This window comes from Haliotis cracherodii, unplaced genomic scaffold, assembly GCF_022045235.1.
Source record: "Haliotis cracherodii isolate W230 unplaced genomic scaffold, xgHalCrac1.p SCAF_3, whole genome shotgun sequence".
Taxonomy (NCBI): Eukaryota; Metazoa; Mollusca; class Gastropoda; order Lepetellida; family Haliotidae; genus Haliotis; species Haliotis cracherodii.
The window spans coordinates 40,385,461-40,671,774 of record NW_027266286.1 but is presented as its reverse complement, the minus strand read 5'-3'; the positions used below and the strand labels follow the sequence as shown (position 1 = coordinate 40,671,774).

Below are 286,314 nucleotides of genomic sequence, written 5' to 3'. Positions count from 1 at the left end.
CTACGGCACTGTATAGTGGGTATTATAAGAGTGGATATTTTGGGCTGATATTATAATCAGTGAAAACAATTATTTAGAAAGTATTTTTTATTCTTTTTAATCTGATTCCGACAATAATCTTCAATTCACGAACATTTATACTTAAAATGGATTGACAAGAAACTATTCTGTCCCAAATAAAACGTTGGAAGTTAGCCTGAAAACATTATATACTTACCCCAAGAAGTTTGTTTCAACTGTAAACTATTTTTCAGTAATCCTTCTGCTCACAGAGACTGCGATGTTTCCAAAGATTCGTCACTCGACACAATCAACAATTGTATGACGTCACAGACATGACGCGCTTCTCGCGGTTTATGACGAGACGTTCATAAATGTAACGACGTTCATGCGATTAGAAAACATCGGTATAGTCCGGTGTATGGTCCCCATTTGACGTGTAACGCATCGTTTCAAAGATTTAATACAACGAGGAAACCCTTCAGCTGCATATATTTATACGTGTCGTTTTGACTTTTCAGCGTTGTGGACTGTTCATCGCGTGACTGTAGAGTGTGACGGAAAATGTCCATCTGTATCGCTTTAACCAGGAAGGAATAAGGCCACTATACAAACAACTACCTCACCTAGGTCATTGGTCAACACTTGACCATAGCCTGTTGTCATGGTTATATCACTGATGACATTATTGCACAATAACGGAAAATCACGTTAGTTTGATAGACTATTAATAGACTGTTTCTTGAAGCGCTTGGAGCAAGACAGTTACACATACACAATTACACATAGACTGTCACAGACACTGAACGGAGTAAGCCAAAGGGAGTTAACTCCGCACTTCCATATATATATATATAGAGAGAGACTCTCTGTTTCGCATGCAAATGAAGCAATGATTCTCTAAATAGTGATTGTTTATATTCACCATTCATGTCAGACTGTGTACATCATACTGGCAAGCTCCAGGATGTGTCCCGGACACCGCCAACATTACATCACTGCACCGGTTATTGACCGCGGTCAAAGAGAAGGCCGCCTCTTCGACTGGACAGTTCACGACCATCGGTCACGCTGTATTAAATTCTCATCGTATCTCTGATAGGGTCACACTGACTGATGTAATTAGATGGACTACCTAAATCGTTCCCCGTATCATCTCTCATCAAAAATACTGTAATATCAATTCACCATGGCCTTACACAAGGCGGAAGGTGTCACGCGCATTAACTCCAAACAATTTCAGTGCAACAAATATTGCATTTCACCGTATTTGACGGCAAATATCTACCTTAAGTCATGTGTTTAATGGCAGCAATTAATGTAAAAGTATTTGCATGTTTTTATGTTCATGCAGTTTTCAGAAATCTACCCATTTGTAGGTCTAGATGTACGTTTAGATGTAGGTCTAAATTTTGGTGTAGATGTAGGTCTAGGTCTACTTGTAGGTGTCATCTATCCATGTGTTGGTCAAGATTTACGTTTAGATATAGGTCTAAATAATTGTATTGCAGATATAGCACTAGGTCTACTTGTAGGTGTAGATGTAGTTGAAGATGCAGGTCAAGAGGTGAAATGAAGTTTACCATCCATGCACGTGTATGTGCGTCCTTGCTTGTATTCGTCCGAACTAATGTCTGTTATATATTACTAGCCCAATGAGATACCACGTCGCAGTATAACATGGCATGGATACCCAACTCCTACACAGTATTCTGACCAGTCCTTATTTTATCCACTTAATGCCGAGCGCCAGCAAGGGCAACACAAATACCACATTTTAACATCTTTTGGTAATGATGCTGCCAGGGGATCGAACCACCGAACTGGACAGAGGTTCTATCCACTAGAACAGGCAGTTTGTAGGTCTAAATTTAGATCCAGATACAAGTCTAGGTCTCAGTCTTGATATAGGTCTAGGTTTCGGTCTAGATGTAGGTCTCGGTCTAGATATAGGTCTAGGTCTCGGTCTAGATGTAAGTCTCGGTCTCGGTCTAGAGGTAGGTCTAGTTCTCGGTATAGCTGTAGGTCTATGTCTCAGTCTAGATATAGGTCTAGGTATCGGTCTAGCTGTAGGTCTAGCTCTCGGTCTAGCTTTAGATCTCGGCCTCGGCCTAGATGTAGGTCGTTCTCGGTATAGCTGTAGGCCTGGATCTCGGCCTTGATGTAGGTCTAGGTCTCGGCCTGGTTGTAGGTCTAAGTCTCGGTCTAGATGTAGGTCTAGGATTTGATCTAGCTGTAGGTCTTGGTCTCGGTCTAGCTGTAGGTCTAGGTCTCGGCCTAGATGTAGGTCTAGGGCTCGGTCTAGATGTAGGTCTAGGTCTCGATCAAGCTGTAGGTATTGGTCTCGGTCTAGCTGTAGTCCTGGGTCTCGGCCTTGATGTAGGTCTAGGTCTCGGCCTAGTTGTAGGTCTAGGTCTCGGTCTAGATGCAAGTCTCGGTCTCGGTCTAGAGGTAGGTCTAGTTCTCGGTATAGCTGTAGGTCTAGGTCTCAGTCTAGATATAGGTCTAGGTATCGGTCTAGATATAGGTCTAGGTCTCGGTCTAGCTTTAGGTCTCGGCCTAGATGTAGGTCTAGGTCTCGGCCTGGTTGTAGGTCTAAGTCTCGGTCTAGATGTAGGTCTAGGTCTTGATCTAGCTGTAGGTCTTGGTCTCGGTCTAGCTGTAGGTCTAGGTCTCGGTCTAGCTTTAGGTCTCGGTCTCGGTCTAGATGTAGGTCTAGGTCTCGGCCTGGTTGTAGGTCTAAGTCTCGGTCTAGATGTAGGTCTAGGTCTTGATCTAGCTGTAGGTCTTGGTCTCGGTCTAGCTGTAGGTCTAGGTCTCGGCCTAGATGTAGGTCTAGGGCTCGGTATAGATGTAGGTCTAGGTCTCGATCTATCTGTAGGTATTGGTCTCGGTCTAGCTGTAGGCATGGGTCTCGGCCTTGATGTAGGTCTAGGTCTCGGCCTAGTTGTAGGTCTAGGTCTCGGTCTAGATGTAGGTTTCGGTCTCCATCCAGATGTAGGTCTGGGATGGAAAAGACGATCACCTTCAATGTTATTGTAATAATTAGATGATTTCACATAGAGATATTCCACCTTGCTTACATTTCAATACACATACAATTCTTGTTCTTTTAAGAATACGTACATGTCAAAATATTACTCTGGCGACTAATATCACAAGAGCTCGTGTGTATATAAACGGAAAGACACGGCTATGTTTTTTTTAAATAATGATCTGTATGTAGCGGCCATACAATTTCCGAGTTCCGTGATGGGATTCGAACCACGGACTTTCTGTCCACATGACCAAAGAAGTTAACACCGTCAGCAAGCTGACATGGTAAGGATGTCATTTGTGGGATGACTCCACGCCCTGCTACATACTCCCCCGTCAACAGAAGGTACGTCCCGGGCCGCATTGTAGGGTACTGTGGCTTATTTTGTTCAAATTTAATATGAACGTGCTCAGCCCCAAATTGGGCGCCAATGTAGCGGCCATAAAATTTCCGAGTCCCGTGATGGGATTCGAACCACCTACCTTCTGATCGGCGGTTGGACGTCTTGTCCACATGACCAAAGAGGTTAATCCCGTCAGCAAGCTGGCAAAGTAAGGATGTCATCATTCTGTGGGATGACTCCACGCCCTGGAGCTCAAGCCATGCCGGAGTTAGGCATACCAGGTACCATATAATGGTGTTTGGGTCAAAGATGACAGCCCGTTGAAGTAAATAGGCATGACTTTTACCTCAGTTGAATCCGTTTCATTTTGATTTGTGTGTTTGTTGCTCGAGTCTGGGCCAGACAATCCAGTGAGAATCGATCTGGGAAACAATCACATACATCAGAGCCTGCCCACCCGCTCCCGTTAGTCGTCTCTTACGACAAGTATCGGTTGCTGAAAACAACTTCTAACCCGGATCTTCACGGGTTCTTTCATTATGATACAATTACGGTTGTTCGATTTCAGTTGTTTTGGGGAATGGCGCGTCCGTCCATTCAAACAGTATATGTATAAACTTATACACCATTTCGTATATTTTATGACTGATTCTCATAACATGCCCTATGAGTTATTTCCCTTCAACTGTACATCAAAAATGCTTGACGGATCCATGATTAAACAAGAACACATTGATGCAAAGCATCAAAGTTCCCCGCCATATGTGATGCCTCACAAACGCATAATTATGATGTTACTGAAAGGCATGATGGAGCATAATTATATTAACCACAAATAACACAACGCTGTTGTGGAAACAAATATTATTTATTTTGAGTACTGGTCAATACAGTTGATACATTTGCATAGGGTAGGTCTATTTATCGATCCCCATTGCTTAGATTGATGCTCATGATGTCAATCACTGGATTGTCTGGTCCAGACTCGATTATTTTACAGACCGCCGGCATATAGTTGGAATATTGCTGAAAGGCATGATGGAGCATAATTATATTAACCACAAATAACACAACGATGTTGTGGAAACAAATATTATTTATTTTGAGTATTGGTCAATACAGTTGATACATTTTCATAGGGTAGGTCTATTTATCGATCCCCATTGCTTAGATTGATGCTCATGATGTCAATCACTGGATTGTCTGATCCAGACTCGATTATTTTACAGACCGCCGGCATATAGTTGGAATATTGCTGAGTGCGGCGTTAAACTACAAACAAACAAACAAAGATAAGGTCTTTTTGTCACAACCACAGATGCACATACTTAAAATATTATCACGTAATTGAAGAACATTTCAATACCGGGACTAATCAATAACGGAGAATCCTCGTCTCTTGGTTTACGTTTTTGTTTGTCATTTTCTTTTTTTTTGTATTTCTTTCTTTAAAAAAATAGTAATTGTGATCATGACGAGTTTAGTTACTTGGTCTTTTTCTATGTACTGTTGTTGTTTTTTAATCCAGTGTCAGTAACTGTTGTGGAATGTGGTTTACTTGTAACAATGACTTGTTTGAGTTCATATTATGATGATTGATGGGTTTGTCGTTTAACGCCGCACTCAGCAATATCCCAGCTATATGGTGGCGTTCTGTAAATAATCGAGTCTGGACCAGACAATCCAGTGCTCAATATCATGAGCATCGATCCGCGCAATTGGGGTCGATGCCATGCATCAACAAGAGCCTTGCCACCCGATTCCGTTTGTCGCCTCTTACAAGCATAGTCGCCTGATTTACTGTTAAGATGAAACATAACAATTCAGCCATACTACTAAACAGAAGTAAAACCGCTTGTCCATTCGGATCAATCTGACCCAAAGCATTCCGCTGATGAGAGCCAACTAATGCATACGAATCTAAATCCGTTAAAATTGCAATGGAGACATCATTAAAAGTTACCAAAAGTGACGGGGATATCAATATTGCTTGTTGAAATGATTCTATGAAATTTGTTTTCCCTGCTTCAATATTTGGAGCACCTGTGACGGAGCCATAAATCTGATCTGTTATGTAGACAATATCGCTTGAGGCAGTGGCTGCTGGGAGCTGATTATGACCTAAATACCCCTCAATGCCTTCGGTGTTAACTATATGACTGTAGAGAGCCGTGCCTTCATCCAAAAGATTATCGAGATCAGTGGAACACGGTACAGACGCAAACAGTGACCAGAGCTACGGCTGTACATTGAATTCCATTAAACGGTTGAAAAATACTACAACCTTGATGCAAATTCGTCGACACACTACTCCGATTTTGCTCTGACTTTGCGACCAAACGTTTCAAACACGGGGGACTGGGTTAATTCAAAATACGAAATATAACTATTCCAAATATTTCCAGTGAACATGTGCATCCAAACAATCAAAAGTGTGGTATGTAGAATGTGGACTTCAGCCATATTACATTTATATTGAGATGTCGTCGTTGTTCATGAATAAGCATATTCAGAACATTTTTTATATTATGCTGCTATTTACGATCTCCGGAGTACAGTTCTTCTTTTGTATACACCGTGAAAATCAGAAAATTAGTCCTTGAGGAAAAAAGGACACATGAATGGTTTAATAATGTCAGCTAATGACCAGAAACGGTCAGATGCATCAATTAACTACATAAAGACGATTTTGGAGTATCTCTTATTGCTGGAAAAGAATAGCATCAACATTCAACGCACATGATTTGTATGTTTTATTTCCGTAATTGCGTGGCTTGAAATTTCAATTAAACCAACATGTCGACATACATGCTACAAAATTAACGTTTACCGTATGCTTCCCCGCCTTAAGGGCGGGGAAGAATAAGGCCTTATCTTTATTTGGTTGTGAGGTATTTTTTTAAAAACCCACATATGGCTCATCATCATCATCATCATCATCATCATCACAGCAAATTTCAAGCTAACACACACACACACACACACACACACATAGGAGACTACACTAAAAACATGGATTTTACGGACACTTCATTAAATACTAGTTAGAGTTCCTTCCCTTTGACCTGGTGATTATGTTATGTACTTGCCGCCCTCGTTCGTTCTTTGTAAGTGTTAGGTGGGAACTGCCAATTGTGACCCGGCTTCCATTGTGCACTGTTGGATTTACAACACATTTATAATTTTATAACTCTCTGATTGGCAGCACAATCATGAATTATTTATATTCCTCAATACCTCTCTCTATGTAACCATGGACACTTAATACGATTTATATATGGGTCCATGATGTAACCTATTACCTCCTCTAAAGATGCATCTTCATGTTGTCTTCTCATTGATAAGAGTTGGCCAGTGCCTTATACCCGCAACCATTGAAGATTATTGATAGGGTACAATTTAACACAAACGCAGCCAGGCCACAACTGTCCTCGCCACTTTAACATAGAAACACAAAATATTTCAATAATTAAGAGCTGCAGTTGTGCTAATACTTATAAAGTGAAAACAAGCCATTCTGCCAATAAACAATATTGCAGTAATAGTAAAAACTGCAAAGTGCACTTTTTAAGAAATGTCCATTTTCTAAGCGGTAAACATTATCATTGAGTTTTAATCACATGGTTACAATCCGGGTGACAATCGACAGTCAAATACTGCGAGCAGGTGTATTTAGCATCTAACCAGGGTCAAGAGAGCTTTAAATACTACATCTGCACATACTCTTCTTTCAGGTCATGCTTGTAATGTACATACGCTGCACACAATAAGCACCCCATAATCAACAACACTGTGAGTAATCTTTAGAAGGGCCCATTCTAAGCCCAAACATCACAAGAGTCTTTACTTTGTGGCGTTGTTGCCACCAGTGTTTTTTCACATGACTATAGTTAACCTGGCACGGCCATGGCAGATTAAATATGGTCTCTTGAAAAAATTAGGTGTTCTTTAAGTTCTTTTGGGTTGTATATAATTTCCTAGTTATTATTATCAAAAACAATACAATACCCAGATTTCTTTGACAAGTATGCATGACTTTGACTTGTGTATGGTTTTAATAAGCTCCCCCCTTTGTCAACTTTGTGAGCACCCAAGCGGTTATGACGGAATGGTAGTCAGCTGAACATCCAAGCTTGTACTTGGTTGATTCCTGTTTGTCAGCCTTCTCTTGGAGAACATTCCTCACTTCAGACACAACATAAAGTGGAAGATCAGTTTTCCACAGGAAATCAGATTATTCTGGGGTTTAGATGTGATAAATATATTATATAAATGTATCATATATTGTATTTGAATATTAACACATCACCTCCGTTAAAGATGCTTGCGAAATATCAGAACATCACACTTTTGTGTGCAGCCATATTTCTCCAATAAATTTTTTCTCTGTACAGTAAGAATCTATCCCCAACAAAGTCCTACACTGAAATGGAGCTTGTCTCTCACGCAGATTGGTTTGAAATGGGGAGACAAGTTCTTTTGGCAGTGTATCTATTTTCCAATGAGTGTATTTTCAGCCAACAGGGAGCACCCTTTAGATTGTACTCATAATATATTCCCACTTGTCTCATATTAATACACTCATCTGAAATATATAAAACATATCAATTCAGATACTTTAATGAGATATTTTTTTATTTAGGATGTCTTATAACACAATGTTCTTCTTTTTCAGAAATAAGATTGCACCAACATCCCTTAAGCACATTCTGTTTTTGAGGAGGATCACTTGCTGAAGCTGCTTATCTGTAAGTCGATATTACCTATGTGATCTGTGATAGACAGGGCTGGGTATTGCTCATCCAGGCACAACACCCACTCCCATGTCTGACCCAGGATATTAGTTTGTAAACCCTGACATTATTCATTGTTACTAGTCAACCATATTTGTCACAAATGCAATCAAGCCAGAAATGTTTTTACTCTTCTTAGTCCATCATTCACATATACTCTCCCAAAAAAGTAGGGGATCATGAATATTAATGTTATGATCAGACGTCGGAAAAAAGATCAGCTTTGAGAAATAACAGCCAGGCAAACCTGACTGCCCGAACACCACTGCGCACTGACCATGGTCAGGTCACTGGACAGTGCTACAGAGACAACATACTGGTGCCAATTCTTGTGCCGCTCACACACCCGATGCTTGTCCATGTTTTGTCTTTTAAGATGATAACGCTTGTGCTCACCATGCATGTATCGCATCGGACTAATTCCAACAGTGAAACATCACCAGATTGCAATGACCAGTCTTGGGTCCTGACCTGCAGAACGTCTGTGACGCAATCGGGAGACGTGTACGCCAACGTCAGGGTCATATGATACGTCATCTAAACTGGGCAATGGCGGCAAGAGGAGTGGATAAGACTCCCTCAAATTGTCATTGGGAGATTGGTTTGGAGCATGCCACGTCATATAAACCAAAGTTTGACATCATATATCAAGTCACCTCAAGTCGTCTTTACTAGTTTACTTGGCACCCCTGTCATCTTTCTTGGCTTTTGCACCCTTACAATACACCGCCAACATGGTCTGTTGATTGTCATGTTACACCTTGTCCTTCATTTTCCTTATCCATCCAACACCATCACTCCATATGTCTTTGTGTTTCTGTAATCATCTGTTATTTTTTAAAGTCCCCTACTGTTTTGGAGAGTATATATACCTCTCATATATACTGAATGACTCAAGGGATAGTTTATGCTTCATCATGATTTTGGGTTACATTCACATTTTAGCTCACCTGGACCAAGTCAATTCAGGTAAAAATCTTTCAGAATGTGCGTCTCACGTTCAAGGTCCAGGAATCTGTAATGTTGATATGGTGTGTAGCAATTGTTCCTGTCTGTAAAGTGAAAAAATATCCTTAAGAAACTTGTTTTTAAAAAATGACTGCCGCCATGGTCTTGTGGATAGAGCGTCTGCCTGGAGAGCAGAAGGGCGATGGTTCCATCCTTGGCTGCTCCCTTACCAAGTGATGTTAAAATATGGTATTTGTGTAGCGGCCATAAAATTTCCGAGTCCTGTGATGGGATTCAAACCATGGACTTTCTGATCCAAGGTCGGATGCCTTGTCCACAAGGTTAACCACGTCAGTAAGCTGACACCGTAAGGATGTCATCTGTTGGATGACTCCACGCCCTGCTACATACTCCCACATCAACACAAGGCACGTCCCGGGCCGCACAGTAGGGTACTGAGGCTTATTTTGCTCAAATTTAATATACTTTTGAATGTAGCGGCCATAAAATATCCGAGTCCCATCACTGGATTCGAACCACGGATCTTCTGATCCGAGGTCGGATGCCTTGCCCACATGACCAAAGAGATTAACCCCATCAGCAAGCTGACAAGTTAAAGATGACTCCACATCCTGCTACACTTGTTAGTCATTCCACTTCCTTGCCCTCAGCATTAAGGGGATACGACAAGGACTGGCTGCCTCGTAGTCTTATACTGTGTCTGTGTGGGGTATCCATGTTAAACTACAGCATGGTGTCTTGGTGGGCTAGCACTACAAATCTGGTATTAGTCCAGACAAGTACAAGCAGTCACACGTAAACTACATTCGCGCAATAATCTTGAATGCACTATTAAACCCCATTTAGTAAAACTAATGAAGTTGTGTCAGACCATAATATGACTTGAATAATGTTCATGGCATAGAACTGACAAATTTGATTTAATGTTTTCAAACAGAAAAATAGTCTGTTGTTCAAAATGTTTAGATAAACAGTTCAGCAGGGTCAGGGTAAGTGTTAGGTTTAGTTTTGGTGTTAGTGTTGCAGTAAGTGTTGGCATTAGTGTTAGTGTTGTGTTAGTGTTAATGTTAGTGTTGTGTTAGTTTTAGTGTTAATGTTAGTGTTTGTTAGTGTTAGTGTTAATGTTAGTTTTTGTTAGTGTTAATGTTAGTGTTTGTTAGTGTTAGTGTTAATGTTAGTGTTAATGTTAGTTTTTGTCAGTTTTAGTGTTAGTGTAGATGTTAGTGTTAATGTTAATGTTAGTGTTTGTTAGTGTTAATGTTAGTGTTTTTTAGTGTTTGTTAGTGTTAGTGTTAGTGTTAATGTTAGTGTTAGTGTTAATGTTAGTGTTTGTTAGTTTTAGGGTTAGTGATACGAGTAGGGAAAGGGGTAGTATTTTTTCCTTAACATCCAGTGATAGAGCTTTCGTAAAACATAATGATAATAAAGACTTTTTTAAACAGCATCATTGCCTCTCAATTTAGGCCATTGTCAATGTTCCAAAATTTACAATATCTTTCACCTCAGAAACTTAAATCTTACCAACATGCAATGATACTTTCTATGTATGTTTTTTACCGTAACAGTGAAATGGTATTACCTTGATATAATCCGACTCCCTCATTAAACCGACCACACAACACAGCCAATTAGACGCTACATGGTCCTAAAAGGAGGGCTGATGATACATATCATGTATGATATTCAACTCACTCGGATTGTACCTGGTGAGCAATGCTATCAATGTTCTATTTTCTGCAAGACTAATGGTAACAATAATTAGCAACAATATTTCTTTAAATAAGTTAAGACAAAGACTGCAATTTATTAAAAAAATTATAAAAATTAAGATATTATCATGTGTTATAATTTTTTTCTTTTCTGATTTTTTTTCTTTAAGAATGTTCATACATTGATTGTTTTTAATAATAATATTGTATATTTCATGAGATATATCACATCTCCCATAAAATAATTTTGATAAGAGCTGACATATTGATAGGCTGTCAGTTGCTCGTAGTTTGTATGCAGCTTCCAAGAAGGGTGAATAGTGCAGCTGTCATGCCTCAGTGAGATGGACGTGCATGACGTCTGCTCGCTACATTGCGCCTATTACAAATATTGTTACAAACTTTAATAGTTATAATTTACGACACACATTTACAAAGCCACTGCCTTTTTGGTAGAACAACATTCACAAGAGCAGGATTATCACATATTCACTGCTGATAAATCACAGTCAGGAAGTCTGATTTTTTAAACCAAAGTTTAAACTGGTTGTGCATTTGACTTAAAAAAATGTTCAATAAACATGATAAAATCTATAAATGTGAAATCTGTACTATACGTCTGTATGGTTGTGATAAGACAGTAATTTATGTTGCCAACTAGCCTCTTAGACAAACAGTTTTTGGTTTTACGTCAGCTATTTTTTTCACTATATCAGTTTCAGGGTGTGTTGCTGGTTTTTTTGTGATTAAACTGATACCTGTAAAAACTAGCATATGCTTTCCACTTGGACAAAGCCAATGAAACCAATACTGTCTGAGGTGCAATTTACAAGTCAGAAGAACTCATCCAGCAGTACTTTGCTTGTGCCGGCTTTGTTTATAATTCATCCAACGTACCAAGAGCCTCGTACATTCTGCACTTCCGACCCTGGACAGGTGTCGGTACCTTAATTGCTCACATGAGCTATTGACAGATTTTTTCCACTTTGATTTTCTGGTGTGTATTTCAGAGGGCACTGAGTAAATTTGAAACAGAATCTTGTCAATTTCGTCTTTTAAAGTCCTCACATTTGACAGAAACACTTAAAATATTCATTTGAAAAATATGTGGGAAATTACTGCACAAGTAATGTTGGTAATGGTGCTAAATGGTTACTTTTGTAACTAACATGTCATCTTTGAAGAGCCTATGACAGATGTTTAATTAGTACTATTGTGACACTTGTCCAAGGGAAGACGATAACAGTCACATTAGCACTCCCTCAACTCCCTGACAAATATTTGACGCTGTAATTTTACTATATCTCACAAACTATATGATTTATTTAATTTGAGTAGCAGTTGCTAACATTAGAATGTACCTTGATGAGTGTTTAATCTATATGGTGCATTGATTGAGTGTTCCTCAATGAAGTATTTATGTTATAGAAGTGTCGGAAATGTGAGTTTCTGTCGCTGTCTCCTGTATCACCATAGCAAGGTACACATGACATTTGAAATTTCATCCTTTTTTTGGAGTGATAAATCAATGGATATTTTTGGTTATTTTCCACCTTTATTTCATTTTTGTTTTTTTCTAACATAGTATCACAGCAAGGACTTCAAAATTATTTTTCTAACAAACTAATGTAAGCGAGGAAATAATAGTCTGACTTCAGAAAAAACACCAAATGGTACCTTTGATGTTGAACGTTTTAGAATGTTTGCGGTCTTTAGTTACATAATTTGATTGAAACCCCTTTGACAGTGACATTGTGAATGATATTGAAGCACTATATTTGGGTTTTATAATAACTGCAACATGACATATAAATGCATTAGCTACTAGATGATGAGGATGAGAGATATGACAAGAACGTATTTCTCCATTTGGGTTGTGATGGGAAACAAGCAGTATTTTTGGTGCGGCTTCATCTGTACCCAGGTTGGAGGTACCACACCGCAGAGATGTACACACGTTCATTATAGCAACACTAACCCTCTAGGAACAGTAAAAGTCAACTAAATTAATTTTTTATATTGAAATTTAGGCTTGGATTTCAAACTTTTGAAAAGAGATATCTGAACAGCACTGGTTGAAATGTCAGGTAAAATCAGATACACTCTCAATCTCCTCCGGTGTCAGTTGGACGAGCAGGAACACTGTACATAGACAGCAAGACTCGGTGATAGCTCAGCATGGATGAAACCAGCTTAAGCTACACGATTATCACTGATATAAAGTGCTGTACATGTCTATACCTGCCCAGAGGATTGGGTGGTCAATATTCACACTGGATCAGACCTAAACCACTTGTTCTATCCTCATATTTAACCTTTAGCTCCAATCCAGCACACTTCACAGCTGTAACACTTATATTCATTCAGTAGGTTGTAGGTACCAGGTAGAGTGTGATGTCTGAGCTGTGTAAATGGATGTAGTTCAGTGGTGATGTTATAGCATTCAGGTTGTGGCTGCCATGGGTACAGTGGGTGCAGGTTACAGTGGGACACATTGCTGAAACCTACCTAAACTCACACACTTGTGTATGTATATACAGGCAACATACATACAACATACATGGGTACAGTGGGTGCAGGTTACAGTGGGACACATTGCTGAAACCTACCTAAACTCACACACTTGTGTATGTATATACAGGCAACATACATACAACATACATGGGTACAGTGGGTGCAGGTTACAGCGGGACACATTGCTGAAACCTACCTTAACTCACACACTTGTGTATGTATATACAGGCAACATACATACAACATACATGGGTACAGTGGGTGCAGGTTACAGCGGGACACATTGCTGAAACCTACCTTAACTCACACACTTGTGTATGTATATACAGGCAACATACATACAACATACATGGGTACAGTGTGTGCAGGTTACAGTGGGACACATTGCTGAAACCTACCTTAACTCACACACTTGTGTATGTATATACAGGCAACATACATACAACATACATGGGTACAGTGGGTGCAGGTTACAGCGGGACACATTGCTGAAACCTACCTTAACTCACACACTTGTGTATGTATATACAGGCAACATACATACAACATACATGGGTACAGTGGGTGCAGGTTACAGCGGGACACATTGCTGAAACCTACCTAAACTCACACACTTGTGTATGTATATACAGGCAACATACATACAACATACATGGGTACAGTGGGTGCAGGTTACAGCGGGACACATTGCTGAAACCTACCTTAACTCACACACTTGTGTATGTATATACAGGCAACATACATACAACATACATGGGTACAGTGGGTGCAGGTTACAGCGGGACACATTGCTGAAACCTACCTTAACTCACACACTTGTGTATGTATATACAGGCAACATACATACAACATACATGGGTACAGTGGGTGCAGGTTACAGTGGGACACATTGCTGAAACCTACCTAAACTCACACACTTGTGTATGTATATACAGGCAACATACATACAACATACATGGGTACAGTGGGTGCAGGTTACAGCGGGACACATTGCTGAAACCTACCTTAACTCACACACTTGTGTATGTATATACAGGCAACATACATACAACATACATGGGTACAGTGGGTGCAGGTTACAGCGGGACACATTGCTGAAACCTACCTAAACTCACACACTTGTGTATGTATATACAGGCAACATACATACAACATACATGGGTACAGTGGGTGCAGGTTACAGCGGGACACATTGCTGAAACCTACCTTAACTCACACACTTGTGTATGTATATACAGGCAACATACATACAACATACATGGGTACAGTGGGTGCAGGTTACAGCGGGACACATTGCTGAAACCTACCTAAACTCACACACTTGTGTATGTATATACAGGCAACATACATACAACATACATGGGTACAGTGGGTGCAGGTTACAGCGGGACACATTGCTGAAACCTACCTAAACTCACACACTTGTGTATGTATATACAGGCAACATACATACAACATACATGGGTACAGTGGGTGCAGGTTACAGTGGGACACATTGCTGAAACCTACCTAAACTCACACACTTGTGTATGTATATACAGGCAACATACATACAACATACATGGGTACAGTGGGTGCAGGTTACAGCGGGACACATTGCTGAAACCTACCTTAACTCACACACTTGTGTATGTATATACAGGCAACATACATACAACATACATGGGTACAGTGGGTGCAGGTTACAGCGGGACACATTGCTGAAACCTACCTTAACTCACACACTTGTGTATGTATATACAGGCAACATACATACAACATACATGGGTACAGTGGGTGCAGGTTACAGCGGGACACATTGCTGAAACCTACCTTAAACTCACACACTTGTGTATGTATATACAGGCAACATACATACAACATACATGGGTACAGTGGGTGCAGGTTACAGCGGGACACATTGCTGAAACCTACCTTAACTCACACACTTTTGTATGTATATACAGGCAACATACATACAACATACATGGGTACAGTGGGTGCAGGTTACAGCGGGACACATTGCTGAAACCTACCTTAACTCACACACTTGTGTATGTATATACAGGCAACATACATACAACATACATGGGTACAGTGGGTGCAGGTTACAGCGGGACACATTGCTGAAACCTACCTTAACTCACACACTTGTGTATGTATATACAGGCAACATACATACAACATACATGGGTACAGTGGGTGCAGGTTACAGCGGGACACATTGCTGAAACCTACCTAAACTCACACACTTGTGTATGTATATACAGGCAACATACATACAACATACATGGGTACAGTGGGTGCAGGTTACAGCGGGACACATTGCTGAAACCTACCTTAACTCACACACTTGTGTATGTATATACAGGCAACATACATACAACATACATGGGTACAGTGGGTGCAGGTTACAGCGGGACACATTGCTGAAACCTACCTTAACTCACACACTTGTGTATGTATATACAGGCAACATACATACAACATACATGGGTACAGTGGGTGCAGGTTACAGCGGGACACATTGCTGAAACCTACCTTAACTCACACACTTGTGTATGTATATACAGGCAACATACATACAACATACATGGGTACAGTGGGTGCAGGTTACAGTGGGACACATTGCTGAAACCTACCTTAACTCACACACTTGTGTATGTATATACAGGCAACATACATACAACATACATGGGTACAGTGGGTGCAGGTTACAGTGGGACACATTGCTGAAACCTACCTTAACTCACACACTTGTGTATGTATATACAGGCAACATACATACAACATACATGGGTACAGTGGGTGCAGGTTACAGTGGGACACATTGCTGAAACCTACCTTAACTCACACACTTGTGTATGTATATACAGGCAACATACATACAACATACATGGGTACAGTGGGTGCAGGTTACAGTGGGACACATTGCTGAAACCTACCTTAACTCACACACTTGCGGACCCGTCAAGATCTGGGGTAGAACAGGTCTTCAGCAACCCATGCTTGCCGTAAAAGGTGACTCGGCTTGTCATAAAAGGCCACTAACGGGATCGGGTGGTCAGGCTCGCTGACTTGGTTGATGCATGTCATCGATCCCAATTGCATGGATCGATGCTCATGATATCAATCACTTGATTGTCTGGTCCAGACTCGATTATTTACAGACCGCCGTCATATAGCTAGAATATTGCTGAGTGTGGCGTAAAACAACAAACCAACCAACACACACTTGTGTATGTATATACAGGCAACATCGTGTTGTAGAGACCAGATGGCCAACAAGGCATGTTCTGCTTGGCTCTGTTAAGCAGTAAACATCTGTTTATGCAACTAGTCTTTATTCAATCACACATCAATCTACATTCTTGTGTACTGGAATCAGATTTTGAAGCTGTAAATTTTACTCAACTACTTCATATGAATATATGTTTCATGCAAGAAGATATATATTTCTGCATTAAAAATGTGAAACACATTGTGTATAGAGGGCTGCCATTAGTACTGTATTCATCATTCATTCAGACTGATTAAAACATGAAAAGAAAACCTACATGTTTTCTCGTCTTTCTCGGTTGTTATTGAAGCATATGACATTATGACATTCCAAAGTGACATCACTGACATCAGATACTGACCACACATAGCAAGAAAGTACCTTACGGAACTGTTTGTTGCATTATGATTTACATTATTTGATGCCTTCAGAATTTCATTGAAACCTTTGGTGATGGTGATGATGATGATGATGATGATGATGATGATGATGATAATGATGATGATGATGATGACACAGACGATGATATGGGAATGATTACAATCTGATGATACTGATGGAAATGTTCTCGTTGAATTCGAGATTTCAAATAATTTGATTTACTGTTCTATCAACAATTGTGTTCATGTAAGACAATTTTGGAATAAGTCCTCAATGAATTTAACAGATTTTCACAAAATGTTCATAAGGGCTGAAAAAACATTTATGACAGGATCATAGATAACTTTTGAATCAACTTAAAAACAAATTGCATCAACTTGCAAAATTGTGAATAATCACTTATTCCCGTATGACGATGTCAATTCTGATTGATGTACAGCTAATTACATTTGTCACCTGCAAGGTATTCCCTATCATTGCATTCTCTGTTGGAACCAATTCACTTTCTCCAGGATAACTGAAAACTCCAGTCCATCAGTAAACACAGCAAGCTGATTAAAAATATCTCTTCTCCATCCCCCTGCATGGAAAGCATATGATTTTTGACAAAATGAACTAAAAACAGAAATTTTATTGATCATCATTAATCAAGTTGTTGCAAGGTGGAAACTCTCATGATAATTAAGGCACTTATGTGTTGATTAAATTACCTTGGCCAGGTAAAAATGGGTCTCAAGACAGTATCCCTCCTGTAAGGTAAGTGTAATTACCTTCAATCAACAATCGATTCACCCCATGGGGCAGTGAGGCCGTGATCCCAGTAGGCTACCTGTGAAGTTTACCTGTGGCTGACAGAGACCTGAAATCCTCATTATAACACGCTTTGATAAAGCAGGGTCAATTATATGAAATTTTCAAATATTTTGTTGACATGACTTAAATATGATGTTGATGCTACTTTAAAAGCAATTTCAACGGTAAAATAACTGTCAATTTCTGTACACAAATTGTCAAGGTAGTGTAGCCAATCACCCATGCTATAATGAGGTATTTCTGGTCTCATCAAGAAAGAGGTGATTAGAAATTTTATTTTGCATAGTACAATAACTACATCATAAAAACTGCATTAAACTGATTGAAATTGACGCCCTGTGTCTGAAATGTACAAGCATATGGTAGAATGTACAAGCGGTCTGTCCGTCAACAGGTGTGCATAAAAGCTTATTTCTAACTTTATGAGATATATTGAATTATTGACAAGTGATTGATGAAAAAGTGTGAAGTACAGACTTGGCATAGCCAGATTGAGTGATAATTATGACTTGTTGTCAATTACATATACTTGCTAGATATCTAATGTGTGTCTCATGCCATATGTCACACCCTTGTGGTCAAGCCAATCATACCTGTACAGATTGTCTTTGATGTTATCCCTGAAAGTTGACACAGGGTACACCTGATAATTAGGTATTTCCGTAATTTACTGTTACTATGTAAAATACCCTTTTGATTTAATCATCCTTATTTTGATTCTCTAAAATTTGATATTTTAAATGCAAGTTCTTGTCGTAAGTTCATTTCATAATTACAAAACGTACAGAAGACTCCTCTCATGAAACTGTTATATTAATAATATCAATAATAACAGTTATGTTAATGACATAAGTAAAGTCCTACAGTATAAATGACATACAGTAAAGTCCTACAGTATAAATGACATACAGTTTAAGTCCTACAGTATAAATGACATAAGTAAAGTCCTACAGTATAAATGACATACAGTAAAGTCCTACAGTATAAATGACATACAGTAAAGTCCTACAGTATAAATGACATAAGTAAAGTCCTACAGTATAAATGACATACAGTAAAGTCCTACAGTATAAATGACATAAGTAAAGTCCTACAGTATAAATGACATAAGTAAAGTCCTGCAGTATAAATGACATACAGTAAAGTCCTACAGTATAAATGACATAAGTAAAGTCCTGCAGTATAAATGACATACAGTAAAGTCCTACAGTATAAATGACATAAGTAAAGTCCTACAGTATAAATGACATACAGTAAAGTCCTACAGTATAAATGACATACAGTAAAGTCAGTAATTAGAGTTTCATCTAAAGTTTGAGGTGGGGCAGGTATTTTGTTTGTGTATGTATAATTCTATTCAGAGCATCTGTGGCCAGTAGTTGTGGACCAGTGAAGTTCCAGGATAGAATTGGTCTTCGGCAACCCAAGCTTGTCTTAAAAGGCAACAAACAGGATCAGGTGGTCAGGCTCTCTGACTTTGTTGATGCATGTCATCATATCCCAAGTGCACAGATCGGTGCTGATGATGTCAATCACTGGCTAGTCTGGTCCAGACTGAATTATTTACAGACCGCCGTCATATAGCTGGAATATTGCTGAGTGCGGCGTTAAACAAGAAACAAACAGTACCCCCGGTAGTTGTGTATGGATTTCATTCAGAAACAGTATGAATGTTTGGTAGGTCCATGTATATCGTGTAGTTCATCCAATAGGATGGAACATCATGGAAGGGAACACATAGCGTTTTATTCTTGTTATTGGTGTTCTTGTGACCTCTTCCTTCTTCTTCTCCTCCTTGACAACTACCATCCACTAATATCATTGTTGTTTTATTCATGATTATTATTATTCATTATATTTTCACTATTGCTGTTATTTTTATAATGAGTATATACAGTGTATCATTATTGTAAGGATTCTTATTCATGTTGTTACGTTTGTAAGGATTGATTATGTTAATGATAATAATAAAATATTATTTAGATTGTTGTTATTATTATTGTTTCTATATCAATGATAACTATGATTATCATGATAAATGTTTTATAATTTTTATTTGTTTCCTATTGTAAATATCATGTAGTAGGAATATAATAATGCATTCCAAAGATATAATATTTATTATATAGAAACACATGAGGGTAATAATCTCTTTATTATGTAGGTAATGTGTTTCTCAAAATAATTGAAGTTTGAGACATATTGCCATTCGTAATAGCAACTTTAGAAACTGCAGAGGAATATAAAACTTTAGTAAACTGCTCCATTTTTAAAAAAAATTATTATTATTATTATTATTTGCAATTGGGCCTATGATAATATCCCCCACACCTACAACAGCTTATCACCAACTGCATTAGAAATGCTGAGCCACTGTTCAGATTATCATCAGTCACATGTTAGCAGCAGCAGGTGAAAGTCGTTGTACCTTATCTGCCCATAATGTACTATGCTGGGTGTGAACGCAGCCATTCTTGGGGCTTATTATGTCTCATAGATCAGACATATCGCAGAATGCCCACCAACTTTCCTACACACTTGAAGATCAGCATAAATATTGCAGGTCATTTTAAAGGTGGCATGAATGATTCAGACCATAGAGAAAGCTAGTTCAGACGGTGCAGTGCCTCCTTCGTCAATACTTCAGAGTTGTAACAGTGTTATCAACGAGAGATTAGATGTTTATGGGATATTTTATGTCCGTAATATGTTAAATGAGGAATTGAAATTGTTATGTTTTCTAAAAACCATTCTTCCTCCTCTGTAGCAATACCATTGTGGTTTGTTCATTTTTACATCAGATTTGAGGGAAACATATGATCAGTTGGTACCAGCACACATAAAACAGTGACAGACACTTCATCTCTCATGTGGCTTGGGAAAAAGAAAAAAACAGGACAAAGTATATGTTCCATTTAATAAGCAAACAGTAACTTTTTTCAATTGTTTGAGCTATGGTGTTCCTGTTTGTCTTTCCTGAGAGTACCATAATTTCCCAAGTTGAAAGTTCTCGTCTCAAGGTTAAAAAACACTTTTAGTGTTAGATTTCTATGGAACTACATATGATTATGCGGCATTCAACAAACTGAAGGACACTATATTCCTCCTACCCTTTGTAAATATAAGAAGTATGATAAATAATAATAATTTTTTCAGCAATTTCTTGTTACATTAAACATTAATGTTTACAAAAAGTCTGTACATATTTCTCAAAATGTCAAATTTCAAAGATAGAAATTCATTTTCATTAAGAAGGCTATATTAGAACACAAAGTAACATTAATTTTGTTAGAATATCTATGGCTACTTTGAAAGAGAGATTTTCAGCACTAAGCAATAAGTTTGATACAAATTCATTCATCATGGGGTGTGGGATTAAGTTTCAATACAGTTCAAGAATGTCCTTTGATCTTCAGTTGTTCACAATACTCCCAGCTGCAGTTGGAACTTCAAAGTGACCCTCCAACTTCTACTTTGAAAGTTTATGAACCAGAATACCTACAAACCATTTAAGCCATTTCTATGAGTCGGTGCTCATTTGAATCCTAGCAGCGCCTTGAAAAAGTCAGAAATATAGTATTGCCATATTGTCTTTTGCTATTGGAGAAAAGGTTCACAAAAGCTCAATTGAGCAGTCTTCGTATTCTGTCTGACGTTATTGTTGTAGTAGTCTAAACAAAGGCTCAACGGCTTGACACAGGAACATGAGGTTTATCTGGCGATCTCGCTGGTTCTGTTTACAGGTGAACAAGTAAGGCTGCCCCTGATTGGTCACCTATGGGGATTATCTGAGTAGCGGCAAAAACATTATGGTGAATACCTGATCCCTATCTGTGCTCCGTATCAGGATCGTGGTAATGGTACCCCGAGCCATACCCAACATATTATATGCAGACACACATGTCACACGAGGAAGGGAGGTTGGGGGTGGGGGGGGGGTATGACTTCAGGCGAGTGTATGTTTCAGTTAATACTTAATTCTCATAGTCTGCAAGTTTGTTTTAACAGAAGTGTGAGAAGTTAAATAAAGGGCAGTACTTAAGTTTTTTCCAATATATTTTAAATTCTGTACAGTAGCGTTTTTAAGCTGAAAACTGGCACACTACATATTCACATGGGTGGTCTGAGAATCTGGGTTTATAAAGAATGAATCAGAGAAAAAGAAAAAGGAAATTCTCTGAAGTATAATTACAAAAGATTGACTACTATGGACTACATTAATCAAATGTAACATTGGTTGTGTTCAGTGGTAATCATGGTGGCAGGGACATTAACATGGATCTGGATATTTGGAAAATAAAAATATTCTGTGTTGGAAGTCAAGGAATATTTATTATGAAGCTCCTTTCCCATTTACATTTGGGTTACAGTGGCAAGTAAGTAATGAGGTGAAGTTTAATGTGGTTTAACGTCTCATTCAAGATTATTGCACTTACATAGCGATGTCATGCACGTGTTTCGGGGGGGGGGGGGGGACTGCTTGTACTAGTCGTGACTAATGCCGATTTTATACTGCTAACCCACTGAGATACCATGCCTCAGTTTAACATGAATACCCCCCCTAAGACACAGTATACTGACTCCGTGCCAACCAGTCCTTGTCTTAGCCCCTTAAAGCCAACGCCAGACAGGGTAACAGCAAGTACCATCTTTTAACATCTTTTTGGAACGATGTGGCTTGGGTTCGAACCCCTGACTTTCCACTCTCCGGGCGGAAGCTCTGACAGTAGACCACGGATGCGGTCAATTAAGTTATGACAGCATGTACTAAAGTTGACTGCTATAACAACTTATGCCCTGTTTTCACACAAAATATAGAACCCTGTTATCAAACAAGTATTTAGAATTGATAACAGTATTCACATAAACTTTTAAGTTTGTAATATTTACATGATTACAGAAATGCTCTAGAAAATATCATTTCCTGATTTCATTGCATGCAGGACAATGAAATACAAAATATTATTCATCTTCTAATCCATGTTAAGGAAAGGTTTAATGCTGGCTCCCTGCTCTGACCAGTGCTGGGAGAGGAGGACATGCTCACGTGGATCAGTGGGAGCCGTTCTTACATGGCAGCAGCTGGAGCTGGAGCTGGACCTGGAGCTGGACTTACAGCCAATACATACAGTCTGATTTCTTATCTCATTCACACAAACAATATCTTCTTGTAGATATTGCTTTCCTTGATCACCCATCAGTCAAACACAAGTGATTCTATTTTTGACTACCTTTTGGTTGAAAGCATAATTTTGTTCACTTCATTCCATCAGTGCAATGATATGTTCAGAATACCGAACTCTTGGATTGGTGAGCTTGTGATTGAGTGCATGGTCCAAACGTTCTATAGATCCTGTACTGTACCTTATGTATAATCTCCTTGGCACTCAACCACCCAGCCACTCAACCACTCCCGCGACCACCAACACCCACCTACGAGTACTTATATTGGAGAACTTAACACCCACACAGCACAATGCATTTCAGTGGCATAGTAACAAGACTTTGTAAACTTACCAATCTCAGGAAGGCCTAGTCTTTTGAAATTAACGTGCTTATTAATGCTTCCTTAAGTGCTAATTATAAAAGAATATTTACCATCATGATAAGAAGCTCTTGAGCAGCCTGTGACATGATGCTGGTGATTACCTGGCTATCTCGCTGATGTCCCATGCTTGAACATTATACAAACTACAATATCAGATTCATGTGCCTCATGCAGTAGAACATGTTGCGTCAGAGGCACAGGGTCAAACTGTGTTTATCAGTTTCCATATCTGGTATTAGTTACATACTGGTTACACTGCTGTCTAAAGAAGTTAACCAACAACAAAGCTCTTGTCCTTCAGCCAAGTAGGAAATCATGCATAACATCAAAAACCATAGAAAAATGTGCATATTTTAGTGAAATGAAACAACTATTCCTAATTCAACTCTCCTAATTGCCCTGAAACAGGTGATAGCCAATAATTCAAAATTCAGGCAACTAATGTGGCATTATTAAATTACCTGGGAAATCATGAATAATTAAGTAGAAAGTGATTCTTTTACTTTTTTAGTGATATAAAATTAATCAAGCCAGTAGAGAGATCTTGTGCCGAGTGAAAATCTCGATTCCACACTGAAAGAACTTCACAGGAGAAATATTCATAAAATGTCATCAAATTTTCTGGTCTGTCAAATTTGAAGAATTTAAATCAATTTTGTATTAAATTCTATAGACGTATGTCTCCTATTGACATTCTCCAGAGAAAAAAACTCCCGAATGTTTGTCCATGTCTAGTTGGTTAAAGACAATGTGTATGAAGATATATACACAGTTATTAGATTTAGTCAGGGTTAATGGTTTTAAATTGTAAGAGCTTTTTGTGATGAGAATATTCAGAGGAAATTATGATCTTAGATCAGAGCAATGACTTTGTTGTGTAGCATATTCTCTCTGCCAACATGGGGTGATGCAGGAGGTGAAAATGTAATAATAAATATGCAATTGGTCAGGATTGAATGCATTTACATTTTTTTTACATTTTGAGACAAGAACCACTATATTTTCTTATATTTTATTTTATTAAACAGTTGAATAAAGGTATTGTCCATCATCAGGTATGTTAGGTGATGACAGTCTTTGAATTTTTCTGCAAGTGGATCGATCACAACAGCATCAAACAGAAATGAAAAGAAAATATTTTAAATTTAATTTTGTTTTCCCAGCAATAAATTAAAAAAAATATATTTTGAGTTACATGAATTATTTAGTTTTGTTTTCCCAGCAATAAAATGAAAAAAAACTATTTTGAGTTACATGAATTATTTGCTTAATTTGGACAAACTGCCTGCAATTAGTAACAGTCTGTAGAACATAAGTGTTCTCACCCGGGACATTATTGTGCTTGTGTAATATGATTATATCTTAGTTTTTGGCTAGACCATTATTCTTGGTTTCGATCCTCAAATTCAGGAAATAAAATTGAGTTATTATATTTACTTTCAAAATACTATTTGTTGTTAGTTTGATAAAAATAAACATTACTTAGCAATGGAATTCTGAGCAGAAAAGCTTTCTTAAGTTCAATCTCCAAAATAGAAAATAATTACAAAACCAAAACCAAAGGATTCAGATCTGTACTTGGCATTAAAAACAAAATTGTGGTTTAAAATAAAAATGAAATAAGATAAAATTGTGGAAAACATTCAGTAATACTTTCTCTGGTCTTTAGTACAAGTGCAGGTGGATTCACATTTTTTTCTGCCAGTAAATCAAACAAACATTAATAGGGAAATCTTAAACTTTCAAACCAGAAACAACAAAGCTTAAACAAATTTGACTTCAGTTTGGTTATGGCATGGAAGTGAAAGATTGGTTATTTAAAACATCCATGAAAAATTATTCTTCAGTTGTGGTAAATTACTAAGGCATCATGTTCAGAGAAAGCCAACAGGCAAGAGGGCTGATAGCACTTCAATGGGATTTAGATTTGAATTATGGCTTTGACGTTCAGAATTGGGTATTTTCCTTTGATATTAATTTTGTAATAAATGTAGTTAAAGTTTCCTATATGCACCATTAACTGCTCTCTGTTTTGATCAAATCTTTTACATCTCAGAAACTCCTGTACAACTAGTTTACATAGATGGGTTTTTTTAAGTTTAAAGAATCATACATTGAGACCATGCTATCCTTGCATAAAAAACAGACCACATTACAAAGCCAGTGAACAGATACACTATCCATATTGGAAGGCTATAGATTTTACACCATGCGACATTCAGCTTACAACAACTGTACCATGTGCCCCTGTGCATTGGCCTATTTCAAATTTCAGATCATAAGATCAGCCTTCTACCTTTTTGGTACTGATTTCAGGCCAGGGGATCTGACATTAGGGGAAGGTGCCCATTGTCACGGGAGCATCCAAAGAATCATTCACATTTTCAACATCTCTTAATTTTCTGCAATGATCTTCTTCTACAAAAAGCATATGGTTATGACAGTTAACGCTTAGTTATTTTATCAAGACCTATTGGAAATCAATATGTCACTGAGTGGCCATGTTGGAAAGAATCACAAGATCATATTGTCAAAAACTGCATGACCAAGCTTAGCTTTGTAATATAGACAGTGGGGCCTTATCGGTTCCACAAACTCAAATATTTGCCCCCGGATGCACCTTATAAAAAAACACAATGTGGTTCATGAGTATGAGAATCATCCATCTACAAAGAAAAATTTGACCTTTTCAAAAACTTCAGTTGGACTTTACTGTCATTTGCAAGCAAGTGAAATGTTCATGAATAGTTGCTTAGTTTGTTTAGCGCCGAGTAAATCCTTTACTTTGAAATGTTTCCCTTGCAGACTGCGTGCAATATTAATGTATGAATGATGATGTGCGGGTGAGTGCAGCTTGGCCAGTCAGTTTCCCATACTCATGACTGGAACATGTGCTGGAGCTGACCTCTCCCAGAGACTCTTATAGTTAATATTTGATAGTCATGTATGTCTCATCAATATATTCACGTTGTCTGCTCCCTGTGTCTACACATGTCAGGCTTGGTCCTGTTGACGACAACACTAAATCTCCTCACAACCATAATGTAGATACAGTTCTTTTGTTCAAAGTACACACATACACTGGTCCACCAGACACAAACACTGGTCCACCAGACACATACACTGGTCCACTGGACAGATGCACTGGTCCACCAGACACATACACTGGTCCACTGAACAAATACACTGGTCCACCAGACACAAACACTGGTCCACCAGACACATACACTGATCCACCAGACACATACACTGGTCCACTGAACAAATACACTGGTCCACCAGACACAAACACTGGTCCACCAGACACATACACTGGTCCACTAGACACATACACTGGTCAACTAGACACATACACTGGTCCACAAGACACATACACTGGTCCACTAGACACATACACTGGTCCACTTAACACATACACTGGTCCACCAGACACATACACTGGTCCACTAGATACATACACTGGTCCACAAAACACATACACTGGTCCACTGAACAAATACACTTGTCCACCAGACACATACACTGGTCCACTAGACACATACACTGGTCAACTAGACACATACACTGGTCCACAAAACACATACACTGGTCCACAAGACACATACACTTGTCCACAAGACACATACACTGGTTCACTGAACCAATACACTGTTCCACAAGACACATACACTGGTCCACTAGACAAATACATTCGTCCACAAGGAAAATACACTGGTCCACTAGACAAATACACATGTCCACAAGACACATACACTGGTCCACTAGACAAATACACTGGTCCACAAGACAAATACACTGGTCCACTAGACAAATACACATGTCCACTAGACACATACACTGGTCCACAAGACAAATATACTGGTCCACAAGACAAATACACTGGTCCACTGGTCCACTAGACAAATACACTGGTCCACAAGACAAATACACTGGTCCACTAGACAAGTACACTGGTCTACTAGACACATACACTGGTCCACTAGACACTTACACTGGTCCACTAGACAATACACTGGTCCATTAGACACATAAACTGGTCCACTAGACACATACACTGGTCCACTAGACAAATACATTGGTCCACAAGACAAATACACTTGTCCACTAGACACATACACTGGTCCACTAGACACATAACCTGGTCCACAAGACACATACACTGGTCCACTAGACAAATACACATGTCCACTATACAAATGCACATGTCCACTAGACACATACACTGGTCCCCTTGACACATACACTGGTCCACTAGACAAATACACTGGCCCCCTAGACAAATACACATGTCCACTAGATAAATACACATGTCCACTAGACACATACACTGGTCTACAAGACAAGTACACTGGCCCACTAGACAAATGCACATGTCCACTAGACACATACACTGGTCCACAAGACAAATACACTGGCCCACTAGACATACACATGTCCACTAGACAATTACACTGGTCCACTAGACAAATACACTGGTCCATGAGGAACATACACTGGTCAACTAGATAAATACACTGGCCCACTAGACAAATACACATGTCAACTAGACAAATACACATGTCAACTAGACACATTCACTGGTCCACAAGACAAGTACACTGGTCCACTAGACACATACACTGGTCCACTAGACAAATACACCTGTCCACTAGACACATACACTGGTCCACTAGACAAATACACTGGTCCACAAGACAAATACACTGGTCCACAAGACAAGTACACTGGTCTACTAGACAAATACACATGTCCACTAGACACATACACATGTCCACAAGACAAATACACATGTCCACTAGACAAATACACATGTCCACTAGACACATACACTGGTCCACAAGACAAATACACTGGTCCACTAAACAAATACACTGGTCCACAAGACAAATACACTGGTCCACTAGACACATACACTGGTCCACAAGACAAATACACATGTCCACTAGACAAGTACACTGGCCCACTAGACACATACACTGGTCCACAAGACAAATACACATGTCCACTAGACAAGTACACTGGCCCACTAGACAAATACACATGTCCACTATACACATACACTGGTCCACAAGACAAATACACATGTCCACTAGACAAATACACTGGTCCACTAGACAAATACACTTGTCCACTAGACACATACACTGGTCCACTAGACACATAACCTGGTCCACAAGACACATACACTGGTCCACTAGACAAATACACATGTCCACTATACAAATGCACATGTCCACTAGACACATACACTGGTCCCCTTGACACATACACTGGTCCACTAGACAAATACACTGGCCCCCTAGACAAATACACATGTCCACTAGATAAATACACATGTCCACTAGACACATACACTGGTCTACAAGACAAGTACACTGGCCCACTAGACAAATACACATGTCCACTAGACACATACACTGGTCCACAAGACAAATACACTGGCCCACTAGACATACACATGTCCACTAGACAAATACATGTGTCCACTAGACAATTACACTGGTCCACTAGACAAATACACTGGTCCACGAGGAACATACACTGGTCAACTAGATAAATACACTGGCCCACTAGACAAATACACATGTCAACTAGATAAATACACATGTCAACTAGACACATACACTGGTCCACAAGACAAGTACACTGGTCCACTAGACACATACACTGGTCCACTAGACAAATACACCTGTCCACTAGACACATACACTGGTCCACTAGACAAATACACTGGTCCACAAGACAAATACACTGGTCCACAAGACAAGTACACTGGTCTACTAGACAAATACACATGTCCACTAGACACATACACATGTCCACAAGACAAATACACATGTCCACTAGACAAATACACATGTCCACTAGACAAATACACATGTCCACTAGACACATACACTGGTCCACAAGACACATACACTGGTCCACTAAACAAATACACTGGTCCACAAGACAAATACACTGGTCCACTAGACACATACACTGGTCCACAAGACAAATACACATGTCCACTAGACAAGTACACTGGCCCACTAGACACATACACTGGTCCACAAGACAAATACACATGTCCACTAGACAAGTACACTGGCCCACTAGACAAATACACATGTCCACTATACACATACACTGGTCCACAAGACAAATACACTGGTCCACTAGACAAATACACTGGTCCACTAGACAATTACTCTGAGATTTTATAGAAAAACATATTTTGTCCTCCAGAATTCAAGAAGAAAATAATTATGCTTCAGACTGTTGAACAAAAACTTATTTGTCTGCGACAAAACTTACATAGTTGCAATGTGCTTTTCTTAAACAAACATTCAGGCTCATAGTTTCAATATAAAATATTTCTGGTTTTGCAGCTGTAGACGAAAAATATCAAATGTCAAGACAAAATCCAGTTACAGTGACTCAGTCAAGACCCTTGATGGATTTATTAGCGTTCTTACATGGATTAAAGTGCCTGATGTTTATCTAACTTTCCCTCCTTGATTATGACTAAAATGGCTAATGGAGACATAAAGTCCTTCTGTCTTAATCTCTCATTTCAGTTTTTGGTATACAAGCCAGTATTTGTATAACTGTTACATACTCTGCTATTATGCTATTGGACAAGTTTAATTAATCTTAAAGCAAGAAGCCATGGAAGTAAACTCTTTAAGTTCTTAATTCCTCAATTCCCAACCTGATCATGCCAAGACTGATGTTATCTCGAGTCATGTACAGCTTGTGCTCAATTGGTCATGGATAATGATTCACTGTCCAGGCTTGATCTGGTCAGCTGCTGCACGGACCAGTGGTGCATTGTGGTCAGTGTCCTGGCTCAGTGACCGCGCCTGCTGACCGTAGGGGTGCTTTGTCCAAGGATAATTGCAGGTCATTATAGTTAAGTTAGAGATTGAGGTGATTGACTGTGAGCTTCTCATGATGATCTCGGAGCCTTTTGGTGGCAGAAAACCCCATCCAAGTCCAGTTTTACACCTTTTCTTACATTTCTACAAATTAAGTTATTTAAAAGAAACTTTTTTAAGGAAATATGAGAAAAGTAAACTTTTGGATAACTGATACTTGCAAAATAGTATCCTAGATTTTTTACTAATTTTTCACTCTTGTTTTTTTTCCTTTGTAGTTGAGATTTGTGGCCATGTCCCAGCTTAGTATGTTTGGAATCAAACCTATCTTAATAACATTTGTGACTTTCTGAGCACACTTTGGAAAATGGTCCTGTGAATTATGTCTCCTCCTACCAAGGGAGGAGAGACATATTGTTTTTGGCTCAATTCTGTTGGCATCAGCAATCAATATTTTGAACAAAACTTGGCATTTGCAATGCTCATCAGTTTAACTGTTGCATTTAATTATTTTGAATTTTTTTTAAATGTTATATTCTTATGGTTCCACAGAATCAATATTGATGAAGTCTCAAACAGGGGTAGGGGTAGTTTCTGGGCCATAACTTGAAAACCTTTCAACATTTTTCAGCAAAACGTGGTATAGGCCTTGCTCATCAGCCTAGCTGTTGCCTTTTGCTATTTTAACTTTTTTCTAAATTTTATTTTGTTACATTACCCTGGAAACAATTTGGACTAAGTCTTAAATAACTGTAATCTTCGTTTCTGAGGCATGACTACTAAACTAAGGATTATTTTTAAATGAAACTTAACATGTGCAATGACCACTTGCTCAACTATGCCTTTTCATATTTTTTCCATTTTTTTATTTTTTTATTTTCTTATTTTTTTGTTTCCCTGAAACAACTTGGAAATTCTCTTTTAAGAATTTTTCTACTAATCATCAACCTGCTGATTGTACATTATGGGTACATCTACATGCACAATACAATCAACCATTCAAACTGCTGTTACAAGTTCAGTAGTATTATCTGTCATAAAGAGCTAATCTGTCATAAATAACTTTGATTGTTCTCATGCAACATTGCAATGATTCAGAAGAAAATAACTCAAACATCTTGTTGACAAGTGTGCTGGTGTTTACTTTACTTCAGGTGGAACCCAGTTTTGATTATATGTTTGAGAAATTAAAAACATTAACATTCTGTCCTTTCATATCAAGTACAGATGTTGGTACATCATATGTAGATGTTGGTGTGTCATATCTAGATGTTGGTGTGTCATGTCTAGATGTTGGTGTGTCATGTCTAGATGTTGGTGTGTCATATCTAGATGTTGGTGTGTCATATCTAGATGTTGGTGTGTCATATGTAGATGTTGGTGTGTCATATCTAGATGGTGTGTCATATGTAGATGTTGGTGTGTCATATCTAGATGCTGGTACATCATATGTAGATGTTGGTGTATCATATTTAGATGGTGTGTGATGTCTAGATGTTGGTGTGTCATATCTAGATGTTGGTGTATCATATCTAGATGTTGATGTATCATATGTAGATGTTGGTGTATCATGTCTAGATGTTGGTGTGTCATATCTAGATGTTGGTGTATCATATCTAGATGTTGGTGTGTCATATCTAGATGTTGGTGTATCATATCTAGATGTTGGTGTGTCATATCTAGATGTTGGTGTATCATGTCTAGATGTTGGTGTGTCATATCTAGATGTTGGTGTGTCATATGTAGATGTTGGTGTGTCATATCTAGATGTTGGTGTATCATATCTAGATGTTGGTGTATCATATCTAGATGTCAGTGTATGATATCTAGATGTTGGTGTGTCATATCTAGATGTTGGTGTATCATATCTAGATGTTGATGTATCATATCTAGATGTCAGTGTATCATATCTAGATGTTGATGTATCATATCTAGATGTTGGTGTAACATATCTAGATGTCAGTGTATCATATCTAGGTGTTGGTGTAACATCTCTTGATGTGTTGATGTAATATATTTCCTATTTTGATTGTTTACCCTGCAGAGTTTATGAAATTGTACCCAAGTCTGTTGTTAAACTCCATTCACACAGAATCAAACCATAATCCAGAGATTTAACCTTTTCCAAAAGGACACTGAAGCCATCCTGTAATTAAGTTATCCAGATCTGTGGATGACAGATTTTTCATGCCTGAATTATTTACCCTTGATGACTTCTCCTATTGTGAGTATCTAATCAATTACATTAATTCCAATTAAATGACAGGTAGGTAGGGGTTGCTATTGCTCGTCAATATCACAGTGGACATTGCACCTGCCTGCATGGCTGACAGTACCTGGAAATCTGATTACCTGTACTTGTAGATGACAGGGAATATATTGCGATCAGCAGTCTCAGTCTACTAGTCTCCTAAGCTCTTTACATGATGTCAATATAATGTCAAAGGATATTCACAATCCCATATATTGTTTTGTATCATGTGATACATACTGTGGAACACAGCAACTTCAGTGGTCGGTTTACTTAGCAAACCCTTCTTCCGCAATATATAGCCATTTCCACTTCCATCATGTCAGCTGTCAACATCACGTCATTATCATGTTGTACGTTGCTGACAATGGAATTTGCTGTTATGTTTTATATACTGTTTTCAGTCTGTCCATTGGAAATGTTATTTTTTATTTCAGTTCTTAGGTCAGCTGTTTTTGTGTTGTTTTATATATTTCCTACCAGTGGTATGTGAACCTGTTCAAATGTTTATTTACTTTATTAAGACAGTTCAGGTGGGGTTCAGGTAGGGTTAACTACACCATCAGTTTCAAATATGCAGATTACTATTATAAAACATACAACCTATGTGACAGTGCTTCCAGATATGGGATGATACATCCATCTTTGAATAACATGAACACCTCACAGGGTAGTTGGTTGACGTCCATGAAAAACAATATGTAGAATCTATCAAACTGTTAGGCAGCTGTATTTCAAAAGTTGGTGAGTATCAAGTAATATCAACAGAGGTAAATATTTACCATTGCGTATCCTTATAGTACCTACAGTTAGTACCCTTTCAGAAAGACTTTTGTATTCCTCACTGTACCATTGCGTATCCTTATAGTACCTACAGTTAGTAGCATTACAGAAAGACTTAGGTATTCCTCACTGTAAGATTGTGTCTCCTTATAGTACCTACAGTTAGTAGCCTTACAGAAAGACTTTGGTATTCCTCACTGTACCATTGTGTCTCCTTATAGTACCCACAGTTAGTAGCCTTACAGAAAGACTTTGGTATTCCTCACTGTACCATTGTGTCTCCTTATAGTACCTACAGTTAGTAGCCTTACAGAAAGACTTTGGTATTCCTCACTGTACCATTGCGTATCCTTATAGTACCTACAGTTAGTAGCCTTACAGAAAGACTTGGGTATTCCCAACTGTACCATTGTGTCGCCTTATAGTACCTACAGTTAGTAGCCTTACAGAAAGACTTTGGTATTCCTCACTGTACCATTGTGTCGCCTTATAGTACCTACAGTTAGTACCCTTTCAGAAAGACTTTTGTATTCCTCACTGTACCATTGCATATCCTTATAGTACCTACAGTTAGTAGCCTTACAGAAAGACTTTGGTATTCCCAACTGTACCATTGTGTTGCCTTATAGTACCTACAGTTAGTAGCCTTACAGAAAGACTTTGGTATTCCTCACTGTACCATTGTGTCGCCTTATAGTACCTACAGTTAGTAGCCTTACAGAAAGACTTTGGTATTCCTCACTGTAAGATTGTGTCTCCTTATAGTACCTACAGTTAGTAGCCTTACAGAAAGACTTTGGTATTCCTCACTGTACCATTGTGTCTCCTTATAGTACCTACAGTTAGTAGCCTTACAGAAAGACTTTGGTATTCCTCACTGTACCATTGTGTCTCCTTATAGTACCCACAGTTAGTAGCCTTACAGAAAGACTTTGGTATTCCCAACTGTACCATTGCGTATCCTGATAGTACCTACAGTTAGTAGCCTTACAGAAAGACTTGGGTATTCCCAACTGTACCATTGTGTCGCCTTATAGTACCTACAGTTAGTAGCCTTACAGAAAGACTTTGGTATTCCTCACTGTACCATTGTGTCGCCTTATAGTACCTACAGTTAGTAGCCTTACAGAAAGACTTTGGTATTACCACTGGTACTATTTTTTTAGCAAGTATTATAGACTGTATGGTGATGTCAAGTTTTGAAAGTACTTTATGAAACAGATAGAGATTGTATTACAGGTAGTGTTTCAGTTCTTCTCTTGAGATTGCAGTTTTCCAAATCAAAATGTTTGAAGCGTCCAGGAAATGATACAAAATGGTGAAGTTGACACCTTTTGGTCAGTAGAATAAACTCTTGTCCCTTTACTTTATATGGCTGTTGAAAGTAATCATGGTTTACAATTTGAAATTAGATGTTCGCTGAATACATGCACTGAAATGAAGGAAATATTAGTATTTTTCAATCTTAGATGAGTAAAATAAGATTCTGCATTAAATGTTTTGATTCTGTTATCATGACAGATCAAACCTGTTTTTGTTAAATGCCAACCCTGACCATTTTATTGACTTACTCAAAGTGAAGACAAACACTGAAAAATAATTTTCTTGAATGCCAACTGAATGTCCTTACTTTGAAAATCTGTGTATTTGAAACCATATCTGTATTTGTAAATCCTAAAGCCCCAACCAGTCCTGTAACTGTGTGAATTATATTTGGAAATTGACCATGCTTTTGCAACATGGGTGGATGTACATCTTACCAATGAATGAAAGCAGGCTGTCAGCCGAAAGAGACTATTTCAAGGTCATAATATACGGCCACAATAAATTTATTTTTCAATTTCATCCCTGTACCTCACATAATTTTAAAGTCTCCAAGTACGTACAGATGAAGACAATTTATATGTGTTCCCTTCTTACTGTACATGTGAAACTTGCAAACATTACTGCTTCATGCAATCCAACGTTTGATACTTACTGTACATGTGAAACTTGCAAACATTACTGCTTCATGCAATCCAACGTTTGATACTTACTGTACATGTGAAACTTGCAAACATTACTGCTTCATGCAATCCAACGTTTGATACTTACTGTACATGTGAAACTTGCAAACATTACTGCTTCATGCAATCCAACGTTGGATACTTACTGTACATGTGAAACTTGCAAACATTACTGCTTCATGCAATCCAACGTTGGATACTTACTGTACATGTGAAACTTGCAAACATTACTGCTTCATGCAATCCAACGTTTGATACTTACTGTACATGTGAAACTTGCAAACATTACTGCTTCATGCAATCCAACGTTGGATACTTACTGTACATGTGAAACTTGCAAACATTACTGCTTCATGCAATCCAACGTTGGATACTTACTGTACATGTGAAACTTGCAAAAATTACTGCTTCATGCAATCCAACGTTGGATACTTACTGTACATGTGAAACTTGCAAACATTACTGCTTCATGCAATCCAACGTTGGATACTTACTGTACATGTGAAACTTGCAAACATTACTGCTTCATGCTCAACGTTTGATACTTACTGTACACAGATGCCACCATCACATGGCAGGAGTACTGCTGTGTGGCGTACGTCACGGAACAAACAAACACTTACTTTTTTATGTAAATAGTGTGATGCTACCGGTAGGCCTCACAAGATATGTTAATTATTACGTTTTCTCTTATCATGAAAATCACACATATATTTATGATATTTCAACAGTGAAACTACCCATGACCTAAAATTGTTGAAGTAGGTTTTTACATCAACACTTTATCTGTACCTTCCATGTTTGTTGTGACTCAAAACTCACACAACATCCCCCTCTGCAAGGCTTAGTGTCACAGTTTTATGTAATTAAGATTCCCTGAACTTTGCATTTCAGTGTCTTTCCTCTTTTGTGTAAACTATTCACTTCTATGCATAAATTACCTTTACTTATATGCATTGATGCATCCACTGAGATAAGTGAAAATAAACTATGTTCTTCTGAAAACTTCTTTAACTATTTCGTGAAAAAAGGGGAAAAGTTTCATTTACCAAATCACAAATCATTCACATTTGTTCTACTGACCAGTTTTATTTTATTCCAAATTTATGGATGCCTTATAAAATTTACAAATTGATATTACAAAAAAATCATGTTCAGTTTGGTAAAGGTCTGAAAGAAAGGATTGTGTTTTATGAATGTATCAATATTTCATAACAACTAATTTTTATTTCTCCACGTAGAATTTATTCCAAGTATGTGGCCAATAAATATTCAAATGGCTGCGAAAGGTTGTAAAGTAAGAATATGTTTGACCCCAAAAAATTTGTCGATTTATCATTGATAGATCATCCACATTTCCACATTCAATGTCTGTGGTATTGTTGTGTATATATTGATATTGTTAAACTGAGTTTGATAGCGTGTGAAATGCATGAGCTCAGCAAGACACTTGTGTGTCATTGTGAAAGTGACGACCCCTTCACATGTTATGAATACCGTGACAAAAGACTGACGTCTTTATCAAGTGGAGTGCTTGTCCAACATACGATTTCCTTTATAATCCCCAATATTATAATACTGGCTCTTTCTGTAACGCGTCTCATCAGTAGTACTTGAGCGCGGATTACAAAACTGTCCCATTGCTTGTGGAAGGTAATGTCTTTATAATGAGGCACTTGCTAGAATCCACCCCTATGACAGACAGAAACATGGGAGGGCATGGTCCATTGCCTGCCTCTGCTCACCCATGCTTTTGTCAAGCCATCTTTATTGCCCGATTGCATTTCTCCCTTCTGCAAGGACTGTCACACGTAGACAAAAGGTGCAGTTGAGGTCCAATTTGTCGCTCTCGATACACACAGAGCGCAAGACACTCTGCCCTCGTTGCCTGATGCTAGTTTTTGTAGAGGAGTTGTTCAAAGAGAACTGACGAGGGTGATTGGCTGCCCCAGCAGGAGATTGGTCAGTCGTAGTGAGGTGGGCGGAGCCAGGCTTTTCAAGCCGCCTCTACTGATTAAAGTGACGGGTCGCGTGGCTGACGGTTCATGGGTGAAAGCATGGTGCTTCCAACACTATATGAATCATAACTATCTACTTGGCCATTTTTGGTTTCGGAAGCTAATTTATTGCTAGGTTGAGTGTGGCTATGCTTGGCATCTCCTGATTGTTGTTTGGGATCGGTGTCATGGACAGAGAAGCAGTGCTATACTGTTATGGGGGTTTTTCGGAAAAAATTGAGATGTGAATGTGGATATATTCAGTCAAGATTGGTGTGACTTGAGCAGCTGACAAGTAGAACATCTTGGAATAGTTCCTCCAACAATTAATGGTGGAAGACTGGGTCATCAAAACAATGTATGCAACTAAGCGCCGCAGGAGAACCGTCAAAAGGTAGGTACCAAAACATTAGGACAATCGACGCCATGTTTGGATACTTGTTCAGCATGCTGGAGGGTTGCATGACTGGATCAGTTATTAGTTATTATAGCATGTTTATCTATGTCTGCTTGCCCCGGCAGAATTAAAGGGTTCGTTAGGCTGTTGACAGAGTTCAATTCAGAGGATGTTTCATACAACTCATCAATTGTTTGCCATTTAACTTTGTTTCTTTTAATAATAATTATGAGTTTTACATGAGTGAGAGTTTGTATAAAAACTGCATGTATATTTTTGATGTAAAATCACACTGCTCAACTATGACATTTTTTGGAAATGGTTTGGGAGACAGTAGTTTGTAATATATCCAGGATGTTACTAAAATGAGACAGTTAATATCATCATAAATATATTTTATCAATCTTATATCCATTTGGTCATACCGATTTTTGTTATTACAGTTATTTAATTCACAGAAAATGGTATGAAAATATTTTTAGTAATTTTTAACTACATATATACATATAAATTGTATATAACAACTAGCGGTAATTCCTTCTTGTTTATAAGTTCATCACATGGATGTCAAATAAAACCAACTGTCTAACAGTATGTTTCATTTAGGTATTAGGTATACTCTAAACCATTGTAGGATTTTTTTTCAAACATTTTTATGTTTGCTATGTAGACTGTGTGATAAACTGAAATTCGTAGCTGCCCGTGGGACATACTCCCAGGTGGGGTATTGAGAGGCTCAAGAAGTAAACTGTTTTCTTCTTTGTGACTAGTTTCCTTCTCTACCACAAAGTACTGCTGTTATTATGTGTTACACTTTTAGAAAAAATGTGTCTGATTTTAAAAGAAATGGTCTTCTCTGTCATTACCAGAAACTAACAGTAAACAAACACATAATTTTCTTAGATTTACTCATTTTAATATTTTTTTAGTTTTCGAAAGACATTGTGTGTGGAATAATAAGTTTTGTAATTTTATTTTTAAAAATTCTTTACAGTACTTATTTTTACAATCAATGATAATTTATTTTGCAATAGTGTATGGAGATTTGTGGAGATATATATTAAAATAGTTTTACCCGTTATAATTTTTTAATGTCTCTTGTCTGAGAATATTGTAATTAATATTTTTAATAAATGTTTTTAGTGAAATAAAATTTATACAAAATGACTGAAAGATAAAATAATTTTCCATACATTTCCTTTATGTATATTTTGTTTTTTCACCCTTTTCCAATTCAACAAAACAATAAAGGCATGGTATATTAACTAAAGCAAATCTATGTTCACTCTGATCAATAAATGTCATCACAGAAATTAAAGGAACATTAAAGACACATTCTTTTAATTTCTGAATTGAATTTTTATTGTTGGATATTCTTCATTTGATTCCATTATGGATTCATTTAAGTTTGCCAAACTGTACAACAATGTAACATTGGGCTTACTGTCAATAAACATACACAATATTACACCATTAACATTAATTTGTTAATCATATTTTTCACCTACATTTTTTAACAAAGATACAAATGAAAAATTGACATAGAACGTGATGAATCTTAATTCCTGTTGATGTGAAATAGACAATACGGCATATGTGATAAAAGTACACCTTCCGTTGTTGATTTCACCTGCTTTTTTCCCTATGTCAGAGTGTGGGACATCATATAATTATCATCTTGACGTGTATAACGCTCAGATTGTTATCACTCACAAATGATTAGTTTGATTAATTTAATGACAACAGCCAAAGCGCAGCAATGGAGAAGGTAGCCCGAGGCCATACTTCAAAGATGTGGTGGTGATGCTTGATTGGCGGACCGCAGAGCTAGTGTCATTTCACATATCAAAAGGAAAATATTTATGAATTTAACAATTTTACCTTGCATATGTGAGCACTAAATAGTTTCTCTAATGATCAGAAGATATCAAGAGATTGATGTTCCAAAACAAAATTGTTAATCAATGTCTCCGTGTTCGTATATTGTCTGTTAATATTGTTTTCCATAAATTACTGCCGAGTTTTTTCACACATGAATAATTTACTCTGAGTTTGTTGATTGTTCCCTGTTAATACATTGCTGTGATTTAATTTCAGCTAATACTCTAATTTAATATATTCTTTTAATTTTAGTTAAAAGCTTTTGAAAACTTTATATTTAATGATGATTTGGGAAGTGAAAAGAAAAGTTGTTTCTTATTTCAAATAAAAGATAAAAAAATTAGCTGCAAAAAACAAAACATGAAATAATTGTTTTGTAAACTGTATCTCCAGCAAAACAGATTTCATTTCATTTCTAACATCTAATTAGATTCTTTGTTGTTACCACAATTGTTGTTTTCAATTTGTTAGAGTATCTAATTATATTTATCCTGTTTTGTTAAGGACAAATAATATTTATATTCATGTATGTATTTTATATGTTTCATACCTGTTTTAGTTTTCCATGTGATTTGTGTACAGATATGATTTAAGTAGTTGCAATTCGCCCTGTTAGAAAATTGACAAATAGTCTATGCACCTGTTTCATGCGAAATTCATGTGCATTTCTACATTAGAGCATCTATTTAACATACAGATCTTTCTAAATGGATGATATGGTCCAAATGTGCATTTCTATTAGGCAGGAGTAACTTCATATTTGATATCAATACAAATGCAAATTGAAAATTACCCATTTAAGAGAATAATTTTCTTAATCTTTAAAACATACTTCATTACTCGTCTCCAACTCGTTGTCTACAACTGAGTGGCGTTTATTTGTTGCCCATAATCCTATACACAAAGAATTGTTAGGTTTGTAACCTTACATTTCCAATGATTTATAAACGTATCCTTGAAAATACTGTCTATATAAGGTGGTTATTGACAAGGATTATGATATCACTAATGCATTTGAAATAAATGGCTTCTTCTCAACATAATTTGACGTGTTTGATAGAAATTATACCAAATGTTGACATCAGCTGTATTACCAGCATCAGGACGTATTAGCACTAGATCGGCTAAAAATGTGTTTTGTATGAAATTATTTATCAGAAATGGATATATAACCAACAATTAGTGCCATAACGGGCTTGATTAAGATGAAAGAATCATTTGATAACAAAGTGCATATAGCAAGGCTAGATTGCCATTTTTTGTGTGTATTTATCTACATCTCATAACTGCTTTACCAAAACGTTAATTGAAGGCTTTGATTAAACTATATATATATATGATTTGAGTGTATGCTCAATCTGTTTTTTACAATCTTTTTTTTTATGCTGAACATGTTTATTCCGAGGAAATGAGATGTATCTTTTTCTACCACTGAGTGCACCTGCAATGACCATTGTCTTTTCATATTTGTTGTAATAAATAATGTTTTCAGTATATTTTTAACACATCATCATATCAAGTAAAATGACAGTAAACAATATATCAGTAAAACACATTTAGGCAATTTTAAATACATAAACAAATATCTGTGACTGTATTTATTCTGTAAACTTATTTTCTATATGTAGCATTTTTTATATCAATATGTAGAATTCCTTAAAGAACCTATGTAACATTTCTATTCCTCTTTATATCCATAATAAATTCTAAAATACATACATGTTTGAATGTGTATTTTAAAAAATCCTCAATTGAGTTTTAAAATAATTTTTAAATATATGAACCATAGTTGCTAAACCGTTTCGAAACTAATTCCATTTTTTGTATAAAAGCCATATATCATACCAACTGTTGACTAACTGCCATCCACACACCATTTGATACCTTACTGAAAAAAGATCAGTGATGAATTTAGTGATACTGAAGATTAATTTTATAGCTCAACTTAAAGAATAGTTTATCAGAATTAGTCCCAGATTTCCATCATTTTGAGACATTTATCCTCAGAATGATTAGAAAGTATAAAATTAACTGATGTACGAATGGATCATTGAAAGTGATATGGCTTATTCAGTTTCCACATGGTTTACAGCTCATGGATGTGATTTATGCAAATGACAATGGGTATCAATGCTTGTCTGTGTCACTCAATCAAGTAAGACGCTTAGACCATTGTGGGTTTGGGGACAAGTCCGGGCTTTGTCTCTCCAGGAACAAAGGTTGATTTTGCTGTTGATTTGTGGTTCGTTCAGTTCTCTCTCTTACATGTTGTAATTGCTGGGATAAAGTAATCATCTTATTCAGGTAATCGTTACTCTGCAGTGAAACTGGCTGCTGCAGTGTGTCGTCAATAGCAAATGTCAATCTTGGAATCAGGCTGTCGTCAATTGCACCTACCTGCTGAGGTCACACTTTGTTGACATAACATTCCATCCATGTGCATTTCATGGCATGCTGGCAAATGATGGAGGGATTGTAACATATGTGCTCTTTCAACACATCTGTTTTGTGATCTTTGCTACTTTTCTGTTGAAAAACCAGCTCAGGCTATAATTACAGATCCATACCTTTTCAAAATTTTGTTTGCATTTTGCCGAGACTATGATGCAATGATGATGATGATGATGATGATGATCTAACAACCTTATGAGGTTAAGATATTAAACCAGTCCATTGGTTGTCAGTTCACTGCCAACGAAAATGTTAGCATCATTAGTGGTGGATAGTAGATATTTACTGTCCTGAGTAAGATTATTTCCGCTGCTGACGCTTGTCAGTTTCTGTAGTGCAGATAGATACGGGATAAAACAGGTGCTGATCTCATAATCCTTGCCCCAGGCTTGGGCAGAGGAAAGAAACACTCATCTCCCATAGCAGGATCAAACCGCGCTGACACCTGCTGACACCTGTGACACCTGCTGACATTGTGCTGATATCTTGATGTGTTCATCATGGTGCAACCGTGAAGATCCGGGTTAGAAATGGTCTTCAGCAACCCATACTTGCTGTACAAGGTGACTGTGCTTGTCGTAAGAGGCAACTAACGGGATCTGGTGGTCAGGCTCGCTGACTTGGTTGATGCATGTCATTGTATCCCAATTGCATAGATGAATGCTCATGATGCGACTCGATTATTTACAGACAGCCATCTATTAGCTGGAATATTTCTGAGTGCGGCATTAAACAACAAACAACAAATCATGATGGTGTTGTTATCATTATGTATGTTTGCGATGACACAGCTATAACGATGTGTGCCTAATGGCGATGGGGTAGCCTAGTGGTTAAAGCGTTCGCTCATCACGCTGAAGACCTGGGTTGGATTCCCCTCATAGGTACATATGTGAAGCCCATTTCTGGTGTCCCCCGCCGTGATATTGCTGGAATATTGCTAAACGTGGCGTAAAATCATACTCACTTACTCTCAAGGGCATTACTTTTCTATCATGCTGGGTGGTCATGATGGTGTTGATAGCATGCTTGTTGTTCACGTGGTCAGATGACAGTTTCATGACACCAACTCGCACATGAAGAGAGCAGTTCTGCCTGCTACTGTACCATTATCACCACGGACCAACCGGATGGACAGTCTGTGTGTTGTTGGTTGAACACATAGCATTACCCCACACTCAAGGATGGAGGGGTTATTTGTGGGTGCAGGCTATGGTTGACAAAGACTGACATGTCCCTGCTTCTGGAGCTGGCCACTGGTTCCTGCTGCACACACTAATACCACCCCATATGCCACCGGCAACCAACACTTTTCTCACTTTCCAGAGAGTATTATATTTCATAACAAAAGGATCAACTTGACCCAGAATGTTCTTGATTAGATTGTTGCCATAGATTCTCATTCTGAATGTCTTGGAAAGTTCATTAATGTGATTGGTCTGTCTGTACTAGCAATGCCTGACTGTGTGCAGGTGAAACATGTTGATTATCAGCCAAGCTTGACTTTCTCACTATATATGATGGCACACCAGTAGGCTGCCAGTTTCATATCAGTAGCCTACCAGTGTCATGTCAGTAGGCTGCTAGTGTCATATCAGTAGGCTGCCAGTGTCATGTCAGTAGGCAGTTAGTTTCATGTCAGTAGGCAGCAGTGTCATGTCAGTAGGCAGTTAGTGTCATGTCAGTAGGCAGCAGTGTCATGTCAGTAGGCCGCCAGTGTCATGTCAGTAGGCTGCTAATGTCACACCAGTAGGCTGCCAGTGTCATATCAGTAGGCAGGTAGTGTCATATCAGTAGGCTGCTAATGTCATATCAGTAGGCTGCCAATGTCATATCAGTAGGCAGGTAGTGTCATGTCTGTAGGCTGCAGTGTCATGTCAGTAGGCAGGTAGTGTCATGTCAGTAGGCAGCAGTGTCATGTCAGTAGGCAGGTAGTGTCATGTCTGTAGGCTGCAGTGTCATGTCAGTAGGCAGGTAGTGTCATGTCAGTAGGCAGCAGTGCCATGTCAGTAGGCAGCAGTGTCATGTCACTAGGCTGTCAGTAGGCAGTTAGTGTCATGTCAGCACAAAATTGGTGTTAATCATCAGGTCATGTCTGTTTCATGTCAGTATGTAGTGTAGCATGACCATCCTAAGGACTATGTAGTGTTCATGTCAGTGTTAGTTGTGATAGTAAGCGTCATGTTGATATCCCATGAGGATCATGTCACTGTTCCACCCTCTTCCTCTACATTCACCACAGCCCCACTCAATCCCACCTAGCTCCACCTAGCCCCACCACAGCCCCACTCAATCCCACCTAGCCCCACTCAATCCCACCTAGCCCCACCACAGCCCCATTCAATCCCACCTAGCCCCACCAAGGCCCACTACAGCCCCACTCAATCCCACCTAGCCCCACCTAGCCCCACTCAATCCCACCTAGCCCCACCTAGCCCCACTCAATCCCACCTAGCCCCACCACAGCCCCACTCAATCCCACCTAGCCCCACCTAGCCCCACTACAGTCCCACTCAATCCCACCTAGCCCCACCTAGCCCCACTACAGCCCCACTCAATCCCACCCCAGCCCCACTCAATCCCACCTAGCCCCACTACAGCCCCTTTCAATCCCACCTGGCCCCACTCAATCCCACCTAGCCCCACTCAATCCCACAACAGCCCCACTCAATCCCACCTAGCCCCACCTAGCCCCACCACAGCCCCATTCAATCCCACCTAGCCCCACTCCATCCCACCACAGTCCCATGCAATCCCACCTAGCCCCACTTAGCCCCACCACAGCCCCACTCAATCCCACCTAGCCCCACCACAGCCCCACTCAATCCAACCTAGCCCCACCACAGCCCCACTCAATCCCACTCATCATCAAATGAGCGCTTCCAAAGTTCTGCAAAAGGCCATATTTCATTAATATGATTGGCACATATCCTAAGAGGCTGTCATGTGAATGTGTGTCGGATGTAATGGACAATTGTCAATTTCAGTTGGCTTTGTAAAACTGCTGGTCTGTTGGTCTAATAGAAAGGAGTTTACCATGCCTGGACAGACCACAATGAGCTTACCTAGGTTCATGGATCGGCAGCACAAGGTCACAACAAATACGTCCTCGAGACGTCATTAGCATTGTGACCACTCGACTGTGGTATTGCTATGTAGACCATGAAATCAATTCTTTTCGCAATATTACAGACGTTCAGTGACTTTTCAGATCACTTTGTTAAGTGCATGTAAGGCAAAAGAATTGTTCGGAAATCAAGCAATAAAAGAGGCCTTGCTCAGTTGGCTGCATTCATCCAGCCGGTAGCTTCAGGTGTAAACACACCCCTCCCACCACTGCCTGCATCCCCACCCCCTACCACTCAGTATGTCACTGACACATATTTAAACAAGGAAAGAGTGTTTACTTTTAGACCTGACCAATTTTCATTCTTGATTTGCCATAATATCTGCAACAAAGAAAATTTGGGAAAAATTCACTTGGGAGAAATGTTTACTTCAAACCTCTGCTTGTTGATATTGTTGCTTTAATTCTTATGGTAATTTTTTAAAGAAAAAAAGCAATTAGCCTTAAAAACAAATGCATGATAAACATCCTATATTTGTATATTATTAACTGTTCATTTCTAATTTTCTGTGAAATTAACCATTTTTTTTAGGATAGAAATATACATAAGGTGTAATACTATTCATAATTAATGTACATCTACCCTGCTTTAGTAGGAATTGTTGAAAGAAATGAATTTTGTCATGAAAATCCCCACAGTTGTGAGACTTGAATTGTTAGCTCACCTGAATGGAAGGTATCTGTAGGCCTCGCTCCTGCTGCATCGTCCAGTCAGCATCTGTTGACCGCTGGAAACATTGTCATTGTCTCATCGGCTTCAGATCCCCATGCACAACTCCAATGGTAGGCTTTATTAGGAACTGTTATCCCTAACTGTTGTGGTCAGCACTTACAGGGCCCTATTCTGACCTGTAAGCCCCACGGGCTCACACATATTTGTCTCTCAGGTCCTCTATTATAGACATGTTTACATATGTTGTGCTAGAACACAAATTGTAATACAGCTTTGTAGATGAATATTTATTTTACACAAGCTCCTCAATTCTCCACTTGAGAAAAAAATATTTTCCATCACAATATACATTATAATGGTAAATACTGCCTGAAACAATATGACATATCGGACAAATTTCTGTTCCTCTCTGTTACTATAGAACCACTCAAATGAATTGCTCTAAATAACCCTCCCTGCGATCAACAACAGGCGTGCAATCAATCATGGCTTAACCAACGTCTATTTCCATAGATTTCAGTTGATAGGGCATCTCTGTACACCAACCATGACAATATTATCATGTCAATTTCAACATGCAGCTACTGAAATCTACGAGCTTCACAAGGGGAAATCAATACAAGCAAATCACCTGAAATGTTTATTTCATTCAAATCTAAAAGTGACCTTTGATGACCCCTGATTTTACAGTGTAGTGGACATGGGTTCATCAATTGTTTTGGATGAAAAAATGATATGATAGGAGATAGACTTGGCTTAATCACAATATGAGATTAATTTACAGACCCAAGGCTATAGGTGCAGCTTTGAGGCCAGGTGGAGTTTAACTGGGACACAAGTACATTGTATGGCAACCATTTTATTCTTGTTTTTGCTTCTAGCTGAGATCTGATTTCTATGAGACATGGCAGTCCAGGTTGGGTGTAGATGTCGTGTACTGTCTACACAGAACCTTAACTAAATAGATTTCATTTTGTCAGTTAACACCGGTGGGCATTTAGGTAGCACTGGTGTTTATTGTGCCTCTCTTGATTCTCACAGATTTTGAGGTCATGTGACAATATATACTTGAATATTTTCAAATTTGAAAATAATATACAATTATCAAATCAAATTTGAGTCTTGTACTTTAAACATATCCAGTATATATATATATATATATATATCTATGTATGTATGTATGTATGTATGTATGTATGTATGTATGTATGTATGTATGTATGTATGTATGTATGTATGTATGTATGTATGTATGTATTATGAATTAAAACAATATGCTGTAAATATCTTGTATATCTTTATTATGCATGTATACTATACATGTGTTGTACATACAACATGCATATCTGTGCATGCAGTCCTGTAGACATGAGTTGACCGAGTGTTCATCACGTCTCTACATAGGTATATCATATACTCCACATTTCTCCAAGTGGTGTTGACATCTATATCCAGTGTACAAGAGTATTCAATAAGTTTTGGGGCCTAACACTCATTCACAGATTATATGTCAAACACTCAACTGATAGACCACAGTTACACGGCCATTCCAAATTCTAAAATTCAAGGTCAAACTGTATTCAGTAATATAATACATATTTAAGAGAAAGTATAAATTCATACTAGTAATATATGAATATTGATATTGACTAATGGCTTGTATGATCTCCTATTTCACTGTGCACATTGATAGTTGTTTTCTTTTGAATTTGTAAAAAACGCTTTGTTTAATGATGGTCTTTTCCTGTGGCCTTTACAGGACAGTCGATGGTAGAAAACACTAATAAACTTACCAGTTCTAATACATCATATTTTCATGATATAAGAACTGATTTTAGAACTGATATTTGTATAACTCAATTTTAGCACTCCCAGTAATGACTGAATCAAACAACCTCCAGGCTAAATTTGAGCAATTTTCCAGCTTTTTCTTTTAAAAATATGATAATTAAATTGATGATGAAGACAAGATTGTTTACACTGAGGCGGAAGTCATCCTCAATGGCAGTTTTTGAGGGAGCCGACCAACCTGTGCGCTAGCCATTGTCGGGGCGTACAGGCTTTTTTCACGCCCAGGGCCATCAATACAAGCAGTTCATGTGGAAATTATATGGGGTCGGGGTCTCCCGCCCCCTGCCCGTACGGCTTACAACCAGGGAAAATTGTAGGATGGTGGACCATCACCTGTCTCTAGAGACTCAGACTTTAAATGGCAGATTGGGATATTTTATAATGGAATAATGGGAAGATTTGAGTAAAATATCATTGGAAATGTTTGAGCCTCATTTTTCAGATGCCATAAGGTCTGTGTCAGCAGAGCTTTTGTGTTGTTGGAATAGGCTGAGGGGAATATATCTTTTATTGTCCAAGGGTGTATTATGTTTTCATTTTATTGTCATCATAAGTCATTTATCAAATAGAGGAAATGGGAAATAAACTGTATGCAGTATAAAAATGGTATAAGTGAGTTTTATTGTAAAAACTCATACATGAACAAAGAAATGGTTTCAAGAAAAATATTATTGCTGATGAGATGGTTATTTTTTAAATCATTTACCTATTCAGTATATGTATAACAAGTGACCTTCTACTTTGCCATTTTAAGACTACTGTTGAAAAACCTATAATTCAGCCATGTTTCATAATACAGAACTTGACATTTATCGAAATAATCAAAAGTAATAGGATATACTGGTAGTGAGATTTTCCAAATTTTGAGTTTCCCACTAAACATGTCTCAATTTTCTTTATTAAGTTTGTCATTTAAAATTATGCACAAACTTGTTAAAACAAACTGCTGTAGTAAAATTTCATTTTCTGTTTTTGTCTAAATTTCTATTTACAAAGAAAATATAAATTAACATTGACATAAATCTGCCATTTGAACATGAACTACCTGACTTGTCTTTTAGCACTAAGGAGATCTTTATACTTACACAGGAAGCCATCTACCTCATCCTCTAAATCCCCTTGACACATATCCCCCAAAATCATCCCCCAAATTCCCCTCAATCTAGTTGCAGGGTGTGTTTGTGGTGAGCCTCACCTGTGCTGTACCGGGCAGACGTATCCTGTCCACATTTCACTGCTAACAAATCCCTGGACCTCATTTTGGTCTTTGCCTTTGACACTTGTCCCCTGACTTGAGTGTGGAGCCCTATATTACTGTCTTATCTGTTGTGAAGGTCATATTAACTAGCTTATACTTATGTTGTATTTTTGGTTTACTGGAATGTCAACTGGAGCGCTTGGGTAGAGGGGTTTTGGTAATGTGGTTTGATGTGGAGTAGTGTATCTCATCTTCCCGAGGTAAGGGAGTTAACTGACTTTCATGGTCCACTTTCCTCACTTGCTGAACTAGGCTGGAATTTGGCTCCTTGATCATAGCGCCACAAGTGGCTATTACAAGTTATGTCCCTTCTATGTCCCTCCCACTGACCAATCAGATTCCACATCACTTACATTTGCTTCAAACAAAATGGCAGCTCCCTGTCAAGACGATCTGATAGATAATCAAGATCTATTTTGTCATAAAACATGTTTTTCCTTGCAAAGTTTATCAAATTACTTGATGTTTTTAACATGAATAGAATTGGAAAATATCTGTCAACACCAAGTTGCTATCAACAGAAATCTGCATGGCACTTACGAACCAGATGTTGATTTGACTATGCATCAACTCGTTAGTCCAGCCAATATGGAACTCAGGAATTTCAGCCAATTTCGGCAAGGGTGGAAACTGGACTGTAAGAGTCAGTTATTTCCCTTCCCAGGGGAAGATAGTAGTTTACTTGAGTTTGAGGTTATGTCAACATAATTTTCACACTTATTTAGCTATTTTGTCACAGTATTCAACACACAAGTGAGTAACAAGACCACCTACTTGAAGAACCCCTTTGATTCATGTGTACCTTCTTACCCTCCAAGTCAACCTTTACCTCAAATGACACCTTATTCTTATCAGCAGCAGCCCTTATCAGCAGCAGCATCATCATCAGTGCATTCATATATGGCTGGGGAAGCCCTGCACAACTGTCATGAAAATTGACAGACTTTCTACATGTTCATTTCATTGACACACATCACAGATGTGACATAACATAAATATAATTGATTTACGATTGAATTTGATGTTCTCCTTAATTACCAGCTGATTAAATATTCATAATTTGATTGTCTCTACATGTGTCCTCTCTGTGTTAGTTTCAGAGATTACACTTGCACATCAGCAGTGAATGACAGGTTTTTTCTATAGTTAATAATTCATTTACTAATGATAGCCAGCCCTTTATCAATCACCTGTGGAGGAGTCACCCTGGTTTGTGTAAATATTACCCAATAAACATGCTTTAAGGCTAATGAATTAGCATTTTGCATCGGAATATCATTTCTGCTTTTAAATATTTATTTTAATTAAAGTTTCAAGTTTTATGAAACAAATGGAATTTCACTCTATGTTGTGGTAGTTCAATATAATTGTTTCGATGAGCATAACAAGAACAAGGAAATATCTTCCACAGAATGCTCTGTTAAGTAGCATGCATTCAGCATCACTCAAGCTTAAACTGTTATTGATGTTTTTTGTGAACAGGAACAGAAAGTGATTTTTAGGGCATTCATGCATGAAAATTAAATTATACCAAACTGCTGACAAACTAAACAGACATAAAGAGTAATAGAGCTTCAGAACTGTGAAGACATGTTTACAAGGTGCAGCTGCTCTGTATCGGGCTGAGTATGTGTTCATGTTAAAGAAAGTTTACGTTTTACCTTCAAGGATTGAGTAGATGGTAAATTCCATTAAGGTTTGAGTCAGTTTACTTAAAAAACAGAAGGTATGATTACTCTCTGGTGATATGGACATTAGAATAGGGAAGACACTTATGGAAGAACAGTGTTATTCGAAAGTCAATGACGACATCACACACGAAATTGACATGTTTTGTATCTCTAGGGATTCTGATACCTGGATGATATTTTAGTTGTATCTCTACTATAACTTGATGTTAATCTGAAACTCATTTTGTGTTTTATCCCTAAGATAGTGTCATAATGATTGCAGAAAAAGTAAATATAAGATCTCATCTTTGGTTTGTCAGAAATCGCTTCGCTGCTTCAATGATGCTTTCAGTCGTCAGTTTCATCTCAGGAAATACAATCACAGGTTGTTGACGAACTGATTCTTGCTCGTCGTTTGTCTAATTATCAAAGTGGTCTCATTCTATTAATTTTTGTTTGCTGATGGTATCTTGATGATTTTTTTATAAGTTGTCTCGATGAATGTTTAATATTTGGTCATGTTGGCAGTGGAAATGTGTCGTCTCTTCATGTCAATAGACTCACTGAGCCAGGGCTTATATCAGCAATGCTGGTTTTGCACTTAAATCGAGTTGTCAATTGCACTTTGGTTTGTGTACATTGATCATGGCCTGTTATTTAACCGTTTGATTGCATTGATCAGTTGGGATGTCTGTTTCACTCACAATCAAAGTCAGGCTGATTCATGAAATATACAGTGATCTGTCGCTGGTTTCATGATTTTGACAATTTGACAGCTGATATTGACATTGCTGTTATTTTACACTTTGTGTATTTATATACAGCCTTTCTTCTATAAAACAGAATCAAGTATGCAAAAATTGTTTATTTATATACATTCTTATAAACTGTATTTAGAATGCCTTATCAAGCAAAAATATACTTTAGTTCTATTTTTGACTGATATTTCATCTGTGATGTTTGTACAGAGATTGATTGTTGACATATATATAATAGACAATTCAACCATACCTACCTGGTACACAATGGGCATGTATCTTCAGTAATTGTATCAAGTTTTCTGCTCATGTTTGTGATTAATTGTTCATAGGTCAATGGAGATTTTAGCCAAGCAACACGTGAAAAATTGTAATTGTTTGTGCCCAAATAGCTCATGATTGTTAGAAGTGGCGTGTACCTAGAGAATTGTGTCTAAAGAATCAAGAGACGTCCCATGTGACAGCTAGAAATTGGATAAACAACATTCCATTATTTGTATATGTTAAAGTCACATTCCCACCATTCCATCCAAATCTGATATGAATACTTTGTATTTTATATAATTATACAGTAATCCCCCCAAATTATTTTTGTTAATAACTATTTGCCCGTGTCTCCCAGCATGCCCCACACAGGAAATGATGGCAGGCTAGCCTGCTGATGGGTTTCTATGGCCCACTCTTCTCATGCTGCTGCCATTAACGGCCCGTGTCATAAAAGAACTAATAATAGTTAACCTACAAGTTTGCCTTTTGGTGCTGAAGTCTTGGTGACCATTATAGCCCCTGCCGACTGGTGCCGGAAGTTGTTAGAGAGATGCGATGGTTAGGAGATGCAGTTAAATGATGTCTCGTACACGATCCCAGCATACTGGATTTCAAACCTCAGGATGGACAGAACCTAACTGTGTTTAGAATTTAATCTGAACTATGTTTTTACTTAAAAATCATAGCTTACAGCTTTATTGTCCTGTATTTCAACACTGAAACAAGGAAATCTTACATTTGAATACCTTTAATATAACAGATTTGATATATGTCCAACTTTTATATGTCATGGTTATCCTTGTAACTTGCATGATTGCAGGCCAGGCTGTCAAAACAGTTTTGACTCCATCATCTAAGAACATAACACAATCTGCATTTCCTGTAGTAGAACCACGAGACATGCCACAATCTGCATTTCCTGCAGTAGAACTATGAGACATGACACAATCTGTATTTCCTGCAGTAGAACTATGAGACATGCCACAATCTGCATTTCCTGCAGTAGGACTATGAGACATGGCACAATCTGTATTTCCTGCAGTAGAACCAAGAGACATGACACAATCGGCATTTCCTGTAGTAGAACCAAGAGACATGACACAATCGGCATTTCCTTCCTTAGAACCATGAGACATGACACAATCTGTATTTCCTGCAGTAGGACCAAGAGACATGGCACAATCTGCATTTCCTGCAGTAGAACCAAGAGACATGACACAATCGGCATTTCCTGCAGTAGGACCACGAGACATGACACAATCTGCATTTCCTGCAGTAGGACCAAGAGACATGACACAATCGGCATTTCCTGCAGTAGAACCAAGAGACATGACACAATCTGCATTTCCTGCAGTAGGACCACGAGACATGACACAATCTGCATTTCCTGCAGTAGAACTATGAGACATGACACAATCGGCATTTCCTGCAGTAGGACCAAGAGACATGACACAATCTGCATTTCCTGCAGTAGGACCACGAGACATGGCACAATCTGTATTTCCTGCAGTAGAACCAAGAGACATGACACAATCAGCATTTCCTGCAGTAGAACTATGAGACATGACACAATCTGTATTTCCTGCAGTAGAACTATGAGACATGGCACAATCTGTATTTCCTGCAGTAGAACTATGAGACATGGCACAATCTGTATTTCCTGCAGTAGAACTATACAATCGGCATTTCCTGCAGTAGGACCACGAGACATGACACAATCTGCATTTCCTGCAGTAGAACCAAGAGACATGGCACAATCTGTATTTCCTGCAGTAGAACCAAGAGACATGACACAATCTGTATTTCCTGCAGTAGGACCAGGAGACATGACACAATCTGTATTTCCTGCAGTAGAACCAGGAGACATGACACAATCTGTATTTCCTGCAGTAGAACTATACAATCGGCATTTCCTGCAGTAGGACCACGAGACATGACACAATCTGCATTTCCTGCAGTAGAACCAAGAGACATGGCACAATCTGTATTTCCTGCAGTAGAACCAAGAGACATGACACAATCTGTATTTCCTGCAGTAGGACCAGGAGACATGACACAATCTGTATTTCCTGCAGTAGAACTATGAGACATGACACAATCTGCATTTCCTGCAGTAGGACCAAGAGACATGACACAATCGGCATTTCCTGCAGTAGGACCACGAGACATGACTGCATAGTGTCACAATCTGATGTCTGTGTTACCCACAGTTCAAAGCCACTTATGAAATCCTAGAAAGGAAAGGAATCAATTGTCCAGTTTGATGTTTTGAAATGAAATGCCTCATTAGATTCTCTATTACTTTATTTTAAATCCAGCACTCTCTTTTTACAAGAAGTGATTTAAAAAAAGTACAAATTCTAAAATCCTTAATTTATAGAAATTATGACAGTAGCCACTTATTGACAGAAATACATGATATGATTGTTTTAATATCTTGAATTCTACATTCATATTTTACAAAAAATGATGCTGTTTCTTTGAAGCTAGAGTTGTCTGCTCTATACACTTAAGTGAGATTGACGTTAAGCCCACTTGAGCGCCATCTAGTGTTAGCGCAGCCAGGTTAAATCTCTTGTCTTCTCCAACAACACTTAGCATTGTTGTTTGCCTTCTCTCAGGGTGTTGTGTGTTTAGAGGAGACGTTGTTAGCAGTACTGAAGGAGGCCACTTGAAACAATCTCCAGCCGTTCAATCTGTGCTTGTATGGTGTTGTATCATGTGACAATATTATATTTCATACAAATATAATTATATCTGTACAAAGATGCTATTTGAATGTTTTGAAGGTGCTATTTGTACTGAAAGGATGCCATCTGTGTTAGGCATTGTTGTATGATTTGTAGTGATATCACTATATGTCCTTTATACAGTATTATCATTGTAGGACCAAGTGTGTCTGTGATCACCATGTTCCATAATACTATCAGTAATATTAGTTAAAAAGTATGAACATGTTATTAAAACAAAAAAGAAAAAGACCCTAGGACAGGTTGACAGATACAAAATAATACTATTTAAGAAACTTCTTTCATATGATCAAGTGCCAGAGAGTGCACTGACAAATCCAAGTTCACATCCTATGAAAATCCCCCTTTTTTTTAAAATGAGTAAATCACAGTTTTCTCAATCGTAAACCCATAAGATTTCCATCTGAGGAAGCCTAATTTATAGGTAGAAGTTTTTGATGTATAAAAATGATACCACAAAGAGTTACTCAACGACAACTGTCCCTTTGTCCAGAGTTCAAATCATTTAATTCCAGTTTTGTAGTCACATATTGTACTGTGAGCCCTGGCTTGTGTGCAGTAATTGTAAAGAGATAAACCTAACCAGCGTATAATCAAGCACTGTCAGCTAACCAGTAGTTTGTTAACTCCGTATCTTGAGTAAATGATGCGTTACATCATGGCCACAGAGTCTCTGCCCCAGACACTGGGAGCTCCTCTGGCTTAATTGCCGTAAAAGTCACATGCTGGGAGTTTATCAAAATGTTGATGGATGACGCGATGGGCACTCGAAGTTACGGAACTCCCAGAATGCTCTGTTGGGTCCCATCTGTCCACGATTGTTGCGCCCTTAAATAAAGAAACCCTCCAAAGCTTAGCGACAGATGCATTATGCAAAATGACAATGCTCGGACGTTCATAATGAGATCCTAATCGTACCATCTCCCGGTGGAGTGAGTAGTGGTTGGGGATACAATACACGAATCTCTTACAAATTAAGCCATTCACAATCTAATTCCCAATTAAAAAGGTCTGTGTTGAATATAGTTACAGAACTATGACAGCTGCCCTTGCAACCTGACTATTGGGACTGTTGTAGCAATGAGCGATGTTCGGAGGCAAATGTTTCTGTGTATGTTCTGAGTTCGTGATTTCTCTACGTGCTAATGAAACATTAAACCATGTTAGCTGCTTGAGGCAACGTCATTGAAACAATGCCACGTCAATAGTGGCGGCAAATGCCAAAGACATAAACGCTGTACACTGTTACGTTATCCCCAATGGCGTATGCTCTCAGTGACCGGGGCACTTTTAACATGCATCGCGGGATTGAGACAAACAAATGATCAAAATCGCGATTCCATTAAAGCCCACAGACTTTGATCTCTCTAATGACTCTGCCCTGGACATGATTTTAACGGGGTCCGTGTGACACCTATATTGTTCCTGTTGTATGCCACACTCAGTGGGAGCCTCACTTTGGATTGACCGAATCAAAGGAGAACATTAAACCCACTCATAAACTTTTCATAGAACAATCTCATTGATTTTGACATCACAGACAAATTTTATCTTTGAAATATACCTTTAAGATGGTTTTCTCTTGAATCTGTTGTGCTACAAGTCTGTATGCAAGTGTTTCACTGTGTAATTTCAAGATGGTGGTGTCATTTGTAACTGGAGTCTTGCATGGGAGGATTCAATTGAAACAAGATTTTTATGTCTTATGAATGTTGTTCATAGATATTGGAATGGAAATATTTTGTACGTTGGCAAATTATGACATGATTACATGCAATTGACTGTTAGTAGCATCAGCCAGTAGTCAACATCTAGTTTGAAGACATATGAAGCATATTGCAGTTAACGTTTAATGATAGAAATTGCATCTACTCATAAATTTTGGAAAGTAGTTTCACTATTTTGATAAATAAATGTCAACTACAAAAATATCAGAATCCATTTTTCTACATTTACAATCCAGGAACTAGGTCTAAAAAATGATCTCTACACTTTAGAAATCAAGCCTGTGAATATAGTTCTGAAGATGCTTTAGACCACACTTTTTTAATTTTTATGTTTCACAGTTATTCCAGCTTTTATAAACAATGTCAGATGATGTAAAAATAAAAATAAATACCTATGCTAGTCGGAGACATAATAATAATAAATATTTTATATTTATTTCGTAGACCGGCTGCTTATCAGTAGGGGTGACAGACCCGTGAAACAAAAAATAAAAAATGTGTTGCCTTATTAAACTGAGACATTTTGGATAAGTTTTACTAATATTCAACGATGTATTGAATAAGGAAAGTTATTTCTCTCACTTTTGCATCATATCACAAGTTGTACTTGAATAGGCTGTATTATCATCATGTTTGTTCCTAATCATATTATTTCTGTTTTGCAGCCCCAAGGCCCCTATAAAGGATCCTCCTAAAAGCAACCCCAGTAAGCGGCACCGTGAGCGCCTCAACGCAGAGTTGGACCATCTTGCTAGTCTCCTGCCCTTTGAGCAAAGCGTCATTTCTAAGTTGGATAAACTCTCTATACTCAGACTGGCCGTTAGCTACCTCAGAACCAAAAGCTACTTTCAAAGTAAGTTCAAATCTTGTCATTTCGTATTGTAACAAATGTTTTATGAAATAAAAGTCTAAAGAAGAAAAAGGAATGTTTCTCACATTGCCACCTCACTTTAAATCCTGTGCATCCGTCATTTTTATTGCTAATAAAAAAACATGTCACATTTTCCTTGTCATATGAAGCATACGGTTTTATTCATAAAATAAAATGCTTGACAACTGTCATTGTTCAAAGGTCTAAGTGCAATGTGTGCCCAGTTGTGTTTGTTGGTAGTCGTGGTGGGGACAAAATCTGAAGTGTTCCTCGACCATCATTTATGTTTTCACATTATAGGGATACCCCCTCCTCACTTTTGAGAAAAATGTGACCGAGAAACATCTAATATTTTTTTATGCTGCCTAACGTGGCTGAATGTCATCCTTTCGGGTACCCATGTATACAACTTGATGTAGGCAGTATGGATGGAAGGGGACTTTTGCTGGATGCTTAATCAGTGAAATTAATACTAAATTGATGCCATAAGAATCATATGATAGCAAGTCATAATATACTTGGCATTTGAACCATGACCAATTTTATTGGTCAAAATATTTCATTTTGAATATTAATTTCCTATAGTAATAGTTTTGATGATTTTACATTTCATGACATTTTCATCATTTTCATTCATCAATAAAAAACAGATTCAAACAAAATAAAACAATTTAAAATTTATATGTTTTCAGACACATTTAACAAACGGGGAATATGAACCTGTCATTCTAGATAATAAATAAAAATAATAATTACCAGACATAGAGTAAGATATCACAAAGGCCTGTATACATCTTATTCCACCATTGCACATGTAGCCGCTTATGGTTTTGATATCAGAACTTACAATCAAATTCCATTTTTAAGATTTCTATTTCAAAATCCTTTGTCACAAAATGGAAATGTTTCCGCCTATCCTGTCCCAGAAGCTATCATGGAGTGGCTAATCCAACTTATTACAAGAATGAAATATGTCACTTGTCACCCAAATGTATAATTACTGGTTAATAGCACTACAATATCTTTACCAATGATAGACTGTTCCAAGATAATTTTCACTTTCACCCCATGCAGAGGATATTGAAAACTATTTTCCTGATGAATTCACGGCTATTATGGAGGAAATCTGCAAAGGAAAACAAAGACGCGTCACGAGTATTTATGTTACGCATTAGAGGCTTGTGACCCAAGAGCTCGCTGACCTTTGTGAAGAATGGTAAACCGCCAATTTGGTCTGTCGTGTTCCTCCAGAAATCTATTAAGTGTGCATTGTGATTTTAAAGAAGCCGCATTGTGTCGGGTAACGATTTTGAGTAATTTTGGCATTCAAGATTTAATAATTTGTAGGAAAATATGCTTCCATGATGCTATTCTATAACTGTACAATTAAAGTAAATTAAATTTCTTTTATGGAATGAAGTGGATAGATTGAATTCAGATATCATTTCAAGGAAACATTGCATTTTTGAATTTTGGAATAAAGTATATCTAAATTTTCTTGAATATATTTATCGAATTTACTTATTGAATTTATTGATAAATATTTTATTGTATGGACATAATGATTTCATAAAGTTGGTTTTAAATTTTGAAATAAGTGAATATGTTTTTTTAATTAATCAGTATTGTATAGATGGTCATGTAACTATCCTTTGCCATTTACATATTCCAAATGTTTTAGTTTTGTTCTGTTGAAAGCAATTATAATCAGGTCTGAAGCAAGGACATTATGTAGCATACCAGGAGAAGTACAGCCCGAACCCTTGTCACTTCTGTAATCTGTCATGTGTGAATGGACTATTTATCATGTATATTTTATATGGAACTGATTCCTGCTAATCTCTCAACATCATAACAAGCCTGCATTGCCTTGATTAATACACAGATAGTGTTCCACTCTCCTTCATAGCAAGTCTATTTCAAGTCAGTGGCAGGTGAAATGAACACCACTGACTCGTTAGTTTCAATCACAGGGTATGCGGTGTACATTTCCAACACATTTACTTCTTCTCACATTGAGGAGATTAGGAAAAGAAGTGTTGTATAAGTTGTGAAGGTTTACTTTTCAGTGAGTAGGAGGGGAACGTTTCTGCATTAACCCAGTTTCATCTCATACAAGTGCCGTATTTTTTATGTTCGTATCCATAGTAACAGATAAAACAGATAAAACAGACTGCTTAATTGTTTTGTTTTACCTTTGAAGCTGAAATATTAAGTAACAATCTCCAACAAAAATTCAACATCACAATACTAAAACATAATTGTTGAAACAATTCATATTCCTTCAGAAACCAAATTAGGGTTTTTCGGGTAACAGAATGTACCCAATAACACAGACTGGCCCAAACTGAATAACTCAATCAAATTATCTCTGACAATGATATCCCTCCTGCTAAGAATCCCTGCATCAAATATTTCAAGAAAATTGAAATAAAAATCTGTCATTTAGGAGGTACTCTGTAAATTCAAGTCGATACGTCTAGTCAAGCATTTGTGATAACTTAATCTCTGGCCAAGTTCTATGTCCATTATGATGTTATATTATGTTAAAAGAACACTGCCTTGTCTGTTGCCAGTTCCAGCCCAAGTCCCTAGCCTCACAGCTTGTGCATTCCTTGCTATTAACCATAAATTTAACATGATGTGATTTTCCTCCGTCATAATCGAGGCTCGGTCAGTTTGAAATTCATCAGGGTGTAGTTTAGTTCTGAATACAAAGAGAGCCTTCCTAGCTGTAGTGGGCTGCAATGGCGCGTGTCGAAAGCCACTGTCGAGCCATTAACACAAGCGACAATGCACTGGGGTGTTGTACGCTATGCTTGGGCGTTGATCACAAAGGAGTGGATTGTTTCATATTGTTAACACGTACAATTCCATGCCGAGAATCATTGCTGGTACATAACGCATAAAACTAATATTTACCTGCAATGTTCCCATGAGTCATTTATAATGTACACACGGGATGGGAAAATGACACTTTTCAAGCTGTTTTGTTTGAAATTTATCTAATATTACATGGTAATATAAGGTTCAGAAGATTGCTGGAAGTATTACTGACTTACGCATGTATGTTGTGGACAGACCAAAGTCTGTTTGATCAATAAATGCATTTCATAGGTGACTTAGAAATTAGTAACAGTGAACACTCTTTGGTATTTAGACGTGAAGTGAATATTTTCATTTTTATTCGTTTGTTTTTATCCGTTTAAGTGACTTATCTAAATTGTCGTCAAGTGTATGATTGGAAAATTATTATGAGATATACTTCTGATAATATATTGATCATCATTACATTCACAGGCAGATCCAGAGCGGGGTCACAGGGGTGCACACCCCCATTTTGGGACACCTTACCCGGTGCCCTCGGCCAGGTCACTTTGTGTCATAAGTATCATGTGAACCCCACTTTTCCAACTCCTGGATCCACCTCTGATATTACTGACATCCAGCTGGACATAGATTAAGAATGACATAATTTTGTATTTTTTGCAAATTTGAAATAAGGTAAACACAATTTTATGGATAACAACTTCTTTAATACTGTAATAAGCGACGTTTCAGTATAAGGATCTATACAGAAACGTCGCTTTTTACAGTATTAAAGAAGTTGTTATCCATAAAATTGTGTCTACCTTGTCACCCGTCAGCTTCTAAGTAATGCCTATCAAACAAGAAATTTGAAATAATATCATGCAAAGGAATAGATACATTTGTATCAACAGCTGAAATAAAGTCAAGGTTCTCTGCATCTCCAGTCAACAAGTGCATCTATATCAGTGGGTAATAGACTATAGCTTTACTGTTATACCCCAAGTGTAATACTGTTATACTCCAACTAAACCTTCAATTACTAAGGATTCACTGACTTTACTGTTTCTGTGTCAAATGAAATGTGCATAACTTTCCCTAGTCGTCATTGTACATGTGCTGTCGCTAATTAGCAGGTGATCTGTCTGAGAAAAGCTTAAGTCTGAAATATGAGTGCAGTGCCAGCGAGGACAAGCTGAATCTGATTAGCACAATGCACATGTAATACATCACTTGTCCCGCAATTGACGTGCAATCAACATGCGCCCCACCACACCAGGGCTGTACATTGATGACACAAATGTCAATGTAGGGAGGCTATAAAACAGTAAGCAGTCCATCTCCTTTACAATGCTGCTATGTTAATGAAATTTACATTAATTTGATAAATGTGTTAGACAGTGTATTAAGCAATGAAACTTACAGTGCCTTCTTATGTCTGATTGGAGTCCCTCACACATGACTGAATAGAGGCAACTGCAGAACAACTTCAAATATTAATAATATCAAGATCGAAAATATCCAGCATTGAGGTTATTAAGCATGTTATCAAACCTGATTAATGTGCAAGGAATATAGAGCAACCATGAAGGTCACTTGAAAACGCTTGCTACATATTTTCAATCAAAATCGTAAAATAAACATAGACAAATTTTAACATAAATTGCCAATTGGATACCTTTAGTATTGAAATTTCTCATTCACAATTGCCATGGTTAGGTTCTTTTCATTCAGTAACTAATTTAGACTAATAACTAATTGTCCAAGTCAATTTTTTTATTTTGATTTGAAGTTTGTAACTTTTAAAACTTAATGTAATTATCTGGTATAAGCATGTATTTGATACAAAATCTAACCTTTTTAAAACTAAAAGTATACTTTGAATTGTATTATTTTAACTGCAAATAACTTGTTTTATCATCCCAAACTGGCTCCCACAGGAGATATGGCTTGGATGAGATCAAGCGATGTCTATAGTGTAGATATTGCTGCAATGAAATTGCATCACAATGCTTTGCAGAGCATTGTGACATCATTTTTACCATGACATCACAATCAAATGACATCACTAATGCATGACTCTGCGACTGAAGCTATTAGCAGTACTTTTTACACTTTAGACACTGCTTATTACTGTCTACAAACTGAAGAAGTTGGAAGAATGATAAATAGAATCTCACCCTTGTGCCTTTTGATATCAAATATATACACACTCGTCGATAAAAGTTTCAAACTCCTCGGCAAGCCTCAGAGTTTTAACTTTTATCGACTCAGGTAGATACATCTGATATCAAAAGACACTTGGGTGAGATTCTACAATTATCATCAGATATTTTTTTATGGTGAGGTTATGAATTTGTTGCAATTCAATAGAGGGGATGTTTTCATAAAAACATCACAAAAACCTGACAATTCACCATGTAATGAGTCATCAATCATCACTTTTAAACACTCACTTTCTTGAACTTCAGCAAATAACTCACTAAAAACACAAGTAAAAAATATGTTTTCAAAGAAAAATGACTTCCTTATGTGTTACGTTCATTTACGTTGAGTTCTTCTTCATGCCAGGTGTAGTTGGAAGAATTACTTCAACAAATTGTACTACATAAAAAAAATGTATTCTTAATACCATGCAAGGAATCTTATCAGAATTATATCACCTCATCCCCTTGTGTTTTGCAGAAACAATTTTGTAGAGAAAGCTTGTTATCTTTGTAGTCATATATACTAATTTGCATCATAAAGCTTAAAAGATTCTTTTTCAATTTTTTTATCCAACATACATAGTAAGCAGTATAAAAACTGTCTTTGAAATATGGAAATAACATAAATTTGTACCACACGATTTTGACCATGGTGAAAGTTTCATATTTATGATTAGTTTGATCCCCTGAGATAACAGTTGTGACACAATGATCCTACATTGACATACAAACTTCAAACATTTACACATGAAATTGATGGTCGTCAATTGCACATTCAGTGATGTGTATTTCATACCTCATCCTTGTCAGTTTAATCAATGGTCTATTTGGCCAGCTTTTTATGGAGTACATGCACCCTAGTGCGTCGCCTAAGATCCCAGAGATCAGAGGTTTTGTGTATCAGCCATTGTATAAAATGATCTAATCAAGGTTGTTCGTATGTGACTACCGAGGCATCGTCGTCTCCTGTGATCTACACGAATTGTTGTGAAAGCAGGACGACATGGATGAGGAAATGAGCTGGCCAGAGGAAAAGAACCAAATGTTCTTTCAATTACCTCCCTGCCACCAATGCGGCGCTGTCATCATGGGTCCTCCATCTTGTCAAATGAAAAATGTCAAATTTGCTCAGAGAGATGTGGTCATTTTTCCTTGAGTTGAGTTTAGGTGTAATTTTTTTAGTTAAGCCTATTAAGTGTTAATGTAGGACAATTCATTTTACACAAAAAAATTAATTAAATTTCTGAAAAACTCTAAATGAAGCTATTACTGCTAACTAATGTATCCATGTTGCCTGTATGGGTGTAAGACCAATCAGTTTCTGTCTTGCTGCAACGCTTCTGCGACCACGTTAACTTTCAGTCTATCAGATAGCCCTGCTCTGTAACAAGTTGGGTTTAGTATGGCACTAGTTCTGTTCTTTGTATCCTATTAGCATTATGAATATTACAATATGCAATATAAAGTTGACTCAGATTCTAATAAGGAAATGGTCAATTTACTTGCTAGAAATCTACTTTTGAAATTCACAACTCCTTTTCTATGTTAATTTCTCTTTTTGCAAGTTTCAGAATTAGAAATAAGTTTGTCGATAACCTGTCAAAGAGAATGAAAATTACTTAATATATGGCTACCTGTTTTTTTCTTAAATTGTGGATGGAAACATAATAATTGTGCATAATGGCTAATCTATTACAGCCAGTACATGACTTGAAAAGCATTTTCATAAGTGTCTGACATGTCTCAATTGAGTTCATAGCTTGTCATTTTCAAATTGTGCCATATGTCATATTTCAAGTTGATATGTACATGGCTCTGGTAGTGATTGAAAACCTGATATCAGTAAATGCATGTTCAGTATGAAAAGAACCATACTGGCAAAATTATTCTCATTGATCTTACATCTAATTATTAACAAATTTTCCACAATTTTCTTTTTCACACAGTGTAAAATATTCTTGGAAGCTGTCGATAGCATTTTAACTGATGTGCTTTCACTTGGTGACAAGTTAATATTTTGGCCATCAAAGTTCTTTATTCATGCATGACCGGACAGCCGAGGCCAGGCTTCAGTGAAATGTGGGTTCCATGTAGGTTGACGTTATCTTACAAACATCTCCACATTCTCTTTGTCGCATCTTTTGTGATGAGTGAATAAACAGTCTCGCGACAGTGAGGCGATTATGAGAGAAAAAAGGAATGAAGTGTAACTATAAAAATAGGTTTCCATGGACGATTTGATTAGATTGAAAGTATGATTTCTTTGGTGGATGGCTTTTCATCTACCACGTCCTAATTGGCGCTACCTCCATTAGGCCAGTTCCGGACAATCAGAATAAAAGCCAAATTCTGGCGATCAGCTATATCTTTGACTGAGGGAGTTGCTCATTTCTAGACCAAGCCCAGCTACACTGCCTTGTGAGGCAGCAGCAGATGATTTACAAATGGATTCTGAACCATAATTAACTCTCACATCTGAAAAATTAAAATGGATGAACAGATTGTCTCATGAGGGCTTTGCTTTACTTGGAGTGATTTTTGATGCTATTTTCCTGTCAAGAAGTGAATTGTTGTTAATTTCATATCTGGAGAAATAGGCAAGTCATAAGTCTTTGATTCTGGCTCAGCTCTTGGACGGTGAATATGAAATGCAAGGAATACATTGTCAGTGACCTGGACTTGAAAAAATAGAAAAAAGACATTCTTTTGATTTAAAATAATCAGCTAAGAAAGAAGACACTAAACATGGACTGTTAATTAATATAAATTATACAAAAATGTAAATATTTTGTTAAAATATGTTTGTAATTGTTGATAAATGAATGAGTAATTTAAAATCTATTATTGCCAACAAGAAAAAACTTCTTCTTTTTTAAACTGTACAATATGTATATTTAGAAATATTATTTGAAATATAATAATTAAACCAGAAGTTGTTGTATGGTAATCTTCACAAATGTAAAGCAGTTTTTAAATCCTTCTTCAGCCAGTTCAGCATTTTTTGTATAAGAAAATTGTCCTAATCATTGCCTGTGTTTATGAAGACACTGTCCTCCGAGCTTTAAATGCTGAATGTCCATTGCAGAGGTGTCATCCATCAATGTTAATTTCAGACAAGCCAAGACAAATGCATTAATTAAGCAATGACTAGCGACACACGGCCAAATCATCTTGTTTGAACGGGAATTTTGAGTTAATTACAGTATTTTGTTATTTGCGACAGAACACAGGAGTAGTGTTTCAAATTCAATCATTGAGCAAGAAAGGCTACACTGTGTAGTTATTAATTAACTGAAATTCAATCAGCTCGTACCTTTCACCAGTCATAAATGTCCAAGAGAGGAGAGCTCTCAGTTTTATTGCCAATACTTGATTATCAAGAGTGTTAGAACACTGATGACTATAGAGTGACATACGTCACCTCCGGATTGACAGAATGTGTACAACTTGTACATCACTTCCAGATTGATTGAATGTGTACAACTTGTACATCACTTCAAGGATTGACAGAATGTGTACAACTTGTACATCACTTCAAGGACTGATAGAATGTGTACAACTTGTACATCACTTCAAGGACTGATAGAATGTGTACAACTTGTACATCACTTCAAGGACTGATAGAATGTGTACAACTTGTACATCACTTCAAAGATTGATAGAATGTGTACAACTTGTACATCACTTCAAGGATTGATAGAATGTGTACAACTTGTACATCACTTCAAGGATTGATAGAATGTGTACAACTTGTACATCACTTCAAGGATTGACAGAATGTGTACAACTTGTACATCACTTCAAGGATTGATAGAATGTGTACAACTTGTACATCACTTCAAGGATTGATTGAATGTGTACAACTTGTACATCACTTCCGGATTGATTGAATGTGTACAACTTGTACATCACTTCAAGGATTGATAGAATGTGTACAACTTGTACATCACTTCAAGGACTGATAGAATGTGTACAACTTGTACATCACTTCAAGGACTGATAGAATGTGTACAACTTGTACATCACTTCAAGGATTGATAGAATGTGTACAACTTGTACATCACTTCAAGGACTGATAGAATGTGTACAACTTGTACATCACTTCAAGGATTGATAGAATGTGTACAACTTGTACATAACTTCAAGGACTGATAGAATGTGTACAACTTGTACATCACTTCCGGATTGATTGAATGTGTACAACTTGTACATCACTTCAAGGATTGATAGAATGTGTACAACTTGTACATCACTTCAAGGATTGACAGAATGTGTACAACTTGTACATCACTTCAAGGATTGATAGAATGTGTACAACTTGTACATCACTTCAAGGACTGATAGAATGTGTACAACTTGTACATCACTTCAAGGACTGATAGAATGTGTACAACTTGTACATCACTTCAAGGACTGATAGAATGTGTACAACTTGTACATCACTTCAAGGATTGACAGAATGTGTACAACTTGTACATCACTTCAAGGATTGATTGAATGTGTACAACTTGTACATCACTTCCGGATTGATAGAATGTGTACAACTTGTACATCACTTCAAGGATTGATAGAATGTGTACAACTTGTACATCACTTCAAGGACTGATTGAATGTGTACAACTTGTACATCACTTCAAGGACTGATTGAATGTGTACAACTTGTACATCACATGAATACCCCAATCAGACACAGTATATTGACTGCGAACAACCAGTCCTTGTTTTAGCCCCTTAATGCCAATCACCAGGCAGGGTAACAACAAGTACCACCTTTGACCATCTTTTAGTATGACGCGGCCAGGGATCGAACCCCAGACCTTCCCCTCTCCGAGTGATGCTCCAACTCTACGGAGGCGGTCTGGTATGCTGGTTTGAAACACAGGACAATGTATATGATGAGACAGAGATACACGCTTCAACACCCATCAGCAACTTGGCTTTAATACAGTATTTTCTAAGTCTTGTTTTCTATATTGAATGAGTGCTAATATCTGAATAATCACTAAAATACAGAAGTTTATATTATTTTGTCAAAACCTTTATATTATGAACAAATAAATTGTTAATGCAAGAGCATAGACAGCCTAGGTTATCTGCCAAAACAGATTCCATTTGCAGTTAAGGGATAAAGAGCTGTGAACCTTATATGAATGGATCACTGAAAGTCACAGGTGACACCTGGTGTTCACAAAGAGGGTCAGCATGTCTTGCCCTTCCGGTAGCACCCGCCATTCACACAATGTGCGTAACAAAGTAAGTATTTATTCTATGATGCCAAACAGCAGTAATTCCTGCCATGCAACAGCAGCCTGTAAACAAACCAGATCACATTGTCATGCAGTTGTATGTTTTCAGTAAGTATTGAGACTGATGCTGAGCCAAGTATTATATGTATATCAAGTCCTGCTTGTCACCATCCAGTGTTAGGCTGAGAGAGTGAGTGAGTTCAAATTCAACGTCGCATTGGCATCATTTCAGCCATATCGCGACTCCAGTGTTAGAATTCCCATGCATATTAATGAATCATTACATCCCTACCAGGGTTTGTGCAGAAATATATTATTTCTGAAACAAGTTTTAAATTAATAATTGTCTTTTTAGTACAGTAGTGACAGCAGTAATAACAGTAACCGCTCACAGAAATAGCAAGGCTGAGAAATTCGATTAAATTGAAAAATCAAAATCAAGATAATTTGATTGGATTAAATCAGACTTGAAGAAATACATAAAGGGATGGAATGTACAACATTAATGATGGTTGCATTTATATGGGCTTTGAAGTGTAAATACAAATGGCCTGGCTCTGGTTAGGCCATTATATTCTTGGAGAGGAAGAACCACCATGAAGAATTGCTTGTATTACCACATAAATCCACCGATCAAGGATGATCATCACGGAGGACAGGACAACATCATTCAAGAAGAAATAAATGTTACTGAGAACCCTTACTTGAGGGAACCACCATTGTGAAATGGATTTTCAGCAAAATTACCCTTGATGAGACCAAAAATATTGCCTTGTACGACTTCATCTGGGCTGATTATTATTTTGAAGTCGCGAGACATGTAATTTTCTGAGCAGGATTCTTTTTGCCAGTATGTAATTTGAATTGGTAATACCGTGGCCAGATTAAACTTAACGATTGATTGTTTAAAGTTTAGGGGTAAAAATTACAGGCCTCTTGAGAGGAATCTCTCAAAATGGCTTAATATTAGAAGGAATGGCTAAAGATGAGCTTATACACCATGATAGCTGAACGGCCGGGAAACGCAATGGCATATTTCTTCTGACTTGATGATGCATATTATTTTGCAATTTTGCTGATAATGCATCAAGGGTGGTTATTTCACATTTCCTTAAGAGTTGTTTAAATAGTCGTAAAATCCATTCGCAGCCACAATCGTCCATTCACTGTATTGTGTGCCGATCAAGCAATCTTGATCTCTTGTGATGCATGTTTTATTGACCTAAAAGATTATTATTATGAAAGAAAATAGGATGCAAACATCGTAGGGCTGCTGCATTAGTTAAGGATGAGGTGAAGCAGAAATCTAACTTCAAAGTATTCGGAAACAAGTTGTATAATTTTGAAGATGTTTTAATTTTTTTTATTTCAAATCTATGTCTATTTCATACAAGAAAAATATTTACAGATATGATGTTATTGCATGCAAATTAATCAGTTAGTTTTATATATGTAGGAACATTAGTCTTTTTTTCTGAAATTTCAAATCATAAATCATATAAAATGTCATTGTCAAGAATTGTTTGGAAATTAATACTAAAGAAATATGAAGTCAGTTGACAAATATTCAAGTAAATAAAAATAGAAAATAAATTTGAAAAGCAAATTTCAGTGAAATGAAACTTACTTAAAAAAATGTGTTACGTGTTTTATTTTTTACTCATCCTTTTTAGAAGCAACGGGACGGATAGCTAACTGTGCACTGGATTTCCAGCTAATGGGTGTGACTCATTATTTTCTGAATGAGGCAACCTCAGCCAAAATTTGTTTTCTGAAACCTGAGAAATTCAAACTCAGAAAAATGTAGCCTTTATATGCTGTCTAACAATCAAAACAGCTTTGGGAAAACCGAGAAATAGGCAATTTGTACACCTCCAAGCAGAAACACAGTTATCAGAGACTGTCATCAAAATGGGTGTGCATTGCGACGTTCATTGCGGTGTACATTTCGGCTATCGTTACTCTCCTACAGTTACCGATTGTTCCGGTGGCTTTACATCTGAAACAATACTCATGACTTCTACACAGTTTTCTACGATGCGGCTTAAAGAGCATGTTTTGTCATAATGTCAAATACTTGACTTGCTTTGAGTGATGGATGTACATTACGAGACATGTGCTAACTACTCGTATTACATGTTGAGAATAATGAGTAGCCATGCTGGTATTGAAATGTACACAGGCTATAAAGTGGCGTATATTTCACATATATATTACCCTGTAGTTATCTCATCTGTTTACACATGAGTTAGAGGATATTTCAGATCTAGAGCAGTGTTACATTTCATTCATTCTTATGGGTAATGAGACAATATAGGGATTTCATTACTTTCTGAAAACCCTAAAAAATGGTATTTGGAATTTTTACGAGATGAGTAGGTTGTTTAGCTGGTTGCTGAGGGATATAAACCTTTGTGACAAGTGTGAAGGGCAGAATTAAAAACTCTCAAGAGATATTGAGTGGAAAATGACAAGAGTTATTGCAAGTTTTAATTACTAAAGCTGTTTTGTGTTGACGTGATATGCAGTTAACAACACATTCTCAGGTGCAAACACATGTATGACAAATACAATCTGCCCCCTAATTGAGCTTCAGGTTTCCTTACATGTGAAGAGCTTAAGCGATGTAAGAACATACGTGATTTTGTAAACAGTAAATAGGTCTGTTTCTGTCATTTTAAACAAATATAGAGTTTATAAAGTGCCAGGCAAAAGAAAGTTTACACTGGAAAATTGGATTTGGCCAAAAAATTGTAACATTACTAGACTGAAAACAGTTCCTGAAACACTGCAAACTTAACTATGATACCGGTATCAAATACTTCACCATCAAATACTTCACCATCAAATAGCCATTTCTTGTTGGTTTCATTTTCAGCCGCCATCAAACATCGGTGTGTACTTTCTTTTGCCGGTCAGTGTGTTTGGTGACTAATATTTAAAGGGTGTATGAATATGATGTTTTGAAAGAATACTTATGGACTGTTTTTATATACATATTTTATTAATTATATTGATGTTCATTTTATTTTTTAAATAATTTTACTTTTTGTGTTACAGCAGTGCTGCCAAACCGCTATGGAATGGAGTCTCATTTGATGGGAAGGTCTCATTTATTCCAAGAACCAGGATTCTCAGAGGGAGAGAGCATATTGCAGGTAAGGTCCATGCATGTTGTCTGTATATTGCATAGACAGAAATGCAGATTTGAGGTTCCAGATTTATTGATGCATCTCAATACTTGTTCCCCAACATATGAGACAAGATATATCTCACTGATACAAGAAATCTACAAAACTGCAGCATGATTGTCAAATGTGCCTCACTGCACAATTAGTGCCAATTTTAAAGATTTTAATTATTTCATTTAAATTTATACACTAGTTCAGACTTTTCCTGATTGTGGAAATGACATAAGACAAAAGTGAGGCCTCATGAGGCCATGAGTGAGTCTCATGAGATAATTAAGTGTATCATGATAATTCTGGATAAGAAGATAATAAAATAAGTTAACCAAAGCACTTCTTTGCCTGTCAGTTGCACCCCCTGTCACCTGATGTGTACATTAGTTGTCAGTTTCAAGTTGATTGACAGCTCATATTTTAGTAAATTTTGTATATTGGTGAGAAACCCACTCTTACAAGTTTAACAAAAACTGACAGCCTGCTTCCCTGATTGCTTTGGCTCATTGGGTTCAAACAGTTTCAGTTCCAATGTTATTGGCAATAGATAAAGTGATTGTGTGCAATACATTTCAGTATTGCAGTTGTAAGTCTCGTATATATACACCCGGCCTGATTACAGTACAGGTTTATAATGGCAGAGGAAGTGCATAGATTTCCTCAGATGAAATTATTCAGTTCAAACCCAAATGAAATTGACGTGCGTCTATTTCATTTATCATGAAATATTTTCCTGTACATTTCAATCTGTAAACCAGAAATTGTGAATTTCCGAGCATTTGCTGTCCAGCTGTACCCTACCTTTGTGTTCTTCTTCCCCAGCCCACAGTCGCTAATTGCACAGGTGAAAATCTGAACACCTGAATATCTTTAATCAGTGGCAACAAAGGAAACAGACCCTTATGATCTAAATATTTAATTAGCAGGGAATTAGAATTAGATTAAAGCAGATCTACAATCCCAAATTAACACTTAATCAAGGCTTTAAAACACATTGACTGGCTTTGATGTGCTCTTGTAAATTATGCATTGGGCAGGTATACTGGGTGCACACCAGCTCGTCAATTTCTGGGTCTGCAGGCACAACAGTGCATAATGCACGTAAAAAACGATGGATATACTTGTCTTTTCAACTTCTCAGGATGTCAGTTTCAATGTTGTCAATTTCTGCAACTATAACTATGGTATGAATTTCATGGGTTATTTACTTGTGATCAGAATGTGGCTATGTCATGCAGTGGTCAATCATGTGTCACATGTACATTGCAAGTGACTGTCACTCAGCTGTCACTCAGCTGTCCCTCTGTCTAAGTTACAGATATGATAGTAGAACATACAGGCAAAGGACCAAAATACAAAATCATTGCGAAATGTAGTACAGTGTTTCTTAAAGAAAATCAAATCTAACAACCACTGAATATGACAAATGAATGATTTACCTTAGAACAGAATCTGAAACTTAATTAATTTACCAAATCTTGTTTGAGATTATCTGGTATGTGTTATGAAATATTAATAAAAGGGTTGTGACAATTTTAGATATAAGGCTGCTTTTATCAAATGTACTCTAAAGTAAAGAGTACACAAACAAGGCAAATGTGTTGTGATCCAATACCCCAAGATTCAGTACTGGTTCTGTGGAGGAAACTGCCTGGGGTGGATTCAACTTTGGCATTACTGACAGTTTTAGTTTCCTTCCTTGGCAGACACAGCAAAACATGGCTATGGAATATTTATAGCTAATACAGCAATATTTCTTCATATTGGAATCTGCATTCCTACCTAAAATGTCAAATATTATTAATATTGCATCATAAATGATTATAACGTTCCACACATATGATATTTCACTGTGAGGAGATATTTCATCCACAGAACATGTCAGAAAATAGTATATTTTATTTGATTCTTTTTCAGGCACTGTACGGGTTTTTATTTGTAGTCACATGTGATGGAGAAGTGTTTTATGCATCTAGGACTGTAGAGCAATACCTTGGCTTTCATCAGGTGAGTTGTGATGATGATGATGATGTTGATGATGTTGATGATCATGATCATGATCATGATGAAGATCATGACGATGATCCCTGACAAGGCAAAAGACTAGGATGATGAGGATGATTAAAACTGATGAAAATAGCCAAAAAGAAATGATGATAACACTGATGATAACTATTACTACTGATGACTATTGTGTAAAGAGTGTAAATCAAATATTTTGCTGGTAGTTTGAACATCTGACGGAGGTGTTCATTGTGTGTATTATATCATGTATCGCTCAGGAAACTTTAGAAATAGTTTAATGAAGGTTTCCCTTCCACTTAAAAAAATGCCATGGAAGATCCCTCTAATTCCTTTCTGGGTAATCTTCTGATTAATAATCAACATAAATGACCCACAGTTTAGTCCTTTGTGACCGTATAACCCTTAACATCATCATCAATTCACAGTTAGTTTGCTGACAAAACACTGAGTACAAAGTGACAACCAGCATTTTTAGTTTGCACTAAATGACCTGATCGTTTTAACAATAAAAACCCTTTTACAATTATATACCTAAAGCCCACCAGCAATAGGTTGTCAAACATATCCTGCCTCTTTGTCCATCTAATACACTATTTCTGTCTGGTAATTACAATGAAGGCTTTTAATATACATGTTCCTCATAGCATTAAACATGAAGGGTTCACAAAGATTTATACGCAGGGCAGATGTTTTCAAAGGCTCAGTGCTCGCCCCTAAATAATAGGCGAGGCATATGATGGTCTTTGGGGGCAGGGTCACCTATATCGTACTTGACTCCCATCAATTGTTGTGTAAACATTGTGAGGGTGAAATTAGGGGAGGCAAATCCCCATCAGCCATCAGCCACCACAGGTCCCATCATAGAGGGAGAGATTTACCCAAGGGAGAGCAACCCTTAAATTAGCCTTTCGACTTAGTGTGAATCTTCAATTGAGAGGAAGAAAGGGATTCATGAAGTTGGTATTTAAAGATGGCAGTCAATACAAGATGATTTATCTTCTTCAACTGAGTGAATCGATTTACAATCCAAAACAGCAATTAATTAGACGTATTGTTGACATTTTTTGGCTACTGGGTGTCAGGATTATGGTAAACCTCTTTCTGGTGTGAAACATGAAGTTGCCACATCTTTGCCAGTTCTCCTGAAATCATCAGGAGATTTGGGGGTTTTATGCCTTTTTCTTGGATGAAATTTCTGGAAAACTATGTACTTGAACACTAAGATATTGTTTTTGTGATGTAAAAATGTAATTTATTGTGCATGCAGTAGGTTTATTAATTTTTGGTGGTAATTTGAATAGTTCTAGAAGATGTGCCAAATTTAAGAAATTATAAGATCACTGGGGTTTTTTAGATTATTTTACGAATGTTCATTTTCAAAGTTCCTTTATTATACAATCAACAAACAAAATAAGAATTATAAAATAGATATGTCTCAAATACATTTATTGTGAAAAACATGTTTAGGAGTCAAATACAAATAGCAGAAATAATGTTAATCTGGGAAGGTTAATCTTTATTGGAAATTTATTGCCATTACTTTAACTAATCATAGAAATGTCGATATCTGGATGGTAAAAAGGGAATTAAATTTGATTTTTAAAATCAGAATAATGTGAACACGAGGAGGGCATTCTCCAACCATGAAATTTTTATTCTCAAAAGACCTTTAAATTTTAATGATTCGTCTCTGGCACATTATGTGGATGAGAAGTGCACCAAATGACTGGGGAAACTCATACGGACTATGCTATTTCAAACTCCCATAATTCAGCTGTGATAATGAGTGGAAGAGTGTACCCACCGATGTTTGAAACAAATAAGGGTAGATCAGTTTTAGGATTTTACCCTTGAGGTATTCAAATTGCATCAAACCTGATACCTTGCATGACCTTTCCGAATCAGGTAGCCAAATATTTATCTGACCTATCAACTTTTGGTATTATTTGCAACAAATATACGCATTTGGGGCTCCGCAATAGCTAGTAATGTTGACCAAAGTGTCACGGAGCAATTAATTTAGCAGATGCTCAGTGACGGGTGACGGAAGGGTTTCTAGACCCCTTGAAACAATGTTGCAATGGCTGCCTCACTATTGTGATAATGCAAAAGGCATGTATGGATTATACGGTGCCATGTGCTTGAAGCAGGGCACCTGACAAATAATCCTGGGAGTTAACCTAAGCATTGTGGCAATTTATCCTCTTTAGTCTGCAGTGGTCGTGGTTGTGCATTACTTCAGGGTCAGTAGAGTACATTCTTCATGCATACAGTTACATAACTGAACTGTGCAACTGTTGTTTGTTCTTTTTTTGCCAATTTTGTTGTCAAATTTTGTCCTTGTATGACATCAGTTAAAACCACTGTAAAACTTCTTTGTTAGAACTGATACAATGGTTTCTAAACAAGAACAGGTTGATGAATATGAATATTTGAAGTTGTATAGATAGATACGTTTTCTATTTGAATAGCTACAATTGCGTTTAGTTTAGTTTATATGGTTATGTAACAGTAAACACAGACTAAGGCAAGTGTTCTGCCACATTTATGTAGATTGTTTTTTACATTTTTTCCAAAAGTTGGAAGTTGCAGTTTTTTTAACTCATGTTTTCCTTGAACTTATTTGTGAAAATCGTCTGTCTTCTATGCCTGAAATTTCATAATTCCTTCACAAAATGGCTATATTGAAATACACTGTGACTGATTGTGCAGATGAAATAGTTTCACTGAAATTTTCAGTTGCCTTCACAAATGTCAAACATGCCACTGCTATAGTTAGGAGGTTTTTTTCTGTTTTAATCTTCTTAAAAATTATAAATATCTTTTTTTATGGTACATCAATTTATTAATACATCAATGTGTGACTGATAATTAAATCCTGTATTTTAAACTGGAATAGGTCTTTCATGGGTAAAAGGCATTGACTCCTGATTCAGATTTGATGAAAGTTGGTATGTACATTTCAGTCTGACATCATCCATCAGAGTGTGATGGAGTTGATACACTCAGAAGACCGGGATGAGTTCAAACGCCAGCTGTCCTGGTCGTCCGGCCTGCCACAGGAAAAGTCCAATATTCCTCTCCATGAAGTTATGTTGCCAGGTACGTCGGCACTGTACACAGTGTCACACTCCGCATACTGTACTTGGCACTTGATCGGCACTGTACACAGTGTCACACTCCGCATACTGTACTTGGCACTTGATCGGCAGTGTACACAGTGTCACACTCCGCATACTGTACTTGGCACTTGATCGGCAGTGTACACAGTGTCACACTCCGCATACTGTACTTGGCACTTGATCGGCAGTGTACACAGTGTCACACTCCGCATACTGTACTTGGCACTTGATCGGCACTGTACACAGTGTCACACTCCGCATACTGTACTTGGCACTTGATCGGCACTGTACACAGTGTCACACTCCGCATACTGTACTTGGCACTTGATCGGCACTGTACACAGTGTCACACTCCGCATACTGTACTTGGCACTTGATCGGCAGTGTACACAGTGTCACACTCCGCATACTGTACTTGGCACTTGATCGGCACTGTACACAGTGTCACACTCCGCATACTGTACTTGGCACTTGATCGGCAGTGTTCACAGTGTCACACTCCGCATACTGTACTTGGCACTTGATCGGCAGTGTACACAGTGTCACACTCCGCATACTGTACTTGGCACTTGATCGGCAGTGTACACAGTGTCACACTCCGCATACTGTACTTGGCACTTGATCGGCACTGTACACAGTGTCACACTCCGCATACTGTACTTGGCACTTGATCGGCAGTGTACACAGTGTCACACTCCGCATACTGTACTTGGCACTTGATCGGCAGTGTACACAGTGTCACACTCCGCATACTGTACTTGGCACTTGATCGGCAGTGTTCACAGTGTCACACTCCGCATACTGTACTTGGCACTTGATCGGCAGTGTACACAGTGTCACACTCCGCATACTGTACTTGGCACTTGATCGGCACTGTACACAGTGTCACACTCCGCATACTGTACTTGGCACTTGATCGGCACTGTACACAGTGTCACACTCCGCATACTGTACTTGGCACTTGATCGGCAGTGTTCACAGTGTCACACTCCGCATACTGTACTTGGCACTTGATCGGCAGTGTACACAGTGTCACACTCCGCATACTGTACTTGGCACTTGATCGGCAGTGTACACAGTGTCACACTCCGCATACTGTACTTGGCACTTGATCGGCAGTGTTCACAGTGTCACACTCCGCATACTGTACTTGGCACTTGATCGGCACTGTACACAGTGTCACACTCCGCATACTGTACTTGGCACTTGATCGGCAGTGTACACAGTGTCACACTCCGCATACTGTACTTGGCACTTGATCGGCAGTGTACACAGTGTCACACTCCGCATACTGTACTTGGCACTTGATCGGCAGTGTACACAGTGTCACACTCCGCATACTGTACTTGGCACTTGATCGGCACTGTACACAGTGTCACACTCCGCATACTGTACTTGGCACTTGATCGGCACTGTACACAGTGTCACACTCCGCATACTGTACTTGGCACTTGATCGGCACTGTACACAGTGTCACACTCCGCATACTGTACTTGGCACTTGATCGGCACTGTACACAGTGTCACACTCCGCATACTGTACTTGGCACTTGATCGGCAGTGTACACAGTGTCACACTCCGCATACTGTACTTGGCACTTGATCGGCAGTGTACACAGTGTCACACTCCGCATACTGTACTTGGCACTTGATCGGCACTGTACACAGTGTCACACTCCGCATACTGTACTTGGCACTTGATCGGCAGTGTACACAGTGTCACACTCCGCATACTGTACTTGGCACTTGATCGGCACTGTACACAGTGTCACACTCCGCATACTGTACTTGGCACTTGATCGGCACTGTACACAGTGTCACACTCCGCATACTGTACTTGGCACTTGATCGGCAGTGTACACAGTGTCACACTCCGCATACTGTACTTGGCACTTGATCGGCAGTGTACACAGTGTCACACTCCGCATACTGTACTTGGCACTTGATTGGCAGTGTACACAGTGTCACACTCCGCATACTGTACTTGGCACTTGATCGGCAGTGTACACAGTGTCACACTCCGCATACTGTACTTGGCACTTGATCGGCAGTGTACACAGTGTCACACTCCGCATACTGTACTTGGCACTTGATCGGCAGTGTTCACAGTGTCACACTCCGCATACTGTACTTGGCACTTGATCGGCAGTGTTCACAGTGTCACACTCCGCATACTGTACTTGGCACTTGATCGGCAGTGTTCACAGTGTCACACTCCGCATACTGTACTTGGCACTTGATCGGCAGTGTACACAGTGTCACACTCCGCATACTGTACTTGGCACTTGATCGGCACTGTACACAGTGTCACACTCCGCATACTGTACTTGGCACTTGATCGGCAGTGTTCACAGTGTCACACTCCGCATACTGTATTTGGCACTTGATCGGCACTGTACACAGTGTCACACTCCGCATACTGTACCTGGCACTTGGTCGGTTTCATGTTATGTGATGTCAAATACATGTTGAGGCATGTCAGTTCCATGTGTACTGGTAATCATATTAATGTCATGTCATGTCAATAATATGTCAGTTCCATGTGTACTGGTAATCATATTAATGTCATGTCATGTCAATAATATGTCAGTTCCATGTGTACTGGTAATCATATTAATGTCATGTCATGTCAATAATATGTCAGTTCCATGTGTACTGGTAATCATATTAATGTCATGTCATGTCAATAATGTGTCAGTTCCATGTGTACTGGTAAACATATCAATTTCATGTCATGTCAATAATGTGTCAGTTTCTTGCCATGTGATTTTCATCAAAGTGAATGTCAATTTCACTGAAGAACAACAGTTTCATTCAAGACTAGTTGGATTTGGTAGATATTTCAACTGGAAAGCATGATCACAGTATGTAGCTATGGCAAGGTACATAGCTGGAGGGAAAGTACTGAAAATGAAATAATTACTACATGCTTGTCTTTTCTTTTCCAGAAAATCATCATTATCTCCATCGGTCATTCACAGTACGATTCCGCTGCCTCCTTGACAATACATCAGGGTTCATTGTAAGTACTAGCCTACACTTAGTGTTGTAAGTACTGGCCTACAGTTAGTGTTGTAAGTACTGGCCTACAGTTAGTGTTGTAAGTACTGGCCTACAGTTAGTGTTGTAAGTACTAGCCTACAGTTAGTGTTGTAAGTACTGGCCTACAGTTAGTGTTGTAAGTACTGGCCTACAGTTAGTGTTGTAAGTACTGGCCTACAGTTAGTGTTGTAAGTACTGGCCTACAGTTAGTGTTGTAAGTACTGGTCTACAGTTAGTGTTGTAAGTACTGGCCTACAGTTAGTGTTGTAAGTACTGGCCTACAGTTAGTGTTGTAAGTACTGGCCTACAGTTAGTGTTGTAAGTATTGTCCTACAGTTAGTGTTGTAAGTACTGGCCTACAGTTAGTGTTGTAAGTATTGGCCTACAGTTAGTGTTGTAAGTACTGGCCTACAGTTAGTGTTGTAAGTATTGGCCTACAGTTAGTGTTGTAAGTACTAGCCTACAGTTAGTGTTGTAAGTACTAGCCTACAGTTAGTGTTGTAAGTACTGGCCTACAGTTAGTGTTGTAAGTACTGGCCTACAGTTAGTGTTGTAAGTATTGGCCTACAGTTAGTGTTGTAAGTACTAGCCTACAGTTAGTGTTGTAAGTACTAGCCTACAGTTAGTGTTGTAAGTACTAGCCTACAGTTAGTGTTGTAAGTACTAGCCTACACTTAGTGTTGTAAGTATTGGCCTACAGTTAGTGTTGTAAGTACTGGCCTGCAGTTAGTGTTGTAAGTACTGGCCTACAGTTAGTGTTGTAAGTACTAGCCTACAGTTAGTGTTGTAAGTACTAGCCTACAGTTAGTGTTGTAAGTACTGGCCTACAGTTAGTGTTGTAAGTACTGGCCTGCAGTTAGTGTTGTAAGTACTGGCCTACAGTTAGTGTTGTAAGTACTGGCCTTTAGTATTTAACATTAAAGTTTATTATTTTGAATAATTGATGCAGATGGCCTCGGAACAATAATTTCCATTTTTTGGCTAAAAGCAGAAAAAAATTAGGTTTGGTTAGCTGACCAGTGCCTGAGAATGAGGACATAGCATTGTGTGTGAACCTTCTACTGTGTTCTCCTACATACACACACATTTTTTCTTAATCTCTACTGATCGATGGTAAGGACTTTGTTTCAGTTTAATTTATTGCAGTAATGATATAACAGCAATGGCATTGCATTTCCAGACATTAGAGATCAATGGTTGGATACGAGTCTTGCATGGACAGAACATCCGTGCAGAAGAGCCACAACTAGCACTGTTTGCGACATGCTGTCCGTTCGGACCTCTGTCGTTGTTTGACATTCCATCTCGGGAACTGACCTTCAAGAGCAAGCACAAGATGGACTTCTCCCCAATCACCATGGACAGCAGGTAGGGAACACTTTCACTTACAGGACACTGACAACACTGGAACCTTGTCAGTCCAGACTTTGCTACCATTTTAATCCAGATTAACAGGGTTCTGGAATATCACATTATGAAGATGTTGTTTGTCTTGATCTCTTGATCTCTTGTTATCCTGAAGGAGGTGCTTTTCCACCACCAAGACTTCACTGCTCACACATGTTGATAATGACATTTTATTGACATCAGTATGTTTCATTTAAGTAAGTAGGATGGTTTTACGCCGCTTTTAGCAATATTCCAGCAATATTATTGTGGGGGACACCAGAAAATAGACTTTACACATTGTACCCATGTGGGAATCGAACCTGGAGGGGTCTTCAGCGTGACGAGCCAACGCTTTAAACAGCAGGCCAGCCAATGCCCAATGCCCCTATGTTTCACTTGAGTGAGTAAGTGAGTGACTATGGTTTAACGCTGCTTTTAGTAATATTCCAGAAATATCATGGCTGGGAACACCAGAAATGGGCTTCACACATTGTACCCATGTTGGGAATCGAACCTGGGTCTTCGGGGTGACGAGCGAACGCTTTAACCACTAGGCTACCCGACCGCCCCATGTTTCACTTGAACTGATATAGACACATATGATAGATAAATCATGCTGTTTGCTTCCATCTATATACATCTTTATATCTGAACAAAGAAAAGTTAGAGAATGAAACTTTTGGATTGAAATGAGATCTTGAGGAAATATTCCAACCCGGAAGGTGTACATATATGTTATGTAATGTGCTGTATCAAATTTTTAACAGCCAGAAAGAATGTCACAAACATACAGAAGATATACTGTTACTGTCGAGGGGAAGTTGATTATTTTCCCGCAAGGGTTCAGCTGTGTATAGGACATCGGCATTCCAGTTTCCTTTTAGAAACACCAGTTAATCCATATCATGAGTGAGTTTATTTCCTTGGATTTCATATCATCAGTCAGTAGATCATGTTTCATTAGAAATTAATAAATCAATATGTCATTTTCAACTAAAATGAGGAAAATGATAAAAATATCAGAACAATATCGGGTCTTGTGCATATGAAACAGTAAGGATATGATATTCTCTGTATCATGAATTATCTGAAATTGGAATTCAAATTAAAGTTTACATATTTGTGTGGCCTTTGCCGTGTTTTAGTATATCCTCATTCATACTTTTAGTATATCATCATCAATACTTTTAGTATATCCTCATTCATACTTTTAGTATATCCTCATTCATACTTTTAGTATATCCTCATCCATACTTTTAGTATATCCTCATTCATACTTTTAGTATATCCTCATTCATACTTTTAGTATATCCTCATCCATACTTTTAGTATATCCTCATTCATACTTTTAGTATATCCTCATTCATACTTTTAGTATATCCTCATCCATACTTTTAGTATATCCTCATTCATACTTTTAGTATATCCCCATTATACTTTTAGTATATCATCATCCATACTTTTAGTGTATCTTCATTCATACTTTTAGTATATCATCATTCATACTTTTGGTATATCATCATTCATACTTTTAGTATTTGTCATCCATACCTTTAGTATATCCTCATCCATACTTTTAGTATATACTCATCTATACTTTTAGTATATCATCATACATACTTTTGATAGATCCTCATTCATACTTTTGGTATATCCTCATTCATACTTTTGGTATATCCTCATCCATACTTTTAGTATATCATCATACATACTTTTATTATATCCTCATTCATACTTTTGGTATATCCTCATTCATACTTTTGGTATATCATCATTCCTACTTTTAGTATTTGTCCTCCATACTCTTAGTATATCCTCATCCATACTTTTAGTATATCATCATACATACTTTTAGTGTATCTTCATTCATACTTTTAGTATATCATCATTCATACCTTTAGTATATCCTCATCCATACTTTTAGTATATCCTCATCCATACTTTTAATATATCCTCATTCATACTTTTGGTATATCATCATTCATACTTTTAGTGTATCTTCATTCATACTTTTAGTATATCCTCATCCATACTTTTAGTATATCATCATACATACTTTTAGTGTATCTTCATTCATACTTTTAGTATATCCTCATTCATACTTTTGGTATATCATCATTCATACTTTTAGTATTTGTCCTCCATACCTTTAGTATGCACCTTCCCCACCCATCAGCCACCACACACCTTCTGGCTCTGTCCATGAGAGAGATGTGCAATCTGTTACATAGTAACGTAGGGTGCACAAGTGTGTCGCCATCTCTTTGTGTGTGGTCAGTTCCCACACACTCGGACCACGGGTCACTGATCTCTCCACTAGAGGGCGCTCCATTACAAAAACATTGATGGGATATTGAGGAATTGTATTAGCTAACCTGTCAGCTGAGAAAGCAAGAAACAGATTTATTGGTGTTCGTTTCAAACTTCTCCTCGTCAATGTCCGGGTCCCATGGTGTCAATGTAATGTGTAACCCCTCATGTAAAGAGTATATATCTGGGTAATTTCCCAGCTGAGTAGCTGCTGTTGTGTGCATGGCATAATGGAACAAAGTATGCCAAAAGCTGTTGTTATCCGGCTGGTCATATGGAACTTATGTGAATGTGAAATATTAGTCATCTGGAGATTATTAAACAAACATTTGTGCATTACTGTTTCAATTCATTGTATTCTACAAGATATCAGTGGGGCAAACTACTATGTTCAGTGAATAGTGTGAGTGGGCAGTTATTGATGCCATTGATAATTTCCGTCAGTCGTGAGAGTTAGTGTCTGCCAAAACATTCACTTCCATAAGCACTTCTTCATTTGAACTAAACATTATATTTGTCTTTCTTTATACTTACATATCTATTTATGATATGCAAATTTAAGAAAATAGAAACTTTTTTATAAACCTTAAAAATACTTTTATTCAATTTCAGAAGAATCACTTGAGGTATTTGATTAACATCTGTGTCGTCTTTGTTTCGAGCTTTTCAGTGGCTCATTGCCGAATCATGTAAAACAATAAAGCAGATGAGTATCTTCATCTTAGAAAACCACAACATGTTAATCGGAGATCAACAAATTTTGTTTGAAAAAAAATTGAAGTGTAACCTATGTCTGACTGCGAGTAATCAGATCTTTGAATCATACCAAACATCTGTCTCCCAATGGATCTGTTACCATCCAGGGTCGCCGGGGTGGCCATACTCAGTCCCCAACAAGCGTATACAAATCGGCATCACCGACAAGATCAGCTCTACTTGTATACTATAGCAGTATTTGACTCCGGCTACGACATACACAACGCTTATTTCATCGTGTACATGATCAGGTGGCAGTCACATGGGTACACGTGGGTTGGGTTACCTCCCCTGCGAAGATCCGCGGCTATACTGCTTGTGTAAATATGGGAGCTATTGTCTGGTGATTAATTCTTGTGGCATGTATAGTTGGGCATTTGGTACAGTCTTAGAACTGCTGTATCAAGCACTTGTAATAATTGTGGTCTGGAGAATGTGGGTTTTTCTTACCCAAGTGTAACTAAGTGTATTTGGGACACACCTTTACTATTTTTCAAAATAATGGATTTGACTGAATGAAGCCAGAAGCCACACTAAAAACAAAGAATGAATAAAGTTCACATTTTCCCAATACTAAGTGATAAAACATATACGAAACATCCCAAAACATCAAACAAAAAGCAACTTAAACGTAACACCACTGAAACAATAGTTGATCAAACACGTAGTATAGTCTCTATCCACAGCGTATACATGGAAGTCTTCCAAACATCTACCTGTTTCTTTGAAATATATGGCATCCTGCACTTAAAGCATTTTTTTCACATGAAACTAATGAATAAACATAACAAAAGAAAATAGTCAGTTACACAAATTTGACTTCATCTGGCCAAACGAACTGGATAGTTAAAATATCTGTAAACCAACAATTATGTTAAAACACATGAAATATTCCTAAGTTACACATGGGAAGAAGTGGTCGTGTTTATTGCTGTGCAGTGAGAGGATGGATGTCTGTCCACCCACATGAAGTATTGTTAGTTTGGACTGGGCAAGGTTTGTCATGGCACAAAGGTCAATAAATATGACAACTATTTCTGAGGATGTGGAGAATGCAAATTGAATTTCATTTACAATAGGACAATGCCATGTTACAATGAGCTACCCATCCTTTTGACAAAAACTCAATGAATGTAATCTGGAATATTGTAATATACACTGTATAATAATATTGTATTATTACAGAAAACAGTTTCTTATTTGTAAATATTAGCCCATGTAATTAAAGAATTTTAAATACTTTTTTATCACTTTACAATAAATTAATTGCAGAATTTAATGAAATTTGTTTAATAATGTTCAATGGCTGTGAGTTAAAAGAAGTAAGATTTTATGTTTTTTCCCCCACCATATTGCAGCAGTCTAACATCAGGAATATTAACAACAGGTTTACACAAATCTATCTTCTCAATTATAATGACCTTTTTTATCAGGATGATTGAACGTTTTAGCCACTGGTCTACTGCCCCTCTTTTTTTGATAAAACAACAGCTAGGCAAGAAAAGTGACAATGAAGTTGCCCACAAATCCTACAAGCTGACACAGACCATCTCCATCCATTGTATGGCCATTGCATTCCTGTAAAGAAACAACTTGATAATTACAGTCCCTGAAGGTGGCTTGAGGATTTAGTTGTAAAAGGCTTTTAATACTATTTAGTGGGAAATCTGGGAGTGACCTTATTTGAGTGTATAAAGCATGTTTGTAATGGTTGTGTCCCATTCAGTGCCAGGCCAGGATGAGAATTAACTGTGTTGTTTACAGTTTCTCTGGGTACAGGTTAATTTCTGGTGTCATGTTACAAATCCATTTGTTTTGATTTAGTCTCAGGTGAAATTGACAAGGACTTGAGTGGTTTTGTGCGTGTGTACTCATTATGATTGTGGTGGGTGACCACTGCTTGGACTTGTGGTCATCTTCCACACCTGAGAGGGTGGATACAGATGACCAATGGTTGCAAGTGTGGTCATGTGACCACTGTTAGACCACTGGTTAGACCACTGGTAAGACCTCTGGTTGGATCATTGGTTTGACCACTAGTTAGATCACTGGTTAGATCACTCATTAAACCACTGCTTAGACCACTGGTTAGATCACTGGTTAGACCACTGGTAAGACCTCTGGTTGGATCACTGGTTAGACAACTAGTTAGATCACTGGTTAGATCACTGCTTAGACCACTGGTGAGATCACTGGTTAGACCACTGGTAAGAACTCTGGTTGGATCACTGGTTAGACAACTAGTTAGATCGCTGGGGTTAGATCACTGCTTAGACCACTGGTGAGATCACTGGTTAGACCACTGGTAAGACCTCTGGTTGGATCACTGGTTAGACAACTAGTTACATCACTTGTTAGATCACTGCTTAGACCACTGCTTAGATCACTGCTTAGATCACTGGTTAAAACCCTGCCAGGGAACTCACACTTAACACGTTTTTATGATTGAGGGGGTTTTCTTTAGGGAATATTTAGAGCCAAACACATTATCAAAGAATTTTGCAAGATTTCTTTAGCCTAGTTTATTTATATAAAACTGTCATTATTTTCTAATATTTAGGTAATAATTCTGTTCTTTTCATAACTTTACATGGAAATTTCATATTCAGGAGTTTTTATATAGTTTTCAAACCAAAGTCTAGTTTTTGAGAGACATTTAAAATTTATGTTTTTTTGCAGAAATTCTGCAAAGTACACTTACACCATTGATAAATACAATGTATAGGATCAAAGGAATTCTATATTTAATAAATGATAAATCATCAATATTTGATTATGCAAATGAGCCTTTTCATAATAATTACTCTGCACAAACTAATAGCCAATATCTAGTATAGTATGGATAAGACATTCTTTATATGCCCTCTTGAGACGTGTCAGTGCAGTTACCTGCATTTGGGCTTTTCACTGTCCAGGGTGATGGTCAGTGTGACCTATGACCTGCGGTCAAGTGCTTCCACCTGGCCTGGATTACCCGCTGGGGCCACACTTTTGTAAATGGCTGCTGGTCAGACAAGAGGTGGAGAGAATCAGCAACAATAATTAACTTGTAGGGCACAGCATAATTATCAAGTTCACAACAGCATATTAATAAACTTGAAATGTACTAAACTACCTCAGATTTAAAAAAATCTGCTTGTTTACACTGATTGTTGTTTTTTGTAGTAAACTTGATCACAAGAATAGTGAAACTGACACCTTCCCAGTGACATTGACAGTTTGGTACACTACTAAGTGGAACCTCCTTGGTGTATTGATCACCTGCCGAGAACAGTGTTGTTGTTTAGGAGTTTCCTAATGACTTCACAGTGGTTTTTTTTTCTTAGTTACGGTTTCAAGTGTTTGAAGGTATAGAGTTTGTCACATGTTGTAATGTGACGTCGTCAATTGCGGTGTCAAGTACTCTGACACTGCTTTATATAATCAATCTGACGGTCATTTATGTCTAATGTCTGTGAAATTGACAACCCTTTCATACTCCCTGCTTCAACTATAACAAAAGCTTAGGTAATATGATCTCTAGTGACTTTACAATTTTTGTCGGAATAGCTTGCTTAAAGACACATCTACTGGTGTTTATGTACATTTCAAACTTCCTGTCACACAAATCTGTATCTACGATTTATCACAGCACTTGTCTACGATGCATATCAGCAAATTGACCTATTTGTGCCTTAATTTCTTTGTGCGGCCATATGAATGTGAATTCCTTATTTCCTTCACGTTGAAATGTAATCTTCTGTTCCCGTATTAATCTTAACTGCCCTAAGTTAATGACATAGTGCTATAAATTTGGTTCCTGAGACAGGTACGTTTTGTCCTCGTGAAAACCTGACAAGCAGGGTTAGTTATTGTCATCATGTTCAAAGAAATCGACGATCAAAAACCATGTGCATTGCTAATTGACGCACATTTCAAAGTGACATTGCAGTTGAAGATAGACCCCTTTCTGGTTTGTAAATTAATTATCCCTCATCTGATTAAACCAGTCGACTGCAATGGCAAGCTGCATTACCAGGCAGTGACCTACATCAGGAAATAGCTACAAGATTCTGGGAAAGATTATGTGAATAGAAAAATCTGTTTCTTCATTTCATCTAGTTCTCTCAATTATGATCGAAAACCTCAATGTTCTTTAAAATTATCATTGATATGATACCTTTAAATATTCAATGTCATGATAAATATTTAATATATCATGTACAATATTTTTTTTATCTTTGTTAATCATTCAATGTTGAAAAGGACAAAGCTTAAAATAATAATTTTAAGATGAAAGTATTTTCAATATTCAATAAACCACCCACAGACATTGATATTGTGCACCTAAAACACACTCTGACATGATAAGACACAGGAATCTTGAAAGATGGGGGTTCAGTCTACAAGAATTAAAATACACGTTGAAACCCTCTTAACTCAGGCCTTGTAAACAAAGGCCCCTGTCCTGGGGGTTTGTCTGTACATGGAAGGGACAATGCTACCTGACTATGTAGCTTTAATGGGGAATCCAGACGACTAGACAATTATCTGAAATAACAGGGTTATACTGTATAGCATTTTAAAATGAATATTCATTAACCAGTGTTACGTGTAAGTTTCAAAGTGGCCTGTAAGTGTGAGAGTAAATATGTTCCCCTGAGCATTTGTTCTGGTGGAGCTGATATACTACATAAGAATTCCACAGGAACATAACTCTTGGTACATGGAATGTTCAGGGGGAATCCACTCCCGCTCCTCCACACCCCAACCTCCAATCTCCCCCCCAGGACAACCAGTGAGCACGGCTTCAGAGTAGAAAACTCCCTGTGATTGTATGAGTGGATACAGATATGATAGTTTGTCCAAGCCACAAGATGCTGAGATAAAAGGTTGTTTGTTTCAGGGGCAAGATGATGTTTGGTTATGCAGACCATGAGTTGGCGTCAACATCTGGCTACGACCTTGTCCATCCCGATGATCTCTCCTACTTTGCCGCCGCCCATCAGGAGTGTAAGTATCAGAAGAATCTGTAACATATGTTACAGTGTCCACGTTACTCCCAGCTGACTTACCCATGTAACAAGATATCTGTAATGTGCTACTGTACTGGGAAGAAATCATCTCACCAGGCCAAATGAAACACTGTTTCTTCAAGCAACAAACTACGGAATGATGGGAAATGAAATTAACGAATGCCTGTTTCAATCAATCATTTTGAAGTGTTTGTTTCATGGAATGAATCAGGTGGAAATGCAGATTCTAGTCAGCAAGAAGTCATTCATTTGAATATTGATAAAAAAAAATAGAGTGGGGGTCGTAATTTTGCTTCAGATGTGATGATGGTGATATAGCTGACTGTATTGACGATGCAATTGACGTTGGGGAATGACTGTACCTTGTTTACTGATCGGTGGCAATGATAGTGATTAAGTAGGATGATTGGCAGGTTAGTTACTGATAACAACATCCTTTTGTCTTACTTGTGTGGAACACCATCCCTTGTCGACCACATCTCGATGCTTCACACCATAACCAAGACAGAAACGTGGGGGCCCTGTGTTATGGACGCTTCTCAATTCTCAACTAATTTACACCACTGGCAGATGTCAGACAGAAATTGATTAGGAATGTCAATATGCAGAATTAAATTTCCTACAGAAGGGTAAACTATAGGAGATGTAATGTGACTGGGTGTACATTTCACCCCTGAAATTGACATCATGGTAATGTGAATTCACATAAAAAATGTACTTGATTGCTTTAAAGTAATTTACTGGTTTGTCCTTGCGTAACTTCTTGTTGCTTGCATTTTGTTTTTTATCTTCCTGGAAACTTTTAATGTTCTTTTCATGTTGTTTTGAACAAGCGAAGCGGTTTTTCAAGATTAGATTTCTTCACCAGTTCTCGGAATGTTTTTCTGAGGAAACAAAACACATTTTGTTCATGTTGCTCAGTCGTCAGTACTAAGATGGATGTTGGTACATTGGAAGTGTTTGCTTAGAATACTACTAGGTACATGATAAGAAACTGTGCATCGAAGTTGCATTTGAAAAACAAATAACCCTAATGAATGTACTCTTCACAATTAGAAAAGATATCTGCCAAAAAAATAAAGAGCGCTCCCAGCACAGGTATTGGCTAAGAATAGACCAGTACTGGACCTCCCTTGTTGTATTGTAACTCTAATGTATAATGTCAAGAGATATGGTTCACACTTATTATTGTATTTTTGGTCTATTTCAGTGATAAAAACAGGCAGTTCTGGCCTGATTGCCTACCGATGGCTGACCAAGTCTTTCCGATGGCTGTGGCTTCAGTCCAGTTGTAAGGTCATCTACAAGAACAGCAAGCCAGACTTCATAATCTGTACTCACAGGCAGCTCACGTGAGTGGTCAGCTGGTCATGTGACTGGTCATTTACTGATGTGTTCGTGTATCATGTAGAGAAACTATAAAAAACAAAAGTTAAATCTAATGAGTGAGAGAGTTAAAATGTAATATAAAATCTGGAGTTGAATCGAGTGATTGAATTATAATATGAGATCAGATCATGTATATTTCACCATATTGCAGTTGTATAAACAGAATTTCAACGAACAATAATACTTTTTTTATACAATACCAACATTTTCTTAGGCATACCGGTACATCATTCACTACAAACATTAGAAACATGGTGATGATAATACTAATAAAAAATCTTCATGATAATTATAATTATTTTAATATATTATTGTCACAAAATGAACAAATGTAGACATTAAACATTTTATTGACAGTGTTTTGCCCCTTCATCACTGAACAAGTTGTAAACCATGAAATGAGCTAAGAAGCCAGAAGTAGCCCTGAACAATAGTTACAACAAGAAGTTATTTATAAAAAGTGTTCATCTTTTTGCAACTAAATACCTATACAAGAACTATAATATGAACCAATGTTTCTGTTACCTATCAGTGATGACGAGGGTCAGGACCTGTTCGGCAAGCGAGGGAATGAGTTCAAGCTTCCATACCCACTCCTAGACATGGACCTGTGTGCAGGCTTCGGATTCCCAGAGGAGGATCTTGTGTCAAAGAAACCCAACAAGAACAAGAAGAAAGCTCAGGGGCGAGAATATTCCCAGAACACCAAGAAGAGGAAAGGCCCCTGTCCCCTGAACGTCTGCAGTAGCTACGGAGGCTACGCCCCTTTCAACTATGATGCTGGGGAATACAAGTCAGACATTGTGTATCCTAATAATTTTGGATACGACTCTGATATATATCGCTCCAATGTGTATGGGTCACTGACCGGTTCAATGTACCCTAGCTCGGATGCATACAGACTAGAATCTGACAAACATGGGCTCTCTAATGGATACATTTTGGATCCTCGACAATATCAGCCATCTTTACCTTACTCCACAAACAGTTATGCAGATATCATCACAACAGCACCAAAATATGGTCTGGACTATGGCTACGGCTTTGACCTTGCCAAGAAGGGTGTGTGCGAGGAATTACCCTTCTATGAAAATGACTCACGGAAATATGGATATGATTTCCATCATCATGAACGTTTTCCATCTCGTCTGAACGGGTCTCTGGAGCCAGTGGATCTCCGTTCAGCATCTGTGTACAATGCAAACTCATTCATGAACACAATAGAAGGGGCTGTTGCCCCTCCTTGTATACCATCTTCAACGCTTTTCCGGTCTGTCCATAATCAGGGAGTTTATCCTAAAGACACTAAAATGGACACAAGGTCATCACCAGACCCTGTGGTCAATGGTCAAGATCTCGTGCAACACTCTCTCAACCACAGAGACAGCTCTGTGATAAAAAGCGCTGGACCTGGTGTTCGGGACAACATTGGCTTGGACGGGAATATGACCCCCAATGTGTTACATAACAGTAATAAGACCCCCGATATGAACGGGAGTGTTTGGGGGCACTGTGGAAAGGGTCCCCCTGCTTACCACCAACGAGGGAGTTTAGGGTCTGGTTCTGACCGCGGAACAAGTCCAGCTCAGTCGGATCTCAGTGCATCAGAACTGTCCAGTGGAACTCCTAATAAAAATGATCTTGTGATGAACACAAGAACAAGTCCCAAGATCACTGGGGTTCCAGCCTCAGTCATTCATTCCAAGTAAGTTCTTACGTCAGGTTTTAACTCCACTTTGAACACAGTTATAGCAGGGTGTGTCAGCTTAACCTTGAGACCAATGAGAATATTTGTGAGAAATGTGGGATATCATCAATATGTTTCTCATTGAATATTGAATATCACTACACTGAGTAATCAATGTCAAATTATTAATATTGCTTCATCTTTCTTTTAGTCCCTCCTGTGACAAACAACAGCAACATCAACAGCAGTCTGTGATGGGGGGCATCCCTGTCCCTGTTGTGAAGGCATCGCCATGGGTAGCCACCCATCACTACAATAACAACGCCTACACAGACAAGGACTGGGGCACTGGCTCAGACATGTATGCATGTGCATCCAAGAGAGCTATGTTGGCTGATACCGTGGCACATCAGAAGGTACAAACTCGGGATAAACTTAGCAGGAATAGAGGGCTGGGGATAGGGATGGGATTGGAGTCATGGATTGGGATTTGGGCAGGCAGGGCATGGTGGTTGGAGTGGAGTGAGGAAGCAGGAGGATGGAGGTTGTGAATAGGTGTTGGGGGCAGAGATTGAGGGGTTGGAATGGAGGTTGTGAATAGGTGTTGGGGGCAGAGATTGAGGGGTGGGAATGGAGGTTGTGAATAGGTGTTGGGGGCAGAGATTGAGGGGTGGAGATGGAGGTTGTGAATAGGTGTTGGGGGCAGAGATTGAGAGGTTGGAATGGAGGTTGTGAATAGGTGTTGGGGGCAGAGATTGAGGGGTGGGAATGGAGGCTGTGAATAGGTGTTGGGGCAGAGATTGAGGGGTGGAGAAGGAGGTTGTAAATAGGTGTTGGGGGCAGAGATTGAGGGATAGGGCTGCTAATAAGTTGGTTGGTCTGCAGGCAGTATCGGATTGAACAGGGCATGGAGATTGACTGTGGGATACATCATATTGGAAGTGTTGGGCATTAGAAGTACTGAATTAATGTGGTCAGGCATGAGGCTTGGGCTGCAGTGGAGGGTGGGTTGGTGGACAGTATTTTACAATGTGGAGCTTAATGGGATTCATGTTAGACAAGCATGTTTGTTTTAAGAAATATTTCTGTTTCATTGTTATGAAGTTATTTGATTATAATAAATTATGTTAATAGTAATATTATTTGTTATCAAATAGTAAGTGAAGTGTTGTAAGGCTTTGTAGTATTGACTGTAATATTCCCATTGCCTATTGTTCGTCCGATTGTGAAAGTACTACATTAACTGGGTCATGGACTGTCAGTAACAGATTGCCTACGGGATACTGAGGCGTATAAACATAAAAGATAACACATTTGTAAATGTCATACTCCATCATGGATGATAATTAGATGGATGTAAATGAATCTGCTTCACTTTTACAGGGAGTAGGGATTGGTTTCGTCATCAAAGACAAGTTCAATTTATGCTGTCCAGATTCATCAATTAGCAGAACATAGAATGCAATCATCCATTATATTTATGACCTTTTTTCTTCTTTTTTCAGCACCTGGCATTGAAGAGTGTCACAGACAGGGGAGATAATCCATTACTTAGTTTCTCTGAGATGACCCACACATTGCTAAGTGGCACCCACTGATAGAGGCCAACATGAAACTACATGTGTCAAAATGAACACTTTTTCTATTTAAGTGTCAGAGCTCAAGGTGTGCTTATGACCTTGACCTATCTTGTTGACCTTGGACTAAAGCACAGTAACTTACTGGATATTTTCAGCAGTGACGTGTGTCAAATGTCAGCAAATTAATTTACAAGGTTTATATGTTGTCAATCACAATGACCTTGACCTTATTTATTTAAGTCAAATTTGAGATGGGTTGCCATGTGAAAGACGATGCATGGTTGCACACTGGGAGAACTCATTGTGGTATGAGTGTAAATACACTGTTTATGTTATGTCATTAAAGAGAATCTATGTCACAATATTTTTCTTGTCCTATATGATTCATTATAATTGTACCTCGTTGTTACTTACATCAAGTCACAAAGAAAATATAAGTCCCAGCAGAACTGGCTTTAGTATCCATGAGATCGTTCTTTACAATGAGAAAACATAAAGCATACTATTAAACTCTTTATTCTCATATACTTGTTTCAATACAGATATATGCATTTGTCATTTTTTATTAGTGCTGTCAATATGGTCACTGATATTATTTTATTGTATGTTTTGTTTAGGTTTTCTTATATACAGCTTTTTTTACACAGTCATTTTTGTTAATTTATTTACAAAGCTTTTCACCAAATATTATGATATGACCTATGGATTCAGCTTTAAAGTGTACTACATTAAATGCACTTGCTCGTAGAAATATCCTGTAAAACATTTATCTCTGCATTGAACAAGAAATTCTGACTTTATACTAGCAGCTTTATCAACAAGCAATTCATTTGTTAAAAGATAGTGTTCTTTACAGCCAACATAATTTTTTTCAATGTTTGAAGTATATTTGTGGACCACACATCAGATATGTACATGTTTGTGATATTGTGTTCAAGTATTTACTGTAGAAAATGGAATACAGTAGACATTTTGTATTGTAGTATTTTTTCAAAATGATGATTAGGTAACATGTGAAGTCACACTACAGTATCAAAAATTATCTGAAAATATTTGCTCAATTAATAACACTATTTCTGTAAATAGGTAAACAATAATGAGGACAACTATATTCTCCTTATAGTCTGCATATGTTATGACCTATGATTTTTAGCACTGTTGACATGTCTCTGTCAGGCATCTCCTGTTTATGTTGTGTATTTGTGTTTACTTTGACAATCCAATGAAGCACTCAGTATTGTTTTTTAATATATGCCAATATTTCTTGTGTCCCCTCTATTAATTCTATGGTTTTGCCAAATGACAAGTGCTATGATTTTATTTACAGCTTTTCTCAGCATGCTCCAGATGTTTGTTTGTATATTTTGTTGAAAAATATATTTTGAAATGTTATGCTATTTTCATTTGGTGTTGCCAGGAATAGCACATTCATTAAACGCAAAAGAATTTCATTTTTGAAGTGTTCAGCATTTTAATTCATCCTCATTTTTTATTTATGACATGTTATTGATTACAATAATTCATCAGTCATAAGATGCAGTGGTAAGTTAGGAGTACATTTATGAACTTAAAAATCTATTTTTAGTACTAACTAGTAAGTATATTACACTTAGTCTCCTGGAAACAAGAGTTTGTTCAACATAAGAATTGACAGATATTTATGCCTTCTCAATTTTTAAGAATTATTATTAGAATCAAATAACATGAAGTATGTTCAGCACAACATGACCAAGGAAAAATAAAATACCATGGATCTCAATATCCTTTTGTGTATTCATAATTTTCTGTATCTTTTTCTATTACATGTGTGCTAAGGGTTCAAATTTATGGTCTGAACACTCAGGTTATTTGATTTTGAAAGTTACTTTTGGAGGTTTAACATTAACTAGATACAGGTTTAAGTAAATATAAGTTTAATATAGGCAATTGTTTGGTGATTTTTTTCTCATATGTTTGTGAATACTTTGTTTGGTTCTGAGTAGTAAAAATATAATACAGCAAGGGATATATTCATGTTAACTAGGGAATATTCATCATAGTGAATCTGAAATGTTACTGTATATATGAATGTTAAATGATTTTAAGAACATCCATTGCAACCTATAGGTGCTGAAATAGTTATTCCAACTCTCATATCATCTTTGTCGTTCTCGCCATCATCATAGTCATCATCATCATCATGTATTTATTAAGTCCCAGGCTCAAAGTTGTAATTAGTGGTTGTACATATGTATTATTTTGTTAAAGTGTCGAAATGTGTGTTTAGTTTGTGATGTGATGGGAAACATCGGTGTTGATTGCACTGAAATGATACAACGCAACCTGGCAATCATCTTGCCATGACCTTGGGATACATGTGACCTTGACCCAGAATAAGTCTCAAACTTGCCATAATAATTTATCTTTATTTCCATGAATCTTGTGAATAAAGTTGAGAAACTGGATCATCGTGTCTGTGTTGTACATTTCAAATGCTTGACAAGGTTAATGCAATCTATTAAAAAATCAGATCTTAGATCTTGCTAATGCCAAACAAAGATCTTGGGACATCCCATTATGGGTCATGTCAGAACGACCACTCATCCGACCATAAGTGACGATCGGGATGTGTTCTAATCATGCAACCTCGAAAAATCTGACATTCACAGGCTTTACAACTGAATCCATACAATCTAGGCCATCTATTGGCCAGTTTTCAATGTTTTAATCGAGACTTTGTCAAAATATGTTTCGAAGCGAAGTTGCCAGTTTCAACCTAGCGCATCAAAGCACGTGAAAAGCTGCCTTCTGATTGGCTAATGTCGACTTCTTGTCAGTCATTCCACTGGTCGGTCAAAGTTCGCGAATGGTCGGTCTGACGTGACCCGTGATAGGATGTCCTCAGATCACTGTTTAGCGGTAGTAAGAACTAAGATCTGATTGTAATGAGACTAAGTTTAGTGTTACTGGAAATTGAAGGTGAAGGTACATTAAGAGAATCTATGAAGACTCACGATGAGGTCTCCCAAACGTGCTTATACCATTCAGCTTGTCTGCAAAAGGAGGCTAATGTTAACTAAGAGTACATTAACTGTCAGCCCATTGTTATTAAATGGCTGATTTGGCCATCCTTCTTGTTGACAGTCAGTAAGGAAAATGTCCTTAAAATAAATGAGATTTGTGAAAACAGAAATTCTTTTCAACTTTGCTGCATTATTTTAGAAAGATCGCAGTAGATGAGAAAGGAAGTTTTGTCCCTCCCGAGAGATGAAACACTGCACGTGTTAATTCAGTGATGAAACGAATCAGTTCTGTGAAACCAAATGTATAACCTTTGGACATATACAGACAAAGAATTTCATTCAAAACAGATTATATTTAATAATCTATTTCCCCACATTTTGTTCACTGACCAAATTCATGTTATGGGTTGATTTCTGGGTGGGACAAAGCTAATGGAGGCGAGGTGAAATGGGGTTTAAAGTTGCGTTCCAGATTAATTCACTTATATAGCGATGTGCATGCACGTGTGTGTGTGTGTGTGTGTGTGTGTGTGTGTTGTGTGCGTGCGTGCGTGCATTTGTGTGTGTGCGCGCACGCGCGCGCGTGTGTGTGTGTGTGTGTGCGCGTGTGCGAGTGCTTTGTGTGTGTGTGTGTGTGTGTGTGTGTGTGTGTGTGTGTGTGTGTGTGTGTGTGTGTGTGTGTGTGTGTGTGTGTGTGTGTGTGTGTGTGTGTGCGCGCGCGAGTGCGAGTGTTCGGTATGCTTGTAGTAGTCCGGCTCATAGTGCCAGTGCGCTGAGATACCATGCCGCAGTTTCGAAGTTTAACATGAATTCCCCACTCAGACACAGTAAACTGACTCCGATCCGACCAGTCCTTGTTTTAGCCCCTTAATGCCAAGGGCCAGGCAGGGTAACAACAAGTACCATCTTTTTACGTCTTTTGGTGAAAAAGGCAATGGATAAAAACAGCATCCTTAAGAGTCATTTAGGGGTAAATATGCAAATACAAAACGTCATGTAGATCCTAAACAAACATGACGCCGCCCATTTCTATCAGCTATCGTGTCAGATCTTATACAAGTTACTGGGATAATTATCAAATCATCATTATCAAAATAGTAGTCTAAGATATCCATATCAGAATCTAACTGGGACGTAGCTGATGCATTTTACGAATATAGGAATAGGAGATATAAATTACTATTAGAGAGTGCGGTAGGTACATCAGTTGCTGTTCTTACATACCCGTGCTTGTTAACCTCTGCGGCTTGTGTTTTTCCCCAATTATAAAATACATGGAATCGGCCGAAACAAGTCAGAAAGTTTTCTTTGTTTCTTTTTGTCACTATCGGGACATCTGATTTGGGTGGTAAGTTTCCTGTGTCAGGAATAAAAGCAACGCATTTAGCTCACCAAGGCTTGCAAAATACAATGTTTATTTCTAATAGAGGATATATGTTTATAACTAATACAGGATATTTACCATTCCATTCCAATAAATAAAAGCGACAAAATGTTTGCCGTAATCATAAGAAGTCCATTGTACGGTGGCGACTATATCATAAGCATATGTTCATGAATCACTATCAAACTGTCATGAAACCAGGTGTTCGCAAAAGGCATGCCCCTCCAGGCACCCATAAACACATGCAAAGACAAGTCAATTTGCACTTGAAAAGACACGGGAACACATACAAAAGTCAAACTATACAATAGGAATTGCATTGGATGTAATTTTTGCCACTTCTGCATCAACTTCGGAAATGTCCACAATAAAATGTCCTCTATACATGTCTCCAATAAAAACCTTTTAAAAGCTTTACTGAGGCCTTTAATGTTGTAACCCTGATGAAACAACTTTTGAGCAGGAAACTATACCAAAGGCTCATGTCACGTAGTCTTGTGGAGAGTTATTGTCAGTCTAAATCTTTAGGCATAGATCTAAATAGGAAACAGATGAGTCGGTTTCACGGTATCTTTTATTTGTTGAGTTCATTAGGTAATGAGTGGAAGGGAACTGGCTATTTGACCATGACCCAACGATATCAGATCATCGATATACCTGAAGCTTAAGTTAAACTTTTGGGCCAAATTCCCTTCATGCCCTGGTCCGATGGAATGAGAGCGTTACACTATCTTTGTTTGTTTGCTTGGCGACGCACTCAGCAATATTCCACATGTATGACGGTGGTCTGTAAATAATTGACTCTGGACCACACAGAGATTGACATCATGAACATTGATCCACGCAATTTGGATACGATGACATTTATCGACCAAGTCAGCGAGCCTGACCACCCGAACCTGTTAGTCGCCTCTTACGACAAGCAAAGTCGCCTTTTACGGCAAACATGGGTTGCTGAAGACCTATTCTAACCCGGATCTTCACGGGTAAGTTGCACTATGTAACCAGGCTAGCAATCTGGCCTGGCACCGTGCTGTAGCTGATCATGCTATCAAACGTGGTTTGCTTGTTTACGGACCTTGTGATTTCATGCTGCTGACTTACAACACTATTTTAAACTGACGGCAGCATAAGTGTTTTGTTCCATACCATGTAAAGACAGACATAAATAGGCTTGCTATCTAATGGCATATCAATATATTGCAGGAAAATACTGGTGAAGAATTTATTTGCACACTCGTCACAATATGGTTGCACATGTGACCATAAATTATAACTCGTTCACTCATAATAGAAATAATAACCAACAGGAATGTTTCAATTTGCAGCCGGGCCACTGTATTAGTCCTGGAGTCACGTTGTCTGGTCACCACCAGCGAGTTCCAGTGTGAGATGTTCGTGTTTCTCTTTGGAGGAATATCTGAGACCATTAGCTGGCAGGATGAAGGGTTGTGAGTTTGAATCCCACGGTCACTCTGATTATGATGCTTGGTCCGACAGCACCACAATCCCACAGGTGGGTTTCACCAAGAACTCCAGCGTCACTGTAGTTTTACTTCGACATGAAAGAAGGACTACGCTCAAATTGGCAGGCTGTGACCAATATGATTCAAGTAATTCAAAACACACTTCATTTGTCGTCTAATCAAGCTAGCAGCCAAATGTTACTTTAAGTACACCAAGGTAATGGTTTTCACAGCATCAGAGCTAATCAATTGGTCTTCAGCGTCCCAAGCTTGTCGTAAGAAGCGACTAACAGGATCGGATAATCAGGCTAGATGACTGGGTTGATGGATGTAATCGTATCCCAATTGCTTGGATCGATGCTCACGATGTCAGTCACTGGATTGTCTGGTCCAGACTCGATTATGTACGCACCACCGTGCACACAGCTGGGATATTGCTGAGAGCGGCGTTAAACAACTAACAAACACAAAATAAAGATTGGAAACTGACCCTTGACTGTGAAACACTCTTCATTTCTAATATTTATGCATTTGATGTCATTACCCAAAGTCGTATCCATTATGTACATGACTCTCATAAGGAATCGGTATGGGGTTGCCAAGGTAGTTTATTATCATGAAAAAACAACCCATTGAAATACGCCCCTCAAATTGCGTATTTCTTCAAGACGTACCTCTAAAAGCGCATGTTATCATATTATTATATTGCGAATAATATTTTAAATATAGAAGCGTTACTTGTGACATAAATATAACTATATATAACTGATAGTCGTACAATCACCACGCTAATGTTCAATGGTAGCCAAATTGATGATCTGTGTAAGAACAGAGACTTAAGAAATAGGCTATATGAGCATCGCCGTCCACCAGTAGACCATATCTGTCCGGAATAACCCGTCGCCGATGTAAGACAATCTACATCTTAATGACTCACATCGTATCATTGCCTTGTTAAAATGACTCATAGCATTAGTGGTGACTTAAAACCTCCAAAGATTGTAAACCTATCTAAATTTCTGATCACCCCTAATCCAGGCCATGCCCAGGTTACCTCTTGCGGTACTGAGGCCTTTTAGACTGCCCAATATTGGGATCATGTTCCCATGTTCTGACAGGCCATTGTTCCTCGGCAATGTCCGGCTATTGTCGGCGACCCTGGCGATATGATCCAAGGATTATCTTGCCAGAAGACATTGAAGCAATTTGTTCCGTTAGATTATTGAGTGACAAATGTATTTTAAGCCAAATAAGCAAATCTTATAATTGTGGTAAGTAGCTTGTGTTTCACTCATGGCATCTATTTGGGTTTGATTTACTCCTGGTTTGCTGAAATTATAATAAATTAACGTTTAAACGGCGCGGAAGTGTCACATTTAAAGATACAATTGTTTTCTTTGCTGAGGGATGTTTTAAAATGATCTTTGAAATCTTCTACTTTTTAAAGGTAGATAGGTTTTCAGTTTTGTGACACTGACTTAAGTTTGATTTATTTCTGACATATCTTAAAACCTTCAAATGTATGCAGTGAGGATTGAGGGTGCATTAAGATGTCAGCTTGTGTGCCCTCATGGGGCAGGTATCAGGTTAGCCTAACGGAGTCATCTGGGAAAACTATTGACATCTCCCGTGTTACAACGTACCTATCTTCCATGACCCTAGCAACTTTAGATGCATGATAAATGAAACTATTATCATGTACCTCCACCACAAATTATCGATTGTACTTCTATTTTTTTAAATATTTCATGTTTATTCTTGAACCTTAACTGAAACTGAAAGAAAAAACATAGATCGGGATATCTTTCAAAATGTAATATTTCCAGTTTTTAGTAAACTTCAAATTTGTAAACACATGCGTATCCAGTCTTTGGTCCATTGCGTCGTGTGCATGTATGCACTGATTAATTTCATGGTATGCGTTTGACTTACTTGTGCTGCTACATAAAGTGTTTGGCTGACCTGTCCTGCTTACATGAAGTGTTTGGCTGACCTGTCCTGCTTATATGAAGTGTTTGACTGACCTGTCCTGCTTATATGAAGTGTTTGACTGACCTGTCCTGCTTACATGAAGTGTTTGGCTGACCTGTCCTGCTTACATGAAGTGTTTGACTGACCTGTCCTGCTTACATGAAGTGTTTGGCTGACCTGTCCTGCTTACATGAAGTGTTTGACTGACCTGTCCTGCTTACATGAAGTCTTTGACTGACTTGGCCTGCTTACATGAAGTGTTTGGCTGACCTGTCCTGCTTACATGAAGTGTTTGACTGACCTGTCCTGCTTACATGAAGTGTTTGGCTGACCTGTCCTGCCTACATGAAGTGTTTGACTGACCTGTCCTGCTTACATGAAGTGTTTGACTGACCTGTCCTGCTTACATGAAGTGTTTGACTGACTTGTCCTGCTTACATGAAATGTTTGGCTGACCTGTCCTGCTTACATGAAGTGTTTGACTGACCTGTCCTGCTTGTATGAAGTGTTTGACTGACCTGTCCTGCTTACATAAAGTGTTTGACTGACCTGTCCTGCTTACATGAAGTGTTTGACTGACTTGTCCTGCTTACATAAAGTGTTCGACTGACTTGGCCTGTTTACATAAAGTGTTCGACTGACTTGGCCTGCTTACATAAAGTGTTCGACTGACTTGGCCTGCTTACATGAAGTGTTTGACTGACTTGGCCTACTTACATAAAGTGTTTGACCGGCTTGCCCTGCTTACATGAAGTGTTCGTTTGACTTGTCCCGCTTACATGAAGTGTTCGACTGACATGTCCTGCTTACATAAAGTGTTTGACTGACCTGTCCTGCTTACATTAAGTGTTTGACTGACTTGCCCTGCTTACATGAAGTGTTTGACCTCAGGTATATCGATGATCTGATATCGTTTGACAATGGTCAAAGGGCCAATTTCCTTTCACTGATTTACCCAATGACCTAGAAATGAGTGAAACCGACTCATCTGTTTCCTATTTCCCAATGGTCCATAAATAGAGGAGACCCGAGTTTCCTGTATAGATCTATGCATAAAGATTGACATAACGACTGACAAAAGATAATCTCAGCAAGACTCTATGACATGGGTTATGTCTCACTTCCAATAGCAGTCTTTCCCTTGGTGTCAAGCTATGGTCCAGCAGCTCCAGTCGTTGATGCCTACATCTGTACGAAGATTTCAAACAGCGTCATACAACTCTGGTTCAACAGTTGTTTCCTCAGGGTTACAACACTCAAGGCCTCAGTAAAGAAAACGAATATAAAAATACAATAATAAATACAATACAATGAACACAGTACAACAAACACAGTACAATGAACACAGTACAACAAACACAGTACAATGAAAACAGTACAACAAACACAGTACAATGAACAAAGTACAACAAACACAGTACAATGAACACAGTACAACAAACACAGTACAACAAACACAGTACAATGAACACAGTACAACAAACACAGTACAATGAACACAGTACAACAAACACAGTACAATGAACACAGTACAACAAACACAGTACAATGAACACAGTACAAAAAACACAGTACAATAAACACAGTACAACAAACACAGTACAACAAACACAGTACAATGAACACAATACAACAAACACAGTACAATGAACACAGTACAACAAACACAGTACAATGAACACAATGCAATAAAGATCGCGTCTTGATACGATATCAAGTGAGCAAGTGAAAATGTGTTTAACGCTGCATCAGCAATTTTACAGACATTTACAGCGATTATGATATATATTCGCACATGTAAATATATAATATTACCATAAATTTGATGTCCATGGTCACTAAATAACCGTCCAACCCCAGATTCAAAGTTGAACACTGATTTTCAAATTCAAATGTATGTCATACAGAGTGATTCCAAAATAATACCTTTTTGGAAACATTAAATGTTTAGTTGGGTAAAGCTGCTTTGATTTGATAAACACTCTATTACATACCATATAACTCTATGTTTGATAGGGATATTCTTTCCATGATATACAAAACTGATTTTCATATGTCAAGTTATATTTAAATAGAATAACATATCTGATTATCACCTATCAAGCGTTGAATATTAGATACTGCTTCATCGGATAGGCAACGTTTGTTTGTTTGTTTGTTTGTTTAATGCCTCACTCAGCAGTATTCCATCTATATGACGGCAGTCTGTAAATAATCGACTCTGGACCACACAATCCAGTGATTGACATCATGAGCATCGAACCATCAGTTGAGATATGATGACATACATTAACCAAGTCAGAGAGCCTGACCACCCGATCCTGTTAGTAGCATTTTATGAAAATCATATCGTCGCCTTCTCCAGCAAGCATAGGTTGCTGAACACCTATTCTAGCCCGGATCTTCAGGGGCTGATTAGGCAACGAATCTCTAACATTTCGACTCCCTGTAGTCTGGACGTTCATCCAGTTCATTGTCGTCGATATCGTGTCAAAATATTGAATTCCTTCAGTCCAGTTATACCACTCTTTCAAAATAACAGCGATTCAAGCTTGACATTTTTATACCTTAAACCACAACGCAATGTGAATTCTTAAATGTATTTACTGTTTAAGTACATTTTAATCTCATGATTGCAAGTCTTTAACCAGTTAAACGTTACCCAGTGCGGTATTAGTATAACTTGCCTATAGAGAAACGGAAAGCTCAAACCAAATCGATTTAACATCCCAAATATGTAGTAGTTATTCCAAATCCAGTAATACTCTTTTTTAATGTATATAATCCTTAAAAACTTTCGCACCCTAAATCTGCAGTTTTACCTTATTAGCATAATCACGTCGTTATTATCTATTGTAGTTCGTGCTTCAAGGACAGAGATATGTATCACACCGTGACTGATCATCAAACACTCCCTATAAGTACCCTCCCACTCGACCATTGTCCAGAGTATCTGGCACTGACCACTCAGCATCAACAACCGTTATCAGACCCGTCTGGTCACCTCAGTGACACTGGGCAATAGAACCCGGACCGGGGTCATTATGCCTGGTCAGTGAGACCAACCTGTAATTGATACGGAGATCGCAAACATTGACAAAGGTTGACACCTGTTTTTGTACCGCATGAACCAAAAAAACACGCATTCGTTTGTTACAATCACGATCGTAAATCGCGTAGTGCTTGTAAAAATTGACGGTCAAATTGTTTTTGTTTTACATTGTCCATATGGCATTTCAGCTTTAAGGTTGTTTAAGCACATTATCATAAATTAGGGTCGTTGTGACGGTTCCAACTAGCTAGGTCCTTTCGTGCTGATCTGGGTCAAACATGTCTTCCAACGTTTCTGCACGTTCGAAATATGAAAAATGGCTCCTTAGTAAATGCAACTCTGAGGAAATGAACGTCACGCGATGGATGCCGAAATAAACGATTGTAACATAGGAGTTTTGTGCAAGCCGACACTATGAATACAAACAATCATTTGTAGTCTTGTTTCTCGACCGCCGCTTGCATGCCTAGCACATATTAGCAGAGTCCGTGCAGGGTCATTATTATGTGTCATATGGATACATATTTATCGATTTTCATTTTTAATCCCGAAAAAGATTTGTCATAAATGTGGCTGTAAGTCTTCGGACAACGGCATTAATTATATGATTTGTTATGGTCTTTTCGACAGACTGCGGAAAAAATGTTATCCTCGTCTACTGTTTTGGGTTGTTATACGATTTGAGGACATTTTTATGTGAAACAAAAATGAGAATTAGTCAAGCAGATAATTCATCATACTCAGTAAATACCTCATAAATAGCAATGCCAATCCTTATTTGGTCATTTAACATACGGTATTAGACTATATGGAGTCTTGTTTTCTAAAACTGTTATTTCGGGAGAGAGATAAGAACTTATTTGTTTGTTTGTTTGTGTGTTTTTTGTAGATTCTTGGTTAATGTTTGGCTAAGAAAACTAAAAGTAAGAATCATTAGATAACGAAATACATCATGACAATTAAAAGGCGTATATAATACATAATTCATTATCTTGCGACATTGCGATCATCGTTGGGTGTGATATGGCTTGTGGCCAGTAACTGAAATAGAAGGAAACTGATCCGACTGAATTGAATAAAATTTACAATTCGGTCTTTTTGGGTGGTTTGCAAACATCCAATCGTCATTTTCACACCTCAGTTAATATTTCGATAAATTCGCAAGGAATAACAACACATATGCCAATTGTGTGATCAGTGCTTTCGGTCGTGTATTGCAAACGAGTTTTAAACTGCAAATTTAAATAGATTAGATTATGTTCATATGACAAATGCACAGTAGAAGCGTTGAGCGATACCCCTGACTAGCTGTATCAATATCAAATCTTTGTCCTAATGGCGCGCTTCTATCACTGATCTGTGTGCACGCAGTGCGTGTCGCTCTCACTTTAAGCCATATGATATATGATGATATGGTCGAACATTGTTCATTGTAAGCTAACCGGCATCGCAACCCGTCGTAGTCAGTTATAGCTATCATCTGAAGGCGAGTGGTTGGAACATGGGTTTACTGTTCCCTGATAAATGTACATGCTGTCATTAAGACGTTTTACCAGCCGCTACCTTTTTATGTGAAGATGTTTACCACGACATACAGGAGACTTAATGCGACTGAGAGTTTGTTACTGTTACAGTATGTATAAGCTTTGGTGTACGAAAATATTATTTACCATATTTACATCATACTGTGACCACAGTTTGTTTCTCGTTTAACGCCACACTCGGCAATATTCCAGCTATATGACGTCGATCTGTAAATAATCGACCCTGGGCCACACAATCCAGTGATCGCCTTCATGAGCATCGATCTACGCATTTGGAATACGTTGACATGCATCAACCACGTCAGAGAGCCTAACCACCCGATCCCGTTAGTTGCCTCTTACGACAATCATCGTCGCCTCTTATGGCAAGCATGAGTTGCTGAAGACCGATTCTCTACCCGGATCTTCACGGGTCTGTCACCACAGTATTAGCTAGGGTGAATGAAGGACAACGTCGGCATCAACGTTCTGAAACATTTAAACATACACCGACAAATACAATATGAGCGGAATAAGCAGGGTTGACTTGAGTCCATCTGAGATACACGAAGTTAACGGAGATCCAGCTCAGACACATAAGTTGAGTATGGAATTCTATCTCAGACGATGGGACGAGCAGAACTCCAGCTCAGACACACGAAGTTAACGGAGATTCAGCTCAGACACATAAGATGAAAGGAAATCAAGCTCAGACATATGAATTGAGCGGAGTTACGGGCGTTTTGTACGAGCAGCACATCCTGCTCGTGGTCGTCCGTACACAAACAGTCTACATACTACATGAGGTAGGGGAGGTGAAATGGGGTTGATTATTGCACTTATATAGAAACATGCATGCACTTGTGTAAGATACCATGCCGCAGTTTAACATGAATACCCCACTCAAACACAGTATGCTGTCTCCGAGCGGACCACTCCTTGTTTTTTATGCCCCTAAATGCCGAGCGCCAGGCAGGGAAACATCGATAACCTTGTGTTAACGGCATTTGGTATGACGCCGCCAGAGATCGAACCCCGGACCTCCTGTTCTTCGGGCGGACGCTCTACCACTAGACCACGGAGGCGGTCTCAGACTACATTAAGACCTACATGACGACGACTACGATGATGCTGATGATGATGACGTCAGCGATTTAACGAGCGCTTCCGATGGATCCATTTTCATATCCGGGACATACCTGGACTAACAGAAAAAGTAGAAACATGTTGATAATGTAGGCCTGTTTAGTGGTCGACCAATTCTCAACTCGTAAGGATATGACAGAAAAAAGTATTGGCGATTTCCTATAAAAGTTTTAGTTTTAGAAGAGAAGTCATAGCTCTCTCGGCTTTAAGGATATTTCAAAAGCATTTGACGTTAATCATCGATTTTCTGTTAGGGCTCTCTTTGGAAAAAAGGCTTCCATGGTGTTCCCGAGTTGGAAAAGGCAAACTATTTTTTGGTTTCCAGGGTCGTGAAAGTCCATAAAATCTAGAAGATCAGAGCTTCGAGGACTGGTTTTACATACCGCACGCATATCGACTTCACATTTCGTTTCTAAGCGGAATTTTCAAGTTTTGTAAAAAGCGATCGTTTCATCTCATGCGAGTTTACGATCTATGGGCCCAAACCATGTCATGCCAATAGTCGTTACAATCTTTGGCATCAGACGTAATTACGAAACATTATGGAAGGTTTTCCACGAATAAAATATAATTATTCAATCTAGTACAGATACACGTTGTTAAAAACACACTCTTGTCAACAATGGCTGTCGCGTGCATAAATATCCCGACATGCACCTGGTCATAAGTGTGACCTTTGCCCTGAAAGGGGAGTAATTCAACCAAACCGTCGTGTAATTTTGTCTTTAACCTGGTATTGAATCACATTAAGCCTATTTCCTAAAGTTGCCCTGGCCTGACTTTTATACTATTAAGAAGTCGATCCATGCCTCCATTCAGAATGAAGATGAACGGTCGGAGTTAGGCATCCCATATTTAATCGTAGGACGGCGGAAAACGTGGAAATCGTAAATCATGAAGATTTCATCGTAAATTACGCATCTAACGCGCACGAGCTTCGGCCACGGTGATCTGGAATGATCGACCGTCCAGGAAAAAGCCTCAGAACCATCAAGCTTCATAAGCCGTCAGCGAACAACGAAATCTGATAGGTTGGGTTTTTGTAGCAAACATAGTTTGATGGGTCTATTAACTTTTAGAGCGAGGCGAAATCATAGGGCTATTACGATCTCGCCGGTCTTTGATGTTGAGGTTGATGCGAACCATTAGTACAGGGACCTTACAGCTATCGGTGCTACATCCGTGTTGCAGAGATGGATCTACAGCGCTCGATTCAATCAGAGCCTACATCGGGGATCGAACCCGATCAGTGCCGATTGATAGCTGGGCGCTTTAGATTGACTACAGCTTGCTGTACGTTTGAAAAGTGACAGGCTGTTATGATCCCCTAATAGTTATGATTATCATTTCTGCAGTCGTTGGGGATGTTGTTAGGTTATTAAAACTGTCCGGATTGGCCTTATAGTAAATATTTATGTTTTTTTGCGAAGGGATGACTGATTCACAAAGGGAGTGAGTGAATATTTTTTTTGGCATCGAAAAAAGAAAGACAATTATTTATGACATGTGACATAACCTAAGAAAATATAAAGTTTTAATCTGGTTTAATTTTCCGCGTGCCATATGTCAACGTTATTTCTGGAACAGAAAATTGAATTTAACAATAAAGAAATTATCACATTATAGACAAGACCTTTCAAATATGGCTTTTGTCTAACGAAACATACGCAACCAACCATGTAACCAAATTTGGTACCGAAATGTTATTTCCCCCACAGGAGGGCTCAATATGAACACGGAAAACAACGGAAAGGAACATTACACAAATAAAGCGCTCCCTAGAATGAGGCTGCCAGGAGCTAAGGGTATCATAACGCCCCCGTTACAAAACGTAATTTGTTTCTTGGTGTTTTGCGAGATCTTGGGAAGTCACGCTAAGATCTCATTCCGTGATCTCATGTCTGCGCAGCTACCTCACGTTATGACTAATCGAACAAGCCACCATTTTTGTCATTTTTTATCCCCCTCCCTGGTGTCAGATATGATACTTGTTTTGTAGTCCAATTCCTGGAACCAACAGCTATGGCAAAACGCCACGTAGGTTGTTAATACTGTAAAACTTGTTGAATGTTCAAGCTACGCCCACGGTAGAAAATATTATCGCTTTTTCTCAGGTAATAAAGATGGAGTGCTACAATGCACATAACACAATGTCGATACATAGGACAGCAAATATAAGTCGAAGAAAAGCGTTTTGGGGGAATGAAAACTGGAATTTGTCGCGTGGAGATGGCGCGTTGTATGTTAATTATTGGGTTTCGAGTAATGATATCATGGGATAGAAAACTATCGGTAATTAAGAAACAAGACAATATTTCATGCATTGTTGCACATGAACACTGTAGCAGACAAGGGTGTATCTTTAAATGTGTAAAGTCATATTTAATGGAAAACACATATCAAATTGTATGTTATAACTCTGTCCTGAGAGAAAATATCGGTTGTTGAACATTTCTTAGTCTAAAATAGATTAATAATAAGATCATCAAAATAAATCGTCTCCTACTGGTAGAGGTGACATCCTGCATTGGACCTTGACCGGCACAGAAAAAATTATGAGAAAATGAACTAATCTCTGCCCGAGTATCAACTAACAGGTGTCTGTATAACAATGGACTCTTCTTCGCACGTGAAAGTCGTGCACGGCCACGTGACCCCGCGTAGATAAAGAAAACCTTGCCCGTGTATCAGTCGTGCAAGGCTAGGCGATGTGACGCAAATGAACAAAACCTTGGCCGAGTGTATCAACTTCTAGTGTCTGTGCGACAATGCACTCTTCCTCGCACGTGGAAGTCGTGCAAGGCTAGGTGATGTGGCGCAAAATGACGAGTTTCAGGTTGTTTACACAAAGATGGTCCAGCACGTGGCATGATGGCTGGCTAACATGTTATCACGCTATTGTCCAAATCGAGTGTGATCTGTTGTGACGACATTGATGGTTGTGCAACACGCCTGTTGGTGGGGGGCGTCTGTCCAATTGCGTGCGGGGGATCAACACGTTGTACACAGTCATCGTGCGGGATCTAACGTGCACACGATTGTAGGTTAAAACACAATTTCTGTGAAAACAATTATTGAATTAGCTTTACACTGAACATGTAAGATGAAGAACTATTCTTGATTTTTTTTCAAGTAGCAAGTTCAAAACTCAATGTAAGAAGGGCTGGAAACACCAACATTCGCACAAAGTAAGCGTTGATGTATTAGTCACATTCCTAAAAGCGTCAATGAGAACCGTAATGTTTATGTTAATAATTTCTTGAATTATCATGTGTAATCCTCTAACGATGTGATTTTTATTAAATCTAGAGGCATCATTCTCTGTAAATAAACAGGTGTATACATCAGCTGATAAAAAAAACCCAGACCAACATTAATCACTACTTGGCTGTATACAAGGGTTGTGTTACTTCTTTCCTAATTCAAAATCAACTTCCAATTCCCCTGCAGATAATACATAGACGACCAAACATACTTTGGCACCATGGGCCGAGTTGTTGTGTGTCTACTCGTCGCCAGGTGGCGATCGTCGTAAGCGGAAGCAGAATTGCCTTCTGGGTGCTGCCAAGCTAGGCTCCTTTGAGCCTCATGGAAGGTTGATTTTTGACCCATCAGTGGTTCTCTGTAGGCCAAACCTCATCATGGGTCTTAATAGTATTGTATTAAGACCTCGCGTGACAGTGGGACTGATGTCACTCATCCCAGAGTCCAAGCGGAATATTGCGTGCGGACGTTGTCGGCCTGTGCACTTAAAGGCCGCCGTTCCCTTGGAAGATGGTCGCCTTGCGATGTCAGACGATTGTTCCCTTAGTTGCTCGCAGCTTCACAGAAAAACTTGCCTTCTATTCCGAATTTGCTGTGTTTAATTCGACTAAACGTGGTCACTTTAGCACATTAAGTGTCTTAGCCCACGGCATGGTATATCACTCACGCAACTCCTAACAGTGTTAGCGTAGACCCGAGACGACATTTTCACTTCTCCTGGCCGGAAAAGGTCCCATAGTTTTCAACAATAGGCAAAACTGTTTTTGTCCACGCGCAATGAGGAGTTTTTGATCGTCGTTTAATGACGTTGTGGTATATGGAAGTCAATATCCCTCTCAACAGAATATACGTTTATATGGCGTTAGGGGGCAGTAAGTTTTGTGGGGAAGAAGTAGGAGGTTATCGTGATCCTTGTAATGAACATGACTGCAGACAATTGCTTTAACCATTAAATTGTTTGGTATGAGAATTAGCAGATAAATTACTTTCTTTCGCACGGTCAGCTTGACTGTACTAGCGCAGTCCTTACTTTCTGGATAGTAAAGGAAATAGATAACCCCAAAGGTTTTTATTAGGTCGTAACAAATGAATCATTTCTTCTTCGGATTGTGTTGGTCAAGTGGTTGGAAATTCCGGACGTCTGAAAGTTCGTCTTTTAGACTGAAAATGTTTAATGTTTCTCGCGGCAATTGTAAATATTATGTCATTGAGCGAGATATGATTTAATGTCGCGTCGGTAATATCAAATATAGCGACCAAGTCAACTTATACAGAATCCAGTCTGTTATATCCCTTATAGCAACAAAATCGACTTATTCAGGATCTATTTGAATCTAAAAGGGCTGGTATTTTCCTTCAAGAAAACGATGTTGTATCTGAATTGCTACACGGTGCATTCCTTCTTTTACCCGACCAGGTGTTGCAGAAAATGCATTTTGTAGCCATAATACTTCAACAATACCTGCTTTCATCTGCCATTTTATTCAAATGTGGAGCAACATTCATCTTTTGGGGACAGATTATTTCTCAGTGAAAAAACTCCACACATGACATCTGAATGACCAACTAAATGTTCATTGACTGATTAGAAATTAAGGCATAGCTGAATGTGAGAAATTCAATGTTGATCCACTAATGAGGTATTCCACATTGAAGGGTCGAGAAACAATACGACACCAAGGTGACGGGACAAGTACGCGGGACAGTAGAGAAATGAATCATGAGAAGTTCACATGATAATAATAATAATAATAATAATAATAATAATGATCATGATAACAATACCTAAAGCAATGAAACAAATTGCAATGTTTTATGTGCAGTGATAAGTCACATTGACTCGATTATGCACAGTCCACTATTGTAAAGATCTGGAATATGTCACTCACCAAACTAACTTGTGACTCTGAACAAATTAACTCGAAGGAATGACGTCAACATAAAACGTATCAGTTTGATCGCTTTTACAACATGTTTATTTCTTGGTTCGTGTATAAATATCAGATATTAATTTCGAATTCAGCAGCAAGAATTACTCTTCACAGCAGTTAGTACTACGGTTAATTATTGAAAGTGCGTGACAGTTTCGAATTAAGTAGTAACGACCAGAAATATAGATTACCCCGCAGAGTATGAAATATGAATGTACCTAGTTTCTACTTTATTAGCATATACCTGTATTGGATTGCTTTAAATAGTGACACATATATAGGAGGGCGTATTTATAGCACTCGGTTCGACGATGACGTTGGTTTTTAGGTAGTGTTGTATGGGATTTTGTAAGTGTAAATAAAAGTTCAGTTCAGTCAAGCATTTCCAGTATTTGTTAATTATGAATTAAACAGATTAATACAAAAATACTACCGGATAAATGCATGGGCATACATATTTTAAGGTAGCGTAAATAACAATGACAGAATCCTTTCCATGTTCATAGGAAATCTCTGATGCCTCAAATTTAGAAATGTCCTCCACATGTCCATCATAAAACGTTTGGATGTGTTTTTGAAAGTAACTGGTAATGAACATGGTTTTTTTTAAAGAGCATTTAGTTTGGTGTCCAGATATTGAAGTTTCAAATTAACAATAATATTTTATGTGAATCCATGCCTATTTATCATCCCGATAAATTGCTTGTTGTCACCTTCGGAAAAACAACACGGTGAAATAGTTTACGATGTTGTTTTGGAAACTGATGAAATAAGCAAAACAACCACTCTTGCGACTAGCCGCTAGGCTAGGACCACGCCCATATAAACTATCTGGCGGTTCTACTACTACTACTTCTACTACTACTACTACTACTACTACTACTACTACTACTACTACTACTGACTTCGACAACTGGTCCTGATATTGCTGCTTTTGCTATTTTTATTAACCCACATATAGTACTGAGATATCATTATGTAAAAACAGCAACGGGAAAAAGCAGCTGCCAACCCAGAAACCAAAGACACGGGGACGACAATCCATACTGATGGTATCACAAAGTAAAGCAATCGACCTTTTCTCCTCCGTCATACATAATATACTTACACAAAATAGTCTGATGTTTATGAGAGTGTATGTGACGTTCATGGAGCAGACTACCATGAGATTACCGTGCCCACTATTGATCTGCTCTAATCCGATTACCCTGCTAATCCGGCTGACAGTCTCAGCGGTGGGCCTTCAATGAATCACCCTCTATATCCAACAATACGCGTCAATATCACGCTAATACAATTTGCTTCATAAATCATTTTTTTAACAATCCTAGTTCAAGAAACGAGACCAATTTGGTTTGAAAGGATTAAGGAGAATTCGTCCATTGTTATCAAGCATTGTTACCTTTTTAAAGCTCAAACTATGTATAGGTTAGTGTGGACTAAATGGGACATTTGAAAAGGCGGGATGTGTGGATCAATTGAGCTGCCATGTTATATGAAATTGAAATATGTATACATGTACGGAATGCATGATGGCATAATTGGAATAAATACGACTGGGTTGCCTACATGGAATGTACTTTATATCGCTTATTATCATGGACACATGTGGACAAAATGTTATCATGTAACTCTTTGAGTGTAGTCAGTTGGTACTTTAACAGAATAAAAAAGGATACTTTCTTTGTTTTTTACGTAGTGTTTCCGGGGTTGTCAATGCCTATATATTAAAAGAGTAAATACGCGGTGATTTTTTTTAAAATTATTATTATTATTATTATTATTATTATTATTATTACTATAATTATCATTATCATTGTTATTGTTATTATTGGTGTTTTATAACAGTTATCATAATAGTAATATATATTCTAATTCAAGATGAACATTGTGAAGGGGGAATGAGAATTATCTGTCGTTGACATACATGGGTAAAGAGTATTATGTTTTCACACCAACAACGAATATTCCTGTATTTATGTATTTATGTATTTATGTATTTATTGAATAATATATTGTAAAACTTGCAATCAAGGATCTGTCCTTAAGATAATATTGTTCCGCACAGAGTTAACAAATAGAGGGCAGAAAAGCGTTGGTCCTGAATCGCGATTTGTAAAACGTAATCGTTTCACTGCCATATATCTAATGCAGATTTATATCCTCCATTCACACTCTAAATATTCACATTGAAATGCTCCAATTATTTCTCCATTAAGTGTCACACGTGTTGTAAGAACGGTGCGATGTGGAAACATCTTGATAGAAACATGTCGCTTCCGTGACGGCGAGGTCAATGCTACACCAAAGCGTGCAGAAGGTTTGGACTAGACATTCTTTCGTGTTAAGCTCCTCTTTTGTGAGTGAAACAACTCCAACCCGCCCCTAACTGTGTCTGAATGTAATACACTCACTTCATACCGTACCGTCCAACGCTGAACGCCACATGCAAGCATGCTGTGAATCGCCATGGGCGACCGCTTTCAAATCTTAAATACGATTTTATGGTGGGCGAAACACGACATGTTTTATTGTGGTAATTACAGTTACATTACATATTGTATTTGGAGAGCGATATAAATTGCGTGATTTTATTGAGATTATTTTTAGTTTTAAAAAGATGTTGTTTTAACTGTAACATATGTGCGTTTTTCTCCATAAAATTATTATAGTTCAACAGCGAGCGATATTCGATTTAAGAAAATTAATTTGATTAATTCTGACGTTGTCGGTGGTTTAGAATATTTGGTCATGTAGGTATTTTACGTTTACGTTTGACGAATAGTTTCAATATCATCAATATCACAGTTTTCAAAATTTCCTGGATGCTGCATCAGTATGAATAAATAAGTAATCGTAGAAACAGCTGACCAATAGTTACTGAAACAAAAATCTAAAATAATAAGCGTAGTCGATGTTGTTGTTGCAGCAGAAGTAGTGGTCCGTCTCAAACACAATACACTGAGATGCTCCAACCTCTTTTACACATCCCAGAAAGAAACTAAACCTGGTTAACCTGGTTCTACTTTTAGAACATTGAAAGCAATTCGGTAAAGTGTTACCATATCTGACACAAATTGGACTTTTACCACAAAAATAGCCTTACTTTATAAGACATTTAGCCTATTTTTCATTGTGACTACGTGTATAATGGTCGTAGTATATACACACCAACTTCACTTAGTGTCCTGATCGTTATATGTAAATATAAAAAAGCCATCTTCATACTTTTTTCCGAAGAATTAATTTAAATGTAATGATCGTATAATCGTATTTATTTTAAGGAATTGGGAATGTCAACATTTGAATTATTAAATTTTATGCATAACAGTGCGAACCATGTCTATGTGATCGTGCTGTGTCTATGTGATCGTGCTGTTGATTTCAAGGAGACAAGTCTGTCGGCCTCTCGTGTCGACTGCAGTACGCGGGGGCTACCAACTACATAACGATCACAGGCATTGCGTGTACTCCACAATCAACTTTCCTAAACTATATAATACACTGATAAAAGTACAATTTCACATCTTACGTGTTGAATTTTTAAATATCTTCCAACAAAGAAAAAAACAACATTGCAAAGACGTAAAAATAATGTTGGTCCGTCAGTACATCCAAAAGGCGCTTTTTACCAATTTCCTATCGATTCCGTGCCTTTAGACCGATCAAAAAATGAAATTTTAGAGGCAGAGTATTTCTAGACAGATTCAGATTGGAGATGTCTGTCTGCAGGTGTCCCTTCACGAACATCGCAGTAACATTGATCTGGCGATAGGCTCCTTCTAGCAAGCCATTCCAGGATTGCATGACGAAAAATGTTAAATTTTCCACGTTTACGTGCAGGGGTTGAGTTTGTGTGTTCGCCATCCTTGCTCAGTGATCGCCTTCTCTCGTGCAGTGTCAGTTTCTGGCACACTGAAACAATAAGCACACCAACACGCAATGAGATCCAACGCTGGGCATGTGGATAAGGCCAATTAAATCTATGTATTGCCGACAGTCGAAAATGAACGCGAAGAAGTAAATTGCACACATCATGCAAGACTTGTCATGATAAAACGCGACTAAATTCTTCTCTCGTGGCAGTAGCATTCTTGATCATGCCTCGTACGGAACCATTTAAAGAACTCCATCTCCACCGTAACAGGGATATGCATTTCTAAATTCGCATTTTTCAATTCCACGTGAGATTTCTGTGTGTATAATTTAATGTGTGGTATTTGTAAACGTGCGTGTGTTTATAAGGATTGACTAAAGTGTGTATTTCCTTTGAAACGTTCAACTATGGATTATATACTCTCAACACGCCGTCTAGTATTATTCTCGTGCCCTTGGATCAGAAACTGGGCAACTTTATGTGCTGAGCGTTTCTACGACTTACCGAGGGGTAAAGGTATTTTCGCATGCGAAGGCCACAGAACGAATTTGTAAATTTTAATCTACTGTGAAATCTGTATATTAGATTGGTACCGAGATTCAATCTTGAAATATTGCTACGTTTGAATTCATAGAAGCGATACATGTGTAAGGAGTAGTTTCTTTTCAAGAAAAGACATAATATTTCTTTCAGGAATTTTATCATTTATTTCAGCTATACAAATACGTTGCATTCTGATGTGTGAAATGTATTTGCCATTTCAATTTATTTAACGCTAGCCTTCATTAAAGGAAAATATACCTCATAAGCAATAAAACCGAGATATATTATTTCGTTTGATGTTTTTATTTATTTTTTTGGAAGATCTCAAGTATTTGGAAATATCATGAATTTATGTTATTAAATACTAGACATTCTGTATGAAAATATATTTCTCTGTTGCTCTTTTGTTAATAGTAAAAGAAATATTTAGCAGATAGAAGTATATTTTCCTGATGAAAATTAATTTGTTTACCACAAGCGAAAACAAGTAAAACAAACATGAATAGCTAACACTGCGGCAAAACTATTCATAATATTGTTTTCTGTACGGTTCTCCGAAATACATTATGTGATATCTTAACATGATTATATTTACTGTAAATCGAAACAATACCATTTGGTGTGTTTTCCTATTTCCTTAAAATTGATTTACACGTTGTCGCCAATATTGCATCAAATTGTTTACTGGAATATGTTTCTTTATATTTATGAACGGGGCGTTTTAACATATCAGATTTGTGTTTATGTATAACGGAACATGGTTACGATTTCTACCCTTACGTTTTATTTGATCGATATAAATAATAAATATAAAATTAACTTACTCTTTAAAATATTTAGGAGAAATTATCAATATATTAACACGTGATCATTTCGTTCCAGTTGAATCCTATCAACGACAGGCGACATTAATTATCTGTACGAATACGTTTTCTTTTTTATTTGATATTAGATATCATAAAATATTCAGGATACTAAAATCAGAATCTAGTACACAGCAGCATAATAAAAGTAACACATTTCAGAGAAAGGTACAAATCGCCAAAACATGACTGCTTCTATTCATTTCGGAAGAGAAGTATCTTGCTGTTTCGTGTCCCCGTATTCTTCAGTCTTACGATCTTCCAGAGAGAGAAACACTCGGCAAAATCTAATTCATTTTGAGCTGAATCTAACGAACACGCTTACTTGTTTAATTATTAAATCGTGCATAAATGTATATAAATATTAGACGGATCAAATTAAAGAAAGGCGCAATGACATAACATATAGTTAATAATTATTATTTAATGATTTAATTTCTTTAAATCATGAAGAATTATCACAAATATCATATTGTCTCGAAGATAATGTACATAACATGTTTACTCATCTGAGCATGTGAATATCGTCTATGCTAGAGCTGGAGCATTACTGTTGCAAGCATCAAGCATCGAACATGTGCAGCTAGGAAGAAGTCACACTGCACCTGATATGAGCATTAAATGCACAGCTGTACAACAAAGTGTTCCTGTAACAATACAGTTTATATTTTAATACATAATATATCTGTTCATTTATTTATTTATCTATTTATTTATTTTCCATATTTTATTGTCAACATGTCTTGCTCATTGATTGATGTTGAAAATATTAATAACATAAGTTATGATCAAAGCAACATAAGCAGAACACCCGTTGTGTGCCAAGAATGTTAGTCGCCAAATTTTCACAGAATAGTTCAATCCAAAATGCACTTAGTTTGCCTCCGAAGGCCTACCTGTTAGTTCCGCCCCGCTGGTCTGCTATGCCCTAAGCTTAATTAGAGATTTAAATCTAACGCGCAAGTTGAATAATTAATGATATGTTTTGATGACAGGCTTATAAATCGTCTTTAGTTACCGCAGGTACAAAAATTACCTCACAAATATAATTGCGATTTTAGTCTTTTAATTTGATCTTGAGGATAAAAGCGCCATACATTAATTGCATCGATTGTTTTGAATTTTACTGTTAAGTATTGTATTAAATACGCAGCAGGTACATTTCTGAAGCTCGCGTCCATCTGGTTCATTATGAGGCGTGTTTCACGTTCCAAGTTTCAAATGAACTCTATGACTTTTAACCTCGTGTACACACAATCATACATGTTTAATCTGAAGAGCTCTGGTGTAATGTCGCGTAACAGCACAATACTTTTTAAACGCGCGATAACAAACGCAGGGAAAACACTACTTGAAAGTGCAGGTAGTTTGTTGTCAGTTTTAATATTCGCATATAGAGATATATTATGACACATGTTTTGTTTGTAGCTAATAATATTTATGTCATTCTTACAAAAGAAATTGTTTGGGTTTTTTATAAGTCAATAACGTGTAATGTCTGTCTTCAAACAGTGGTTACTGTTTTTTCTTTTTCTTTTAGTACATGATTTGTCTGTCAGAAAAAAATATATTATAATTGATTCTAATTAGAGAAAAGTATCATTTCTGTAAATATCAATAACTTTATAATGACTTTTAGGAGATGGAAACAACACATAGGTTTTATCTTGTGCTGACTGCAATATAGTCTGGCTACCTCACTGTTTCATATTTCTCCTTATCACACGTAAGTGTATTTCACTACCTCAATATTTCTAATCGTAAATTCTTTTATGGTTTTTAAGAAAAAAACATTCTAAGAATGCAGCGTGTAATTACAGGTTGAAAAAGAATATCAAAGAAACATATTTGCTATCTGGGTTGTCCAACCCGGGCCTTGTCCAGATATGGGCACTAACAAGCAGCAACGCGGGTAATTTTCTGTATTGCGACACAGCGTTATTCAAGAACGGAATTCAAGGCAGATTTCCATCGCATAGCTACTGCTTATTTAACGGTAAATGTTGATAATTTTGACAGATAATGTAATAGGATAGCCCCAGTGAGCTGGGACATGATTCCTTTGTTGCCCGTCCTGTTAAAACATGCATGACGACCAAGCTCCACAGAAAGTTCAATTGGTCTTCACAGAGGATCATATTCATGTTTGATCATATATTCTAGCTTTCAAGACCAGGCTTATCTTTCAAACTGACGCTGGAACAAAAGGTTTAGGTAGCGACATATCATAGGCATGGGTTTTATTTAATTTTGACTTGGTTTCACGTTCTAGGTTTTAAAGATATTGACATATGGGTGATTTGTGTATGTTATATTTGTGTTAGCTTTTGCGTTGTCATGCGTTAACTAAGTTTGGAATATCTTATCAAATTTCAAGGCATGAAAACAAGGAATAGGGAGTTTTCTTCGAAGCTGACATTTGTAACTAGCGTTTGTATTCATTTCCTCACAGGAAGCTGTTTTGTATTGATTACGATTGATTACAATTGATGTGAAATGTTTTGTTAGTTTAATATGTTTCTCACGTTTATATTCCCAGGCCTTGATTCCAACAAAGAATCTGAAGTACAATCCTCCCTACAGTCAGTGGCTATTAAAACGATATTTTTTTATTAGTCAGCTATACTGAAATTGGAATATTTCACAATGTTAAAGTGATGTGTAGTTACTTATGAAGGAAGTTGATTAATAATAACGTAGAGTTCTTAGATTTCCCTTACGCGTTCTATACTTCCCACAGAGTTAAGTATTCAATCCCAATGCACAATAACACACACATGCACTTTAAACCTGTTCCTCTTTATTGATGCATTATCGTAATAATAATAATAATAATAATAATAATAATAATAATAATGGGATGTTCTTTAGGTTCTTTTGAGTAGTAGTGTAGTTGTCAAATGAATTTTTTGCAGAGGCAGAAAATAAACTGTAACAAAACAAAGAACACACACACACACACACACACACACACACACACACAATGCTGGACGGTTGCAAGAAACAGCGTCCATCATATATTCCCACAACAAGAGCATCATCGTGTAGACCGCATACATTAATAGGTTTTTATCTTAAAAGTCAGCCTGAAAAATACACCGAAGAAATGATAACATGATATTACCTACTAAGTGTCATATACGCAGACTTATGTCAGGTAGACGCAGTCGAAATATAATGTCTTTAATAATTCAAACACCTACGATCTGATAGAATAGACAGACATACGGTACTTTTTGTCCAATCTGTACAAAATACATTACACTACCCAAAAACTAGAACCAGCCAGGGTAAAAACCCTAAAACAGTGTACATTCAAGCAGATAGGGTAGAAACCCATAAACAGTGTACATTCAATCAGCCAGAGTAGAAACCTGTAAACAGTGTATATCAATCAGCCAGGGTAGAAACCTGTAAACAGTGTACATTCAATCAGCCAAGGTAGAAACCCATAAACAGTGTACATTCAATCAGCCATGGTAGAAACCCGTAAACATTGTAAATCAATCAGCCAGGGTAGAAACCTGTAAACAGTGTACATTCAATCAGCCAGGGTAGAAACCCATAAACAGTGTACATTCAATCACCCTTGGTAGAAATCCGTAAACAGTGTACATTCAATCAGCCAGGGTAGAAACCTGTAAACAGTGTATATCAATCAGCCAGGTTAGAAACCCATAAACAGTGTACATTCAATCAGCCAGGGTAGAAACCCATAAACAATGTACATTCAATCAGCCAGGGTAGAAACCTGTAAACAGTGTACATTCAATCAGCCAGGGTAGAAACCCATAAACAGTGTACATTCAATCAGTCAGGGTAGAAACCCGTAAACATTGTAAATCAATCAGCCAGGGTAGAAACCCGTAAACAGCGTACATTCAATCAGTCAGAGTAGAAACCCGTAAACAGTGTACATTCAGTCAACCATGGTAGAAACCCGTAAACATTGTACATCAATTAGCCAGGGTAGAAACCCGTAAACATTGTACATCAATCAGCCAGGGTAGAAACCTGTAAAAAGTGTACATTTAATCAGCCAGAGTAGAAAGCCGTAAACATTGTACATCAATCAGCCAGGGTAGAAACCTGTAAAAAGTGTACATTTAATCAGCCAGAGTAGAAACCCATAAACAGTGTACATTCAATCAGTCAGGGTAGAAACCCGTAATCACTGTAAATCAATCAGCCAGGGTAGAAACCTGTAAACCGTGTACATTCAATCAGCCAGGGTAGAAACCTGTAAACAGTGTACATTCAATCAGCCAGGGCAGAAACCCGTAAACAATGTACATTCAATCAGCCAGGGTAGAAACCTGAAACAGTGTACATTCAATCAGCCATAGGAGAAACCTGTAAACAGTGTACATTCAATCAGCCATAGGAGAAACCTGTAAACGGTGTACATTCAATCAGCCAGGGTAGAAACCCATAAACAGTGTACATTTAATCAGCCATAGGAGAAACCTGTAAACAGTGTACATTCAATCAGCCATAGGAGAAACCTGTAAACAGTGTACATTCAATCAGCCATAGGAGAAACCTGTAAACAGTGTACATTCAATCAACCATGGGAGAAACTTGTAAATAGTGTACATTCAATCAGCCAGGGTAGAAACCTGTAAACAGTGTACATTCAGTCAACCATGGGAGAAACCTGTAAACAATGTACTGTCAATCAGCCTTGATGGAAACCTGTAAACAATGTACTGTCAATCAGCCTTGATGGAAACCTGTAAACAATGCAGTGTGTGTCGATGTAGATAAAGAAATACTTGGAGAAACTGTAAACCGATGATTTAATATGAATTGTCATTGCAAGTGAATAACCAGTCTAGATTATCCGCTGACACAGATTAAACTTTGGTGCAAGACATACAGTATCCCACATCACATAGACGAACAATAACTTGAGAAGATTCCGATCAGCCATCGTAGAAATACTTCAGCTTTTGTACGATCTGTTTTTGTAGGAATTCTTGTTAAAATTTATCATGTATATACAGGTTCTTGAAGAAATGCTTCAATAATTGTACCAAATTCTTCTTTAGTTATTGTACGATAGCTACTTCAAGTGTTGTATCAACCTGGAAAAGGTTTACTTCATATACTTTTTGCATGAATAGTCCTTGCAAGACTTCGGTAATTATTTACAATCCGTCCATCAGAAATTCCCCAGTTGATGCTCGACTATTGTAGCAGGAATTGTTGTTATTTTATTGTCTTTTCTTGAGAAATATTCTCTCCAAGCGGAACATTTCCTGGTATTCTACAGAATAGAAATAATGTCAAGCACTATTTCCAAATCAATATGTTGGCTTTGTACATTATTTCATTCATCGACACCATACTTTGTAGACATTGTAAATATACAGTTACCTCGCGAGGACATCAAAATCACATCGGGTGTTCTGACGTTACTTTAGAGGAGCTGATACACATTCTGATATTATGTTTGGAATTGAAGTGATAGAGATAATCACACCATGCAGGAAGATTGCCCTAAAATATTCTTTTAAGATGCAAAAATAAGAGCCTGTTAACCACATTATCTCTGCAGAAACATTGGCACCAACCACGAACATTTTGTGTTCATTTACAAGACACATCTTCACAATGTAATGGACACTGGTGTTAGTTAATGAAACGTACCACCAAAAATAATCTATCTTAAGAACTCCTTGATTGGAGGGTATTGATGAATTGGATGTCACGTAGATTGCACCTTCTTGGAAGCCATGGCCACAGCTTAGAAGCTGGTTGAAATCGTGAAAGCAAGAGAAATGGGTTGTTTCTAAACTGTTGTCTATTTAGCAAAACTGCTAGGAGTGAACATATTTGGCTATTTCAAGATGTATTTTAAGCCATACTTCATGTTGGTTGTTTTACGTATTTTTTAAGATTTATATTCACAAGTGAATGATATTTGTCTGTTTGAATTTAAGAATGCTGTCAGGGGCGATGAGATAAAGGTTGTATGTGAGCATCATTCCCAACCGGGGGTCTCCAACGCATGCACGTGCTATGTAGAACCTTGTTAATCCAGACACAAACCTGTTTCCGACAAAAGACACATGGAGTATTACAGACAACATGTTTATGGTAATGGTGGGACTATGCCTCCTGGTCCCAGGCCTAATTCGAGTCCAGAACAAGAAAGTTGGTGTGGAATGACTTGAATCAAATTTGCCAGGACTGCTAACTGGGACCAGCCTAGCGGCCCTTTAAGTCATTGATATTTCATGTTGTACTTAATGTTCTAATGAAGTTGATACCAACAAGGGCTACTGCGGAACAGAATTATTAATACCCTACACCTAATGATAATTAATTTGATTTAATTTGTTAGTTTTGGATATTTTTATGTCACCAAAGTAGATTCAAATTTGGTGTGTTTGCATGGCATGTCTTCCCTTTAAATGGAGGTCCTTGAAACAATGTCTATTATGTTTGTGGCAAGCATCGCTCTTTTTTCTCAGTTTTTTTAAATAATGTCTGTCGATTTTTATTTTATATTTTTACAACAAATACTTTAATACTCAGTATTGAACTATGTTCATACCTATATACATGTCGCTCAACTAGAATTACAAAAAAAAGAAGTTTGTCTTCTTGTTGAGACTTTGTTCAAACAGGAGATATGAAAGTGTTATTACGTGACAATACATTGCCTGACAACGGGTCGTTGTTGACATACCACTGTTAAAGTGTTTAATCTGCCATTAATGTTTACCTTAAGGCTATGCTACAACCACCGTGTTAAATCCTCCCACACACGACATCTACATTTACCAGGGGCAAAGTAGCAATTGATAACATGTGATACACGTACGTTAATAAACATTAAAGAATAAATAACTGAAAAATAATATAATTGAGATTTAGAACTAAACTCATTGTATAATTTCTTTATATTAGCATTTTGGTTCGTCAAATAAAAATGATATTTGTTTAAGTTGATATGCTACTCAACAAATTATTTAAGATCTACTTTTGAAATGGTGTTAACATTTCTGACACAACTTTTACCATTTTTGGGTACTGTCCTAAACGTTTGAATATATCAAGATGCCTATAAAGATTTTTGTTTTGGATTTTATTGAAAGCTTTGATGACAATGAATTGCACGCGTGCCGGAACGAAAAGATCAGCCACCACTTCCGTTTTAATTTCCATTCCGATTTGAGAGATTCAACAGCAGCTGCATATTCTGTTTAAAGTGTTTGCTTCCTTATTTCATATTTTAATTGAAGTTTGCATCTTTGTTATTGATAAAATGCAGTTATTCACATCGGAAATAATGAAACGTTGCATACTGACTTTTCTTTCAATTCTAACATAGATATTAAATAATAATTGATCCTATCCTATTGTGCATTAACCCTGTTTTATGTGGTCATTGTGACAGGGCACAATGTATACATCCGGTCCCTATATCTGGTTTTGAAGTAAAATTACAACCTCACAATTTTTATTTTTATTTATTACCTTAACAAAAATGATCGAGGTTAGTCGCCTGGCTTGAAATGACAAATTTAATAACATCAACTGTCACCGGCTTTAAATGAGACCAGACTACACGAGTACTGATCCTCCAACCACAATGTTTAATACCATATATGTATACCAGGGTATTTAAAGTGGCCAGTTCCGTGCCTTTAAAAGGTACGCATCTTCCCTGCATCCAAAATGTTAATTCCTGTTTCAATAAACATGTCACATCGTATGGTCGGATCAAATACCGGAGAATATCCTGTTAGAATCAGTCAACAAGGCAAATATGCAACCTTATGCTCTTTCATCAGAATAGCAGCGTTTGATCAATAATAAAGACAGCAACCCCAAATTTAATAGAATTATCCTATGTCCACAGAAATTGAGACGCGAATTGCATAAAAACGCAACATATTTAGCGATTTTCTACTGAAGGAGCTGGCGAATCTCAGTTAGAAGTGATGACTAATCAGTTCGCCCTGCACACGTAGACTTCTTAGAGATATTCTGATAAACACGTTACACAGCCACGCGGTACCACCAGGAAACTTTTGTTGTTAATAGATAGATTGAATATGTGGTATGTAGATGAGTACCGAATCCAACTCTAAACGGAGTTATTTACATATATCTTTGTTTTGTTTGAATAAAGAAGATGAACAACTGAACTATATCATCTTTTATTTGCATGTTGGAGTAGAAAAACAAAAGTTTTATTTTGAAAATGCTTTACTTGATCTGGGACACTCATCTAATGTACATCCATCAACCAGAATGGATATAACGAACTGGTGGATGAACCAAATTCGGTACGATCTCCAACTACACTGTTTATTTTCCAAGAACTTTAATTTTTGTAGTCAATAGAAACAACTGCAGAGGAAGCTGAGAGAGTGATTTGGGGATAATGCCTCTAAGAGCAGGTCAGCTTAACGTCGAAGAAAAGCCCGAAGCGGCCGAAGGCGTTGAATCCAACTACCACGGGATGGTGCAAATCAAGAATCATATGTCGGCTCAAACCTGATAACACACGATAAGCGGCGGGTCATGACGTGGTTCGAGGCTTAAAACCACTGGGCCACCATATCCAAGAGCTGAACATGACGATGTGCCACGGCGGTGTGATGTGAATTGCGAGGTTCATGATGTACCAAAGTCTCCTAAAACATGAACGGCTGAAGACAACTTTAAAGATGTCAAAAACAGCCTACTTTGAATGCGACAAAATGCAGAAAACAACCTTAAACCATCGTCCCCACAGAAGTCATTAGCCACAGCCAGTATTTAATTAAGCAAACCTCCATGTCAAGATTACCAAACCCATCGTATTGTTTTAAGCACATCCCTGACGTATGGCCATAAAAAGGAAAGATTTACGTTGTAACATCGTGTCTTAGCCCAGCCTTGCTATGAGATCATGACCGGCGTTTGCCCAGAGAAACTAACGAAATCCTTTCTAGGTAATGGATGGCTCTCAAGCAAGCTAGACCCAAGTCTCCCTTATGACCAAAATATCCCGTCCAGCGTGCGTGAGAGAACCAATTACTTCAAGACGACCGCAGATTTTCTGGAGGTCTGAATATTCTTCATGACTTACAGAAAAATGATCGCTCATTCAGACAAATATATCATAAGAAAGGGTCAAATAAGCGCTCAGCAGAACAGGAATATTCAACCTCGATTCCGTAAGGTACACTTCCACATACACTCGACAACGTTTATGCTCAGGTGGGGCGAATGGGTTGATCGATTTGCCCCCAACTCTGTATATATGCCGTTTAAGTGTGGTTATAGTGTAAAGAGCTATACGACTGATTGCTTATGTACACTGATGGTTCTATGAAAACGGATGTAAACGGCCAAAGACAGATTTAATGGATCGGTATAGTTCCCCGAATCCGTGTCTATGTAGCTATGTGTTTGTACAACGATCAGAAATAAACTGATGCACATTCAATGTATGTTAGATCACCAAGTCAACAACACGTTTTGGGTAAACTTTAACAGATTAGTGGAAAACATGTGAAAAATGCCATTCCTTTAACTAGAAATACTTCGTGAAGGCATGATGAATACGGGACTGGGGTGGAGATTTATTTGCACGCCGTATCCATTATGTATCATGTTCGCCTTATCAAGGAAGTGACAAGTAGTATGAATCATTATCAGTCACGGTGACACCCATGTGCTCTGGGTGATGGAGTTGATACTTGTGGAAGGACCACCGTGACTACAGAGGCCGCCATTGCTGCTGAAACAACTACGACGACGGCACTGAAGACAACCCATGGATGACATAATCATATAAGTAAGGGTTGTATTAATTACCGTCACGTGCACAGTCACTCGACTGTCTCCACCACAGTTGCTCCAACCACAGCCATAGCATCTTAAAAACAACAACAACTACTACCTCTACCTCAATCTTAACAACTCCCTCCACCGCAACATCGGCCTTTACTGACTCTACCACAGCAATAACAACTACTACCTCTACCACAACAACTACTGCCTCTACCACAACAACAACTGCTGCCTCCACCACAACAACAACTGCTACCTCTACCACAACAATAACAATTACTGCCTCTATCTCAAGAATAACAACTATTGCCTCTACCACAACAACAATTACTGCCTCCACCACAACAACAACTACTGCCTCCACCACAACAACTGCTACCTCTAGCACAACAATAACAATTACTACCCCTACAACAACTACTCCCGCCACAAAAACATTTATTGCCTCTACCACAACAACAACTGCTACCTCTACCACAACTATAACAATTGCTGCCTCTACCACAACAACTACTACCTCCACTGCAACAACAACTGCTACCTCTGCCACAACAATAACAATTACTGCCTCTACAACAACTACTGCCTCCACCACAACAACAACTACTGCCTCCACCACAACAACAACTGACTCTACCACAACAACAACTGCTACATCTACCACAACAATAACAATTACTGCCTCTACCACAACAACGACTACTGCCTCAGCCACAACTATAACAACTGATGCCTCTACAACAACAACAACAACTGCTATCTCTATCACAACTATAACAACAGATGCCTCTACCACAACTACTGCTTCTACCACAACAACTACTGCCTCTACCACAACAACAACTGCTACCTCTACCACAACAACAACTGCTACCTCTACCACAACAACAACTGCTTCCTCTACCACAGCAACAACTGCCTTCACCACAACATCAACTGCTACCTCTACCGCAACAACAACTGCTACCTCTACCACAACAACAATTGCTACCTCTACCACAACAGCAACTGCTACCTCTACCACAACAATAACAATTGCTGCCTCTACCACAACAACAAGTGCTACCTCTACCACAACAAGTACTGCTACCTCTACCACAACAACAACTGCTTCCTTTACCACAGCAACAACTGCCTTCACCACCACAACAACTGTTACTGCCTCTACCACAACAACAACTACTACCTCTACCACAACAACAACTGCTACCTCAACCACAACAACAATTGCTACCTCTACCACAACAGCAACTGCTGCCTCTACCACAACAATAACAATTGCTGCCTCCACCACAACAACAAGTGCTACCTCTACCACAACAAGTACTGCCTCTACCACAACAAAATGTGCTACCTCTACCACAACAACTACTGCCTCTACCACAACAACAACTACTACCTCTACCTCAATATTAACAACTCCCTCCACCGCAACATCGGCCATTACTGCCTCTACCACAACAACGACTACTGCCTCCACCAAAAACTATACAACTGATGCCTCTACCACAACAAGTGCTACCTCTACCACAACAACTACTGCCTCTACCACAAAAACTACTGTCTCTACCAAAACAACTGTTACCTTTACCACAACAACAACTGCTCCCTCTACCACAACCATAACAATTACTACCTCTACCACAACAATAACAATTACTGCTTCTACCACAACAACGACTACTGCCTCTACCACAACCACTGCCTCTACCACAACAGCTACTGCCTCTACTACAGCCTCTACCGGAACAATGGCATCTACTGCCTAAAAACACAACAACGACAACTACTATCTCTATCACAACTATAACAACTGCTGCCTCTACCACCACTACTACTTCTACCACAACAACGACTACTGCCTCCACCACAACTATAACAACTACTGCCTCTACAACAAAACTACTGCCTCTACCACAACAACAACTGCTGCCTCTACCACAACTACTGCCTCTACCACAACCACTACTGCCACTACTGCAGCCTCTACAGGAACAATAACAACGACTTCCTCTACCACATCAATAACAACTGCTGCCTTTAATACATTAACAACAACTGCCTCTACCACATCAGTAACAATTGCTGCCTTTAATACAATAACAACAAGTGCCTCTACCACATCAATAACAATTGCTGCCTTTAATACAATAACAACAACTGCCTCTACCACATCAGTAACAACTGCTGCCTTTAATACAATAACAACAAGTGCCTCTACCACATCAGTAACAACTGCTGCCTTTAATACAATAACAACAAGTGCCTCTACCACATCAGTAACAATTGCTGCCTTTAATACAATAACAACAACTGCCTCTACCACATCAGTAACAACTGCTGCCTTTAATACAATAACAACAAGTGCCTCTACCACATCAATAACAATTGCTGCCTTTTATTCAATAACGACTGTTGTCGCAACTACTGTATCTACCACAACAAAAACAACCACTGCCTCTGTAAGAACAGCAACAACTGCCTCTACCACCACAATAACTGCTACCTCTGCCACAACAATAACAATTACTGCCTCTACCACAACAATAACAACTATTGCCTCTACCATAACAACAACTACCTCAAAAACAACAACTGTCTCTACCACAACTACTGCCTCCACCACTACCACAACAACACCTACCACAACAATAACAATTACTGCCACTACCACAACAACAACTACTACCTCCACCACCACAACAACAACTACTGTCTCTACCACAACAATAACAACTATTGCCTCTACCATAAAAACAACTACCTCAAAAACAACAACTGTCTCTACCACAAATACTGCTTCCACCACTACCACAACAACACCTACCACAACAATAACAACTACTGCCCCCACCACCACAAGAACAACTGCTGCCTCTACCACAACAACAACAACTACTGCGTCTTCCACAACAAAAACTTCTGCATCTACCACAATAACAACTACTGCCTCTACCAGAACAACAACAACCCTCTTTGCCACAACACCAACTGCCTCTGCAACAACAACTGCTACCTCTACCACAACAATAACAATTACTGCTTCTACCGCAACAACTACTGCCTCAACCACAACAACGAATGTTACTATTTACTTTTATTTCTACATCACATACTACCACCACCACCACTACTATTACTACTACTACTATTGTTGTTGCTGCTAAAACTACTGTTGTCACTACTACTGAACCGCCACAACCATCGCACCAGCAACCACTACTGTTTCACAAATATTATTACACAAATGAAAATATCTATTTGAATTATTTCTCTAATGCCGATTTCATAGTGTCTACTTTTATCCTCTAGATGCTACTATGCAGCTGCTGCGGCTGTTACTACTACTACTACTACTACTACTACTACTACTACTACTACTGCCGCTGCTGCTGCTGCCACTATAATATTACTAGAAAGGCACCTGCTTCTGCTCGTCACTCTAAAGGCCAGGGTTCGATTTCCGACATGGTAATAGCGGGAACATTGCTTAAAGCGGCGTAAAACACACTCACTCACCAACTCTGCCAGTAATGGTTCTATTCTATGAAAATTACCACTAAATCCCGCATACTATAGTTACTGGTGCCTCAACAACTAACTTCACTCACTATTACTCCAGTTTCTTCTATCAGCGATCGTTTGATCTTCGGAGGGGACTTTTTATACAAATGACGAAAGATACGAGTATAATGTATCCGGTACATCTATGAAGGTCGCACCGACCCAGACGGCCGAGCATTAAACTTTAAGTATGTCTGATGTCTGCTACAAGTTACAGGGCAAATCAGGGATTACGGCAGTCATAGTGGCTGTGGAGTTTATTGGTAGGAGGTGCTACACGTGGTGACTGTGTGGCAGGGGCGTCCCAGCGATACACAAGCACAGGAGTCAGCATTACCGTAGTTACAACAGTAGCAGTAGTAGCAGCAGAAGCAGAAAAGATAGCAGTAGCTGCAACAGTAGTAGCAGTAGCAGCAGCAGCAGTAGTAGTAGTAGTTGTTGTTGTTGCAGTAGTAGTAGTAGTAGTGGTAGTAGTAGTAGTAGCAGTAGTAGAAGCAGTAGTAGCAGTAGCAGCAGCACTAGCAGTAGTAGTAGTAGGAGGAGGAGGAGGAGGAGGAGGAGGAGGAGGTGGCAACAGTAGTAGTATCAGTTAGTGGCAGCAGAGGTAGTAGTAGTAGCAGTAGTAGCAGTAGCAGCAGCACTAGCAGTAGTAGTAGTAGGAGGAGGAGGAGGAGGAGGAGGAGGAGGAGGAGGTGGCAACAGTAGTAGTATCAGTAGTGGCAGCAGAAGTAGTAGTAGTAGCAGTAGTAGCAGTAGCAGCAGCACTAGCAGTAGTAGTAGTAGTAGTAGTAGGAGGAGGAGGAGGAGGAGGAGGTGGCAACAGTAGTAGTATCAGTTAGTGGCAGCAGAGGTAGTATTTGTAGTCGAAGCAGAAGCAGTACCAACAGTAGTAGTAGCAACACCAACATCATCAGTACTAATAACAGCAGAAGTAGTAGTAGAAGTAGCAGAAGCAGTAGTAGTAGCAGTAGCAGCAGCAGCAGCAGTAGTAGTAGCAGAAGCAGAAAAGAAGCAGTAGCATCAGCAGTAGCAGTAGCAGTAGCAGCAGTAGTTGTAGTAGTGGTAGTAGTAGTAGCAGCAGTGGCAGCAGCTGTAGTAGTAGCAGTAGTAGTAGTAGTAGTAGTAGCAGCAGTGGCAGCAGCTGTAGTAGTAGTAGTAGTAGCAGTAGCAGCAGTGGCAGCAGTAGTAGTAGTAGCAGCAGTAGCAACAGCAGCTGCAGTAGTAGTAGTTGCAGTAGTAGTAGTAGCAGCAGTAGCGGTAGCAACAGCAGTACTATTAGTAGTCGTATCAGTAGTTGTAGAAGTAGTAGAAGTAGTAGTAGTAGTAGTAGCAGTAGTAGTAACAACAGCAGAAGCAGTATCAGTATTAGCAGCAGTAGTAGCAGTAGCAGAAGTAGTAGGAGAAGCAGTAGCAGCAGTGGCAACAGTAGCAGTAACAACAGCAGTAGTAGTAGTAGCAGTAGTAGAAGCAGTGGCAGCAGTAGCAGTAGCAGACGTAGCAGCAGCAGCAGTAGTAGAAGTAGCAGTAGCAGCAGCAGCAGTAGTAGTAGCAGTAGTAGCAGTAACTGTGACTCATAAATTCGAAAATTTGTAGTAGTAGTAGCAGTAGTAGTAGGTGTCGTAGTAGTAGGTGTAGTAGTAGTAGTAGTAGTAGTAGTTGTAGTAGTAGTAGAAGTAACAGTGACTCATAAATTCGAACATTTGTAGTAATAGTAGCAGTAGCAGTAGCAGCAGTGGCAGCAGCGGTAGTAGTAGTAGTAGTAGTAGTAGCAGCAGCAGTAGCAGCATCGGTAGTAGTAGCAGTAGTAGCAGCAGCTGAAAATAAACAGTAGCATCAGCAGTAGCAGCAGCAGTAGCAGCAGTAATAGCAGCAGTAGCAACAATAGTAGCAGCAGTAGTAGCAGTAGCAGCAGAAGTTGAAGTAGTGGTAGTAGTAGTAGCAGCATTAGCAGCAGCTGTAGTAGTAGCTGCAGTACTAGTAGTAGTACTCATAGCAGCAGCAGCAACAGCAGTAGCAGTAGCAGTAGCAGCAGTGGTAGCAGTAGTAGCGGTAGCAAAAGCAGTACTAGTTGTAGTACTAATAGCAGCAGCAGCAACAGCAGTAGTAGTAGTAGCGGTAGCAGCAGTAACACTAACAACAGCAGTAGTAGAAGTATTAGTAGTAGTAGCAGTAGTAGAAGCAGTAGCAGTGGCAGCAGTAATCAGTAGCAGTAACAGCAGTAGTAGTAGGAGCAGCAGCAGTACTAGTAGTAGCAGTAGTAGTAGCAGCAGCAGTAGTAGTAGTAGCAGCGGTAGCAGCAGCAGTAGTAGAAGCAGTAGTATTAACAGTAGTAGGAGCAGCAGTAGCGGTAGCAACAGCAGTAGTAGTAATAGCAACAGCAGCAGTAGTAGTAGTGGTATTAGTAGCAGCAGCAACAGCAGCAGTAGCAGTAGCAGCACTGGTAGCAGTAGTAGCAGTACTAGTAGTAATAGCAGCAGCAGCAACAGCAGTAGTAGCAGTAGCGGTAGCAGAAGCAGTAGTCGTAGTAGTAGTAGTAGTAGTAGTAGTAGTAGTAGCAACAGTAGCAGTTGTAGTAGCAGTAGTAGTAGCAGCAGCAGTAGCAGTAGTTTTAGTAGCAGTAGCAGTAGCAGTACCAGCAGCAGCAGTAGTAGTAGTAGTAGTAGTAGTAACTGTGACTCATTAATCCGAACATTTGTTAATCCGACAGATTTCACACCGGTGTATCTTTCTAACTGCAGAAGCTGTTACCACTTAGAGAGTTTTCTTCTCATCAAAGCCTGTCTCAATGACATGTATCTGGAGTGTGCGATTCTGTACGATGATAGTCCCAAGCAAAGCAGCATCTGTACATACATCACACATAGGTGACGGATTTAGCCAAGGCATTATCCAATACATTACAAAATATGTGACCACATTATAATGAACCGTTTTCCCTATTGTGGTTGCAATCTTTGAGGGTTTTTTCTGAGTAATAATACCTAAAAAGTGATTAAACCTTACACTGAATTGCTGGCGTCTGTGTAATTGACAAAATGTATGCCCAAATTATTTGAGCAGCAGTGATTTAAATAATGAACATTATTTAGGGAGAACCGAAAAAACTAAGCAGATGAACTCGGTGTCACTAAAAGTAATTAAAACTTAATGGTTAATCTTGCCGATTTAATCAATAAAATCATTTCGTTTTACCACTTGATGAATTTCGATAATTACATAGTACGCTAAATATAGGGGTAGCAAATTGTCTTTTTGTTCTGTTAATAATAGGTGCTCTGGTCTGACAGCCCGCATAAAAGTCGAGGTAATTTATGAAAACGCGTCATCGCCTTTCTCTGATTGAAAGTCCCGCTTTAATAAGGAAAATATGATATCAGTACTATGGGGAAAATATGTATAATCACCCATAATCATCGTTCTTTGAAAGAACATTTTTCGCTTTCATAATTACAATGCAAAGAAGGAAGCGTGCCTTCGATGTAAATACACCACGATGATCAGGACTGATATTAGCCAAATACATTTGGCGATAATCCATGGGGCAGCCCTGACAATACTTGGGCAGCGGCATTAATCCTTTAAAGAGTGTTTTACGGAAAGGACAGGTTAAACTGTGTGTGATCACTAGACCGTGAGGGTACGTGCCCTGCGCGTGCTAGCCCCGGGGCATTGACTCAGGGTGCAGGGTTGGGGGTGAGGATGCCCCAGGCTCATGTGATAGACATGTATGATAATGATCGTCATTTCAGCCAACCTCTTATATTGTGAATAATTCATCGTGGCGGAAAGACGGATCGACAGTGTGTAAATTACTGAACTACCTCCGCAGTACAACTCTACGTCTAGGACAGGTGCGGTGAATTTTACCTTGATTAAACTGGGTTCTACGCACAGGTGAATTAGAATTTAATCAAAGATTGGAGACCCGTAATCGCGCCGACGTGTTGTTTTTACCTGAATTAGCCCCGGACCGGTGCGTCCTGGTATAGAGTTATTAATAATTCCCTTTGTCTGGGGAGAATAACCCGGCCCCAGAGGGAGCGAGACGACTGGGAGGAGGTCGAGGAGAGGGGGTTTGGACAGGTTAATTAGCGCCCGGGAAATTACTTGAAACCATCGATCGAACACCTTTATTGCTATTGCAGGGATTTTTTCTCCATCAAATATTGCAATTATGTCTCGTATAGGTTTATTGTGATCTCGCGATTTCTCGGACTGAATTGGTGAGGTTTGTAGGAGTCCCGTTTTCCCAGTTGGTTCTAGGGGCAGGGGAAGATCGATGATTTCTACATCAGCTGCGTTGTCGGTTTCACTATAGGCGTGGCAATCCCGGGTAAACTCAAATTGTATCTCAAACAAGGAAATTGATCTGTCCGCGGGGAACAACTCCAAATCAGTTAAATGATGTCGTACCCTTTTTCCGTAAAACGTTGAATAACGTGGTATTTTTTTAACAATGGTCCCGGCAATCATCAGCTGATTAGATATTCTACTTCTTCTGAAAAGATGTGCAACTTCGAATACGTTTAATGAAGAGTAAAATGTCTTTGAGAAGTTAAACTACGTCTTTCATTGTCGTGGCCATAATGGATCTTAACGTTACAACATGCACGTGCACGCTGTGTTATGCTGATGTGTTTATAGTGGCCGGTTGTAGTGTTAGGGAGTCTGATAGAGTGATCCAATGCTTTGTACGTCAACCTACGTCGACCTTCACATCTGTTTTCCACCATTCTTCCGTCTGTCCTCCAACTCCAAACTTACCATCTGTCCCAAATCAACCTCAGTAGACGATCCTGATTTCCTATTCCTCATCATTACCTTCTTCATCTTCGACCTTCCGTCATAATCTTCATCTTCGACCTTCCTTCATGATCTTCATCTTCGACCTTCCTTCATAATCTTCATCTTCGACCTTCCTTCATAATCTTCATCTTCGACCTTACCTTCTTCATCTTCGACCTTCCTTCATGATATTCACCATCGACCTTCCTTCATGATTTTCACTATCGCCCTTACCTTCTTCAGCTTCGACCTTCCTTCACAATCTTCACCATCGACCTTCCTTCACAATCTTCACCATCGACCTTCCTTCACAATCTTCATCTTCGACCTTCCTTCATATCATCATCTTCGACCTTCCTTCACAATCTTCATCTTCGACCTTACCTTCTTCAGCTTCGACCTTCCTTCACAATTTTTACCATCGACCTTCCTTCACAATCTTCACCATCGACCTTCCTTCATGATCTTCATCTTCGACCTTCCTTCATATCTTCTTCATCTTCGACCTTCCTTCATATCTTCATCTTCGACCTTCCTTCATATCTTCATCTTCGACATTCCTTCACAATCTTCACCATCGACCTTCCTTCATAATCTTCATCTTCGACCTTCCTTCATGATCTTCATCTTCGACCTTCCATCATGATCTTCACCATCGCACTTATCTTCTTCATCTTCGACCTTCCTTCATATCTCCTTCATCTTCGACCTTCCTTCATATCTTCATCTTCGACCTTCCTTCATATCTTCATCTTCGACCTTCCTTCATATCTTCATCTTCGACCTTACTTTACAATCTTCACCATCGACCTTTCTTCATAATCTTCATCTTCGACCTTCCTTCATGATCTTCATCTTCGACCTTCCATCATGATCTTCACCATCGCCCTTATCTTCTTCATCTTCAACCTTCCTTCATATCTCCTTCATCTTCGACCTTCCTTCATATCTTCATCTTCGACCTTCCTTCATATCTTCATCTTCGACCTTCCTTCATATCTTCTTCATCTTCGACCTTCCTTCATAATCTTCACCATCGCCCTTACCTTCTTCATCTTCGACCTTCCTTCATATCTTCATCTTCGCCCTTCCTTCATATCTTCATCTTCGACCTTCCTTCATATCTTCTTCATCTTCGACCTTCCTTCATAATCTTCACCATCGCCCTTATCTTCTTCATCTTCGACCTTCCTTCATATCTTCTTCATCTTCGACCTTCCTTCATAATCTTTACCATCGCCCTTACCTTCTTCATCTTCGACCTTCCTTCATAATCTTCACCATCGCCCTTATCTACTCATCTTCGGCCTTCCTTCATATCTTCATCTTCGACCGTCCTTCATATCTTCTTCATCTTCGACCTTCCTTCATAATCTTCACCATCGCTCTTACCGTCTTCATCTTCGACCTTCCTTTATTTCTTCATCTTCGACCTTCCTTCATATCTTCTTCATCTTCGACCTTCCTTCATAATCTTCACATTCTCCCTTATCTTCTTCATCTTCGACCTTCCTTCATATCTTCTTCATCTTCGACCTTCCTTCATAATCTTCACAATCACCTTATCTTCTTCATCTTCGACCTTCCTTCATATCTTCTTCATCTTCGACCTTCCTTCATAATCTTCACAATCACCCTTATCTTCTCCAGCTTCGACCTTCCTTCATAATCTTCACAATCACCCTTATCTTCTCCAGCTTCGGCCTTCCTTCATAATCTTCACAATCTCCTTTATCTTCTTCATCTTCGACCTTCCTTCATAATCTTCACAATCACCCTTATCTTCTTCATCTTCGACCTTCCTTCATATCTTCTTCATCTTCGACCTTCCTTCATAATCTTCACAATCACCCTTATCTTCTTCATCTTCGACCTTCCTTCATATCTTCTTCATCTTCGACATTCCTTCATAATCTTCACAATCACCCTTATCTTCTCCAGCTTCGACCTTCCTTCATAATCTTCATCATCACACTTACCTTCTTAATCTTCGACCTTCCTTTATAATCTTCATCATCGATCTTCCCTTTCCATCGTCGACGATTCCTTCATCATCAACATCATCATCATCATCATCGATCATCGTTTCTTCCTCGTTGACCTTCCTTTCTTCCTTTTTCATCGTCGTGTATTCATTTTGCATCTTCATCGTCGCATATCCCCTTTCCCTGTTAAACGTTGTACGAAACCTAAATCTCACACCCGCAAATGTGAAATTCCAAAATTGTAATTACCTTCAAATGCCTAGCATGTTAACACCAGTTTTCAGATCACATTAGAATTGCTTTGGTACGTTCGTCAATAATAGTATACTGGTATTGACGATAACAAACACACATGACTAGATGCACTTTTGAAAAGAAAAGAACCAACAAACATTGTCTAAGCTCCGAGTTCTATATTTCCCAATCCATCATCGATCTTTCAGTCAAGGAAGACCCTATTATAAAATCAGCTTGCGAAATGAACACCTTATGACTGCTTAAATTCAGATGATACATTGAGGACCTTAAGTCTAAACAACAGTATGATTGGGAGTCAGCATGTAATACTCCCCTGGTGCCACCGGCTGACAGCAAAGAACGGAGTCCGGTCTCTACGGCAGGCGGTGGGATCCACCTCACAAGTAGCCATGAATAACGGTCATAAGACTTCCCTCGAGAGTTAGCGAGATTTGTCAAATCTTATTCCAACGTTTGACATTGTTTTGACACCCTTCCCCCACGAGAATGATTCTTGCTAGACCCGAAATTGGCTGTTAGCTGTGATGCTCGTTTCTGTGACTGTGAGAAGTTCAGACTTGGAAACTTCTAAGCAAATGATTGCAAGTGTAATGAGAACGTGTGTCGTTGAGAGGAGACTTGAAGAGAAAAGCAACCATGTTTATTAATCAATATAAAGGGAAACTGATTTGAAAAGTTAGTCTTACTTCGAAGAAACGGACATTTCTGTTTCGTTTAATATTTCTGCTCTGTATGACTTATACAACTATCGTCAGTGTGATGTGTACTTTCCTTTGTCAAAGAGTGTTGTCATATTGTGAATATTATGTTTATGAATGACTGGACTATAATAGAAGGATTGACAACTGCGGTCTGGTTCCCTGCCAGGGCTGCATACCCAGGGAACCAGGCTGTGGCAAAGTAGAAACACTTCAATGTCGGAACATATTTGGACGCTACAAAATTATTTCTTCTTTTTCGTCTCCTTTTCTTCTGAGACATTCTGGTAGTTATCTTGTATTCTTCATGTAGAACACACGTCCACCTGTACAAAAAAATAATTTGTTTTGGTTTTTACTTGTGTATCTTTATGCCAAACTTCGAGGTTGTCTCCCTTGTTTTTGCATGTTTGAAATGTACAACATAGTCCACATTCTACCAAGAAATGGCAACGTGTCCTTGTGGATAATGGATTTTTATTCCAATGTAGATTGATTCTCGACTGTATAGTGAGAACGCGAGAGTCTTCCGACCTGTATCCTTGACAGAGTGCCGAGTGTAAGTATGACGATATGTAAATTCAGAACCCCAAACACACGGAGTAACGCCGGCACACACGATCAATATGTCAGAAGTAGCATTTATGTGTGCATAAGATCACATCCTTAAACTAGCAATTATTCAATAATCGTCCCTCGGGGGTCCGACGGCGATGTGTCAATAGAAGGACTAGATGAAAGAGATGTAATAACTGTTATTCACTTCTTCTTAAACATCCATAAATCTCGGAGTCTGTCTGGATGACTGTCGGAGGAAGGAACAGGGAGGGTTCTGGGTGTTGGTGGGGGAGGCGAGGGGGGGGGGGGGGGGGGGGGGGGGGGCTTGAGGGTATGGGGGAAAGGGGGGATGGGGGTTGTACATGTAGTTCCTCTATCCCAGCACAGTCTCAACATGTCGACTATAATTTGAATATCTGAGAATACCATACACGTGCGGCAAAATATTAAATTTCATATTTCAAAGGATTTCTGTGCTTCAAGCGGAATTGGATTAGTCAGCTAATCCAGTCATACCACTGTAACTTATCTTAAAATTCATACTTAATGCTGAGCAATTTACTCGTATTACAAACTGGATAGTTTCTATTAGATATTACATGAAACATATATGTGACAAATGAAATCTAATAGAGTAAGGGAGGTAAGTGATGTTGATGATAAATAAGGGATAAGACGATTGTCTGCCGCCCGCTGCGATAATCACATGAGAATTGAAGCGCGGCTCGAGAAGTTGTCGCCCCTCTTCATTACAGCGTGTTGACGTCTTTCTGCGTTGCCCGACGTCAGCATAAATCAGTCAACTTGGCTATAATTACACCCTTACTACCTGACTTGACAACAACTTGCGAACAATAGGCCTCCACCATAGCTGAAATAATGATTAATAAGGTCTTTGTTTTAAATGACTACGTCATATCTTCTTCACAGTCGTAGATCCCGGGGGCTTTGTGCGTTGGTAAGCAGATTACACTAGCTGTTCCTGTGATCTAGTTCTGGTGTCCCCCTGCTTATGGTGATGTCTATGGTAAAACCCCTGACAATCACCATGGGAAAGTGGGAACGAAAACGTGTTGACTGGTACATTACGTCGTATCTTATGTAAAGGATAAAAACCGACTCCGAGGCCTAGCCTGAGAATGTAAGTTGAGGGATATTGGGTAGGGCGTTTGCAATATCGCTCTGTCCCGGGCTTACATTCTTGAGGAGGTTTTTACCCAAATTATAAACCGTCTTAATACAAGAAAAGACAGAAAGAAAAAGAGTGCGTGAGTGAGTATGGTTTTACGCCGCTTTTAGCAATATCACGGCAGGGGACACCGGGGGAATGGGCTTCACACATTGTACCTATGCCAGGAATCGAACCTGGGTCTTCGGCGTGACGAGCGAACGCTTTAACCACTAGGCACCCCGACCGCCCCGAAAGAATAAGAAGACATCGGGATACCATATAGTTAAAAAATACGGTGCGTCGGTGAAAATGGAATTCTATGAAAGCGTACGAGAGAAAGATTACGTGCAGCATGCATACAACTTAAGTTATGACATGTAAGATTGAACACTCTTTCATCGTCTGCCCGGTCTCTCAGTGGGAAAACAGTGGGTAACACAACTAAACAGGATATGTCAGGCTGCAGGTTCGATTCACGCCATAGAGTATGTGAACCAAATGTGACTTTTAACCAATCAAAAATCCACATTAATAAATTCATATCAAAAGGCCAGTTTATAAAGATAGACGGTAAATAGTTAAAGCTGTGTGTTTCCTGGTCAATGAATTATACATTCGCAGTTTATCAATTTTGTAAAGAACCTACCCACATAGTAGTGTTAGGTCACTAAATATTTATAAGTGGACGTCTACCACTCGAACGCCAGGTGTCTAGGCATATTTCTCACACACCAAGGATCACGCTCAGGGCGAATCGGGAGGATCCATACCCAACAACGAAACTGACGGACAAAAGAAAGCACACACCTTTGACGGTTTGATGGTGACAAAACATTATACAAACAAGAAATGGTTATTTGATGTGGGTATCACAATTGTGTTTTGGGGTGTTTCGGTAACTGTTTTCATCCCGGTAGCGTTTTGATAACGTTTGTTAGTTTTGGTCAAATCCAATTTTTAAGTGTACACTTTCTTTTGCCCGTCAGTCTTACAAATTTCACCGTACATACCCATAAGGCCAAACAACTTGGTTTTCGGTCGAGCTGTATTTTAGCTCATGAGGTCATAATGACGGGCTACTAACTTTCTGATTGGTCAAAAATTGAAAACGCCAATATTGACTAAAAACATAACATCTCAAATGAACCAAAACTCAATTTGCATGTTGCCACACGCTTAAATCTTTTTCTATCGTTTATGGTAATTAAAAATGCGAAGTCATCACTGCGCCGGAGCGCCTAATCACAGAGGCCTTCCCTTAGCCGCACAAAGCTGACACACCTTTACTAAAGCCCCTTTAAAAAGCACGTGGTGGCGGTGACATAAGGTATTTCAAGATAGACACTGATGTTATATAATGTCTGCTGAATTATGGTTTTGTACAAAATACCACTGTATATCCCGTGAATCTTCTCAAATTTAATTAACGTAGTAATGTCGTAACTAAGGATAAGACATATGGATGAACAACTTCTTTATTACAATTATGTTCTGTTGTTCATACGTAGATCTTATCCTTACTTAGTACTCCAACTTCTAAATGCCTCTCAAAGAAGAAAAGTAATCTCGATACGCCACAAATATCCTTGGTAGTGTTATTGATGACATAAAGTTTGAAACTGGAAATATTTGAATTTAATCACTCCCTAATATATCGGTACATGTAACTATCTAAATGTTATTTCTTAGGCAATATTAGTGCAATCTTGATTGCTCTCACTGTTGATTTTGTTCGGATATCAAATTCGTGACTGTCGTGACAGTTAAATATCTAGCTTACAAAATCAAATGTGTATGAAGTAATGTTGTTTACACATGGAAAATGCATGTTTACATCTTTATGCAACTCTAGTACACGAGAGAACAATTAGAACACCAACAAACAAAATATTTCATCATTATATATCTAAATTCAGCCTCTCCCATCCCGCCCATATTTTCCTCATCACATATTCACAAGGAGAATTTTGCTCAAGCTCTCCAACATCTACATACATAAAGAGTATTTGGTGCGAAACCGAATTTACAATCAAAATAATATTAGATTTGTATTTTTAGAATTAATAATATGCTTTTTAATTTTGTCTTCGACTTGTCCGTCATAGAGATTCTAAATCCATAGGCATTCGTGGCATGGGATTGAAATTTAGCCGCCTATTTGCGAACATTTTGCACATTCATGATTTGATAGTGGCTCAATCCTTGGTGGGAGAAGGTGTCCTAAGTTGGAGGACTTGAACCAAATCTCATTCATTTTTTGTGAATTAAATGTTTAAACCAATCCTTGGCCTACATGGCCTACTAGAGTTCACACTAACATTCTCCATTTCATGTTGTGTTCGCCCTTAGGTTTCACCTATTTTATATCATTGTACATATCAGTGTAACCAGCGTTCTCCTGTTTGTCACAAAACAGCCTCCAAGATTCATCTTGTTTATCAAGTAACACAATACCGTGATGCAACATCAGTAATTTCTTGACGTGTTTCACTAAAGCGATCAGACGCGATCTAACCTCGTTTGTGAATAAAGAATGTCAGAAAAGCTTAATGCATATTTCTATTAGTACCTTCAAGAGATTCGCTAATGTCATTGAAAAACCACACCAATTTTGCTATTAACAAACGGACGAACACTGTTTTTGTTGGCAATTATTTAATGTCACGGGAAAATTTCCTTGTCAAGATTTCATTGGGTACCTAAGGGGTCCGGCTTTCTGTCCATTCCGGCAATATTTCCAAGGAAGTTAACTCTGGCAAATGGTTAGCAGAATACAGAGGATACCCGGAAACCTGTGTCGGTACATTTCCTGCCAATTTGCCTGTCACCTAAGCTACTGGGTCGAAACGAACACGTAGCCTACAACTTAAAGTATCTTCCCGTCATGCATTTTGTCCGGCGGTGTAGCAGACGACTTCCGGTGACAGATAGAGTTGCCATTACATTCGAGAATTAGTTCCGTATTTTCTTTATGCTGCATGACTTTTTCTTTGAGTGTTATATTTCATCTGTGGATGGTATAAAAATTAAGGCGCTTACGTCACCAGGTGTGGACTGACGCTCCCAAATTCAAAATGAATTCATGGTCCACGCTACAGCTGCCAGTTTAGAGATGTGATGAAAGTAACAAGTAATAAAATGATTTAATTGAATTTTTAAGATTACTATGTAAGGTGTGGGTGTGGGTGTGGATGTATGGATGTGTGGGGGTCGGTGTGGATGTACGGGGTTAAAGAGCGTGGATGTGTTGGGGTAGGGGTGGGTGCTCCTTGTAGTCGGTTAGGGCGACAAAGGACAGGCTGTCATGAATATTAATTTCAAACTTGTGCGGACAATCATGGTAAGATAGAAAATAATTGTACTATATGCATTTTGAAATTGATAAAGCCTTTTTAATGAGTTTTAATAAGGGACAACACTTGGGTATTGTCATGAACCTGGCGCCTTCCCGCCTACTTTTGAATCCCTGCATCTACCCATTATACATATATACTTATCTTCACACATTAACATTCGTATCACATCTCTTCAGAGGAAGTTACTATCAAATCAAGTACGCTTATTGTCAACTGTTATTCACTTACATACTGAAAACATTGATGCCAGCTACTCAGACCGGGTTTCCACAAGATTTCTGCAATCACCAAAACAAATGTCATAACTCATGTAAAAGTGTTTGTGTCAAAGACAGACAATGTCCTATACTCCATCGTTGTCACCCACAAATATCTGCCCACAGTTACAGGTGAATTGAGCAGACGACAATTTATCGATCAACGTCTGGGGCAGCGCTAGATCGAAAACGTCCGGGCCATGTCACTTACTGGGGTCTGAGTTGATTTAAACGTTGGCGCTCGTCCATTTGGTAACGTCAGCCTTGGCGCCAACTTGCCTAAATAGCACTTTTCGCTGAGAGTAGCAGGAATATCGCTTCCTCTTGCTGTCAGTGTCTTCAGCTAGATCGCTGCGTTACAGGGGTCCTCTTACCAACAGTGTAATTATTTCATACAAAACCCAGTGGATGTTACATTCAAATAGAAGAAATCGTTGAGAATCCACAAAGCCACTTCAATTTAGTCGAGAGTGAATCACTCCGGATTGTAGCCTTGTGTTGGAGGAGATGGAAGATAGCTTACATCTTTCTCGCCCATTTCCTTAAATAAAAACATGTCCTAAGTGCTATATTTCATTATTTCCTGCTCTGAAGAGTCCAAGAGATGCTTTTCCTTAGGCGTGGTCTGGCGTATGTAGAAGTGTTTCCGTTATTCTTTATCATTTGATATAATGTAACAATTGTTTATTAGCGGTAAACCATTCAAGCCTATTCAGAGATTCAGTTTATATGTAACTTTTGTAACTATATGTAATATTTTGGTTCCCGGTTGGCTTATAAGACAGTCAAAGATAGCCGCTATCGGAAATACCTTTATTTATGTGTAATGTAGAATTATATATTTTTTATTATGAACAAACTCAGTCAAACTCAACACAAATCTAGCATTTGTTGAATACGCAAGTTGTTAAATGAAACAAAACCAAAATATACCAACAATCGTATTCCTGGGTGTTATCGTTCATTGACCGACAATAGATCATATAATGAATATCGAAGTCATTTAGATGTATAAACACCCTTAAGAAATGTATTGACGGCCAAAATCTTTGCCTCAAAGGTCAATATGAGAATGCCTGTGTCACATTCGCACGATTTTAATTGACTTAAGCACCCTTGGACAAAAGTCATACTTTATCTTGATCAGGGAATCAGACAAGATCCCAGTCAATCTGTCCCTAAGCGCCTGCGCAGTTGAAGAGAATGAAGCTGTCTTTATAAGGTAAATTGCACTGGGCTCTGGCCTCGTTTGTGGCGGTGTTGAAATGGACGCCTACTCGGCAAATAATGAACCGTGAAATGAAGAGGAGGGGGCGGGCGTGTGGGGTCAGCCCCAAGGGACCTGCCTCCTCGGCTCTCACCGTCTGTACCCGCCGATACCCGCGGGATGAGCGCATCTTCAGCCTCGAGGCCTGTTCATCACTGTCGTCTGTCTGTCTGCTGAGCAAAAGAACAATCAACGACTGTGTGAGATCGGGGTGGTAGTGATTTGTATCGTGAACGTTTTGTTCTTGTGTCGGACAGGTAAAACGGGAAGGTTGCAAGATGTAATGTCACTCTATGATGTTATCTACATGTACATTAGCAAAATTCTGGTTTGTGGAAAAAAATAGGACCATAGTATCTGAGTGTAACCAGAGCAGTAGAGAGACACGAAACAGAAGCAATGGGTATTGGTGAGTCCGATTCTAACCATTTTCAATTCCGGACATACTCGTACCTTCAAAACAGTTATATATTCTTGGACTTTATTTGAATTATGTACAATACTGTTGTCAGTAGCTGTTTGAATTCTTTGAAAATTTCAATAGTCTTTGCGTTTCCATGGCAAGTCTTCATTTCTGGATCATTTTTATAAAATAAACAAAGCATGATATCTTCTTCTAATTAGTTTTGTTTTTGTTTTTTGTTTTTTGTTTAACGCCACACTCAGCAATAATCAGATGTGACGGCGATCTATAAATAATCGAGTCTCGACCAGACATGCATTGACTGACATGAGCATCGATCTACGTATTGGGATACGATGTGACAACCAACTCAGCGAGCCTGACTACCCAATCCCGTTTGTCGCCTCTTACCACAAGCATGGGTTCATTAGGTTGCTGAAGACATATTCTTTCCCTTGTTCTAAGTGTTCTATATGGGTTTTTCTAAGTGTTACATAAGGGATCTTCTAAGTGTTCTATATAGACTCTTCTTAGTGTTCTATATGTGTTCTTCTTAGCGTTCTGTATGTGTTCATGCACAAGCATGGGTACATTAGGTTGCTGAAGACATATTCTATCCCTTGTTCTAAGTGTTCTATATGGGTTTTTCTAAGTGTTCTATATGGGCTCTTCTAAGTGTTCTATATAGACTCTTCTTAGTGTTCTATATGTGTTCTTCTTAGCGTTCTGTATGTGTTCATGCACAAGCATGGGTTCATGAGGTTGCTGAAGACATATTCTATCCCTTATTCTAAGTGTTCTATATGGGTTCTGAGGGTTCTCTATGGGTTGTTCCAAGTGTACTATATGGGTTCTCCCAAGTGTTCTATATGGGTTCTTTATTTCGATACATCATGCATTGTTACATGTTGATCTGACCCGCGAAGATCCGTTTTTAGAATAGGTCTTCAGAAACCTATGCTTGTCGTAAAAAGCGACTAACGGGATCGGGTGGTCAGGCTCGGTGGCTTGGATGACGCATGACATCGTATCCCAAGTGCTTGGATAAATGCTCATGATGTCAAATACTGAATTATCTGGCCCAGACTCGACCATTTTCAAACGGCCGTCATATAGCTAGAATATTGTTGAGTGTAGCGTCAAACAACAAACAAAATGTAGACCTGGCTCCGGTAAACCAGGTCGATTAAATATATCTCTTTGAAAACAAGTCTAAATTGTCCAAAGACGCAGGTTCCAAGAGCAGATAGCAAAACCAAATAGGGTTATAGTTTTCAAACAATAAACAGATTCAGATCAATTTTATCACTCCTCCTAAATCTGATTTCAAGACATCAACCCCTCTTTCAACAGGTTTGTCAGGGTGATGGCTTGATATGGGAGGAAAGCCTAAAGCGACACTGACAGTCAGCGAAGCCCTCGAACATTGGTGTGGTGCTTGCAGATCAAGAATCACAATCGGGGTGGGTATGGGATTTGAACTCACGACAAGCGGATCATTTAAGTTAACGGACGCAACTCTGCGAGTCACGGTGCCATAGGTCAATGGTATAGTCTTGTTCCCAGCCGGTATTAAGGGAGGTAGATATAGTCGACGACCTGCGTCTTGTAACGCATTCATGATAATGAAATCAGTTTTGCAAGATTTCTTCCGAACAACGTGTATTTGATTTGTCATGACCTTACCTCTGTAAGTACTCCGAACATAATGGCAGGCTGCATTGGTTACATGTGGTTATGGGGCTGAACGCACCCTATGACCTCGGGCAATCACGTTTGCTCAATTTATCCCTAATCAATTAGAAAAATAACTTAACTAGAAAAATCGATATTGTATATTTTTGTGGGATATAAACACCCCCAATATCGTGTTTATTGTTTATTGATAACCGCTAAAACTACATAGTCCTGAGGGGGCTACAAGCTACATCTTCTGTGCACCTGACAACCTCTCCCCACCTATCTGTGAAATATGACCCCACCCCCCGCGACCTCCCTCTCGCCTCGTATCTCACGGGGGGTAGGATATCTCCACTTCATCATCAATTTGTTCCCATGACTGCCCCCACAAGTGCTTGTGTGACCCACGGGGTCCCCTGACAAGTCGGTGTAATGTGTGTATGCATCACCAGACACCGGGCGTCAGACTTGCGTCATCCTTGGGTAGACGAGGCTTATATCATGACTATCATTTGTAACCAGTAACCCGAGTGTATCATCGAGCGATGTGGGGAGCGGGGATTGAAAAACAAGTAACGTTATTCTGGTAACTTAGATCTTCCATAGCTCGAGGACCCCCACGAAAGGTTCCCAGTAACCCATGCTTGTTATAAGAGGCGACTACCTGGGTCGGGTGATCAGACTCGGTGACTTGGTTCATTGCGTGTCATCGTGTCCCGACGGCGTGGAAAATTCTTCATGCTTTCAGTCACTGGTTTCAGACTCGTTAATGTTTCGGGGCGTTAAACAACAGACAATCACTCATCTAGCACGATGACGCAATGTTGGTTATACACAGACTTTGCAACCATAACATGGCGGGACACCTAACCTATTGTTCATTTTGTGTGATTATGTATACACTTAGGCAACTATAAGTGGGGTGAGTGTGTCGGGATTGGTAGGTTAGCAAGTCTCCATTCCTGTTTCATCTGAACTGTTGAGGCGCGCATTATTTGTGCGCTTCAATGTATACTGTGTTACCGCTTTTAGCAATATTCCAGCAATATCACGGCGGGGGACACCAGAAATGGGCTTCAAACATTGTACCCATGTCGGGAATCGAACTCGGGTCTTCGGCGTGAGGAGCGAACGCTTTAACCACTAGGCTTCCCGACCGCCCATCTGTAGCTGGCCTGACGCATATAAATAAACTGACTTGACCTAACAACCAGGTTCACAACTGGGAATCAAACCCCGACTTCTGTACGATAAGCACAAGTACTGTTGTTTTAACCGCTTAACAGTGTGGTTTTCCATGACATTTCGAGACCGACCACAAATCCCCTAAGCAATCAGTACCTTTTCTAATTCATTCTGCTGTCGTCTGCTTGCTGCTACAGGCAGGGTCTACCGGAGTGAGTATGTCTGTAGCAACATACATGACTGTACCCTCTGGAACCGACACAACGCATTGATATGGCACACCGTATTAGTAACGTTATGTATTGGTCAAACAGCGAGAAAGTAAATGACACCAGTGAAGATCCGGATTAGATTAGGTCTTCAGCAACCAATGCTTGCCGTAACAGGCGACTAGCGGGATCGGGTGGTCAGGATCACTGACTTGGTTGATGCAGGTCATCGTATCCGAAATGCGTAGATCGACGGTCATGATGTCAATCACTGGATTGTCTTGTTCAGACTCTATCATATTAAAGACCGCCGTCATATAGCTGGAATAGTGCTGAGTGAGGCACTAAATAACAAACAACGACAAAAAGTTTAAGTACGTGACAAAGTTTAATGTTGCACATTTGAGTAAAGTCATGTTTACATACATGAGGTCGCGAGTTCGGAAAAAGCACCTTGAACATCATGTCACTTCCATTGTAGCGCGTCAGCTGATGTGAGAGTGGGTCATGTGAAGTCATGCAGGCTTTCGACGTTAACCCCTCGGACTGGCGAAACATACGAACATCATACAGGGGGCGGGGCTTGGGTGTGGGTTGGTCTGAGGGTAAGTTTTGTTTTCGTAACGATATACTCGAGCTATGTTCTTGTTATTTTAATAGAGAGACAGTATAATTTATGGTTTATCAATTTTAGTTGTTTCTCGTATTTCTACGTGATCTGACGTGTGAACACTTTAACCAACCGCTCCGTAGAGTAATACTATGACTAGACTAGACCATGGTGTAGTAGATAGAGCATCTGCCCGGAGATGAAATAGTCTTGAACGTGACTACCCCATTTCCTCTCGACTCACCTCACAAGTAATATAAAGAAATATGGAGGCACCTACGAGTAGTGAGTGAGAATGCTTTTACGCCATATTTTAGCAATATTCCAGCAATATCACGGCGGGGGACACTAGAAATGGGCGTCACACATTGTATCCATGTCGGAAATTGAACCCGGGTCTTCGGGTCTTCGGTGTGACGAGCGAACGCTTTAACCACTAGGCTACCCGACCGCCCCTCTACAATTATATTTGAATCCTGTGTACGATCAGACAGTTCCTGGTTGCCTCTTGTTTATGATGATATTGAGCCATGATGCAATAGTCATGATGACACGAGGTGTCAATTTACTTCATCGACGAAACGGAAAGGTCTAATACAATGGCACATCTGTACAGCATTAGTTTCGACCAAGGCCCTAAAATACCCCTGATTACAGAGGATGGTTTAGACACACCCAGCTATGGGGGGTTATTTGTGTGTTTGTTGTTTAACTCAGAAATATTCCGGCTATATGATGGCGGACTTAAATAATCAAGCCTTGACCATACAATCCACTGACTGCCATCATGAGCATTGATCTGCGCATTTAGGATACGATGACCTGCGTCGAGTCAACTAACCTGACCACCCGATCCCGTTTAGTCGCGTCTTAGGAGAAGCATACTCGACTTTTACGACAAGCAAGGGTTGGTGAAGAACTATTCTAAGCCGGATCTTCAATGGGCGTCAGTGGGAGGTTTGATGTAAGTATGGCACCTTCTGTGGCATTAACACTGCTGCTTTGTGTGCACGCCTAGGTTATATCACATTTATGTTTCTGTTGAGGTTTTTTGCAACCTATATCAAAGGTTGATGGCAATGGTTAAGGGGTCAATACAGATATGTAGCTTAACGATTTAGGAATGAACGAGGTTCATTTCAAATTCTCATCGGTTACCCATGGTAACTATTCCCATATGTTTTATAGTCCACATGCCTGTCTAATTTTAACTGTGGAAACGTTTTCCACAATCAGGAGATCCCAGCCCTGAATGGGGCTTTCCACACACATTGAGCCATGATATAACTGAAATACTGTTCAAAGTGGTCTTAAATCCCTCACACTCACAACTCTCAAAGTTGCGCCGGAATCGACACTTGAAACTTTGTATTGTACGTTGGAGGTGTTTTATTAAGTAAGCTGTGTATGCTCAAAGTCAGCCCTTGTAGTATATTCCCCGACTGAACCCATTCTGCTTCCAATTCCCCTCCGCTGCCAAATAGGGTCATACAGCGAGTAAATGTTTGTTTGTTGTTTACTGCCACACTCAGCACTATTCCAGCTATAGGACGGCGGTTTGTAAATAATCGCGTCTGGAACAGACACTCCAGTGATTGATATCATGAGCATCGATCCACGCAATTAGGATATGATGACATGCATCAACCAAGTCAGCGAGCCTGACCACCCGATCCCGTTAGTCGATTCTCACGACAAGCATGGTCGCCTTTTACGACAAACATGGGTTGCTGAAGACCTATTCTAACCCGGATGTTCACACGATCACGTGAGTGGGTTGTAACGCAGCTTTTGGCAATATTTGCAGCAATATAATGACAGCTCACGCCATGGAGCATGATCTGTGTCACATAACAAATAAATGTTGATGTCTCAATAGGTAACAGTTTATTGAGAAGCGTGTAATACCCACTCTGTTTGTGGGTTCCGGTGCCTTGATAGTTTCCAGGAAGACGAAGTATGACGTAAGTTACCGTTAATGGAAACAGCTGGCTGCTCACCATCGGGCCTCATTGAGAATGTCGTGTCTCGTGGGGTTTAATAGCCAGCCATTTACTCGTATCTTCTCCAGCAAGGCCATGCTGTGTAGAGTGAAATTCTTCTTAAAAGATTCTCTTTCTTTCTTCAATCGCAATTGAATGGCAAGATAATTCAATAAGTGCCTCTTGGCTTGTTATCAATTATAGCAAGTTGCCATCCTTGGACATGATTTGATTAAATAGCCAAACTACTAATCATGAAATAATTAGTTTGTTAATCACTGATAATTAAGTGTAGGGCTGACAGTCATATGTCTTTGAGTGAAATTCACCACGGCGAAATGACAGGTGAATTAATGAACAACCATGCTGGACTGCGATCACGGCCATTCTAGCTTAAGCTGAGCTGGCCTCCAATTCGTAGCCGCGCTCACGCGATCGACCACTTCCAGAGCTATCTTCCCTGGCAAGTGGCGGGTTTCGCACGCGATTCCTTAATGCGAAGAGGAGAGGGAATTGTGTCGAAATTTGACCTTATGGGACGGGCTGATGGGGTGACTCTAAAGTTAATAGGCCAAGAATGGAACTATTTAGTTGCAAGTTGTGCTTGCGTGATGAGCTGCTCTTTTCCAAGTGCCAAATCATTGGCAATGAGTCCTAAAATGGCGCAGGAAAATCAAAGGCGCTCTGTTGTTTTCTGGTATGGGACTGAATCTGGTCCGTCAGCATGAAGATGCAGACCAGGACGGACATCAAAGTTCAGACGTCCGTATGTACATCAGGTGACACCCTTACGATACCAGAAGGCGTGTTGACTATGCAATACTACACGTAGGAGAGAGTCAGTTATATAGGGGTTGCTTTAACCTCTAAGCTGTTCACAACTTTGATGTTTTCACTGGGGACAGGGTTCATGCTGCTTTGGCCTCATTAGATGGGTAATCGCCACGCTTTTGTTGTACGGATTCGCAGAAAACAGATAACCTATCATTTTGTCAGGAAGGTACCACCTACAACTATTACCATTAAAGACTGAGCATTTTGAATCGGTGTTCGATTATTGTGTGTATTAATAGCTAGAACTGAATAGGAGGCAATGGCTATTTTGGGTTGTGAGTAATAAGGCAAAGAAGACTGTATTGGAACATGCGTCAACGCTGCACCCGCCAACGCTTGAATACGTCAATGCTGAATACGCCAACGTCTCGCGGCAAGTGCCGAGTTAAGGTCAACGCATTGTGTAGAGGATAAGGCCAGCGTTTAGTGTTGAGGGTAAGGTCAACGTATTGTGTAGAGGATAAGGCCAGCGTATTGTGTAGAGGATAAGGCCAGCGTTTAGTGTAGAGGGTAAGGTCAACGTATTGTGTAGAGGATAAGGCCAAGGTATTGTGTAGAGGATAAGGCCAGCGTTTTGTGTAGAGGGTAAGGCCAGCGTTTTGTGTAGAGGGTAAGGCCAGCGTTTTGTGTAGAGGGTAAGGTCAACGTATTGTGTAGAGGATAAGGCCAACGTTTAGTGTAGAGGGTAAGGACAACCTATTGTGTTGAGGGTATTAATACAAAGGTCAACGTTTTATGAAGAGGGTAAGGCTAACGCATTGTGTAGAGAAAATGGCAAACGCATTGCGTAGAGAGTAAGGCCAACGCATTGTGTAGAGGGCCAAATCATTGAACTGTCACTTTAGTACAGGTTATTCCTATGGAATTCAGCAGCTCTTTCATGAGTCTCAATGCTAAACATCCTCATCGAATGAACAAAAACCGTGCTTAACCAAAGGAGCGCAGATATTATGCTTTAACTTACGCCCTTACCTGTTTGCGAATTTGAAATGCATTGATTCAGATTAAAATCTGAAAATTAATTTCACAGCAAATAAAAGAGTAAGTACATGTGTAAATCTAGTGTAAGCAATTGCTTTTTTCAGTAATGGTAGATTTATTTCTGCTTGATGGATGACTAGAGCTGTGAGTTTCACTATGACCTTTTAAGGATTTATATGATGAAAACAACACACATGCAATAGTTTATTAAATGTGTTGGATCAAATTGCATCTTGCCCCGACATGACACCGATACAGTTCGTGTAATCTGCTTCCTCTGCGTGGGAGGGAGAAAGGTCTCTCGGGTAGTTATATAACAGTACGCTATGTAGAAAACTGTGTTCTTCATACCGTGACCCTCATAACCAAGGCGACCTCTACACTTTGCCCGACATCTCAGGACAATCACGGGCCTACAGAACATAAAAATAGGCCAAATTAACGTAGAAAAAATATTTTGATATTCTTGTTTTGTTAGAACAATCAATCAGATGGCGTGACTGTATCCCCTTTATTATGGTGAACAGAATGCAAGACAAGGTTCGCTTGACACAGAAATATATATAGCCTAGCCAATAAAATGTGTTTGGAGTTGTCCACCCTTACTGTGATCGTGTACGAAAAAACGGATAACCAGGAGCTGGCACTGGCATCTTTCGTGATGTAGAAAGTTTGTGACAACCTTATTTTAACTCATTTAATAAAATCGTCCTACTTATATTTCTAGGAAATGTTGATCTGTGTGCACATGGCAAACGCGCTCAGCCCCTATATGATAAAATCCCAATGCTACACGTGGATTTGTATGGAATGCAAAGCGACAGGCTGTAGAAGGACTCTATCTCTGTACTGGGCAGTTGGGTAGGGGAGCGACTGGGACGTCTGCACATGGATACAAGGCAAGCCATTCATGGAATATCTCGTCGTAATATTGTTGGATTATTGCTAAAAACGCAATAAAACCATACTCACCCACTGTGCCCATAGGTTAATGATTATCCAGACTACTTTCGCCACAAGACCTTGTATGTTAATTTCGATACAGGGAAACGTTTAATCTGAATAAAATCAGAACCTTTACTCAAATCCAACACCCCTCTGCGCGACGAAGCTTGGAGACATGTTCAGTGTGTAACTGTACCACGAGATATGGTGATATTCTCGTTCAGAAGTTCTGTTTATAAAATGGTCAAAAATGGCACTGAAGTCGTATCTGCAATGGTTCTTCTTCAAGAAACCGTCCTTCCATTCTGTACAAAAGTGATGTGTAATACCAACTGGAATTGTCCAGGACACGTTTTTCATTAATATACATAGAAGGAAAATATAGGTACTTGACAGTGATGCTATTATCTCAATGTCACCTTCGTGATAACAAAGTGACCCTAGAGCACAATCAACTCGAGTCGGGTAGTCCATTAGAAAAAAGCCATCTACTATATTGGGGGTCCAAACTCATTAAAAGTGACGGAACGCGTAATGTAATTTCTCTGCATATATCATGAATTATTGACATTAATGTATATACGACAGTAGCCGACACCGTTCCTGAACCCAGACACAGCTCCAGCTTGCCGGCTCAGCCACAGGTGAGTTTATTCTACCTTGATTAAATTGGCTTCTGCACACAGGTGAATTAGAATTTAATCAAAGATTGCGGCTCGCTAATTGAATTGCCATATTGTTTTTACCTGCGTCTCCCGCGCTGACTACCTGGACAGAGAGGAGTGCGGCGTCCGCGGTTTCATTGTCCCCTGCAACGAACTGCACCCCCGGGGAATCGTTTAATTCTCAACGGCTTGTGTTTTCACAATAAAGAATACTATATAGCCGGTTTCCGATTTCTTGATGGACAAGGGTTCCTTTCACACAAAGTGATTGACTGACATCGATTTCAGGTGTAAAGAAATGTACAAGAATTAACGCATGAGTCATCTGACCAAATTCAGCCAATGACACCAGTGAGTGCAACTCTGGCCACGTCAACGTGAATTAAACTCCGTCTGCTACTACCTTTCACTGTCACGTGTTTTCAGAGGCTGATCACGTTTGAATTGTAACATGAACACAAAATATACAGCCTGATAACGGTCTATTTTACAACGCAAGTAAACAGAGCTTTAAAAGTCAAGAATTGGTATAAAAAGAGTCAAGAACTGCCATTTCTTGCCCGTGAACACCATAAGGAAACCTTGCGTAGGTTGCTGTTGCAACCAACGATGTTGACCTTCCCAGTCAACTTAAATTCTTGCCCGTGAAGATCCGGGTTAGAATTTGTCTTCAGCAAACCATGCTTGTGAAGATCTGGATTAGATTTGATCTTCAGCAACCGATACTTGTGAAGATCCGGGTTATAATTGATCTTTAGCAACCGATACTTGTGACGATCCGGGTTAGAATTGGTCTTCAACAACCCATGCTTGTGACGATCCGGGTTAGAATTGGTTTTCCACAACTCATGTTTGTCTTCAGATATCGCTCGATATTGGGTGAATGTTCAGTTGCAAGATAGATATTAGTTTCATGTCGGGTTTCATAAAGGCTTTGCAATGTATGTGGAGATTGACATTGGCATATCGTTACAGTTTTCAATAAAAATATCAGGATATCATGTAAGCACCTATTCCATCGAGGTAAGGCTTTGTGCTGTAGCCGTACCGGCATATGGATACGCCGCTAGGGTGCTACTGTGTTCATGAAGAACGTTAAGCTGTCGTAGCGGTTTGCAAGTGGAAGCGCACTTCAACAGCAATAAGACAAGTGAATGAAGGCAGCACATAGACCTACTCCATATCATACAACTGTGCATTAGCCCATACATAAAGGATTTGTGGCCTTATTACCTGCGATAGGTTAAAGGTCCACACTAAGAAAGGAGGCCCCGTTCCTCAGGACTCCCGAGCGCACACCCATCTCCCCGGCGCTGGCTACAATGCTAATTTACATGTTAATCAATTCCTGCTTCATCCCCTGTCACGGACCAACCACCGTGCCACACAACGGTCGCGGTTTTGTTTCAGCGTTTGACAATGTTGTGACACTTTTAGCCCAAGGGGGCTATCGCTTGCACGCTCTGAAATTGCCTGTTTGGGGGTCTTGCACAGTAGGGAATATGTGGGAAGGGGCATCCGAGGGTGGTCTCTATGGCTGGGGGGTGGGGGTGGGGTGGGGTGGGGGGTGTTAGCTCGGTTGGCGTTCTACCTATGTACTTATTGTTGACTTAAATTTGTGAAGGTTGATTACAATGGGGACTTTAAGGTATTGAAAAATAATATTTTCGTATCTGGAATTCATTATCAACATAAAATGCTCCCATGTAGAATCTCATATCTGATATTTAGATCAGCCAGAGACCAATATACCTTCATATATACAGACTCAATGTTGGTCCGGATGATACCGATCTCAGTGAAACAGATTTCCGGATTAACACAGTTTTTAGTATATTGGATGAGTAAAATTAAAGAATGAAATTATAGAAACTTTAAAAATCGGGTTATACAGTTATATACAACTATACACGAACAATTCCCTTGGAAACAGGTTTGGGACATCCATGCACACATTGGAATTTGATCGATTGTCTATAAAGTCAGAATATTCTCATACGCCAAATACAAAACTTCCAACACAAACACACTATTTCATTTATGGGTGCATTGTCATGATAAACCTGTCTCTACTCAAAGACTTGCCAACTTGGACGCCGAATATTAACAGTCTTGTTTTATATTCGACATTCTCGCGCGGAATCTGAAGGTTTGCTGCTGACATCCATGCACACATTCTGGTTCCGAGACCTATGCTAAATTCTGCTTCCAGGAACTTATTCATTTTACATATTCTGCTTCCAGGAACTTATTCATTTTATATATGCTGCTTCCAGGAACATATTCATTTTATATATCCTGCTTCAGATAACTTATTCATTGATATATCTTGCTTCAGGGCAACTTATTCACTTACATACCCTGCTTCAGGGAACGTATTCATTGAATATTCTGCTTCAGGGAACTATCGTTTATATATTCTGTTTCAGGGAACTTATTCATTCATATATCCTACTTCAGGGAACTGATTCATTATGTATCCTCCTCCAGGAGAGCGTATTAATTTATATATCCCGCTTCAGATAACTTATTCATTGATATATCCTGCTTCAGGGAACATTTTCATTTTCTAATTCTGCTTCAGAGAACTGATTCATTATATATCCTGCTCCAAGGAACATATTCATTTATGTATCCTGCTTCAGGGGAACTTATTCATTTATATATCCTGCTTCAGGAAACAGGTACTGGGTATGTGTGGTTGGGTATGTGAAGTCGGGTTTAGGTTCAGGTACTGGGTATATGTGGTCGGGTATTGGTGCGGGTACTGGATATGTGTGGTCGGATTTGGGTACAGGTACTGGGTAAATGTGGTCGGGTATATGTGGTCGGGTATTGGTGCAGGTACTGGCTATATGTGGTCGGGTTTGGGTACATGTACTGGCTATATGTGGTCGGGTATTGGTGCAGGTACTGGCTATATGTGGTCGGGTTTGGGTACATGAACTGGGTATGAGTGGTCGGGTATTGGTGCAGGTACTGGCTATATGTGGTCGGGTTTGGGCACATGTATTGGTATATGTGGTCAGGTATGGGTACGGGTACTGGATATATGTGGTCGGGTATGGATGTAGGTAGTGGCTATATGTGGTCGGGTTTGGGTACATGAACTGGGTATAAGTGGTCGGGTATTGGTGGAGGTACTGGCTATATGTGGTCGGGTTTGGGTACATGAACTGGGTATAAGTGGTCGGGTATTGGTGGAGGTACTGGCTATATGTGGTCGGGTTTGGGCACATGTATTGGTATATGTGGTCAGGTATGGGTACAGGTAGTGGCTACGTGTGGTCAGGTATGGATGAATGTACTGGCTATATGTGGTCGGGCTTGGGTACATGTACTGGCTATATGTGGTCGGGTATGGGTACATGTACTGGCTATATGTGGTCGGGTATTGGTGGAGGTACTGGCTATATGTGGTCGGGTTTGGGTACATGAACTGGGTATGAGTGGTCGGGTATTGGTGCAGGTACTGGCTATATGTGGTCGGGTTTGGGTACATGAACTGGGTATGAGTGGTCGGGTATTGGTGCAGGTACTGGCTATATGTGGTCGGGTTTGGGTACATGAACTGGGTATAAGTGGTCGGGTATTGGTGGAGGTACTGGCTATATGTGGTCGGGTTTGGGCACATGTATTGGTATATGTGGTCAGGTATGGGTACGGGTACTGGATATATGTGGTCGGGTATGGATGTAGGTAGTGGATATGTGGTGGTTATGGATGTAGGCAGCGGGTATGTGGTGGTTATGGATGTAGGTAGTGGGTATGTGGTGGGTAAGGGTGCAGGTAGTGGGCATGTGGTCGGGTATGGGTGAAGGTAGTGGGTATGTGGTGGGTATGGATGGAGGTAGTGGTTATGTGGTGGGTATGGGTGAAGGTAGTGGTTATGTGGTGGGTATGGGTGCAGGTAGTGGGTATGTGGTGGGTATTGGTGCAGGTAGCGGGTATGTGGTGGGTATGGATGTAGGTAGTGGGTATGTGAAAGATTTGGATGCAGGTAGTGGGTATGTGGTCGGGTATAGGTGCAGGTACTGGGTATATGTGGTCGGGTTTGGGCACATGTATTGGTATATGTGGTCAGGTATGGGTACAGGTAATGGGTACGTGTGGTCGGGTATGGATGAATGTACTGGCTACATGTGGTCGGGCTTGGGTACATGTACTGGCTATATGTGGTCGGGTATGGGTACATGTACTGGCTATATGTGGTCGGGTATGGGTACATGTACTGGCTATATGTGGTCGGGCTTGGGTACATGTACTGGCTATATGTGGTCGGGTATGGGTACATGTACTGGCTATATGTGGTCGGGTATGGGTACATGTACTGGCTATATGTGGTCGGGTATGGGTACATGTACTGGCTATATGTGGTCGGGTATATGTGGTCGGGTATTGGTGCATGTACTGGCTATATGTGGTCGGGTATGGGTACAGGTACTGGCTATATGTGGTCGGGTATTGGTGCAGGTACTGGCTATATGTGGTCGGGTGTGGGTACATGTACTGGCTATATTTGGTCGGGTATTGGTGCAGGTACTGGCTATATGTGGTCGGGTTTGGGTACATGAACTGGGTATGAGTGGTCGGGTATTGGTGCAGGTACTGGCTATATGTGGTCGGGCTTGGGTACATGTACTGGCTATATGTGTTCGGGTTTGGGTACATGAACTGGGTATAAGTGGTCGGGTATTGGTGGAGGTACTGGCTATATGTGGTCGGGTTTGGGCACATGTATTGGTATATGTGGTCAGGTATGGGTACGGGTACTGGATACATGTGGTCGGGTATGGATGTAGGTAGTGGATATGTGGTGGTTATGGATGTAGGCAGCGGGTATGTGGTGGTTATGGATGTAGGTAGTGGGTATGTGGTGGGTAAGGGTGCAGGTAGTGGGTATGTGGCGGGTATGGGTGCAGGTAGTGGGCATGTGGTCGGGTATGGGTGAAGGTAGTGGGTATGTGGTGGGTATGGGTGCAGGTAGTGGGTATGTGGTGGGTATTGGTGCAGGTAGTGGGTATGTGGTGGGTATTGGTGCAGGTAGCGGGTATGTGGTGGGTATGGATGGAGGAAGTGGGTATGTGGTGGATATGGATGTAGATAGTGGGTATGTGGTGGGTATGGATGGAGGGAGTGGGTATGTGGTGGGTATGGATGTAGATAGTGGGTATGTAGTGGGTATGGATGTAGGTAGTGGGTATGTAGTGGGTATGGATGTAGGTAGTGGGTATGTAGTGGATATGGATGTAGATAGTGGGTATGTGGTGGGTATGGATGTAGATAGTGGGTATGTAGTGGGTATGGATGTAGATAGTGGGTATGTAGTGGGTATGGATGTAGATAGTGGGTATGTAGTGGGTATGGATGTAGGTAGTGGGTATGTAGTGGGTATGGATGTAGGTAGTGGGTATGTAGTGGATATGGATGTAGATAGTGGGTATGTGGTGGGTATGGATGTAGATAGTGGGTATGTAGTGGGTATGGATGTAGATAGTGGGTATGTAGTGGGTATGGATGTAGGTAGTGGGTATGTGGTGGGTATGCATGTAGATAGTTGGTATGTGGCGGGTATGCATGTAGATAGTTGGTATGTAGCGGGTATGGGTGTAGGTAGTGGGTATTTGGGGGGTATGGATGCAGGTAGTGGGTATGTGGTGGGTATGGGTGTAGGTAGTGGGTATTTGGGGGGTATGGATGCAGGTAGTGGGTATGTGGTGGGTATGGGTGTAGGTAGTGGGTATTTGGGGGTTATGGATGCAGGTAGTGGGTATGTGGTGGGTATGGGTGAAGGTAGTGGGTATTTGGGGGGTATGGATGCAGGTAGTGGGTATGTGGTGGGTATGGGTGCAGGTAGTGGGTATGTGGCGGGTATGGGTGCAGGTAGTGGGTATGTGGCGGGTATGGGTGCAGGTAGTGGGTATGTGGTGGGTATGGATGCAGGTAGTGGGTATGTGGTCGGGTATGGATGTAGATAGTGGGTATGTGGTGGGTATGGATGTAGATAGTGGGTATGTGGCCGGGTATGGATGTAGGTAGTGGGTATGTGGCGGGTATGGGTGTAGATAGTTGGTATGTGACGGGTATGCATGTAGATAGTGGGTATGTGGCGGGTATGCATGTAGATAGTAGGTATGTGACGGGTATGCATGTAGATAGTGGATATGTGGCGGGTATGGATGTAGATAGTGGGTATGTGGCGGGTATGCATGTAGATAGTGGGTATGTGGCGGGTATGCATGTAGATAGTTGGTATGTGGCGGGTATGCATGTAGATAGTGGGTATGTGGCGGGTATGGATGTAGGTAGTGGGTATGTGGCGGGTATGCATGTAGATAGTGGGTATGTGGCGGGTATGCATGTAGATAGTGGGTATGTGGCGGGTATGCATGTAGATACTGGGTATGTGGCGGGTATGCATGTAGATAGTTGGTATGTGGCGGGTATGAATGTAGGTAGTGGGTACGTGGTGGGTATAGGTGCAGGTAGTTGGTATGTGGTGGGTATGGATGCAGGTAGTGGGTATGTGGTGGGTATGGGTGCAGGTGGTGGGTATGTATGGGAGTAGGTAGTGGGTATGCATGGTTGGGTACCGGTATTGGTGCAGGTAATTGGTATATGTGGTGGGTATTGGTGCAGGTGGTGGGTATGTATGGGAGTAGGTAGTGGGTATGCATGGTCGGGTACCGGTATTGGTGCAGGTAATTGGTATATGTGGTGGGTATGGGTGCAGGGACTTGGTATGTGTGGTGGGTATGGGTGCAGGTAGTGCAGGTCACAGACCCCTGTGAATTTTACTGACGTGTCAAAGTGAAACAGTTTGCTCAAATGACTCAAGTTTTTTGTGGATATACCTCTATCACATTATATAATGTCCACAACAATTTCTCTATTGCGCAGTTCCTTCCATGATGGACTCAGAACTTATCAGTCAACCCCTGTCGTCTGAGAGTCGGTGTCTGTTGTCCACGTGTCAGACATAGCCAGGCTGGTAGAAGGTACACAAGTAGACGGCCTTCCGGCATCAGCATCAACTCAATATCTCATATCAAACGATTGGTTGATTAACTGATCATCAGTCGGTTATATTTGTGATAACATCACAATGGCATAGAGGCACGGATGTCGGGCATTGATCATTTGTTTTCACTGAGTAAGTAACTTTCTGAATGTGCCATGTCGCTCGCTAACGATGGGTACAGTGGAAGTAAACTTGATGAATACATCAAGACTTGATACTAGAAGGATCCCCCCCTCTTGGCGGTCATGTTCGTGAAAGAATGTTCCTGCATCTGGGATGCGGTAGTTCGCTTCGTGCCGAAACCGCTTAGACATGATCGTGAGTTGAGTTGTTTGGCGTTGAGTTGTTTTGTAATGTGTTGTATTGTTTCGTTGTGTTTCCTTGCATCTTGCAACCCAGCCTTGTTCTATTGAAGCCCCATAAAATCCTGCTCATCAATTTGGAAAGCTTCATACTTCAGTGTAGCATTAGCCCCGCATTTGTACATTTATAGGCTGGTCTCTATTCGTACGAGCTTTAAGAAATAATAACATCTACCCGTGCATCGTGCAAAATTTAAGATTGTGGTTATTTGAGGCTGGTCACAGATTCGGTGTTCATGTCCAATTTGACGATGTACGGGTTAAACAAGGTCGCGCGAGTTATCTCCCTTGAAACAGCAAGTTTGCTGAACAGTCGGTAAGTGTACATTACGAATGCTCTTGAAGGTCTTTTTTCTGCTGCTATACATAATTTCCGTTTAGAGATGCTTACATGAAAATATTGTTTGCTTGTTGTTTAAAATAAGCAGTTGGGGTGTGATGACACTATCAACCAAGACACCGAGCCTGACCGTCCAATCCATTAAGTCGCCTCTTTCAACCCGAAATCCCAACAGATTACATCCTTATATTGGTGCCGTAACCACTGAATCGAGAAGAAATATTGTTTCACATCATGTTGTTAGGTGTACAAGTTGACATCTTAAACGGAGGGGTCAGAAAGGTACGAGGAACAGCGCGAACACGTATTGCACGTGCTACAAAGCGTCGTTGTTGACTGACGAGATGCGCCACCAATCTCATTTGAATCAGTTGATATTTAAGCTGTACGATTTCTTTCAATGTGAAGCAAAAAGAGGAAAACCATTTTGTGCCATTAATAAATACTTAAAAGGAGCTTCTCAAGCTCATGGTATGTCTTCTAACGAGCTGAAAATGGTGTCCGTCGACGGGAAGCAAGTGGGGACCATATCAAAACCATGTAGGGTTGATAAAATAGACAGTTTTCAGAATAGTCAAGTCAGATGTGCAAGTGTTAAACTGCATTCATACATTATGTGCACGTCAGTAAGACTCTTGAAGAAATACCTTGAAACTGAACACGATGTGATGTTACAAGCTATGGCAACTTTTGCATACATTTGAATAGTGAGTGAGTGAGTGATTGAGTATGGTTTTACGCTGCTTTCAGCACTATTCCAGCAATATCACGGCGGGGGGACACCAGAAATGGGCTTCACACATTGTAACCATGTCGGAATCGAACCCGGGTCTTCGGCGTGACGACCGAACGTTTTAACCACTGGGCTTCCCTACCGCCCCTCATTTGAATACAGATACAGAAGATACAAAAAGATAAGTGGTGAAAATAGGGCTGTGTTATGTGAACCATCTGACATCCTTCGTCTCCGAAATCATTATCTTCGCACCATCAAGCAGAATTGTGAAGGATATAATCATGCTTTCCTAGATGAGACGTAGGTAAATGACTCTCACACAGCCAGCAGTCAGTGGGTACCCAGTGGGGACTGTAAGGAGTCTTGGAGAAAGTTACAAATGGGAAAGGGTGAAAGATTTTTCTCCATGATTGCTGTGCTAGTCAGGGTTTTCTCCCAAGCTCGCATCCTCATTCGAGTCAAGGGACCCGTGAGGATCCGGGGTAGAATAGGTCTTCAGCAACCCATGCTTGCCGTAAAAGGCGACTATGCTTGTCGTAAGAGGCTACTAACCGGATCGGGGGGTCAGGCTCGCTGACTTGATTGATGCATGTAATCAATCCCAATTGCGTGGATCGATGCTCATGTCAATCACTTGATTGTCTGGTCCAGACTGGATTATATTTACAGCATGCCATCATATAGCTGACATATTGCTGAGTGCGGCGTTTAACAACAAACAAACGAATCGAGTCAAGGTCAAGGATAACAGGGATAACCACACAGAAACGAACGGTGGGTGAAATTTCATTAAATTGGTCCCGAAGTCTAATGGCCTTACAGGTAAGGAGATAGGATAGGAGATTAATAAAGGATATACGGTGACGTGGCTGCAACAGATTAATATGACCCTTCCTTACAGGGCTACAGAAGCAAAACTCTATGAAATCATCACAGCTTACAAACCTGAGACGGTGTATATGGTTGAGAATTACATCAAAGGTCAAGGTCACACCCTCTAACGGCTTCCCCCTTACCAATGTGATCTGAACCCAATAGAGTTGATATGGGGTATTGTCAAAGGAACACAAAGCTACCTAATGAAAAGTGAAGACATGGCCATGTTGCCTTAAGGAAGTCGTCAACGAGAGAGTCAAGATATTGGTCACGTGATCGACTTCAGCAAGCAACAGTCCCAACTATAGTCAGCAGTGACATCCTGACGACGAGGGCTGTGACATGAGCTAGTCAGATTGCGAATAAAATTATCATGAGACGACCCCTCTGATGCTGTCATGCCCTGTAGTGTTGTATAGCAAGTGCATTGTGTATTTGCGCTGTTCCTCCTACCCTTGTGCCACCCTCAGTTTAAGATGTCAACTTGTACACATACGGTAACATGATAGCTTCTTAAACAATTTTTTTCGAATGATGGGAATAAAAATAACAAGCAGATCCTTTTGTTGGGTTGCAGGGTATTCATTGCTTTGTACGTATTAACATTTAATAGATTATTCCTGATTTTGAGTTATTTTCAATTCATCGTTCTCATTTGGATCCAAATGGACTGTAATAAGAGGTCGGTGTGACAAGTCGATTCCGGAATTCTTAGCAGAGACATGCATATATCCATCGCACTACTTGTTGTGGACCATCCTCTACCCCTTTCTTCACAGGGGTTACAACTTTTCCTGGCTTACCAGTAAATGACTTGATCACGTCCATCTACATATTCCCCAAGGCTTCACAATACAATATCAAGGACAACCTGTAGTGGAACATGTTTATTGACCTGAAGATTTGGTCACCAGCACACACAGCAGCAGTCTCCGGGTGTGAGACTGTACAGAGGTAATTACAGCCTTGTGTCGGAGGGACCCCTTCACAGGAGGAAACACTGATCATCATCATCATCATCATAACAACCAATAAAAGCAAACAAGAAAAATATTCATCAGTCACACAGAATAATAGACATAATTCTAACAGAGAAAAGCAAACAGCCTGCATCCCATGTCACAACTTGATGAGAATATGTGAAATGTTAGACAGCCACAGCTGGCTTGGAGATACTGATGGGCAAGTCTCAATACAACAAATGACATGCACTTAATGACATCAAAAACTACAGGTGCTCAAACAAACAAAGATGCCATTCATGGTTTCTGATGTCAGTTAACTGCCATATGTCAAACATTGTAATGTCCAGACCTGATTATCATAGGCTGAAATCAGACATTTTACATCATGTAAGAACAGTCACGTTTTGTCCCTTCTATCAGTCAGGGATTAAATAAGAAATAGTTATTATTATTTCTTTTCATTTAAAACTGAGTTCAAAAGTAGTAAGTGCATAAGTAAAATTATAGACCAACTGACCTGAAAAGCAGATGGAAAAAATATCTATTAAATAAAACAATAAAATACAAATAGTATTAAAAATCACTTTCAAGAAATAAAAATCACAGAAACCATAGTTCAACAAATGACACTCAACAGTATGTTATTATGGCACAAACTAACTAAAATGTAAGTCAACAACTTTGGTAAGTCCATCGGTTCTTTGAATAACTTTGTTGTGCGAGCATCCACATTCTATATGGCATAGATAGCAGATCTATTTCAGGTTTCATCAGTCCTGTAAGTCGATAGCAATTTGCATCCTCTTTCTAAAGTAACAGTAATGGAAACAACTGTGAGCATGTATCAGGCTTAAAAACATTCAAATATCGGTTACAGAATTTCTACTGTGTTCCGAAAAGGACAACAAAACAAAACAAAATCTTGACCAATGCTAATTTTCCTGTGTACTACTGTATTTTCTTGAGTATATAGCGCACTCATTTTAAAAAACCCAGCTGTGTAGAAGGGGGTGCGCATTATACACGCAATAATAAGTTTTGATGTAAAAGATTTAGTAAAAGCTGCAACTAAATTAAGAAGATATTGGAATATATTATTCCTGGTAAAAAAAAATAGTTTCAGATACAATTTTTGCCGATCTTTGCATTTTTCCCGTAAAGTTATATAATTGGGTGTGTCTTGACCGAATCACTGGTAGATTCCAAGAAAATGTGTGTACAGCTGATTGCTGTTTCCGGTTTAGTTTATGAGAAAAAATACACAAGGTAATCTTAATCCATGGATGTAAAACAATGCCTAGCAGAACAAAAAATACAATTTAAACGGTAAATCAACATGTCAGGTGATTTTTTTATCTCTAATTTCAAATTTGTACTAACCAGGTTTCTCACGTTTCTCAAATTACGTTGTATTTTTTTCTGCGCATAATATTCTGATTGTTATTGAATCCGCTAGAGGTGCGCACTATACTCAAGAAAATACACATTGATCCATTATCATCCCTGTCCTCCACTACATCTTGCAACTGATGTTCATAACCTTCTCATACCAGTATTGAAAAAAAACACAGTATGCAACTAGGCAGCTATTTTGGCAATCTAACAAAGGTTACATACTCTCTCTCAACAGTACAGGTGTCCATATGATAAAGCAGCTTGAGCTGTCTCCCTTGGTTTCAAGGATTTCTTCCGTTTAGCAACTTTCCTTCTGTCCATGCTCTGTGTTCTATCTGGACTACGTAGTGCTGAGCTGTTTATCATAAAATCCTTTTTCAACACGTATGCTATCATTGAGCCAATACCTTTGAGTCTACAAACTGAAGCAATTTGCACAACACACCCTTGTCATATCTTATGGAAGCCTGGAATATGTAACCTGTACAGGATGTTAGGACTATGTAAATCAGAAGTACTTTCCCAATGAGAGGATTGTCTGTTTAACAAACTGGAATTAGTAAAGTACATTTTGTTCTTTTGTTGTGTGAATACATGAGAAATGTTGGGTGGAACTTCAACCTGGATATGTGTAACAATGGTTGGCTATACAGGTAAACAATAACAGGTTAACAACTGGTAACTATTTACAACTAAGCTACATTTCCAGAAACATACATCGTCCACTGCGCCAACCGTCACCTAACTTATGACACACATGTGTAATGTACACCAGTCCCTACACCCTCCACTGCCGACAGGGAGACTGTCTAGTCTGCAGTCCCCACACCCTCCACTACTGACAGGGAGACTGTCTAGTCTGCAGTCCCTACACCCTCCACTGCCGACAGGGAGACTGTCTAGTCTGCAGTCCCTACACCCTCCACTGCCGACAGGGAGACTGTCTAGTCTGCAGTCCCTACACCCTCCACTGCCGACAGGGAGACTGTCTAGTCTGCAGTCCCTACACCCTCCACTGCCGACAGGGAGACTGTCTAGTCTGCAGTCCCTACACCCTCCATTACTGACAGGGAGACTGTCTAGTCTGCAGTCCCTACACCCTCCATTACTGACAGGGAGACTGTCTAGTCTCAGGGAGACTGTCTAGTCTGCAGTCCCTACACCCTCCATTACTGACAGGGAGACTGTCTAGTCTCAGGGAGACTGTCTAGTCTGCAGTCCCTACACCCTCCATTACTGACAGGGAGACTGTCTAGTCTTCAGTGATATGTTGACAGGTGGCAATCACCTCCTCATCACATGAAATTAACAAGCAGACATTGCATGATTGAAGCCAATGTGATGTAAGAGAAAGATTACTACGGAATACTTCAGATATATGAAGAGCAATGCATGACACTAATGTGATTTATAAGCTTAGCTTGTTTTCGTTGAGTACTTAAAGGGCAACTGTTTCCATGGTAACAATAGTGATACAATAACGTCTGTTTCGGTAAACAATACATCAATGAGAAATATGGTGCATGTACATGACATGTTCATGTGAATGAAATAAATTGGATCATCAACTTCCTTCATCAAATCTCAATCTGTGTTCTGGCTTTGCAATGAACAACAACATGAACATTACATGATGTTCTTAACAACAAATAGAATGTTTCTGATTTTTGTAAATGATACAAAATTAGGTACAATGTGTCCTGTTTTTACATCAGTGATGGAAGTTTTCTATAATTAACATCTATTAATTAATCACCATCATCTTCATTTCAGATCTGTCAACTTCCATCAATTCCTGAACCATGAACCGGCTGTGCTAACATGAACAGATCTTGAGTCTTATGAAAGTCACAAGTCAGAAAGATCTTACTTTTCATGATGGTATTGCAATCTTTGAAATCACTGTTCTTTGAAAGCCTGTTCAATGCCATACATTATTTATTAATACAAACGCTTTATTCATTGTTCGTTGGAAAGTCTGTTTTCCATCTTTGATGCCGGGATATTAGGAATGCCTGAACAGTGTCATCAAGGTCACTGACCTGAGGTCATCAATATCACCTTGAACTTCACCTCTCTCTCCACCACTCTACAGGTAACCTGTTCCCTCCCCTCAGTCAACTCGACATATCATTCCCTGGACATCAGTTGGAATGGACAATACCCCCTGGCCCGGCCAGGCTGGTCTGCCCCATAAGATCAGCATCAATCTGTCGGGCTGCCTGACGACCTTCTGCGATAGCCCACACCACCAGGGACTGACCTCGACGACAATCTGAAACAGGAAACAAACATGTCGTTATCACCAAGAAGAATCAACTCTAGGCCAATCAAAAATCCTGTATACAGAAACATAAATGATTCTGTTGACATACAATGTATTTGGAATGTATTCCTACCTCCAGCAGCGTAGAGGTTGGGGATGCTGGTGGAGTACTTGTTCCGTGGCGTGTTCACATTGCCGCGAGGGTCCAGCTTCACTGACAGCTCATCCACAATCTTCCTCTCTGGTCCAAGGAAACCCATAGCCAGCATCACCATGTCACATTTGTACACCTTCTCTGAGTCTGCAACAGATACACATGGATAAAGTCCAACAACAGACACACATGGATAAAGTCAACAACAGACACACATGGATGAAGTTCAACAACAGACACACATGGATAAAGTCTTAACAACAGACACACATGGATAAAGTCCAACAACGGACACACATGGATAAAGTCCAACAACAGACACACATGGATAAAGTCCAACAACAGACACACATGGATAAAGTCCAACAACAGAGACACATGGATAAAGTCCAACAACAGACACACATGGATAAAGTCAACAACAGACACACATGGATAAAGTCTTAACAACAGACACACATGGATAAAGTCCAACAACAGCCACACATGGATAAAGTCCAACAACAGACACACATGGATAAAGTTCAACAACAGACACACATGGATAAAGTCAACAACGGACACACATGGATAAAGTCCAACAACAGCTACACATGGATAAAGTCTTAACAACAGACACACATGGATAAAGTCCAACAACAGACACACATGGATAAAGTTCAACAACAGACACACATGGATAAAGTTCAACAACAGACACACATGGATTCCAACAACAGACACACATGGATAAAGTCCAACAACAGACACACATGTATTCCAACAACAGATACACATGGATAAAGTCCAACAACAGACACACATGGATAAAGTCAACAACAGACACACATGGATTCCAACAACAGACACACATGGATTAAGTCCAACAACAGACACACATGGATTCCAACAACAGACACACATGGATAAAGTCCAACAACAGACACACAACTCTTCATGAAAGTAAACTTGATGTCATTGTGCTTTGGATCTATGGTTAATTCACAGATCCAAACAAATCTGAAAGTGGAGTTTTTCCTTAAGCTCTCTCTGAGTTAGGCAGGAATGAAATTGCTGTAAAACTGAAAACATCACTCTAAAAAGAAACTTAAGACAAACCATAATAAAATGAACATTCTGATTACTTGACTGATCTTGTACACATCAACCGATGTTGCAGTTTCATGCATAGATAGACTGGTACAAGGTAACAAATTATGTAATTTTTCAAAATGCTTGTTTAGTGCTAGAAATGTTGAATGTGAAGACATCTGACATGAACAAGCTAGCATGTTTTCAAATGAGCCTGTGAGAAATACAGATTGACTGACCAGGAACGTCAGCCATCTGCCAGCGCCCAGCATCATCCTTCTTCCACTCCACCAGGACAGTGTTGATGCCCTTCACGTGACCATTGCCGTCATCGATGAAGCCCTGAAATATTGGAATGGGTCGAGTGACACGTCATGCTGGAAACTATGTGCAGCTGGGACATTCTACTGTCACACTGAGCCATGGAAGAAGACTACCACATGATAGGAGTAAATATTGCTTAACGCCGCATCAGCAATTTTGAAGCTATTCAATGTGACACCACATGATACACATGACAACAAATCACATCTGTCCTCTCCTAATCTGACGTTGTATTAAGCAGCAGCTTAAATACTAATGACCTTATTAAGCATGCTGCTAGACAGAAAATTGTGTTTTATAACTCGTCCTAAACAAAAAATTAGCAGATCAAATTTTGTAGTAGGTAACACCCTTTTAACTCACAGTGCTCTTGATATTGTAGATGCGTGGGTCGCTCCCAAACTTGACCTTCACTTCTTCGTGACCATAGTCAACCCGGAAGATCTTGGGCCATGTGGGCCAGGGGTTGCTCTCTGCTCGGGACGGGGGTGGTACTGGCAGGATCTCAAATGATATAACACTCTTGGCCCCCTGGAATACAGAACACAGCTTATAAATAATAACAGTTTTAAAATCACAAGGCATATCTGTTGTACCCTTCCTAACAGTCAGTAACATAGTAACACACACATACCATGGGGTGTTACTTGATAGCTGCACTCTTTCACCACCAGGCAATCTCATAATTCTACATAAATCTAAGGCCTAATGTTCAAGTGTCTTACTGTGTGTATGACAGGACTACTGTTCAAGTGTCTTACTGTGTGTATGACAGGACTACTGTTCAAGTGTCTTACTGTGTGTATGACAGGACTACTGTTCAAGTGTCTTACTGTTTGTATGACAGGACTACTGTTCAAGTGTCTTACTGTGTGTATGACAGGACTACTGTTCAAGTGTCTTACTGTGTGTATGACAGGACTACTGTTCAAGTGTCTTACTGTGTGTATGACAGGACTACTGTTCAAGTGTCTTACTGTGTGTATGACAGGACTACTGTTCAAGTGTCTTACTGTGTGTCTGACAGGACTACTGTTCAAGTGTCTTACTGTGTGTATGACAGGACTACTGTTCAAGTGTCTTACTGTGTGTATGACAGGACTACTGTTCAAGTGTCTTACTGTGTGTCTGACAGGACTACTGTTCAAGTGTCTTACTGTGTGTATGACAGGACTACTGTTCAAGTGTCTTACTGTGTGTATGACAGGACTACTGTTCAAGTGTCTTACTGTGTGTATGACAGGACTACTGTTCAAGTGTCTTACTGTGTGTCTGACAGGACTACTGTTCAAGTGTCTTACTGTGTGTATGACAGGACTACTGTTCAAGTACAGTGATCCCTCGCTATTGGGCTCTTCGATAAAGCGCTACCTCGGTTACTACCCGCAGTAACACATGGCTCCCAAAATTTATGTACACTTTTAATATTAGGTGTTTTACAGACATGATTGTATTGTTGTTCGTTGTTCATTTGCACATAACGCTTCTCATTGCATAATCAACCATTTATCGCTGAATGGAGTTCTAATAATCTGTTTGAAAACATCCGCAGCAAGTCCCGGAAATACGATTATTCTACTAGTTAACTTTTCACACTATACATCCTTTGATCTTAGAAGCGCATGCATGCAATAAAAGAGAACCACAAGCGAAGTTTATATTCTTAATTAGTGGGCAATCCAATTTGAGGCGACACTGTCAACTCACATGTAGTTGCTGTCACAACACGACGGTCATTCCTTTTGATTCGGATCAAGTAACCGTATCAAACCAATTAATCTGGCTTGAATGTGTATCTTATATTTCTATGAATGTGTATGAATGCGCATAGTGCTGGTCAAAACTCTCGTTTTCCGTATTTCAAGCAACATGACCAATCAATGCCACTGAAACACTCTGTACTTGTGTAATGAATTGTGATTGGCTCTTCACTCATAGCGTCTGTTAATACCATTATCAATCGATATTTTCATGTAAGTAGACTACATTCACATTGAATGTGACAGTTAAGGCTTGTAAATAATAGCAAACGGCGAAAACATAATGGATATATATTTTTACACTATGAACGGTAAACAACTTGTATCATTGCAATGTGCGAGACAAGGCAAAGATCGTGAGATTGGCCGAGCGCGCTCCCCCGCCTCGGCCTCGGTTAAACGGCTCATCGTCTATAACGCCCACCAATTATTTGGACCCCATTGGTAGCGTTGTAGCGAGGGACCACTGTATCTTACTGTGTGTTTGACAGGACTACTGTTCAAGTGTCTTACTGTGTGTATGACAGGACTACTGTTCAAGTGTCTTACTGTGTGTATGACAGGACTACTGTTCAAGTGTCTTACTGTGTGTATGACAGGACTACTGTTCAAGTGTCTTACTGTGTGTCTGACAGGACTACTGTTCAAGTGTCTTACTGTGTGTCTGACAGGCCTACTGTTCAAATGTCTTACTGTGTGTATGACAGGACTACTGTTCAAGTGTCTTACTGTGTGTCTGACAGGCCTACTGTTCAAATGTCTTACTGTGTGTATGACAGGACTACTGTTCAATTGTCTTACTGTGTGTCTGACAGGACTACTGTTCAAGTGTCTTACTGTGTGTCTGACAGGACTACTGTTCAAGTGTCTTACTGTGTGTATGACAGGACTACTGTTTACATGTCTTACTGTGTGTATGACAGGACTACTGTTTATGTGTCTTACTGTGTGTCTGACAGGACTACTGTTCAAGTGTCTTACTGTGTGTCTGACAGGCCTACTGTTCAAATGTCTTACTGTGTGTCTGACAGGACTACTGTTCAAGTGTCTTACTGTGTGTATGACAGGACTTCTGTTTACGTGTCTTACTGTGTGTTTGACAGGACTTCTGTTCAAGTGTCTTACTGTGTGTATGACAGGCCTAATGTTCAAGTGTCTTACTGTGTGTATGACAGGACTACTGTTTACGTGTCTTACTGTGTGTATGACAGGACTACTGTTCAAGTGTCTTACTGTGTGTCTGACAGGACTACAGTTCAAGTGTCTTACTGTGAGTTTGATTGGCCAACTATCCAAGCATCTGTCTAACCTGTCTCAAGGATGTTCCGATGCAGTCGTTGCCAGTGTCTCCGCCACCAATGACGATGACGTCCTTGCCCTTGGCATTGAGGGCTGGTTTGTTGAGTTCGGTCCCTTGCTGTTTCTGCTGCCAGGTCTCCAGGAAGTTCATGGCATAGTGGATGCCCTCCAGATCACGGCCTGAAATATACAGTGAAACATTACACTCATCATTTTGTTGCATGAATTAGGACATGGAATATACAAATCTCCAGGTCACGAGACATTTGGTTTGAGCACATCTAGTGGCTCAGCCAGTATGGCAGATCTCATGTCTTAACCAGTACAGTCTAATCTTGTGGTCGTGACTCTCCAGCTATGGGCACATTTGAAGGCAGGTTTCAAGGTCATTTGGTTGCCTCGGAATATTGGGGTAAATTTATACATTTAGAAACATAGCAGGTGGGTAATTTCAAGGGGATTTGAGCATCTGACGTAATACCTATCTGTGTAGTCCTCGTTGTAGTAGTTTATGTGTAGTGGCTAAGGTGATGTGACAATGTAGGGTTGTCTCCAAATTAAGTTGATGAAGGTTTGCCCTGTTAAACTTTAAATCAAACTTCAGTCTTGTGTTTTATCTATAATTAGAATTGATAACACTGTCAGGAGCCTCATAGGACATATAGACAGTAGAGTGAGTGAGTTAATGTGGTTTTACGCCGCTTTTAGCAATATTCCAGCAATATCACAGCGGGGGACACCAGAAATGGGCTATAGACAGTAGAATACTGCACAGGGAGAAGAGAACACAAAGTACCACAGTAAAATATCAGACCTTTTGCCACCAATTTATTTGGTTCTACTGTCACTGGGAACCTTCTATAGACGTTAGAGCGTGCCTATTACAGTCATGCCTCCTCTGGTTATGGAAAATAAGAACATGACTCCTTGAGTATAAACATTTCTGGAGATCAGGACTCAACCAGCATGGGCACATGTGGAGGTCAGGACTCACCCAGCATGGACACATGTGGAGGTCAGGACTCACCCAACATGGGCACATACATGTGGAGGTCAGGACTCACCCAGCATGGGCACATCTGGAGGTTGGGACTCACCCAACATGGGCACATCTGGAGGTCAGGACTCACCCAGCATGGGCACATCTGGAGGTCAGGACTCACCCAGCATGGGCACATCTGGAGGTCAGGACTCACCCAGCAAGGGCACATCTGGAGGTCAGGACTCACGCAGCATGGGCACATCTGGAGGTCAGGACTCAACCAGCATGGGCACATGTGGAGGTCAGGACTCACCCAGCAAGGGGACATCTGGAGGTTGGGACTCACCAAGCATGAACAGATCTTGGGGGGTCAAAACTCACCTGGAATGGGCAGATCTCGGGGCCATGTGGCCCCAAGACAAAGCAGTACAGCATCATTCTCCTCCATTAGCCTAGCAGCAGACACTTCCTTCCCAATCTCCATGTCTGTTACAAAGGTCACACCTTCAGCAGCCATCAGGTCCACACGACGCTGGACAACCTGCAGGGAAACAAGTCCATTGTCAGGAGATGAGAACTCACAGATAATGTTCTTACTCAGTGAGTGTGTCATCTAATTAAGGATGGTACAGCTGTTACAAAATGTACTAAAACATGGAAGATTTAACTTCCCAGGAAAGCTGATAATGCTTAAGAACATAAGGACAAATATATTATGCTATTGTATGCACCAGACACATTCTCTCTGACAGCAATGGGGATACATATTTTTCTCTGCTTGATAAAGCTGTCTGGTAGATCAAAACACCAGATTTAAGTAACACAACATTGTGACAGAAATCAATATATTTGACCAAATGTAATTAATTGTGATTTTAAGTCTACCATGTTAACAGGTTGATTGACAAAAGGCCAACTAAACCTGTTACTAAGTTTTGTGAGTATGTTACCATCAAGTCACGACAGGTTACTGAATCTAACCGAAATCAACTTACCTCTTTTGACAGTTTCATTGTGGGGATTCCGTACCGCAGCAGCCCCCCGACACGGTTATTCCGCTCGTACACCGTAACAGTGTGCCCCGCCTGCAACACAAGGGGTCTGGTCACTCAACAATACAGAAATCAGCGGGAACCATGCGATGAAAAGCCCAGCACACATGGCCCTGCACACATGGCCCTGCATACATGGCCCAGCACACATGGCCCAGCACACATGGTCCAGCACACATGGCCCTGCATACATGGCCCAGCACACATGGCCCAGCACACATGGCCCTGCATACATGGCCCAGCAGACATGGCCCAGCACAGATGGCCCAGCAGACATGGCCCAGCATAGATGGCCCAGCATAGATAGCTTAGCATAGATGGCCCAGCATATACGGCCCAGCACAGATGGCCTAGCATAAATGGCCCAGCATAGATGGCCCAGCATAGATGGCCCAGCATATGACCCCAGCATATATAGCCCAGTATAGATGGCCCAGCATAGATAGCCCAGCATATATAGACCAGCATATAAAGCCCAGCATATATAGCCCAGCATAGATATCCCAGTATATAACCCCAGCATAGATAGCCCAGCATAGATGGCCCAGCATAGATGGCCCAGCATAGATGGCCCAGCATAGATAGCCCAGCATAGATGGCCCAGCATATATAGCCCAGCATATATAGACCAGCATAGAGAGACCAGCATAGAGAGACCAGCATATATAGACCAGCATATATAGCCCTGCATATATAGACCAGCAGACATAGCGGTGCATATATAGACGAGCATATACAGACCAGCAGACATAGCCCAGCATATATAGACCAGCAGATATAGCCTTGCATATATAGACCAGTATATATAGACCAGCAGATATAGCCTTGCATATATAGACCAGCAGATATAGCCTTGCATATATAGACCAGCATATATAGACCAGCATATGTAGACAAGCAGATATAGCCTTGCATATATAGACCAGCATATATAGATCAGCATATGTAGACAAGCAGATATAGCCCTGCATATATAGACCAGCAGACATGGCCCTGCATATATAGCCCAGCATATATAGACCAGCAGATATAGCCTTGCATATATAGCCCAGCATATATAGACCAGCATATATAGACCAGCATATATAGCCCTGCATATATAGCCCTGCATATATAGACCAGCAGACAAAGCCCTGCATATATAGACCAGCAAACATAGCCCTGCATATGTAGACCAGCAGACATAGCCCTGCATATATAGATCAGCATATATAGACCAGCAGATATAGCCCTGCATATATAGACCAGCAGACATAGCCCTGCATATATAGACCAGCAGATATAGCCTTGCATATATAGACCAGCATATATATGTGGGTGTGGAAGAGATAAACCAGGACCCCATTCTACAGCGTAATGTCAGCACTCAAGTTGTCTTAAGTCTGTGTTAAAGTATCAGCGTAAGGCAAAGGTAAGCTATGACTGTTTTGTGAAACGGGCCCAGAAGTTGATAGCACAAACAACAATTCAGGCCAGCAGGGTGAGACACACAAATCCGCATGGTTGCTCAAGCCAGAGTGGTTGTGGCCTTTCTGATCCTGATCTCAATGGAATCCTCACTGACAAACTGATTGAGTCCACCTAAATGCATTCTGTCACTATACCTTATTGAGTTGGGAGGCAGCAGCGAGTCCAGCCGGGCCACTGCCAGCGATAGCGATCTTCTTCCCTGTCCGTTGTGCGGGAGGCTCAGGTTTGATCCATCCCTGCTCAAACCCGTGGTCAATGATGGCATTCTCAATGTTCTTGATCGTCACAGCTGGCGCGTTGATGCCAAGCACACAGGCACCCTGAAGTGATATATACAAACAGGATGGTAAATAAACTCCATTAGTCTGTGTCTTCTTAGCCTATTCTATGAGGCAATCTTTGAGTTTAAATAACAGGAAAATGATCCTGGTGTAACGTACCTCGCATGGTGCTGGGCACACTCGGCCGGTGAACTCAGGAAAGTTGTTTGTCTGTAGAAGCTGATCCAGGGCCTGCTTCCACTTGTCCTGTACACAGGGATAAGTACATCAGTCCGTGGGATACACAGGGTTATATACAGTCTCAACACACAGTTGTTTGATGGGAAATGTATCTGGACGAGTGCTTGATATCAACAGCAAGTATGATACCTTGCTATGGGGGCACTGAAGAACAGGCTACACACAGTGTACCTATATAGGCAACTGACCATGCGGCGAAACCGCATTATCAGTGGTTCATATTGGGAAAAGGAGGTCCTAAAATGTGGGCCCACATTGTGGTGATCGAAACAAACAGGGTAGTCTATGTCGTCCGTCATAGTGACTGCAACAGGAGGGACCACATTTATAAATCGCTAAGCTTCATTATCTTGGCTTATAACCAATTTCTTAAATGTGGGACCACTTCTTCCGTCATATAGTGATCGAAAAGGTGGGCCCACATTTGTAAATCGCTGGGCTTCATTGGGTTGACTAAGTATTTAGTGGGCTCTCATTTGTCTTTACTTTGCATGGATATGTAGCATTCTTATTCTTATTTTGTAATATTGATGGGAAATATCCTAAGTGTGACGCTAATTCCTCGAAAGGCACACTAAGTCTTTGAAGTTTGAATAACGTCTTCAAAGCTGACCACACTCGTTCCATAATAGTTTTGCAAAAATAGTTACAAAGCAAGAAACTTAGATCTACTTCAAATTAAATTTAAAGAGGCAATACCACTCATTCTACTTTTTCCAGTATAACACATCAATCTAATCATAAGTTTTGGTGGCGATATAAGCCTGAAAATATGTCTACACTTGAATTGAACTCGGACATGATACAAGCCTCAAACTTTTCCAAGAACTTTTTCCATAAAAGGAATAACTCATGAATATTAATGACCCCACAGCCGTGTTTGGAGATGTTCGTAGAAGTGAGTTCTGCTGTAGTGTCTTCGCATTTGTACTTTCTAATCCAAATATAAGTCATAATACTTAACTTAAATAGACAAAATAGCAGTTCGAAATGCGACTCCCCATCTCTGTCATTCTGTCCTTCCCTTTCCCATCTCAAACACACCCTCCCCATACCAATAATAAATGACCAGTCACTTATTATGAATGAACATAGATTGTCCTTGTTTCTTGTACTGAAAACACCAAAGATGACACGACGATTTGAACAATACGTTCAAACATCGCCCTTCCCTAGTGACAATGATAGTTTGACCAAATCGCTGCCCATAGGTACCAAGGAAACAAAACAGCTAATTATCAAATACAGTTCTTCACTACAACTGGTTTTTTTAATCCTAACGCTCAGTCTTATATCTAGAGACTGATGTTGATAATTTGACACAGGACGCAGATCAACTGCAGGCCACCTGAATACAACACTTCCTCCTCCATGTTTGCTGTACCAGACTGACCTGGAAGACGAGATTGTTCCACTTGGGGATGATGTTACTGAGGGGACAGCCGTGGTCAGACTGGCAGAAGGGAACACCACAGTCCATGCACCTGCAATGCGGAACAGATCACTGGTTGGTGCACTCAGTACTGCCTGCTACTATCTTTGAAGAATGTCTCTAAATGAACTTTAAAACTTCCCTGTGGGAAACTAGGAATCAGCTAGTAAATTGTCCTACATCTTTATTCAAATATGTGCCAAAGTGGTTGGCAAAATTGTTACTGTTTACACTTTATTTTTCGACTGTCTTCTTTACAGAAAGATTTGTTTGTTTGTTGTTTAACGCCGCACTCAGCAATATTACAGCTATATGACGGCGGTCTGTAAATAATCAAGCCTGTACCAGACAATCCAGTGATTAATATCATGAGCATCGATCCTGGTAATTGGGATCGATGACATGCATCAAACCAAGTCAACGAGCCTGACCATCCGATCCCGTTAGTCGCCTTTTACGACAAGCAGAGTCACCTTTTATGGCAAGCATTGGTTGCTGAAGACCTATTCTACCCCTGAATATTCACGGAAAGAGGCAACTCTGTATGACAAGATTTCATTTCGAAGTCTAGGTTGCCATGGCGACTCACCTGGCTGCCTGCATTCGGAGTCCATCCTTGACCTGCTTGTGGTCAAAGATCTCCCCCCAATCCTGGAATCTCTTGGTGGCATCTCTATACTGATAGGTGGCCCGCTTGTACTTGACGAAGCCCCGAGTCTTGTCCAGGACACGCTCCAGGTTCTTCTGGTCCATGGTGGAGTCAGGAATAGCAGACTCGATGTCCACAACTTTCTCACTTCTCACTACCTGGAACACGGCAGGCAAGTAGGATCCTGTCATCAGCTGCATGGCTTCACATCCAAGGGACTGAGCATTTACATTTGAGTTTACTTTGAATTACCACACCAGCTTCCCCACTCTAGTTTTGTTGCAGCTGATCACTTCTCCAATGGGCATGTTCAATAATTCACCCTAAGAATCATATTCAACAGAATGGAGGATACCTGATTCCTAATATAATTATCATACCTATCAATATAGAAAAATATTAATCAGAATAACTTCTTTATGACTCAAGCAGAACAAAAGGATCCCGGTGTTTACCTGAGAGTCGGTCGTGTCTTCTGACCTCTGGTCCTCCTCGATGTTCCCGTTGATGATGGGCCTCTCCTGTCTCCTCATCTCAGTCTGTTCTTGTTCCTGTTCTTTCATAGCTCGTTTATACTCGTGGGGGAATACCTGGTTGTCACAGACGAACAGTGAGGAGGTCAGGTGGGGGACTGAACATGAGCTGTCATACCACGCTAGAGTCATTGTCTTACATCTACCTTGTAGGCTGTATTAACTGAACTGAAATACAAACTCCCTTCTAATTCAGCTTCTGCAAGTTGTTTTAAGGAGTTGTAAAAACATTGTAAACAGGCAAAGGGACACGCCCCAGCAGTGCAGTGAAATCACAATATTACCTCCCTTGATAATTTCCCCTTAGACTAGCATGTGCACCATGCTTGTGAATGCTGACCTTTACAAAGTGTTGTTTTTCTTCACTCCAGTTGTCAAGGATGTTCTTGGCCAATTCAGATCCAGTCTTGTCGACAAATTCTCGGAGAGTCTCATCCAAAAATGTTGCATCCGCAGATGAGAGAGATTCCAGAGCTACAGACTCCTGATTACACAGCTGGTCAAACTTCTTGATTCTGGGAGGGGAGAACATCAAGGGTTGTGTAGGGGAACAGATTGAGCACTGTACTACAGAATAATTGTCCAAGCAATGAGTGTGACATGTCCTTTTTATCAAATTGTCAAAATGATAGAACTTTATTGCAACATAAACTCACTTGTCATAGCAGTAGGCAATGCCACCTGACATTCCAGCAGCAAAGTTTCGGCCCGTGAGACCCAAGACAATGACACGACCTCCCGTCATGTACTCACAGCCATGGTCTCCGCAACCCTGGAACACCAAGATGAACACTTACTACAGAACATAACACAACCCTGAGGATATCTCAGGAATAGAACCCCACAATACAATTACAGTACTTGTACAATCTCAGGAACAGAACCCCACAATACAACTACAGCACTTGTACAATCTCAGGAATACAACCCCACAATACAACTACAGCACTTGTACAATCTCAGGAATAGAACCCCACAATACAACTACAGTACTTGTACAATCTCAGGAATAGAACCCCACAAAACAGCCAGAGTACTTGTACAATCTCGCGAATATCCAGCTAGATCTAGCTGTTACTACAAAATGGTCAGCATATCAAAAGAAAAATGATGAGTAAAATGTTTCTTACAGATACACTGCATTCAGTGACACTAGGAAGTGAAACACTTGACACCTCACCTCACAGACAGCAATAGCCCCTGAGTTCCTCACACAGAACCTCTCAGCTGCCTGGCCCCGGAAGAAGGCTTTGCCTGATGTGGCTCCATACAGACACACGTTCCCAACAACGATGTTGTTCTCAGACTTGAAGCTGGCTGGCATATCCTTTGGTGGGTAGATGACAAGCTCGCCTCCAGACAGACCCTGATAACATACATTTTAAATGTGTTAGCCTGTCTCCAAAACTGCATATAAGCTCAACTTGGGTGTGTGTTCAGTGACAGTCAGTATCACAAGCTTCTGCGAACCCAACTCACCTCCATACTAACAAGGTTCTATGGAACTGTTGTTCCTGTGTGTGTCACCTATATTGCTGGTTTGTCACAGCAGTCTGCCAATGTTCAAGTCTGGGCTGGCGCACTAGTAGTAGTAGGTACAGTGCTACACAATGAACCGACTCTAATGACATGGATTACTAGGGACCTGTTCTGCCTGCACTTCCCATGGGGCTGGAGATATGATAGTGCCAGGAAGCTGCCGACTCACCTTGCAGACATAATCGTTGGCATCTCCCTCCAGTGTAACATGGACTCCTTTAGCCATGAAGGCACAGAAGCTCTGACCTCCAGACCCCGTCAGTCTCAGCACAATGCTGTTGTCGGGTAGGCCCACCTCAACAAACCGTCTGCAACCAGAATAAACCTCAATACAGCCTATACGGGTAACTAAACATTTACTTCCATCAGGCACAACTATGATGTGTTGTACCCTCTGGACCTCATCCTATTTACTACCATCAGCCACTGCTATTGGTGTAGTCTCTGGACCTCATCCTATTTACTGCCATCAGCCACTGCTATTGGTGTAGTCTCTGGACCTCATCCTATTTACTACCATCAGGCACTGTTTTGTGTGTTATATCCTCTGGACCTCATCCTATTTACTACCATCAGCCACTGCTATTGGTGTAGTCTCTGGACCTCATCCTATTTACTACCATCAGCCACTGCTATTGGTGTAGTCTCTGGACCTCATCCTATTTACTACCATCAGCCACTGCTATTGGTGTAGTCTCTGGACCTCATCCTATTTACTACCATCAGGCACTGTTATGTGTGTCATATCCTCTGGACCCCATCCTATTGGCTACCATCAGGCACTGTTTTGTGTGTTATATCCTCTGGACCTCATCCTATTTACTACCATCGGCCACTGCTATTGGTGTAGTCTCTGGACCTCATCCTATTTACTACCATCAGCCACTGCTATTGGTGTAGTCTCTGGACCTCATCCTATTTACTACCATCAGGCACTGTTATGTGTGTTATATCCTCTGGGCCTCATCCTATTTACTACCATCAGGCACTGTTTTGTGTGTTATATCCTCTGGACCTCATCCTATTTACTACCATCAGGAACTGTTTTGTGTGCCATATCCTCTGGACCTCATCCAATTTACTACCATCAGGCACTGTTATGTGTGTCATATCCTCTGGACCCCATCCTATTTACTACCATCAGGCACTGTTATGTGTGTTATATCCTCTGGGCCTCATCCTATTTACTACCATCAGGCACTGTTTTGTGTGTTATATCCTCTGGACCTCATCGTATTTACTACCATCAGGCACTGTTTTGTGTGTTATATTCTCTGGACCTCATCCAATTTACTACCATCAGGCACTGTGATTTGTGTCATATCCTCTGGACCTCATCCTATTTGCTACCATCAGGCACTGTTATGTGTGTCATATCCTCTGGACCCCATCCTATTGGCTACCATCAGGCACTGTTTTGTGTGTTATATCCTCTGGACCCCATCCTATTTACTACCATCGGCCACTGCTATTGGTGTAGTCTCTGGACCTCATCCTATTTACTACCATTAGGCACTGCTAATGTTATATTCTCTGGACCACATCCTATTTGCTACCATCAGGCACTGTTTTGTGTGTCATATCCTCTGGACCCCATCCTATTGGCTACCATCAGGCACTGTTTTGTGTGTTATATCCTCTGGACCTCATCCTATTTACTACCATCGGCCACTGCTATTGGTGTAGTCTCTGGACCTCATCCTATTTACTACCATCGGCCACTGCTATTGGTGTAGTCTCTGGACCTCATCCTATTTACTACCATCAGGCACTGTTTTGTGCGTTATATCCTCTGGACCTACCTTGAGATGTGGTAGCTGAGGGTTGAAGCAAATGCTCGGTCTTCGTTAGTGACCTTCAGTTCAATGACAACCTGCTTCGTGCGACCTTCGAACACATCAGCTGCCTTTGCTATAAGAAAGTTGTCCTGTTAACAAAGTAGAGAGTTTTCTGTGAACATGGATATATAACAAACAAAAACACTATCATCAACATAATGTAAATGACCCTAAAATATCTGATAGAAGTCCTACATGATATCTGGAACTTAAAGTGCCATTCGGTTCAACAATCTTATATTGTAGGATTCATTTCATGTGTAGTGTTTCCAGTGTCTAGTCAGTCAACTACTGCCCAGTGAAACATTGGATAGCAATTGCTTTAAAATAATTGTGTAGATTGAGATTTCCAAGAAAAAAATGAGATGATATAAGATCTCAGATGATGAAATCTTTCCACATACAATAGTTAATAAAGCAGATGCTCCCATCTTTAATAGTTGTAGGACAGCGAGTAGACCTACCAGTCTCTTCTCAAAGCCAAACAGCTGTTTGACAGTTCCCCCCTGGATGCTGACGCCAGGCCGGATTTCCAGCGCGTTCTTCAGGATCTTGGAGAAGTCCAGAAGCTGAGCCTTGGGGTTCTCTGGGTCTGGACTGAACTTGAGCTTGTCCGTGCGTCCAATCAACTCCTGGATGGACCTCACACCAATCTTGGCCATCAACTCACGCACCTGGGACAACGCAGCAGGAGTTCTTAGTCCAGAAGTGTTAAATATGTAACTTGATAGAGAGAATTAAGCCTTGGTATTTCTTGCATCTAGAACAATTTGGCCTTTGGGCTTTTCCCTTGTCACAGGTTTTACATTTTCAATGAAAGCTGTGGAGGAGTGTTTAAACTATAACACAATAACTGGCCAGAAGACAAACGAAGGCAGCTATTTCAAGCAATTTTAACCCTCTATGGTGAATATATGTCTCTCCTTTTCACCTTAATATACAGTATGTCCATACCAGGAAGAAACCAGATTTGTAACATGATTTGTATAATGACAGATAGCATGTTTTTTTTAATCTATCCGTGGGTTGACTATAGGATACAGCAGTGTGTCACTGTGTCTGGAGACAGCAGGACCAGCTGCGTGACTTACCTCCTCCGCCAACAGGAACAGAAAGTTGACTACGTACTCCGGCTTCCCAGCAAACTTGGCCCTCAACACAGGGTCCTGCAACACCACCACAGTTCACAACATCCACAATCAGCTTTATAGATAATCCTGTACCTCATCTAAACCACTAAAGCCCTCCATGTACACAATGGGGTGATGGGGCCACATTCTACCCTTTGTCGCCATGGGACTACAGTCCTCCATGTACATGAAGTTATACTGCGACAGTCCTAGTCTGTAACAGACCGTATCCTGTAGGCCATACAAATAACAGTGAGGACTATGTAATCTTTGTGTCAGCGAAGAGAAATCAATCAGAATCAAGAAAAGTTGTTATTAAAATGTTTGGCTCTACCTGTGTTGCTATGCCAACAGGGCAGGTGTTAAGGTGGCACTTCCTCATCATGGTGCAGCCGAGTGCTATGAGTGGAGCTGTACTGAAGCCAAACTCGTCTGCTCCTAACATGGCAGCAATCAGGACATCCCTTCCTGAAAAACAGGGAACAGAGCGCTAGTCAACACTAACACTGCTGTATGAATGCTGTATCATATAAAGCTTAACTCCCTTCTTTCCAGAGGTCATCCCATCCAGGCATGCATGCACAGTTGCCATATGTAATGCCTTAGCTTATGGGTCCTACTTTCATGTTCGCAGTGAACATTCGTCAATTTCTTCTACTGCATTGTACGGATTTTTTCAAATACCATTCCTATATTTCTCACCTGATCTAATCTGTCCATCTGCCTGTAGCACGACTCTAGACCTGAGGTCGTTGAGGACCAGAGTCTGGTGAGTCTCTGAGATCCCAAGTTCCCAAGGCAACCCAGCATTCTTGATACCGGTCCAGCTACTAGCGCCAGTGCCACCATCATGTCCAGATATTGTGATATGCTCCGCTTTGCCCTGGACAAGATACACGCAAATGCAACAACTTCCCTTGTTGTGCCCAATTCTTGCATTCTTATGATATATGTTATCAACAGAAAAAAATTCTTCCTAATTATATATGGAATTCTAAAATTTCCCAATTAAATTATGTCAAGTTTCTTAAGAATGTCAACTATCTTGGCTCAATGAGAAACATCAATGAAAATTAGGTTACTATTTTCTCAGTTAAAGAAATGCTTGATAGAAAGTTTTCCATTGCTTTGTGATCTTGTGGTTTTCAGCTCACCAGGATAATAATGGGTTCATTGTTATTTTAAATGTTGACAACTTATTGAAACAAGTGAGCATATCCTACATTTCTGTTGTCAGTGGGTTACTTCATAATTGCTCAAACAGGGACACTGTTAAAGAATTGTTCAGCGACCTATCTTCACTTCCTGGATCCCAAACCATGAGGAAAACAACAAATCAGGGATATGGGTATTGAGATGATATTGGTGTGTGAATATGTAAAGAATGGAGTACATTTGTTCTTATCTATTGGTTACTGATGAATAAATGCGAAGTTCACCTTGGCAACACCTGAGGCAACAATACCAACTCCCATCTCAGACACAAGCTTGACACTGATCCGGGCATCTGGATTGGCAGCCTTCAGGTCATGGATCAACTACAAACAAAAACACACATCACAGACTCCTCCAGTTTCAGGTCATGGATCAACTACAAACAGAAACACACATCACAGACTCCTCCAGTTTCAGGTCATGGATCAACTACAAACAAAAACACACATCACAGACTCCTCCAGTTTCAGGTCATGGATCAACTACAAACAGAAACACACATCACAGACTCCTCCAGTTTCAGGTCATGGATAAACCACAAACAGAAACACACATCTCAGACTCCTCCAGTTTCAGGTCATGGATCAACCACAAACAGAAACACACATCACAGACTCCTCCAGTTTCAGGTCATGGATCAACCACAAACAGAAACACACATCACAGACTCCTCCAGTTTCAGGTCATGGATCAACTACAAACAGAAACACACATCACAGACTCCTCCAGTTTCAGGTCATGGATCAACTACAAACAGAACACACATCACAGACTCCTCCAGTTTCAGGTCATGGATCAACTACAAACCGAAACACACATCACAGACTCAACCGGTTTCTTAACACAAAGTGTGCACACACCTCTGCCAGATCCTCGATGGAGTAGATGTCGTGGTGAGGGGGAGGGCTGATGAGACCCACCCCAGGGATAGAGTGACGTGTGCGCGCAATGTCTTTTGTCACCTGAAATAGGTAATAAATCCATATATCACCATGACAGAAACATGTTGTAATTTTAGCAATTTTAGAATTGATCAACAAAAACACCTATGCTTCAAAGCATTACAAAACTAGAAATCTTTGTAATAACTGCATGATGAGAGGGTACAGAACATCTACCAGTGCCAGTGTGAACTACATATGTTCCCCAACATTTTCCATCCCCACATGGACTCGGACCTTGTATCCAGGCAACTCTCCTCCCTCGCCTGGTTTGGCTCCCTGTGCCATCTTGATCTGAAGCTCATCTGCGTGAGAGAGGTAGGAACTGGTCACGCCAAACCTCCCTGATGCAACCTGCAACAACAAACAGAAAATATACCTACGTCTACTGCTTATAACTGGGTACACTTCATAAAATAAAATCTGTCAAGAAATATGAAGTGTTTAGTCCAACGAGTATCTTAATTCCCTTGATGTTAGATAACTAGATTCCCATAATTAGATTTTAGGAGGAACACCAACCTGTTTGATCTTGGACTTGGTGTTGAACTGTGGGTCCTCGTTGAGGTACCTCTCTGGGTTCTCCCCTCCCTCCCCAGTGTTGGACTTGGCTCCCACTCTGTTCATGGCCATCGCCAGCGTGGTGTGGGCCTCATAGGAGATGCTGCCAAAACTCATGGCCCCTTATATCACAACATATCATTCAGTAACATCATTAAAGCCAACAGAAATATTATACATTTTTGGTAAATGGAAACTATTATTGCAAATAACATTATTGATAACTTGTAACAGTGACACCATATTGCACAAAGTTCTGCTTAAAGACTTCAATTCATTTTCTACATAGAAAGTAAGATAAACAGTCCAAAAGTTATTTCAGAACCATATCAACAAATACGTTGGTTCCTTTGTATGTGTTATAGTGTTATGCCACGTTTAGCCCATGTGGTGAATGAAATCCGGGCCTTAGGCTTGACAAGCAAATGTTGTAACAACGAGGCTACCCAACCACCTGCATGTAGAGAGGTCAAAGTTTGTGATACACATAATAATCAGCAGTTTATTGATATTTTTGTTCACAAAAGAATGACATCATGCCTTAACTATTGATACATTGTCTTAGCATTCAAAATTTAAAAGACATGATTATTATATCAATGTAGACAATGATTAATACATGAATACCTGTGCAGAATCTCCGGACAATGAACTTTGCCTCTTCCACTTCAGCAATGTCCAGTGGGTGGTCAGAGAAGACAAAGTCCATCTGACCACGTAGGGCACACTGCTGGGACGACTTCATGGAAGATTCCACAAAGCGAGAGTAGGCATCCTTACTATTGGTCTTGACAGCCTCCTGTTCACACAGGACACAATACTTGTCAGCAAATTACACAACATGTCTTACTAACAAGGCAAAAAGTGAGTAGGGCTCACTTATACACCCAACTTCAACTCCAACATATTTCTAAGTTCAAAATATGAAAAACTCGATATTTTCTTAGAAAATCCACTTAACAAAATAGGTATCCAAATTTAGAAACTGTACCCCCAACTGGAATAGAATCAATGAAGGAGTTATCAAGGTATAAGTCACACAAATGTTGAAGTAAAAACAATTCTCTGTTTGTGGATGGGCGGCGGAATTCCTTGGTATAACTATATAACCCCACTCTTTTAGGTCGGGGCATAACTCTCCACAGTTGTATGTTAAAAGTCAAAGCAAACCCTGTTGAGAGGACTATTGATCTGAACAAGGAGACCAGCGGACTGACCTGTAGATTGCCGATGGTCAGAGGGTCGTTCATGTGTTTCTCCCCCCCATCTCGCCAGTGGTAGAAGCCAGGATCAGCCACAATGATGTTGTCACATTCTCGAGACTTGTAGGCAAAAGAGTGACGGTTCAACAGCTGGAAAAACATATGACTGTAAATTAGATTCAGTAACACATGAAACATTTTTTTCAAATGAGAAATATCTTGCTGCCTTTATAATTAGGTTTCATTGTCTTACGAGTTAAAAGAAAATACATAAATTCTTGCTGAATAAGATAGTGCCTGCGGAGCTATAAGCTTTGACAGTGTACTATGGGAGACCATATATAACACTCCGAGTACCGGGTCTGTTCCACTCCCTTTCTTTAACATGAACTTGCTACATTTATAGTAAACTTACCTCTGTAGCCAGAACATTGAAGTTGGCACCCCCAATCCTTGAGGCTGTTCCCTCGAAGCAGCGGTCAACGACCTCTTTGTCCAGACCAACTGCCTCAAAGATCTGGGCCCCCTGAAATCCACCCAATACATCCTGCAGTGTGCATTTAGCAGAAACAAACACTCAAACATAACACTGCAATGTATTACTGGTACACCGCTAAGCCCGGATACAAGACTTGAAGAAGAGGTATTACCATACAATCTAAATGGGTGGTTATATGGAGAAAATATGTAAATAAGCCTATTCTTTGGGATTTATCAATAATGTAATACATTAAAATATTCCTGGTACAGCTAATCTCAGATGAATAATATTTCCAGTACAAACTGCTGTTGGTTGTTGTCACTGTGTTACCTCCTTTGATGATGAATTACCAGCTTCTCAATTGTGAGATTGTTCCAAACAAGCAGGGAGATGTCAATGAATGCAATTATTTTGTCTCACAACCGCCCAACACCACTTTGGCCAACACAGTTATTGTCGCCAGTAACAGCTTCTCAAAGTGTTGTCACTGTCTGCACAACATCTCAGGCAACAATATATCATGTGTTAACATCTTCACGTTACATAACTCCTAGGGTTCAAGACTGATGATGCACATAGAGCACAAGTGTTATATTACTTGTTTATGTTTCTCAACCATATCCAACCTGAAAGCATCATTTGTGGAGTACCAGGGGTTCAACAAAGAACTAAAACTTAACCATCAGTTCATTACAAGTTAATTTATCCTAATAACTAACAGCCATGGGTTAAATATCTGTCCCGGTACATACCTTGTAGCTGTGCAGGGTGGAGATACCCATCTTGGCCATGACCTTGGAGATGCCCCGAGCACATGCAGCCCGGAAGTTCATGTAGATCTCCTCGTCAGCCAGAGGGGGGTTCAGGATGCCCTGTTCCCTCAGGCGTCGCACTGTCTCAAACACCAGGTAGGGGCAGATGGCGTCCACACCATAGCCAAGCAGTGTACACAGGTGGTGCACCTCTCTGGGGAGGCAGAACACTGAATAAAGCCCAGCTTAAGACGTTCTTCAACAGCTTAACTTCACTTACTAGAACAGTCAACTAAGCCTCAATATACATGAGGTTAGTGTACTACCAAGGCTCTCTGACCAGCAGAAACTTTCAGTTGCAACAGAGACAGAACACAGTCCGTATTCAGAGATATGTTAATATCATTCAGGAATGATTACTTGTTTACAGTGCGTATTGAAACTTACTTCATGCTCCATTTCTTTCCTGTGTAAATTATCTACTCTGATTGTCAATACTCATTGGCCAGTAGTGTAGTGGTGATGTGTGTCTCTTGTAAAGCCAGCTAATGAGACGAGACAGACTCATAGAAGACAAATGCGCCCTACTCTGTTCATGTGCGAACACTACCAATGTTCAACATTGAAGCAATGTGTAGAGTGAGTGAGTGAGTAAGTATGGTTTTACGGCGCTTTTAATAATATTCCAGCAATATCACAGCAAGGGACACCAGAAAAGGGCTTCACATATTGTACCCATGTGGGGAACTGAACCCGGGGCTTTGGCGTGGAAAGCAAACACTTTAACTATTAGGCTTCCACACCGCCCCCGCAGCAATGTGTAATGACTGCTAATTGGTTAGTGCACTCGCTGTTTTACCTATCGCTGGAACAAAGCCCGTTGCTTGATTCGGTAATAAATAGTGACCATATACCTCATGTAGTATGTAGGAATGTAGTGGATACATATCCGTGAAGTACATACGATGGAAAGTACTGTTATCATAGTAAGTAAGGGAAACTACTCTGTTGAGTTTTCATTACAAGTTATCTCCCGTGATGACCTCTCACCTTGCTTCCCCTGTTTCAACAATAAGTCCGACCTTCATTCTGAGTTTGCGGTCTATCAAGTAGTGATGGACTGCCCCCACTGCCAGCAGGGAACTGCAAGAGACAACATATTCCATCACTATACACAACTTGTTAACACTCATAGTCATGGAAGCAACTAAAATGGATTAAATATTGTTTCTAACATTTCTAATTTAATATTTCATTTTCATTTCTTAGTCAGTGAGATTGGTCTTTGATGATATTTTGTAACATACATGTAACATATTTATTGAAACTCCCTTCCCTATTATAAATGACCAGTCCCTAAATAATGTACCAAAAATAAAATTTGCGTCAGTTTTTCCATGTCCCCCACCCACCACCACCACCAGTTGTGATAAACTTTGGGACACACAAAACACACACACACACTTTCATTGTGTCATTTTTTCATGACCCCTGCACAGGCCCTATTATAAATGATCAGTCCTTTTTTATATATGACATGACTGACAAAGACAGACCCTTGCAAAAGTCTCTATTCAAGGAATAAATTGGAGCCCCATCTATTGGGTATTCAGTCATCATTACCTGATAGGAACAAAGTCCTTATCGGCCTTCCTGTCAGATAACACAATGAGCTTGTAGTCGCCTTCTGCCGCTGCAGCGGCCTGCTCACACACAGAATTGAGGGCTGGTAGGAGGCCGTCTGGGCCGGCCTCAAGTGGGAACACCATGTCGATCAACTTGGTCTGACACACAAACCTACATGTGAGCATCTAGGGATGCAATAATGACCTCCAATCTGACATTCAGACATTCATGGATATGTACTGTGATAAATTGCGACTGACTGCGGAATATTATTCCTTGATACTCGAATGTTGATTGGACTATGACATTGTGACAAATATCTAAATCTTATAGGCAGCCTTGAAAATTCCCATTTCCTTTGAGATCTTAAAGGCAGATGTTTTCATATCGGAAGTAATTTTATGCATCCTTGAAGATTGCATTCAATGACCATTAGTCATGGATTACACATCTGACCACTTAAATTTGTATGCAAAACTCCCCATTATTAATATGCTGTGATACTGCATGAATCCCGCAGTCCCAAAGTATAGATTTATCTCTGCTGCAGTGAGAGTGGCTGCTCTGGCCGCTACCTTCCATCCCTTGTGGTTGCAGTTCTTCAGCACCTCCATGTCCCACAGTGAGAGGATGGGTTGCTCCAGCCACAGACGCTGACACTGCTCCGCGCTCGGTTCCAGGATGTTCGCCTCTGGACCCACAGGGCATGCCTGCAACAGGTCAACAGGTCAAGCTTACTCGGAGCAGACACAGTTTCAGTGAAAAAAAGAGTTCAGCAGGACAGTTCCTGAACAAGACTGAAAGGAAAGAGTGAACGTACCAGTGACATGACGATCTTCTCCCTGAAGGGGTCGATGGGAGGGTTGGTGACCTGGGCAAACAGCTGCTTGAAGTACTCGAACACGAGGGGGTTGAAGCGAGACAGGCAGGCCAGTGGAGTATCATTTCCCATAGAACCAAGAGCTTCTTTCCTGAAGGAAAAGTCCATGTATACTCTCCAGTGGAAATGGCTGATGGAGTGTTGTTTATTGCCATCGTCAACAATATTCCAGCTATTATGGGAGTTAGTATATAAATTAATCTGGACAAGTCAAACTAGTGATGTAATGACCCTAGTCACAGAGAAACTCACCTCTTATAACCAGCAATGATGTCCTGGATACCTATTCTAACCCTGGTCCCTACGTCAGACATGTCTGACAATGAGCAAGTTTCCCAAAGCTGGACATATCTAGTGGAAGACGAAAAAGTTCACGATATTAACTAAAGTCTGCTTTAGAGCACTTACTTGTCCCTGATCATGGGCAAAACCAGCATGTTGAGGGCCTCGATGGTGTAGCCGAACATGGGCAGTCGAGAATCCTCCTCCACACAACTCCCGCGGCCCAAGTCATGGCGCACAACCTCTGGGGGTTCAAGGCTGCCTGAGTTGTGAGACCTCTGCAGCTCGGCCATGGATATAGTCTGCAAGGGGAGAGAACAGTGGAATCATTCAACACACAAACTAACTGACTTGTTGTGGCACATTTTCTGAACAGTGCCAATCTAATAAACCCAAATACAAAGTAATTTTATGATACTGTTACTCTTCATTTCAGTGAGTGAGTGAATGAGTTGGGTTCAATACTGCAATGAACAGTATTTCAAGGCATGTCAGCTAAATCAGGTAGGAAAGCCAAAACTGCAATGAGCAATGGTAGAGTGCAGACAAAGACAATAATCAGGGCAAATCTGGGCTTCAAGTGGATTATGACATTACTAAGGGACACAAGTCTGCAAAGCATATTACAGCAACTGTGCCTGGACTCTCTTGGACAACCACTTGTCCATTGGTCTGACTGTTCTCACCTCAGACAACCACTTGTCCACTGGTCTGACTGTACTCACCTCAGACAACCACTTGTCTGACTGTACTCACCTCAGACAACCACTGGTCTGACTGTACTCACCTCAGACAACCACTTGTCCACTGGTCTGACTGTACTCACCTCAGACAACCACTGGTCTGACTGTACTCACCTAAGACAACCACTGGTCTGACTGTACTCACCTCAGATAACCACTGGTCTGACTGTACTCACCTCAGACAACCACTTGTCTGACTGTACTCACCTCAGACAACCACTGGTCTGACTGTTCTCACCTCAGACAACCACTTGTCCACTGGTCTGACTGTACTCACCTCAGATAACCACTGGTCTGACTGTACTCACCTCAGACAACCACTGGTCTGACTGTACTCACCTAAGACAACCACTGGTCTGACTGTACTCACCTCAGACAACCACTGGTCTGACTGTACTCACCTCAGACAACCACTTGTCCACTGGTCTGACTGTACTCACCTCAGACAACCACTTGTCCACTGGTCTGACTGTACTCACCTCAGACAACCACTTGTCCACTGGTCTGACTGTACTCACCTCAGACAACCACTTGTTCACTGGTCTGACTGTTCTCACCTCAGATAACCACTTGTCCACTGGTCTGACTGTACTCACCTCAGACAACCACTTGCCAACTGGTCTGATGGAGCAAATCTGTGACTTGAGAACTTCGTCCTTCATGAAGACTTTCTCCTTTGTGTCCACCAGCAACATACGTCCCGGCTTCAGCCGACCCTGGTGAGGAGGAGACACACAATCAGAGGGACTTGCATCACAAAACACTGTGGTTCAGTTATCTTAGTGGAATAATTACTACGTCTGGTAACCTACATGTCTCTGGGAGTCTGGTCATCTCTAACAAATGCACAAATAAGGACCGGATCAAAATGTGACCCAGATACATCAACAACTTACCTTCTGAATGATCTCACTAGGAAGTCTGTTAGTGACGCCCACCTCACTGGACATGTACATGAAGTTGTCTTTGGTAACATAGAACCGAGATGGACGCAGGCCGTTGCGGTCAAGAATGGCTCCAATATATCGGCCATCGGTGAAGGTCAGCAGAGCTGCAGTAGACAAGTCAGTAATCAAACACTTAACTACATCAACAGCAATTAAGTCTACAAAACAACTATAGTTTGTTCAAAGATGAAGTGAGTAAATAATCACTTAGGCATTCCCCAGCAATAAAACCAAATCACACATGAAACAATGACATTTCTTTGTGAATATGACAGTCTTCATTGACCAACATAATGTGCCTACCAGGTCCGTCCCAGGGCTCCATGGCAAAGGCGCTCCACCTGTAGAAAGCCTTCTTGTCCATGGACATGTTCTTGTCATTCTGCCATGCCTCCGGCACCATGGTCATCACAGCCTGTGGGAACATGAGAGTTTCTTATCTTACCTCATTGTCTGAATGTTGGGACCTGATTGGTTCATGGGATTTTGAAAAAATACAATGTACCCCGTTTTGGAGGGAAAGAAATTTCTGAGCAGGAGTCAATGAAATTCATGCGACACAGCACAAGTTCACCTCAGCTCCATTGAACACCTTTTTTACATCAATTTGTATTAATTCTTTTGCAATGGCACATCTCGGCATGTTAGCCTCAGGCTTGTGGTATGAAACATGTAACTCATAATTACCACATTCACCACATTTAACATAATAGGAGCATATATTACACAGCAAATCAATGAAGTGACTATTAAATCAGGCTTTTGAAAAGATTTGTCACAAAGTTTCAAAAAAAGTTGTACTTATTCAGTTGATATGATGCACATATCCATATCACTGGGTGATTTACTCTTTAGATATGAACATTTGGAGATCCCTCTTGTGTTAACTTATTATTCAGGGATTGATATCAAACTGCAGTGTTAAACAACAGCAGGACATTGGATGATGTTTTGTGTGTCAGTCCACTGACCTCTGGGAGAGACCTGCCTCCAGCCATGCAGAGAAACTCCAGGACGTTGTCGACACAGCCGGAGTCAGACATGCCCTCCTCCACCACGGGGTAGACCATCTTCAGCTTGTCGTCGTAAACCTTGCTGTGCATCACCCCCTCCCTGGCCTTCATCAAGTTCACGTTGCCGCGCAGGGTGTTGATCTCCCCGTTATGGGCCAGGTATCTGGGCAGGGCACAGGGACATGTCAGCAACACAGTATAGGTATCTGGGCAGGGCACAGGGACATGTCAGCAATACAGTACAGGTATCTGGGCAGGGCACAGGGACATGTCAGCAACACATTATAGGTATCTGGGCAGGGCACAGGGACATGTCAGCAACACATTATAGGTATCTGGGCAGGGCACAGGGACATATCAGCAACACATTATAGGTATCTGGGCAGGGCACAGGGACATGTCAGCAACACAGTATAGGTATCTGGGCAGGGCACAGGGACATGTCAGCAACACAGTATAGGTATCTGGGCAGGGCACAGGGACATGTCAGCAACACAGTATAGGTATCTGGGCAGGGCACAGGGACATGTCAGCAACACAGTATAGCTATCTGGGCAGGGCACAGGGACATGTCAGCAACACAGTATAGCTATCTGGGCAGGGCACAGGGACATGTCAGCAACACAGTATAGGAGATGTCACAATCTTTAAAAGGCCTGTACCGACTTGGTATGTCAGAACACCAAGACTTTAACAAGTGTATCCACATAGGAAACAGAACCTGTGACTAGGGTGCAATGTGTGCACTGACACCGAATGGGCTACTCTACTATGTGATAATGGGGAGCCTTTGTCCCGGGTCTGTGTCGAGAGTCTCTGTGTAACCTGGGCAACCCCATCTACTGTTGAACTAGTTCATAAAAACAGAGGTAAAGAGGGGACTTGAATTACTTTTGCTGGGCCTGTCAACTGTCCAATGCCCTGTGCTACATATACTATTGAAGACAGTACAGTACAGCTTTCATGTTAAAGAAAAATGGTGAATACTGCCGTGGTTATGCGTTTTCATTCTGGCTGGAAACTGTCAGGCCTGCAAGTATATTCCCAGGTGGGTCACACAGCCTGTCACATCTCCTGCCACACTCAGCAGCCATCTGTTGCCTCCAACTGCAAAGGGTTCTCCCTCCCCCTTTGGGTGTATCAGTACTCGGGTGAACCTACTCGGGGTGAACCTGGTTCTCCCTCCCCCTTTGGGTGTATCAGTACTCGGAAGAACCTACTCGGGGTGAACCTGGTTCTCCCTCCCCCTTTGGGTGTATCAGTACTCGGAAGAACCTACTCGGGGTGAACCTGGTTCTCCCTCCCCCTTTGGGTGTATCAGTACTCGGGTGAACCTACTCGGGGTGAACCTGGTTCTCCCTCCCCCTTTGGGTGTATCAGTACTCGGAAGAACCTACTCGGGGTGAACCTGGTTCTCCCTCCCCCTTTGGGTGTATCAGTACTCGGGTGAACCTACTCGGGGTGAACCTGGTTCTCCCTCCCCCTTTGGGTGTATCAGTACTCGGAAGAACCTACTCGGGGTGAACCTGGTTCTCCCTCCCCCTTTGGTGGTATCAGTACTCGGGTGAACCTACTCAGGGTGAACCTACTGGGGGTGAACCTACTCGGGGGTGAGCCTACCCGGGGTGAGCCTACTCTGGGGTTGAACCTACTCGGAGGTGAGCCTACCCGGGGTGAACCTACTCGGGGTGAACCTACTCGGGGTGAACCTACTCTGGGTGAACCTACTCGGGCTGAGCCTACTGGGGGTGAACCTACTCGGGCTGAGCCTACTAGGGGACGAACCTAATAGGAGTGAACCTACTCTGGGTGAACCTACTAGGGTTGAACCTACTTGGGGTGAGACAGGCAAGAGGACATACAAACCTCTGAGGGTGAGCCCTCTCCCAGCTGGGGAAGGTGTTGGTTGAGAAGCGACTGTGGATAAGGGCAATGTGGGTCTCAAAATCAGGGTCTGTCAGATCGTAGTAGTACTTCCACAGCTGGTCTGTGCTCAGAAGACCCTGGATATCAGACAAAAGAGTCGGCATCAGTGACTTGAGTACTTGTTTTCACATGAAAGGAACACCCCTGATCTCACAACATGTTCTGGTAGTAGTAGTTACTACTAAGATGTTGTAACTCTTTGCTGCACGTGTTGTACAAGTGGTAGTAGTGTGTACTACCCTACATACAAGTGGTAGTAGTGTGTACTACCCTACATACAAGTGGTAGTAGTGTGTACTACCCTACATACAAGTGGTAGTAGTGTGTACTACCCTACATACAAGTGGTAGTAGTGTGTACTACCCTACATACAAGTGGTAGTAGTGTGAACTACCCCACATACAAGTGGTAGTAGTGTGTACTACCCCACATACAAGTGGTAGTAGTGTGTACTACCCCACATACATGTGGTAGTAGTGTGTACTACCCCACATACATGTGGTAGTAGTGTGTACTACCCTACATACAAGTGGTAGTAGTGTGTACGATCCCACATACAAGTGGTAGCAGTGTGTACTACCCTACATACAAGTGGTAGCAGTGTGTACTATCCCACATACAAGTGGTAGTAGTGTGTACTACCCTACATACAAGTGGTAGTAGTGTGTACTACCCTACATACAAGTGGTAGTAGTGTGTACTACCCTACATACAAGTGGTAGTAGTGTGTACTACCCTACATACAAGTGGTAGTAGTGTGTACTACCCTACATACAAGTGGTAGTAGTGTGTACTACCCTACATACAAGTGGTAGTAGTGTGTACTACCCTACATACAAGTGGTAGTAGTGTGTACTACCCTACATACAAGTGGTAGTAGTGTGTACTATCCCACATACAAGTGGTAGTAGTGTGTACTACCCTACATACAAGTGGTAGTAGTGTGTACTACCCTACATACAAGTGGTAGCAGTGTGTACTACCCTACATACAAGTGGTAGTAGTCTGTACTACCCTACATACAAGTGGTAGTAGTGTGTACTACCCTACATACAAGTGGTAGTAGTGTGTACTACCCTACATACAAGTGGTAGTAGTGTGTACTATCCCACATACAAGTGGTAGTAGTGTGTACTACCCTACATACAAGTGGTAGTAGTGTGTACTACCCTACATACAAGTGGTAGCAGTGTGTACTACCCTACATACAAGTGGTAGTAGTCTGTACTACCCTACATACAAGTGGTAGTAGTGTGTACTACCCTACATACAAGTGGTAGTAGTGTGTACTACCCTACATACAAGTGGTAGTAGTGTGTACTACCCTACATACAAGTGGTAGTAGTGTGTACTACCCTACATACAAGTGGTAGTAGTGTGTACTACCCTACATACAAGTGGTAGTAGTGTGTACTACCCTACATACAAGTGGTAGCAGTGTGTACTACCCTACATACAAGTGGTAGCAGTGTGTACTACCCTACATACAAGTGGTAGCAGTGTGAACTACCCTACATACAAGTGGCAACAGCAACAACTAGCTGGTTCATCATAGTCATAACCATGACTCAGGTAGAATTGTTCACCCTTACTGACAACATCACCAGCTGTCCCTGTGACCGCGAGATGATATTGTGAGACACAGTTGTCAGCTTACCTTGTACACAATGATCTCATGATGGAGGCTGCAGATGTAGAAGCGTCGGGTGTCAGTGGGGATGTGGTGAGATGCATACTTCCGCAGGAGGTACATCTGTCACAACAACATCACTCAATACACATTGTGTGAGCAACAAACATATTTCTCTTCATGTATGTGCAACAAACTTATTTCTCTTCATGTGTGTGCAAACAAACTTATTTCTCTTCATGTGTGTGCAAACAAACTTATTTCTCTTCATATGTGTGCACCAAACCTATTTCTCCATGTCTGCTTGTCCCCCATACATATCATGTGCAGGTATGCACAATAACTTTTTTCCCTTCTCCGTTCTCTAATCCTCTAATTAACTTATTTCTAAATATGTGATCTATCCTTATACAATGTTTTTACCCGTGCATGTGGCACATTCATGTTTCCTTTCTTCAGGAATCAGTATATTTCTCTACCAATGTTACACAAATATGATTATCTAAACTTGGAAAAAAAACACACATATTTCCAAATAAGTCTGGAACCTTTTAATTTGTGTTCTTGTAGTGACTGTGTTCTTGTAGACTTCTAAATGGACCTGGACTGTTTTAATATTTCAAGTTCTAAAAAGTAACACTCATTTAATTTTATGTTCATTAGATTTGTCTTACAAAAAGTCACCATAACAAATTTTTTATAGTCATTATTGCACACATATATTTCATATGGCATAAGAATTTATTAACCCTTAATGTCTTTTTACGTATAAAATTATTGTCATTCACTGACATGATTTTCATATTTGTCACCAACCCAAATGACATAGTATGACTGACAAGGTCAAAGATATGAAAACAACAACTCGGATTTCAACAACAACAACAACATGTCATGCCTGTGCTATACACACGCATGCACCAACACCTTATCAATACATGTGCACACTGAACCAGGACTATGTGCAGGATTATTCATGAGAAAACACACCAACTAAAATGACACAGCAAAACTGATATGAAAAGGTTAATATCGCAAACTTTCAATAATCATTGCCAACTGAGTGAGTGAGTCTGTAGGTTTTACGTCTCTTTTAGCAGAACTGCGTCGACATCAAAGCAATCTACTTTACTGACATATGGGATGGTTTGCATGATTTATTAAAATAACATAAAAACATCATAAAGAGATACACTCCTGAAACAGGCTTAACTTCAAAAACCATAAATCCTACTTGGTTCTATGGAAATTACCAAATCAAAATTTCCTAATTACTGATTGAGTAATAAGCATCCCCACCAGGATGATACATGTTTGTGCACGTTCTTGTAAGGAATGGTCAGTAGTTAGGACCTAGGCCTGGACCTACTGATGGCCAGTGAGGTAAACTGTCCACTGTACATCAAATGGGGAATAAAAACTCTAGTAACTATATAACTACAACAATGATAAAAAACACTGTTGAATACTGTAGTAATCTAATGTAGCAAAAAGACTATTTAAGGATATGTAACATATTTTAAATTAGTATAAGAAGTGAAAACTGAAAATGTCAAAATTAGATATGTACCATTTGTAGCACTAATATGTCTACATGCAAATACCACAATGCAAAAAGCTGAAGTGAATGTTGGATAAAAACTATGTCAACAAAGAATGCAGCATGTTAAGGAGACAATACCACACAGTGACAGGACATCCTACACATCTTCCTAGCCTACCTGAGCTGCTTGAGCCTCCTATGTTCCAACACAAGAATAAAACACATCCAAAATATTTAGTTTCTGTATTGGATCAAAATGGTATATTATTTTGTCATGTAAATAAATTCGATTAAGCAAAAATATATAATATATCTCATTAAAACAAATTTCACGCACAGTGATCCTGTTATGAATCATGTGCACTTCTCCAATTCCAAAAGCAAAATCTTGGTTTACATATACATGACCATTAATTGTTCTCAAACAGATTGCTGTTGTCCGACTGTGTACTTGAACTACCAATTAACAATTTTATAGACCTTAAATCTAGAATCTCATTGAAAAAAACTAGATGTTTTGTGTTGCCTTAATCCAGACATACATGCATCAAAAAGCTTTTCCTAAATGTTCATTCAGCTGCTCACACTATCAACTGATAGGCAACCCTTAAAGCCTCTCATCACAAACTCCATGCAATAAAGACCACATCTTAAAACATCACACAGAAGACCTAGCACATACGCACACTCATATGGACATGTATAGTTTATCCATGGACCTATATAGGTCATTTGTTTGTCACTCTCCATTGCAAGGAAATCAGGTGATTATCTTACAGTGTACATTTTATCCTGAGGACATTATCTCATCAGTACATTATCCATCTTCCCAAGGCAAAGGAATTAACTGACTGTAAAAGTCCGGTTTCCACCCTTGTCCAACTAGCCCTGAATTTCTGGGTTTGATCGCAGCACTACAAGTGGCTATTACGAGTTATGTCCCTTCTATGTCCCTCCTGTAGACCAATCAGATTCCACCTCTAATATCACTTGCACTTGCTTCAAACATAATGGTGGCGACAACTGAAGACGATCTGATCGCTAATCAAGATCTATATTGTAACAAAACTAGTCTTACTTCACAAAGTGCATGAAATCACCTTAATTAAAAAAATTAAAAAATTTGGAAAATATCTGTTGACGCTAAGTTGACATGCTTTGCAAATCCGTCAATTGACAGTTATTTGCATGGCAGTTTACGAACCCAATGTTGATTTTGTTTTTACGTGATTTTGATTGAAGTGTTCATAGACTCGTTAGTCCAGCCAAAATAGAACACCATTATTCCAGCCTAGTTCGGCAAGGGTGGAAACTGGACTTTTATAGTCAGTTAACTCCCTTGCCTTTAGAAGATGTACATTATCTCACAGGAAATCAGGTCAAGGGGACATTATCTCAAGTTTAGCAGACAGACATGGTGGAAATCCAAGGAAGACCTAATCAGGTACAATGGGAACGTGGAACTCACCTGTCTGTAGAACTCCTCCTGGCTGTCGCCCCCTGTGACAAACACCTGCAATAAAAGGGCACTAAGGTAATTTTCTCTTCTATTGGAATGAACAGACAAGTAACTATGGTAACAGATACAAACATAATCATGCAGACAAGTCATCTACGATATGTGTCAAGGATTAAAGCAGCAATGTACACAAATGTTGTGACAAGTATAGAGATACAGAGTTCAAAAATCACTGCAAATAAATAGGCATTTGGAGAACTGTGCTGAGGAGATAAAATCCACATACTTCAGAATTGTTAGGAGCGTATTGAAGTTGCTTATTTTATGTTTACTTCACAAAGTCATTCAGCTATACAGCGTGGCACCTTGCAGGTTCAATAACATATGACCCAATCAGACAATGGGGGCAAATCCAGTTTGTGTTATTGTCCGTAAACTGTCACTACAACTACAGGCACCCCAGCCACCTGCACACACAACATTAGGAGGTGCTAGGCACCCAACATAAATAGTTATGCATGTTAAAAGACAATCTTTACAAAAGTTCATAACAAGAGTTATTCTGCAAAAGTTAGAGGCATTATGTCTTCAGATCTGAGGAGATGGTAAGTGGTGTTATAAAGTGTGAGTAATGCTGCTATGTGTTTTGGTAGTTAATAATGCAGTGGACAGTAGGTTGATATGATTCTGCTGATGGACCTGTGTCAGCACATCTGACATGTGGTCACACTTGCTGGTGCTTCTGGTGCAGTGCTCAGAATGGTGAAGCTATGGTTTGTTTGTTTGTTTGTTTGTTTGTCATTTAACGCCGCACTCAACAATATTTGAACTATATGACAGCTGTCTGTAAATAATCGAGTCTGAACCAGACAATCCAGTGATTGACACAATTGGGATCCACACATTTGGGATACGATGACATGCATCAACCAAGTAAGTGAGCCTGAGCACCCGATCACGTCATTTGCCTTTTACGACAAGCATGGGTTGCTGAAGACCTATTCTAACCTGGATCTTCACAAGAAGCCATAGTATTTCAAAGCTATAGTATTTTGGTCATATATATGGTAATGGAAGGAAGAAGGCCCAAAGTAATGCAGGTCATACAGTTTTCACTGAAACACAAAGGTTTAACTAATGGGTACCTCCAGGATGTCAGCAGAATTTTGTAAAAGGAGTTACCTAATAAATATACTCTCCAAAATAAGTAGTGCCTCTCCGAAAATAACAGAAATATTGGTGTATCGAGTTATGGTAATGGATGGATAAGGACAAGATGTTACAGGACATTCACCTGATCACGTTGGCGATGTATTGTAAGGGTGCAAACAACCAAGCAGAGCGTCAGGGGTTTCGTAGTAAACAATCAACATTTGAGATGACTTGATCAATAAAGGGTCATGCCCCTCCAGGATTGGTCAAACACTGATTTATACAGCATGGCATGGTCGAAATCAATCTCCCAATGACAATTTGGAGATTCTTGTTCACTTCTCTTGCTCAGTTCAGCTAACATAGTGGCTGGCCTTTGAAATCGGTGTACACGTCTCCCAACTGATCAAGTTCCAGACGTGCTCCATGGGGAAAGGTCAGGACTCATTGGTGGCCATTGCCTTCTGATGTTTAGCTCCTGGAGGTTGTCAGTTATAATACGTGCATGGGCATGAATGTTATCATCTTGAAAGACAAAACGTGGCACCACAAACAGCACAACTATTGGCGCTAGTATGTTGTCTCGGTAGTTCTGTCCAGTGACCCTTCCATGGACAATATGCAGTGGCGTTCTGGCTGTCATAGTGATCCAGCCCCATATCCAAATAGACCCAACCCTAAATGTATCATGTTGCCTTATGTTGACATTTCCATGACATGTGTTGGTACGCCTCCAACACCTATCCAGGAAGTCCAGAGTGAATCTGGACTCATCTGATAAACATAACATGAAACCACCGGCAATTCCCCCAGTGTCTGTGCTCTAAACACCATTGACTTGTTAATGGTGGTACAAGACATGGTCACTGAGCACGCACATTAGCGGCATGCGGATGATATCTGGTCAGTAACTTCAATTCCAGTGTCCTAGTGCAAGTGAACAGCGATTTGATTGCCTGGTTTCTGATTATCCAATCTTGGACTTGTGTTGCTGACCTACGGTGCCCCGTGTGGAGGCTGATCATTCACATTCCGTGTCTGCAGGAGCCTGTTCCAAAGTCTGCAAATCACAGAGTGAGACACATCGAACCCATTGGCTACCTGTCTCTGAGTTCTGCCATTTGAAGCATGCCAATAGGCCTTAGGTGTTCATCATGTTGCATAGGACGCATTCCCACTCTGATAACTACTGCATTACAGCAAGAGTAGATACCATATGTGTTATAATGGATAAAGAAAATCAACATTACTAATGGCTCAGAGTGATATGTCCACCTTTCACTGAAGTGTCAAAATCAAAACTGACACCCTATCCATTAGACTGACATTTAGTTCCACAAATAAAATAATCTTATTTAAAAATATATATCTACAAAATAAAAAGGATAAAAGCTAAATAGAGCCCAGAACAAGAGCTGAAGCAATCTAGACTGGCCAAATCATTCTAGGCTTCAATTGGATTTTTTACATTTTTTCTCTAGAGTCCGGGAGGCAGACTACCTACAGCCACGTGCACAGAGAACTCGCACGGTCCACGTGCAATATTTCATGTGTGTTGGGGCATTAGGTTTTGGTTCAAAACCATTCTCTCTGACATTCATTTTTCAAAGCAGATCTTTCTTCTACTGACCGATGTTTCATGATGCCCTTGCTATTTCTTTTGGAGAGCATATTACAGCAGTCCGGGGGATTTCAGACGGATTACTTCATGTGACATATACATTTCATAAATCCCCTACTTCTGTGTGCATGGACACGTCATCACACTTTCCTTTCTACGCTTCTTCCAAAATGAGTTCTTTTGTTTAACTACAGGTTCCAGAAACAAATTAAACAAACTAAGGAATCAGAGTGTTTTTCAGAGAAGTTTTGCTCCCTATTTATAAGGACCTAAGGAACTGGCGGCCTGTATGCTGGGGTGCCTTCTGTATCACATCTTTCTTTCCGTGTTCCTTTCTTTTCTTTTCTTTGGATGATAAACATTTACAAGAGCAATTCACCAAAGGCCTACTTCATCTGAATGTAATAAAATAATGAATTATATATTTTACATGAAGTACTATTGAAGATACAAAACATTAACTGTACTGTGCATAGCCTTTTGATCATTCTGCATCTCACATCACTCAGTCTGTTTGGATTGTAACATCACTTACTCTCTCAATAGGGGGTTTCTCGTTTATCAGGTATATTAGGTCATATGTTATTGACATATAGAATTTTGCAGGGTGTTGAATAAATAATCCTTATTAATTGTAATCATACAATCACAGAGCAAAACTATTTACTACATTCTCTGCAGAAGAAAAACAATAGCAAGTCATTGAAATGCATATCCTATGTTATGATAGAAAAACTCTACACCCATATGAGACAGTGATATTTTTAAGGAAATAACTATGCTGGAATCTATAAAAAATATTTCCTAGTTGAAACCCTGAAAGTTCTTACTTTACAGATCATGTCCGACATCATAAAAAGCAACTTTAATGTTGTTTCGACTTAGTTTTAAATTAATTAATTTTCTTGTGAAGCTGCTGAAAGGGAAGAAATGACACAACAAATGAAATATTTTGTTGGACAAATGGGGATACTAACAAACCTAGCACACACCAGAATTGATCTCTGACAGGAGTCAATTCTCACTTAGATTCTCGTAGCCATGGCTTCGAAAGTGATCAGTGAAAACGGCAAGTCAGCAAAACTGAAAAATATGTGAAATTACGCACAAGAGCGGAAACATTTACAGCTCAATTATGAAAAGCAATAAGGATCTACCATTAGAAACATAAACTAACTAATGCTTATATACCTGTAATAGAAATGTGTTAACATGGCAAGGCTAGCAGTGTTGATGATAAATACATGATTTACATGACAGTGGAAATGTACAATGTGGATAGGAAAAATATTCAAAGGTACAATATACTGTAATCTCCCTGAAACTATCATATGCAAAAAATAGACCTTTTAAACATAACAAATCCATTACCCCCATTATATCAAGACGGCTAAGCAATTTCTACAATTTGTTGGTCAAAGACACTCCGTTAATTTGTCTCAAGAAATATGTCAGTGATGAAGGAAGCGACATGAGGTGCAACCAACACTGGCAGCAAGGTAGGGGGCTGTCTGAAGCAGGGTCAACATACATGTATGGAACCTTTATCATTACTGGAAGAAATCAATAAATAAGCTTTGCAATAAAAGTGAGCTAATAGCTGCCTTATGTCACTGCCACATTTCTTTATTTCTTGATCATGACTTAAACTTTGAAGAAAAAAAACCTGTTTTAAATTATAAATATCTTAGAAAAGGGTTATGTTATTGAGAGAGATCTAAAAGATGGTGTGCATCAAGTTAGATTAGATGTTGTCATTCAAAAGGGTATTGATGAAATCTTCATCCAAGAGTTTTAGTTACGTGCAGAGAGTCAAGAATCAGAATATGTGTCAGATGAATTGCATGAGCAAGTAAGTAGCGTTATTCACCTTTTTACATCACAGAAATCTGATATATTATCTACCTGTTGCAGCATATCTGTTTAGATCTCCTCAAATAGTTTTTGTTAAATGGAATGGATATTTTCTGACAATTCTCAATGTGTTTGATAAAATAAAACTCACCGTACCACCCATTCCCAAACCCATCTTAACAAGGATGATATACACAGCCCCAACCCAAGACACAGAATATGACAATCACAAAACGGACAACGTACCTGTCGAATCAGTGGCTCCATGGTGCGAGCAACTCGGCCAATTGAGGAGCTGTCCACGGGCACTGTCCTCCAGGCCACAACCTGAAGAGAGAAGACGTCAGTCAGACACATAACACAAGTAACAAGGCAGAAAGTGAGCAGGGCTGACTAATATCACCGACTTCAACTCCAACTCCAACATATTTCTAAGTTCAAAACATGAAAAAAGCAATATTTTCTCTGAAAATACACTTATTGAAATCAAACTTTGGACTGCACCTTCCTATTGGCATAGAAACTGTAGCCCCCCATTGGAAAAGAATCCATAAAGTAGTTTTCAAGTTATAGGACACATAAATGTTGAAGTTAAAAATATTCTAAGTTCAAAACATGAAACAATTCATATTTTCTAAGAAAATCCACATATCTCAATCAAACTTTGCACTGCACCTCTTCTATAAGTATGGAAACTGTTTGCTAAATTGGAAATTAATCCATGCCGTGATTTTCAAGTTATAGGTTACACACACAAACCTCGGAGGGACGGACAGAATTGTTGAGTGTTATATATGTCTGATATATGGCTGGAACGGGTAACTAGGGTACTCGGGTCATGTGGCTACTGAGTAAGACCCAGGCACCACAGGACTACCCAGACCCGTGGTTAGTCACATGATATATTGTTTAATGACAAATACTCTATACAGTACAGCTCAGTGGTTACACTACAGGTCGCTAATGCTTTTGACTATGCACCCATTCTTTCTCACTTTTCATATGCTTGAATAAAGATATAACTTAAGTCAACTTCAGTGTATGCATGATCAGATTGTTTAATACATGTATCTAAATACGTTTTGCCAGTGCTATGGTTAATAAACTCCAACCAACATTTTGCACCTTTCTCTTGAGACCTACAGTGGGTACCCGGGTAGGGTCGGGTAGTGTGGGGGTGGGTACCCGGGTAGTAAATTTGGACTTGTCCCAGCCCTAGTCTGATATATGCACGTCTTCACTGTAGTGCTTGTTAATCAGATGCAGCTTTCACTATAATACAATACAGGTATGGTTGTTGTTTATGAGTTGTTGTTTTTGTTTTTCATCAGGCATTGTTTTGTTAAGGCTAATGTTACTATTATCAATGAACAAAGTCAGTTGGGATTCACAATGTTTTGAACAATATTTCAGTTCGAAGTATACCAATACAAGTATAGGTTTGTAAGAAATTTTCTTTGAGATCATTACAATCAGGTCTATGTATTTTTCAAAAGATTTTGTTTGTTTGTTTGTTTGTTACCACACTCAGCAATATTCCAGCTTTATGACAGGGGTCTGTAAATAATCAAATCTGGACCAGACACTCTAATGATTGATATCATGAGCATCGATCTGCACAATTGGGATACGATGGCATGCATCAACCAAGTCACACAGTCTGACCAACCGATCCCTTCAGTCGCCTCTTACGACAAGCATTGGTTGCAAAATATCAATTCTAATCCATAATTCAGTGTAGATCCTAGGCAAAGGTTTCTTTCCTCAATATAATTCAAATACTTGACACTTGCAAGATCATTTCACTTCAAACAAAATCATATAAACTTCAAATCAAACATGATATTAATCATGAAGTACATTGTAGCATAATTCAAGCATTAGTAATTGCCCACTATTCTTTCATCTTATTAATGAAGTACTTTGACTTCGATTCAATGTTTGTTTCAATAAGTTGTGAAAGAACACATAAAAGGCTTCCTGTTAAACTAAATTCAGTACTACAAGCACATCCTTTCCCAGCCTCACTGTTCTACCGGTAAGTAACTCATGAAGCTTACATAAAATGTCCTTAAACTGAAATCTGCAGCCGTACAGCAGCCACCCACCCCCCCTGTTGGAATAATGCACTCCTCCAACAAATAATATAACCCCCATTCACACAGTTACCACCCTTCTTGCATAACAAGGCCTTTCTTATTTATTCCTCGTTTTTTCTCTGAACACCTTTGTGCCTCGACCTTCAACATAAATATTTACAAAATAGACACTTCAATATTTTGTTTTTGTAAAAATATTGGGTAGGTAGGATGAGAAAAAATCTTTCAAATTCTCTATTTTGCCTTTGTCAAGACAAGAATGTTCCAGATTTTATAGCATTTAATAGCGAGCAGGGCCGCTGTTTTTTTGTGTTGTATATGCATGAATAAAGGCAGAGAAACAATTTGTGATTTTGTATCCATAAAAATGATATGACAATCTGTAAGCCAAGCGCCACTATGATAATTTTCATTTTATATCACAGGTCTTCACAGATTGGATTTAAATCCAGCTTCAATAAAACACAAGGTTGTTCTTAAAATCAGCAGATTAAAAAAGTTTCCTTACCCACGTGTGTTTGGGAAATAAAATATTAATTTGCCCTGAACTATTATAGTTAACACTGCTTGCATCCTCGTGCTTTATCTATAATAGTTCAGGGGAGAACTATACTTTATTACACTACACATGGGAATTGAGCCAACCTTATTTCTCAAATATGTTGCATGACCAAGAGAATATGTCAGATATTAAATATTTTCTTAACTGGCATTCCTACATTGGGACTGACACCACACACTATGTTTATTACCAGCTGAAGGTAGAGATAGGATCAATGTATCTGCTCCTGACCTCATAACAGGTTATTTATGACTACGATATTAATAATGAATATCTCTAGGTGATATTGCTGTTGACAAGCAACCACTAGATCTTAATGCAGATGTAATGCACAGCTGACACCTTGATGCAGAAGTTGTTTGTTTGTTTGTTTGTTTGTTGTTTAAAGCCGCAATCAGGAATATTCCAGCTATATGATGGCGGTCTGTAAATAATCGAGTCTGGACCAGACAACCCAGTGATTGACATTATGTGCATCGATCCACGCAATTGGGATCGATGACATGCATCAACCAAGTCAGCGTGCCTGACACCCGATCCTGTGATGCAGATGTAATGTACAGGTGTGCTGATACCTTGATGCAGATGTAATGTACAGGTGTGTTGATACCTTGATGCAGATGTAATGTACAGGTGTGCTGACACCTTGATGCAGATGTAATGTACAGGTGTGTTGATACCTTGATGCAGATGTAATGTACAGGTGTGCTGACACCTTGATGCAGATGTAATGTACAGGTGTGTTGATACCTTGATGCAGATGTAATGTACAGGTGTGTTGATACCTTGATGCAGATGTAATGTACAGGTGTGTTGATACCTTGATGCAGATGTAATGTACCTGTGTGCTGATACCTTGATGCAGATGTAATGTACAGGTGTGTTGATACCTTGATGCAGATGTAATGTACAGGTGTGTTGATACCTTGATGCAGATGTAATGTACATGTGTGTTGATACCTTGATGCAGATGTAATGTACAGGTGTGTTGATACCTTGATGCAGATGTAATGTACACCTGTGCTGATACCTTGATGCAGATGTAATGTACAGGTGTGTTGATACCTTGATGCAGATGTAATGTACAGGTGTGTTGATATGTTAATGCAGATGTAATGTACAGGTGTGCTGATACCTCGTTACCCAACACTCTGTTGCTTGTCACAAAAGGTAAATATCTGGCAGACTGACTTAGCGACTATGACGATTGCATCCTTAAGGCATTGGATGATGCTCCATATATAAAATCAACACTGGTTTGCTTGATCTAGACTTGATCAATTACAGGTCACCATGATACAGCTGGAATATTGTTGACTGCACCATAAAACAACGAACAAACAAGCACATTCATGACACACTAACCCAGGCAGGTCAGCAGCCAGACTCAGATGGCATCTGCTATTCAGATTGTTTCTTGGGAACAGATTTAGAAGGCATCTGGTTGCGGCTATTGTAAGGCCTGATCTTGGTGCAGACTGTACACTGAATGAGCCCCTATGACCTGTTTCCATAAGCATCACCCACAATGGGGACTGCAGTGGAAGTCCACACTCCTGCTTATGGCAGTTACAAGCTCCAACTGTTTTACCCTCAGCTCATATTAGATGAATGGCAGCGGGGGAACCAGAATGTATACATCTGATTGTCATCTGTCTTGGAATGCCGGCAGCCAGACCAATGAGCTATCATAAGGAAATTAACTAATACTTAACACCCATCAATAAACACAGTTTCGGCTTCTCATATAACAGGTATGTTTTACAATTTTCAGGTGAGTTTAAATACTGTTTACACATTCCATTAATTAGATCAGATTTTATACTCCAATCTTAGCCATTGTCACCAATGCCACACAGACATATTGTATAACATCAGCAGGCACAGAACACGGGCAAGTGAGTACTTGCTAGGCTGGGCATCCGTCCAGCAGCCAGTCACGTGGCCAGGGGGCCATCTACCCCTACACTTTCAGCAGTGTCTTCCCGCAGCACCTCCCACTATCACGAGTGTTTCACCACACATAGTTCATGGTTCAGTGACTGCTAATTACCACCTATCACCCCTGTTTCTAGGGGAGTTGGAGCAGTCAAAATGGGAAAAAGATATTTATAAGTATTCATTCTAAATTTGAGGATAGGATAAGACACATTTTTGGGTGGGAAGAGATACTTTTCAAATGACAGAGTTTCTGTAAATCTTTTGTAGTATAAACCCAATTTGAACTTTCAATAATAGAGCTGCACCAGTTTTATGGATATTAATCTTCAAATATTTCTTCTACCTTTGAAGCTAGCCATCTTGTAGAACACATAAAATTGTTTTCAAACAGTCCACCATTGTTAAGTATTTTTTTCATAAAACCAATCCCTGGGAGTGTATCACCAATATGGGGTCCGTTAAGAATGACTGACGGGTATAAAATGTTTGACAATTTGAGGATTTCCTTATTTGTAGCAATTTGATGCCAAAATATGATGGTATTCTCTGTAATTCTTGTGAAACTAAAGAATATAAGACCAAACAATACATCGAGATAACAACATCTCTCATGAGACATTGGATTTGTCCATTATCCTTCCTTGTTTTTAGTACGGTAATCATAATGGGCATAAACCCCTTCAGCAGCCCCCACTGTTGGGCCAATCGCACACTTCCCCTATAAAACAAAAACATTTCAGTCTTATTCCACTATAAATACTAGATAAAACTTAATGACCTGGCCCCGTTCCTCAAAGCGATCTTAGCACTAAGGCGATCATAAGGCCCATACTTTAACATAGGCTTACGATCATCATAGCGCTAAGATCGCTTTGAGGAATGGGGCCCAGAAATCTTCATTTTGCACATAAATATGTCATGGTTATGTGTATCAAGATGCACTACATGTACCGGTACCGTCGAGGCTCCCCCGCACGTGATCGCGAAAACTACGTGTTGACATAGAATCATCAAACTGTAACAAATATGACTTTTAACGAGTCAAAGTAGGGCATTTATCATATATGTATCCATTCTCTGTCAACTAAAGTTCGTTTAGCGGTAATCTGACCGTTGTTGCTGTTAATAACGGTAAGTTGTGTGACCTTCCGATCGCTTCACACATGATTTCGACGAAATTAATTAAAACAATATCAAAAGGAATTTTTAATAAAATTAATGAAATAAGTTACAAACATAAGTCCAGATATACAAAGAAAACTTTTTATAGCCAGACAGTGTAATTACATGATTAATTTGCGTACTTCAGTACGTATTTGTTGACCTGGTATTTTCGGTGTTACGTGCTCACGGTAATGTCTTTCCGTTGGGGGAAAAAAAACATCAAAACTCATTATTGCATGTATAATGCGCACCCCCTTCTACACAGCTGTGCTTTTTGGAAAAAAGTGCACACTCTACTCAAGAAAATATGGTAATGAGTTTAGTGTAGAACTTCAAAGTGCAGAGCAAACCTAGAAACCAGACACCAAACAGGTCAACAGTCACACACAATTGTTGTGCGCAAGCAGATATTGTGACAAGCTGTCATAAAAATCCACACAATAGCAACACTGCTGTTTTTTCCAATTCAAGTAGAAGGTTTGTAATGAAGCTGAAGTCAGTGGACATGTTGAATTATAGATATTGCTGGGGCAGCTTATGTAACAGAATGTAACGTGGGAATTTGTTACACAAATCTTTTTTGTGGTATGTACACCTGAATGGACCTATGTGAAAGTACTGCTCAACATATGAGTGCATGTACTGACACTAGAGAATGAGTGAATCCGCTCTCTAGGTGTAATTACTTGGCAGGCAAAACTCATGATGGATTCTGATAGGAAATCTGCGTGGAAATGACATCATAAGATCATAAAACCTGAAATCTCAGGCTGAGATGTAAAAATGAGGTAAATCTGAACAGGGACATAAGACCAAAGGCCACACCAGAGACAAATATTTACATAATCCCCCAAACACAGGTTATTCAGCATGTACTAAAACATGCAAAAATGGCTGATTACTGGGCAAGACGACATAGTGTCCTTGTTAAATTCAGATTGAAATTCTGTGGAAATATTTCAAAATAGCATTTCTGACCCATCCATGCAGCGTTTCAGCTTTATATGCCTTTGGATGAAACAAGATGGACAAATGAAATGTAGGGAAGGTCAAATAAAGTGAGCAGAGAATAACCACCACTTGACATTGAGATTCCAATGCCATGAATTGTTCAAGTGACTAATCACGAGTTCTTGTACTTGTTCGGTATATATTATTCACTGTCTTCCTCAGCGAGCCAATCCCACACATAATCAGGCTGCTACAACTGGCGCTCCTCAGTCTCACACCTCATGTTGTGTAGCTGGGACACAAACTCACATGACCGGTATGAGCATCCATCTCCTTGCAGAAATGCCCCATCTATCTGAACAGCATCCATAATCGCTGATGAAAGAGATTTGATAACATGATGTGAATCATTGGCAATATATTTCATGCCTTTTCTCACAATGTTATTTTTGGAATAACATTTATTGCAGGGTCCCCTTAAGTACTTTGTTTGATGTTTAGCTCTAAGGCAAACAATCTCTCGCTTCATTGCTTGATGCTGCAATGGTCAGGAGCTACTGTAGTTATCTGAATACAGACATTGACGTGGACGTTGATGTGCAGGATCATCAGCACCTGCCACATACAGTGGAATGCCCTTGTTGACGGCACACAGGTGGCAATGTCCACTTCACGGTGAGATGATACAGGGGCTTGTGCACAACTGGGCCCACCTGCAGTCAGTGGAGGTTTGGGCCACGGAGGCTCCCCTCAGTCCTGAATGAGGTCATCAACACCCAAACCAATGGCTGCTAGTGCCAGCAAACTTGTCCTTTTTGTTACAAGCTATGGAAGACAGAACTGTTTTTGCTCATCTATTTAGAAAATCTGTACATATTATTTCCATTATGTGAAACAACTTGCAACTGCCTCACATGCATCCAGTGCAGTCCAGCTCTACAGTTCCCATCTGAAGGTTGGACACTTCACATTGTCCTTGACATGGAATATGTCAATAGTGTGATGTCACTTGCAATTGGTGCAAGATATGAATCCCATAAAGCAGAAATGTTTGATAAGACTACAAATAAGATGAAGAAAAACAAGAAGGGAACTCTACATCAAATGTCTTCCTCTGTAAATACTTTGGATACCCCTAACAATGATGCAACTAAGGAAGGAGGGAAGAACAATCTAATCTTTACTCAATAACAGCCTCAACATAAATTTACATTTCATCTCACTAGTACGACAGTTTAAATGTCACTGATGCATGCAACCTGGTTATCAAGGTTGTATGAAGGACACCAAGACAAAAGTATCCTCAACTGCCACACAGAGTTCATGAATGTGTGACCAGATATTTGTTTGTGCAGATGTCACTACCTCACTTGCATACACACAGTCAGTATGTTACATCATCTGGGCTGCTTGTGTAAACACAACCAGGGTGTACGGTGAAGAGGGTAGAAGTTGTTATATGTTGGTGTAACAGTGGGCCTCGTGTTACCACATATGTCAATACAGACTCACACACAGCCACAGGTGCACACCCATCTGCTTGAAACATACCCAAAATTAATACAATAGGGAAGTTTGTTTCATTTTTTGTTTCTTGTTTAACCACACAATCCAGTGACTGACATCATGAGCATTGATCTATGCAATGGGGATACGATGACATGCGTCAACCAAGTCAGCAAGCCTGACCAACTGATCCCCTTAGTTGCTTCTTAAGACAAGCATAGTCAGTTCTTACGACAGGCACAGGTTCCTGAAGACCTGTTCTAACCTGGATATTCACAGGTCACATACAGGAAGAGATATAAGTGATCGGGTACACTAAATCTACATTATAACAACACTAGGACCAACTCATGACATATTTTTAATAAAGTCAGATGATTACTGAAAGTGAAGTGTCAGAAAATAAATATTTTCCCTCTGTATCTGCACTTGTCTCTGATCTACAAAGTTGTGGTAACAAATACTGAATGAGCCCCAGCTGCTCATCTCTACAACCAATGGTCCAAGCTTTGATTTCCTTTCACCATGAATGCTAGTCTATAAACATTTATTCAGTCATTCATTCACCAGTTCAGATTCCCCCAGATCAATATTCCTGACAACACATTAACCCACAGCTACTCCATTACATGGCTGACTACACCCCAGGAGAGGATGTGAACACTATCAGAATACACTGGCAATCCCTCAATACACCAGTGGCACGCTTACAACCCAATACACCTGCTCATGAAGGAGAACTATAGAGCATCTGTCCACAAAGTAGTAACATTTATGTAAGCAAGTATAGTGTGGTAAATTCATTTTATTTTACCATCCAATTATTTTCAGACACAAACAGGTGGAAGCAGGACATTTCTCAGTCTGGAATAAGCCACCTTGATAGTTTCAGAAAAAAAATGACAATTTTATTTTAAGTGAGTAAGTGGAGGTCTTGTAATTGAATTAGCATGAGCTAAATTATAGTGTCTTAAATCAGCACCACACTGTTTCAGGCCAATGTGTGCTTAGCAACAGATCAGGCCCTGTTGTAAAACAACCAGTATCTGCTCAGTTGGAACAGTGTCGGACAACTGAAGTTACTACAGGCCTTTTCAACACCCACATATTATTGTTCATTTAATTAGAGCCCTCACAAATTCAGCTAAGGAGAAACCTACACGTAGGACAGGAGCTGCTTGCAGGTCATTAACTATACATGTCCAGGGGTCAGTCAATACTGGCCTCAACAGTGGACAAAGGATATGGACGATAACAACATTTGTTTGTCATTGGACAGAGCCAAGTACACAAAATACATCACTGCTACCCACTTCATTTTGTGTTGTTTTCATTCAAATATGCCTGAAAAAATAAATCTGAAGTACCCTATGTATTTTTTCAAGCATGCATACCTGTATGCATTACAGATGTCAACTGACTGATTGATGCAGGCATCACACACGCAGGAACTCAACACTATATTGAAAGTTATATGCATATGGTCTTGCGCATGATACATATTTTGTGTTGAACATAAGTGAGTGGGTTTGATGCCAGTTTAAACTTAAGTAGCATCCCGGCGTGTCAGCTTATGTTCGAGAAAAGTCGCAAGTGAACAGGGTCTTAGAAGCTTACATTGTTTGTTTGTTTATTTGTTTGTTTGTTTGTTTGTTTGACTCCACACTCAGCAATATTCAAGCTTTATGATGGCAGTCGCTATATAATCGAGTCTTGACCAGACAATCCAGTGATTATCATAATGAGCAATGCAATTGGTATACAATGAAATGCATCAACCAAGTCCGCGAGCCTGACCCGTTAGTCTTACGACAAGCATTGGTTGCTGAAGACCTATTCTCTCCCAGATCTTTGCAGATATAGAAGCCTATAACTTAGTTGAAACACATGATCATGGGTTGGTAGTTGACCAAATTTAATGAGAAATCCTAAACGGGACAAATCTGGGAGTCAACCAACCATCCCATGATTCCAGCATGGGACATAAATGTGAATAGCAAAATGACATGGGTGACATGGCCACCTGTGCACTGTGCCCCCAAATAGATGACATGCATGCTGAGCTGGTATGTAAGCTGTGTTTAGCAGGACATGTATTCTAGTCATATCATGGCAGTTGGACACCGTAAACAGAGGTTATCAAGAGAGTGTGTTTGGGGATGGTAAATATCCTGTCTTAGGAATAAACATTGTATTTACCCACTCTGGGTGGCTTTCCTGGAATGTGTGCTTTAATCTATATTGCGTCAGATGTGTCAGATAGTGACAGTAGCCAAACCGGAATCGTAAGTGTAACAGTTGTATTGCTAAAGCTATAAATGTGGGTAGCAGATGGGTAATTGTGCTTGATAACAGATAACTCATCGACATCACCAAGTTTAATTTGTCTGTCAGTTTCACTTGTCAACTTACTCTTCTATCTGGGTGTCTCACTGTTTGATGCGGTGTGTTAACATATGCCATGCACTGTCTCTAGCTGCCTGTGTTCCTACCTTCAGGTTGAAGCTGGTGGCCATGTCGGTGAACATCTTCTCCGACTCCGCAGCGGTGTCCCTGTCCAGGAACAGCATCCCAGTGGAGTAGAGTCCTGGCTTGGGCAGCTCCACGGCAGCTCCATTGCAGTCTCTGTACAGACACAAACACAGATCACCAACCCTCTCACAACAGGTGTCCACCTCACATACTTTTCCCAGATACTGGTTGTACAAGAAAGACCCACCGATGCTCTGTAGCTCATGAGAATTTTTCCAGATTATTGGAAATGAAAGATTTCTTACAAACTGACTTCAATACTTTTTGTGTCTGTGAACACAACAAATGATGGGCACATTATAAGTTTGTGTAGCTTTCGTAAACACAAAATGACATTGAAGAAATTCATAAAAATAAATAAGTCAACAGTAATTGCACTAGATCTGGCTAGACTTGCTTTTCTATAATCCAGATTGGTCTTGGATGAATCAAATACATATATTCCAGTCATCGTGTGGGACTATGCAGGTTAGTGGGCTTGGTCTAAAACTTGTAACGTTTATGGAAACATAAACCAAAAATAATTGCATGGAGGCTACAACAGTACATTGAGGTCAAATTCAATGTTTTAAACCTTCACAATACACACCAAAAGACAACATTTGTTATTGAACATTTAACATTACAGAAAAAGCTGGTTAATAGGCTAAAATGAACTCTGAAATTGACTCTCATTCTTTAAGATGAATCACAATTCTGTGAACAATTTTAAAACCACCATTCCTGGAATCACCCATGCAAAGTTTCATAGTCATAGGCCTTATTGTTTCAGGGAGTAAGTCAAAATTGTGAAGTTCAAGCAAATGGATGGATGGACACTAAGTGACGGCTCTTTCAGTTCAGGTAAACTGGAAGGTGTTACAACCATAGCATGTTCATTACGTCGGGATAATGACACATGGCACATCTATGACAAGTTCAATATCTTGTGTAACCTCCAAGCGACAGCCTCCCCTAACTGTGACCCTCCTCCTTGGACACTTTCAATGTGTGAGAAATCATTGGAACACTTCATGCAGAGGACCCGTGAAGATCCGGGGTACAATAGGTCTTCACCAACCCATGCTTGCCGTAAGAGGCGACTATGCTTGTCGTAAGAGGCGACTAACGGGATCAGGCTCGCTGACTTGGTTGATGCATGTCATTGATCCCCATTGCATGGATCGATGCTCATGATATCAATCACTGGATAGTCTGGTCCAGACTCGATTATTTACAGACCGTGTCATATAGCTGGAATATTGCTGAGTGTTGCGTTAAACAACAAACCAATCAAACATGCAGAGAGTTCAAGAAATGAATGGCTACAACAGCATTCAAAAAGAGTATTGGAGATTTGATATTTGGAAAATACTAATTCCTTGACATAGTCAACATGTGGAACCTTGACACTATTCAATCCCTATTATAGTTAGCTCTCGTCACAAACATGGTGTACATGCTGTGCATTCTGTCTTGAGTCGGACCCAGGCAACTCATTCCAAATCACATTTATTTTTATGGGATGAATTAATCTGAATGTATTTCAAAGTTGTATTTCGAAACCATTCTGTGGATGACTGAATGTGATGACCTATAATTAGAGTTTTATCACCAGAGAAATGGGGCACGAATTTCCACATCATCCCAATTCAATATCCAGTTTGTCAATAGCCAGGGTCCTCGGGATCCGTGGATACTGTAGGATCCTGGACAAGTCATTGATATCAATCCCATACTGCCCCATACTGCTACCCATCCCCTGTGCACTGTGTCAACACAAGACCATATACCTCCAATGAACATCCCACACTTCATTAGCACCTATTACAGTACCATTACAAGGGCTATACTATCAATCAATACTACTAGTTCATTGAGGGAAATAGATCGCCTGTTCATGTGCACTTATCCTATTATTTGTACCAGCGCTAGAATTATAGATGTGACGTGGGAAGACATAAACGTGATCGGCAGAGAAATCAATTTCGGGCAAATACTCTTTTTCCACCTAACTCAAGCCTGCCGTAATCCTGGGAGAAGGCCTGAGAGAATATTACATATTGATTCTTTCTGACAAAGAGCAGGAAAAGCCTTTCATGTGGTACTTTCCCCAATCAACAACAGGTCTGCAGATGATTGGTGTCCATCACTTGACTGTACCTGCTCTCAGCAACCAGCGATGACAGACAGTCAATTACAGCCCAGGAGTTACCCTGGGAGAAACTTTCCTGGACTTTGTGAGAACTTCTTATTGGTTTCCAATTTCCTTGTTGACTTGTGAAATTGGAAACTGGGGTAGCGGCCCTACTGTCTACAGATCAATGATGATAAGCTGAAAGTCCTCCCTTACTGTAGTGAGAATGGAAGGGTACGTGCCCTGCACTGTCAATTGTTATACTTTAAATCATGAAAATAATGTGTCAACAAATTAATGCAAGTGCCCTTGAACTATAAAAACTAAACCTCAAACGATTACAAGACTGTAGACTTCAAATTCCATGATATAGGAAATAGAAGTTTGATTGAATAATACAAACTTAACTTCAACTGTTTGACATTTGATATAACTTCCATGAAATCAAAAGCAGAAAATTCCAAATACATGCATATTCAAATGAGATGGGTGAGGTCACAGATGAAGATTGTTCCAAGTGTTGTTACATAACTTAGGGCAATCCTTTGAAGGTACAAGAGCAGTGTACATATTCACTATGGCTGCTGTTACTGGACATTTTCACTACGTAGGATGATTCTCTGTGGCAGGTGTGACACAGTACTGTCATTAAGAGGAACCCACTGAAGCAGTTATTGATTTTATTCAAAATCCAATTGCATGGCTCATAAAGTTCTGCTGAGATAGAAGTGCATGTCTACGCTGCCCTCAATCTCCTTCTGTAACATGCCACAGCAACATGTATTGGGAATAATTGACAAGTCCAATATACTAGAGCTGGGACAGGTAACTTGGGTTCTCAGTTCGGGTGGATTCCTGGTACCAACAGGACTACAAGGACCCCTGGTTAGGCATGTGACATACTGTTTCATGATAATAACAAAACAACTCCATGGTTACACAACAAGTCACTAATGCTTGCATTTCTTTTTGACTATGCACACATTCTTTCTGACTTTAATATGATTTGGCAAAGATAAAGCTTCAGTCCACTTCAGTGCATGCAGGTCATTATATAGGTGTATATAAATAGCTTTTGCCAGGGTTGCGTTAAAACACTTCCCATCCAGACATTTTGTGACGAACTCTTGAGACCTACGGTGGGTACACAGGTAGGGTCAGGTGATAGGAGGTCGTTACCCGAGTGGTAAATTTGGACTCATCCCAGACGTGACACATACTTCCAATCTGTCTTTGAAATACTGAGAATAAAAAATGTCACAAGACTGAGTGGAGTATTTACAACTGGTCATCCCCGCTGTCCACTCACCAGTCCACTTCATCCTTCATGTAAGTATCATGTTCCAGTGTGTGGTATCAGTGGAAGCAGACACACTGGTAATGTTCACATTCAACATACAGGCTCCAGACATTTCCTCACTCAATCATGGACATATCCCCATCATGTATGAAAATTGTTGTTACTGTTAATCCTTCAATCGCCTACCATGTTCATTATTCAGTCCTGCTTGACAACAGTATAAGGAACTATACCAAAATGTCACTAGTCATCATTACAGCATAATAAACAACTTGTTTTCCATAAATGTTTGTCTACTTGGAAGATCTCATTAGGGTTTTTCATTTTGGCAATTGCCCAAATGAGCATGTAAAGTATTCACACTTGGGAATATCAAATGTAACATTATTATCAGAGGAAATTGGTGGTGAATGCTTATACTATGTTTTGACACCTTTCATCATCTTCAACTTCTTGTCTTACCTCTCTACTGGCATAAAAGTAAAGAAGACAAAAAAGTATCAGTTGGCAAAATGCCTGGCCTTAAATGCTGATGGAATGAAGTCACTCAACCAGTTAGAGCATTCTACATCAAAGAAGATCAGACTTGGTAAGAATCTGTGTTTATCTGTAACAGCTTCTTATTAAGCTGGTGACATTTTTGTGAACTTGCCAAGTCATGATGAATTTTAATATTCATATTATTTGCACACAATTTATGAATAGCAACTTTTGTATCATACTTTAATAGCGACATTTCGGTATAGATCTAAAAAACGTTGTCAAGCAAGATAGGATCTTTTCCAAAATGTCGCTGTTGAAGTTTAATAAAGAAGTTATCCATAAATTATGTCTACTTTGTCATCCGTCAACATCTAAGACATGCCTATCAAACAATTCGTATTATTATAGTTAGTCCAATGGTAAACAATAGTGTGATGTAAATTATCTGTTGTCTGTTTCATATCATTTTCTACTCAGAGTGGGGTAATGGCCGTGTGAGATGGCATGTGGGGGAATGGCCTCAGTGACTCACAACATACAACATGCTTCTGAGTGATGAAGGCAGCTGCATTATGACAGCAATGTCACAGCCATATCATGTACTAGACAAACCAGTGGCTGTATGACATCACAACATGATGCTCACCCATCACATTTAATTTCCATCAGCCAATCACCTAAGGCTGCAACAAAATACTTTGTCTCCACATGAAACATCAAATATATAAGGTTGTGATATATACACAGCATATAAGCGCTGAACACTTTCATGTAAGGAGACATATTCCATCATCATTTACTGTCCTGAGACCCGACCACAAGACAGAGTAACTTAAAGTCAGTCAACAGTGACATGTGGAGGACATTTACAAATTTGATGCATCAGTGACAAAACTGATTTCCAATGCAATTCCCTGTTTTGCCACTGGTGGGGCAGGATATGGTCACCTGGTATCCTCACTATTTGACAGTGAGCACAAGCTAGTTAGAATTGTACAATCAACTGTTTTTGAAAGAGATATGCATATGGAAAGGGTTTTGTTGCTTTTTATTTTAAACTTCTTACATACCATCAAAAATAATAGTATTTTACATTTGTGCTTAAGGCGTTAAGTACGATGTCATGTAGCAACATATACTGTTTTTTGTATTTATTTATTGAAGTACCTAACATAGTATTCTGTAGCCATCGACACAAAACATAGTTTCCCAGCTTTTATTTAGATAACACTGGTTAGAGTTAATTCGACCAGGCAGCATAATATTTTCCAAGCACATGTACAGATGTAGTTAAAATTATTAACATGCGCAGTCACCCAGTTCCAAGGCAGAAGCATGCGCACGCATCAACTTGCGCAGTCAGCAAATTCCAGTGCATCGCCATACTGCCATCTACAGCTTTTTATCGTACCCACCACCACCCTCATCTACACCTAGCTCACTCTCTCCTGTCCTATTGAGTCATACCCACAGGAAGCACTCCTAGGGTCTCGTCTGTAGTAACCGTTTTGGTTTTACTAGTCAACCACATTAACCAATGCAGGTTTCACAGGGTATATATTGTTCCATGGTATAATAGTCATTCATATTTATCATGCTCTTTTGTGATCTGATTACTGCTAGTTTCATATCATGCCATACGGGGGTTTCTTATTGTGTTCGGGTTGTCATATTAAATATTAGTCGGGGCACTAATCCACATTACATCATGTGGAATATAACACCCCCATTAGTTCGTCACATACATTCGGTCATTCCAACAATATCGCAATTCCCCATCAGCTTTCCGGTCGACCAAGACTTGGGTCATTAACAGGCTACCTGGTCGCGGGTGTTTGCCTGTCATATTCTAAGTAGAAAATATCTAATTCATGTTTCACTTAATGTACTTTATTACTTACTGTTTCTTCATAAAATAAGATTACTGAAATGGATCAATCATCAAAGGGAGTATTGTTGATCCTTTTCCATGAAGTATTTTCAGTAACATCCATCATGTTCAAAGAGCCACTTTGACAAGTTTCTGTAGAGCCAGAACGATGATCATCGTCATAGAAAGATCGCCTCCTCCGCAATATTCTTGTATTTTCTTACAACTATGTTACAAGGCATTCAACTGAATACACAGCTTGTCCACTCAAGCTTTTACATATGAATCTATTCATTTGAACTGAATCAAATTGGAACACTATCTTGATATAACATTTGATCCTACTGGTCTGTACTTGTAGGGTCTGTCTGGTTTAACACTACTGGTCTGTACATGTAGGGTCTGTCTGGTTTAACACTACTGGTCTGTACATGTAGGGTGTCTGGTTTAACACTACTGGCCTGTACATGTAGGGTCTGTCTGGTTTAACACTACTGGTCTGTACATGTAGGGTGTCTGGTTTAACACTACTGGCCTGTACATGTTGGGTCTGTCTGGTTTAACACTACTGGTCTGTACATCTAGGGTCTGTCTGGTTCAACACTACTGGTCTGTACATGTAGGGTCTGTCTGGTTTAACACTACTGGTCTGTACATGTAGGGTCTGTCTGGTTTAACACTACTGGTCTGTACATCTAGGGTCTGTCTGGTTCAACACTACTGGTCTGTACATGTAGGGTGTCTGGTTTAACACTACTGGCCTGTACATGTAGGGTCTGTCTGGTTTAACACTACTGGTCTGTACATCTAGGGTCTGTCTGGTTTAACACTACTGTTCTGTACATGTAGGGTCTGTCTGGTTTAACACTACTGGTCTGTACATCTAGGGTCTGTCTGGTTTAACACTACTGGTCTGTACATGTAGGGTCTGTCTGGTTCAACACTACTGGTCTGTACATGTAGGGTGTCTGGTTTAACACTACTGGTCTGTACATGTAGGGTCTGTCTGGTTTAACACTACTGGCCTGTACATGTAGGGTCTGTCTGGTTTAACACTACTGGCCTGTACATGTAGGGTCTGTCTGGTTCAACACTACTGGCCTGTACATGTAGGGTCTGTCTGGTTTAACACTACTGGCCTGTACATGTAGGGTCTGTCTGGTTTAACACTACTGGCCTGTACATGTAGGGTCTGTCTGGTTTAACACTACTGGCCTGTACATGTAGGGTCTCTCTGGTTTAACACTACTGGTCTGTACATGTAGGGTCTGTCTGGTTTAACACTACTGGCCTGTACATGTAGGGTCTCTCTGGTTTAACACTACTGGTCTGTACATGTAGGGTCTGTCTGGTTTAACACTACTGGCCTGTACATGTAGGGTCTCTCTGGTTTAACACTACTGGTCTGTACATGTAGGGTCTGTCTGGTTTAACACTACTGGTCTGTACATGTAGGGTCTGTCTGGTTTAACACTACTGGTCTGTACATCTAGGGTCTGTCTGGTTTAACACTACTGGTCTGTACATGTAGGGTCTGTCTGGTTTAACACTACTGGTCTGTACATGTAGGGTCTGTCTGGTTTAACACTACTGGTCTGTACATGTAGGGTCTGTCTGGTTCAACACTACTGGTCTGTACATGTAGGGTCTGTCTGGTTTAACACTACTGGTCTGTACATGTAGGGTCTGTCTGGTTTAACACTACTGGCCTGTACATGTAGGGTCTGTCTGGTTTAACACTACTGGCCTGTACATGTAGGGTCTGTCTGGTTTAACACTACTGGTCTGTACATGTAGGGTCTGTCTGGTTTAACACTACTGGCCTGTACATGTAGGGTCTGTCTGGTTTAACACTACTGGTCTGTACATGTAGGGTCTGTCTGGTTTAACACTACTGGCCTGTACATGTAGGGTCTGTCTGGTTTAACACTACTGGTCTGTACATGTAGGGTCTGTCTGGTTTAACACTACTGGCCTGTACATGTAGGGTCTGTCTGGTTTAACACTACTGGTCTGTACATGTAGGGTGTCTGGTTTAACACTACTGGTCTGTACATGTAGGGTCTGTCTGGTTTAACACTACTGGCCTGTACATGTAGGGTCTGTCTGGTTTAACACTACTGGTCTGTACATGTAGGGTGTCTGGTTTAACACTACTGGTCTGTACATGTAGGGTCTGTCTGGTTTAACACTACTGGCCTGTACATGTAGGGTCTGTCTGGTTTAACACTACTGGTCTGTACATCTAGGGTCTGTCTGGTTCAACACTACTGGTCTGTACATGTAGGGTCTGTCTGGTTTAACACTACTGGCCTGTACATGTAGGGTCTGTCTGGTTTAACACTACTGGTCTGTACATGTAGGGTCTGTCTGGTTCAACACTACTGGTCTGTACATGTAGGGTCTGTCTGGTTTAACACTACTGGCCTGTACATGTAGGGTCTGTCTGGTTTAACACTACTGGTCTGTACATGTAGGGTCTGTCTGGTTTAACACTACTGGCCTGTACATGTAGGATCTGTCTGGTTTAACACTACTGGCCTGTACATGTAGGGTCTGTCTGGTTTAACACTACTGGTCTGTACATGTAGGGTCTGTCTGGTTTAACACTACTGGTCTGTACATGTAGGGTCTGTCTGGTTTAACACTACTGGTCTGTACATGTAGGGTCTGTCTGGTTTAACACTACTGGTCTGTACATGTAGGGTCTGTCTGGTTTAACACTACTGGCCTGTACATGTAGGATCTGTCTGGTTTAACACTACTGGCCTGTACATGTAGGGTCTGTCTGGTTTAACACTACTGGTCTGTACATGTAGGGTCTGTCTGGTTTAACACTACTGGTCTGTACATGTAGGGTCTGTCTGGTTTAACACTACTGGCCTGTACATGTAGGGTCTGTCTGGTTTAACACTACTGGTCTGTACATGTAGGGTCTGTCTGGTTTAACACTACTGGTCTGTACATGTAGGGTCTGTCTGGTTTAACACTACTGGTCTGTACATGTAGGGTCTGTCTGGTTTAACACTACTGGCCTGTACATGTAGGGTCTGTCTGGTTTAACACTACTGGTCTGTACATGTAGGGTCTGTCTGGTTTAACACTACTGGTCTGTACATGTAGGGTCTGTCTGGTTTAACACTACTGGTCTGTACATGTAGGGTCTGTCTGGTTTAACACTACTGGTCTGTACATGTAGGGTCTGTCTGGTTTAACACTACTGGCCTGTACATGTAGGGTCTGTCTGGTTTAACACTACTGGCCTGTACATGTAGGGTCTGTCTGGTTTAACACTACTGGTCTGTACATGTAGGGTCTGTCTGGTTTAACACTACTGGTCTGTACATGTAGGGTCTGTCTGGTTTAACACTACTGGTCTGTACATGTAGGGTCTGTCTGGTTTAACACTACTGGCCTGTACATGTAGGGTCTGTCTGGTTTAACACTACTGGTCTGTACATCTAGGGTCTGTCTGGTTTAACACTACTGGTCTGTACATGTAGGGTCTGTCTGGTTTAACACTACTGGTCTGTACATGTAGGGTCTGTCTGGTTTAACACTACTGGTCTGTACATGTAGGGTCTGTCTGGTTTAACACTACTGGCCTGTACATGTAGGGTCTGTCTGGTTTAACACTACTGGTCTGTACATGTAGGGTCTGTCTGGTTTAACACTACTGGTCTGTACATGTAGGGTCTGTCTGGTTTAACACTACTGGCCTGTACATGTAGGGTCTGTCTGGTTTAACACTACTGGTCTGTACATCTAGGGTCTGTCTGGTTTAACACTACTGGTCTGTACATGTAGGGTCTGTCTGGTTTAACACTACTGGCCTGTACATGTAGGGTCTGTCTGGTTTAACACTACTGGCCTGTACATGTAGGGTCTGTCTGGTTTAACACTACTGGTCTGTACATGTAGGGTCTGTCTGGTTTAACACTACTGGCCTGTACATGTAGAGTCTGTCTGGTTTAACACTACTGGCCTGTACATGTAGGGTCTGTCTGGTTTAACACTACTGGTCTGTACATGTAGGGTCTGTCTGGTTTAACACTACTGGCCTGTACATGTAGGGTCTGTCTGGTTTAACACTACTGGCCTGTACATGTAGGGTCTGTCTGGTTTAACACTACTGGCCTGTACATGTAGGGTCTGTCTGGTTTAACACTACTGGTCTGTACATCTAGGGTCTGTCTGGTTTAACACTACTGGTCTGTACATGTAGGGTCTGTCTGGTTTAACACTACTGGCCTGTACATGTAGGGTCTGTCTGGTTTAACACTACTGGCCTGTACATGTAGGGTCTGTCTGGTTTAACACTACTGGTCTGTACATGTAGGGTCTGTCTGGTTTAACACTACTGGCCTGTACATGTAGGGTCTGTCTGGTTTAACACTACTGGTCTGTACATGTAGGGTCTGTCTGGTTTAACACTACTGGCCTGTACATGTAGAGTCTGTCTGGTTTAACACTACTGGTCTGTACATGTAGGGTCTGTCTGGTTTAACACTACTGGTCTGTACATGTAGGGTCTGTCTGGTTTAACACTACTGGTCTGTACATGTAGGGTCTGTCTGGTTTAACACTACTGGCCTGTACATGTAGGGTCTGTCTGGTTTAACACTACTGGCCTGTACATGTAGGGTCTGTCTGGTTTAACACTACTGGCCTGTACATGTAGGGTCTGTCTGGTTTAACACTACTGGCCTGTACATGTAGGGTCTGTCTGGTTTAACACTACTGGCCTGTACATGTAGGGTCTGTCTGGTTTAACACTACTGGCCTGTACATGTAGGGTCTGTCTGGTTTAACACTACTGGTCTGTACATGTAGAGTCTGTCTGGTTTAACACTACTGGTCTGTACATCTAGGGTCTGTCTGGTTCAACACTACTGGTCTGTACATGTAGGGTCTGTCTGGTTTAACACTACTGGTCTGTACATGTAGGGTCTGTCTGGTTTAACACTACTGGTCTGTACATCTAGGGTCTGTCTGGTTCAACACTACTGGTCTGTACATGTAGGGTCTGTCTGGTTTAACACTACTGGTCTGTACATGTAGGGTCTGTCTGGTTTAACACTACTGGCCTGTACATGTAGGATCTGTCTGGTTTAACACTACTGGTCTGTACATGTAGGGTCTGTCTGGTTTAACACTACTGGCCTGTACATGTAGGGTCTGTCTGGTTTAACACTACTGGTCTGTACATGTAGGGTCTGTCTGGTTTAACACTACTGGTCTGTACATGTAGGGTCTGTCTGGTTTAACACTACTGGTCTGTACATGTAGGGTCTGTCTGGTTTAACACTACTGGTCTGTACATGTAGGGTCTGTCTGGTTTAACACTACTGGCCTGTACATGTAGGGTCTGTCTGGTTTAACACTACTGGCCTGTACATGTAGGGTCTGTCTGGTTTAACACTACTGGTCTGTACATGTAGGGTCTGTCTGGTTTAACACTACTGGCCTGTACATGTAGGGTCTGTCTGGTTTAACACTACTGGTCTGTACATGTAGGGTGTCTGGTTTAACACTACTGGTCTGTACATGTAGGGTCTGTCTGGTTTAACACTACTGGCCTGTACATGTAGGGTCTGTCTGGTTTAACACTACTGGTCTGTACATGTAGGGTGTCTGGTTTAACACTACTGGTCTGTACATGTAGGGTCTGTCTGGTTTAACACTACTGGCCTGTACATGTAGGGTCTGTCTGGTTTAACACTACTGGTCTGTACATCTAGGGTCTGTCTGGTTCAACACTACTGGTCTGTACATGTAGGGTCTGTCTGGTTTAACACTACTGGCCTGTACATGTAGGGTCTGTCTGGTTTAACACTACTGGTCTGTACATGTAGGGTCTGTCTGGTTCAACACTACTGGTCTGTACATGTAGGGTCTGTCTGGTTTAACACTACTGGCCTGTACATGTAGGGTCTGTCTGGTTTAACACTACTGGTCTGTACATGTAGGGTCTGTCTGGTTTAACACTACTGGCCTGTACATGTAGGATCTGTCTGGTTTAACACTACTGGTCTGTACATGTAGGGTCTGTCTGGTTTAACACTACTGGTCTGTACATGTAGGGTCTGTCTGGTTTAACACTACTGGTCTGTACATGTAGGGTCTGTCTGGTTCAACACTACTGGCCTGTACATGTAGGGTCTGTCTGGTTTAACACTACTGGTCTGTACATGTAGGGTCTGTCTGGTTTAACACTACTGGTCTGTACATGTAGGGTCTGTCTGGTTTAACACTACTGGCCTGTACATGTAGGGTGTCTGGTTTAACACTACTGGCCTGTACATGTAGGGTCTGTCTGGTTTAACACTACTGGTCTGTACATGTAGGGTGTCTGGTTTAACACTACTGGCCTGTACATGTTGGGTCTGTCTGGTTTAACACTACTGGTCTGTACATCTAGGGTCTGTCTGGTTCAACACTACTGGTCTGTACATGTAGGGTCTGTCTGGTTTAACACTACTGGCCTGTACATGTAGGGTCTGTCTGGTTTAACACTACTGGTCTGTACATGTAGGGTCTGTCTGGTTTAACACTACTGGTCTGTACATGTAGAGTCTGTCTGGTTTAACACTACTGTTCTGTACATGTAGGGTCTGTCTGGTTTAACACTACTGGTCTGTACATCTAGGGTCTGTCTGGTTTAACACTACTGGCCTGTACATGTAGGGTCTGTCTGGTTTAACACTACTGGCCTGTACATGTAGGGTCTGTCTGGTTTAACACTACTGGCCTGTACATGTAGGGTCTGTCTGGTTCAACACTACTGGCCTGTACATGTAGGGTCTGTCTGGTTCAACACTACTGGTCTGTACATGTAGGGTCTGTCTGGTTTAACACTACTGGTCTGTACATCTAGGGTCTGTCTGGTTTAACACTACTGTTCTGTACATGTAGGGTCTGTCTGGTTTAACACTACTGGTCTGTACATCTAGGGTCTGTCTGGTTTAACACTACTGGCCTGTACATGTAGGGTCTGTCTGGTTCAACACTACTGGTCTGTACATGTAGGGTCTGTCTGGTTTAACACTACTGGCCTGTACATGTAGAGTCTGTCTGGTTTAACACTACTGGTCTGTACATGTAGGGTCTGTCTGGTTTAACACTACTGGCCTGTACATGTAGGGTCTGTCTGGTTCAACACTACTGGCCTGTACATGTAGGGTCTGTCTGGTTTAACACTACTGGTCTGTACATCTAGGGTCTGTCTGGTTTAACACTACTGGCCTGTACATGTAGAGTCTGTCTGGTTTAACACTACTGGTCTGTACATCTAGGGTCTGTCTGGTTTAACACTACTGGCCTGTACATGTAGGGTCTGTCTGGTTTAACACTACTGGCCTGTACATGTAGGGTCTGTCTGGTTTAACACTACTGGCCTGTACATGTAGGGTCTGTCTGGTTTAACACTACTGGTCTGTACATGTAGGGTCTGTCTGGTTTAACACTACTGTTCTGTACATGTAGGGTCTGTCTGGTTTAACACTACTGGCCTGTACATGTAGGGTCTCTCTGGTTTAACACTACTGGTCTGTACATGTAGGGTGTCTGGTTTAACACTACTGGTCTGTACATGTAGGGTCTGTCTGGTTTAACACTACTGGTCTGTACATGTAGGGTCTGTCTGGTTTAACACTACTGGTCTGTACATCTAGGGTCTGTCTGGTTTAACACTACTGGCCTGTACATGTAGGGTCTGTCTGGTTTAACACTACTGGTCTGTACATGTAGGGTCTGTCTGGTTTAACACTACTGGCCTGTACATGTAGGGTCTGTCTGGTTTAACACTACTGGTCTGTACATGTAGGGTCTCTCTGGTTTAACACTACTGGTCTGTACATGTAGGGTCTGTCTGGTTTAACACTACTGGTCTGTACATGTAGGGTCTGTCTGGTTTAACACTACTGGTCTGTACATGTAGGATCTGTCTGGTTTAACACTACTGGTCTGTACATGTAGGGTCTGTCTGGTTTAACACTACTGGCCTGTACATGTAGGGTGTCTGGTTTAACACTACTGGTCTGTACATGTAGGGTCTGTCTGGTTTAACACTACTGGTCTGTACATGTAGGGTCTGTCTGGTTTAACACTACTGGTCTGTACATCTAGGGTCTGTCTGGTTTAACACTACTGGTCTGTACATGTAGAGTCTGTCTGGTTTAACACTACTGGTCTGTACATGTAGGGTCTGTCTGGTTTAACACTACTGGTCTGTACATGTAGGGTCTGTCTGGTTTAACACTACTGGTCTGTACATGTAGGGTGTCTGGTTTAACACTACTGGTCTGTACATGTAGGGTCTGTCTGGTTTAACACTACTGTTCTGTACATGTAGGGTCTGTCTGGTTTAACACTACTGGCCTGTACATCTAGGGTCTGTCTGGTTCAACACTACTGGTCTGTACATGTAGAGTCTGTCTGGTTTAACACTACTGGCCTGTACATGTAGAGTCTGTCTGGTTTAACACTACTGGCCTGTACATGTAGGATCTGTCTGGTTTAACACTACTGGCCTGTACATGTAGGATCTGTCTGGTTTAACACTGATTTGCAAGGTATTTCAGTCCTACCATGGTGTGCGACAGCTGGCCATGGGAAGACAGCCGGAAGTGATGCAGGTCTCCAGACAGTTGGATGTGTAGCCAAACTTGAAATATAGCAGTGTTTTAACATACAGGCTGGATACATTGGTAGTGTAGTAAAGGGTGTACATATGAAGGGTATCTTTTCCTTCACAAGTCTCTCTGCTAGTCTGTGACAGCTACATCACAGGCAGTCAGGAACCATGTGTACATGGCATCTCTATTAGTAGTGTACATTGTCACTTTACTCTGCTTCTGACGCCAGCTGCAAGTGATTTTGCAACACTTACATGTTGTTGTCCTAATCATTAGAAACAATTTATAGTGTATCATCAGTGAAGTTTCTAACAGCCATATTGTGTATCAACCTGAATGCTTCCTCCTGTGCGTGGCAGTGTGTAGTTGTCTGGAACGTCACAACCTGTTAAGTGATGCGCGTCTGGCCTATGTGGCTACTCTGTGAGCATGTGGGTTACACAAACAACCAAGTCATAACTGAAAGGTTGTTTGTTTGTTTGTTTGTTTGTTTGTTTGTTTGTTTGCTTAGCACGATCAAAAATCAAGCCTGGACCAGACAATCCAGTGATTGACATCATGAGCATAGATCAATGTTATTGGAATATGATGACATGTATCAACCAAGGAAGTGATCCTGTTAGCCTCCTCTCACAACAAGGATGTAGACCTATTCTAACCCGTATCTTCACGGGTCAACTGAAAGGCAGTGGACACCGATCCTCCTGATAGTTCCTTTTGATCGCCATCATGTAGGGGGAACAGGTAAACTTGTATGAAAATTAATTGTAGTATACTATCTTCTCAGTCTGTACAAGAAGTCTCAAGCTAGTCTTTTATGAATGAACTCAAATCTACTATAACTGTCTTGTTAGTTCTATTCATTCCCATCGATGATCGACTAGTGTCAAGTATTGCAATATACCCTATTGTCATCATACATATCTTATGTAAGCAAATTAAACTACAGAACACAGAATTCTGTGAATTCATGTGCAAATGGAGGATCAGGTGGACAATGAGTCAACACAGTTGTTAGAACAGCAAATTGCTGAAGAAAGATATCACTTCACTTTCCTACATTTCAGTTTCCTTCATTACTAGGCGGCCGCTGATTAGATTGTGGCGAGTTTGACAGGAACCAGGTGATCACGTAATCTAACTACACGGCTCACAATAGTTTGTAGATGGACGCTGATGAAATGAGATTGTATCCAGCCACTGTGATGTGTGGTCGATACCGCTGTTATCCCAAGTTACCATGTACCATGCAGACTGAAGTGCTCGAGGTGTGGGTGTCAGGAGGATCAGGCTGCTGGGTCAGCAGAAACAAACAATTTGGAATATGGATACCAGAGCTCACAGATCCAGACCTCTTCACAGCACCAGAACACAGAACCCTAAAACTTTCACCGAGAGATTAATCTATCAAATGTGTAATGGCGCAAATTAATTAAGAACATGGTAACAGTTAATTAGAATATCATTTTACAGCATCTTGCATGTTGCCTGGGTTAGAGAGTACCTGCTAAATGCAGTCCTCTGCTATTTATTTTAATTTGAGGCTTCAGTATTCAACTGTATTGAATCGGAAACTGAATTGTGTGCCATGGAGCAACATCACCAAAATCCTTGCTGAAGTACCCCCTCATCACAACCCTCCTATTTAGGTAATCTCTTCCTAATTATTATTGATTGTTGTGACAATGAAACATTGCCCTTGCAAACGGTGTATGCAGACGAGGACAGATGACATGCCCTTGCTGAGACACTGGGCTGGCTACTGGCAGCTGGGTGCCTTCATCCTCACAGAGAGAAGCAGTTAGTAATGGAGGATAGTCAAAGAGTCATTGCAGACAATCAGTTCCCAAGGTCAGGCACATTACTGTACGAGAAGTGTGCTAGGAAATGTCAAACTGTAAATATCACCAATGTGCACCACATTATCTGACAATATATTCCTTGAGAACAGGAACAATTGTGACATGAAGCACTTATCTGTATTAACATACACATAAACAAATGACTAATTCTACAATGATATAGGAATATATTCTTGCAGCTGATCTGTTTTATATGGATGAGTTGTTCATGTCGCAATCAGTCATATTCCAACTATCTCATGGCAGCCTGCATATTCAGCGAACCACACAAACCAGCTGTTCATAGCATCTATACAGAGCCATAATAACATAATCAGAAGAGAATCCTAGATTCACACTTAGTCTGTAAAATCTATTATCACACTATTAATGTCCCTATGTTATATAAAACATTTCTTATGCCGGTTGCTAGACAGTTTTATCATTTCGGTTGGTTTGGAAACTTTATAATTAATATATACTTCCTACAGGTCAAAATTTGTAATGAAACACACTGACATGTCTGAGAAATAGGAGTGACTGAGTGAGTATGGTTTTTTGCTGCTTTTAGCAATATTCCAGCAATATCACAGCAGGGGACACCAGAATGGGCTACACACATTGTACCCATGTCGGGAATCGCTATAACCACTCGGCTGCCCGACCGCCCCCTGAGAAATAGGCAACATTTACCTATCATTAAGGCTGTATAATGATGACCAGAATTCTCTGAGCTTCATAGTCATCTCAGAGGAAATGTAACAACTAGTGCCATGGCACTGTAGCTCCCATGGATATATACACAACATTTATAGAGACACTTAACAACAGATGCTGAGAGCATGGCTATACAAATATCTTCTGCATAAATACTGAGTCCGTAAATATTAACAAATATGAAACAACTAAACAATTGCTTACTAAATTTCCACAAAGCTGTGAGAATGAATGTGCTATTGTGCAGTTACATTTATTTCATTCATAGTTTACAACCTTACAAAGATTTATACTTTCTGAAGATAACATAACATTTTGTTCAAATCCAAAAATCCAAAGTAAAATCCAAATGAAAACATGTATGAAAAGGAAAAATATAGGTGTACCAAGGTTCAGCATTTGCAGCCTGGCACTTTCGGACAAGAATTTCGCAAAACAAAAAATGCGAGAAAATGCATTTTATAATGAAAATTTTTATAGCACAGTTCAAAGTATGAGTGAGTGAGTTGTGTTTATCGCCGCTTTTAACAGTATTCCAGTCATATCACGGCGTGTAAGCTTAACATGCTTAATGTGGGAGGAAAGCCCCAAGTGATGCAGGTCTTACAGTGAGTGAGTGTGGTTTTACGCCACTTTCAGCAATTATCCAGCAATATCACGGCGGGGGACACCAGAAATGGGCTTCACACATTGTACCTATGTCGGGAATCGAACCTGGGTCTTCAGCATGACAAACGAACGCTTTAACCACTAGGCTACCCGACTGCCCCAGCAGGTCTTTTACCACTTTGGTGAAACCCACGAGCATAGGTATGGTGCTGACAAACCTAGAAACATAATTGGGATGAACTGGGATTCAAACCCACTATCATAGGTTTCTGGCGTGCACAAGGCTGCACAGCGAATTGCGGCGCCTTAGACGACTGGGTCACTCGTGCTCCTGCACAGTCCAAAGTGCAAAGTTCAAATATATAATATCACTATAAAATGGAACATGTGTTGAGCTCTGGCACTTCTAAATACATATATGCCAAACTCAGATATACTGATTTTGAATGGCTGAGTAATGGCTTCTAGAAGTTTCAGCTTTCAGCATGCTTTCTGTTCGAAAGTCAAATAAATATATATAACACAGCGAAAAACCAAATATATATGCAGCGTCCCGCCCAAAACTAGATAGGTACCAAATTTCATTATATTTTTAACAAAAATGACTGAGTAATGGCCATAAATAGCTTCATCAACATGACACAATAATAACGTTGTCGGCACTTCATATTTAGGTGGTGCCTTGGAGGGGGGTATTTGGAAGGAACATTTATAGGCTGACAGACTGTAAGTGCTTCCATTCAGCTGGGGACAGGCCTTTCATTCACTGCACTTTTGATTACCATAATGATTATTGTATATCCCATAGCATTATGCGGTTTTTGATCATGTACATCCAAGAGCATTATGCTGTTTTATAATATAGTAGATCCTATAGCATTATGCTGTTTTTGATTACAGTAAATCCTATAGCATTATGCTGTTTTTGATTACAGGAGATCCTATAGCATTATGCGGTTTTTGATTACAGAACATCGTATAGTATTATGCTGTTTTTTATTACAATACATCCCATAGCATTATGCTGTTCTTGATTACAGTACATCCTATAGCATTATGCTGTTTTTGATTATAGTACATCCTATAGCATTATGCTGTTTTTGATTACAGTACATACTATAGTATTATGCTGTTTTTGAATACAGAACATCCCATTTATGCCACTTGACACCTTGACATTTTGTTGGACGTGACTTCATTCTACAACAGATGCTGACCGTATGGTGATGCATACATTAAATCATTGTCTCTTCAGAATACTGAATGGCATTTAAAGCCCATAGTATACAATGGCCATTAGTGACAAGTGGTTGTGAGAACCAATTCATACAGGTGACAGTGCTTTCATGAAAAAGATTGTTCGAAGCCAAACAAGATCAGCCAGGTGAACAGAGATAACGCATCAAAATCACTTGTTATATCATCTCAGTCACTACCTAACCACTTTTCAACAATATTATGGCTGCAGACATGGCAACCACATTTACCATGTATACAGCCATCCATTATATACCCTAAATGGCTTGGCTTAGCCACTGTACCAGATCACGGTTCTGGGTTTCAGAGGAGAACTTCCCTTGACAGTTGTCCTAGAGGGAGTTCTGGTATCGGTTGTGAGCTGAACAAACACCTCCACATATCAGACATCAAACTCAAGTCTATTTCCATGAAGAGGCAATTTACAAAACCAGCTCTTTGCCTTACAGTGTTGTTTACAAGGGATGATGTCAATGGAATGACACAACATGTCTACTGCATTAACCGAGGACGGTGATGGTAACTCTCCTTGAACTATGTGGCTTAAATGAATGTATACATAGTGGACATTTCCTGAGGCAATTTTCCATCCTGATAAACTTAAGTAGAACTTGAGGACACTAGCAGTCTAAATTCTGATCAAATATGTCACATTATCTGAACAGAACATTTACACTAGTTATTGAGAAGAGAGTATCTGAAGCCAGACTATGAATAAATAGATGTATAAACCAACCTATGACAGCTGATCACATAAAATAACCGACTAACAGTACAATAATGACACTTTCAAAGCATCTGAAACATGGTAATGAATGTTCATATCCAAGCTGTTAATCTGTGTCATTCCCAAAGTATGAAGCAGGCCATCCCTGGGGTGCCCAGCTGTGATTTTGTTGCAATATTGTTAAACAAGACATTAAACCTCCATCCCTCATTTAAATATATGAATCATCTTGTGAATCCTGAAAAAACTCCATTCATTGACAAAGAACTGGTGAAATCAGAGAGATGGTGATTTCCTCATAAACGCAAATGCTGATGATGTCGTCCACTGATATACAACACTGCACCCAACTGAGAAATACAGCACTGCACCCAACTGAGAAATACAGCACTGCACCCAACTGACAAATACAGCACTGCACCCAACTGACAAATACAGCACTGCACCCAACTGACAAATACAGCACTGCACCAACTGAGAAATACAGCACCCAACTGAGAAAAACAGCACTGCACCCAACTGAGAAATACAACACTGCACCCAACTGAGAAATACAGCACTGCACCCAACTGAGAAATACAGCACCCAACTGAGAAATACAGCACTGCACCCAACTGAGAAATACAACACTGCACCCAACTGAGAAATACAGCACTGCACCCAACTGAGAAATACAGCACTGCACCCAACTGAGAAATACAGCACTGCACCCAACTGAGAAATACAACACTGCACCCAACTGAGAAATACAGCACTGCACCCAACTGAGAAATACAGCACTGCACCCAACTGAGAAATACAGCACTGCACCCAACTGAGAAATACAACACTGCACCCAACTGAGAAATACAGCACTGCACCCAACTGAGAAATACAGCACTGCACCCAACTGAGAAATACAGCATTGCACCCAACTGAGAAATACAGCACTATACCCAACTGAGAAATACAGCACTGCACCCAACTGAGAAATACAGCACTGCACCCAACTGACAAATACAGCACTGCACCAACTGAGAAATACAGCACTGCACCAACTGAGAAATACAGCACTGCACCAACTGAGAAATACAGCACTGCACCCAACTGAGAAATACAGCACTGCACCCAACTGAGAAATACAGCACTGCACCAACTGAGAAATACAGCACCCAACTGAGAAATACAGCACTGCAACCAACTGAGAAATACAGCACTGCACCCAACTGAGAAATACAGCACTGCAACCAACTGAGAAATACAGCACTGCACCCAACTGAGAAATACAGCACTGCACCCAACTGAGAAATACAGCACTGCACCCAACTGAGAAATACACCACTGCACCCAACTGAGAAATACACCACTGCACCCAACTGAGAAATACAGCACTGCACCTAACTGAGAAATACAGCACTGCACCCAACTGAGAATTACAGCACCCAACTGAGAAATACAACACTGCACCCAACTGAGAAATACAGCACTGCACCCAACTGAGAAATACTGCACTGCACCAAACTGAGAAATACAGCACTGCACCCAACTGAGAATTACAACACTGCACCCAACTGAGAAATACAGCACTGCACCCAACTGAGAAATACAGCACTGCACCCAACTGACAAATACAGCACTGCACCCAACTGAGAAATACAACACTGCACCCAACTGAGAAATACAGCACTGCACCCAACTGAGAAATACAGCACTGCACCCAACTGAGAAATACAGCACTGCACCCAACTGAGAAATACAGCACTGCACCCAACTGAGAAATACAGCACTGCAACCAACTGAGAAATACAGCACTGCACCCAACTGAGAAATACAGCACTGCACCCAACTGAGAAATACAGCACTGCACCCAACTGAGAAATACAACACTGCACCCAACTGAGAAATACAGCACTGCACCCAACTGAGAAATACAGCACTGCACCCAACTGACAAATACAGCACTGCACCCAACTGACAAATACAGCACTGCAACCAACTGAGAAATACAGCACTGCAACCAACTGAGAAATTCCACACTGCACCCAACTGAAAAATACAACACTGCACCCAACTGAGAAATACAGCACTACACCCAACTGAGAAATACAGCACTGCACCCAACTGAGAAATTCTACACTGCACCCAACTGAGAAATACAGCACTGCACCCAACTGAGAAAATACAGCACTGCACCCAACTGAGAATTACAGCACTGCACCCAACCGAGAAATACTGCACCCAACTGAGAATTACAGCACTACACCCAACTGAGAAATACAGCACTGCACCCAACTGAGAAATACAGCACTGCACCCAACTGAGAAATACAGCACTGCACCCAACTGAGAAATACAGCACTGCACCCAACTGAGAAATACAGCACTATACCCAACTCTGACATGACACAGTACTTCTCCAGTTTTAATGGCATCACACATCTTCTGTCACCCTTTGTTCTGCAGCCTAAACGTGGCATGGGTAGATACACTTGTGTCACCTGACCTTTGGCGGAAAAGTGTCTATGAACCAGTGAAGGAGATTTCTGTAACCCAATATTGCAGTGTGAGGCAACCAGAGGAGCTGCTGTCCCTGTAGTCCTGTATGAATGCAGTTCCTGCTTCACAATGTGCAGGACTCATTACAAAACCTGGGGCACTAGGGGAAGGCTTTCTTTTTCATTTGGAAATAAACGAACAACCTGTAGGGCCAGAGAGACATTTGCAAACACAGCACAGCCCAGAGTCTGTGTTCACCTGGCAAACACTGTACAGCTAGGAGTCTGTGTTTACCTGGCAAACACAGTACAGCTAGGAGTCTGTGTTTACCTGGCAAACACAGTACAGCTAGGAGTCTGTGTTCACCTGGCAGGAGTCTGTGTTTACCTGGCAAACACAGTACAGCTAGGAGTCTGTGTTCATCTGGCAGGAGTCTGTGTTTACCTGGCAAACACAGTACAGCTAGGAGTCTGTGTTCACCTGGCAGGAGTCTGTGTTTACCTGGTAAATACAGTACAGCTAGGAGTCTGTGTTCACCTGGCAAACACAGTACAGCTAGGAGTCTGTGTTCACCTGGCAAACACAGTACAGCTAGGAGTCTGTGTTCACCTGGCAGGAGTCTGTGTTCACCTGGCAGGAGTCTGTGTTTACCTGGCAAACACAGTACAGCTAGGAGTCTGTGTTCACCTGGCAGGAGTCTGTGTTCACCTGGCAGGAGTCTGTGTTTACCTGGCAAATACAGTACAGCTAGGAGTCTGTGTTTACCTGGCATACACAGTACAGCTAGGAGTCTGTGTTTACCTGGCAAACACAGTACAGATAGGAGTCTGTGTTCACCTGGCAGGAGTCTGTGTTCACCTGGCAGGAGTCTGTGTTTACCTGGCAAACACAGTACAGCTAGGAGTCTGTGTTCACCTGGCAGGAGTCTGTGTTTACCTGGCAAATACAGTACAGCTAGGAGTCTGTGTTCACCTGGCAGGAGTCTGTGTTCACCTGGCAAACACAGTACAGCAAGGAGTCTGTGTTCACCTAGCAAATTAGTTTATGCTTGAGCAACAGGGAAAATGATTCTTTTGGGGGTTTTAAGACCCAGATGATTTTTTGTGTAGTTGAGGACATATGGTCGGTCATCAGCAAGGAAGCCAAAGCCATGTTTGACACTGCATTTCCTTGAAAGCCAGCAGCAAAGGCATGTCTGTGTGCATGTATTTCCTCCTAAGCACGGGACACAGTCTTCACACCTGGTGAACTGGCAGCATACTAACAACCATCCATTGTTACAGATATTGATCCACCACAGGAAAGTGTATGACCATAACCCCTTCAGCAAGAACACTTCAGTCTGATATATGTACTTCCTAGCTGATAATATTGGGGTTGATTCCATGGCCTGGCTTGCTGATAATAATGAGGAATCTGTTCATGGTATATTTACAAGATAATTGGATGTCACATTGGGAAGAACAAATGTTGATACTGAGGAGATAAACTAAATGCCATCGCTTCGAAATGATATTTTCAGGCATCAAATACTCAATAGCACCCACAAACATGAAAAGACATAATGTTTCACCTAACGTTACCAGTACTCTCCTATAGTACGCTGTCTGTACAAGAACTCTCACAGCTGTGGGGAGACATGACGCCACTCTGGAGTGCTATGACACATGCTTCCAGAACACCAGAATATTTGGCAAGCAAACTGCTGACAGAATACACCAAACTAATGTTCATCTGATAAGAACTGACCAAACTCAACTATAGATTGTTTTCTAATTTTCATATAGAAGCTTATTAGGAAAAATATCTATATGCAGCGAAAACTTTGGTAGATTTTCAGGTTCCAATCACATTTAACAATGCTATTTTAACAATCAGACTGCAGAGCACACTCTCATTCCATTCACAACTGACAAAAAGTCCAAAAGTTTCAACTTGAACCATTGCCATTCCCAACAATAAATATACCACTTACAGCTATGAATACTTCGGATCTTACAAAAGTATATGGCATGGAACTCATAACTATTTTCTCATTGAAATCATGCTAACCCAACCTTAGCAACTTACTGTTTGTTTACAAACTGCATGATGCGATCATAAAGTTTAATTGTTTTTCCCATTCAGACAACTAGGCTTTATAAATTTATTGCTGTTACATCTATTATCAACATTATCAGTTGCAGGCAAACAACACATATTTATTTCTGCCTTTGAAAGTCTTTAACATGTTGATTCATGCACGATGGAACAATCACACTGAAGCTGACAGCAGAGTCAAAAAGATTTTCTTTGTTTGTTGTTAAACACTGCACTCAGAAATACTCCAGCTATATGACTGCCGTCTGTAAAAAATTCAGTCCGGACCAGACAACCCAGTGATTGATATCATGAGCATCGATCCACGCAATTGAGATATGATGACATGCAAGCCAAGTCAACAAGTCTGTTGACCCCATCCCGTTGGTTGCCCCTTACGACAGTCATAGTCACCTTTTATGGAAAGCATGGGTTGCTGAAGACCTATTCTACCCCAGATCTTCACGGGTCAAATAATTATAACCTAGGCCACATTTCTCACAAGCAACAAAACTCTGAAACACTCACACCATTTGCATCAAAAGGCAACAAAACGGATTCATTGACTATTTCCACATATTGACACATATGATCCTTGAAAACCAGGATCAACATGTTAAACGATGATACGGAACATCAGCTTTTATGTCAACATGCTTATCATAAAATTAAAAGCTACTCGTGAATTATTCCAAATTACATTTTTTGCCCCCAAAAGATACTCAGATTGGCATTATTTACTACCAGTTATTTCAAAATCACTGAACATGTCAGGATACGAATAGAATGATCATTTCAAGTCGGAATGAATATTTACATTTGAATGGTTATGTATTAGATCCACAGAGAGCCAAATGAACCCTGAGATGGTCACCCCACCTACACAGATCTATAGTGCGGCTATATCAAACCCTTGACAGAACCTTCCCCTCCCACACACACAGATCTGTAGTGGCAAACTCCTCTACCCCCTTGCTCAAGAATCCCCTGGCAGTAAGTCCTGTGGAACAGCATCGCTTGTGTCTGCCCACTCATTTGACACCACTGATGCCCCAGACGAGACACTAATGCCATAATCAATGCTTCCTTTCCATAACATCACACCAGGTAAAGTCATCAACGCTGCTTTTATCAACAGTAAATAATCACTTGCAACCCTTAGGAAACATATTAGTTATGAAGCCATCCAAAACCAATTGTGATTATGTTTACAGTGACAAATGGCTGCGTAAGACATGCATGAGGATCACTTTACTGAATTACAGCAGTCTGATGGTCGTGAGCCAGGAATGGAGATTTGTAGAAGCATGTTAGACTAACATTCAGTCTCGGAATGTTTTTGTTTTTTAATTGTCTTTTAACATGTAGAAAGAGCCCTAAGAATTAATATAGCCCAAAAATGTAGGACTCTCGACATGTCAAAGTACTGTAGACTTGCTCATGAGTTTTCAGCTTTGTATGTTGAGGCTCTGTAAGAGAGACTACACGCGCATGTATGTGGGCTGGGCTGTTGGCGAATGGGTATGTAGGAATGTAGGTGTGTGTTGTTGCATCCACAATTATGTGGAGGTGAGAACATAGGCCTCTAAACCTATCTCCAGACTGATGGAAAATACACATGGCCACAGGCACCAGGTATTGTGCCTGTTTATTAATGTGTTTCTCACCACATCAACGACTGTGTGTTGACAAGGTTTAAAGAGGTTTCTTGATCAAGACAACTCCAGGCTGGCAAAGCTTGGAAAAAAGGGTATCCAAGGAGAGACTAGCTTCAGATCAAGTCTCAGTTCTAGCACTTCTGAATCAAGTCATTTAATGCTGGCCTTATTTCACTTCAATGTTACAAGTATATCAATTGAAAAGTTCATGATCATTCAAATGAATAGAGACAATGTCAGTTTCACACAGGACATAATTACAGGACCACATCTGATTAGAAACCTGTACCAACCTGCGGAGCATAGACTCTTTTAAGTGCAGGAATTGGGTTTAACACTAGTTCGTTAACTGTTATTTGGATTATGTCACACCATGTCAGCCAATGTGGGAAAGCTGGCAGTGACTGTCATAACTGTCACCCACTGGCATGGTTCTGACAGTCCAAGGTACAAAATAAGTGCAAACTTTGAGTTTGAACCTACAACCAACAAATCCTGACACTGCTAAGGGAAGCAACTCTGCATAATAAACTTCTTCAACCGAGGTCACTGGACCACCCAGTGTTCTCTGATCATCAATTTTACACACACACACACCCTCCCCAATATTATTATCTTCTGCATTCTATTTTGTACACTTTCGTCATGGCTGACCAACCATTTAACCCATTTTATCAACCAAGCGGTGTTGGGAGACATTTATTTGTTAAGGGGAAAAACCAAGTCCAAATCTCTTGTTGGCTTAGACATGAAGCTTTAAGTGAGAGTTATGAGTAGCGTTAATTCTGTCAGTGATCCAGTTGTAGAACACTGTGCTACAAATAACAGAAAACATAAACCAGTAATGAATGTCCCCAGAGACTAGCCTGCAGGTGTGGAGTCCCCACATACAATCTTGTGTCTAACCTGAGGACGCGGGCATACAGCTTGTGTGGGATTCCTGTCAGCACCCCTGCTCCATCCCCAGTATCATTGTCGCAGCTGCACCCCCCTCGGTGCTCCATCCGCTGCAGCATAACCTGCGCATCTTGCAACACCTGCAACATGAACATAGAAGTTTATTTCTGTAAGCGTGCACTTTAAACAAATTGATGTGAAAATTTCACTGAGATTTTGCAGAATGATTCTGCACTTTGAAACTCAATCACATTACATAACAATCATGTTTAATGTAACAAAAAAAGATAAAAGAGGAACAAAGAACGTGTTTACTTTGCCTCTTTATTATTTGACTTCTTGCAATGGACTTGGAATAATATGGGGGTGAGATTGTCATGTGGGACCTTACTGACAGAGTCATGGCGATCTACTCCTCAGCCACTCTAGTGTTGGGTCTAAACGCAATTATTTGCAGGCCACTCTCATATAATATTCTTTAAATATTACTGTTCCTAATAACATAGCACTCTCCTCTTCTCTCACTCTATGGGCCATGAGTATTTACGCCTGCTGGTGAGGTCAGGTAGGTGTGTGTGTGCCTGTGCATGTGCCTTTGGGTGTGGGTGTGCGTGTGCTAGTGTGTGTGTGTGTTAGTGTGTTAGTGTGTGTGTGTGTGTGTTAGTGTGTGTGTGTTAGTGTGTGTGTGTGTGTGTGTGTGTGTGTGTGTGTGTGTGTGTGTGTGTGTGTGTGTGTGTGTGTGTGGTTGTCTGTGTCTGTCTGTGCTTGCTCAAAGATGAGAGCCAGGCAGGGTAACAAAAAGTACCACCTTTAAACATGTTTTGATGGGCAGATGCTCTATCCACTAGACCACGGAGGCATTCAAATACTGCCAGGGGATACCTAAATACATGAATGATGTGTTCCAACAAGCAGTGAGTTTTCTGAATCCTGAACCACAAACATCCTGACTCCATGTGTAACCAAGACAACATTATCAAAACAGAAGAATTGCTTTCAAAATATTTCTTTAAAAAAAAAACATTATCTCTTCTATGTTGAGGTTTTGATTTGCTCCTGCAAAGAAGGAACTTTTAACTTCTTATTTACATAATAATCGATAAAAATCAATATTCACAACAGTGTCTAAAGAAAGAAACCATCTGTCGCCCTGGTTTCATAAGGCCAAACACTTTCTGTAGCAACAGAACATGGATGTGATGGTGCAAACATTATAATGATGACAACAATTTGTGCAGGTTCAAAACAAGGTTATGATGCAAGCCTTTAGCTGTGTAGTCACTGATCTCCTTATCGCATCATGTGCATGCACACGATTGATCCTATGTTTACCATACACAAACTACCAAAATAAAAGGTCAATGTTTATATCTAACATGATTACTATCACCTGCAAGTGTTGTTCATTTACAGTTTCATGGATATCATGAAGTATAGGTCACAATGACCTGATACAGCTGCGACAATATGGTTATCATCTGTCATCCACGACATATACTACTAAAAAAAGTCAAGGATCATGCTATTCTTTCATATTACAATACTTTATTTGATGGGCATTACTTAGAAGTTGACGGATGACAAGATGGACACCATTTTTATGGATAACAACTTCTTTAATACTGTAGAAGGCGACGTTTCGGTATAGATCCTTAAACCGTTGTCAAGCAAGACTGAATGAGGGACATAGTGCAGAATATATACTATGTCCCTCATTCAGTCTTGCTTGACAACCGAAACGTCGCCTTCTACAGTATTAAAGAAGTTGTTATCCATAAAAATTGTGTCCATCTTACAATACTTTATCTGTCATGGCATGACAGAATAACTATTGCAGTTTGAAAGAATTGGGTGATCCTTAACTTGTTCAAGTAGTATACTTAAAATCACCTTATCACTGCAAATAGACCAAAAAAAAGGTCAAATGGACCAAGATGCTTAACAGACTACTTGATAAACAACCTTCAGTCACCTTGAATGAAGGTCACTCAAAACCTAACCAGAGACGCACCTAGTTTCATCTGTACATATATGCACAAACAAAAGTGACAAAACGAATTCTTAATGAAATGTTAACAGAACTAATCGTGTTGTTAGTTAACATAAAAAATGCTTTGTAGAAATAACATTAACAGGACAGTTGATTTCGTGGCAGTGACATGTATGACCCACACTATTTCCAGATTAAGTATCCATGGCTACTGCATGCAGATGGAAGTGAAGGACAGAGTGTTGCCTTACTGAAAGGTGTTGAGAGATTCCTTGTCTTTCCCATATAGCACTCAGAGTAATTGAATTCTACTTGTGATCGTTACTGTGTCCCCCAGCAGCCAACATGCTCACATGAAGGGCCTTCATTGACATTGGCATTTTGTCAAACCGTTCTGTAATGAATGGACCTTGGAGAAGGTGATAGCAAAACTTAATTTCTTTCCCTCAAACACACGCCTCGCTCAGGGTGATATTAGAATCCCAGTTGGGACAAATCAAGCAGTTACAATCCGATCAATGAAGAATGGTGACCATTATTCTACCCAACTTAGACAGACTGGACAAAGTTTCGATCATCCGTCATCCCAAAAGTGGTCTTTAACACCCAAAGGCAGCATCTTCGATCCCATTGATACACACAGGTTTTCTTCATGCCAATCTTTCTCTTATCATGGATCTATCCATATCCCGTTAATTCACTTTACGACCTAGCTGGGTCAAGAGAGAACTATTGGCAATGTCTCCATCACAATTCTGAGAACCATCAGTCAGTGGGGATAGTTGGAGAACTGAGGATGATGAGACTGACAGTGCTTAATTTGTTTTGTAGACAGTGGATCCTGTTTCAACTTTCTGGCTTGATTGATATAAATGTGTCAGTTTCTCATTGCCATAATATCCCCACCAGCTTGCGTGGGCAGGTTTTAGAGCACCCACTGGTTAATCTATCTTGTCAATCTTACTCTGGCAGCACAATGATACAAAAACACTCAATGAATGACTTCTAAATGAAAGAAGGTTTTCTCAAAGGCAGAACTCTTCTTGTGATCGATCATAAGCTTTGTAATCATGATTCAACTTTAAACTTTTCTTTCATACTGGATTAACTATCTGAAGATAAGGTTTTCTCAATGTCTTTTTAGAAAAGAAACATTAAATTTGTAGAAAAAGACAATTCCACTTCTCCACCTTACCGAATGTTACTGGCCACTGCATGCTGAGATTCACATATCTGATGCGTACTCATTGTTTATTTAATCGCTAAAATGCTAAAGGACAAAATGTAATATCAGATCATTAGGTATACAATTCCTGTCACTTCCATATATCAGCAGGTATGGAGTCTGTGATACACAATTGAATGAAGATAAGATAGACACAGTCACAAAGTCATTTCACTTATTTCCTCTGTTTGTCTGTTTGTGTGTTGTTTTACGCCACAGTCAGCAATAATACAGCTTTTCACAGACAAACTGATGGTTGACATGAGCTATGTCCCTGGTCACCGGAGTAAGACAGACCTTCTGATCCAATACTCTAAAAACAAGCAGCACTGGGAACCCATTCTAACCTAGAATCCACACAGGATCTTTCACTATTCCACTGTTTCCTGTCAAGAAAGTCAAATGACATTGAAAACATTGCCAGCAAAATTGTTTGTAAGAAAGATCCCATCTAACATGATTACTTCGAAGGATGATTGTTGGGTCTTGTTTAACCAACTAAAATCACACCTGAGCCATAAGTGGGACAAAATTACTATCTGTCAGAACCAAACCAACTAAACCATTCTGTTCAACAAGCAAACACTCTTCCCACTGAACTACCCCACCATTCCCTGAAGATTTATCATAATCAAATGCTAATTATGGGTCAAGTGAATGCAGGCAGGCCTTTTCCCCAACTGGGGAGGCTGACTCCTCAATCTCCATATGAACAAGCGGCAGTAGTGCTGTCTCAGACCACAAGTGAAGACATCAAATTACCTCATACAGATTCAAGTCATGTCCGTACAAATCAGTTAAAGATCAGCTTGGTCTATAGGAATTCGTTCTCTTGTGTTTAAGCTATGATTTGCATTAGGAACAGTGGCTGGCTCGTTGGTGTAGAACTTGTTAGGATTACATCAGGAAGGACATGCAAGATTGGTGCTTATCCTCCGACTTTGTGTTGTGATTTGGAAATACAGTTTTGCAGATTTGATTAGGAATTGTTCAACAGCATAGGCAAACATCAATAAGACAACAAAGATGAAGAAAATCTTGAAGGAGAAAACAATGTATGGATTACCATTATATTATCATATTATGTTTAAGACAGCAACTGATATTCATTTGTGAAAGATATTTTACTGCAAAACTTCACATGAAAGGTATGGTAATTGCGTAGTCTTTTAATTTTCCAGTTTGTAAATTTCAAGTTATAGATCCTACCTAATTTTATTGTTTTCTATACAATAGTAAGCACTCTAAGGCCAGATAGACACAATTTTTTATGGATAACAACTTCTTTAATAAAAAAAAAAATTGTGTCTATCTTGTCATCCGTCAACTTCTAAGTAATGCCTATCAAACAACTCTAAGGCCACTTTAACAAACTCAGGGTCCTGGTGACAGTAAGTGAAAAGAAACCCATTTTCTTTCCGGTCCTTTTCATAAAACTAAATTGGCTATCACATGTAGGACTGTTGCAGTGCTAAGATCTCTCCGTGCACCAGGTCCCAGAAATATAGGGCACAGCTTATCTACATGTAAGCAGGCGAGGGCAGCGTGCTTCAGGTCACAGACCTGGACTTGAAGACCTTCACAGGATAATCATATCTGAAAACTGAGGACAACAGTTCTATGTTTTCAGCAAAATAAAACTTAAAACTGAAGTTTTAAAAAAAAACACCAAAATAGACATTCCACTTCATCAGCCATTCCCTGCCACTATAAGCTCTGCACTTTCAGGTCTAGCTTGGCAAAGCATGGCAATGAAGTAAGCAGTGGTGTCCAACAGAAACTACAGTAATAGACAGGCAGCTGTGAAATATATATAAACTTCTGCTACAAATACTGCCACGGAACATCAGTGTCATAATTTTGACATTAATGTACATGCCTTTGCCGTGACATATCTGCAGCCTAATTCATTCTTGAACATGGTGTTGGCTGACAACCTCTACTAGGTTCATAGTTGGACATGGTGTTGGCTGACAACCTCTACTAGGTTCATTCTTGAACATGGTGTTGGCTGACAACCTCTACTTGGCTCATAGTTGGACAAGGTGTTGGCTGACAACCTCTACTAGGTTCATTCTTGAACATGGTGTTGGCTGACAACCTCTACTTGGCTCATAGTTGGACAAGGTGTTGGCTGACAACCTCTACTAGGTTCATTCTTGAACATGGTGTTGGCTGACAACCTCTACTAGGTTCATAGTTGGACAAGGTGTGGGCTGACAACCTCTACTAGGTTCATTCTTGAACATGGTGTGGGCTGACAACCTCTACTTGGTTCATAGTTGGACAAGGTGTGGGCTGACAACCTCTACTTGGTTCATAGTTGGACAAGGTGTGGGCTGACAACCTCTACTTGGTTCATAGTTGGACAAGGTGTGGGCTGACAACCTCTACTTGGTTCATAGTTGGACAAGGTGTGGGCTGACAACCTCTACTTAGTTCATAGTTGGACATGGTGTGGGCTGACAACCTCTACTAGGTTCATAGTTGGACAAGGTGTGGGCTGACAACCTCTACTTGGTTCATAGTTGGACAAGGTGTGGGCTGACAACCTCTACTTGGTTCATAGCGGGCAAGGCATGTCTTGTTTATTCTGCCATCTCTTATCAAAGATACATACAAAAATATATATACAGAGTAAGAGGCAAACAGGGTGGTGATAATTTACATAGAACTTGAAATGGGCGATGTGCTTGTTGGACCATACATAGCACCTATAATCTAAACAAGAGCATTTATCCAGTACCCATTGATAAAACAAGCTCAATTGCAAGTTGTCAAACATGTTCACTAAGCCAACATATTACCTCTTCTCACTTTGAATTCATCAGAATGTCAATGCTGCCATGAAATTACATTATACCCGTATGTATTAAAACGAGTATGGGCAAAGAATGAAAACCCCAGACATGTGTCATCATGCATGGGAGACTGTTGATGTCATATTTGTTTGATGTTAACTTTTCCCTTTGTCGAGGACTCAACATAACTTTTCTCTCCTAGATTTTCTATCCAAGTCTATATTTCAGCATTGCTATAAGCAGCAACAGATGAGGCCATCACATCCCCTCAGTCCTAGCTGGTGTGTCTTTTTCACCTGACTGTAACACCCACCAAGTACACAACACTCTTACAAATATCTGTCTCCTGTTCATTGAAATGGGATTAGTTCCAAAGCTTTGACAGTCTTCAGCATTGTCACACATAATTCCTCCAGGGCCAAAAAGGTTTTTATAAATAGCTTGTCATAATATCATCAACTCCCACTGAAAAATCAATCCTAAGCCGAACATGAACAGCCTCAGGATTCTGTCAAGTTCATCTGCTGCTAGCATGAAGCCGGAAATCTCTATCTTCCTACAGAAAGTTGAGACTCTCTGATCATGTTCACAGCAACATCTCCCAGCCAGATTGGTGCAACTTGAATGGACACAATATATCCTTAAGCATGTTTTTACCTGAAATCAACAACTATGGATAACATGTCTTGAAATAGACACAGCTTGTCAAAGACCTTGCATGACATTGTCTAACACTGCTTGCTAAATACAGCAGGCTACACAAACATCAGTACTAGGAGCGTTGACGTACAAGCCATAAATAGACCTCTAATGCTTTACACAAGTTAATATCGATTCCAAATACCTCTTATCATACATGTACATTTTCAACAAGCTAATTTAGGATTTGCCATAAAGTTTGTAAAAAGGCCTGCTTGAGAAATTGTGGAAACAAAACATGAAAACTTATATGTATGTAAATTGTAAGAGCACAATGTTTCCCTCTACCATTGCCACTAGAGGTGCTAACACTTGTCTATCTGGATCTAAATACAAAACAAAACAAGACAATGTCTTAAATATCACCACCACCTGTTTAATACAGTTCAATATCACCAACCATGATCACTACAATAGTTAAGACTAAATGTTTGAAGAATAAATTACTAATGCAAACACTTTCTGACTCAATATTTCAGGAATATTTTGAAATAATATAGTTACAGAGCCAAATAGAGCCAAATCTTGCATATATGTATCATTTCTCAAAATGATTTAATAAAAAAGTACCCCATCATTTTGTTTCTACATGGCAATGTACATACAGATGAAGGTTAAGTGGAATGAAGTACAATGTTCTGTAGATATCCGAGGAATGCTTAGGAATTTGTTTTGAATGCTGTTACCAAGCGCAACAGATGGACACATCAAAAAATAATTACTGGTATGTTTTTTCATCAAAACTAATAACATACATGTTTACTTATATTAAAATCTGAAACAATTTCCTTTTCATGCCACATCTTGCCTGAAACACAATACAAGCTGCAACCTCACTGAAATCAGATCTTTTACTCCTGTGTGATACCTGTCTGAGGACACCCCAATAGAAGGAGTATGCTTGGTTTCTTGAGCCAATCAGATGTCAGCTTTCTAAAACAATTTGGTATCATTTCTTTACCACCTTGGTGGGAACTTTTGATTTGTACAAATGAAAACAACACTAAACACAAATATGTCTTTGATGGTACAACCTTCTGGGGGTAGATGCCATGGTAATCAGAAACATCAACAATATGATGGAGCAGTGATATTTTGGGACAGTCACAAACCCTGATTACCGTATTCGACGTAATAAGCGCCCCGCTCTAATAACCGCCCCCGGCGATATTTGCTAATATATTCGCTATTGAACAATACCAATTAGTACCCCTTCCGATTGATCAATGTACACGACACTTATTTATTCGCGTATAATACGTACTCGTGTGTTATATGCACCCTTAATTATGGGCAATTAAATTCTGGAAAATGTATCTCTCGTACATAAACATTTCAGGCTGTCAGCATAAACCACGAAATTTATCTTTCAACTCTGTTTTTTTAACCAAAATAATATTCTAATAAGAGCCCCTTATTTCTAATTGTGAGAGCGCCCTGGGTGCTTATTACGTCGAATATGGTATCTTCGTTTTCGAGATACAGAAATAAGATATGCTTCTCTGAATGCTTCACTCACTAGTACCTAGAAATTAGAAGCCTTAATACCCATTGGCTGATTAGAAAGTTCACTTGACACGACGTCCTAAGAACATGAGGTGTCATGAGGTCTCCACCTAGAGGGGTATCCTATCGGAGTGACAGATCTGGTTTGACAAACCTCCTTTCAGCAAGTGTTCCCCAGATGACACACAGCTCTAGCAGCATTTCCTTCACTCCTTGTTAAACATACAGGAATATGTTCCACCCTCTATAGCACTGTTAGTGAGTGCAATCTAAATGAAACTTGCACAATACTTTCACTGCTGTGTGTCAGTACTCCTTTAAACATTTCAGACAGTACATGTATACACTATAACCTGTAAAGAATATATATACATATCAATGCAATGATGCTGCTGTAAGAAATATGAAGAGCTAGGTTGCGTGTAGATTTAACCGCGCTAAATTGTATTTGGAAGCAAACATGCAGCCTCAGGTTTCAAATGTTAAATTTAGCACGGTTAAATCTACAGGTAACCTAGCTCTACATTGAAAACACAGTATGTTTATCTCCTTTCTACCATGACTAAATAAACGTGAACTCTTTGGTGTCAGCAAATATATTGAGTGAAGCGGCATGGTTGAGTCCAGTGCTTTGAGTGGTTTGTTGATCTGAATTACGGAATCACTAACAAAATATGACACTGTATATATGCTTGAGCAGTTTGTTTACACTACAACATTTCACTCGAACATATGACAGGCACTGAAAGCATAAAAGGACAGCAACTTTGTAAGCTGACAGGAGGTGGGCATCCCTGAAGAAAACTAAGCAAGCTTTGCAAAGCTTTGCAAAGCTTTGGTTCTTGACACTTCATCTTGGGTACACTATCTAAGGCAGACACTTCCTCTTGGTTACACTATCTAAGGCAGACACTTCATCTTGGATACACTATCTAAGGCAGACATTTCATCTTGGGTACACTATCTAAGGCAGACACTTCATCTTGAATACATTATCTAAGGCAGACACTTCATCTTGGGTACACTATCTAAGGCTGACACTTCATCTTGGGTACACTATCTAAGGCAGACACTTCATCTTGGATACATTATCTAAGGCTGACATTTCATCTTGGGTACATTATCTAAGGCAGACACTTCATCTTGAATACATTATCTAAGGCAGACACTTCATCTTGGGTACACTATCTAAGGCTGACACTTCATCTTGGGTACACTATCTAAGGCAGACACTTCATCTTGGATACACTATCTAAGGCTGACACTTCATCTTGGGTACACTATCTAAGGCAGACACTTCATCTTGAATACACTATCTAAGGCTGACATTTCATCTTGGGTACACTATCTAAGGCAGACATTTCATCTTGGATACACTATCTAAGGCTGACACTTCATCTTGGGTACATTATCTAAGGCAGACACTTCATCTTGGATACATTATCTAAGAGAGACACTTCATCTTGGGTACACTATCTAAGGCAGACACTTCCTCTTGGTTACACTATCTAAGGCAGACACTTCATCTTGAATACATTATCTAAGGCAGACATTTCATCTTGGGTACACTATCTAAGGCAGACACTTCATCTTGAATACATTATCTAAGGCAGACACTTCATCTTGGGTACACTATCTAAGGCTGACACTTCATCTTGGGTACACTATCTAAGGCTGACACTTCATCTTGGATACACTATCTAAGGCTGACATTTCATCTTGGGTACACTATCTAAGGCTGACACTTCATCTTGGATACATTATCTAAGGCTGACATTTCATCTTGGGTACACTATCTAAGGCTGACACTTCATCTTGGATACATTATCTAAGGCAGACACTTCATCTTGAATACATTATCTAAGGCAGACACTTCATCTTGGGTACACTATCTAAGGCTGACATTTCATCTTGGGTACACTATCTAAGGCTGACACTTCATCTTGGGTACATTATCTAAGGCAGACACTTCATCTTGGGTACACTATCTAAGGCAGACACTTCATCTTGAATACACTATCTAAGGCAGACATTTCATCTTGGGTACACTATCTAAGGCAGACACTTCATCTTGAATACACTATCTAAGGCAGACACTTCATCTTGGGTACACTATCTAAGGCTGACACTTCATCTTGGATACATTATCTAAGGCAGACACTTCATCTTGAATACATTATCTAAGGCAGACATTTCATCTTGGATACATTATCTAAGGCAGACACTTCATCTTGGATACACTATCTAAGGCAGACATTTCATCTTGGATACACTAAGGCAGACACTTCATCTTGGAAACACTATCTAAGACAGACACTTCATCTTGGGTACACTATCTAAGGCAGACATTTCATCTTGGATACATTATCTAAGGCAGACACTGCATCTTGGAAACACTATCTAAGGCAGACATTTCATCTTGGATACATTATCTAAGGCAGACACTTCATCTTGAATACATTATCTAAGGCAGACATTTCATCTTGGATACATTATCTAAGGCAGACACTTCATCTTGGATACACTATCTAAGGCAGACATTTCATCTTGGATACACTAAGGCAGACACTTCATCTTGGAAACACTATCTAAGACAGACACTTCATCTTGGGTACACTATCTAAGGCAGACATTTCATCTTGGATACATTATCTAAGGCAGACACTGCATCTTGGAAACACTATCTAAGGCAGACATTTCATCTTGGATACATTATCTAAGGCAGACATTTCATCTTGGATACACTATCTAAGGCAGACACTTCATCTTGGATACACTATCTCAGGCAGACACTTCATCTTGGGTACGCTATCTAAGGCAGACACTTCATCTTGGATACATTATCTAAGGCAGACACTTCATCTTGGGTACACTATCTAAGGCAGACACTTCATCTTGGATACACATCTAAGAGAGACACTTCATCTTGGATACATTATCTAAGAGAGACACTTCATCTTGGATACACTATCTAAGAGAGACACTTCATCTTGGATACATTATCTAAGACAGACACTTCATCTTGGATACACTATCTAAGACAGACACTTCATCTTGGATACATTATCTAAGACAGACACTTCATCTTGGATACACTATCTAAGGCTGACAATTCATCTTGGATACATTACCGTATATCGCTGTGTATAAGGCGACCCCACGTATAAGACGACCCCCCTGTACACGCCTTAAAAATCAACCCAAAATCCTATACTCCGTGTATAAGGCGACCTGGAATGAAACACATGACAAGTCGGACTGATATACCGGTAGAAGATTTAACGTGCTCTTGCCGACTGTAGCGTATTTCGAACACGGACATCACAAATTAGTTAGTTAGTTACTTTGGAGATTTAATGTGCGCTTTCCGACTGATGCGTGTTTCGCACACATCACAAGTGCACACCCAAACCTTATATATGCAATAAAAATATGTTTATCTTGCGTTGGTTTTTTTCTACAATGATAGGTCGCGTGTGTAACTCCGGCACACGTCGCCATTTTGTGTTTACACGGTACGACACCAAATTGGTGCCCGTAAAATAAAATTCATTTATGAAGTAATAACATATAAGAGACAATGGTGAGTAATTTAATCGCCAATTAACTATGTTGTAACTAACTAGGCTTATGTTTGCTTCACATTCAGCGTGTTTATTCCACAATCACTTGTCCACACCGTCTCCAACACTTGTTAATACAACTGTAAAAACAGCGGGAATTGATTTCAGCTTCACCGGTTATCACATGTTAGGTCACATGTGCAATATGCAAATGATTACCAGTACTTCCGGCTCTCTACTCACGGATGTTGATTGTTTTACCGTGTCAGCTGGTTTGACAATCTGCATCGAGGAGAGGGTCATTTCAACTTTATTTGCAGAAATTATTAAACTTTATTCAAGGAAAAGAGATACAAATCATGTTTATGTATGGAAATAGTTATTTGAACAGTTATTTAGGACGAAATGCGAAATTTTATTGTCAAATGCTGGGCTGCCTATCGGACGCCGGTTGACATTGCCAGTGGAAAAAAATGTGAGATCTTCGACTCCGTGTATAAGACGACCCCCCTTCTTAGCCCCCTCATTTTAGGTACGAAAAACTCGCCTTATACACAGCGATATACGGTATCTAAGACAGACACTTTATCTTGGATACCCTATCTTAGACAGACACTTCATCTTGGATACACATCTAAGACAGACACTTCATCTTGGATACATTATCTAAGAGAGACACTTCATCTTGGATACACTATCTAAGGCAGACACTTCATCTCGGGTACACTATCTAAGGCAGACACTTCCTCTTGGAAACACTATCTAAGGCAGACACTTCATCTTGGATACACTATCTTAGGCAGACATTTCATCATGAACACAATGTATTGCATGAAACCTGTTTGCTATATAATCATATGTCCATAACAATTTGTTTCCTTAGACATGGGAGGGCTGGACCCAACAGAAAACAGAATACATTATCTAAGACAGACACTTTTTCTGGGATACACTATCTAAGACAGACACTTCATCTTGGATACCCTATCTAAGAGAGACACTTCATCTTGGATACACTATCTAAGACAGACACCTCATCTTGGATACATTATCTAAGGCAGACATTTCACCTTGGATACACTATCTAAGACAGACACTTCATCTTGGATACCCCATCTAAGGCAGACACTTCATCTTGGATACACTATCTAAAGCAGACACTTCATATTGGATACATTATCTAAGGCAGACACTTCATCTTGGAAACACTATCTAAGGCAGACACTTCATCTTGGAAACACTATCTAAGGCAGACACTTCATCTTGGATACACTATCTAAGGCAGACATTTCATCATGAACACAATGTATCGCATGAAACCTGTTTGCTATATAATCATATGTCCATAACAATTTGTTTCCTTAGACATGGGAGGGCTGGACCCAACAGAAAACAGGCTGTATCTTACTGGGCATGTCAATTATGAACAATAGTTCTCGTTCCTTAAGATCATATTTACTCAGTTCCGTAAATGTCTAGTCTTTCTTCAGTTCGCTTACACCTTATCTCACGCAAGTGAGCCCCCTTCACATGTAACCATGGTTATAGTTTTTCCCTTCAGATCAGTCCCTATGGTTAAACTCCTCTGTCTGATTACCACAGAATCAGGGCCTTCAAGATGTAGGTGTATCTGCCTCGGTTCTATTGAGCATGCACACACAAACCTATCTGTGGAAAGAGATCGGAAAACATCCTTGAACATAGATGCATTCAATCGGAAAATGTGCCTGTGGTCCCCTTGAATCATGATAAATATTTTCATGAATGATACAGTAACCACTTAGCTCTACTTCACAGGGTGAAAAAATTTCTACATTTAAAAAATGACAAAAGGTGTCCTTCACTTATCATCTGGACTGTTCATGTTAGGGTTGGACATCTTGTAACTAGGTGCAGGGTAGTTAAATGACATGTCACAATCATAATGGAAATCCAGGTATTCACCATCAAATGTTTACATGAGCTGAAGCAAACACCTATTGCACCCAGTAGATTCCCATTGTAATCATTTCCCCTTGTAGTCAACATAAAACTGCCTTGGGGAAACCAATGAACATGTAATTGAATTGCTTTCCTCACAGGAATACATCATGAGTATAGATATATACATATATATTAAACAGAACCCCAAGAATACATATCAAAATTAATAATATTTGAAAAGTATTCTACCAAAACATGAAAATAAAAAATAATTGTCAAAAAAGTTTAAAAAGCTGTTGGGTTTGTTTTTTCAGAAAATTGTGTCTGACCAAATTCCAAAGTCAATGAGTTGCAACTGTCTCCACCAGCCATGACATAAGGATGACCCAGACAATGAATATCCCTCACCTAGCCCTTCCCATTGCAATTGCAAAATACTTCCTATGCTCCAAGGTCTTATAAAAAAAGAAAGCTGATTTAATCATGATAATACACAGCATACACAGCTCTGTTGAAGCTTGAAGAGATACAGCAAGATCGTAGCACGACAGTGAGTAGCAGCTGACTCTGTCCTGCTCAACTACCCTCAAGTCTCAGAACCATGGTGTGCCTACAGATGAGAAATTATTCCTGTAACTGAAACGGTATTGGTAGGTTTAGGTGCTGTTGACATGGAGATGAGGCAGGTGTTGATGCATGTACATGTACATCTTTGTGAAAGAACAATTCGTGAGAATTCTGTAATACAGTTGCCAATCTTGCCATAAAACAAACTATGCCTATAATTAGGTTTGGCTTCTCAAATATAATCAATAAAATTCTGCTGCTTCCATGGCTTTTTGTGTCTCATGAGTCATTTAAAAATTTTGAAATTCAGATGAAATTGTCAATGGGTGATGAAGTAAAATCTAATGAATTGATGAAGGCTAAGCCATTCTAATGTCCCTTATATGCTCCCTTTGTCTTTGTGCATGTTTCTGTCACACACACTCTTTCCTACCTACATAATTCCTACCCAAATTTATTACTGTAAAAATATTCCAATCAAGACCCAAAATAGTAATGCCATAATATCCACAAAATATCTCCCCAAAAGAGGCCATCATTCAAATTATTTGGGTCACAGTGTATTTTAATGCATTTGATGTGCACTTATTTTAAAAGAAGTTCAGGACAAGCACAAACAGTACTATGTCAGCCTTGTTCAGTATTAGATCCACATCTTGAGAAAACCGTCAAGCATAACATGCTATTCAACATGACATAGCTTGTGAGTTATCAACATGCTTAGTATATAAATGGTATGTCCACAGCAGATGTCTTTGGTTATATCTATACTGTATATGAACCGCCAAGTTCTCCTGTGTCAGCTAGTTCAATGATGGTAATTTATTCCAGGCCTTCATCTATGAGTAACTGATGAACAGACACACATATACATATAAAAACATCATAGATATCATATGTCATACTGATAAACCATTCCTCCTCATTCTATACCATGGAGTGTATCATCACGTCTGGCATACTAAAGATGTCACTGACACTGACTGGCTTAAAAAATTCCCAGGTCACTCAGCACCAAACATCTAAGGGTTACTTTGTGCAAACTATGTCAGGGTCACTTGGCACCAACGAGGTCTGTATGGGTCCTGGGTCACTTGGCACCAACTATGTCTGTATGGGTCCTGGGTCACTCAGCACCAACTACTGTCTGTATGGGTCCTGGGTCACTCAGCACCAACTATGTCTGTCTGTATGGGTCCTGGGTCACACAGCACCAACTACTGTCTGTATGGGTCCTGGGTCACACAGCACCAACTACTGTCTGTATGGGTCCTGGGTCACTCAGCACCAACTATGTCTGTATGGGTCCTGGGTCATTTCAGCACCAACTATGTCTGTATGGGTCTTGGGTCACTCAACACCAACTACTGTCTGTCTGTATGGGTCTTGGGTCACTCAGCACCAACTACTGTCTGTATGGGTCCTGGGTCACTCAGCACCAACTATGTCTGTATGGGTCCTAGGTCACTCAGCACCAACTATGTCTGTATGGGTCCTGGGTCACTCAGCACCAACTACTGTCTGTATGGGTCTTGGGTCACTCAGCACCAACTACTGTCTGTATGGGTCCTGGGTCACTCAGCACCAACTACTGTCTGTATGGGTCCTGGGTCACTCAGCACCAACTATGTCTGTATGGGTCCTAGGTCACTCAGCACCAACTACTGTCTGTATGGGTCCTGGGTCACTCAGCACCAACTACTGTCTGTATGGGTCTTGGGTCACTCAGCACCAACTACTGTCTGTATGGGTCCTGGGTCACTCAGCCCCAACTATGTCTGTATGGGTCCTGGGTCACTCAGCACCAACTACTGTCTGTATGGGTCCTGGGTCACTCAGCACCAACTACTGTCTGTATGGGTCTTGGGTCACTCAGCACCAACTATGTCTGTATGGGTCCTGGGTCACTCAGCACCAACTATGTCTGTATGGGTCCTGGGTCACTCAGCACCAACTATGTCTGTATGGGTCCTGGGTCACTCAGCACCAACTACTGTCTGTATGGGTCTTGGGTCACTCAGCACCAACTACTGTCTGTATGGGTCCTGGGTCACTCAACACAAACTATGTCTGTATGGGTCCTGGGTCACTCAGCACCAACTACTGTCTGTATGGGTCTTGGGTCACTCAGCACCAACTACTGTCTGTATGGGTCCTGGGTCACTCAGGACCAACTATGTCTGTATGGGTCTTGGGTCACTCAGCACCAACTATGTCTGTATGGGTCTTGGGTCACTCAGCACCAACTACTGTCTGTATGGGTCCTGGGTCACTCAGCACCAACTACTGTCTGTATGGGTCCTGGGTCACTCAGCACCAACTACTGTCTGTCTGTATGGGTCCTGGGTCACTCAGCACCAACTACTGTCTGTATGGGTCCTGGGTCACTCAGCACCAACTACTGTCTGTATGGGTCCTGGGTCACTCAGCACCAACTATGTCTGTATGGGTCCTGGGTCACTCAGCACCAACTATGTCTGTATGGGTCTTGGGTCACTCAGCACCAACTATGTCTGTATGGGTCTTGGGTCACTCAGCACCAACTACTGTCTGTATGGGTCTTGGGTCACTCAGCACCAACTACTGTCTGTATGGGTCCTCGGTCATTCAGCACAAACTATGTCTGTATGGGTCCTGGGTCACTCAGCACCAACTATGTCTGTATGGGTCCTGGGTCACACAGCACCAACTACTGTCTGTCTGTATGGGTCCTGGGTCACTCAGCACCAACTACTGTCTGTATGGGTCCTGGGTCACTCAGCACCAACTACTGTCTGTATGGGTCCTGGGTCACTCAGCACCAACTACTGTCTGTATGGGTCCTGGGTCACTCAGCACCAACTACTGTCTGTCTGTATGGGTCCTGGGTCACTCAGCACCAACTACTGTCTGTATGGGTCCTGGGTCACTCAGCACCAACTACTGTCTGTCTGTATGGGTCCTGGGTCACACAGCACCAACTATGTCTGTATGGGTCCTGGGTCACTCAGCACCAACTATGTCTGTATGGGTCCTGGGTCACTCAGCACCAACTATGTCTGTATGGGTCCTGGGTCACTCAGCACCAACTACTGTCTGTATGGGTCTTGGGTCACTCAGCACCAACTACTGTCTGTATGGGTCCTGGGTCACTCAGCACCAACTACTGTCTGTATGGGTCCTGGGTCACTCAGCACCAACTATGTCTGTATGGGTCTTGGGTCACTCAACACCAACTATGTCTGTATGGGTCCTGGGTCACTCAGCACCAACTATGTCTGTATGGGTCCTAGGTCCCTCAGGACCAACTACTGTCTGTATGGGTCTTGGGTCACTCAGCACCAACTATGTCTGTATGGGTCCTAGGTCCCTCAGGACCAACTACTGTCTGCATGGGTCCTGGGTCACTCAGCACCAACTAGTGTTTGTGTACTGCCGTCAATGTCAGATCACGCACACATCATCTGCATCCATGGAGGACACGATATTGGAGGTCACCTCGTTATTATACATATACTCTATTTGAAAACTGCCATTTCAGCATGTTCAATGTGTTCAAAGTCCTTTAATGTGTATGTTTACCAACACAATTTGGTCAAAAGTGTCTGAGATAATATCTGAAGATGTTTATAGTTTGTTGGGTTTTTTGCATAACGCTGCACTCAGCAATATTCCAGCTGTATGACAGCTGTCTGTAAATAATCATATCTGGACCACACAATCCAGTGATTGACATCATGAGCAACGATCTACTCAATTGGGATAAAATGACATGTGAAGTCAGTGAGTCTGACCACCCGATCCTGTTAGTCGCTGCTTACGACAAGTTTAGTCGCCTCTTACGGCAAGCATGGGTTGCTGAAGACCTATTCTACCCTGGATCTTCACTGGTCAGATGTTTATAACATTAGTGCCAGTAAATATCATATTTTGTCATATCCCCCCGACGTGGCAAGTCGGTAAACTGTGTGTATCTTCAAATGTATTTAGATTGGCAAGGTAATCTTTTTCCTTGATGCCAAAACCAGAAATATAATGAAGGTTATTAAATATTGGTTCATGTAGCTCACTTTCTGATGATCTCATGAAATTGTAATAACAATAACTTCGCAGATTCACATATGAATAGCTCTGTAGTAGCCTCATGACACAAAGGCATAAAGAGAATGTACTAGGTTATGTAGCTCACATCATATATAGTATATGATATCGGTAAATAGTACACCTTAGAATTATATGTCAGGGGTTACAAATTAAAAAGATTAAAATCTATAAATAACAAACTGCACTACTAGTGAACATGATTGATATGTGCATAAAGTTTGGTGAATCTCTGGTTTAGAAGATATGATCCATCAATTTTCTCTGTAAATTGAAAAAAGAAAAAAAAAGAAAAATCTGTTAATAGCAAAGGTACCACTACATAACCTGCTTGATAGGTGTAAAAACTTTTGAGAAGCTAAGTTGTATGGTTCAGGAGATATGGTCCGGACAAGAGCACTACCCTCAAATTTCCTAAGTTCATCATATTTGCATGGAAACGACAAAAATGTAAAATTCTCAAAATCTCTAAATAGCAAAAGGCACTTCTACTGAGCCTGATTGTTGAGTGTACCAAGTTTTGGGAAGCTAGGTTGTACGGTTTAGGAAATATGCTCCGGACAAGAGCAGTACCCTCAAATTTCCGAAGTTAATCATATTTCCATGGAAACGACAAAAAACAAAAATTTCTAAAAATCTCTAAATAGCAAAAGGCACTACTACTGAGCCTGATTGGTAAGTGACAAGTATTGTGAAGCTAGGTTGTACAGTTTAGGAAATATGCTCCGGACAAACAATGATTACAGACAGACGGACGGACGGACGGACGGACGGACTGATGGCTATATTCCCCCGTCTTTATATGTCGGGGGGATAATAAAAAGTTAAATTCGAAAACAAATCCCTAAACATGGGATGCACACAATATGTCATGTGTCAATAGGAACTCCCTACACCCTACACCCTACATTGGTATCGCTTTTAAAATTATTCCAGTTATATCGCGGCCTGTCAGCCTTATGTGGGAGGAAAGCCCGAAGTGATACAGGTCTCAGGCGTTTACCGCTTAGGTGAAACCCACGTGCACTAGTTTGGTGCTGACAAACCTAGAAATATAATCGGGGTGAACTGGGATTCGAACCCACAATCATAGGTTTCTGACGTGTCCAGAGGACGCAACTCTGCACAGCGAATCGCGGCGCCTTAGACGACTTGGCCACCCTTGCCCCCTACATTGGTATCAGCTAAGGATAGATTCATCCAACCAGACTGCTAAAGGTAGCTGGGAACTAATCCATATGGCAGAAACCACTGCGGTTTGTGACAATCTTAAGATTTTGATAGTAAGATGTATTGTTGTACAAAGTTTGGGAATATTGTGCACACAAAAATGTGATACCAGAATTGTTGTCATGTGGATCATTGCATGAGGATGGGTATGCTTAGCACAAAATAAACATATGTTAGCAGACAAAAGAGAGAGAGATACCACCCACCCACGCTAGCACGTGCATGCACATCGCTATTTAAGTGCAATAATCTTGAACGCAACTTTAAACCACATTTCACCTGACCTAAACAAAACATATTTTTATCAGAATATGCCCTAACAGTAGAAAAGCATATTTCCCAGACGACACACGAACACTGATAACAAATACCAGTCAGAAGTGTTATGCTTTCTCTTTCCAACCCACTCTACCTTATTGTGATGATACTACACTGAGTCATCACATACTCTGGTTGTAACACACTTTCTCCATCATCATCAAGGCAGAGACAATTCACTGGTAATAGCAAACTATCTCAGCAGGTGCTGAATGAGGCCTGAAGCCTCCCTGCTACCTTATTTTATTAAGATAGTAACATCGCATACTACTTACCCTGTGTGAACGCAGACCATCAATATTGACGATAAATCCCACACCACAAGCATCGCTCTCGTACTGGGGGTCATACAGGCCACATGCCTCCGGGATCCCCGGCACCTTCCCTGCCACACACCTCATGCCTTGCCCCGCCCTGCAACGTACACACAATACACTGTAACAAAGTCATAACATGGCCTAGGTCAGATATGCAAGTATAGTTATATTATGCCAGTATAGTTATATCATTGCCTATGTCAGACCTGCCAGTATGGTTATATCCTTGCCTTTGTCAGACCTGCCAGTATGGTTATATCACTGCCTATGTCAGACCTGCCAGTATAGTTATATCCTTGCCTATGTCAGACCTGCCAGTATAGTTATATCCTTGCCTTTGTCAGACCTGCCAGTATGGTTATATCACTGCCTATGTCAGACCTGCCAGTATAGTTATATCCTTGCCTATGTCAGACCTGCCAGTATGGTTACCGTATTTTCTTGAGTATAGTGCGCACCCATGTATAATGCGCACCCCCCTCTAGCGGGTTCAATATTTTGGAAAAAAAGAAATTTGAACATTATGCGCAGAAAAATTTAACACCGTACCCTTTTAGCGAAGTCCGGCAAACGAACGGGTGCTGAGAAACTTCGTCAGTACAAATTCGAAATTTGAGATAAAAAATCACCAGACATGTTTATTTACCGTTTAAATAGTATTTATTGTTCTGCTAGGCATTGTTTTATATCTAGGGATTAATATTACCTTGTGTATTTTCTCGTAAACTAAGCCGGAAACAGCAATCAGCCGTACACACGTTTTCTTGGAATCGACCGGTGATTCGGTCAAGACACACCCAATGATATAACTTTATAGGATTTTTAATGCAAGGATTGGCAACAATTGTATCTGAAACTATTTTTTTTATCAGGAATAATATATTCCATTATTTTCTTAATTATATGCAGCCTTTACTAAACATATTTAAAATGATAATAACCCTAAGCAAAACAGCTGATCGCTATTGCCAGGTATTATTTTTTTACCTGGAACCAGTCTGACCAGTCACCGTCAAGGCTCACGGGCACGTGATCGCGAGAATTTCATGTTGACATAGAATCGTCAAACAAAAACAAATATGACTTTTAACGAGTCAAAGTATGTCATTTATGATATATGTATCCATTCTCTGTCAACTAAAGTTCGTTTCAAGGCGTCAATAGCGTTATTCTGACCGTGGTTGCTGTTAATAACGGTGAGTTGTGCGATCTTCCGATTGCTTCACACACGATTTCGCCGAAATTAATAAAAACAATATTATTAGGAATTTTGAATAAAATTAATGAAATAAGTTACAAACATAAGTCCAGATATACAAAGAACACTTTTTATAGCCAGACAGTGTAATTACATGATTATTTTGCGTACTTCAGGATGGATTTGCTGACATGGTATTTCCGGTGTTTCGTGCTCACGGTAATGTCTTTCCATGGGGGAAAAAAACATCCAAACTCATAATTCGTGTATAATGCGCACCCCCTTCTACACAGCTGTGTTTATTCGAAAAAAAGCGCGCACTATACACAAGAAAATACGGTATATCACTGCCTATGTCAGACCTGCCAGTATAGTTATATCCTTGCCTATGTCAGACCTGCCAGTATAGTTATATCACTGCCTATGTCAGACCTGCCAGTATGGTTATATCACTGCCTATGTCAGACCTGCCAGTATAGTTATATCCTTGCCTTTGTCAGACCTGCCAGTATGGTTATATCACTGCCTATGTCAGACCTGCCAGTATAGTTATATCCTTGCCTTTGTCAGACCTGCCAGTATAGTTATATCACTGCCTATGTCAGACCTGCCAGTATAGTTATATCCTTGCCTATGTCAGACCTGCCAGTATGGTTATATCCTTGCCTATGTCAGACCTGCCAGTATAGTTATATCCTTGCCTTTGTCAGACCTGCCAGTATAGTTATATCCTTGCCTTTGTCAGACCTGCCGGTATAGTTATATCACTGCCTGTCAGACCTGCCAGTATGGTTATATCACTGCCTATGTCAGACCTGCCAGAATGGTTATAACATGACCCCTGGCAGGCAATTTTGGAGAAAAAAACTGTTATTGTATTCAAAATTGGGATTGTTTAAAATTCCTATTTTTTCTTAAATTCTAAGGAATTTCAACATTGTATAATGAGATTGCCTTAAATGTTAACAACATAGAACTAAGTAATACATGTTACCCCTGCAAAGCCATAAAATTAGTTAATTGTTATGAAATGAATTGGGGAATGAAATTAGCTGCAAATATATTCCTACATCTGCCAATATTTCCAGAAAATGCTTACTGCAGAACATTATACATTTCATAAAGCTAAGCTGTTAACATACATCAAGTATTGTATGATGTTCATATGTAACATCCATCAGTTCCCATACCTACCAGTAATGGTACTGCTGGTAATGTGATTGAGTTGGCTGAGGTGGCTTGTGTTCTGTATGTTGTCTGTCCTACTAAGCTGTCTGTCTGGAGTTCTGTTGCCACACTCCTCAAGGTCACACGACAGATGTGAAGGTTGGCCGGCCAGGAATATCACTGTACGTCCTAGTTCTGAACTAGGTAAACTTTATAGAGTCTGAAACATGAACAGAAGTTGCATCAGCAGGGCATCAGATAGGTTACTGCAACAGACCATGTATATGTCATCTGCTGTCTTTCCCTTGCCTAGTTGTGTGGGTCGGGGCAGTGCCCTATCGGCAAGTTCGTGTAGGAAGACAAGAGTCATCAGAAAAATGACATACCCCCCACCGGCAGCTGTCTGTAAAGTAACCACAAGTAAATGTGCAATTCCGTACAAATTACAATAAACAAGCATATAGTCAACGAAGTCATCTATATCCCCCACCCATTTTAACACGTTATGGTCCAAAACCAGGTAACTGACCCAACATTTCTTTTACCCCATGTCAAAATAGCTGCAATGGAAATTCTAAAATAAACATTTCTAAAACTCCTTAATATCAAATGGCACCTGTTCAGTATGTACTTTATATATGGACATGCAATGTTTGGCAAGGAAATATTTAACAGTTTATTTGTTATATACTCCATAAGTGAACCCACCCTATATGAAAACTTAAATCGAACTTGTTGCCATGGAAACGTAAAAAATAAAAAAATAAAAATTCCTAAATAGCAAAAGGCACCAGTTCAGTATGTGCCTGGTAGACATGCAAAGTTTTGTAAGAAAGTATTTAACGTTTTTTTAGTTATGCTCCGGAAACAAACTCTACCCTATAGAACCTAAGTCCAACTGGTTGCCATGGAAACATAAAAAATAAACTAAAAACTTTTTCCTAAATAACAAAAGGCACCAGTTCAGTATGTGCCTGGTAGACATGCAAAGTTTTGTAAGAAAGAATTTAACGATTTTTTAGTTACGCCTCGGAAACAAACACCACCCTTATAGAACCAAAGTCCAACTTGTTGCCATGTAAACGTAAAAAATAAAAATTTCTAAAATTCATAAATAGCAAAAGGCACCAGTTCAGCATGGGTCTGATAGACATGAAAAGTTTTGTAAGAAAGTTTTGAATGGGTTTTGAGTTATGCTCCGGAAACAAACTCTACCCTATAGAACCTAAGTCCAACTGGTTGCCATGGAAACATAAAAAATAAATTTAATTTTTGTTTCTAAATAGCAAAAGGCACCAGTTCAGTATGTGCCTGGTAGACATGCAAAGTTTTGTAAAAAAGTATTTAAAGGTTTTTGAAACGAACACCACCCCTGTAGAACTAAGTCCAACTTATTGCCACGGAAAAAAAAAAAAATTCTAAAATTCCTAAATAGCAATGTGACTGTATGTGACTGATAGATATGCCAAGTTTCGATCAAATACACTGAATCATATTCGTGTTCTGCCCCGGAAAAGGAAATGATTACGGACGGACAGATGGACAGACGGACAGACGGACGGATGGATGGACAGACAGACTGGCTGATCGCTATATCCCCCGCATTATATGCCGGGGGGATAAAAAGTTAATGGCAAGAGATTGCTCAAAGCTAAATTATGCAATCTCTTTCAAATCTCAGTTTGTTTATTTTCTTGGCAATAAAACTGATTAAGTATTACAAATATACTTTACTTGTCAATACAATGTTGCTTCACCTGTCAATGATCATTGCAGACACATCAAGTTGATGAGATGACCTTTCATACATAACATTGTTCTTCAATGTATTCATAGTGTTCATGGTCACTATCTGAACACTGAATCAACAACTGGCTGCACTGAATAACAGGAACACTATGTCATTTCCCCATCACAGAATATTTCAGTAACAATAGAAACATGTCAACTGACATGATATTTCATAGCCATGATAAATAGTTTCAAGCTATTCCCTGACGTAAACAAGTGATTAGTCTATCTCCAAACCCTAGAGATTAAAATAAGTTTGTATGTTGTTTAACGCCGCTCTCAGCAATATTCCAGCTACATGACGGTGGTCTGTAAATAAATAATAGTCTGGACCAGACAATCCAGTGATTGACATCATGAGCATCGATCCAGGCAATTTGGATACGATGACATGCATCAATCTAGTCAGCGAAGCCTGACCACTCGATCCTGTTAGTTGCCTCTTACGACAAGCATAGTTGCTTTTATGGCAAGCATGGGTTGCTGAAGACATATTCTAACCCGGATAGTCACAGGTCGATTAAAATACGGAATGAACCCAACTCAAGTCTAGAATGATTTGGCAAGTCTAGATTGCCTCAGCTCCTGTAACTATATGATTATATATTTTGTAGATATATATTTATAAAAAAGATAACTTTAAATCATGTCTGACGCTAAATGTCACTGGCACTATCTGGATTAGAGTAGGTCTTCAGAAACCCATGCTTGCTGTAAGAGGCGAATATGCTTGTCGAATGAAGCGACTTATGGGATCGAGTGGACAGACTTGCTTGGTTGATGCATGTCATCTCATAAATTCTGGAAAAATATATCTGGCGTGTCTAATACGCACAGACTTTCCGTTTGTATCATTTAAGGCTGTCAGCCTAAACCACAAAATTTACGATCTTTCAACTCTTTCAATTATATTCTAATAAGAGCCCCCTCTTTCTAATTTTTAGAGCGCCCTGGGCGCTTATTACGTCGAATACGGTATTCTGCATCTGCTGTACACTGACATCTATTCAAGGTCAAAGGTCACAGAGAGCAGAGTATGAAGCAGCTAAATGGCAGTATGGCAGAGTTCTGACATGTCAGAGAATGTACTGATCTCCTTCTATTATGGCACCTATTGCATTGTCACAAAAAAACACTTTAGGTAAAACATGTTGAGTTTTTGTGAGTTGGGTTTTGTCTCACATTTAGCATTTTTCCGAGTGTATCTGAGTGGGAATATGAACCATGTTAAGAAAATGTTACATTTTGTTCAATTGTAGGGGTTGAAGCTCAGGAGGTGGGATGCATACCCACTGCTCTAACCACTGGGACACCTTGCTGGGCTGAGATAGATGTATTGGCTGTGTTGGGGAGAGTGCACTGGTAGCAATATGCTGAGTATTTGTTGTGTTGAGGAGAGAGCAGTTTACCATTAAAAATAAACTAAAAAAACTTGCAAACATAAGATAACTGGTTCCAGTATTAGTTTACAGAAAACATCAGAAACGCTTCACAAATGCTCCGCTGATCCTATTGGGATGCTGAAAAATGCTCTTCAAACACTATATATAAACTAATCACAATGCAAAATGCAAAATGAATGTCAGCGCATCTCCATTCACAGCCACCCCTCCATGTGGCTCCCAGCCGGATTCTGGGATCAGTGATAGTCATGGTCCAATGACTACTGAGGCCCCTGACACACTGCAGAACACCTAGAACAAACTGAAAATCCAATATAGGTGACCTGACAAGCACGAAGCCTCAGCATGTCTGACAGACCCATTTATGTTTCAACATTCATGTGAAGGTCAAGGTTGTCTTGGAGGACAAGGTTTCTGATGGTCAAGGACAAGAGGTGAATAGATGACACTTTTTATTGATAGCATCTTCTTGCAGTTGCATTATGCATAGGACATATAAAGTGTAACATTACAGGATATTATATCTGAACAATGTTTAACTAATCAGCAGATAAATATCCACATGCTATAGTGGTGTCAAATTTTAGCATGGAACATGAGCTGTGCATGTTCATCTGTTATGAAAGTCCAGACAAGTAGTCCATATTTTTTTATAGGTTTATCATAATGATGCCATTCGAATATCAAGGACATGATAGCTAAGACGTACTGATATATATGGGCGGCCATTCGGCCAAAAAATACAAAGTTGAAAAAAAGGACAAAAGTATGCAATAAAGGTCGTGCTCACTGATGTTCTTTCGTACACATTGTTCTTTCTTTTCTTATGACGTCTTTTCGTAACATTTGACTATTAATATTGTGTACTTTCGACCTTTATTTCAACTTTTTTGAACCCTCATCTCATTGTTTTGTTATTAGTAACATTTAGTTCTTTATTCGTAATATTTGACCTTTATTGCGTATTTTTGTCATTTTTTCAACTTTGTATTTTTTTACCAAATGGCCGCCCATAGATATAGCCAGGCACAGCAAGATAACAGGAGCAATTTTTGTCAAGGTTCATACATATATGGAACACTAAAGGCCCTTTCAAAGCTGCCAACTGTCACTTTCAAGGATTTCTGGCCTTAGTCTGTCAATATAAATCCAGCATACTATATGCTTTCCATAAGATCTAAATAGCAGTATGACAATCACACATTTTCCAAAAAGATTTATTTTTCACTTAACATGCTTAACAAAAATATAAATTAAGTCTGTTGTGAAATCTTCAGGGTCTTTGGAATACAATCTATCACTGTGATAAATCTCACTTAAACATCTTTGATACATCTTTGTGTGCTTTAATACTTTGCTTAACAAGTATAAGTCAATTTGTACAAATTCAAGGCTTGTTTCAATCTAATTTGGTGATTTTCAATGCTTTTCAAAGGTGGCACTAAGAACCAAGGTTTTACAAGAGGGACCTTAAAACACAAGGCTAAAACATAGACTTATGTAGTGTAGCGCTTCGATTGATGTGTGGGACAGAGCCCAAGAAAACATGCTAATGTTCCAACAGTAGAGTAATGAAGTTGATCTTGATTTTGTCAGATTGAATTATTTGTGTCATGACTGACACAATGGAGAAGTTATTTTGCATAATCTCTACTTACATTGCGTCAAATACGCAGGTTTTCTGCGTCAGGGCAACCCCTGTATATATTATGTATTTTTCAATGATCAGATAAGTACAGTATTTAATTTCAACACATTTCAAGCTTATTGCATATGAGATAAATCACGCAGAAAACTGTCTATCCCATGAACTAATATGACACAGTGTGACATTACATCCAAACTACCAATGATGTGTCATGTCAGAACATAGTGATGCATAATCTGTCTAATTTGTTTCCTAGTCTTCACACTATCAGTGAACCTGAAGGCCAAGTGATAATCAGTTTGGACAAAACACATGGCACATATGTTTGACATTTTAACAAAATACAGTTGCAGGCTGTTGCCCTGACATGAAAACCAACGGTTAGATGATGACAACCCATTTACTGCATCTGAAAAGTGTTCCTATATGCAATGTAACAGGAGGTAAATATCATTATTCATACAGTAAGGATTCATAAAAACAGAAATATAAACATATTCACATGATAGCATCTGATAGTGTAGATGGAAATTTTGTACAAAAATAAGGCCAATTGGGTTTTTTATTTGGATCACAATCTGCATTCTCCAATCATTAATGAATGTTGTTTTCTGTCAGTGGGCACCTTCAGCATGTTCAGGGTACTCCAGCACCACAGCTAGTTTCTCGTAAGGAAGATCTCAAAGACAAGCAACCAGGTTTTGTAAGAATCCGTTGGACACAAACCCTCGGATTGTTAGCCTGACAGTTAAACCAACTGATCTACGTACACACTGTAAAACATAGTGCAAATCTACCTCATCATGCCTGAGATGTTACAGAACTGAATAAAAAGGGTCAACATGGTGACGGATACTTTCAAAGCCTAGGGTTAGGCATCCTGTCTCCTGACACACTCGTCCTATTCTGTAATCGACAAGATAGTGAAGATACAGAGTGGTGAGGACTGAGGCTACATGGCGCAACATCTCTAGACGTCAGACTTGCAATTCAGAAGTACACATGTATGACAGGGTTTTCATAATTTGATGGGTGATCTTGTCACAGAAAAGTGTGGGCATTGCTGACAAAGTGTAGTGAGTGAAAGTGAATTTGGTGGTCATTCCATGACTTTCCAAAACATCTGACGTTACACTACTTCATTCTGTACACTCCACGTTCTTGTGAGAAGAATAGACGCAACTGAAAATGTGAAAACAATAAAATAGACAAGAACACCCTGGTAAGTTCATTTATTTTTGCATGTTTCATGTCTTTGGCTCCCATGCTAGAAAATGCATTAACCCCTTATACCCCCTACACAGCTCGTATTATTCCTGTGCATAATCCTGAAAACCACTGGAACAAAAAAACTAAAGTATGCATCTTAGTTACCATTTACAATACATTTATTCACAAGAATTAAGCTGAAACCAGAAAAAAACATATTGAGAGAAAAAATGCTTTCATAAACTGGTGCCAGCTGTAAAATGTGCCCCGCAGACTGTTTCTAGTAAACAAATATGGAAAACCCTCAAGTGAGGCAAGGTAAGACAGCAGTTCCAGTACCTGCAGTAGATAGTGTGTGTGTGGAGGACCTGCTGCTGAATAACACACACCATCTGCAGTAGATAGTGTGTGTGTGGAGGACCTGCTGCTGAATAACACACACCATCTGCAGTAGATAGTGTGTGTGTGGAGGACCTGCTGCTGAATAACACACACCATCTGCAGTAGATAGTGTGTGTGGAGGACCTGCTGCTGAATAACACACACCATCTGCAGTAGATAGTGTGTGTGTGGAGGACCTGCTGCTGAATAACACACACCATCTGCAGTAGATAGTGTGTGTGTGGAGGACCTGCTGCTGAATAACACACACCATCTGCAGTAGATAGTGTGTGTGTGGAAGACCTGCTGCTGAATAACACACACCATCTGCAGTAGATAGTGTGTGTGTGGAGGACCTGCTGCTGAATAACACACACCATCTGCAGTAGATAGTGTGTGTGTGGAGGACCTGCTGCTGAATAACACACACCATCTGCAGTAGATAGTGAGTGTGGAGGACCTGCTGCTGAATAACACACACCATCTGCAGTAGATAGTGTGTGTGTGGACGTGTGTGTGGAGGACCTGCTGCTGAATAACACACACCATCTGCAGTAGATAGTGTGTGTGTGGAGGACCTGCTGCTGAATAACACACACCATCTGCAGTAGATAGTGTGTGTGTGGAGGACCTGCTGCTGAATAACACACACCATCTGCAGTAGATAGTGTGTGTGTGGAGGACCTGCTGCTGAATAACACACACCATCTGCAGTAGATAGTGTGTGTGTGGAAGACCTGCTGCTGAATAACACACACCATCTGCAGTAGATAGTGTGTGTGTGGAGGACCTGCTGCTGAATAACACACACCATCTGCAGTAGATAGTGTGTGTGTGGAGGACCTGCTGCTGAATAACACACACCATCTGCAGTAGATAGTGTGTGTGTGGAGGACCTGCTGCTGAATAACACACACCATCTGCAGTAGATAGTGTGTGTGTGGAAGACCTGCTGCTGAATAACACACACCATCTGCAGTAGATAGTGTGTGTGTGGAAGACCTGCTGCTGAATAACACACACCATCTGCAGTAGATAGTGTGTGTGTGTGGAAGACCTGCTGCTGAATAACACACACCATCTGCAGTAGATAGTGTGTGTGTGGATGTGTGTGTGGAAGACCTGCTGCTGAATAACACACACCATCTGCAGTAGATAGTGTGTGTGTGGATGTGTGTGTGGAGGACCTGCTGTTGAATAACACACACCATCTGCAGTAGATAGTGTGTGTGTGGAGGACCTGCTGCTGAATAACACACACCATCTGCAGTAGATAGTGTGTGTGTGGAGGACGTGTGTGTGGAGGACGTGTGTGTGGAGGACCTGCTGCTGAATAACACACACCATCTGCAGTAGATAGTGTGTGTGTGGATGTGTGTGTGGAGGACCTGCTGCTGAATAACACACACCATCTGCAGTAGATAGTGTGTGTGTGGATGTGTGTGTGGAGGACCTGCTGCTGAATAACACACACCATCTGCAGTAGATAGTGTGTGTGTGGAGGACGTGTGTGTGGAGGACGTGTGTGTGGAGGACCTGCTGCTGAATAACACACACCATCTGCAGTAGATAGTGTGTGTGTGGACGTGTGTGTGGAGGACCTGCTGCTGAATAACACACACCATCTGCAGTAGATAGTGTGTGTGTGGATGAGTGTGTGGAGGACCTGCTGCTGAATAACACACACCATCTGCAGTAGATAGTGTGTGTGTGGACGTGTGTGTGGAGGACCTGCTGCTGAATAACACACACCATCTGCAGTAGATAGTGTGTGTGTGGATGAGTGTGTGGAGGACCTGCTGCTGAATAACACACACCATCTGCAGTAGATAGTGTGTGTGTGGACGTGTGTGTGGAGGACCTGCTGCTGAATAACACACACCATCTGCAGTAGATAGTGTGTGTGTGGATGAGTGTGTGGAGGACCTGCTGCTGAATAACACACACCATCTGCAGTAGATAGTGTGTGTGTGGATGAGTGTGTGGAGGACCTGCTGCTGAATAACACACACCATCTGCAGTAGATAGTGTGTGTGTGGACGTGTGTGTGGAGGACCTGCTGCTGAATAACACACACCATCTGCAGTAGATAGTGTGTGTGGAGGACCTGCTGCTGAATAACACACACCATCTGCAGACCCGTCCTGATGAACGGAGGGCCAAGAAGAGTCCTATTGAAATGTCAAACTCCATGGGAGTACAGGGCACTGAGAAAAACTGTGTACAATAAGAGGATAAGAATGTGTTCTAATGTCCTGATGTAACCCCCGACAAGAGGAAGTTTCCTCGATAAGTATTTTACCAGTCGTTTTAACAGATATCCAATAGTCAGGTGTGCCTTCAACTCCCCAAACACTTCCCTAGAGTATTACTGATAAAGAGAACCCATGACCACGGGTACAGAAGCTCACTTGTCATTGATGATATTAAACTTCAGTGGTGAAGATAATAGGACCAGCTACTTTGTCATAAAGCAATACATCCATCTCTTGTATACAATGATCTTTCATTGATATTTCTTTCAAGACTTTCTTGAACATTTGTCATGCTTATTGACAATTTTTCTGCATACAGTATACACACATGTAATTAAAACAATAACTACATTCAGAACTATTGGGGTACGTAACATGTTTCATGAGGGAACAAGATGGATTTTGAAGTATTTCAGCATTTGTTATTACTGACAGAAACAAATCATCAATGGTGACCTTGACCATAATTAGAGGTCAATTCAAAGCCATGGACATGTAGGTTATGTAATTGTTGTGCAAATATAATTTCAATATGCCCCAAGATTGTAGTAGACAAACAGATGACAGCCTGGTGATAAGCTCACACACACATACAATAACTGTTACATATCACTATCCTGTAGAGCCATAATTCTATTGTCACAGCATTTGTAACTAAAGCCTCCTCCAATGTCGGAACTTCTCGTATTTAAGCCCGGTAGTCATCCCCATAGAGCACAGATATAATAATTGTCCTGATGTCCGTCCCAAATTAAAGAGAGTTACATTTTTAGGATTTTACATCACTTGTCGCAATATTCTAGCTATATCATGGAAGGACATGACAAATTGTAGCCATGTATAAAATCAAACCCATAAGAGAGATGACCCAACACCTTCACTGATAACCACTAAACTATTTTTCTGCAACACTTATAAGTTCAGGACAAATAAGTAGGATCAATTGTATACAAATGATTAGTTTATAATATATATTGCATGTCTATTTAATTCAGTCTGTAACCTGGATATAAGTAAGGATAAGAATTTATGGATGAACAACTTCTTTATTCTTTAATAAAGAAGTTGTTCATCCATAAATTCTTATCCTTACTTAGGACTCCAACTTCTAAATGCCTACCAAAGAAGCCTGGATATACTTGTTGCAACTTGGGAATATTTTTATATTCTGAACACCCTATTGAAAGCATGCACCTTGAACAGTATCTCCTTCATGTAAGAGTGTATATTTGACTGTCCTGACTGGCCAAATACTTATACGCAGACATGATGCAATACTGACCGAGATAAAATCACGGAAATAGTGTCTACACTGTCGGAATGTAATCTTGACTACACCGGTGAACTATCAAGTCTTAGTGACCTTCACAGATACAGCAGTCAACACAAGGCCACAACATGGCCAGTGAAACTGGGTAATCATGCCGCAATGTGTACTAACTGACCGAGTCTTCCATAATGATAACCTACAAACATCCGAGCAGGTATTTCCCTCACGTTCTCTTAAAGCTGCACTGTCCTGAGTCCTGTTGGTTACAGAGTACATGAGGATCTCCCAGTCTGTCCCACAGGAGCCCTTGGAAATAGGCTCGGAGGAAAACACAACACACTGGGGATACAATTCACTTCTATTGTCTCCCTAGCATACTCCTGTTTCCTGTCCCAAGTACACAGTGGTCACATACTCAGGTGTTGAATGTCCCAAGTACACAGTGGTCACATATTCAGATGTTGAATACTCCAACTAAACTGTGGTCACACACTTAGGTGTTGAATGCCCCAACTAAACTGTGGTCATATACTCAGATGTTGAATGTCCCAAGTACACAGTAGTCACATACTCAGGTGTTGAATGTCCCAACTAAACTGTGGTCACATACTCAGGTGTTGAATGTCCAAACCAAACTGTGGTCACATGCTCAGGTGTTGAATGTCCCAACTAAACTGTGGTCACATACTCAGGTGTTGAATGTACCAGCTAAACTGTGGTCACATACTCAGGTGTCGGATGTCCCAGCTAAACTATGGTCACATACTCAATCTGGTGTTAAATGTCCCAACTAAACAAGCTAAACCGTATTCTTGAATTAACAAGAATTTTGTTTCTTTACATTTTATGAAAGAAATGGATGGGTAATGGAAGGTTAAATTGTAATTTTATTGTCATATTGATTTTATTTCCTATGAAACTGAATCACCATACAGCCTTTTATTCTAATTAACACAAATTCTGTTCAGATGTTACATGCTGATGTTGTGATAAATTAAATTATGTAAATTGATAATAGCCTTAGATTCATTTTTTTAAATCATTCTGTCATATTTGGATATTGATGGTTTCTTGCATTGCTTGATTAAATGTCCATGTGAAAACACACAGCCATATGCTACATGGTCAAAAATAATGTTTTTCTTTAACAAACAGAACAGCACTGATAACGAGATTTAGTCTATGTCACTGTTCTATACTTCAAATAAAATACAACAATAGTGTTTATTTTTCATTTCATTTATTATTTCAGACTTTTGAGAAAACAACGGATAGTAGGCCAATTTTAATGGTGAGATTGTTTGTTTAGTGTGAAAATAACAATTTGACTTGAAAATACGATTTTGAATGAAAGTTCATGTCATGCATATACAGATCAATGATGATCAATGAGAATAAAATAAAAAAAACTGAACAGGACAAAGAAAACAACACTGGTTACAACGTGGCGTTGCATGTAACAGCATTACATAGTAAGCTTATCGCACAAGCTTCAAAAAGGGACACCAGTTTAGACCCTCATGTTGTATCAACGTCTTCTCGCGAGGGATTAACCGCCTGCACACCAGTTAATGCAATGCTTGTATGCAGAGTGAACGAACCGATGAAATATCAAAATAGTCTGGACATGAAATAGCAACTGACCATATAACTAAGACGTACTCACATTCCTATTTCGTGCATGTTTGATTCTGATATGCTTTCATAAATACGCGTGTACGACTCAATCGTGTGTACCTGCATTTTCGCATATGTACTACTAATGTTGATTTTTCCTTGTGGTAGTGCAACGAAGATATCCGCTTCCTCGCGACTGCTTACATTCAAATGAGCCTAAAACACTTACCCTTTCTGAAAGCCTTGAAGCGTTTTGACTGTTTGGTGCAGGCTCTTGTCTAAATAGTCCGGTCCGAATTAATGCGTATAATGGTCGAAGCGCACGTAGTAACATACTTTGCCGTGGGCATTCATGTGAATGGCACGTGCTCGATGTAAGACCTTCTCTGATTGGTCCAAGCTGGACTTACCCATTTCTCGGGGTTGTTTATATGTTTTACACAACATCGTGTATTCCATGTGGTGCATGCTTATCAGATAACTGTACATACGTGAACGCATATTTTAGGGCTTTTTTCGCCTCCAGTTGTATTGCACATGAATAGAAACAGAGACACTCGTGACGTCTATTAAGAATGGTTTTAAAGTACCAATCACTGCTGGTAGTGAATCGAATATGAGGGCCTGAACGTACGGGCTTGTGTTCACCTGAAACTATCTTAAAATGTCTTTTATTGTAGATTGAAATACAGAACTAAAGGAGCATCCATTTTATAGAGATCGTGGTGGTGGGGAGGGGAGAGGGGGGAGGGGAGAGAGAGAGGGGGGGGGGGGGGGGGGGGGGGGGGGGGTTGGGGTACTTTTTCAGAACAATCCATCTTTTTCCCAGCTGTATCCAACAAACATTTTTTTAATGAGCACCACCAACATCTATTCATTATCGCTTTGAACACAAAATTGTTGACGTTTGAGTATTTTCCACAAAACGAACTACTCATTTCTGACACCACTGCCAACAAACTATCCATTTTTTGACATATGCATGAACGAACTTTTTATTCTAAAAATCTCACAACAACCCCAGCCAGTAAAATTAAGACACGCGGGCAGGCCAGGTGGAAAATAACAACTGTAATACTGACTTGATAAGATTTCATTCAGCTGCGCACATGACGGAATTTACGCTGCGCCGCATTGAACTTTGGCCCCGCGTGAGGGAAATCCCCACCGTAATAGATTACCCTTGTCCGTCTCCAGACCCTTGAGAAATAATTTAGATTGCCTAAGCTCTGACATTCATGATTGTTCTAGGCTCCATTTGGATTTTTATTTTGTTGTTTCGAATATATATATATTAAATACGACAACTTTATTTCTGGGACAAAATGTCAGACTAGCTTACCCCCTGGAAAGCATGTCACTCTGGACAAAGGTCTCTCCATTCATTCTTCACTGACCGGGCACAGTGCGGTATACCTCTTACTGGACAGTGAAAGCAGAAACCATGTAATAGATTATATGGTCTCTGGTGAAAGCAAACCGTTAGTCTGTCTTACAGACCGTGATACAAATATATATCAAAATACAGCCCATGCAAGTCTCTAATGTTTGGCAAGTCAAGATTACTGAAGTATCTGAAAATGAAGAGAGTCCCTGGGCTCCCTTTTATTATATTTTTATTAAGATAACTGAACAACTGTTTTTTTTTCTGTACGATATGTTCATTTCAGAGACTAGATGTAAGTCTAGCAAACCGTCCGTGGGACCCTGACTTCCACAACAAATCGCCAGGTGAAGACTGATACAAATCACTGAAACACCGCCAGCTGCAAGCTTTGCAGTGTATTATTCAGGGTGTATCTTTTATAATGAGTGCGGCTGTTTCTGAATAATTAAGACTTGTATCATATGATGAAGGTTTTGACATAAGAGGGTGCACAGGTGGCCCAATCGTCTAAGGCGCCGCGATTCGCTCTGCAGAGTTGCGACCCTTGGGCACGCCAGAAACCTATGATTGTGGGTTCGAATCCCGGTTCGCCCGGTGCTCGTGGGTTTCACCGAAGTGGTAAACGTCTGAGACCTGCATCACTTCGGGCTTTCCTCCCACGTTAAGCTGACACGCTGCGATATAACTTGAATACAGTTAAAAGCGGCGTAAAACCCAACTCACTCACTCACTCATTTGACATAAGAATAGTTAACGCTGGACAGAAAATACCCGTTTAAAACAAATAGCCTGGTGTCTCTAAATGACGACAAAAGATAGCGAACCTGAACAAAAATGTCATTAACATGTAGTTCCTGTTCCTGGTGGAGTTGGGATACTTCACATGATCTGATCTTGGATCTAGTCAGGTCCTGTTTGAAGAGAATCAACGCCCTCCGTGTGGCGATGCTATAGCAGGGAGTAGTATGAATGTAAATTATAGTCAGGGACTCCCGCTAGTTAATGGAGCCCTGCATGTGTTATCAGTTAACACAGCGTCGTGGCACACTCGATCCGACTATCACAATGTGTGCAGTGTGTAACGGCAAGCAGATGGGAACTGTTATATAACGGGCAATATGTCAGTGAATTTATGTAATGTTTATTTAGTAATAAATATCTGCATTCGACATCATTGTGATGATGTTGGCAGATACATTCATTACAGAACGATCTGTTCTCTAAGCCCACGTGCACAAAACGATAGTTTCTATAATTTACTTACTATCACACATGCTTACAATACATGATAGTGGCAGCATTAATCGCTTTGTGCACGTGGACCTTGGTATAATAACCATTCCTTTTGCAAGGATAGATATTTTAGTCTAGGATCATACTTGACGTAGCCTACTTCTCATGGTAGCCTCTGGGCTAAGGTTTAGTCTCTGAAAATATATAATTTTGATAGACTCAAATAATTTCATTTACATAGGACATAAACAAGACAGTCACCGGCTAGTCATACGTGTTTATATCGGTGAACCATTTATATCATTGCTGTGTATGTATATCCACAGTCAACGCGACAGGAATTGTATGTGCACACGACAAAGCACACAGAGCGTACTTTTAGAGGATACTGATTTGTCCTAGTTTACTTGACATTCACCCTGTTTCCAAAAATGTATTCTCCCATCAACAATATCGTGATCCGACTCTCGAATGGAAAGCGGAAAGTTTTATCAAACCGGAATGTTTCACCAGTGGCGAAATTTTCCCCTTCCCTATAAGGTGCAACAGTCCTCGTTATAACGTTACATTGACATTGAATCGCTTTCAATGAAATTACCCCTTTGTATCATTGAGTTTGATTTCATACTCGACTGAGCTTGTAAATTTTGTTTAATTTACATTTGCTGAGTAACTTTTGAGAAGTAAAATCAAGCGTTAAATTTGCCGAATGCGCGTGTGTTTTCAACCCGGTTCGAGAAACCGGTTTCTATATTTGCGTTCCTAAGGAAACCTGAATGAGCAAATTGATAGCCCATGCGTTGTCCACGTGCATGTTCGCAAATAGGATATCCAATCAGAATGGCCGAGAGATGTTTTGTTCGTCTCTGGAAAATCTTGATTGGTTAACATATAAATGAAGTTGAATGTGTCTTACTACAAGTATTCTCAAATTGCATTCGGCGAGATACGAGGTGGTAGCGAACGAGAAAGTCATTGTCCCTACGCAATTCACCAACAGTCGATTTTGTGATCACTACACCAGTTTGTATTCGAACACATTACTGATCTTTGGAAATAGATAGTGCAGCTGTCATATCTTAGTTGAAAAAATATCTCTTCAACCGAAAATAAGAGAATATTCAAGATCTTGTATACAGAGTTGAAGAAAAAGAAACTTGTACAAGCATTAGACAGATTTTCATCGACTCCATCCAAATTACTCGCCCAAACTCGAAGATGCTATCTTGCGAAGCCCTGCCCGAGGAGACATGCCCTGTTTTGGACATGGACGAAGATCAGTTCCTGAGGCAGAATTCTCCATACACCACAATGCGCTACGACGATTTGAAGCATTTATTTCATTCAGATAGCGAGTTCGCGCCAGCCCTTCACATAAAAACGCGATCTCTACAGGATCTCTTCAAATCCCGTTCCGTGGAAGAGATAGAAGAGCAGCATGCCGCCATTTCTGAAAAATGCCGTCTGCCACCTCAAGTCGTCTGCGGCAGCGAGCTGAACGAAGCGCCGGTCCAATACGAAGTGAAAGGGCTACTTCCCCACGAGCTACCAGTAATAGGTGAGGAATTGAGGGGATTTGGGGGTGTTTCATTCACTTATTCACATTATCATCCTTGTGTTAATCCGCATTCATTATGATAAGCGATTTCACCCGTTAGGAAATTGACGTGGAGCTAATTTTGGCACAATGGCGTTATGGCTTGACTGCAAGTGCGTTTCCACAAGGCCTGGGTCGATAAATGAAGAGTAAGCCCGGACAAGGAATAGGCTACATGTCACTCTTACATGACTCATGTTAAGAGACAAGTAAATGAATTTGGTGCTCAAGGCGATTTCACACTCAGAACGATCATCTCCACAGAAACTTATTTTACCCTGAATATATTTTGAAATGCACTTGCAATCACTGTGTAATCTTAGATAATAGGATCCTTTCAATGAAGAAGGTAATGTTATCAAGATGATTATAATTTTTGCGCCAAAATGAACAATGATACCAATGAATAACAAATTTTGTGTACAAGGAATGTGTAACCTATCCACACATGAGTATCTGCACTGGTTTGGGCAACAGGTGGAAAACATCACTTCCACTTCACCGAGTGACCCCGCCCATAGTAACCGTCAGTATGTAGTAGGACATTATTTCATTCGGGCAAATGTCTCATACGTTCAGCGTTGATTGTGTTACAATATCAGAGAGCAGGCAGACACCGATTAAATTATGTTTGCACCCGACGACCATGTGTTACCAGTCGTTGTAACACATGTTCTATAATAAACCGAATCAATATTTCACCCCGATGCGATATTCTGAACAGCCGTTCTCGATACGAGATATCGTTATTCGTGAACTGCATGCCACAAGTGCAAAAGGTCACCTTGAATTAGCAAATGGTTTGTTAAATGGTCTGCCCAGACTCACATACTGTACATATTGCTGAAGCATGATCCCCTACCAGTGTAGATACCAGTGGTCGCTGACGATTTTAAGTGGTAGGAGATATTATTTCTTGTAAGGCAGTCAAGGGTATATAACCAGTGTGTCGATGTATTTCACTCATGACAGTGTAGGCTATTACCGTATTATCGGTAATATAGTTAGATAATACGGTAATAGTAGAACATTGTTCGGAATTGGAATATATTGGAGATACTAGGATTGTATTGTTGTCATTTCAGGCAAAACGTTATAATTTTGTACTTTCCATCGTCCAACTAAGACGTATCTCATTTTTGCCATGTTGTATTATTAGGTTCACATGTAGTTTCATATTCATCTGAACTTTTTCATGCTTAGAGAAAAAATGTATTATGCTTTGAATATGTGTTGATATGTGATCATCGTTGTTGTTGTTGGTCACTTGTTCTGTGTATGCCGCCATTCTTGTGCAATTTCCTTTTGGAACAGATAGTTCGGGTTGAGAGATGATTGCGATTCGCTGACAAGGATCGCACGCATCAATCGCTCAGGGGAGACAACCCACCCAGTGGGTTTACCGGCAGTTCAGAGACACCTGGAGTACAGAACTATAGTATTCCTTTCTTACATGTAATTACTATGTATTCTGACGAATCATTGTTTGAAACATGTTATTTATCCTTTCACTTCTGTATTATCATGCTTATCCATTTATGATTCTGACATGTGCAATAATGAACACAAACAAGCATTCACCATATGATAAAGCTTCCAAGATTGTAAATCTATTTGCATAAGACAATGCATTATTTCAGTATGAGAAAATACCACACAAGATATTATGTTAGAATTAAGTATTAAGGTATTGTAATAATAACTACCAATTGTAGTATGTAGTTTTATTATAAACACACAGTTATTTGTCTAACTCGAATGACCGTATGGTCATGTCAAGTACGTTGTATAAACAAAGTAAGGTTGTTTAACATATCGCGATATAGTTTAGAAACCCAGCACATTCCCATACTATGATCCCCTCTCAAGATTCCCAAGGACAGCTTCTAAGAATCACAATTGTTTTTCCACAGGGATATACGTAGACAAGCGGATCTGTCCTGGGTTCCGGTATAAGGTGCGGTATAACGGGAGAGACGAGGAGCTGTTCGATGGGGAGGCACGCACACTGCTCAGTGTGGGGATGGGCTACGGCAAGCGACTGACCTTTGAGGGAGAATACAAAAACTACAATGACAACTATTTCTGGTCGGACAGCGACCCCGAGGGATTCGCTTTCAGCCTCGACGTCGTTTCTGTCGGCGATGTGTTTGTTATTTACAGTGCGCTGTCTGAACCCGTGGGAAAGGTCACGGTCGAATCAATCGTGGGTCACCAGGAAGAGACCAATCAGGAGACTGGAACGGGATCCGTGTCCAAAACAGTTCGGGTCATGATGACCTGCAGTATTGATTATTATCAGCGTCATCAACTTCTAGACCTGCATTCGAAAGACTTGGAAACGATCGAAGGCGAGGTGCTTGCGGTGAAACACAAACGTGAAAAGAAGGCCAACATTACCTGCATCAAAAATGTGAATTTTTCCCGCCTAGGCGAATGCACGCTCCAAGTTGACCAATAACCTTCCATTTTCCTGTTACGAATATCTATAATTTTTCACATCATTCTTTTAAAGGAATGTGTGACATTTCCAAAACGATAATGACGAACAACCCATACGTTTTTGACGATTATTTATATACCAAATACATGTGCTGATTCTGCTGGTGATATTTGTATATAAGATTCTATTACAGGATTTGTTTGTCAGATTTGGCCTTTTTGCCTATGACTGTTAATATTCAACAGGCCAAATTGGATACACCCAGACTTGTTGGTATTTTGCGGTTCTTTTTGAAAACCAGTATTGCCATTTTGGTGTTATTGTTTTGTTGTTTTGTAATAAAAAAATATGTGTGAAATCGCATTCAGGTTCTTTTCGTTATGTTTTTATCCCCCGCCCTAACGTAGTTGGCGGGGTATATTGAAATTGGTCCGCCTGTCCGTCCATGCGTCCCTGTTTGCCTGCGTCCCGAAATCTTTTTCAGAGCATAACTCAGAAACCGTTAGATATTTCTCTACGAAACCTTGCATGTCTATCAGACACATGTGGAACTGGTGCCTTTTGCTATTTAGGAATTTTTTTTTTTTTAATTTTTACATTTATATGGCAATAAGTTGGACTTAGGTTCATTTATGGAGCGTAACTCAAAAACTGTTATTTCTTTCTTACTCTCTACTAGGCACATATTGAGCCTTTTGTTATTTAGGAATTTTTAAAAAAAAAATTATGTTTCCATGGCAACAAGTTGGACTATAGGGTAGAGTTCGTTTCGGGAGCATAACTCAAAACCCATTCAATACTTTCTAACAAAACTTTGCATGTCTACCAGGCAATGAACTGGTGCCTTTTGATATTAAGCACTTTTAGACTTTTTGATATATTTTTTGCGTTTCCATGGCAACAAGTTGGACAATAAGGGTAGGGTTCGATTCCGTATGAAATCTTCCATATCTACCATACACATGCTGAATTGTTGCCTTTTGCTATTTATGAATTTTAGAAATTATTTAAGTAATGACACAACTCATTACAAATACAGTTATATATTCTATCATCAACTGCAGGAGGCAAAAGTATCCAGTTATAACATTTATAGTGCTGCAATTAGGCCATTTACAAAAAGGTCTATTGAACATAGTTCACAGGAGCTAATGCATTGCACACAACCGGATATGTCATATTGGCGGAGGATATGAGTATTTCATGCTTGTTTTATTTGAGTTCAAGTTCTACTTGTGTAGGGGCCATAAAAATGTCCGAACCACGGACCTTCTGACCCGACGTCTGACGACTTGTCCCCATGACCACAGAATTAATCCCGTCAGCAAGCTGACAACGTAAGGATGCCCACTGGGGTGTCTCCACGCCCTGCTACATGCGTCACCCCATAGATTCATTTTGGTGAAATTTAATATGAACGTGCTCAGTCCCACATTGGGCGCCAATGTAGCGGCCAAATAGTATCCGGAACTCGTGAAGGGATTCGAACCGCGGACCTTCTGATCCGAGGTCGGACGCCTTGTCCACATCACCCAAAGAGGTTGACAAGGTAAAGATGTCATCTGTGGGATGAATCCACGCCCTGCTACTTGCAACAGCATACTTGCTACAAATATGCAAGAAAAGGTCGGTGGTACCGCGTTTATGTCCTCAGATTGGATAAAAGGGGTATCGGATGGTTAAGAGGACAACAGAGTGTGACAGGTGGTTGACCACCATGGGCGACTGAGAGTGGCTTTAAGGCGTATTTAGCTATATTCCAGCAATATCACCGTGGGGAACACCAGAAAGGGGCTTCATACCTAGAACCCATTTGAGGAATCGATCTATGCTACTACTCCACGGCGTATTTGTGTCTCTTACGACCTGACACATATGGTGTGCCGTACCTTAAACGCCGCTTGCCGTAGATTTTTTAACATTAATAATGCAGCTATGATATTGCTAACTGTTTGTAATCACCTAAGGCGTTCTTAGACCATGAACGCTCTTATCCCCCATGACGGTCAACAGATTAACGTCCGGGGAACGACCACTATATACATACAATCTATTATTCCTGTGTCCGAACACATCATTGTCGGTTCTGGAAATACAGGATGGCCCAAAGTTTGTTTTCACTGCGTGAATGTTGAAGTGAGCGTGAAATATGATAAGAGTCTAAGTCCAGGAAGTGGGCGTTTTGGTATGACTGAATTTGGTTTAACGCCGCTTTGAACAGTTCCGTTATATCGGGGGGGGGGGGGGGTGTTAACTTAGCGTGAGATGCACAGAGCCACGGATAGCCATACTGACTGTACTGATTACATTAAAATTTTAATGTAATCAGTACAGTCAGTATAGTATGGCTATCCGTGGCCCTGTGGTGAGATGGAAGTCAGAAGTGATGCAGGCCTGCAACGTTTACTGAGGACCCTGTGACGGCATATATTGTCGCTGGTGACAATATATGCCAACGTACACGGCACACATTATCACCAGTCGTCACATATTATCGCCGGCGACGATATATCCCGGAGGTGCAGTAATTTGGTAGGCCATAGATATGATAATCTAAGATCTTTAGATGACTCGGGATATTGTTAATGAGGACACCATGATGAAGATGCTTTACATTATC

General features: G+C 40.0%; 3 protein-coding genes across 8 annotated transcripts; 2 read left to right on the top strand and 1 right to left on the bottom strand.

The window, feature by feature from the left end:
* Window positions 1-37,312: 37,312 nt before the first annotated feature.
* On the top strand, window positions 37,313-93,259 carry LOC139474499 (aryl hydrocarbon receptor-like). The gene is made up of 12 exons (XM_071257543.1): window positions 37,313-37,657; window positions 56,739-56,926; window positions 70,266-70,363; window positions 72,305-72,394; window positions 75,379-75,514; window positions 78,482-78,555; window positions 79,756-79,943; window positions 87,916-88,022; window positions 89,256-89,397; window positions 89,967-91,139; window positions 91,333-91,537; window positions 92,627-93,259. Exons 1-12 carry the CDS (start codon window positions 37,593-37,595, stop codon window positions 92,717-92,719), a joined length of 2,559 nt encoding a protein of 852 aa, XP_071113644.1. The 5' UTR covers window positions 37,313-37,592; the 3' UTR covers window positions 92,720-93,259.
* A 71,717-nt stretch (window positions 93,260-164,976) lies between these two features.
* Window positions 164,977-277,393, bottom strand: LOC139474870 (uncharacterized). Of its 5 annotated transcripts, XM_071258057.1 has the most exons (48): window positions 277,264-277,393; window positions 265,488-265,680; window positions 263,054-263,192; window positions 242,886-243,016; window positions 216,173-216,305; window positions 205,704-205,784; window positions 200,840-200,884; window positions 199,550-199,567; window positions 197,856-197,951; window positions 196,139-196,275; window positions 194,231-194,435; window positions 193,563-193,674; window positions 193,209-193,363; window positions 192,909-193,028; window positions 191,696-191,871; window positions 191,228-191,378; window positions 190,983-191,117; window positions 190,405-190,565; window positions 189,832-189,924; window positions 188,782-188,995; window positions 187,964-188,074; window positions 187,564-187,698; window positions 186,974-187,145; window positions 186,308-186,468; window positions 186,023-186,139; window positions 185,705-185,806; window positions 185,069-185,167; window positions 184,332-184,512; window positions 183,964-184,097; window positions 183,591-183,665; window positions 182,964-183,173; window positions 182,464-182,588; window positions 180,831-180,969; window positions 180,303-180,488; window positions 179,779-179,894; window positions 179,463-179,637; window positions 179,045-179,179; window positions 178,530-178,747; window positions 177,902-177,992; window positions 176,428-176,514; window positions 176,122-176,307; window positions 174,461-174,550; window positions 173,847-174,006; window positions 172,494-172,663; window positions 169,788-169,955; window positions 169,340-169,442; window positions 168,009-168,176; window positions 164,977-167,884 (listed from the first exon to the last, which is right to left on the bottom strand). In XM_071258057.1, the coding sequence occupies exons 3-48, from the start codon at window positions 263,177-263,179 to the stop codon at window positions 167,754-167,756; spliced, it is 6,234 nt and encodes a 2,077-aa protein (XP_071114158.1). In that variant the 5' UTR covers window positions 263,180-263,192; window positions 265,488-265,680; window positions 277,264-277,393; the 3' UTR covers window positions 164,977-167,753. The 5 variants fall into 5 exon arrangements, with proteins under 5 accessions (XP_071114158.1, XP_071114159.1, XP_071114160.1 ...); XM_071258058.1 differs by lacking the exon at window positions 199,550-199,567; XM_071258059.1 differs by lacking the exons at window positions 242,886-243,016; window positions 263,054-263,192; window positions 265,488-265,680; window positions 277,264-277,393 and adding an exon at window positions 219,638-219,777.
* Window positions 277,394-280,570: 3,177 nt separating this feature from the next.
* Window positions 280,571-284,043, top strand: LOC139474815 (uncharacterized). Of its 2 annotated transcripts, none has more exons than XM_071257939.1 (2): window positions 280,571-281,212; window positions 283,165-284,043. In XM_071257939.1, exons 1-2 carry the CDS (start codon window positions 280,873-280,875, stop codon window positions 283,710-283,712), a joined length of 888 nt encoding a protein of 295 aa, XP_071114040.1. In that variant the 5' UTR covers window positions 280,571-280,872; the 3' UTR covers window positions 283,713-284,043. The 2 variants fall into 2 exon arrangements, 1 of the variants encoding a protein (XP_071114040.1); XR_011654000.1 differs by lacking the exon at window positions 280,571-281,212 and adding an exon at window positions 281,219-282,706 and having other exon boundaries at window positions 283,165-283,252.
* Window positions 284,044-286,314: the final 2,271 nt, after the last annotated feature.

Excerpts from the sequence above, each read along its gene's own strand:
- LOC139474499 (XM_071257543.1), top strand. The coding sequence starts at position 37,593 with ATGGTGGAAGACTGGGTCATCAAAACAATGTATGCAACTAAGCGCCGC. Across the intron at positions 70,364-72,304 it reads AGGGAGAGAGCATATTGCAG|GCACTGTACGGGTTTTTATT; the intron begins GTAAGGTCCATG and ends ATTCTTTTTCAG. Across the intron at positions 89,398-89,966 it reads TGTACTCACAGGCAGCTCAC|TGATGACGAGGGTCAGGACC; the intron begins GTGAGTGGTCAG and ends GTTACCTATCAG.
- LOC139474870 (XM_071258057.1), bottom strand. The coding sequence starts at position 263,179 with ATGAGGTGTGTGGCAGGGAAGGTGCCGGGGATCCCGGAGGCATGTGGC. Across the intron at positions 179,895-180,302 it reads GGGCTATTGCTGTCTGTGAG|GGTTGCGGAGACCATGGCTG; the intron begins GTGAGGTGTCAA and ends TTGGTGTTCCAG. Across the intron at positions 179,638-179,778 it reads ATTGCCTACTGCTATGACAA|AATCAAGAAGTTTGACCAGC; the intron begins GTGAGTTTATGT and ends CTCCCCTCCCAG.
- LOC139474815 (XM_071257939.1), top strand. The coding sequence starts at position 280,873 with ATGCTATCTTGCGAAGCCCTGCCCGAGGAGACATGCCCTGTTTTGGAC. Across the intron at positions 281,213-283,164 it reads CCACGAGCTACCAGTAATAG|GGATATACGTAGACAAGCGG; the intron begins GTGAGGAATTGA and ends GTTTTTCCACAG.